Here is a 230728-nt window from a genome sequence, read left to right as displayed (position 1 = left end):
TTTGTTTAGAAAAATCTTTTTAAAATAATGTTTATTGTCGTTAATTGTCGACATTTTCTTTGACTAACTACTTTGTACTGGCGTTTTCCAGCATGCAATTTTAATTTTCCATTTCCGGAAAAATGTGCCTAGAGCACATGCTATGAATTTCACAAGCTGCACCCCCCCCCCCAATTAACAATGAATGTTAAGCGAGAAACATATTTTATGACAAATGCTAAGCGAGAAACACCGGGCAAGTCCGTGGGGCAGGAGGTTGCAGGCAGGCAAAGTGTGGCGGCGGGGCATGGTTGGCCTCGTTCAATGGCACGGAGGTTAATTTGGGGGCTAAACTAAATTTGGGGGTGCTGGGTGGATCTTTGCACCCTGGTGGGACATATGCTAAAGACGGCCCTGGAAAGAGCTGTTCAACAGCAGACTTTTCTTCTTTGGAGGTTTTGAAGCACAGTTTGGATGGCCATCTGCCATGGATGCTTTAGCTGAGATTCTTGCATTGCAGGGGTTGGAGAAGATGAACCATGAGGTCCCTTTCAACTCTGCAATTCTATCATTCTATGATACTAAGACAACTTGTTCTCACTGAATAATGTGATCTGCAATTAAATGCAAGTGGAAACTGCTGCTTTTCAGCTGAGGGACCTGATCCTGTTGTTGAGGAGCAGGGGAAGCAGTGCCATTTTTCTGGGAAGGAGCAGATGAGGTTCCTTCCTCCACCAGGAATTGTTCTTGCTGGGATACAGCAGATGATGTGCCTCTCTGCACAGGGACTTGTTCCTGCTGGGAAGGTGCAGCCAAGGTGTCCTTTTCTCAGGAACTTTTTCCAGACGTTAAGCAGGAGGAGATGCCATTGCAATCTGTTTTAGCACCTGTTGTTCTTGTGCTGAAAGAACAAGTATACCTGTGGAAGTATACCTGAAGGAGCATATCTACTTTCATCATTCAGCCCGGACTCGGAGGTCCAGCTCCAAGTGTTGGGATTTTAGTTCCCACCAGCTGCGAGCAAGCAGCCTGATTGTTTACATCATGTGATGTATCTCAGCGTGAGACAGGAAGTCTGAGCCAGTTCTAGTGCTCTCAGTGTAAACTGGGTGGAGTTACTGTGAGTTGTCTTCCACTTCTGGGTAGAAGCAGAGTAGTGTCGTAGACTCGCATCCTGTACTGCTCAGGCAAGCAGGCATGCTTTTTTTTAATAATAATTTTTATTAACAGGCCAGTCAAATCACATTAATTCCAAATCTCATCAGTTCCATATTATATAGCCACATTTTTGCTGGGGGTACCCATGCTTCAAGCTTCGAATGGGATCCAAACATCACTCTTGCTGCTGCTTTGTTGTACACAGTTCTGTCCAAATAATAATCACAGTTCTATTCAATCTTCTCTTTGTTGTTTTCCTCATCTTCTTGTTATCATATATTCCTTTCTTTGTGATCCCTGATAGTTTCCACAAGCGGGTTGAAAACAAACGTTGTTATATCCTGTGTGGATTTTACACTCTTCCAAGAGCCATATCAAAATAGACAGACATCATTTCAACACCTCCGTACAAAACATTTCCAACAGTCTGTCCTGATTTCCACAAGCCTGCCGCTCTCATAAATTTTCTCAGGGGGCCTTGCCAGGCTGAACTCACATTCAGATATAGTCACGAGCCATAGTCCTCCTCCCCCTCAGTCCTCCTGTGGGCAGGCCTGCCATAACAATCTCTTTTTATGACTGCGTCACAGAGAACTTTCTTTCCTCTCTCGATGTTCCCACAAGCCATATCTTTGATTGGTAATTAATTTCCACACAGTTCTTAATCCTCCTGCTTGTAATCAGTAATTTGCAACGATTCTCTCTTGGGGGAAGAATTATTGGATACATAAGACAAAAAAAGAAAAGTCCCCCCCCCCTTTTCAGTCTTGCTCTGACATACCAATACTTTGACGAATCTTCTTCTTGATTTATTGTTGAATCCAGCCCGTCGCTCCACATCACAGAGATCCCTTTAATTAGCGGTCTTTACTCCCGATCTTCACTTGAAGTAATAATAATAATAATAATAATTTATTATTTGTACCCCGCCCATCTGGCTGGGTTTCCCCAGCCACTCTGGGCGGCTTCCACAGAAACCAAAAAACACTAAAATATCATACATTAAAAGCTTCCCTGAATAGGGCCGCCTTAAGATGTCTTCTGAATGTCAGGTAGTTGTCCATCACCTTGACATCCAATGGGAGGGCATTCCACAGGGCGGGCGCCACCACCGAAAAGGCCCTCTGCCTGGTTCCCTGTAGCTTCGCTTCTCGTAATGTTTTCTAATTGTTTATGTCGAGCTGCTGCAGCCAGTGCGCGATCAAAGACAGCGTCCAGAAGAGACGGCCCCACACAAGGGCTTTGTGCCTAGTGCCCTCACCCCCTTCTTTCGAATCCGGGGGTGATTTATGGCCACAGCAGGCAAGGCAGTGTTCCCCATTCCATTGGGGCACCAAGGGAGGCTGCACACTCCCATATCAGCCTCTTAATTATCTCGTGTGAGCCTGAGAGATGTTATTGTCGGCCATCTTCCAATGCGCCCCTAGCGGCCCGCCTTGCTTTTGTACAGTCTTAATAAAGTAGCAGTTAGACTATGGACTCTCCTCTTTCTTCTGTTATGGATTACCAGAAAATTACTAGCGTGCTCTTTCAGGAGGGAGGGGTTGCTTAGCAATGGCTTCTCTGGACTGGGGGGGGGATTCCAGCCAGAGAGTGACCTCCGGAGAAAGGTCCTGGGTGCCTGGGATGCTGTCACCGCTTCCAGGCGGGCATTTTTCCAATAACCTTTTGGCAGTTCCTTCATTGGGAGAGGCAAGGTTACAGGGAAGCAGGCAGAGGGCCTTTTAGGTAGTGGTGACTAAGGAACTAAGGGCAACGGCACAAGCGTGGTATTGGTCTAAGATCTGGGAGACATGGGCTCATGGGAGAAAACGATGTACATCGCCTTGAGTTCCTTGAGGAAAGTTGGGAGAGAAATGTCTAAACAAACAAATTGAAAGTGGCATGGATCTGTGATCCTATGTGTTGAACTTTAGGTATCCTTTTCTGCTTGTATTTTATTTTAATTGGCATCTGCAATTATACTTGGCTATGTTATGAATTAATGTATGTAAATTAAAGTTGAAAAGAAAGATAACACCCCTTCAGAAAATTCCGAATTCTACTCAGAGTACACCCATAAAAATAAATAAACCTGATGTGCATTCAGCAGCATTCATTTCTCCAGTATTTCTAAGAGGCAGAATGAACTATCACCATTGTGTGTATCTGAAGAAGTGTGCATGCACACAAAAGCTCATACCAAGAACAAACATACTTGGTCTCTAAGGTGCTAGTGGAAGGATTTTTTTCATTTTGTTTTGGCTATGGCACACCAGCACCTACTTGTAACTATGACCATTGTTGGCATTCAAGAATTCCTCCCCAAGTTCAGGTCCTTAAGGACCATGAGGTTTCTAGCTACAGTTCTACTGGATATTGTGATGTATAAAAACAGATCACCAACTTGCTGGAGGTTATAAGGATGGTATAGGGTCATATATGGACATGTGGTGGGAATGCACAGCCATTAAAGAATTTTGGAATAACATCTACAACAAATTTAAAAAACTATTTAAGTTTTCATTTAAGACAAAACCTGAAACCTTCCTCCTGGGAATAATGTCACCAGAAATCAAAAAAGAACTTAGAGCACTTTTTATGTATGCAACAGTAGCAGCCAGGATCTTAATTGCAAGAAACTGTGACAAAACACCTACAATAAATGAGTGGCAAGTCCAAATGATAGAATATTTACAGATGGCCATGATGACAGGGAGAGTTAGAGGTTACCAAAAACAGAAAGTACAGAAAGAATGGGAAATCTGTAAAGCGTGTCTGGAAAAGTATTATAATGAGTTAAGAGAGAAGGGCTTGGAGGGATAGGTGCTGACAGTTGCTGGAAAGTTTGCAGCTTTCCCCAAAGGTATGTTTCAACATCTCTTTGGCACGGCAGCACTATAAATAAAGAGAACCTCCTTGTTCCATCCAAACTTGACGTCCTTCTGCCTTAGAGCGTCTTCCCTTTGGCAGAGATCTCAGAGGAAACTGCAGCCATGAGGTTCCTTTACCTGAGCTTTCCTTTGGTCTTCATCGTCTTCCACGTTGTCACACCCCTGCGGGCAGGGTCCCACGACCCTGTGACATGCGCCAGCCCTGCCGCCACCTGCTCTCCGCCCCCCAGTGCTGGAGCATGAAGCTCCGCCACTGCTTCAATCCCAGGCGTTTCCGCAAAGTGCTGGGTTTCCCCCCTGCCACAATCCCTGGAGAACTGCTTCCTCTCAGTGTAGACAATTCTCAACTAGTGTGACTGGGTATAACAGAGCTACGTATCCTATCTGGCTGCCAAAATGGTGAAGAAGAAAAGTGTATCATAATAAAACTGAATTTGAATAATTGACTTTTGCGACAGCATCAACGTTCAGGCCACAGACTGAGGCACACTCCAGGTTCCATCGTGGTCATTTATATGGATGTAGCCTACCTTGCCCCTTCATGGATCACTGCCTTGCCGTGGCGAAGGGGCTTGAAGAACTCAGAGAAGCTATGAACTACGCCGAGCAGGGCACACAAGATGAACAGGTCATAGTGGAGAGTTTTGACCAAACGTGATCCACCTGGAGTAGGAATCGGCAAGCCACTCCAGTATCCCTGCCAAGAAAACTCCATGGACAAAGACAACAGGCATATAAAAGTTATGACACTGGAAGATGAGCCCCTCAGGTCGGAAGGTGTCCAACATGCTACTGGGGAAGAGCGGAGGACAAGTACAAGTAGATCCAGAGCTGATGAAGCGGCTGGGCCAAAGCCGAAAGGACGCTCAGTTGTGGATATGCATGGAAGCGAAAGGAAAGTCCAATGCTGTAAAGAAAAATACTGCATAGGAACCTGGAATGTAAGAACCATGAACCTGGGTAAGTTGGATGTGGTCAAAAATGAGATGGCAAGAATAAATATTGACATCCTGGGCATCAGTGAGCTAAAATGGACGGGAATGGGCGAATTCAGTTCGGATGACTACCATATCTACTACTGTGGGCAAGAAACCCGTAAGAGAAATGGAGTGGCCCTCATAGTCAACAAAAGAGTGGCGAAAGCTGTACTGGGATGCAGTCTCAAAAATGATAGAATGATCTCGATACGAATCCAAGGCAGACCTTTTAACATCACAGTAATCCAAGTTTATGCACCAACTACTGGTGCTGAAGAAACTGAAATTGACCAGTTCTATGAAGACTTACAAAACCTTATCGAAGTGACACCAAAGAAGGATGTTCTGCTCATTATAGGGGATTGGAATGCTAAAGTAGGGAATCAAGAGATAAAAGGAACAACTGGCAAGTTTGGCCTTGGAGATCAAAACGAAGCAGGGCAAAGGCTAATAGAGTTCTGTCAAGAGAACAAGCTGGTCATCACAAACACGTTTTTCCAACAACACAAGAGACGACTCTACACATGGACATCCCCAGATGGGCAACATCGAAATCAGATTGATTATATTCTCTGCAGCCAAAGATGGAGAAGCTCTATACAGTCAGCAAAAACAAGACCTGGAGCTGACTGTGGCTCAGATCATCAGCTCCTTATAGCAAAATTCAAGCTTAAACTGAAGAAAGTAGGAAAAACCACTGGACAGGTAAGATACAATCTAAACCAAATCCCTTATGAATACACAGTGGAAGTGAGGAACAGGTTTAAGGATTTAGATTTGCTGGACAGAGTGCCTGAAGAACTATGGATGGAGGCTCGCAACATTATACAGGAGGCAGCAACTAAAACCATCCCAATGAAAAAGAAATGCAAGAAAGCAAAGTGGCTGTCCAACGAGGCCTTACAAATAGCGGAGGAGAGAAGGCAAGCAAAATGCAAGGGAGATAGTGAAAGATACAGGAAATTGAATGCAGATTTCCAAAGAACAGCAAGGAGAGACAAGAAGGCCTTCTTAAACGAGCAATGCAAAGAAATAGAGGAAAGCAACAGAATGGGAAGAACCAGAGATCTGTTCAAGAAAATCGGAAATATGAAAGGAACATTTCGTACAAAGATTACCATAATAAAGGACAAAAGTGGTAAAGATCTAACTGAAGCATAAGACATCAAGAAGAGGTGGCAAGAATACACAGAGGAATTATACCAGAAAGATATGGATGTCTCGTACACCCCAGGTAGTGTGGTTGCTGACCTTGAGCCAGACATCCTGGAGAGTGAAGTCAAATGGGCCTTAGAAAGCACTGCAAATAACAAGGCCAGTGGAAGTGATGGTATTCCAGCTGAACTGTTTAAAATTTTAAAAGATGATGCTGTTAAGGTGCTACACTCAATATGCCAGCAAGTTTGGAAAACTCAGCAGTGGCCAGAGGATTGGAGAAGATCAGTCTACATTCCAATCCCAAAGAAAGGCAGTGCCAAAGAATGCTCCAACTACCGCACAATTTCACTCATTTCACATGCTAGCAAGGTTATGCTTAAAATTCTACAAGGAAGGCTCAAGCAGTATGTGGACCGAGAACTCCCAGAAGTGCAAGCTGGATTTAGAAGAGGCAGAGGAACCAGAGACCAAATTGCAAACATGCGCTGGATTATGGAGAAAGCCAGAGAGTTCCAGAAAGACATCTACTTCTGCTTCATTGACTATGCAAAAGCCTTTGACTGTGTTGACCACAGCAAACTATGGCAAGTTCTTAAAGAAATGGGAGTGCCTGATCACCTCATCTGTCTCCTGCGAAATCTCTATGTGGGACAAGAAGCTACAGTTAGAACTGGATATGGAACAACTGATTGGTTCCAAATTGGGAAAGGAGTACGGCAAGGCTGTATATTGTCTCCCTGCTTATTTAACTTATATGCAGAATTCATCATGCGAAAGGCTGGGCTGGATGAATCCCAAGCCGGAATTAAGATTGCCGGAAGAAATATCAACAACCTCAGATATGCAGATGACACAACCTTGATGGCAGAAAGTGAAGAGGAATTAAAGAACCTTTTAATGAGGGTGAAAGAGGAGAGCGCAAAATATGGTCTGAAGCTCAACATCAAAAAAACGAAGATCATGGCCACTGGGCCCATCACCTCCTGGCAAATAGATGGGGAAGAAATGGAGGCAGTGAGAGATTTTACTTTCTTGGGCTCCATGATCACTGCAGATGGTGACAGCAGTCACGAAATTAAAAGACGCCTGCTCCTTGGGAGAAAGGCGATGGCAAACCTAGACAACATCTCAAAAAGCAGAGACATCACCTTGCCAACAAAGGTCCGTATAGTAAAAGCCATGGTTTTCCCAGTAGTGATGTATGGAAGTGAGAGCTGGACCATAAAGAAGGCTGATCGCCGAAGAATTGATGCTTTTGAATTATGGTGCTGGAGGAGACTCTTGAGAGTCCCATGGACTGCAAGAAGATCAAAACTATCCATTCTGAAGGAAATCAGCCCTGAGTGCTCACTGGAAGGACAGATCGTGAAGCTGAGGCTCCAATACTTTGGCCACCTCATGAGAAGAGAGGACTCCCTGGAAAAGACCCTGATGTTGGGAAAGATGGAGGGCACAAGGAGAAGGGGACGACAGAGAATGAGATGGTTGGATGGTGTTCTTGAAGCTACTAGCATGAGTTTGATCAAACTGCGGGAGGCAGTGGAGGACAGAAGTGCCTGGCGTGCTCTGGTCCATGGGGTCACGAAGAGTCGGACACGACTAAACGACTAAACAACAACAACAAGCCTACCTTGATTTCAGCAAGGCATTTGACAAGGTGCCCCATGATATTCTTGTAATGAAGCTGGTAAAATGTGGTCTTGACTATGCTACCACTCAGTGGATTTGTAACTGGCTGACTAACCGAACCCAAAGGGTGCTCATCAATGGTTCCTCTTCATCCTGGAGAAGAGTGACTAGTGGGGTGCCACAGGGTTCTGTCTTGGGCCCGGTCTTATTCAACATCTTTATCAACGACTTGGATGATGGACTCAGGGGCATCCTGATCAAATTTGCAGATGACACCAAACTGGGAGGGGTGGCTAACACCCCAGAGGACAGGATCACAATTCAAAACGACCTTGACAGATTAGAGAACTGGGCAAAAACAAACAAGATGAATTTTAACAGGGAGAAATGTAAAGTATTGCACTTGGGCAAAAAAAATGAGAGGCACAAATACAAGATGGGGGACACCTGGCTTGAGAGCAGTACATGTGAAAAGGATCTAGGAGTCTTGGTTGACCACAAACTTGACATGAGCCAACAGTGTGACGCGGCAGCTAAAAAAGCCAATGCAATTCTGGGCTGCATCAATAGGAGTATAGCATCTAGATCAAGGGAAGTAATAGTGCCACTGTATTCTGCTCTGGTCAGACCTCACCTGGAGTACTGTGTCCAGTTCTGGGCACCACACTTCAAGAAGGACACTGACAAACTGGAACGTGTCCAGAGGAGGGCAACCAAAATGGTCAAAGGCCTGGAAACGATGCCTTATGAGGAACGGCTAAGGGAGCTGGGCATGTTTAGCCTGGAGAAGAGGAGGTTAAGGGGTGATATGATAGCTATGTTCAAATATATAAAAGGATGTCACATAGAGGAGGGAAAAATGTTGTTCTCTGCTGCTCCAGAGAAGCGGACACGGAGCAATGGATCCAAACTACAAGAAAGAAGATTCCACCTAAACATTAGGAAAAACTTCCTGACAGTAAGAGCTGTTTAATTTTTATAATGAATGATTTTAGAATGTTGTTTATGTTGTACTTTTGTACTGTTTTATTGTTGTTAGCCGCCCTGAGCCCGGCTTCGGCTGGGGAGGGCGGGATATAAATAAATAAAATTTATTATTATATTATTATTCGACAGTGGAATTTGCTGCCAAGGAGTGTGGTGGAGTCTCCTTCTTTGGAGGTCTTTAAGCAGAGGCTTGACAACCATATGTCAGGAGTGCTCTGATGGTGTTTCCTGCTTGGCAGGGGGTTGGACTCGATGGCCCTTGTGGTCTCTTCCAACTCTATGATTCTATGATTCTATGATGGTTCAGGCAGGTAGCCGTGTTGGTCTGACACAGTTGTAATAGCACTTTAGGTAAAGGTAAAGGGACCCCTGACCATTAGGTCCAGTCGTGACCGACTCTGGAGTTGCAGTGCTCATCTCGCTTTATTGGCTGAGGGAGCCGGCATACAGCTTCCGGGTCATGTGGCCAGCATGACTAAGCCACTTCTGGTGAACCAGAGCACCGCACAGAAACGCCATTTACCTTCCCGCCGGAGTGGTACCTATTTATCTACTGGCACTTTGAAGTCTTTTCGAACTGCTAGGTTGGCAGGAGCAGGGACCGAGCAACGGGAGCTCACCCCGTCGTGGGGATTTGAACCGCTGACCTTCTGATCAGCAAGTCCTAGGCTCTGTGGTTTAGATCACAGTGCCACCTGCATCTGTAGCACCTTCCAGAGCTAATAGCACCTTAGAGACCATCTAAGTCTGTTCTGGGTATAAGCTTTAGTGTGCATGCACACTTCTTCAGATACAGATATATTGTTGTGAGTTTGGAAGTGTTAGTGTGCATGATGCCCAAGTCCCTTCTAAATCCTGGATTCAACAAGGGTAAAAATCTAATGGAGGATTTCATTGTTGAACTAGCCAGACAAGCTTCTTTGTGAGAAAATGGCCACCATATTTGGCACCTAAAACCCAATGAGTATAACCCAGGGAGAAAAAGTTTTGTGCTGCGTGTGGTGGTCAGCTCAGTGGGATCCCACCTTCGTCGCCACTGAAATATACTCGGAGTTGAGTGTGGATTTCATGCTCTTTATTCAGCTCATAGTAGGGAGGAATGGAAGTTCCCCCAAAACGTCTGCTTTATATACATTATTTGCACAATGGGTCCCACGTGATTGGCTAATTCCGGTATTTACCTGTAGGCCAACCAGGTTGCGGATTCACTTCCACCTGGAGCTGGATTGGGTGGCTCCTGTGGACCAATCAGACTGCGGCATTCTGGATCCTATTGTTCTAGGACCAATTAGACTGCTGCATTTTGAATCCTATTCAATTCAGTACATAACAGGTAGATCAGGCTGAGAGTGAGTGACTGGCCCAAGGCCACTCTGGGAGTGAGGATTTGAACACACTTCCAGAGCTAATGCTAAATACATTAATTCTGGCAAATGACCCATCATAGCCACTAGACGGCTATGAAAAATTGGCGTCCTTGGCTTTTTAAACTGGTCTGCCCATGTACTATCTGAAACCCAAAGGACTCATTACCTGCCAGCACTCTTTTCAGCTCTGCTACACCACTAAAGAGGGCTTCCGGGACTAGGCTTGCACGCCTTCTTCCCTGTCTGCTACAGATACTTGCATTTCAGGGTAGCATACCCTCCAACATTTTTCCAATGAAAATAGGGATGTCCCATTCCATCATGATAATTTAACTCTGTGATAATTTAACTCTGTATACTCCACACATCTTATTGGGTTGCCCAGCACTCTCAGTAGCTTCCAAAATATATATAAACACATAATAAAACATTAAATATTATAAAAACTTCAGACGGCTCGGGTGTTGGAATAATTCCATACCCTCCAAGATTTCTCCAATGAAAATAGAGACATCCTAAGGAAAAGTGGGATATTCTGGGATCAAATCAGAAACCAGGATGGCTTCTCTAAATCAGTGATATCCCTGGAAAATAGAGACACTGGGGTGAACTAGATGTTATTTTGAGCCCTTCAAGCTCTACAATTCTACACATCTTCTGAAGGTGAGGAACCTGACTTTAGGGCCATCAACGATAGATCTCCTTGTTTCATTGATGCGGATAAACCACCAACAATGCCCGAGTGTGATAAACTGGGAAGGTTCTGCCAAGAGGATCTCAGCAAACCCTGTCCGTCTGGTTGGAATCTTCTGAGTGATTGTGGCGTCAATACACAATGCTGTGCCCTAGAGGGATACCCGTGAGCAGCCCACCTCCATGGTTGTGAACGTCTGATGGCTATGCCAGTTCTTTGGGATCTTTGCTTGTGGAAGTGGTGCAAATCTGCCCACGTGTGATAGCAGACAATGAAATAAATATCAGTCTGCTCAGATGAAAAAACACAAAATAATTTCACAATGTTGAAATAGAATGTGTATTTTTCTTTTTCAAAAGCGCCTACTGCTAAATATGACCCAACTCCAATGAAAGAACATCTTATCTGCTGAAAATCCCTCTTGACTGAAGTCCTCATCAAGTAGTCTGAGGAGCAGATAATTGCAGCCAGTGCTTTTCATGCACACAGGTTATGGAAACATGGGTGGGGCAGGCTGAACTCAACCCAGACTGAAAGCATGACTGAATTGAAGCTGATTTTTAAAGAGCCGTTGCCTTGTGGGTGACCACAAATAATTGAGGGTGGCATTTAGTGCTATTGATCATGGCTAGAAAAGACACCTCTATTGGTCTGTCACCCCTCCCCCCACTGTATTACCTGGGTTATGAAGGTGCCCTAAAGACGTTAAAGCAAATATTATGGGATAATGCACACAGTGAATTGAGATCTCGATCACACACGGTCTGTAGTCCGCTGGCAGTAGGAGTACAATATGGGCATGTCTTTAAGTTAACATCTTACATTAAAAACCTGACAGTACCAAATTATCCAAGGCTTTTCACCAAAGCCAGACTAAACGTCTTTCCTTCTGCAGTGTTGGAAGGCAGGTTGAGAGGAGTTCCCTACCAGGACAGACTTTCCTCGTGTGCTCAAGACATCAATTCCATAAAACATATTTTGCTGCACTGTGCAAAATATGAGCAAGCCAGGGCTGAACTGATATTACCCTTGCTGGTACCTTACCCGGGAAAATCAGAGGCTCACTATGTCATGTTCCTATTGGAAGACCGGACAAACGCTAGAACATTAGCAGTGGCAAGGTTTTTAATGGTGTTTGCAAGAACCAATGATCCCTATCTTTTGAACAAAATGCTTGTTTAACCTGGAGGTAGGCTGTATGAATTGTGCATTGCTTTGTAACGATTTGTTGGGTCTCTGGACCATAATAAAGATTGATTTGATTTGCTATTGAAGTTAATGGACATGGCTGCATTAGGTTTATTTATTTCCATGGGTCTACTCTGAGTAGGACTCAGAAATTTTTTTGAGGGGTAGGAATTTCTGTGAATGAGAGAAGGGACTCAAAGAGGTTCCAGGGAGGGGTGGGGAGGAACTGAAGAACCAGAACCAGGAAGGGCTATTGCTGCCTAGTGATCAATATCCCAGGGTCAATCATCATCTGGGTCTTTCATTCTTTTCGACTTTCATTCATACACATTAATTCATAAACTATCAGGGACTGGGCAGAGGAGGAATGGTGGAGACTGCCACCCCAGCTTGACCCTTCCAGGGAGGAGGAAGTGGAAGACAGCTTAGATTTACAACAGGGGCTTGAGGGAGGTCACAGCTCAGAGGCAGATGGGGGGGAATTGGGAGATAATGGGAGATGAGGAGGAGGAAGTACTAGGGGGGCAACAGCTGATGGACACAGCGTCTTTAGAAAGCATTCCTGACCCCCTCTCTCCCAGAACCTGTTGAGCCTTGAAAGTCTGAGAGCAAAGAGCTCAAAGACAGAGGGTGCGTAGCAGCACCTGTAGAAGTGATGAATGAGGACATGGGAGAGACGGGGGTAGAGGGTCGAGATTCACTCGGGACAACGCCATTATCCAAGAGGCTGGGTTCTGTAGCCTCTCTCTGTAATGACTGAATTATAAAAGGACAGTAAGAAACATTTCCTTGTCTTTGTATGTTCCTGGCAACTGACTGGGAGTTGCTGGCAGCAGCCTGACAATAACAAGACAACGTATAATCACAGATGCCAATCAAAATAAAATACAAGTACAAAAATATATCTAGTGTGATGGGCTGGGATTCGGGCTTGGATGCTAAACCTGAGGGATCCCAGCCTGCACAGCATTCCACGCCTCCAGAGCCAGCTGAGCCGGGGGTGGGGCATGAGCCTGAAGGGTCCTCACCTGTGCTGGATCCTCAGGTGCAGGCACCAGCTGAGTCTGCTCTGGCTCCTGAGGTGATGGAGGACCCATTGCCTGCAGATGCTCCACTCTCAGCCCTGTCAGAAGAAGCTGAGGCTGCCTCTGGGTCCGGTAACCCTCCAGCCTCTCCTGAGCTGCAGAGGCTCAGGGCAGAGAGATGGAGAGAACTAAGTTCCCACAGGAGGAGTGCTCGCCTCCAGGCCAGGAGAGGTGAGTCACCAGAGGATCGGGGCCACCCTATGCCTCGGGGCAGACAAAAGCCAGCCAGCCCCAGTCCCAAGTTGCGGGAGCAACTTTGTTGGTTGCTAGTTCCTGCCTGAACCCTGTCCTGCTTTCCTGCCTGAGCTCCTGACCAGCCCTGGCTCCCTGGTTGCATGCCTGTTCCTGACTTCACCCAACTCCCTGCCCTGCACCCAGCTTGAGCTTCTACGGACTGCCTCCACATTGCACCTTTGACCACGACTGGACTTGGACCTCACCTCTCGGGTAACCCATGGGACCAGCACATCTAGAATTAAACACTAGGACCACATTTCCATATGAATTCCAAACAACAACAACAACAACAACAACAACAATAATAATAATAATAATTAATAATAAAATTGAAAGGTTCCAAGTAACAAAAATGGTGTTATACTCTCCTATGCCTTCTTACTTCAGTACCTTCTAAAAAGACTTCCTTTTTTGGGAAATATATTTCCTTGTTGTCTGCCCTCTCTTATTCTCACCATGTACGGCCCAGATTTTAGTTATTCATTCCCCCATGGTTGCTGTTCTCATTTCTTCCCTGGATTTTGGAAGAGGACTCTGGCAGCAGTTAAGAGGTGTTGATGTTTCAATATGTTTCTGTACATGCTGGTAGCCGCCCAGAGTGGCTGTGGCAACCCAGTAAGGTGAGTGGGGCCCAAATAACGAAATTATTATCATTATTATTTTTTGTTAGGCTATTTCCATTCCTCCTTAAAAAGGCAGCAGGCTGTTGTGTGTCACATGCCTGTTTACTTCCTGCTCACTGGGAGTTTCCATTTTGTATATAGCTTTTGTTCTGGCTGTTTTCCTCGACATGGATGCAAGGTAGTCATGTTTTTCCTTTGTTCTGACCAACGTTGAATAAAGCTGTAAATATGCTCTCCTGGGTGAACCTTCCATTGTGGAAACTCTGCGAAAAGGGAGCGCATGAGTCTTGGAATGCGTCTGAGGCTCGTGTCGCTAATTTACTGATGCTGTTTTCACGGGAGACCGGTAGATCATCCAGAGACGAAGGGGAGGCCTGATGCCTCTGTCTCCCTGGCAGTATCCCAACATTTTAATCATTATGACGTAATGGAACAATAAAGCAAAACAGGTTTGTCTGTGTCCCAACTTCACCGAAATTCCTGCTATTGTGCTCAGGTCCTTTTTGTAGGCAGAGGCTGGATCAAAGCACATCAAAAAAGGTTTCAGGAAAGTGTGTTGTAAGCCGCATAATGGGAAATCAAAGAAGTGTGCATGCACACGAAAGCTTATACCAAGAACTAACTTAGTTGGTCTTTAAGGTGCTACAGGAAGGATTTTTTTTATTTTGACAATGGGAAATCAAGTTGGTGAAAGACAGAACTCTACAGCACCATCTGGTGTCTCGGTGTTATATTGCATTTAAAACTAATGGAGCTGAGTCCAGAGGAAGATTTAGGGCAGTGTGACCCGTTCCCACACACAGGTGGCCAAGCCAAGGGGCATCTTCCCACCTCCCACCCAAAGCCTTTCAGGGGGTTGGAGTAGATGACCAACTCTACAATGCTATGATTCAAAGTGCTCGCTTTGGGTAAGCAGGACACCAGGCATTGGGAAGGAGGTGTGAGGGCTCTGGCAGGGTCCTATGGCTCTCCCATCTTCTTCCTACATCTGGGAAAGTGCTAACTAGGCTTTGGGAAGGAGGTGGGAAGACTCTAGGACAGGCTCAGGTTGTAAATGTGTGAATAAATCCTATTTCTAAGAGTCACCAACAGTCTCCGCCGGGTCGTCTACACTGAAAGGCAGCAGTTCTTCAGGGTTTCCATCCAGGGAAATAGCTGGGATTGAATCTGAGACCTTCTGCATTTGTAGCAGATGCTCCCCAACTGAGCTTGAACTGCTTTCTTACTTGCAACAACGGGGAAGAGGATGAAGACCAGAGCAAAGCTCAGGTAGAGGAATTTCAGGGCTGGAGTTTCCTCTGAGATCTCTACCAAAGGGAAGGTGCAGAAGGAAGTGGAGTTTGGATGGGAAAGGGAGGTTCTCTTTACTTATAGTGTTGTTGTGCCAAAATAAATTGCCTATGCAACCTATTTATCTTGGAGAGCTTCCTAAGTTTTACCTGAAGAACAACCTTTCTCATGCTGTTTTCTTTCCATATCAATTAATAGATTTCCTGTCAACTCACAAAAGCTGCTGCCAAATTGACAGCACCTGGATAAAACGGAAGTGGAATTTTGGGTAAGAGCTTGACTATAATGCAGTTTGATGCAACCTCTTTTGGTTGGACCGTTCAGTTCAACTGCAATTGCAAAGACCAGAACAAAGTTCAGGTAAGGGAATCTCATGCCTAAAATTTTCCCGGAGATCTCTGCTGAAGGGAAAGTGCTCTAAGGCAGAAGTCTTCTTTGGATGAAACAAGAAGGTTATCTTTACTTACAGTGCTGCAGAGCCAAAGAGATGTTGAAACATACATTTGATATCCTATCAGAAGGTGGGATAACTTCTGTAATTCTGGGATGTCCAGGTCAAATCACAACTGCTGATAGATATGCAGTCTCCCTGTGACCCTCTGATCATTGTTGGACTATAATTCCCATCATACATGAATTGCAATTCCTACAATCCCTGATTTATTCTGTGTGGGTTGATCCCAAAAGAAGATGGTGATTAAATTATAAGCAGCATTGGGATGAGGTGAGCCCATTCATGGGAGCCACTGACACTATCTCGCTATCACACCCACACCCTTTCCTCAGTTCATTTCACTGTCCCCAAAATGGTTTCCTACCATAGTTTCTCCTTCCCACTGCTAATATCTTTCTCAATGACCTATGGGCACCCACAAGGCAGTGGCTTCTGAATAATCAGCTCCATTTAGGTCATGGCTTCAGTCTGGGTTGAGTTCAGCCTATCCCACCCGTGTTCACATAAACAACTTGGCAACAAAACCCAAGCTCTGCCTGGGTGCATGAAAAGCAATGGCTGCAGTTATCTGCTCCTGGGACTCGGGGTGAGGTCTTCTGTCAAGAGGGATATTGGGCAGATATGATGCACTTCCACTGGAGGTGGGTCATATTAAGCCGTACATGCTTTCTTTAAAAAATGAAAAAAATACAAATTCTCAGTTGCAGTTTAATATGCGTTTAATTAGATGATCATCTCAGTAGACTGATCTTTATTTCATTGCCTGCTTTCACAAATCGATTGATCAGGCCCACTTCCACAACTAAGATCCAGAAGAATCAGCGTAGCAATCAGGCGTTCACACCTATGGATGTGGGCTGTTCACTGACGCCACTCATCTGGAAATACTTTCAAATTAAAATTGGAAAAGATTGGGGAGAAAAGGGAGAAAAGGTGAAAATCGGTGTGCAAAGACCAAAGCCTTTAAGGAACGGAAAAGTTTTTAAATCCTGCAAGCAATTCTGCCTCCCCCCCCCCCCGGTAGAAAAGGGGGTATTTGTTTATTTGTTATCACTTTGGGAAGCTAGGAAATACAATTGGGACCTCCCCATTTGGCAACGGACCACCAGGGAGGGAAGACTAGTCTCCATTAGGACGTCACAATGGAAGAGGAAACATTCAATCTCCGTTTCCACTGACTTGGCTACAAACTTTCCTGTGCTGCCTGTCTACATTCTAAATTGGCTAAAACGTGTCTCCCTTCCTCAGAATAAGGGGAGAATTGGAAAGTTTTCTCTTTGCCATTTTTGTCTTTGGCATTCAGCGAGTTTGGAAGATGAAGGAAGCTGCCTCTGGGCTGGCTGTCATGGGATTGGTGGAGGGAACTTGTTTTTCTCCTTTATTGTGCCAGACTGTGAGACTGACCTTGACATTCTTAAGCTATTATGAGTTCAGAAAGGCTGAGATGTGGCTCCAAAGCTTCACAATTTGAGGAGTCGGTGATGTCAATGTTAACTGACATTAAAGAAGGTTTGGATTGTAATACAGCAAGCATAGATAATTTGGGGAGACAGATTGAACATTCAAGTACCGACTTGAAAGACATGAAAAAGGAAATAACCACACATGACACAAGGTTGGCATAGCTGGAGACTGTTAGAGTGCCAGACTTGGAACGGTTGCAGTATGAAAATGCTAATTCAATCACCTTCCTTCAGTTGAAAGAAAAAGAATTGTATTTGAGATTGAGGGGGGTCCCCTTTCTGGAAGATGAAAAACTCAGAGAATCTCTGATAGGATTTTTTTTGTGGAATGTTGGGACTTGAAAAAATAGGAAGTGGAAGCTTGGGTAGAGAAAGCGTACAGATTTGGGCCTAAAAAGCAGACTAAAATAACTTATGATTGCATAGTGGTCTTTAAGACTAAGGAGCAAAGAGACATTATCTTGGGACATCACTATAAAAAAGGTCTCAAAATCCAGGATAGAGTGGTGGTGCTCTTTAAAGAGTTCCCACGTCAATTTTTGAACCTGAGATCCCAATACAAGGACTTGGCAGACATTCTGAGACAAAAGAATATCTTTTTTAGGTGGGAATTTCCAGAGGGCCTATCCTTCAAATTTGAAGGAAGAGAGCAAAAAAATAAGGACTGTTGGAGAGAAGGATAGATTTCTGCAAAAGCACTCAGAAGAACTTGGACTACAAAGCTCACAGTTGCTGGGGGCGGAGGCAGCTTCCCCCTAATTAGACAGCATGGCATTGGGAATTTATTCATGGAATGTAAATGGTTTGAATTCACCCCCAAAAAGGAGACCAATTTATCATATTTTGGAAAAAGAGAATTTGGATATAATTTGTTTACAGGAAACTCACAATACAAGACTACATAGAAAAATATGATAAGGTAAAGGCCCATAATGCCTTCAAAAATTAGGTAATTAGGAAATCGTTGTATAATGTTTGGATAAAATATAAAGATCTTTTAGAAAGAAAGACACCCAGATGGCTTTCACCAATGGAGGCAAAGGCCCAGAAAAAGTTAAATATGGACACCAAATGGTTGAGATATTCTGATTTATTGTTAGAAGATGAAGAAGGATATAAATTAAAACCATTTGATCAAATTAAAGATAAGTTAAATTGGTTACATTATCACCAAATTAATGAATTGTATAAAATGGATAAGAAAAATGGTTTTGCTTCTGAAAAATCCAAGTTGGAGATGGAGTTGTTGGATAATAAAGGTAAACATTTATCAAAAATGTATAAGATATTGTTGGAGTGGCATACAAAAGATAAACAAGTTAAATCTGTGATGATAGATTGGGCAAGAGACGTGGGACATAATATAATGTTTGAGGATTGGGAAAGACTTTGGAAGAAAGGGGTAAAGTTCACTGCAGGTACAGTATTAAAGGAAAATATAATGAAAATGATGTACAGATGGTATTTGACTCCTGTCAAATCAGCAAAGATTTATCATAACTGTGATAATCTATGTTGGAAATGCAAAGAAAAGGAAGGAACTTTTTATCACCTGCCCTAAGGTGAAAGACTTCTGGGAAAAGATTTATAATGAATTGAAAAAAAATGTTGAAATATACATTTATAAAGAAGCCAGAGGCCTTTCTTCTTGGAATAACAGGTTTGGAATTGCCCAAGAAAGATGTTAAATTGCTTTTGTATACCACAACTGCTGCTCAAATTTTACTAGCTAAAAAGTGGAAAACCCAAGAATTACCAACGGCGGAAAATCGGCAGATGAAGATGATGAATTTTTCGGAGCTAGCCGACCTAACCGGAAGACTCTGTGACCAGAAGGAGGAGGAGTATCGGGAAGAATGGACAAAATTTTGTGATTATTTAACTAAATTTGTTAAGTTAAATTAACTGGAAATAGCTTGCAGGTAACAGATTGTCTTAGGAATCAATATACCGTAGTTTTCGCTCTATAAGACGCACCGGACCATAAGGCGCACCTAGTGTTTGGAGGAGGAAAACAAGAAAAAAAAAATATTCTGAATCTCAGAATCCAGAACAGCTAGAGAGATTGCTGCACAGCGAAAGCAGCGATCCCTCTTCCTGTTCTGGCTTCTGGGATAGCTGTGCAGCCTGCATTCACTCCATAAGATGCACACACATTTCCCCTTACTTTTTAGGAGGGAAAAAGGGAGTCTTATTGAGCAAAAAATATGGTAAGTTAAGTGATGTTGAATATGTTTATTTTCGAATTGAAAAGATATAAGGATGTTAACAGACTAAGTCAAGTTTATAAGAATTATGATTTGGAAAGCCGTTAAAAGGATATGCATGGAAATTCAACCAAGGGGAAGTGAGGAAGTCACTTAACAATGTTATTAAGTGTAATTTCAATAGGGTTATGATTTATGTTTGTATGTTTGTTTGTTTATAATTTTGTGAAAATTAATTTTAAAAAATTGAATAAAATTCACCTGTCTTGGGAGACACTCAAGCCAGTCGTTTGCCTTCTAAAAACCTGGGCTCAAAATTGGCCACAGACAAGAATGGATCTATTAAATTATTTCTCATCTGCAGCCTAGGATTGCAGTTGCTTTTTAAATAGCCATTCATTTCCCAAATATTTCTAAAATGCAGCAATAACTTTCACCATGTTTGGCTTTCTAGTATTCTCCACGATGATGGCACCCCTGGTTCAAGTCCTTATGGACCATGTGGTTTCTAGCTCTGGTTTTACTGGTTATTATGATGTATTTTTGTACTTCAGGGGAGGTCTGGAAAGTGCAGAATGAAATGGGGCTCTTTGTTGCCAAATGACTCTTTGTTGCCAAATGACTCTTTGTTGCCAAATGACAGCTGCCTAATCTTCACTGAGGGTTGTCTTAAATTTTTGTACAGCTAGATCAGAGCTGCCAGTTTTTACTGCCCATGGGACATGCAGCCTGCACAGTTTGCACCCATACGAACATCCGCGGTATCAAAATTCCCTGTGGACAGATGAAAACCTTGAGGCTCTAATGCTTAAAAAAATTGCAGAACCTAGTAATGCTGCATCAAAACTGAATCCAACCTTTTACTTAAAGAAACAGAGCTAATATTATATGAGTATATTATCGGCTACTCTGATCCATAAACTCATTGGTGACATTTTTTTTAGGACATGCAAAGCCCTGCTTCTGCTTCCTCCAGTGAAGATGTAGAGTGTAGATCAGGAAATCAGGATTAAAAATGAGCAAGCATTCACAAGTAAGTAGGAACACCAACTCAATGGATATGACTTACTTCCCCAGAGTATTCCCAAGTTTCCATACTCCGGAAGTTGGTCTGTGCAAAAGATAGAGAAGTAAATTGTCATTCTTTGAGAGGACTTCCTATGCAAAAAAAATGATATTAATTTGATGTCCGTTTTGTTTTGAGCATTGGAATAGCGCTTTCAAATATGAGAGCCTGAGGTCCTAGACTAGGAAGTGGGAGACCAGCCTTCAAATCATCATGAAGCTCCTTTGGTGGCCTTGGGCCAGTCACTTGCTCTCAGCCTGGTCTACATGGCAGGGTGTATGTGAGGATTAAATTAGAAGCCATCTTGTGCTCCATGGAGAAATAGGTGGGATATATATTGATCTCCTGTTGACCTCCCTGTCTGCATTCCCGAGCAGGATCCAGGCTAGGTCACGATCGGCGATCCTCCTCAAGCGTGAGAAGAACACACCACTCTTCCCTGCCCCCAGGCAGGGGAAAGAGATAGACAGAAATGTTTTTACATGCCTTTATTTCTGTCTTTGCAGCGTTACAGAGAAACACGTCTGCTCTATTCAAACTCCAACAGCAGAGAGACAAACTCCTCCTCCTGTACTTCCTGTACAGCTCAAATTACACTCTGAGCTCAGCACTGTGAATAGACTGTCCCTCTGTTCCCACGGAACAGTCCCAACATTCCCATCATGTTTTGCTTTCCAGCTAGCTGCAGCTCGCTGCCGCATTGCATCCATATCGTAACAATATATGCCATTCATAAATAAATTTCCAAAGCCTTCTGGAACAGCAAATCAGTATTATTATTTCCCATGATACCAATGGGCAGATCGAGGCTGAAAGTGAAAGTGTGGTTTACTAGAGGCCAGCTGGTGAGCTCATGGTGGAGTTTTACATATTTGGATTGTCAGGCATGGGAAGTCCTGATTTGCCTGATCAACATAATCAATTTTTCATAGAATGGTTGATTTGAGAGGCATCTTGTTTATATATATATATTTATTTACTGCATTTTTATCTCTTTTGCAAAACAAAAGAACTCAATGGATATCACTTACTACTACTGCAGCAGATTCCATTGGTGCCACAGGAGACTGGGATTTCTCCATAGGTACAGTTTGTAGTTGCTGGGAATTGACAAGATCCTCCCAATATTTCACATAAACGTTGCCCTGTGTAAAAGAGAAGGGAAATAAATTCGATTCAAGGGGGCAAAGGGGTTGCCAACTACTTTTTTCCCATACTAGAACCCTGCGTATTTAATGAGATGACCAACTTTTACAGGCTTCTGCTGCCTTTCAACCTGTTAACTACTATTTCATTGGCCAACATTAGCAAGGGTCAGATCGGTCCTCCTTCTCTGCAAACACTCCAGCTGATTCCTGAACCTTGTAAGGGGGCTGGCACTCAGCTGCACCCAGCCACTTCGGTGGCGTATAAATCATAAAATTATGATGATGATTATTACTGCTCCTGGGATCTTTTCTGCACAGTTGAGAAGCCTATATCTTGCAGGTTGTTAATGCAAGGAGAGAGAAATTAGCAGATAATGCACCCACAGACCCACATAATTGGCAACTATGTCAGCCTTCATTCCATTCTACTGAAGGTTCCCCTTTGCTTTCAACATCTGCTAATCAGAATTACAGCTGTTCTGAGCTTCAGAAACAGATTGCCATTTGTGCCTTCTCTGAGAATGGTATTTTCTGTAATCTTCCCAGTAGTGTTGCCAATGTGTTTTGCTCAGCTCACACCAAAATGTGCCGGCTATAGTCTTTCTCAGCTACCAGCCAGGTGAGGAGGGGGTAAGACCCACCCATTTGGCCAGGGGAAACAATCTCTTCATTGGCTGTGAAACTTGCTGGGTTAGGTCCATAATGGAATCCTTCATCAGATTTTTACTCTTCCTAGATCCAGGACCTCTGGAATTAGAAAGGACTTGGGGATCCTGCACACTAACTCTTCTAAACTCACAGCAATATAAATGACCACCATGGAACCTGCCTTGTGGCTCAGTCTGTATCCTGAACATTTCTGCTTTTGCAAAAGCCATGTATTCAATTTCAATATTAAATATATTGTTAAGTACTTTCCTCCTCCACCACCCCTTTTTAAGCAGCCAGATAGAACAGGGAGCAGCCGATTCATACTGTTGTTCCACCTACAGCAGTTTCTCAGGGTCTCCGGCAGGGGAAATACCTGGGATTGAAGCTGAGACCTTCTGCATTTCCAGCAGCTACTCCCTCCCTGTGCCCTCTTACCTGCAACAACATGGAAGAGGATGACGACCAGAGTAAAGCTCAGGTAGAGGAACCTCATGGCAGCAGTTTCCTTTGAGATCTCTGCCAAAGGGAAGACACTCTAAGGCAGAAGGAAGTGGAGTTTGGATGGAACAAGGAGGTTCTCTCTACTTATAGTGTTGCAGTGCCAAATCCGGTAACTGTCAGCATAGCATCTGAACCCTCCAGGCCCCTTTCTCTTAAATCATCCTAAGCCATTTATTTATCTTGCATATTATCCTAAGATTTACCCACACAATCACCTTTCTCATATATTGACAATCTGCCCTGTGTTCCAGGCTACAAACAGGTATTTCGTGCAACTCTCAGCATCCAAACTCTTCTCTCTTAACTCATCCTATGCAATTGATTCATCTTGCAGACCATCCCAAGATTTATCTGCAGAACAATCTTTCTCATCCTGTTCTCTTTCCATATCAATTAACAGATTTCCTGTCATCTCACAAAAAGCTGCTCCCAACTTCACGGAGCCTGGATAGAAAGGAAATGGAATTTCAGGAAAAGCTCGGCTATAAAGCCATTTCCGAGCTTGGGAGGAGAGGGGGTTGCGGGTTATCCCCTCCCACACACCCGGGGGCTGGCCTTTTGCCCCCGCGAGGTCCAGGGAATCCCCAGGCATACCTGCGACCTGGCCCGCCAATTGGCGGGCCGGGGAGGCGTGGCCTAGCCTACTTAAGGCCAGGCACGCCCATGGACCGCCCTCTTTCCCCTTGCCAGCTGAGCGGTTTTCCCATCCCACCCACCCTTAGGCTTAGCTAGCTATGATCTTGCTATGGACTCTGGTTGGTCGCCGCAAGGGGCCTGGTAGGAATTTTTCCAATTGGGCGCACTGTCAGCCTTTTGGTTTTTTCGCCTACCTCGTAGCAAACGTCACAACTTCCTCGGTATTGGCGGTTAGGCATTGGCAGGGGTTTATTGTTATGCAAATGAATGGGGGGGAAGGAAGCGCCATCACCTTCCCCCAAGGAAAGGGTAGTCCGGTAGAGGACTCCGGGGGGCGTTGCCTTGTCCGAAACCTAGGGAGGTAAGGGCCTCCGGCACGCCCCCGAGCGGTGACACCCGTGGGATCCTAGTTGGCGTACTTCACCAGGACTCCCACTGCTTGTGGATAACTCTTCCCGGTCTCCATGCCGGGTAGTCAATAGGAGCCAATGCCTAAGGCCAATACCTTTCAATTCTGTAATCAATAAAGTTGTGGCCTTTTTATGCCCATTAACCTTATATAATGTGTCCAGTGTCTTCATTTCACATGGGGGAGGGGACTTGCCACGCAATGCAGTTTCATACAACCTCTTTGGGTTGGACTGTTCAGTTCGACTGCAGTTGCCATACCTACCAAGAAAGAAACTTTTCAGTTTGCTTTTCTCCTGGTCTACACCTTTTTGGATGCATTTTGCTTAACAGGCTTGTTTTTGTGATTCATGTAGTTTTATGTCCATTGCCACCATTATAGGCTTCCCACACAAACATCCACATAAATCCATGACTTCATCCCATCATTCATAAGTTATAAACACAAGCAAGAACAAGAAATGTAAGAATTAACAAAAAGAAAGAAACCACCAAGAAGATATAAGGAGACAACTGTGAGCAGAAACATTGTTTAAATTGTTTTGATCAGTTGTAGTCTGCTTTTCAGCCAAAAGGTTCCCAGAGTGGCTTATGTACAATTTAAAAAACAAAAAACCAAACATGGCACAGGAAGGGAAAAGGGAAACAAAAACCTGAACTCCTTACCAATTTTTAGACAATCATGGCCAGCATACCCAGTTCCGGACTAGGAGGTGCCTGATTCAGCTTGGCCTCCAGCAAAAGCAGATGCCATGAGCCCTACTTCCTATCTCTTCCCAAGAGGCAGTCTGGTGGAGCGGTCCATTAGGAGGTCCATCTTTCCTGCACTGCTTGCATCTCCCCTGGGAGCCTGTGCGCTTTCCTTCCTTGGAGGTTTATAAGCAGAGGTTGGATGGTCATCTGTCATGGATGCTTTAGCTGAGATTCCTGCATTGCAGAGGTTGGAGTAGATGAGCTTTCAATTCTCTTCATGAGAAATGTGGCTTTTTCAGATGGTTTTTACAGAATAAATAATGCTTTTAATTATTGCTTTTTTCTTCATTCTGATTTCCTGATCTACACTCTACATCTTCACTGGAGTAAGCAGAAGAAGGGCTTTGCTCCTGCTAAAGGAAATAGTGATCAATCACTTTATTGAGAGCCAGTGTGGTGTAGTGGTTAAGAGCGGTAGTCACGTAATCTGGGTAACCGGGTTCGTGTCTCCGCTCCTCCACATGCAGCTGCTGGGTGACCTTGGGCCAGTCACACTTCTGTGAAGTCTCTCAGCCCCACTCACCTCACAGAGTGTTTGTTGTGGGGGAGGAAGGGAAAGGAGAATGTTAGCCGCTTTGAGACTCCTGAAGGGGAGTGAAAGGCGGGATATCAAATCCAAACTCTTCTTTATATATCAGAGTAGCTGATAATACACTCAGAGCATATTTACCTGAGTTAAAGAGATCTGAATGTAAAAATGGGATGAAGGATGAAATAGAGGCCAACGATATGGGTCTTTGAGTACTTTATCTGCTATTTTTTCTCTCCTTCCATAAACAACCTGTAAATTTATGCTTGGGAGCTGTTCAGATCAGATCCCAGGAGCAGTAATATAATAAGAATAAGAATAAGAATAAGAATAAGAATAAGAGAAAGAGAATAAGAATAAGAATAAGAATAAGAATAAGAATAAGAATAAGAATAAGAATAAGAATAACACTTCTTCAGATACATATATATTGTTGTGAGTTTGGAGGGGTTAGTGTCCATGATGCCCAAGTCCCTTCCAAATCCTGGATTCAGCAAGGGTAAAATGGAGGATTTCATTGTTGAACTAGCCAGACATTGCAGGGCTTGGTGTGGATGACTTGGGGTCCCTTCCAACTCTGCAATTCTATCATTCCATGATTCTAAGAAGACTTCTTCCCAGCGCCTAACTGAATAATGTGATCTGTGATTCAATACATGTGAAAACAGTAGTGATGCCCTTCAGCTGAGGGACCTGATCCTGTTGTTGAGGAGCAGGGGAAGCAGTGTCATTTTTCTGGGAAGGAGCAGATGATGTTCCTTCCTCCACCAGGAATAGCTCTTGCGTGGCGAGTTCCCGCCCCCCACCAAGATAAATAAACACATGAGACACCATAATTAAGCTTAATTGGGTGAATTAGGCCACAACTTTATTGAATTCAGGAATGAGAGGCATTGGCTTAGGCATTGGTCCTAACGACTATCCGGCTCCAGCCCATTTGCTGGAGACACGGTGAAGGGTTAACACTGATCGGGGGAGTCTCTCGCCGAGGCACGTCGACTAGGAGCTCCCCCGGGTCACCGCTCTGGGGCATGCCTTTGGCCCACACCTCCATAGGCTTCGGACAGGGCCACGCCCCCCGGAGTCCTTTAACGGACCACCCTTCGTTCACTGGGGGGAGGTGATGGCGTTCCTCCCCCACACACATCCTCTTAACCCCTTGTTACCAATGCCTACCGCCACCGAGCAGCCGCTCGCCGCCAATACTCTCATGCCTGAATCCACTCCCTTATCCCCTTAGCAATATCCATCAGCCAAACATCGTTACCAGCATCCGAAAGATGCACGCCATCATACCGGTAGAGGGCCTCAAGGTTGAAACGAATGCCTGGGTGGCCAATGACCAACCCCCCCAGGGCTGCCACTCTACGCACCACCACCCGATCCAAGGCTTTCCTAGCCCTATTCATAGCTATCGGGCACCTGCAATCTCTCCAAACCCGCCTCTCCATCAGCGAAGCCCAAATAATTGTGACATTCGGGTAAGCTGCCTCCAGCTCCTCGAAGTCGCTAAAAATGTGCCACTGCAAATCAACTGCCTTCCTGTAGGCTAGGTCGTTTTCCCCTAATTGTATAAGTAAAGCGTCTGGGGGGCCCTCCACTGCTGCTCTGGCCTTAACTGCCGGAAGCATCTCGGCCCAGCGCATTCATAGAATCATAGAATCATAGAATCATAGAATCATAGAGTTGGAAGAGACCACAAGGGCCATCGAGTCCAACCCCCTGCCAAGCAGGAAACACCATCAGAGCACTCCTGACATATGGTTGTCAAGCCTCTGCTTAAAGACCTCCAAAGTAGGAGACTCCACCACACTCCTTGGCAGCAAATTCCACTGTCGAACAGCTCTCACCGTCAGGAAGTTCTTCCTAATGTTTAGGTGGAATCTTCTTTCTTGTAGTTTCCACCTAAACATTAGGAAGAACTTCCTGACGGTGAGAGCTGTTCGACATTCCCCTCTGGGAGACCCAGGAAATGGTGATGTCAGGTGGAAAGCCCAGGCATGGCCCGAGACCGGAATTAATGGCGCGGACCCTGGCCCAATGCACAATACTGTGCCCGATAATCCAGACGCGCACCCCCATGTCACCTGTAGGAAATTGAGATAAAAGGCCATGGTCAATCACTATCAGAAATTCTTTCTCAAATAACGTTTGTACGCATCAGACTTCCAGCGACCTAAGTCCCTAATCCTTTCTGTTGTAAGACCCAGGTGCATTGCCGTGGTGGCTGCTCCAATCCTGAAGGAGTGTGCTACAAAATCTGCCGCGGGGATGCCGCATGCTGCTAGCGCTAAGCACATGACCCGAGTGAACTGGTGACGCGTCAAAGGTAAACCATCTGCGTGGATCAATAAAGGCCCTGCCGAGCTGACCCTCAGGGATAAAAAGCACCTCGTGTCTTTTACTGGACATTGGCCAGGCCTGCCAGTGGCCATCAGCTGAACCAGAGCCCCCCTCCCGTACTGGTCTGTTTTGGAGCTGCGTATTCGTATTACCAAGTCTTCCCGTGACAGGGTAACATCGCTTAAAAGCAAGCCCCGGGAGGAACCGTGCCAACCCTCTTCATAAACTACGTCACCCACGCGCAGAGCTCCAAAAAAGGCAATGGAATACGCCGCTGAAAATAGGCGCGCCTCGTACTTTGACCAGCATATTGCACGCAATTTTTTATGGATTTGGGAAAGGATGTCGAATGATATCGGCCTTCTCGTATCGCAGTTTGGGGGCTGTAGCCTGCGCCAACCCTCTAACGTCCTTCGTATAGCAAAATCGTCACAAGGATCTGTGGAAAATACCGCCCTGCAAAAGAATGAAATTGCTGCGGCTTGAAGGTTGAGGGTTCTGGGGGCGCGGCTCAAGCGTCTTAGGTAAACTAGGTAAGATAGCACCTCAGGCTTGACGGGAGGGGCATTGCTCTTGATGGCTCGGGTTTTGTCGCGGAATTTTAAAAAATCTGACCAAGCCTTCTTATACGATCTCAAAGTGGAAGGTGCCAATGAGGCCATTACTCCCTGAATCACTTCTGGCTCCCAGGCCTCTGGTCGCCATGCCTCTGGTCCCCGAGACTCCACAGATGTTCCGGGAACGGCTGCGGCAGAAGCTCTGCATCCGGTGCCAACGAGCGGAAGCAGTCCATCTGAAAGCGAGATAGGGCGTCCGCGATGTCATTATTTACACCAGGCACAAATTTTGCAGAGAAGTGGATGTTGAGCTCTAAACCCCGGAGAATGAAGGAACGCAGGAGGACGCCTACCCTTGGTGACCGTGCGACCTGCCTGGAAAGTACTGCCACAACGGCCTGATTGTCGGTGTGGAAGCACACCCTATGGTTACTAAAGGTTTCCGGCCACAGGTGCACCGCCACTACTATCGGAAAGAATTCCAGGAAGGTTAAATCTCTGGTAATGGGGCCCCCTTGCCAGTCGGCGGGCCAGCGCTGAGCACACCATTGGCCCCTAAAGTAAACGCCAAACCCCAGAGAGCCCGAAGCATCCGAATAGACCTGGAAGTCAACCTGCAGCGACAGGTTGTCCTGCCACAGGGAAATGCCATTGTAGTTCTGCAAGAACTTCAACCAGACTTCCAGGTCGGATTTCACTTCCTTGGATAGCTGTACCCTATGGTGAGGGGAACGCAGCCCTGCTGACAACTTCGCGAGGCGGTCGCAGAATGGGCGGCCAGGGGAAACCACGCGGCAAGCAAAATTTAAGTGACCTAACAGTGACTGGATTTGCCTGAGTGTAACTTTTCTTAGGGGGAGCAGCTGCCGAATCAGGTCGCCAAGCGCGATGAGTTTCTCCCTGGGAAGTTTTGAGGTCTGAGCGACAGTGTCCAGCTCGATACCTAAGTAAACCATTGTCGTAGCCGGACCCTCAGTTTTGTTGGCGGCTAGAGGAACCCCCAGTTCCCCTGCTAATGATATGAAGGCTTCAAGGAGCTCTGAGCACTTAAGCCTGCTATTGGCCACGAGGATAAAGTCGTCCAGGTAGTGCAACACGCCCTCGGCGCCGGTTCTAAAGCGAAGCGCCCAGTCTAGGAAGGTGCTGAATGCCTCAAAGGCTGCGCAGGCCACAGAGCAGCCCATGGGCATTGCCTTGTCTACAAAATACGCCCCCTCAAATTTGAAGCCAAGCCACCGGAAATCTTCCGGATGAACTGGCAGGAGTCTAAAGGCCGACTCAATGTCACATTTTGCCAGCAGCGCCCCCTTTCCGAACTTGCGTATGAGCTGTACCGCTTGGTCAAACATGGCATATCTAACTGTGCAGAGTTCCTGTGGTATCGCATCGTTGATGGACCCCCCCTTTGGGTAGGAGAGGTTGTGGATCATGCGATACTCACCGGGCGCTTTTTTGGGGACCATGCCTAACGGGGATATATGGAGGCCTTCAATTGGAGGGACTAGGAAGGGGCCGGCTACCCTTCCTGCTTTAATTTCCTTACTAATTTTCTTTTGGGCGACCTCGGGCATCTCCCTCACTGATTTTTGGTTTGGAGGATCACCTGAATTGGGGGGAAAGGCTACCGGGATCCTGAAACCAGTACTAAAGCCCTCCCATAGGTATTGTGCTGCCGTCCTGTTAGGGTAAAGGTCTAAGAGGTTTCTTAGCGGGGACAACTTGATGGGGGACCAGGCTAAGCCCAGACTGAAATTACTGCCTGCCACCCTGGGGTCCAAATGGCGCTCCGTGGCCACCTCTCGGTCCCTGGTTATAGGCGCCTCTCCCACCCCGAAAGGTCTGCCTCCCTTTGATGCAGGCAGTGGCAGGGTGGTTACCAAGGCATTTTTCGCACTCGTGGCTGTATTTACAGACAGCCCGTGCGCAAACCCCCTTGTTGTCAAGTTTTATTTATTATTATTATTTTTCTTAATTTTTATTTATTTATTTATTTATTTATTTATTTTATTCTTATCTTTTTGTTTTGTTTATTTTAAATGTTATTATTATTATTAATATTATTACTATATATATATATCGAATGCGTACGGCTGTTTTTAGATAGAAGGGGTGGGTGCTGTAGGGAGGGGGCAGTAACTGCCCTTGCTCCTGATTAATGAAATATATTTAAAGCAAGCACCAATTAGAATGAGTTGGCCAAATGAACCAAATTCCAATTAATTTAAATGGAATTAAGTAATTAACTTGGCAAGAAATAATATATACTGACTCTAAACAACCCCAAAAGCAATGAGGTAAATTAAATAACCACCAAATAAATCTAATCACCAATTAAATTAAATTGATATACAATCAGAATCCGGCGGCAATAGATTTGCCCTCTCACTTAGTCAACCAAATGAATTTAATGTTCCAACTAAATGAAATAAATTAGGCTGCTATTTCTATTGCTCCTCAATTCACTCTTTAAATTTACCTCAGAACCAAATTCGGATTTATTGAAATGCAGCAGCAACAAAGTAAAATAAAGCGAGGTAAAGAATATCAACAAAGTAATACAAAGTAATAAAGCAGTAAAGCAGTACTGGTTGAATTGCTTTATGCAGCACTTTGCAAATTTAAATTACACCTTAAATGCGACAGAGAGGCAAGATCACTTGTCCAGCAGTAAAGCAGTAAATAATTATTAGCAAAGAAAATTAAATCAAAGTAAGATCAATCAAAGTAAAGCAAAGTAAAATATAACAACTTAAAATAATACCAGCAAGGTAATATAAAGTTATAAAACAGGAAAGCAGTGCAGGCTGAGTTGCCTTATGCAGCACCTTGCAGATCTAAACTGCTCCTTAAATCTCCCTTTAAATTTACTTCCGAATCAAATTAGAATTTATTTAAATACAACGGGGAGATAAGATCACTTGCCTGACAATCACAATCGCCTGACAATTTGTTTTATCGAAGCCCTTTGATTAAATCCCTATAAAAGTTTTAAAAATGTGGTAAATTATAGGCACTGTAAGCAATTTATTAAAGGCTAACAAAGGAAGCTTTCCCACGGGTGACTGCCTAACCTAAGATGGCGGCCGCAACGGAAGTCACGTGGTCCAAATAAAATGGCGACCGGGAGAAGCTGGTCGCTAGGCAACGGTGCCGACTGCTGTTGAATGGAAACGAGGCAACTCCAAGCAAGGCAAGCGCTATTACTTAAACCTCAACTGAATGGGGGAGCGCTGCGTGAGGCTAGTGATTCTAACCCCCCCCGCCAAGGAATATTGCTGGCAAAGGGCAGTCTGAGTTAAAATTACGAGCTAAAACCGTGAGCTAAACTGCCACCCTCTTCCCGCTGGCGCTCCAAGCCTCCCGCCCCAGGATCAGCGCAATCCCCCCCCCGTCGCTCTTAGCAAACCTGATCCGATGGGAGCGCAGTCCTGCAGAAGTAAGGGGGTGGGTATCCTCGGTGAATTAGCGAAGGCTGGCGGCTGGGCAACCCGAAGGTTGGGCAACCCTGTGGCAGCGGGTGTGGGAAGCCAGCTGCGTGATGTGGAGGCGGGACGGAAGGGTTCGTGCGCGCTGTCGGTAGCAGAAACGGGAAGCCGGCTGGGTGATGGCTGCCATCCCGCCAGTCAGCTGATCGCAGTAGCGCACTCGCGTCTTGTCCAAAACACACCAGAAAGGCGCCTGGGTAACCAGGCGAAAAATGCAGTCCCGCCAGTCAGCTGATTGAAAAAATGCCGTCCCGCCAGCCAGCTGATCGCCGAAATACTCCCTTGAAGCACAGCGGGAAGAAAGACCAAGCGGCGGGAAAATGCCAAAGGCAAAGCGGCAAGGCAAAGCAAAGGGGCAAAAACGATCCTGCAGACGTGATCAAAAATGTGGGGCTAGCCGGAGAAGAGAGGGCGAGCCCCCTCCGCTCCGGCCCTAAATAGGGCAAGCCACGCCCCCTCCAGCCAGCCGATTGGCTGACCGGGACGCGTGGCCGGACGGGATCCCCCTGCTCTCGCGGGGGCTGAGACCAGCCCCCGCTCACGTGGGGAAGGGCGTGATGCCCGCAACCCCACCTCCTGGGGCAGGCCCGGAAGTGGCTTTGCTGGGAAGGAGGAGTTGTGGTGTGTTTCTGCTGAAGGACTTGTTATTGCTGGGATACAGTAGATGACGTGCCTTTCCACACAGGGACTTGTTGACTTGAAAAAGGTTATCCTGCAGGTAAATCTTGGGATGGTGTCCAAGACAAATAAATTGCCTAGGATGAGTGAAGAGAAAAGGAGCCTGGAGGGTTCAGATGCTGACAGTTGCAGGAAATACCTGTTTGCAGCATTTCCCCCTCAGGCGCGCAAATGTGTGTTTCAGCATCTTTTTGGCACGTCAACACTCTTAAGTAAAGAGAACCTCCTTGCTTCATCCAACTTCCTTCTGCCTTAGAGTGCCTTCCCTTTGGCAAAGATCTCAGGGGAAACTGCAGCCATGAGGTTCCTTTTCCTGAGCTTTGCTCTGGTCTGCATCCTCTTCCACATTGTTGCAGGTAAGAGGGAAGCTCAAACTCAGGGGGTGGGGGCTGTAGTGCATGCATAAGGTCTCAGGTTCAATCCCTGCCAGAAATCTGGGAAACTGCTTTGTAGCTCAGACCAATCCATCTATTTTGGTTTCTCTGACTTCAGCATTGAGATCTGTTCACCACATTTTTTGCACCAGTTTGTAATTTTGTGGGTGGGAAACCCTTGTGAATATCAGGGGAGGACACAAATGGGAAATTATTTCTGAGGCTTGAAACAGCTGTAATTCTAACTGACAGGTTTTGAAAGCAAAGGGGAACCTTCAGAAAAATGGGATGAAGGATGAAATAGAGGCCAACTATGTGGGTTCTTTGAGTACTTTATCTGCTAATTTTTCTCCCCTTCCATAAACAACCTGTAAATTTAGGCTTGGGAGCTGTTCAGATCAGATCCCAGGAGCAGTAATATAATAAGAATAAGAATAAGAGTAAGCGAACAAGAATAAGAATAAGAATAAGAATAAGAATAAGAATAAGAATAAGAATAAGAATTTTATTTATGCCCCATCTGTCGGGCTGGATGCAGCTGAGTGTCAGGACCCTTACAAGGTTCAGGAATCAGCTGGAGTGTTTCTAGTGAAACATGTTAATGTTTGCCCTTGCTAATGTTGGCCAATGAACCTTTAGTTATCAGGCTGAGAGGCAGCAGAAGCATATAAAAGTTGGTCATCCCATTAAATACGCAGGGTTCTAGTTAGGGAAAAGGTGGCAACCCCTTCTGTTAATAATTTATTTCCCTCTCTTTTACACAGGGCAATTATTCTGTAACGCACTTCGAGGATCTTGATATCCCCCAACTACAAACTGTATCTATGGAAAAGACATTGGGCCACTGTGGCAGTAATGGAACCTGCAAGGATGTCCCCTTTCATCCCTTTTATTCATATTGGTGTTGGAAACACTATTACAAACTCTTAGAAAAAAACGAAGAAATAAAAGGAGTTAGGATAGGAGCAAAGTCATACAAAATCAGAGCATTTGCGGATGACCTGATAATAGCAACTGAGAATCCTCAACAAAGTATTCCAGCAGCTTTAGAAACAATTAACAAATTTGGAAGGTTGGCAGGATTCAAAATAAACTTCAAAAACCTAATTTATTAGTTAAAAATATGAGATCTGAGGAGATAAAGGACTTGCAAAAAATCACGGGCTTGGAGATTAAAAACAAAGTAAAATACTTGGGAATTTGGATATCAACAAAATGTATTAATTTGTATCAGGAGAAGTACACAGAAACTTGGAATGAGATAAAAAAAATGGAAATTTGGAATAAACTTCACCTCTCCCTATAGGACAGGATCTCAGTAGTCAAAATGAACATTCTACCGGACTTCCGGGGTGGCGCCATCGGTAATGGCGGACTCCCTCTGATCTGGAGGGACCAGCTCCACAGGAAACAGGTCTTTTCCGCTACGGCGAAGCAGGGACCCTTTCAAAAATCACAGGCGGATGAAGCCTGTGACCATGGGACTCGGCGGGCACCCTTACCGCCCCCCAACCCGCAAAGGAACCCACTAACGGGCTCCGGAGCGAAGAGGGGGAAGTGGCGCGGTGCTGAGAGTCAACCCTTCTTCCGTGGAGCGAAGCCGCACAGCCGTTGCCGGAGAGCGCTGCCTTTTTCCTGGGACAATTTGGCTTTTAAAACAATCACCGTGAGTATTTAAATTTCGGACAATTGGACTCTAATAAGGACTTGCAAGTAGAAAGGAAAATTGGACTTAAAAGTTTATTTGCAATTTGGCACTGAAATGGGAAGGTCTAAACAGGAAGTCAGCCTTCTGTTTCTTTGTAGATAGATTAAAGCAAAGACATGGCAAACTCGAGTTCAGAAAATCGCTTGTAAAGGATTAACTTTCACCATTTAAGATTGTTGAACCCCCTTCGGAAGCAGGAGAAGTGGGGGGATTTTTTTTTTTTTGGACTGTTTAAACCTGCAGAAGTGAGTGTAAAGCAAAGTAATTTTCCACCGTCTTGATCCTGGAGCGGGTTGTCAGGACTGACGTTTTTTGAAGCTCATTGACCAGAGACCAACGTTTTTGACAGATAGCTAAAAGAAGAGAAACATAGTGATTCCATTGCTCCCTTTCTCATTTTAAAGGAACAAATATTGACAAAATACAGTGGTGCCCCGCAAGACGAATGCCTCACAATACAAAAAACTCGCTAGACGAAAGGTTTTTCCGTTCACGATTTGCCTCGCAAGACGAATTTCCCCTATGGGCTTGCTTCGCAAGACGAAAACGTCTCGTGACTTTTTTTCTTTGACTAAAAACAAAGACATGTTTTGTTTATAAAGTTAATTTATTTTCCCTTAAATTTTTGAACTGCTCTTTACAGTATGTGTGACTTTAAAGAGCAGTTAATAAACTGTTGTTGTACCAAATTTGGCTTTGTTTGGACTTTTTTTGACCATAGGAACGCATTAATTGATTTTCAATGCATTCCTATGGGATTTCGTGCTTCGCAAGACGAAAAATTCGCTAGACGACAAAAATTGCGGAACAAATTAATTTCGTCTTGCGGGGCACCACTGTAACTGAAAAAGGAAACTTTGTTGTTAGATCTGCCTTTAAAAGAAAAGAACAAATAGACGTTTTTCCCCTAGAGGGAGGATGTGAAGCTGTAACCAATTCTGAATCGGGGAGCTTGCAGCTGCTACAGATTACGATCGTGGGAATAGACTTCTGACCTTGTAGGACAATGTATTCAGAAGCTTTGTTGTGTGCTCTCTGTAAAACAAGTGCCCTATTGGAACAGCTACATGAGAAGACGGACTTGATGACTGATGCGATCAGAAATTTTGAACAGGCAGTGGGAAATTATATGGAGCCCACCCAGGAATCAAATCAGGAGTGTGCCCTGACAGAACAGATGAGGGAAGAGGATGTTGCTGAATCTTGGGCACCAAAGATGGAGGGAGCTGCAGCCCAGCAGGAGCATGAATTTTTGGATTTGACAAATGAGCTTGGAAAAAGCCAGATTTGGAAAGATAAAGTTTGGCTTGGCTTGGAAATGGAGGGTTGGATAGACCCCCCCATGCAGGGATGTTTGGACTTTTCAAGTCTGGTAATGGGCCGTGAGCTGTTTGGGGTTGTGGGGGCTCTTAATTTTGGAGGGATTTTGAAACAGGTTCTTAAATACCACATGGAGTTCAGTGTGGACTATGGAAAAGGGGCTGATTTATCGAGAAGGGTCAAAAACATTGTTAAGCTGGAGTTCCCACGAGTGAAAGGAGCAGGAGACAAAGGAAAATATAGTTATAAATATGAATAAGAGCCGCGGAAGGGACATGGAAGGGACTTAAGGGCCTCGGATATAAGATTACCAGGTTAATGCGCTAGATTGATGGGATAGAAAGGACTGACAAAACCCAGTACCAGGAGGAAGAGACGCTGGATGAAGATTGGATTGTTTTTTGTTTTTTTTTTCTATTAGGAGTGTTTTACAAAATTGATGAATGTTAGAAAAATGTTGGAACAAAATTATTTGGCTTTAGTAAAAATATTCAAAGAATTATGTAAGAATATTATGGTTATGAGAAATTGGTAAAAGATGTAAGATTTAAGCTTTAAGGTTTTTTATAGTAGGATAAGATTAAAATAGATTAAGGTAATGTAATGACAGAATATTATGAAATATGGAAAGGATTTGCTGCGACAATTAACAACTAGGATACAAAAAAGGGAGGAGGAGGAGGTCAAAGAAAGAAGGTAATGACAGTTAAGGATTTGAGAATATTGGATTTGTTTTTAAATGTTTGTGGTATATTTTTGTCATTTGATCGTGTTGTGTTATTTTTTGATTTTGATTTTTATTAATTTGTATTGTTTGATGTGGTTTGTTTTTTCTTGTTTTTTTCTTTCTTTTTTTTCTACCTTGTTTTCTTTTGTAATTCTAAAAAAAATTCAATAAATATCATTTAAAAAAAAAAAAAACATTCTACCAAAAATGATTTTCCTGTTCCAAACCATTTCAATACTGGGAGGAATGAAATGCTTTAAAAGTTGGGGGAAAGACATAGCCAGATTTATATGGAATGGAAGAAAACCAAGAATCAGACATCAAATACTTCTAGATCAAAGGGAGAGGGGAGGTTTTGCCCTACCAGAATTAGAACTGTACCATGCTGCTGCTGGATTGGTATGGATAAAAGACTTGATTACTCTAAGAGACACAGACGTGCTAAACCTGGAGGGTTTCACAACCAATACTGGTGGCAAGCGTCATTTATGAAAAGGTGAGCGTCCATAGGGGATTTTTAAATCATATTATAAGGAAATCGTTATGCAAGATCTGGATAAAATATAAAGGAATATTAGAACCAAAAATTCCCCTATGAACTTCACCAACAGAAGCCCTGCCTGTTAAAAAGAAAAATATGCAAGGAGACTGGGCCACATATAGAGTATTAATAGAAGAAATTAACGATAACATCAAATTAAAAGAATTTGAAGAAATCAGAAGACACCTGACAGACTGGCTACAATATTTTCAGATAAATGAAAGATTGAACTTAGATAAAAAGGAAGGTCTTACAAAGGAAACATCTAGATTTGAAAAATAATTAATACAATATTAAGGAAAATACATCTCAAGAATTTATAACCTCCTATTAGAGTGGGAGGTGAAAGAAGAATTGGTGAAATGTTCAATGGTGAAATGGACGCAAGACCTAGGATATAACATCTAAATGGATCAATGGGAGAAATTGTGGAGGGAGGATAGTAAATTTACGGTATGCTATAATCTGAGAGAAAATATTATGAAAATGCAATACAGATGGCAACCACACTCCAGCAAAACTCGCAAAGATGTATAAAAACAGATCACCAACTTGCTGGAGGTGTAAAGATGATATAGGGTCATATATGCACATGTGATGGAAATGCACAGCCATTAAAGAATTCTGGAATAACATCTACAACGAATTAAAAAAAACTATTTAAGTTTTCATTTAAGACAAAACCTGAAAGCTTTCTCCTGGCAATAATGTCACCAGAAATCAAAAAAGAAATTAGAGCACTTTTTATGTATACAACAGTAGCAGCCAGGATTTTAATTGCAAAAAAAATGGAAAAGTGACAAAAAAGTGGCAAGTCCAAATGATAGAATATTTACAGATGGCCATGATGACAGGGAGAGTTAGAGGTTACCCAAAACAGAAAATACAGAAAGAATGGGAAATTCCTTAAAGCATAGCTGGAAAAGTATTGTGATAATAAATATCTCCTGGCAGCAATAGAATGATCCTTGTAAAACAACAAATATAATGTCTTTTGATATCTGAGGAAAACAAAGAAAGCAATACAATAATTTGGAACCGTGTGTGAAAAAATAGTAGAAATAATAATACAATGAGTCTAATCGGAAGTCAAATGTGTTTATTTTGTTTTGTTTTCTTCTTTCTTTTCCTCCCCCCCCCTTCCTTCTTCTTCTTCTTTTTTCTTTTTTGGTACCTCTTTCCTTGGTCTTTTCCTCTTTGACCTGCTAAGAAAGAGATAAAGAGATAAAAGTTAAACATGAAAACTTGAGTAAGTTAAAAGTGATATTTTGTCATTTTTCAACTTCTATTTATTTATTGTTAAAATTGGTCAATTGTAATGAACTGATGTAGTAACTACTGCGGTTTTTTACTTTATTATTGTTGAATTCTAAATAAAGTATTATTCTTTTTTTTTAAAAAAGGAACCTGCAGTAGGAGTAAGTGGTGTCCATTGAGTTGGTCTGACTCATGTGTGAATGTCTGTTTATTTTCAATCCTGATTTCCTGATCTACTCTCTGAATTTTCACTGAAGGAAGCAGAAGCAAGGCTTTGCTAGTGTTAAAGGAGATGGCCAAACGGAGACCCTACAACCCCCAGCGACCCCCGGGATGAATAATGACTCATGACAAGCTCTTATGGGATTAAAATTGGCCACAACTTTATTAAACTTTCAGATGTAGGGAGACCTTGGCTTAGGCATTGGGTGTTTATCCTTCCCACTCCGGAGTCCTTGGTGAGGTGGTTTGACAAAAGCTTCTTGAAAGTCAAAGTACACTATGTCAGCTGGGTCTGCATCCACACTAACCTGTTTAGTGTTATTCCCCCTCTATTAGAACAATATCAGATATGTTCTAATAGGTGGAAATGGCACCCACCTGAGAGGTGCCAGAGCTGAGCTCCGGTGAAGTGAAACATAGTCCTGGGAGGGAGGTGCCATTTTGTGGTTCGCCTTAGGCACCAAAATGTCTTGCAGACAGCAATCTAGATACGAGAAACCTTCTAGACAGTGCATGAGCTATGGTTCTGGTCAGGGACTTGACTGAGGAGGAATGTTCTTATGTATCTTCTTTTGGGATGTACCCCAGACCACTTAGGAAGCCCATGATGGAGATGAGAACTAACCTCTCATGAGGTAGGTAAGCTGCCACAAAACACAATTCCTTAGGAAATCCTGCAAAAACTGCATTGCAATGAATGGAAGGTATTGGTTATTTTGCTGAGATTTGCTCAGAAAACAGCCAGGACTTCCTTTTCTCCCTGCAATTGCCTGTCATGGTATCCGGTGCCTGCTGCCTAAGTTGGACAACTCACTTTGGAATCATAGAGTTATAGAGATGGAAGGGACCCCAATGGTCACCTAGTCCAACTCCCTTCAGAGCAGGAATTACAACTAAAGAATCCCGGAAGAATAAGAAATCAAGATAACATTATATATATATATATATATATATATATATATATATATATATATATATATATATTTGCTTTCGTAAATTTTCCCGGGTACAGGAATGCAGGTTTTGGTGTCTTCGGGTGTCTTCCCGTGTAAGAGTCGGGGTGTCTGTGCGACGTTTCGACGAGGTCTCACTCGTCATCTTCAGGCTGGTGCTTTCGGCTTCTTGTTACTGGAACAGAGCAGAGTCTGGTATTTGAGTTCCTATAAATACTGTTGAGGGGTGTGGTGTATAGCCTCCAACGTTCTGGGCAGAGAGGAAGTTCCTAGATTAGTGTGCCTTTTCTTCTTTTGTTCCTTAATTACTTGAGGGATATCTTGGGTGATTTCATGAGTGATATTCAGAATATCACTGGGTGGGTCATTAAGTGTAGATTAGTTGCTAAAGCTTTCGTGTCTTGACCTCTTGAGCTTGTGAAGAGTTTTTCTGAGAAGATGGCTGTGCTGCATTTAGTTGTGCTCTGGCTTGGCTTCGTGTATAGGGGCGAGCTGTGGTTTTGTGCCTTGTGCCAGCCAGATCTGTGTAGGGATTGCAGGGGGGTGCAGCATCCGGAGGTGCCACTATAGTTTGGCTACTGGATGGAGTCTGTAATATGTCTGTGGAGAGGGTCTGGGTTTGGGTCTGGTGTGGTTGATTGGTGACGGCGTTCTGTGTGCCTCTGGTTCTGGTGTCGGTTTTTGTGGGGAGGGCTAATTTCCAGATGTCTGGCAGGCGGGACGTGTCGTCACGCTTGTTCATGTTGTGAGGGTGTTTCTCTATCTCGATGGCTTCCATGATTATTCTCTTGTGGTGATGTTCCATGTTAAAGAGCAATTTGGAATCTGCAAAATTAATTTCATGTCCTGTTTCTTTCATGTGTTGGAAAAGAGAGGAAGTTTTTTCTTCTTTTTTGACGGCATTCTTGTGTTCTGCGATACGTGCATTTATTCGTCTGTTTGTTTGTCCAATGTACGTGGCTGGGCAGACTTTGCAGGGTATTTCATAGACCCCTTGGTTTTCCAGCTGGATTTTGTCTTTTGGGTTTCTGAGGATATTGGCTATTTTTTGGTTGGTGCAGAAGGCTGTTTTGATATTGTGTTTATGGAGGATTTTGCTGATTTTGTCTGTAGTGCCCTTGATATAAGGAAGGAGGGCCATGCCATTGTTTTCTTCTGTGTCTTGGTTTTTGGGGGGTGTTTCTTTTTGGATTAGCTTCGTAACCCTGTTTTTCTGGTATCCATTGGCGATTAACACATTTGAGAGATTCTGTAACTCAGTTGTCAAGTGGTCTTTGTCAGCCAGGCGTTTGGTTCTGGAGATGAGAGTCTTGGCTACGGAGTTTATTTGTGCAGGGTGGTGGTGTGATTGTGCATGTAAGTAGCGGTTGGTGTGTGTTTTTTTCCGGTAGATAGTGTGTCCTAGGGAGCCATCAGGTTTTTTGTAGATTAGGACGTCAAGAAAGGGGAGTTGGTTGTTGTCTTCTATTTCCATAGTGAATTGTATTTTGGGGTGTAGGCTGTTGAGATGTGTGAGGAAGCTATCTAGTTTTTCTTTCCCGTGTGGCCAAATTACAAAGGTGTCGTCACCTTGGATGTTGTATCTCTCTTCACTCAAGTGCCCATTAATGAAGCCTTGACAGCCATTCAAAACAAATACAACCCCCCCAAATACATCCTGGACCTGACCAACCACTGCCTAACCAACACGTACTTCATCCACAATGGACAAAGATACAAACAGATAGAAGGAGCACCTATGGGATCACCCCTCTCACCGGTCATCGCAAATTTGTACATGGAACACTTTGAAACCAATGCTTTAGACAAGTCAGAACACAAACCCAAACTTTGGCTCAGATATGTTGACGACACCTTTGTAATTTGGCCACACGGGAAAGAAAAACTAGATAGCTTCCTCACACATCTCAACAGCCTACACCCCAAAATACAATTCACTATGGAAATAGAAGACAACAACCAACTCCCCTTTCTTGACGTCCTAATCTACAAAAAACCTGATGGCTCCCTAGGACACACTATCTACCGGAAAAAAACACACACCAACCGCTACTTACATGCACAATCACACCACCACCCTGCACAAATAAACTCCGTAGCCAAGACTCTCATCTCCAGAACCAAACGCCTGGCTGACAAAGACCACTTGACAACTGAGTTACAGAATCTCTCAAATGTGTTAATCGCCAATGGATACCAGAAAAACAGGGTTACGAAGCTAATCCAAAAAGAAACACCCCCCAAAAACCAAGACACAGAAGAAAACAATGGCATGGCCCTCCTTCCTTATATCAAGGGCACTACAGACAAAATCAGCAAAATCCTCCATAAACACAATATCAAAACAGCCTTCTGCACCAACCAAAAAATAGCCAATATCCTCAGAAACCCAAAAGACAAAATCCAGCTGGAAAACCAAGGGGTCTATGAAATACCCTGCAAAGTCTGCCCAGCCACGTACATTGGACAAAGAAACAGACGAATAAATGCACGTATCGCAGAACACAAGAATGCCGTCAAAAAAGAAGAAAAAACTTCCTCTCTTTTCCAACACATGAAAGAAACAGGACATGAAATTAATTTTGCAGATTCCAAATTGCTCTTTAACATGGAACATCACCACAAGAGAATAATCATGGAAGCCATCGAGATAGAGAAACACCCTCACAACATGAACAAGCGTGACGACACGTCCCGCCTGCCAGACATCTGGAAATTAGCCCTCCCCACAAAAACCGACACCAGAACCAGAGGCACACAGAACGCCGTCACCAATCAACCACACCAGACCCAAACCCAGACCCTCTCCACAGACATATTACAGACTCCATCCAGTAGCCAAACTATAGTGGCACCTCCGGATGCTGCACCCCCCTGCAATCCCTACACAGATCTGGCTGGCACAAGGCACAAAACCATAGCTCGCCCCTATACACGAAGCCAAGCCAGAGCACAACTAAATGCAGCACAGCCATCTTCTCAGAAAAACTCTTCACAAGCTCAAGAGGTCAAGACACGAAAGCTTTAGCAACTAATCTACACTTAATGACCCACCCAGTGATATTCTGAATATCACTCATGAAATCACCCAAGATATCCCTCAAGTAATTAAGGAACAAAAGAAGAAAAGGCACACTAATCTAGGAACTTCCTCTTTGCCCAGAACGTTGGAGGCTATACACCACACCCCTCAACAGTATTTATAGGAACTCAAACACCAGACTCTGCTCTGTTCCAGTAACAAGAAGCCGAAAGCACCAGCCTGAAGATGACGAGTGAGACCTCGTCGAAACGTCGCACAGACACCCCGACTCTTACACGGGAAGACACCCGAAGACACCAAAACCTGCATTCCTGTACCCGTGAAAATCTACGAAAGCAAATATATATATATATATATATATGCAGGTTTTGGTGTCTTCGGGTGTCTTCCCGTGTAAGAGTTGGGGTGTCTGGGCGACGTTTCGACGAGGTCTCACTCGTCATCTTCAGGCTGGTGCTTTCGGCTTCTTGTTACTGGAACTGGCTCTGTTCCAGTAACAAGAAGCCGAAAGCACCAGCCTGAAGATGACGAGTGAGACCTCGTCGAAACGTCGCCCAGACACCCCAACTCTTACACGGGAAGACACCCGAAGACACCAAAACCTGCATTCCTGTACCCGTGAAAATCTACGAAAGCATATATATATATATATATATATGCAGGTTTTGGTGTCTTCGGGTGTCTTCCCGTGTAAGAGTCGGGGTGTCTGTGCGACGTTTCGACGAGGTCTCACTCGTCATCTTCAGGCTGGTGCTTTCGGCTTCTTGTTACTGGAACAGAGCAGAGTCTGGTGTTTGAGTTCCTATAAATACTGTTGAGGGGTGTGGTGTATAGCCTCCAACGTTCTGGGCAGAGAGGAAGTTCCTAGATTAGTGTGCCTTTTCTTCTTTTGTTCCTTAATTACTTGAGGGATATCTTGGGTGATTTCATGAGTGATATTCTGAATACCACTGGGTGGGTCATTAAGTGTAGATTAGTTGCTAAAGCTTTCGTGTCTTGACCTCTTGAGCTTGTGAAGAGTTTTTCTGAGAAGATGGCTGTGCTGCATTTAGTTGTGCTCTGGCTTGGCTTCGTGTATAGGGGCGAGCTGTGGTTTTGTGCCTTGTGCCAGCCAGATCTGTGTAGGGATTGCAGGGGGGTGCAGCATCCGGAGGTGCCACTATAGTTTGGCTACTGGATGGAGTCTGTAATATGTCTGTGGAGAGGGTCTGGGTTTGGGTCTGGTGTGGTTGATTGGTGACGGCGTTCTGTGTGCCTCTGGTTCTGGTGTCGGTTTTTGTGGGGAGGGCTAATTTCCAGATGTCTGGCAGGCGGGACGTGTCGTCACGCTTGTTCATGTTGTGAGGGTGTTTCTCTATCTCGATGGCTTCCATGATTATTCTCTTGTGGTGATGTTCCATGTTAAAGAGCAATTTGGAATCTGCAAAATTAATTTCATGTCCTGTTTCTTTCATGTGTTGGAAAAGAGAGGAAGTTTTTTCTTCTTTTTTGACGGCATTCTTGTGTTCTGCGATACGTGCATTTATTCGTCTGTTTCTTTGTCCAATGTACGTGGCTGGGCAGACTTTGCAGGGTATTTCATAGACCCCTTGGTTTTCCAGCTGGATTTTGTCTTTTGGGTTTCTGAGGATATTGGCTATTTTTTGGTTGGTGCAGAAGGCTGTTTTGATATTGTGTTTATGGAGGATTTTGCTGATTTTGTCTGTAGTGCCCTTGATATAAGGAAGGAGGGCCATGCCATTGTTTTCTTCTGTGTCTTGGTTTTTGGGGGGTGTTTCTTTTTGGATTAGCTTCGTAACCCTGTTTTTCTGGTATCCATTGGCGATTAACACATTTGAGAGATTCTGTAACTCAGTTGTCAAGTGGTCTTTGTCAGCCAGGCGTTTGGTTCTGGAGATGAGAGTCTTGGCTACGGAGTTTATTTGTGCAGGGTGGTGGTGTGATTGTGCATGTAAGTAGCGGTTGGTGTGTGTTTTTTTCCGGTAGATAGTGTGTCCTAGGGAGCCATCAGGTTTTTTGTAGATTAGGACGTCAAGAAAGGGGAGTTGGTTGTTGTCTTCTATTTCCATAGTGAATTGTATTTTGGGGTGTAGGCTGTTGAGATGTGTGAGGAAGCTATCTAGTTTTTCTTTCCCGTGTGGCCAAATTACAAAGGTGTCGTCACCTTGGATGTTGTATCTCTCTTCACTCAAGTGCCCATTAATGAAGCCTTGACAGCCATTCAAAACAAATACAACCCCCCCAAATACATCCTGGACCTGACCAACCACTGCCTAACCAACACGTACTTCATCCACAATGGACAAAGATACAAACAGATAGAAGGAGCACCTATGGGATCACCCCTCTCACCGGTCATCGCAAATTTGTACATGGAACACTTTGAAACCAATGCTTTAGACAAGTCAGAACACAAACCCAAACTTTGGCTCAGATATGTTGACGACACCTTTGTAATTTGGCCACACGGGAAAGAAAAACTAGATAGCTTCCTCACACATCTCAACAGCCTACACCCCAAAATACAATTCACTATGGAAATAGAAGACAACAACCAACTCCCCTTTCTTGACGTCCTAATCTACAAAAAACCTGATGGCTCCCTAGGACACACTATCTACCGGAAAAAAACACACACCAACCGCTACTTACATGCACAATCACACCACCACCCTGCACAAATAAACTCCGTAGCCAAGACTCTCATCTCCAGAACCAAACGCCTGGCTGACAAAGACCACTTGACAACTGAGTTACAGAATCTCTCAAATGTGTTAATCGCCAATGGATACCAGAAAAACAGGGTTACGAAGCTAATCCAAAAAGAAACACCCCCCAAAAACCAAGACACAGAAGAAAACAATGGCATGGCCCTCCTTCCTTATATCAAGGGCACTACAGACAAAATCAGCAAAATCCTCCATAAACACAATATCAAAACAGCCTTCTGCACCAACCAAAAAATAGCCAATATCCTCAGAAACCCAAAAGACAAAATCCAGCTGGAAAACCAAGGGGTCTATGAAATACCCTGCAAAGTCTGCCCAGCCACGTACATTGGACAAACAAACAGACGAATAAATGCACGTATCGCAGAACACAAGAATGCCGTCAAAAAAGAAGAAAAAACTTCCTCTCTTTTCCAACACATGAAAGAAACAGGACATGAAATTAATTTTGCAGATTCCAAATTGCTCTTTAACATGGAACATCACCACAAGAGAATAATCATGGAAGCCATCGAGATAGAGAAACACCCTCACAACATGAACAAGCGTGACGACACGTCCCGCCTGCCAGACATCTGGAAATTAGCCCTCCCCACAAAAACCGACACCAGAACCAGAGGCACACAGAACGCCGTCACCAATCAACCACACCAGACCCAAACCCAGACCCTCTCCACAGACATATTACAGACTCCATCCAGTAGCCAAACTATAGTGGCACCTCCGGATGCTGCACCCCCCTGCAATCCCTACACAGATCTGGCTGGCACAAGGCACAAAACCATAGCTCGCCCCTATACACGAAGCCAAGCCAGAGCACAACTAAATGCAGCACAGCCATCTTCTCAGAAAAACTCTTCACAAGCTCAAGAGGTCAAGACACGAAAGCTTTAGCAACTAATCTACACTTAATGACCCACCCAGTGATATTCTGAATATCACTCATGAAATCACCCAAGATATCCCTCAAGTAATTAAGGAACAAAAGAAGAAAAGGCACACTAATCTAGGAACTTCCTCTTTGCCCAGAACGTTGGAGGCTATACACCACACCCCTCAACAGTATTTATAGGAACTCAAACACCAGACTCTGCTCTGTTCCAGTAACAAGAAGCCGAAAGCACCAGCCTGAAGATGACGAGTGAGACCTCGTCGAAACGTCGCACAGACACCCCGACTCTTACACGGGAAGACACCCGAAGACACCAAAACCTGCATATATATATTATATATATATAATAATGGAAATGGTTTACTGAATATTTACAGATAAATTATAAACAGATAAAAGCATTGGCAGGATTACTGTAAAAACCTGCAGTTTTATAAGAGTATAAGGAGTGCTTTTTTCTATTAAAAAAAATGTTTAGGGGTACTTTCATTTTCCTGCTCATATTGAAATACTGCCCCTCAATGAGGCCAAACTTTGATTCACAAAATAGTTAAGTGTATGCATACGCCTGTGTACCCCCAGAGAAAAGCACTGGGTATATATTTAAAGAAGATGAAATAAATGTACCCCCAGAGAAAAGCACTGGGTATATATTTAAAGAAGATGAAATAAATGAACCGCAGAAAGAGGGGGAAGGAAGTCAAGTTTTGAATTGTCAAAAGGATTGTAAAATAAGTGAAATGTATAAAATTAGTGAAAAGTATAATTAAATAAATGAAAATTGAAAAAAGAACCCAAGGAATCTCTGACAGATGGCCATCTGACCTTGCCTCACGGTAATGCAGCTCCTGTTTTCACAAGTTTTTAATCACAGATCACATTGTTCGTTTAGGCACTGCCCCTGGGACCAAGGCTTCTCAAGACAAGTGAACAAGGACCATTCATTAAGATGTAGAAAAATGTGGTTTGTCTGCTTGATTGCATAATGTGCAGATGATAAGAAGAAAAGCAATTTGGTTATGACACTAACTGTTATTCATCTTAGATCAAGGAGTATAGCATCTAGATCAAGGGAAGTAATAGTGCCACTGTATTCTGCTCTGGTCAGACCTCACCTGGAGTACTGTGTCCAGTTCTGGGCACCACAATTCAAGAAGGACACTGACAAACTGGAACGTGTCCAGAGGAGGGCAACCAAAATGGTCAAAGGCCTGGAAACGATGCCTTATGAGGAACAGCTAAGGGAGCTGGGCATGTTTAGCCTGGAGAAGAGGAGGTTAAGGGGTGATATGATAGCCATGTTCAAATATATAAAAGGATGTCACATAGAGGAGGGAATAAGGTTGTTTTCTGCTGCTCCAGAGAAGCGGACACGGAGCAATGGATCCAAACTACAAGAAAGAAGATTCCACCTAAACATTAGGAAGAACTTCCTGACAGTAAGAGCTGTTTGACAGTGGAATTTGCTGCCAAGGAGTGTGGTGGAGTCTCCTACTTTGGAGGTCTTTAAGCAGAGGCTTGACAACCATATGTCAGGAGTGCTCTGATGGTGTTTCCTGCTTGGCAGGGGGTTGGACTCGATGGCCCTTGTGGTCTCTTCCAACTCTATGATTCTATGATTCTATGATTAACCCTAGAGTCGTCCGCGACTGGACCTAATGGTCAGGGGTCCCTTTACCCTTTACCTAAGGAAAAGTGGGATATTCTGGGATCAAATCAGAAACCAGGATGGTTTCTCTAAATCAGGGATATCCCTGAAAAATAGGGACACTTGGAGGGTCTGGGGTAGGACTAGATGTTATTTTGAGCCCTTCAAACTCTACAATTCTATGATCCTCTTGCATCTTCTGAAGGTGAGGAATCTGACTTTGGGGCCATCAACAATAGTTCTCTTGTTTCTTTGATGCAGATAAACCACCAACAATGCCCGAGTGAGATAGCCTGGGAGGGTTCTGCCAAGAGGATCTCAGCAAACCCTGCCCGTCTGGTCGGAATCTTCCGAGTTACTGTGGCGTCAATACACAGTGCTGTGCTCTTGAGGGATACCCGTGAGCAACCCACCTCCATGGTTGTAGACATCCGATGGCTATGCCAGTTCTTCTCAATCTTTGCTTGTGGAAGTGGAGCAGATCTGCACATGTGTGAAAGCAGACAATGAAATAAATGCTCAGATGAATGCTCAGATGAATAAACACAAAATAATTTCACAATGTTGAAATAGTATGTGTATTTTTTTTGTTTTCTTTTTCAAAAGTGTCTACTGCTAAATATGACCCAACTCTGATGAAAGAACATCTTATCTGCTCAAGATCCCTCTTGACTGAAGTCCTCATCAAGTAGTCCCAGGAGCAGATAATTGCAGCCAGTGCTTTTCATGCACACAGGTTATGGGAACATGGGCAGGAGAGGCTGAACTCAACCCAGACCGGAGCCATGACTGAATTGAAGCTGATTTTTAAGGAGCCATTGCCTTGTGGGTGACCACAAATAATTGAGGGTGGCATTTAGTGCTATTGAAGTTAATGGACATGGCTGCATTAGGTTTATTTCTTTCCATGGGTCTACTCTGAATAGGACTCAGAATGTTTTTTTTTAAGGGGTGGGAATTTCTGTGAATGAGAGAAGGGACTCAGAGAGGTTCCAGGGAGTGTGTGGAGGAACTGAAGAACCAGGAAGGGCTATTGCTGCCTAGTGATCAAGATCCCAGGTTCAGTCATCATCTGGGTCTTTCATTCTTTTCAACTTTCATTCTTACACATTAATTCATAATTGTCAGGTATTGGGCAGAGGAAGAATGGTGGAGACCGCCACCCCAACTTGACCCTTCCAGGGAGGAGGAAGTGGAAGACAGTTTAGATTTACAACAGGGTCTTGAGGGAGGTCACAACTCAGAGGCGGGGGGGGGGAGGGAGTTGGGAAATAATGGGAGAGGAGGAGAAGGAGGAAGCACCAGGAAGAAATCACGTTGGCAAAAGACGGAACTCTACAGTGCCATCTGGTGTCACAGTGTTACAATGCATTTAAAACGCTTTAAAACCCCCCACAAAAACTAGTGTAGCTGAGTCTACATATATTAATTTCTATCTTCTCTCATTATGAGTTATATGTTTTTAAAGGCTTTAAATGAAGTACAGACTGTCAGAATACGCCTCTGGGGGGCCCCCGCAGCCCCTGGGATGAGACAAACCTCTCCAGGCATCTTCCTGATGTTGCGCAGCTCCAGGACGTCCACAAATCATCAGTCCCGGAGCGCTCCAGGGACACATAGCAGATGCCTATGTGCACACACACTCAGCAGAGATCAGCAGAAACGAAGTGGAGATTGGTGTGCTCATTCTAAGCATTTATTAAGCAGTATTTACAGGACAAACGTTCATGGTGTCCTCTCACTCTAGCCCTTAGAGAGAACAGAACAGAAAAAAGAACAAAACACAACAGAGCAGAAGAGTTAAGGTCAACTTCCATTCCCACACTTTCCAAGCCTGGGAAAATAAACATGGACATATGACATAACAGATGCATAACCAGCAACGGGAGGAGTGAAAACCTGACAGACTACCTAAAAGTGTTTGTTTGTTCTATCTCTATAAACTGTCCTCTTCCAGACTCACAGCAAGGGGAAGTCATGAAGTGACACACCTCACACCTGCAAATTGAAATATACTCAGAGTCCTGCGGTGATTTCATGCTCTTTATTGCAACTTGTAAAACAGTGATGGAATTTCCCCCCAAACCTCAGGCATAACCTACAGTCATACCTCGGGATAAATACGCTCCAGGTTGAGCGCTTTCAGGTTGCGCTCCGTGGCAACCCGGAAGTAACGGAGTGTGTTACTTCTGGGTTTCGCTGCTTGCGCATGCGCAGGTGGCCAAAATGACATCACACGCATGCGTGGAAGCGACGTAATGTGACCCGCGCACACGCAGACGCGCTGTTGCATCTTACATTCTGTTCGGGATGCGAACGGGGCTCTGGTACGGATCCCATTTGCATCCTGAAGTACCACTGTACATTATTTACACAATGAGTCCTGCCTGATTGGCTGATTCTGCTTCCCTCCTGGAGCCTGATTGAGCTGCTACTGCAGGCCAATCAGTTGTTGCATTCTAGGATCCTACCAGCCTGATAGGCTGATTAATGTCCTCCTGGGGTCTGATTGGGCTGCTGCTGCAAGCCAATCAGTTGTTGCATTCTAGGATCCTACTTGCTTATTGTTCTAGGATCCAAGCTTAGTACATTGTTGTTGTTGTTGTTTAGTCGTTTAGTCATGTCCGACTCTTCATGACCCCATGGACCAGAGCACACCAGGCACCATGTTTGTGTTGTGTGCCACCACACAAGCAGAAAAGTGCAGCAGAATTGTGTGGGCGGTAACCTCTAATGCCATCGCCAATCCCTGCTGCCTTCCGGTGCTCAAAGAGACAGGTAAAACTTGGGTGATCCCATTCCTATTGTTGCCACCCATCCACGCAGGCAAGAAGAGGACGAGATGTATTATTCTGGGTGAGGGGGACACCATCAGCCAGGGCTCTCTCAACGCCAGGTACAAGGAACCCAGAGAAACTTGGGTTTCCTCTCTGGATTGCTGTGGAGGAATTGAGCAGAAGCTGAGTGGGAACAGCTGTCCTTGCAGGGAAGGCGGAGAATCGCCACCATCGTTCCTGGTCCTCATAGATGCTCATGCAAAGATGAAGGATGCAGCGCAGCCATGAGGCAGGAGAGGCTGTGTTGCGCCACCTCTCTTCCCCTGCATGCGGGGATGGCTTTATGAAAATGTGGAACGATGGCAGGGAGATCTCACCTGGTGCCGATTTGTCTGATCTGTTCAAACCTGTCCAAGGGTGTGGCGTGGCGTGGCCTCTAGATGAGGGGAAGAATTGGGACAGGGCAGGACGAGCTGTGATGGGATTGCTTTGTGGGTCAACGAGGACCCTCTATCTGTGGAGAAGGTGGATAAAGGGAAGTTTGTCCATCTCGCTCATAAGGCTTGAACTTGTGGACATCCAATGAATGCTGGAAATTTCAGTACAGAGAAATGAAAAGACTTATTCCACAGCTCATGGTTAAACTGTGGAACTCCCTGCCAGTGATGGCCACCAACTGGGATGACTTTAAAAGAGGGTGGAGGAGGAGGACTAACAAAGGCTAGCAGTCACGATGGCTTTGCTCTACCTTCACAGCTGGAGACAGCGATGCTTATCAATCCCCAATACTGGAAGTTGCAGGAGGGGAGAGGGCTCCTGTACATGTAGTATCCTGCTTGTGGGTCTGGCTTGCCAAATGCACAGACTAATGATGATGATGATGATGATGATGATGATGATGATAATAATAATAATAATAATAATAATAATAATAATAATAATAATAATTTATACCCCGCCCATCTGGATGAGTTCCCCCAGCCACTCTGGGCGGCTTCCAATCAAGTGTTAAAAACAATACAGCTGGATGCTGGATGGGCCCTTGGCTTGATCCAGCAAAGCACTTCCTGTGCTCTTTAGTTCACAGAGGGAGGGGATGAAGAGCCTTTGCAGAACAAGCAAAGGAAAACATTTGCCATTGAGCATTGCCAGCCTTGGCCAACCTTGTTGTTGTTTGTTGTTGTTTAGTCATTTAGTTGTGTCCACCTCTTCGTGACCCCATGGACCAGAGCATGCCAGGCACTCCTGTCTTCCACTGCCTCCCACAGTTTGTTCAAACTCATGTTTGTAGCTTCGAGAACACTGTCCAACCACCTCGTCCTCTGTCGTCCCCTTCTCCTTGTGCCCTCCATCTTTCCCAACATCAGGGTCTTTTCCAGGGAGTCTTCTCTTCTCATGAGGTGGCCAAAGTATTGTAGCCTCAGCTTCACGATCTGTCCTTCCAGTGAGCACTCAGGGCTGATTTCCTTCAGAATGGATAGTTTTGATCTTCTTGCAGTCCATGGGACTCAAGAGTCTCCTCCAGCACCATAATTCAAAAGCATAAATTCTTCAGTGATCAGCCTACTTTATGGTCCAGCTCTCACTTCCATACATCACTACTGGGAGAACCATGGCTTTAACTACACAGGCCTTTGTTGGCAAGGTGATCTCTCGGCTTTTAAAGATGCTGTCTAGGTTTGTCATTGCTTTTCTCCCAAGAAGCAGGCGTCTTTTAATTTCATGACTGCTGTCACCATATGCAGTAATCATGGAGCCCAAGAAAGTAAAATCTCTCACTGCCTCCATTTCTTCCCCTTCTATTTGCCAGGAGGTGATGGGTCCAGTGGCCATGATCTTCGTTTTTTGATGTTGACCATATTTTGCACTCTCCTCTTTCACCCTCATTAAAAGGTTCTTTAATTCCTCCTCACTTTCTGCCATCAAGGTTGTGTCATCTGCATATCTGAGGTTGTTGATATTTCTTCCGGCCATCTTAATGCCGCTTGGGATTCATCCAGCCCAGCCTTTTGCATGATAAATTTTGCATGTAAGTTAAATAAGCAGGGAGATAATATACAGCCTTGTCATACTCCTTTCCCAATTTTGAACCAATCAGTTGTTCCATATCCAGTTCTAAGTGTAGCTTCTTGTCCTACATAGAGATTTCTCAGGAGAGCGATGAGGTGATCAGGCACACCCATTTCTTTAAGAACTTGCCATAGTTTGCTGTGGTCGTAACACCAATGAATACAGAATCAAACAAGCAAAGACCATGTTTCTTTTTATGCAGTTTTTAATTGTGTTCTATAGTGAGTACTGCATTGATCACCTTTTTCTGGGCCATGCTGTTCTGGACCCCCTCCATACAGACTTAAGTTGTAAACAGGTGAATAAATCATATTTCTAAAAGCCAAAATGTACCTTCAGAACTGAGGGTCAGATTTGGCAATATTTCAGTGATGGTGAAATCTTCTTATGGATGATGGAATAAAATCACTATTTTGTTTTTCTTAAAAAAACGCATGATGGGGAAAGTGTACATAAAACCTTGTGCACCACAAAAACAAGCACATTAAGCAAAATGCATCTAAAAATGTGCAGATCAGGAGAAAAGCACACTGAAAAGTTTCTTTTTTGGTAGGTATTGCAATTGCGGTCCAACCACAAGAGGTTGCATCAAACTGCATTACAGCAAAACTACGGTATTTCACTTCCTTTCCATTTAGGTGTTGTGAAGTTGAGATTACAGGAAATCTGCTAATTGTTATGGAAATTAAACAGCAGGGCCTGGAGCACAGGACAGATTGTGAACATATGAGAAAGGTGGTTCTGCGGGTAAATCTTAGGAAGAGAAATAAATAGCTTAGGATGAGTTAAGAGAAAAGGGCCTGGAGGGTTCAGATGCTGACAGTTACTGGAAAAACCTGTTTGCAGCTTTCCCCACCCAGATGAGCAAATGTATGTTTCAACATCTCTTTGGCACAGGAACACTATAAGTAAAGAGAACCTCCTCGTTCCATCCAAACTCGACTTCCTTCTGCCTTAGAGCATCTTCCCTTGGGCAAAGATCTGAGAGACAACTCCAGCCATGAGGTTCCTCTACCTGAGCTTTGCTCTGGTCTTCATCCTCTTCCACGTTGTTGCAGGTAAGAGAGCAGTTCAAGCTCAGGTGGGGGAGAATCTGCTGCAAATGCAGAAGGTCTCAGGTTCAACTGCAGGTGTTTCTGCAAAGTGCTGGGTTTTCCCCCTGCCAGAAACCCTGGAGATCTGCTGCCTCTCTGTGTAGACAATTCTGAACTACTGTGACTGGATATAACAGAGCTACGTATCCTATCTGGCTGCCAAAATAGTGAAGAAGAAAAGTGTATCATAATAAAACTGAATATGAATAAATGACTTTTGCGAAAGTATCAATGTTCAGGCTACAGACTGAGGCACACTCCAGGTTCCATCGTGGTCATTTATATTGTTCAGGCAGGTAGCCGTGTTGGTCTGACACAGTTGAAATATCACCTTAGAGACTATCTAAGTTTGTTCTGGGTATAAGCTTTTGTGTGCATGCACACTTCTTCAGATACAGATATATTGTTGTGAGTTTGGAGGGGTTAGTGTGCATGATGCCCAAGTCCCATCTAAATCCTGGATTCAACAAGGGTAAAAATATAATGGAGGATTTCATTGTTGAACTAGCCAGACAAGCTTCTTTGTGAGAAAATGGCCACCATATTTGGCACCTAAAACCCAATGAGTATTTTTTTTTATATATATAAATATTTTATTGAGATTTTTAAGTTACAATATAATAGTCAAACAAAATTATAACAAAACATAACATACTTTCTTATCTTCTTGTGACCTCCTCACATCTCCCGCCCCTACCTTCCACGTAAAAAAAATTAAATCAAGCAAATTATCACCTTACTTCCATCCTTACTGTCTAATTATCAATTACATTTAACCAACTGTTTATCCAAAATAAAAATTGTTTTTTCTTACATTTTCACTTATCCTCCTACTTCACTTCATCTATTTTGATGGTGCCAAATTGTTTATGATCAAGCATCCTGCTTAGCATTCATACAGTTTACAATGTTTTTGCAAGTAAATCTTAAATTTTTTCCAATCTTCTTCTACCGTCTCCTCTCCCAGATCTCGGATTCTGCCGGTCATCTCAGCCAATTGCATATAGTCCGTCAGTTGCATCTGCCATTCTTCCAGTGTGGGTAGATCTTGAGTTTTCCAGTGCTTCGCGAGAAGTATCCTTGCTGCTGTTGTGGCATACATAAAGAATGTTCGGTCCTTCTTTACCACCCCTTGGCCCACCATACCCAGAAGAAAGGCCTCTGGTTTCTTAGAGAAGGTATACTTAAATACCTTTTTCAGTTCATTTTATATCTTTTCCCAGAAAGCCTTCACTTTAGGGCAGGTCCACCAGAGGTGAAAGAATGTTCCTTCATTTTCCTTACATTTCCAACACTTATTATCAGACAAGTGGTATATTTTTGCAAGTTTGACTGGGGTCATGTACCATCTATATATCATTTTCATTACATTTTCTTTCAAAGCGTTGCAAGCAGTGAAATTCAACCCAGTAGTCCACAGCCTTTCCCAGTCCTCAAACATGATATTGTACCCTATATCCTGTGCCCACTTTATCATGGCTGATTTTACCGTTTCATCTTGTGTGTTCCATTTCAACAGCAAGTTATACATTCTTGAAAGTACCTTAGTCTTAGGCTCTAACAATTCCGTTTCCAACTTCGATTTCTCCACCTGGAACCCTAACTTTTTGTCAAGTTTAAAAACTTCCTTAATCTGAGCGTAATGTAACCAATCTCGCACTTTATCTCTCATTTTCTCCATACTCTGCAATTTCCAATTATCTCCATCTTTTTCTAGTATTTCCCAATACTTTGGCCAATTGGCCTCCATGTTGGGTCTTTTTCGGGCCTTAGCTTCCAATGGTGAAAGCCACCTTGGTGTTTTATTTTCCAGTAAGTCTTTATATTTTGTCCAGACATTAAACACTGCTTTTCTGACAATATGATTCTTGAAAACCTTGTTAATCTTAACCTTGTCATACCATAAATATGCATGCCAACCAAAAGCATTGTTAAAACCTTCCAAATCCAACACATCAGTGTCCTCGAGAAGTAGCCAGTCTTTTAACCAGCAGAAGGCTGCTGATTCATAATAGAGCCTTAAGTCTGGCAGGGCAAAGCCCCCTCTTTCTTTCGCATCTGTTAGTATCTTAAACTTAATTCTGGGCTTTTTGCCCTGCCAGACAAATTTAGAAATATCTCTCTGCCACTTCCGAAAGCACTCTGTCTTATCCACAATCTGTAATGTTTGGAACAGAAACAACATTTTTGGCAATACATTCATCTTGATAGCAGCAGTTCAGCCTAATAAGGAAAGTTTCAGTCTTGTCCAGCTGTCTAAATCTCTCTTAATTTCTGACCAACATTTCTCATAGTTGTCTTTAAATAAACTCAGATTTTTTGCTGTTATGTTTACCCCTAGGTATTTGACTTTCTTAACCACATTTAACTCTGTCTCTCTCTGAAACCGTTCTGACTCTGCATCTGTCAGGTTTTTCCCCACTACCTTAGTTTTCTGCTTGTTTAATTTAAATCCCGCCACCCGACCAAAATCTTGAATTATTTGTAATACTCTTTTTGTACTAGATTCTGGCTCCTGCAGGGTCAAAACTAGGTCATCTGCAAAAGCTTTGAGTTTATATTGTTTCACTCCGACCTGTATTCCTTCCACCAACCTGTCTCCTCTAATCATATTCAAGAGCACCTCCAGAACTGAGATAAATAACAATGGGGAGATAGGGCAACCTTGCCGTGTTCCTTTTTCAATTTTAAACTCTTCTGTAACCACATTGTTAACTATCAATTTAGCCTTTTGTTCTGAATAAATTGCGTCAATCCCATTTTCAAAACCCCGTCCCACTCCCATCCCTTCTAAGTTCCCTTTCATAAATTTCCAGGAGATGTTGTCAAAGGCCTTCTCCGCATCTATAAAAATTAGCACTGCTTTTATATTGACATCTGTTTGCAAGAGTTCCAAAATATCAACAATGTTCCTTGTGTTAGCAAACAAATGTCTACCTGGGAGAAAGCCTGCCTGGTCTTTATGGATTACTTCATTTAGAACTTTTTTAAATCTACTTGCTAAAATGTCTGCAAATATTTTGTAATCCACATTTAAGAGGGAGATGGGACGGTAGTTCTTGAGTTGTGTCTTTTCAGCTTCCGATTTTGGTATCAATGTGATAAAGGCTTCTTTCCACGATTCTGCGCCTTCTTCCCCTCCATAATTTCATTGCTGACCTCCATCAGTGGTTGTATCAGATAGTCCTTCAATATCTTGTAGTACTTGGAGGTCAGCCCATCTGGCCCTGGAGATTTGCCCAATTTCATGTTCTGAATGGCAAGTTCAATCTCTTGTGGTGTTATTTTACAATTCAGGATTGATCTATTTTCTTGTGACAATTTTGATAGTCCATTCTTTTCCAAAAATTGTTTAACCTCAGCCTCATCTTGCGGCCCTTGTGTATATAGTTTTTTAAAGTATTTCTGGAAGCATTTTCTAATATCCACGGGGTTCTGAATGTTTCTTCCTTCAATCTCTAAATTAGTAACTGTATTTAGTTTTTGTCTTTTCTTCAACTGCCAAGCTAGCAGTTTCCCACATTTATCCGCAGATTCAAATGTTTTTTGTTTCATTAGTTTAACTTTCCACTCTATTTCCTGGTTTATCAGTTTAGAATATTGTGCTTGGTATAGTTTAATTTCTCTCAGAATCGGCTGTGACTTCGGTTTAGATCTTAACTTCTTCTCTAGTTCTTTAATTTTCTCCAAGATCTTGTCTTTTTTCTCATTTTGTGTCCTTTTCTTTACAGCGTTCTGTTGTATCAAGAACCCCCTCATCACGGCCTTACTTGCGTCCCAGATAGTTCTTTTTTCCACCGAAGTGTTCAAATTTATCTCAAAATAATCCTTCAAAGCTTTTTGGGCCTTCTTAATAATTCCCTGATCTCTGAACAAGTTGTCATTCATTTTCCATCTAAAGGAGCCGGTTGGTAATAGTGTCATATCCATCTTTACCGCATTATGGTCGGAGCAGGTCTTTGGGCAGATTTCCACCTTTCTGGTCTTAGGTGCCAGACCTCTCGATATCCATATTTGGTCGATTCTTGTCCATGTCAGTTGGGCTTCCGAGAAGAATGTTCCTTCTCTTCCCAAGGGGTTCTTTATCCTCCAAATGTCAATCAAGTCCATATTGTCAGTCAGTTCAAAAAAAGTCTTAGGTAGTCTGCCATCTTTTGTCACATTTTGATTTTGAGACTTATTCATATTGGTTGAGACCACGCCATTCATATCTCCCATCATAATGATGTTGTCATAGTCCAGATAGTCCAGGACACTCTCATGCAACTTCTTATAAAATTCTGATTTCCCCTCATTTGGTGCATAAATTCCTAATATCAAAAACTTCTCTCCTTGGTGTTGTATCTCAATTGCCAAAATTCTTCCATGTTCATCTTTAAAAAGGAATTTAGGTGACAGGCTCTCTTTTGCATAAATCACCACTCCTCTCTTCTTCACTCGGTCCGAGGATATAAATTCTTGGCCTAATCTTTTATTTATTAGCACTTTTCTGTGTAGCCTAGTCACATGTGTTTCTTGCAAACAAATAATGTCCAATTGTTCTTTTTTCAAAATATGAAATATTTTTTTCCTTTTCTCCAGAATGTTAGCGCCATTTATGTTCCAACTCAGAAGTTGCAGAGACATCCTGAATGGATCTGTTATTTTTCAAGGGGTGGTTCCTTTTTCTATGAATCTTCAATGTCCAAGGGTGTAGGTACAGCAGATGCTCCAGGCCCAAATGGTGTTTCAATTCCTTTCTGTAGGTCCTCTCCGTAAGCAGTCAAAAATTTGTCTCTGTCTTCCAATGTTTTGATTTTAACCTTCTTCCCTCTAAAGGTAAAAGATAATCCCTGAGGAAATTCCCACCTAAAGATGATTGAATTGCTCCTCAACAATCTGGCCAGTTTGAAGTATTCAGATCTAAGGTCCAGCAGTTGTCTCGGGATATCTTTGTAAATTTCAATTCTTCTGCCCAAAATGTCCAGTGACGTTCCGTAGTGCAAGCCCAAAATCTTATCCCTTTCCTCCTTCGATCGCAAAGTTATCAAACAGTCTCTGGGCTTGTCTTTCCTTGCAAATTTCCCAAGTCTAAAGGCTGACACAATTTTAAAGTCCTTCTCTTCTATAAGCCAAAACTTGGAAAACTCTTTGGTCAGGAACTCAGTTAGATTCCCTTCCTCAGCTTCTGGAATTGACCTTATCCTTAGGTTATTTCCCCGATTCCGAAGTTCTATCATAGATAAGTACGTCTGTTGCTCTCCAACCTGCTGCAGAGTGGCTGCTTGCAGTGAGAGCCAGTGTGGTGTAGTGGTTAAGAGCGGTAGTCACGTAATCTGGGTAACCGGGTTCGCGTCTCCGCTCCTCCGCATGCAGCTGCTGGGTGACCTTGGGCCAGTCACACTTCTGTGAAGTCTCTCAGCCCCACTCACCTCACAGAGTGTTTGTTGTGGGGGAGGAAGGGAAAGGAGAACGTTAGCCGCTTTGAGACTCCTGAAGGGGAGTGAAAGGCGGGATATCAAATCCAAACTCTTCTTCTTCTTCTTCTTCTTTACCTCTTGTTCTAATTTTTCAACTTTTTGACTAGTAGCCTCAGCCAATTTTTGATTTTCTGCAGTGTCCTCAGTCAACTGCCCAATAGCTTGTACGTTCTGTGCCACTTGTCCAGTTATTTGATTTAGGCAGGCTGTATTTTGATCAATCTTGGCTGTTTGTTCATCTGCTTTCTTGTCCAGAGATTCTACTCTTTTGTCCAGAGATTCCAACTTTTCATAAATTTTCTCTAGAATTGAAGCAGTTGTTCCTGAGGCCATATCTTCCAGTTGCAGCTGCTCAGTTTCTTCTTCCGCTGCCGACGGTAAGATAGGTACAGATGATCTGCGTGTCTGTAAGGCCGAGGTTAAAGTTGTTTGTCTAGTTCTTGGTCCTCTTTTTCTTGTGCCACTCATTCCAAAGTTATCTAAAAGTCAAGGTCAGTCTGGGTTGTTCCCATGAGAAAATAGCAGCCCAGAGACAAACAGTCAAACAGGAGGAAAGGAAAGAGAAAGTAGAATAATGTCACTGCTATTGGTCCCAAATCCTCTAGAGGGGGCTTGAAATGTCTTGAGGGAGGGAGTCAGATCAAATAAGATCAATAAGGTTGATTTTAAAGTCCCAGGACCTTCAAACTAATGTTTAGCAGAGTTGGTATTAGTAACATAACATTGTTTCTGACAAGTGCTAGCTAGTATTTCAAAGTAACAAGTCTGTAAAAGCTCAGAATGTTACTAGTCCAGATACACAATAGCCAAGTTTGCAAACTGACAGCTCTTCTGTTCTCTAGGCAGCCGAAGTACCTGGGTTTCTCAGTCCAGATTTGTAGTTCCCACAGGAGAAAATTAACACAGTTCAAATAGAAAGTAAGTCCAATAAATATATCTTTTCTTCGTCTGAAGGTAGTTCCAGTGGATGCTCAGATCAGATAATTTAAAAAGCCTCTACAAAAGCTCCACTTCTCCAACTCTTTGCTTTGTAGTTTAGATAGCAGCGGAAGACGGACTTCCTTTTAACGTCTCTCCGCTTTCAGCCAATTTTCTTTAAATTTAAAGTCCAATTGTAAAAGTCCCTCTTTACTCACGGATTGTAGCTTCTGGTTCCGAATTTTTGAGAAAAAAAGGTCAGCGCTCACCGACAGCAGCTGCGCGGCTTCACTCTGCAGAGTAGCGATCGACTCACAGCGCCGCAACCCCCTCCGCGAACCGAGGCTCCTTACGGGGTCTCTTCAACGTTTCAGAGGTCGCTTTCGGTGCCCGCCGAGTCCCACGTCCACAGGCTCTTGCTGCCTGTGGTTTTTCCGTGCAGGTCTCCGCTTTGCCGTAGCGGACGACCCAATTCCGCAGAGCTTCCCCCTCAGCACAAGAGGAGGACCGCCACTGCCGTTTCGCGCCGCCTCCGGAAGTCCTAAAACCCAATGAGTATAACCCAGGCATGTCCAAAGTCCGTTTCAGGGGCATAACCCAACCTGCTGATCAATTTATTCCATCCCCCATGGCAGCATAATAAAAGTTCAACAACTCCGGAGTAAAAAAATGCTCATCAATGTCAATCCTAAAAAGAAGCTCAACAACTTTTGTTCAATTTATCAAATCTGAAAAAAAGTTTTGTGCTGTGTGTGGTGGTCAGCTCAGTGGGATCCCACCTTCGTTGCTAGTGAAATATACTCAGAGTTGAGTGTGGATTTCATGCTTTTTATTCAGCTCATAGTAGTGAGGAATGGAAGTTCCCCCAAAACGTCTGCTTTATATACATTATTTACACAATGGGCCCCATGTGATTGGCTATTTCCAGGATTCTCCTGTAGGCCAATCAGGTTGTGGATTCACTTCCAGCTGGAGCTGGATTGGGTGGCTCCTGCAGACCAATCAGATTTCCGCATTCTGAATCCTATTGTTCTAGGACCAATTAGACTGCTGCATTTTGGATCCTATTCAGTTCAGTACATAACAGGTAGATCAGGCTGAGAGTGAGTGACTGGGAGGGAGGATTTGAACACACTTCCAGAGCTAATGCTAAATACATTAATTCTGGCAAATGACCCACCATAGCCACTAGACGGCTATGAAAAATTGGCGTCCTTGGCTTTTTAAACTGGTCTGCCCATGTACTATCTGAAACCAAAAGGTCACATTGCCTGCCAGCTTTTTTTTCAGCTCCGCTACCCCACTAGAGAGAACTTCTGGGACTAGGCCTGCACATTTTCTTCCCTGTCTGCTACAGGTTCCTGCATTTCAAAGTAGCATACCCTCCAACATTTCTCCAATGAAAATAGGGACGGCCCATTCCATAATGATAATTTAACTATGTATACCCCACACATCTTATTGGGTTGCCCATCACTCTTGGCAGCTTCCAAAATATATATATAAACATTATAAAACATTAAATATTATAAAAACTTCAGACGGCTTGGGTGTTGGAATAATTCCATACCCCCCAACATTTCTCCGATGAAAATAGAAACATCCTAAGGAAAAGTGGGATATTCTGGGATCAAATCAGAAACCAGGATGGCTTCTCTAAATCAGTGAAATCCCTGGAAAATAGAGACACTGGGGTGAACTAGATGTTATTTTGAGCCCTTCAAGCTCTACAATTCTACACATCTTCTGAAGGTGAGGAACCTGACTTTAGGGCCATCAATGATAGATCTCCTTGTTTCATTGATGCGGATAAACCACCAACAATGCCCGAGTGTGATAAACTGGGAAGGTTCTGCCAAGAGGATCTCAGCAAACCCTGTCCGTCTGGTCGGAATCTTCTGAGTTATTGTGGCGTCAATACACAATGCTGTGCCCTTGAGGGATACCCGTGAGCAGCCCACCTCCATAGTTGTGAACGTCTGATGGCTATGCCAGTTCTTTGGGATCTTTGCTTGTGGAAGTGGAGCAGATCTGCACATGTGTGAAAGCAGACAATGAAATAAATATCAGTCTGCTCAGATGAAAAAACACAAAATAATTTCACAAAGTTGAAATAGAATGTGTATTTTTCTTTTTCAAAAGTGCCTACTGCTAAATATGACCCAACTCCAATGAAAGAACATCTTATCTGCTGAAAATCCCTCTTGACTGAAGTCCTCATCAAGTAGTCTCAGGAACAGATAATTGCAGCCAGTGCTTTTCATGCACACAGGTTATGGGAACATGGGTGGGGCAGGCAGAACTCAACCCAGACTGAAAGCATGACTGAATTGAAGATGATTTTTAAAGAGCCGTTGCCTTGTGGGTGACCACAAATAATTGAGGGTGGCATTTAGTGCTATTGATCATGGCTAGAAAAGACACCTCTATTGGTCTGTCACCCCTCCCCCCACTGTATTACCTGGGTTATGAAGGCGCCCTAAAGACGTTAAAGCAAAGATTATGGGATAATGCACACAGTGACTTGAGATCTCGATCACACACGGTCTGTCGTCCGCTGGCAGTAGGAGTACAATATGGGCATGTCTTTCAGTTAACATCTTACATTAAAAACCTGACAGTACCAAATTATCGAAGGCTTTTCACGAAAGCCAGACTAAACGTCTTTCCTTCTGCAGTGTTGGAAGGCAGGTTGAGAGGAGTTCCCTACCAGGACAGACTTTCCTCGTGTGCTCAAGACATCAATTCCATAAAACATATTTTGCTGCACTGTGCAAAATATGAGCAAGCCAGGGCTGAACTGATATTACCCTTGCTGGTACCTTACCCGGGAAAATCAGAGGCTCACTATGTCATGTTCCTATTGGAAGACCAGACAAACGCTAGAACATTAGCAGTGGCAAAGTTTTTAATGGTGTTTGCAAGAACCAATGATCCCTATCTTTTGAACAAAATTCTTTTTTTATCCTGGAGGTAGGCTGTATGAATTGTGCATTGCTTTGTAACGATTTGTTGGGTCTCTGGACCATAATAAAGATTGATTTGATTTGCTATTGAAGTTAATGGACATGGCTGCATTAGGTTTATTTATTTCCATGGGTCTACTCTGAGTAGGACTCAGAAAATTTTTTGAGGGGTAGGAATTTCTGTGAATGAGAGAAGGGACTCAAAGAGGTTCCAGGGAGGGGTGGGGAGGAACTGAAGAACCAGAACCAGGAAGGGCTATTGCTGCCTAGTGATCAATATCCCAGGGTCAGTCATCTGGGTCTTTCATTCTTTTCGACTTTCATTCATACACATTAATTCATAAACTATCAGGGACTGGGCAGAGGAGGAATGGTGGAGACTGCCACCCCAGCTTGACCCTTCCAGGGAGGAGGAAGTGGAAGACAGTTTAGATTTACAACAGGGGCTTGAGGGAGGTCACAGCTCAGAGGCAGATGGGGGGGGGAATTGGGAGATAATGGGAGATGAGGAGGAGGAAGCACTAGGGGGGCAACAGCTGATGGACACAGCGTCTTTAGAAAGCATTCCTGACCCCCTCTCTCCCAGAACCTGTTGAGCCTTGAAAGTCTGAGAGCAAAGAGCTCAAAGACAGAGGGTGCGTAGCAGCACCTGTAGAAGTGATGAATGAGGACATGGGAGAGACGGGGGTAGGGGGTGGAGATTCACTCGGGAGAACGCCATTATCCAAGAGGCTGGGTTCTGTAGCCTCTCTCTGTAATGACTGAATTATAAAAGGACAGTAAGAAACATTTCCTTGTCTTTGTATGTTCCTGGCAACTGAGTTGCTGGCAGCAGCCTGACAATAACAAGACAACGTATAATCACAGATGCCAATCAAAATAAAATACAAGTACAAAAATATATCTAGTGTGATGGGCTGGGATTCGGACTCGGAGGCTGAACCTGAGGGATCCCAACCTGCACAGGATTCCCCACCTCCAGAGCCAGCTGAGCCGGGGCTGGGGCATGAGCCTGAAGGGTCCTCACCTGTGCTGGATCCTCAGGTGCAGGCACCAGCTGAGTCTGCTCTGACTCCTGAGGACCCATTGCCTGCAGGTGCTCCACTCTCAGCCCCGTCCGAAGAAGCTGAGGCTGCCTCTGGGTCCGGTAACCCTCCAGCCTCTCCTGAGCTGCAGAGGCTCAGGGCAGAGAGATGGAGAGAACTAAGTTCCCGCAGGAGGAGTGCTCGCCTCCAGGCCAGGAGAGGTGAGTCACCAGAGGATCGGGGCCGCCCTATGCCTCGGGGCAGATAAAAGCCGGCCAGCCCCAGTCCCAAGTTGCGGGAGCAACTTTGTTGGTTGCTAGTTCCTGCCTGAGCCCTGTCCTGCTTTCCTGCCTGAGCTCCTGACTAGCCCTGGCTCCCTGGTTGCAAGCCTGTTCCTGACTTCACCCAACTCCCTGCCCTGCACCCAGCTTCAGCTTCTACGGACTGCCTCCACATTGCACCTTTGACCATGGACCAGACTTGGACCTCACCTCTCGGGTAACCCATGGGACCAGCACATCTAGAATTAAACACTAGGACCACATTTCCATATGAATTCCAAACACTAATAATAATAATAATAATAATAATAATAATAATAATAATAATAATAATATATAATATATAATATATAATATTGAAATGTTCCAAGTAACAAAAATGGTGTTATACTCTCCTATGCCTTCTTACTTCAGTACCTTCTAAAAAGACTTCCTTTCTTGGCAAAGATATTTCCTTGTTGTCTGCCCTCTCTAATTCTCACCATGTACAGCCCAGATTTTAGTTATTCATTCCCCCATGGTTGCTGTTCTCATTTCTTCCCTGGATTTTGGAAGAGGACTCTGGCAGCAGTTAAGAGGTGTTGATGTTTCAATATGTTTCTGTATATGCTGGAAGCCGCCCAGAGTGGCTGTGGCAACCCAGTAAGGTGAGTGGGGTCCAAATCTCGAAATTATTATCATTATTATTTTTTGTTAGGATATTTCCATTCCTCCTTAAAAAGGCAACAGGCTGTTGTGTGTCACATGCCTGTTTTCTTCCTGCTCACTTTTGTTCTGGCTGTTTTCCTCGACATGGATGCAAGGTAGTCATGTTTTTCCTTTGTTCTGACCAACGTTGAATAAAGCTGTAAATATGCTCTCCTGGGTGAACCTTCTGTTGTGTAAACTCTGCGAAAAGGGCGCGCGTGAGTCTTGGAATGCGTCTGAGGCTCGTGTCGCTAATTTATTGATGCTGTTTCCACGGGAGACCGGTAGATCGTCCGGAGACGAAGGGGAGGCCTGATGCCTCTGTCTCCCTGGCAGTATCCCAACATTTTAATCATTATGACATAATGGAACAATAAAGCAAAACAGGTTTGTCTGTGTCCCAACTTCACCGAAATTCCTGCTATTGTGCTCAGGTCCTTCTTGCAGGCAGAGGCTGGATCAAAGCACATCGAAAAAGGTTTCAGGAAAGTGTGTTGTAAGCCGCATAATGGGAAATCAAGTTGGTGAAAGACGAAACTCTACAGCACCATCTGGTGTCTCGGTGTTATATTGCATTTAAAACTAATGTAGCTGAGTCCAGAGGCAGATTTAGGGCAGTGTGACCCATTCCCACACACAGGTGGCCAAGCCAAGGGGCATCTTCCCACCTCCCACCCAAAGCCTTTCAGGGGGTTGGAGTAGACGACCAACTCTACAATGCTATGATTCTAATTGCTCGCTTTGGGTAAGCAGGGCACCAGGCATTGGGAAGGAGGTGTGAGGGCTCTGGCAGGGTCCTATGGCTCTCCCATCTTCTTCCTACTTCTGGGAAAATGCTAACTAGGCTTTGGGAAGGAGGTGGGAAGACTCTAGGACAGGCTCAGGTTGTAAATGTGTGAATAAATCCTATTTCTAAAAGTCACCAACAGTCTCCGCTGTGTCGTCTACACTGAAAGGCAGCAGTTCTTCAGGGTTTCCATCCAGGGAAATAGCTGGGATTGAATCTGAGACCTTCTGCATTTGTAGCAGATGCTCCCCCACTGAGCTTGAACTGCTCTCTTACTTGCAACAACGGGGAAGAGGATGAAGACCAGAGCAAAGCTCAGGTAGAGGAATTTCAGGGCTGGAGTTTCCTCTGAGATCTCTACCAAAGGGAAAGTGCTCTAAGGCAGAAGGAAGTTTGGATGGGAAAGGGAGGTTCTCTTTACTTATAGTGTTGTTGTGCCAAAATAAATTGCCTATGCAACCTATTTATCTTGGAGAGCTTCCTAAGTTTTACCTGAAGAACAACCTTTCTCATACTGTTTTCTTTCCATATCAATTAATAGATTTCCTGTCATCTCATAAAAACTGCTGCCAAATTGACAGCACCTGGATAAAACAGAAGTGGAATTTTGAGTAAGAGCTTGACTGTAATGCAGTCTTTTGGTTGGACTGTTCAGTTCAACTGCAATTGCAAAGACCAGAACAAAGTTCAGGTAAGGGAACCTCATGCCTAAAATTTTCCCCGAGATCTCTGCTGCTGAAGGGAAAGTGCTCTAAGGCAGAAGTCTTCTTTGGATGAAACAATAAGGTTCTCTTTACTTACAGTGCTGCAGAGACAAAGAGATGTTGAAACATACATTTGACATCCTATCAGAAGGTGGGATAACTTCTGTAATTCTGGGATGTCCAGGTCAAATCACAACTGCTGATAGATATGCAGTCTCCCTGTGACCCTCTGATCATTGTTGGACTATAATTCCCATCATACATGAATTGCAATTCCTACAATCCCTGATTTATTCTGTGTGGGTTGATCCCAAAAGAAGATGGTGATTAAATTATAAGCAGCATTGAGATGAGGTGAGCCCATTCATGGGAGCCACTGACACTATCTCGCTATCACACCCACACCCTTTCCTCAGTTCATTTCACTGTCCCCAAAATCGTTTCCTACCATAGTTTCTCCTTCCCACTGCTAATATCTTTCTCAATGACCTATAGGCACCCACAAGGCAGTGGCTTCTGAATAATCAGCTCCATTTAGGTCATGGCTTCAGTCTGGGTTGAGTTCAGCCTATCCCACCCGTGTTCACATAAACAACTTGGTAACAAAACCCAAGCTCTGCCTGGGTGCATGAAAAGCAATGGCTGCAGTTATCTGCTCCTGGGACTCGGGGTGAGGTCTTCTGCCAAAAGGGATATTGGGCAGATATGATGCACTTCCACTGGAGGTGGGTAATTTTAAGCCGTAGATGCATTCTTTAAAAAATGAGAAAAAATACAAATTCTCAATTGCAGTTTATTACGCGTTTAATTAGATGATCATCTCAGTAGACTGATCTTTATTTCATTGCCTGCTTTCACAAATCGATTGATCAGGCCCACTTCCACAACTAAGATCCAGAAGATTCAGCGTAGCAATCAGGTGTTCACACCTATGGATGTGGGCTGCTCACTGACGTCACTCATCTGGAAGTGCTTTCAAATTAAAATTGGAAAAGATTGGGAAGAAAAGGGAGAAAAGGTGAAAATCGGTGTGCAAAGACCAAAGTCTTTAAGGAACGGAAAAGTTTTTTAATAATAATAATAATAATAATAATAATAATAATAATAATAATGATAAATTTTATTTATATCCCACCCTCCCCAGCCGAAGCCGGGCTCAGGGCGGCTAACAACAATCAAATAATCAAACAGTCAAATAGTCACACAATCTAAAAATATTTCATTATAAAAATTAATTAAAATCAAATTGATGGCAACCAATTAAGCAAAATTCTGTGCAGGTTGCCAGAGGAGGGAGTCAGGCTGCGCCCTGACCAAAGGCCTGGCGGAACAACTCTGTCTTGCAGGTGCTGCGGAAAGATGTCAGGTCCCGCAGGGCCCTAGTCTCTTGTGACAGAGCATTCCACCAGATTGGAGCCACAGCCGAGAAGGCCCTGGCTCTAGTTGAGGCCAGCCTAACCTCTCTGAGGCCTGGGACCTTGAGGATGTTATTATTTGCAGACCGTAGGTTTCTCTGTGGGGCATACCAGGAGAGGCGGTCCCGTAGGTACGAGGGTCCTGATGGTCTATCAGTGAAATATTACAAGACACTGAAGGATTGGCTTATTCAACCCCTGGTAGAAGTATCTAATTTGATTTTACGAGAGGGCAAAGCACCTGATACCTGCAAGGAAGCTTACATCACTCTGATTCCTAAACAGGGTCAAGATAGATCCAATGTTAAAACCTATAGACCAATCTCCCTACTCAATGTGGATTATGAAATTTTGGCAAATATAATGGCTAACAGGCTAAAGAAGGTTTTATCTAAGTATATCCACAAGGACCAGGCAGGATTTCTGCCTGGAAGACATATGAAAGACAATATTAGAAATGTGGTGGATATCCTGGAAAAGCTGGAAGCAAGAAAGAGTTGTAAAGCAATGTTAATGTTTATTGATGCAGAGAAGGCCTTTGACAATGTATCTTGGAGTTTTATGCTATATAATTTTGAGAGTAATGGGGGTGGGCCAAGATTTTTTTAATGGTATTAAAGCGACCTATCAGGAACAAAAGCTAAAATTATTGTAAATAATGTGGTTTCAGAGGAAATTAGAATTGAGAAGGGAACCAGGCAAGGGTGCCCACTTCCCCCTCTGCTGTTTATTTCAGTTCTAGAGGTCTTGCTAAGTATGATTAGAAAGGATGAACAAATTAAAGGTATTACAGTAGGATCCAAACAATATAAATTAAAAGCCTTTGTGGATGATCTAGTATTGACATTACAAGATCCAGACTCCAGTGCAGTTAAAGCACTGGAGGTGATACAAGAGTTGGGGGTGAATCTGTCTGGGGAAAATCTGAATAAAGACAACTACGAGAAATTATGGAATGAAATTAAGAGAGATTTGGAAATAAGGTCAAATTTAAAATTGTCACTAATGGGCCGGATTTCAGTGATTAAGATGAATGTGCTGCCAAAGATGTTTTTTTTGTTCCAAGCCCTCCCAGTTATAGACAATGTAAAATGTTTTAAAGAATGGCAGAAAGCTTTATCTAGATTTATCAGGCAGGGGGGAAACCTAGAATTAAATATAAATTCCTTACGGATTCTAAAGAAAGAGGGGGATTTCCCCTGCCAGATTTAAAAATTTATTTTGAAGCAGCAGCATTCTGCTGGATTAAAGAGTGGATGCAACTAGAAGATACAGATCTATTAGATTTGGAGGGTTTGGACAATGTGTTTGGTTGGCATGCATATCTATGGTATGATAAGGTAAAGGCCCATAATGCCTTCAAAAATTAGGTAATTAGGAAATCGTTGTCTAATGTTTGGATAAAATATAAAGATCTTTTAGAAAGAAAGACACCCAGATGGCTTTAACCAATGGAGGCAAAGGCCCAGAAAAAGTTAAATATGGACACCAAATGGTTGAGATATTCTGATTTATTGTTAGAAGATGAAGAAGGATATAAATTAAAACCATTTGATCAAATTAAAGATAAGTTAAATTGGTTACATTATCACCAAATTAATGAATTGTATAAAATGGATAAGAAAAATGGTTTTGCTTCTGAAAAATCCAAGTTGGAGATGGAGTTGTTGGATAATAAAGGTAAACATTTATCGAAAATGTATAAGTTTTTGTTGGAGTGGCATACAAAAGATAAACAAGTTAAATCTGTGATGATAGATTGGGCAAGAGACGTGGGACATAATATAATGTTTGAGGATTAGGAAAGACTTTGGAAGAAAGGGGTAAAGTTCACTGCAGGTACAGTATTAAAGGAAAATATAATGAAAATGATGTACAGATGGTATTTGACTCCTGTTAAATTATCATAACTGTGATAATCTATGTTGGAAATGCAAAGAAAAGGAAGGAACTTTTTATCACCTGCCCTAAGGTGAAAGACTTCTAGGAAAAGATTTATAATGAATTGGGAAAAAAATGTTGAAATATACATTTACAAAGATACCGGAGGACTTTCTCTTGGAATAACAGGTTTGGAATTGCCCAAGAAAGATGTTAAATTGCTTTTGTATGCCACAACTGCTGCTCAAATTTTACTAGCTAAAAAGTGGAAAACCCAAGAATTACCAATGGCGGAAAATTGGCAGATGAAGATGATGAATTTTTCGGAGCTAGCCGACCTAACCGGAAGACTCTGTGACCAGAAGGAGGAGTATCGGGAAGAATGGACAAAATTTTGTGATTATTTAACTAAATTTGTTAAGTTAAATTAACTGGAAATAGCTTGCAGGTAACAGATTGTCTTAGGAATCAATATACTGTAGTTTTCGCTCTATAAGACGCAGCAGACCATAAGACGCACCTAGTGTTTGGAGGAGGAAAACAAGAAAAAAAAATATTCTGAATCTGAGAAGCCAGAACAGCAAGAGGGATTGCTGCACAGTGAAAGCAGCGATCCCTCTTCCTGTTCTGGCTTCTGGGATAGCTGTGCAGCCTGCATTCGCTCCATAAGATGCACACACATTTCCCCTTACTTTTTAAGGAGGGAAAAAGGGAGTCTTATAGAGCAAAAAATATGGTAAGTTAAGTGATGTTGAATATGTTTATTTTCGAATTGAAAAGATATAAGGATGTTAACAGACTAAGTCAAGTTTATAAGAATTATGATTTGGAAAGCCGTTAAAAGGATATGCATGGAAGTTCAACCAAGGGGAAGTGAGGAAGTCACTTAACAATTTTATTAAGTGTAATTCCAATAGGGTTATGATTTATGTTTGTATGTTTGTTTGTTTATAATTTTGTGAAAATTAATTTTAAAAAGTTGAATAAAATTCACCTGTCTTGGGAGACACTCAAGCCAGTCGTTTGCCTTCTAAAAACCTGGGTTCAGAATTGGCCACAGACAAGAATGGATCTATTAAATTATTTCTCATCTGCAGCCTAGGATTGCAGTTGCTTTTTAAATAGCCATTCATTTCCCAAAAATTTATAAAATGCAGCAATAACTTTCACCATGTATGGCTTTCTAGTATTCTCCATGATGATGGCACCCCTGGTTCAAGTCCTTATGGACTATGCGGTTTCTAGCTCTGGTTTTGCTGTTTATTATGATGTATTTTTGTACTTCTGGGGGAGGTCTGGAAAGTGCAGAATGAAATGGGGCTCTTTGTTGCCAAATGACTCTTTGTTGCCAAATGACTCTTTGTTGCCAAATGACAGCTGCCTAATCTTCACTGAGGGTTGTCTTAAAATTTTGTACAGCTAGATCAGAGCTGCCAGTTTTTACTGCCCATGGGACATGCAGCCTGCACAGTTTGCACCCATACGAACATCCGCGGTATCAAAATTCCCTGTGGACAGATGAAAACCTTGAGGCTCTAATGCTTAAAAAAAATGCAGAACCTAGTAGTGCTGCATCAAAACTGAATCCAACCTTTTACTTAAAGAAACAGAGTTAATATTATATGAGTATATTATCAGCTACTCTGATCCATAAACTCATTGGTGACTATTTTTTTTAGCACATGGAAAGCCCTGCTTCTGCTTCCTCCAGTGAAGATGTATAGTGTAGATCAGGAAATCAGGATTAAAAATGAGCAAGCATTCACACGTAAGTGGGAACACCAACTCAATGGATATGACTTACTTCCCAAGGGTATTCCCAAGTATCTGTACTCCGGAAGTTGGTCTGTGCAAAAGATAGAGAAGTAAATTGTCATTCTTTGAGAGAACTTCCTGTGCAAAAAAAAATGATATTAATTTGATGTCCGTTTTGTTTTGAGCATTGGAATAGCGCTTTCAAATATGAGAGCCTGAGGTCCTAGACTAGGAAGTGGGAGACCAGCCTTCAAATCATCATGGAGCTCCTTGGGTGGCCTTGGGCCAGTCACTTGCTCTCAGCCTGGTCTACATGGCAGGGTTGATGTGAGGATTAAATTAGAAGCCATCTTGTGCTCCATGGAGAAAAAGGTGGGATATATATGCCATTCATAAATAAATTTCTGTAACAGCAAATCAGTATTATTATGCCCCATGAATACCGATGGGGAGATCGAGGTTGAAAGTGAAAGTGTGGTTTACCCAAGGCCAGCTGGTGAGCTCATGGTGGAGTTTTACAGATTTGGATTGTCAGGCATGGGAAGTCCTGATTTGCCTGATCAACATAATCAATTTTTCATAGAATGGTTGATTTGAGAGGCATCTTGTGTGTGTATGTATGTATGTATATATATATATATATATATATGCAGGTTTTGGTGTCTTCGGGTGTCTTCCCGTGTAAGGGTCGGGGTGTCTGTGCGACGTTTCGACGAGGTCTCACTCGTCATCTTCAGGCTGGTGCTTTCGGCTTCTTGTTAGCCGAAAGCACCAGCCTGAAGATGACGAGTGAGACCTCGTCGAAACGTCGCACAGACACCCCGACCCTTACACGGGAAGACACCCGAAGACACCAAAACCTGCATTCCTGTACCCGTGAAAATCTACGAAAGCAAATATATATATATATATATATATATATATATATATATATATATACTGCATTTTTATCTCTTTTGCAAAACAAAAGAACTCAGTGGATATCACTTACTACTACTGCAGCAGATTCCGTTGGTGCCACAGGAGACTGTGATTTCTCCATAGGTACAGTTGCTGGGAATTGACAAGATCCTCCCAATATTTCACATAAACGTTGCCCTGTGTAAAAGAGAAGGGAAATAAACTCGATTCAAGGGGGCAAAGGGGTTGCCAACTACTTTTTTCCCATACTAGAACCCTGCGTATTTAATGAGATGACCAACTTTTACAGGCTTCTGCTGCCTTTCAACCTGCTAACTACTATTTCATTGGCCAACATTAGCAAGGGTCAGATCGGTCCTCCTTCTCTGCAAACACTCCAGCTGATTCCTGAACCTTGTAAGGGGGCTGACACTCAGCTGCACCCAGCCACTTGGGTGGCTTATAAATCATAAAATTATTATTACTGCTCCTGGGATTTTTTCTGCACAGCTGAAAAGCCTATATCTTGCAGGTTGTTAATGCAAGGAGAGAAAAATTAGCAGATAATGCACCCACAGACCCACATAATTGGCAACTATGTCAGCCTTCATTCCATTCTACTGAAGGTTCCCCTTTGCTTTCAACATCTGCTAATCAGAATTACACCTGTTCTGAGCTTCAGAAACAGATTGCCATTTGTGCCTTCTCTGAGAATGGTATTTTCTGGAATCTCCCCAGTAGTGTTGCCAATGTCTCTTGCTCAGCTCACACCCAAATGTGCTGGCTATAGTCTTTCTCAGCTACCAGCCAGGTGAGGAGGGGGTAAGACCCACCCATTTGGCCAGGGGAAACAATCTCTTCATTGGCTGTGAAACTTGCTGGGTTAGGTCCATAATGGAATCCTTCATCAGATTTTTACTCTTCCTAGATCCAGGACCTCTGGAATTAGAAAGGACTTGGGGATCATACACACTAACTCTTCTAAACTCACAGCAATACAAATGACCACCATGGAACCTGCCTTGTGGCTCAGTCTGTATCCTGAACATTTCTGCTTTTGCAAAAGCCATGTATTCAATTTCAATATTAAATATATTGTTAAGTACTTTCCTCCTCCACCACCCCTTTTTAAGCAGCCAGATAGAATAGGGAGCAGCCAATTCATACTGTTGTCCCACCTACAGCAGTTTCTCAGGGTCTCTGGCAGGGGAAATACCTGGGATTGAAGCTGAGACCTTCTGCATTTCCAGCAGCTACTCCCTCCCTGTGCCATCTTACCTGCAACAACATGGAAGAGGTTGAAGACCAGAGTAAAGCTCAGGTAGAGGAACCTCATGGCTGCAGTTTCCTCTGAGATCTCTGCCAAAGGGAAGGCACTCTAAGGCAGAAGGAAGTGGAGTTTGGATGGAACAAGGAGGTTCTCTCTACTTATAGTGTTGCCGTGCCAAATCCGGTAACTGTCAGCATAGCATCTGAACCCTCCAGGCCCCTTTCTCTTAAATGATCCTAAGCCATTTATTTATCTTGCACATCATCCTAAGATTTACCCACACAATCACCTTTCTCATATATTGACAATCTGTTTTGTGCTCCAGGCTACAAACAGGTATTTCGTGCAACTCTCAGCATCCAAACTCTTCTCTCGTAACTCATCCTATGCAATTGATTCATCTTGGAGAACTTCCTAATATTTACCTGCAGAACCGCCTTTGTCCTGCTCTTTTCTTTCCATATCAGTTAACAGATTTCCTGCCATCTCACAAAAGCTGTTGCCAACGTCACAGAGCCTAGATAGAAAGGAAGTGGAATTTTGGGTAAGAGCTCGGCTGTAATGCAGTTTGATACAACCTCTTTGGGTTGGACTGTTCAGTTTGACTGCAGTTGCCATACCTACCAAGAAAGAAACTTTTCAGTGTGCTTTTCTCCTGGTCTGTACCTTTTTGGTTGCAGTTTGCTTAACATGCTTGCTATTGTGATGCATATAGTTTTATGTACATTGCCCCCATTATATGCACCCCCCCATACCCAACTCTCAGCATCCAAACTCTTCTCTCTTAACTCATCCAATATACCTGAAGGAGCGTCTCCACCTCCATCGTTCTACCCGGACACTGAGGTCCAACACCGAGGGCCCTCTGGCGGTTCCTTCCCTGCGAGAAGCCAAGTTACAGGAAACCAGGCAGAGGGCCTTCTCGATAGTGGCGCCCTCCCTGTGGAACGCCCTCCCACCAGATGTCAAAGAGAACAACAACTACCAGACTTTTAGAAGACATCTGAAGGCAGCCCTGTTTAGGGAAGCTTTTAATGTTTGATGTATCATAGTATTTTAATATTCTTTTGGAAGCCGCCCAGAGTGGCTGGGGAAACCCAGCCAGATGGGCGGGGTATAAATAATAAATTATTATTATTACTATTATTATCCTATGCAATTTATTCATCTTGCAGACCATCCCAAGATTTATCTGCAGAACAATCTTTCTCATCCTGTTCTCTTTCCGTATCAATTAACATATTTCCTGTCATCTCACAAGAGCTGTTGCCAACTTCACGGAGCCTGGATAGAAAGGAAGTGGAATTTCAGGAAAAGCTCGGCTATAAAGCCATTTCCGAGCTTGGGAGGAGAGGGGGTTGCGGGTTATCCCCTCCCACACACGCGGGGGCTGGCCTTTTGCCCCCACGAGATCCAGGGAATCCCCGGGCGTGCCTGCGACCTGGCCCGCCAATCGGCGGGCTGGGGAGGCGTGGCCTAGCCTACTTAAGGCCAGGCACGCCCAGGGACCGCCCTCTTTCCCCTTGCCAGCTGAGCGGTTTTCCCATCCCACCCACCCTTAGGCTTAGCTAGCTATGATCTTGCTATGGACTCTGGTTGGTCGCCGCAAGGGGCCTGGTAGGAATTTTTCCAATTTGGCGCACTGTCAGCCTTTTGGTTTTTTCGCCTACCTCGTAGCAAACATCACAACTTCTGCGGTATTGGCGGTTAGGCATTGGCAGGGGTTTATTGTTATGCAAATGAATGGGGGGGAGGAAGCGCCATCACCTTCCCCCAAGGAAAGGGTAGTCCAGTAGAGGACTCCGGGGGGCGTTGCCTTGTCCAAAACCTAGGGAGGTAAGGGCCTCCGGCACGCCCCCGAGCGGTGACACCCGTGGGATCCTAGTTGGCGTACTTCAACAGGACTCCCATGGCTTTTGGATAACCCTTCCCGGTCTCCATGCCGGGTAGTCGATAGGAGCCAATGCCTAAGGCCAATACCTTTCAATTCTGTAATCAATAAAGTTGTGGCCTTTTTATGCCCATTAACCTTATATAATGTGTCCAGTGTCTTCATTTCACATGGGGGAGGGGACTTGCCACGCAATGCAGTTTCATACAACCTCTTTGGTTTGGACTGTTCAGTTTGACTGCAGTAGCCATACCTACCAAGAAAGAAACTTTTCATTGTGCTTTTCTCCTGGTCTACACCTTTTGGGATGCATTTTGCTTAACATGCTTGTTTTTGTGATTTATGTAGTTTTATGTCCATTGTCGCCATTATAGGCTTCCCACACAAACATCCACATAAATCAATGACTTCATCCCATCATTCATAAGTTATAAACACAAGCAAGAACAAGAAATGTAAGAATTAACAAAAAGAAAGAAACCACCAAGAAGATATAAGGAGACAACTGTTAGCAGAAACATTGTTTAAATTGTTTTGATCAGTTGTACTCTGCTTTTCTAATGGGACGCGGGTGGCGCTGTGGGTTAAAGCCTCAGCGCCTAGGGCTTGCCGATCGAAAGGTCAGCAGTTCGAATCCCCGCGGCGGGGTGCGCTCCCGTCGTTCGGTCCCAGCGCCTGCCAACCTAGCAGTTCGAAAGCACCCCCGGGTGCAAGTAGATAAATAGGTACCGCTTACCAGCGGGAAGGTAAACGGCGTTCCGTGTGCTGCGCTGGCTCGCCAGATGCAGCTTTGTCACGCTGGCCACGTGACCCGGAAGTGTCTCCGGACAGCGCTGGCCCCCGGCCAATAGATGTGAGATGGGCGCACAAACCCCAGAGTCTGTCAAGACTGGCCCGCTCGGGCAGGGGTACCTTTACCTTTACCTTTACTCTGCTTTTCAGCCAAAAGGTTCCCAGAGTGGCTTATGTACAATTTTAAAAACAAAAAACCAAGCATGGCACAGGAAGGGAAAAGGGAAACAAAAACCTGAACTGCTTACCAATTTCTAGACAATCATGGCCAGCAGACCAAGTTCAGGTCCAGGAGGTGTGTGATTCAGTTTGGCCTCCAGCAAAAGCAGATGCCATGAGCCCTACTTACTGTCTCTTCCCAAGAGGCAGTCTGGTGGAGCGATCCATTAGGAGGTCCATCTTTCCTGCACTGCTTGCATCTCCCCTGGGAGCCTGTCCACTTTCCTTCCTTGGAGGTTTATAAGCAGAGGTTGGATGGTCATCTGTCATGGATGCTTTAGCTCAGATTCCTGCATTGCAGAGGTTGGAATAGATGAGCTTTCAGTTCTCTTCATGAGAAATGTGGCTTTTTCAGATGGTTTTTACAGAATAAATAATGCTTTTAATTATTGCTTTTTTCTTCATTCTGATATCCTGATCTACACTCTACATCTTCACTGGAGTAAGGAGAAGAAGGGTTTTGCTCCTGCTAAAGGAAATAGTGATCAATCACTTTATATATCAGAGTAGCTGATAATACACTCAGAGCATATTTACCTGAGTTAAAGAGATCTGAATGTAAAAATGGGATGAAGGATGAAATAGAGGCCAACTATATGGGTCTTTGAGTACTTTATCTGCTAATTTTTCTCCCCTTCCATAAACAACCTGTAAATTTATGCTTGGGAGCTGTTCAGATCAGATCCCAGGAGCAGTAATATAATAAGAATAAGAATAAGAGAATAAGAATAAGAATAAGAATAAGAATTTTATTTATGCCCCATCTGTCGGGCTGGATGCAGCTGAGTGTCAGCACCCTTACAAGATTCAGGAATCAGCTGGAGTGTTTCTAGTGAAACATGTTAATGTTTGCCCTTGCTAATGTTGGCCAATGAACCAGTAGTTAGCAGGCTGAGAGGCAGCAGAAGCATATAAAAGTTGGTCATACCATTAAATACGCAGGGTTCTAGTTAGGGAAAAAGTTGGCAACCCCTTCTGTTAATAATTTATTTCCCTCTCTTTTACACAGGGCAATTATTCTGTAACGCACTTCGAGGATCTTGCTATCCCCCAACTACAAACTGTATCTATGGAAAAGACATTGGGCCACTGTGGCAGTAATGGAACCTGCAAGGATGTCCCCTTTCATCCCTTTTATTCATATTGGTGTTGGAAACACTATTACAAACTCTTAGAAAAAAAACGAAGAAATAAAAGGAGTTAGGATAAGGGCAAAGTCATACAAAATCAGAGCATTTGCGGATGACCTGATAATAGCAACTGAGAATCCTCAACAAAGTATTCCAGCAGCTATAGAAACAATTAACAAATTTGGAAGGTTGGCAGGATTCAAAATAAACTTCAAAAAACCTAATTTATTAGTTAAAAATATGAGATCTGAGGAGATAAAGGACTTACAAAACATCACGGGCTTGGAGATTAAAAACAAAGTAAAATACTTGGGAATTTGGATATCAACAAAATGTGTTAATTTGTATCAGGAGAATTACACAAAAACTTGGAATGAGATTAAAAAAATGGAAATTTGGAATTAAACTTCACCTCTCCCTATGGGGCAGGATCTCAGTAGTCAAAATGAACATTCTACCAAAAATAATTTTCCTGTCCCAAACCATTCCAATATTGGGAGGAATGAAATGCTTTAAAAGTTGGAGGAAAGACATAGCCAGATTTATAGGGAATGGAAGAAAACCAAGAATCAGACATCAAATACTTATAGATCAAAGGGAGAGGGGAGGTTTTGCCCTACCAGAATTAGAACTGTACCATGCTGCTGCTGGATTGGTATGGATAAAAGACTTGATTACTCTAAGAGACACAGACGTGCTAAACCTGGATGGTTTGACAACCGATACTGGTGGCAAGCGTCATTTATGAAAAGCTGAGCGTCCATAGGGGATTTTTAAATCATATTATAAGGAAATCGTTATACAAGATCTGGATAAAATATAAAGGAATATTAGAACCAAAAATTCCCCTATGAACTTCACCAACAGAAGCCCTGCCTGTTAAAAAGAAAAATATGCAAGGAGACTGGGCCACATATAGAGTATTAATAGAAGAAATTAACGATAACGTCAAATTAAAAGAATTTGAAGAAATCAGAAGACACCTGACAGACTGGCCACAATATTTTCAGATAATTGAAAGATTGAACTTAGATAAAAAGGAAGGTCTTACAAAGGAAACATCTAGATTTGATAAAGAATTAATACAATATAAAGGAAAATACATCTCAAGAATTTATAACCTCCTATTAGAGTGGGAGGAGAAAGAAGAATTGGTGAAATGTTCAATGGTGAAATGGACGCAAGACCTAGGATATAACATCTAAATGGATCAATGGGAGAAATTGTGGAGGGAGGATAGTAAATTTACGGCATGCTATAATCTGAGAGAAAATATTATGAAAATGCAATACAGATGGCAACCACACTCCAGCAAAACTCGCAAAGATGTATAAAAACAGATCACCAACTTCCTGGAGGTGTAAAGATGATATAGGGTCATATATGCACATGTGGTGGAAATGCACAGCCATTAAAGAATTCTGGAATAACATCTACAACGAATTAAAAAACCCATTTAAGTTTTCATTTAAGACAAAACCTGAAACCTTTCTCCTGGTAATAATGTCACCAGAAATCAAAAAAGAAATTAGAGCACTTTTTATGTATACAACAGTAGCAGCCAGGATCTTAACTGCAAAAAAAATTGGAAAAGTGACAAAAAGTGGTAAGTCCAAATGATAGAATATTTCCAGATGGCCATGATGACAGGGAGAGCTAGAGGTTACCAAAAACAGAAAATACAGAAAGAATGGGAAATTCCTCAAAGCATACCTGGAAAAGTATTATAATAATAAATATCTCCTGGCAGAAATAGAATGATACTTGTAAAACAACAAATATGTCTTTTGATATCTGAGGAAAACAAAGAAAGAAATACAATAATTTGGAACCGTGTGTGAAAAAATAGTAGAAATAATAATACAATGAGTCTAATCGGAAGTCAAATGTGTTTATTTTGTTTTGTTTTCTTTCTTTTCCTCCCCCCCCCCTTCTTCTTCTTCTTCTTACTTTCTTTTTTGGTACCTCTTTCCTTGGTCTTTTCCTCTATGACCTGCTAAGAAAGAGATAAAGAGATAAAAGTTAAACATGAAAACTTGAGTAAGTTAAAATTGATATTTTGTCATTTTTCAACTTCTATTTATTTATTGTTAAAATTGGTCAATTGTAATGAACTGATGTAGTAACTACTGCGGTTTTTTACTTTGTTATTGTTGAATTCTAAATAAAGTATTATTCTTTTTTTTTAAAAAAAAAGGAACCTGCAGTAGGAGTAAGTGGTGTCCATTGAGTTGGTCTGACTCATGTGTCTGTTTATTTTTAATCCTGATTTCCTGATCTACTCTCTGAATTTTCACTGAAGGAAGCAGAAGCTGGGCTTTGCTAGTGCTAAAGTAGATGGCCAGATGGAGACCCTACAACCCCCTGCGACCCCCGGGAGGAATAATGACTCATGACAAGCTACAGATAGGTAGCCGTGTTACCTATCTGTAGCTATCTGAAGAAGTGTGCATGCACACGTAAGCTCATACCAAGAACTAACTTAGTTGGTCTTTAAGGTGCTACTGGAAGGAATTTTTTTATTTTGATCATGACAAGCTGTTATGGGATTAAAATTGGCCACAACTTTATTAAACTTTCAGATGTAGGGACACCTTGGCTTAGGCATTGGGTGTTTATCCTTCCCACTCCGGAGTCCTTGGTGAGGTGGTTTGACGAAAGCTTCTTGAAAGTCGAAGTACACTATGTCAGCTGGGTCTGCATCCACACTAACCTGTTTAGTGTTATTCCCCCTCTATTAGAACAATATCAGACATGTTCTAATAGGTGGAAATGGCACCCACCTGAGAGGTGCCAGAGCTGAGCTCCGGTGAAGTGAAACACAGCCCTGGGAGGCAGGTGCCATTTTGTGGTTCGCCTTAGGCACCAAAATGTCTTGCAGACAGCAATCTGGATACGAGAAACCTTCTAGACAGTGCATGAGCTATGGTTCTGGTCAGGTACTTGACTGAGGAGGAATGGTGGAAACCACATCCAACCTTCTCCTGAACCTTCCCAAGAAGAGGAGGACATCATAGATTTACAGTGGTGGTTTTGCAGAGGGTCCCAGCTCAGAGATAGAAGAGGGGCAAAGCTAGGAAATAATGGGAGAAGCAGAGCAGGAACAGCTGGCTGACCTGTTATCACTGGAGAGCATTCCAGATCTCCCATTCTCCCAGAACACACAGCAATGAAAGTAGGAGAGCAGAGAACCCAGAGGCAATTGTCCCCAAGCAGACACCGTGAGGGAGCTGAGGCTGTGGACGACTGAGAAGGGAAGGGGGGGGAGGAGATTACTCGGAGCAACGCCATTATCAAGGAGATGGCATTTCTATATCTATATTGAATAAAAGACCTTGGTAAGAGTGTCTTGTCTTTCCATTACTTGCAGCCTGCCATGAGGGAGAGGATTCAGATTTCCTGAAGCCTGATGGTTCTTCACTTCTATTCTCTGGATAGCTACAATGCCAGTATAGGGTGTTCCTAATGTTCATACTGTCAGGATTCTCTAGCCTCAGTCAGAGGTAACTGGCCTCACTCCCAGGCATTCGGCTGGGATCCTTGTTGACCTTCCCATCTGCGTCTCCCAGCAGGCAAGGTCGTAAATCGGCGATCCTCCTCAAACGTGAGGAGAACACACCCTCCTCCTTCTCTCCCTCCCTGCACTCCCCAGGGAGGGGAAGAAAGACAGACAGGAGTCCTTTTTACATGTCTTTATTCCTGTCATTCAGCAGTACAGAGAAACCATGTTTGTACTCTCCAGACTCCGGCAGTAGAGTCACTGTTCCTCCCCTGTACTTCCAGCACAGGTCAGATGACACTCTGAGCTAACATCCGGTGCTCAGTACGGAGAATGGACTGCCCCCTTTCTCCACTAGTACAGTTCCAGACCACAACATCCTGTTTTGCATTCCAGCCACCTGCAGTTGGCTTTTGCATTGCTGCTTTTTCCTGACACATACAACATAGGGTTGCCACATGTCCTCTTGGGGGGGGGGCAACATGACCACCCCTGGGGGATAATTTATATTTTAAAGGAAATGTCCAGGTGTTTTTGTTTATTGGCTTTTGGGGGTTTATTTTGGCTTGGGCTTGGGTTTGGGTGGCTTGGACTTCAGCAGCTTGGGCTCTGCAAACCATGGCTGCTGCCAGCCCAAGCTGGGGAAAAGAGGCACCTGGGCAACCCTCATCTATCAGATACCCTGGAGAGCTGAAAAACCAATGACAAACCCTTTTCTGCGTATCAGAGTTTTTCAGTCGAATGGCCCATATTGCCATTTCTGGGGGACAGGAGGCGGGCAGGTGTGGAGGATTCCCTGGTCCTGAATGGGGTAACTGTGCCCCTGAAGGACCAGGTGTGCAGCCTGGGAGTCATTTTGGACTCACAGCTGTCCATGGAGGCACAGGTCAAATCTGTATCCAGGGCAGGTGTTTACCAGCTCCATCTGGTACGCAGGCTAAGACCCTATCTGCCTGCAGACTGCCTCGCCAGAGTGGTGCATGCTCTGGTTATCTCCCGCTTGGATTACTGCAATGTGCTCTACGTGGGGCTACCTTTGAAGGTGACCCGGAAACTACAACTAATCCAGAACGCGGCAGCTAGACTGGTGACTGGGAGCGGCCGCAGAGACCACATAACACCGGTCTTTAACGACCTACATTGGCTCCCAGTACGTTTCCGAGCACAATTCAAAGTGTTGGTGCTGACCTTTAAAGCCCTAAACGGCCTTGGTCCAGTATATCTGAAGGAGCGTCTCCACCCCCATCGTTCTACCCGGACACTGAGGTCCAGCACCGAGGGCCTTCTGACGGTTCCCTCACTGTGAGAAGTCAAGTTACAGGGAACCAGGCAGAGGGCCGTCTCGGTGGTGGCTCCTGCCCTGTGGAACGCCCTCCCACCAGATGTCAAAGAGAACAACAACTACCAGGCTTTTAGAAGACATCTGAAGGCAGCCCTGTTTCGGGAAGCTTTTAATGTTTGATGTATTATAGTATTTTAATATTCTTTTGGAAGCCGCCCAGAGTGGCTGGGGAAGCCCAGCCAGATGGGCGGGGTATAAATAATAAATTATTATTATTATTATTATTATTATTATTATTATTATTATTATTATGTATCCTTTATGCATGGGTTCTGCCAAATGATATCCAAATGTCAATCTTGCTTGAGTGAAAATAAATAGCCATGTTTCATTTTGCAAACCTCTGGAATCATCAGTGTACAGTGGTACCTCTGGTTACGAACATAATTCGTTCCGGAGGTCCGTTCTTAACCTGAAACCGTTCTTAACCTGAGGTACCACGTTAGCTAATGGGGCCTTCCACTGTTGCCACCAGCACATGATTTCTGTTCTCATCCTGGGGCAAAATTCTTAACCCAAGGCACTACTTCCAGGTTAGCGGAGTCTGTAACCTGAAGTGTTTGTAATCCGAGGTGTTTGTAACCCGAGGAACCACTTTATAGTTCTGAGACACAATTGTTCTTATGCATCTTCTTTTGGGATGTACTCCAGACCACCTAGGAAGCCCATGATGGAGATGAAAACTAGACTCTCATGAGGTAGGTAAGCTGCCACAAAACACAATTCCTTAGGAAATCCTGCAAAAACCTCATTGCAAGGAATGGAAGCTCTTGGTTATTTTGCTGAGATTTGCTCAGAAAACAGCCAGGACTTCCTTTTCTCCCTGCAATTGCCTGTCATGGTATCCGGTGCCTGCTGCCTAAGTTGGACAACTCACTTTGGACTCATAGAATTATAGAGATGGAAGGGATCTCAATGGTCACCTAGCCCAACCCCCTTCACAGCAGGAATTACAACTAAAGAATCCCGGAAGAATAAGAAATCAAGATAACATTATATATATATATATATGAATGGAAATGGTTTACTGAATATTTACAGATAAATTATAAACAGATAAAAGCTTTGGCAGGATTACTGTAATAGCCTGCAGTTTCATAAGAGTATAAGGAGTGCTTTTTTCTATTTAAAAAAATGTTTAGGGGTACTTTTATTTTCCTGCTCATATTGAAATACTGCCCCTCAATGAGGCCAAACTTTGATTCACAAAATGGTTAAGTGTATGCATACGCCTGTGTACCCCCAGAAAAAAGCCCTGGGTATATATTTAAAGAAGATGAAATAAATGAGCAAATTTGGTTAATTTGGGTATGCAGAAGATATTAAAAATAATTTTAGTTTTAAAATGTCAAAAGGATTATAAAATAAGTGAAATGTATAAAATTAGTGAAATGTATACACTTGGAAAGTATAAATAAATAAATGAAAATTTAAAAAAGAACCTAAAGAATCCCCGACATATGGCCACCCAGACTTGCCTCACGGTAATGCAGCTCCTGTTTTCACAAGTTTTTAATCACAGATCACATTGTTTGTTTGGGCACAGCCTCTGGGACCAAGGCTTCTCAAGACAAGTGAACAAGGACCATTCATTAAGATGTAGAAAAATGTGGTTTGTCTGCTTGATTGCATAAGTGCAGATGATAAGAAGAAAAGCAATTTGGTTATGACACTAACTGTTATGTACTGAGTTGAATAGGATCCAAAATGCAGCAGTCTGATTGGTCCTAGAACAATAGGATCCAGAATGCAGCAGTCTGATTGGTTCACAGGAGCCACCCAATCCAGCTCCAGGTGGAAGTGAATCCGCAACCTGATTGGCCTACAAGTAAATCCCGGAATTAGCCAATCATGTGGGGCCCATTGTATAAATAATGTATATAAAGCAGACATTCTGGGGGAACTTTGATTCCTCCTCACCAATATGAGCTGAAGAGCATGAAATCCACTCTTGACTCCGAGTATATTTCACTAACCTCTTCTATGAAGAAAGGGTTAGGCTGTGAGGATGTTCTTTGCTTAGGAAGAAAGGATGACCAGAATAAGGACTTGATTGAGCAGCTTTTGACAGTTTGGTGTCTCCCAGATGTTTTGTCAGGCAATGATTGTGGAGCGTTAGGGGCTTCCTTCCATTCAGAGCCTTGGAACTGAGGGTCGGATTTGGCAAGATTTCAGTGATGGTGAAATCTTCTTATGGATGACGAAATAAAATTACTATTTTGTTTTTCTTAAAAGACAGCATAATGGATAAAGTGTACATATAACCTTGGGCATCACCAAAACAAGCATATTAAGCAAAATGCATCTAAAAATGTGCAGATCAGGAGAAAAGCACACTGAAAAGTTTCTTTCTTGGTAGGTATTGTGATTGCAGTCGAACTGAACAGTCCAAGTACAAGAGTTTGCGTCAAACTGCATTGCAGCAAAGCTCTTAACTCACACTCCACTTTCCATTTGCGTAGGTGCTGTGAAGTTGTAATCATGAGATTACAGAAAATCTGTTAATTGTTATGGGAATAAAACAGCATGGCCTGGAGCGCAGGGCAGATTGTGAACATATGATAAAGTTGGTTCTGCGGTTAATTAAATATAAAGATAAATAAATGCTCTAGGATGAGTTAAGAGACAAGGGCCTGGAGGGTTCAGATGCTGACAGTTGCTGGAAATACCTGTTTGCAGCTTTCCCCAAAGGTATGTTTCAACAGCTCTTTGGCACGGCAACACTATAAGTAAAGAGAACCACCTTGTTCCATCCAAACTCCACTTCCTTCTGCCTTGGAGCGCCTTCCCTTTGGCAGAGATCACAGAGGAAACTGCAGCCATGAGGTTCGTTTACCTGAGCTTTGCTCTGGTCTTCATCCCCTTCCATGTTGTTGCAGGTAAGAGAGCAGCTCAAGCTCAGGTGGGGGAGCATCTGCTGCAAATGCAGAAGGTCTCAGGTTCAATTGCAGGTGTTTCCGCAAAGTGCTGGGTTTTCCCCCTGACAGAAAAGCTGGAGAACTGCTGCCTCTCAATGTACACAATTCAGAACTAGTGTGACTGGGTATAAGTGAGCTTCCTATCCTGTGTGGCTGCCGAAATAGGGGTGGTGAAGAAGGAAAGCATTTCATAATAAAACTGAATCTGAATAAATGACTTTTGAGAAAGCAGCAACGTCCAGACTACATGCTGAGACGGCACTCCAGGTTCCATCGTGGTCATTTACATTGTTCAGGTAAGTAGCCGTGTTGGTCTGATGCAGTCAAAATAAACAAATCAAAAACTAAAAAATTGTCCAGTAGCACCTTAGAGACCCACTAAGTTTGTTCTGGGTATAAGCTTTCGTGTGCATGCACACTTCTTCAGATACAGATATACTGTTGTGAGTTTGGAGTTTGGAGTTTTCTCTGCCACCTGACTCACCCAGATCAATGCAGGGCATACATCCTAGTGGGACTGAATGTGCTCCCATCAGTAATACTGTTAAGTTGTGGGCAAACATATCAGACGACACAGCGATTCTTCAAACAGCACTTGTTTACTCAAAGGCCAGAACAGAACTGAACTGAAGAGCTCAATCAGCCTGCTTATATAGAGCTCCAGAACAATGTAACTGTAGCAACTTTCTAAAACTATCCAATCACTGAATGTCACTTTCGATCCTTCATTTGCATAACTATCTACAGTATCCCCCTGCTGGCCCAGGGTGAGAACTTCAGTACATAACAAATACTACAGAGGAGATTCCAGAAAATATCCCTTTCAGAGAGACTATGCCCCTGTGGACAGATCATATAGAATCAGTTTTGGCATGCTGCCTTGCACCCCCCCCCACGTCCGGGGGAGGGGCCCCAGCACACGTGACGTCACTAAGGTTTGTGCGCATGGCCGCTGCAGAACTTCGTTTGGTGGGCCCAGTCTCTTCCTTGAAGAAACCCTGTGATGTAGATCAAGGCCACCCAGGGAGTGAGGATTTGAACCCAGCTACAACAAAGGCGGCATTTTTCCATCTCCGCCAAGCTAAGCAATTGGCTCCTTACCTCTCTCGCCCTGACCTAGCCACTGTGATCCACACGACGGTCACCTCCAGACTGGATTATTGTAACTCGCTCTATGTGGGGCTGCCCTTGAGACTGACCCAGAAACTCCAGCGGGGGCAGAATGCTGCAGCGAGACTCCTTATGGGGTCTTCGCTGCGAGATCACATTCACCCGGTGCTATACCAGCTGCACTGGCTCCCGGTGGAGTACAGGATCAGGTTTAAGGTGCTGGTTTTAACCTTTAAAGCCCTATACGGCCTAGGACCCTCGTACCTATGGGACCGCCTCTCCTGGTATGCCCCACAGAGAAACTTACAGTCTTCAAATAAAAACATCTTGAAGGTCCCAGGCCACAGAGAAGTTAGGCTGGTCTCAACTAGAGCCAGGGCTTTTTCAGCCGTGGCTCCGATCTGGTGGAACGCTCTGTCACAAGAGACTAGGGCCCTGCGGGACCTGACATCTTTCCGCAGGGCCTGCAAGACAGAGCTGTTCCACCAGGCGTTTGGCCAGGGCACAGCCTGACTCCCTCCCTCGGCAATCTTCGCGGAGCTCTGGCCCAATGGTTGCCAGTGGCTTGAATTAATTAATTTTATAATGAATGATTTTAGAGTATTCTTTGTGCTGTACTTTTGTACTGTTTTATTGTTGTTAGCCGCCCTGAGCCCTGCTTTGGCTGGGGAGGGCGGGATATAAATAATTTATTATTATTATTATTAACCACTACATTAGCCTGGGTCTCATTCTTGAAAATGCTCTTTCAATGCTCAAAACAAAACATTGTCAACCAATTACTGTCCTTTTTTTTTGCACAATAAGTCTTCTCAAATCATGACAATTTATGTCCCTCTCTTTTGACAGGGCAACTTACAAGCTGCAAAGAACAGGGAGGATATTGCCAGGTACCACTAACTCTGAAATGTCCCTATGGATATATTCCAGCCAACTGTGGCTTTAATGGAAACTGCTGCAAGAGTAAGTGAAACACAGTGAGTTGGCCTTGCTAACAAGGGGGAATGTTTGTTCATTTTTAATCCTGCTTTTTCATTCTGATTTCCTGATCTACGCTCTAGATCTTCACTGGAGGAAGCAGAAGCAGGGCTTGTGCTAAAGGAAACAGTGATCAATCACTTTATAAATCAGAATAGCTGATAATTGTCTCAGGGCATAATAACCCTATTCTTAGTAGTACAAAGTATGATTCAGTTCTCAAGTTGCACTTCTAGGTTCTGCATCAAGTGACCAAACTGAGCCTTCTAATGTGTATTTTTCTGCATGAGGCTTTGTTTCGTCAGAATCGAGTACAGTGGTACCTCGGGTTACAAACGCTTCGGGTTACGTGTTTTCAGGTTGGGGACCATGGGAAACCGAGAAGTACTGGAAAGGGTTACTTCCGGGTTTTGCCGCTCACATATGCGCAGAAGCGCCAAATCGCATAAAGCGTGTGCGCAGACGCGGCCCTGCAGGTTACGAACGCTGTGGGTTGTGGACGTGTCTTCGTCACGGTTTACATCCGCAACCCGAGGTTCCACTGTACACACTTCCAGAGCTAATGCTAAATACATTAATTCTGGTAAATGAGCCACCATAGCCACTAGAGGGCCATGAAAATTGGTGTCCTGGGCTTTTTAAACTGGTCTACTTATGTATGCGGGTGGCACTGTGGGTAAAAGCCTCAGCGCCTAGGGCTTGCCGATCGAAAGGTTGAATCCCCGCGGCGGGGTGCGCTCCCGCTGCTCGGTCCCAGCGCCTGCCAACCTAGCAGTTCGAAAGCACCCCTGGGTGCAAGTAGATAAATAGGTACCGCTTACCAGCCGGAAGGTAAACGGCGTTCCGTGTGCTGCGCTGGCTCACCAGATGCAGCTTTGTCACGCTGGCCACGTGACCCGGAGGTGTCTCCGGACAGCGCTGGCCCCCGGCCTCTTGAGTGAGATGGGCGCACAAACCCCAGAGTCTGTCAAGACTGGCCCGTTCGGGCAGGGGTACCTTTACCTTTACTTATGTACAATCTGAAACCAAAAGGGCACATTGCCTGCCAGAATTCTTTTCAGCGGACTAGGCCTGCACGGCTTCTTCCCTGTCTGCAACAGATTCCTGCATTTCAGGGTAGCATACCCTCCAACATTTCTCCAATGAAAATAGGGACGTCCCATTCCATCATGATAATTCAACTATGTATACCCCACACATCTTATTGGGTTGCCCAGCACTCTCGGCAGCTTCCAAAATATATATAACAACATAATAAAACATTAAATATTATAAAATCTTCAGATGGCTCTGATGCTAGATAACTCCATACCCTCCAACATTTCTCCAAGGAAAAGTGGGGGACACTGGTGGTGCTGTGGGTTAAACCACAGAGCCTAGGGCTTGCCGATTGGAAGGTTTGTATTTTGAATCCCTGCGACGGAGTGAGCTCCCATTGCTCAGTCCCTGCTCCTGTAGATAAATAGGTACCGCTCTGGCAGGAAGGTAAACGGCGTTTCAGTGCACAGCTCTGGTTTGCCAGAAATGGCTTAGTCATGCTGGCCACATAACCCAGAAGCTGTACACCATCTCCCTCGGCCAGTAAAGCGAGATGAGTACTGCAACCCTAGAGTCGTCCGCGACTGGATCTAATGGTCATGGGTCCCTTTACCCTTTACCTAAGGAAAAGTGGGATATTCTGGGATCAAATCAGAAACCAGGACGGTTTCTCTAAATCAGGGATATCCCTGAAAAATAGGGACACTTGGAGGGTTTGGGGTAGGACTAGATGTTATTTTGAGCCCTTCAAACTCTACAATTCTATGATCCTCTTGCATCATCTGAATGTGAGGAATCTGACTTTGGGGCCATCAACAATAGTTCTCTTGTTTCTTTGATGCAGATAAACCACCAACAATGCCCGAGTGCGATAGCCTGGGAGGGTTCTGCCAAGAGGATCTCAGCAAACCCTGCCCGTCTGGTCGGAATCTTCCGAGTTACTGTGGCGTCGATACACAGTGCTGTGCTCTTGAGGGATACCCATGAGCAGCCCACCTCCATGGTTGTAGACATCCAATGGCTATGCCAGATCTTCTCAATCTTTGCTTGTGGAAGTGGAGCAGATCTGCACATGTGTGAAAGCAGACAATGAAATAAATGCTCAGATGAATGCTCAGATGAATAAACACAAAATAATTTCACAATGTTGAAATTGAATGTGTATTTTTTTTGTTTTCTTTTTTAAAAGTGTCTACTGCTAAATATGACCCAACTCTGATGAAAGAACATCTTATCTGCTCAAGATCCCTCTTGACTGAAGTCCTCATCAAGTAGTCCCAGGAGCAGATAATTGCAGCCAGTGCTTTTCATGCACACAGGTTATGGGAACATGGGCAGGAGAGGCTGAACTCAACCCAGACCGGAGCCATGACTGAATTGAAGCTGATTTTTAAGGAGCCATTGCCTTGTGGGTGACCACAAATAATTGAGGGTGGCATTTAGTGCTATTGAAGTTAATGGGCATGGCTGCATTAGGTTTATTTCTTTCCATGGGTCTACTCTGAGTAGGACTCAGAGGGTTTTTTTGAGGGGTGGGAATTTCTGTGAATGAGAGAAGGGACTCGGAGAGGTTCCAGGGAGTGGGTGGAGGAACTGAAGAACCAGGAAGGGCTATTGCTGCCTAGTGATCAAGATCCCAGGGTCAATCATCATCTGGGTCTTTCATTCTTTTCAACTTTCATTCATACACATTAATTCATAATTGTCAGGAACTGGGCAGAGGAGAAATGGTGGAGATCGCCACCCCAACTTGACCCTTCCAGGGAGGAGGAAGTGGAAGACAGTTTAGATTTACAACAGAGTCTTGAGGGAGGTCACAACTCAGAGGCGGGGGGGGAGTTGGGAAATAATGGGAGAGGAGGAGAAGGAGGAAGCAGCAGGAAGAGATCACGTTGGCAAAAGACAGAACTCTTCTCTCGTTATGGAATAGCTTAGGATGAGTTAAGAGAAAAGGGCCTGGAGGGTTCAGATGCTGAGTTACTGGAAAAAACTGTTTGCAGCTTTCCCCACCCAGATGAGCAAATGTTTTTTTTTCAACATCTCTTTGGCAGAGGAACACTATAAGTAAAGAGAACCTCCTTGTTCCATCCAAACTCGACTTCCTTCTGCCTTAGAGCATCTTCCCTTGGGCAAAGATCTGAGAGACAACTCCAGCCATGAGGTTCCTCTACCTGAGCTTTGCTCTAGTCTTCATCCTCTTCCACGTTGTTGCAGGTAAGAGGACAGCTCAAGCTCGGGCGTGGGGATGGGGGAGTATCAGGTTCAAACTGCAGGTGTTTCTGCAAAGTGCTGGGTTTCCCCCCGCCAGAGACTCTGGAGATCTGCTGCCTCTCTGTGTAGACAATTCTGAACTACTGTGACTGGATATAACAGAGCTACGTATCCTATCTGGCTGCCAAAATAGTGAAGAAGAAAAGTGTATCATAATAAAACTGAATATGAATAAATGACTTTTGCGAAAGTATCAATGTTCAGGCTACAGACTGAGGCACACTCCAGGTTCCATCGTGGTCATTTATATTGTTCAGGCAGGTAGCCGTGTTGGTCTGACACAGTTGAAATATCACCTTAGAGACCATCTAAGTTTGTTCTGGGTATAAGCTTTTGTGTGCATGCACACTTCTTCAGATACAGATATATTGTTGTGAGTTTGGAGGGGTTAGTGTGCATGATGTCCAAGTCCCATCTAAATCCTGGATTCAACAAGGGTAAACATATAATGGAGGATTTCATTGTTGAACTAGCCAGACAAGCGTCTTTGTGAGAAAATGGCCACCATATTTGGCACCTAAAACCCAATGAGTATAACCCAGGCATGTCCAAAGTCCGTTTCAGGGGCCTGACCCAGCCTGCTGATCAATTTATTGATCAGCATAATAAAAGTTCAACAACTCCGGAGGCTTGAGGGAGGTCACAGCTCAGAGGCAGATGGGGGGGGGATTGGGAAATGATGGGAGATGAGGAGGAGGAGGAAGCACTGGGGGGGGCAACAGCTGATGGACATAGTGTTTTTAGAAAGCATTCCTGACCCCCCCCCCCCTCTCTCAGAACCTGTTGAGCCTTGAAAGTCTGAGAGCAAAGAGATCAAAGACAGAGGGCAGGTAGCAGCACCTGTAGAAGTGATGAATGAGGACGTGGGAGAAACGGGGGTAGAGGGTGGAGATTTACTCGGGAGAACGGCATTATCCAAGAGGCTGGCTTCTATAGCCTCTCTCTGTAATGACTGAATTATAAAAGGACGGTAAGAAACATTTCCTTGTGTTTGTACGTTCCCGGCAACCGGCTGGGGGTTGCTGGCAACAGCCTGACAATAACAAGACAATGTATAATCACAGATGCCAATCAAAATAAAATACAAGTAGAAAAAGATATCTAGAATTAAACACTAGGACCACATTTCCATACAAATTCCAAACACAAATAATAATATCGAAAGGTTCTGAGTAACAAGAATAGCTTTATACTCTCCTATGCCTTCGTACTTCAGTAACTTCTAAAAAGACTTCATTTCTTGGCAAAGGCATTTCCTTGTTGTCTGCCCTCTCTTATTCTCACCATGTACGGCCCAGATTTTAGTTATTCATTCCCTCATGGTTGTTGTTCTCATTTCTTCCCCGGATTTTGGAAGAGGGTTCTGGCAGCAGTTAAGAGGTGTTGCTGCTTCAATATGTTTCTGTATATGCTGGAAGCCACCCAGAGTGGCTGTGGCAACCCAGTAAGGTGAGTGGGGCCCAAATAACGAAATTATTATCGTTATTATTTTTATCATTATGATGTAATGGAACAATGGAGCAAAAAAGGAAGAGGACATGCAAGCCCAGCAGGTGGCTATCCCCGAAGCCTTTGGGGTGCAGCGGGACCTTGTGACGTGCTCCAAAGGCTTCGGGTTCCTTTTGCTGAAGCCGGGAGAGCAAGAGTCTTCTGGCTTCAGCAGAGAGGGAGAGCTATGCAGCGAAGCGGAAGGAGAAATGGAAGGGGCACTGTTTCTCCTGCAGTTTTGCTGAAGGGGCACTAAGCAGAGAGAGGGAGAATTATTTTTTTCCTGTTCTCCCCCTACTATGGTCCGGTGCGTCCTATAGTGCGAAAAATGTGGTGAATGGTGTTTCTGTGCACTGCTCTGGTTTGCCAGAAGCGGCTTAGTCATGCTGCCAACATGACCCGGAAGCTGTACACCGGCTCCCTTGGCCAGTAAAGCGAGATGAGCGTCGCAACCCCAGAGTCATCCATGACTGGACCTCACCTTTACCTTTAATGGAAGGGGAGAAAAATTAGCAGATAAAGTACTCAAAGACCCAGATAGGTGGCCTCTATGTCAGCCTTCATTCCATTTTTTCCGAAGGTTTCAAAACCTGTCAGTCAGAATTACAGCTGTTCTAAACCTCAGAAATAATTTCCCATTTGTGTCCTCCCCTGATATTCACAAGGGTTTCCCACCCACAAAATTACAAACTGGTGCAAAAATGTGGTGAACAGATCTCAATGCTGAAGTGAGAGAAACCAAAATAGATGGATTAGTCTGAGCTACAAAGCAGTTTCCCAGATTTCTGGCAGAGGGATTGAACCTGAGACCTTCTGCATGCACTACAGCCCCCCACCCCCTGAGTTTGAGCTTCCCTCTTACCTGCAACAATGTGGAAGAGGATGCAGACCAGAGCAAAGCTCAGGAAAAGGAACCTCATGGCTGCAGTTTCCCCTGAGATCTTTGCCAAAGGGAAAGCACTCTAAGGCAGAAGGAAGTTGGATGAAGCAAGGAAGTTCTCTTTGACGTGCCAAAAAGATGCTGAAACACACTTTTGCACTCCTGAGTGGGAAATGCTGCAAACAGGTATTTCCTGCAACTGTCAACATCTGAAACCTCCAGGCTCCTTTTCTCTTAACTCATCCTAGGCAATTTATTTGTCTTGGACACCATCCCAAGATTTACCTGCAGGATAACCTTTTTCAAGTCAACAAGTCCCTGTGTGGAAAGGCACGTCATCTACTGTATCCCAGCAATAACAAGTCCTTCAGCAGAAACACACCACAATTCCTCCTTCCCAGCAAGAGCTATTCCTGGTGGAGGAAGGAACTTCATCTGCTCCTTCCCAGAAAAATGACACTGCTTCCCCTGCTCCTCAACAACAGGATCAGGTCCCTCAGCTGAAGGGCATCACTACTGTTTTCACACGTATTGAATCACAGATCACATTATTCAGTTAGATGCTGGGAACAAGTCTTCTTAGAATCATAGAATGATAGAATTGCAGAGTTGGAAGGGACCCCAAGTCATCCACACCAAGCCCTGCAATGCAGGAATCTCCGCCAAAGCATCCATGATAGGTAGACATCCAACCTCTGCTTAAAAACCTCCAAGTCAATTGTCAGGAAAGGTTCGAGACCAGCGAGACCAACAGTTTGAAAAAGACTGGAGCAATTTTATTATGTATTTGAAAGAACATTGTAAACATTTAACAACACTAACAGGACTGATTTAAAGGTTTGCTAGTCAAAAGGAGAAGAATATTTACAATTATAAGGGTTATGAAAATAAAAAGAAAGGTACAGTGGTACCTTGGATTAAGTACTTAATTCGTTCCAGAGGTCCGTACTTAACCTGAAACTGTTCTTTACTTGACGCACCACTTTAGCTAATGGGGCCTCCCGCTGCCACCGTGCTGCCAGAGCATGATTTCTGTTCTCATCCTGAAGCAAAGTTCTTAACCCGAGGTACTATTTCTGGGTTAGCGGAGTCTGTAACCTGAAGCGTATGTAACCTGAAGCATATGTAGCCTGAGGTACTGCTGTAGATAGGGGGAATGAGAAATGCGGGTGAAACTACAAACTGAAGTTAGAAAGTCAGGTTGGAGGGATGGAGGGAGCTCAATGACTTGAGAGAGTCAAAATATAGGTGATGATAAGAAATGTAAAAACTGTATGGTGGGGTTTTTTAAAAATAAAAATGCCAGTAAATATTATACATAAAAATAAAAACCTCCAAGTCCACAGGCTGCTGAGGGAGATTGTTCCACAGTTGAACAGCTCTTAATGTCAAATAGTTTTTTCCATATGTTTAGTTGGAATCTCCTTCCTTGTAACTTGAATCAATTGCTTTGAGTCCTACGCTCCAGAGCAGGAGAAAATGAGCTATCACATCTCCTCTCAGTCTCCTCTTTTCCAAGCTGAACAGAATAAAAATTTGCTCATGCCACATTGAATTTATTTTATTGATCAGAAATACATTGGAAATTATTATTGTTCCAGGTTTGCAGTTTTCAGGAGCCAATTTGTTCGGCTACTAGGCCATTCGAGATACAGTGGTACCTCTGGTTATATACTTAATTTGTTCCGGAGGTCCGTTCTTAACCTGAAACCGTTCTTAACCTGAGGTACCAATTTAGCTAATGGGGCTTCCTGCTGCCACCGCCATGAGATTTCCGTTCTCATCCGGAGGTAAAGTTCTTAACCCAAGGTACTATTTCCTGGTTAGCAGAGTCTGTCACCCGAAGCGTTTGTAACCTGAGGTGTTTGTAACCCGAGGTGCCACTGTGGTTCCAAGCTGAACACATTCCACCTTTTCACCATTATAACATCAAGATCCTTAGTGTCATCATCGTCACAATCGCCCTCTTCAAACAACTGCAGGCGTTCAGCTTCCGAACCCTTGACCGCTTTGGGCTCCTCAGTCTCAGTCTCAGCCTGTGATGCATTGTCCTAGGTTTCAATGCCTCTGCTGGAGATTTCCCATCATCTCAACACTGCTGTTTCACTAAAGAGTGCTCTGCACAAACAAACAACTCCTCGCAGCGCTTAGAATCGTAGAATCATAGAATCATAGAGTTGGAAGAGACCACAAGGGCCATCGAGTCCAACCCCCTGCCAAGCAGGAAACACCATCAGAGCACTCCTGACATATGGTTGTCAAGCCTCTGCTTAAAGACCTCCAAAGAAGGAGACTCCACCACACTCCTTGGCAGCAAATTCCACTGCCGAACAGCTCTTACTGTCAGGAAGTTCTTCCTAATGTTTAGGTGGAATCTTCTTTCTTGTAGTTTGGATCCATTGCTCCGTGTCCGCTTGTCTGGAGCAGCAGAAAACAACCTTTCTCCCTCCTCTTAATTTATAACAGAACACAACTACTTTATAATATGATCATGGAACCCCCCAAAATATAAAACAATGCAGCTGCATAAGAACCTGAATCAGGTCCAACATAGAATTATTAATGAGCCTTTACCATATGGACCTTAAGTATGTATAGAAACTCAATGAGAGGCCTGAGCTTGCTTTTGCTAGGTAATCTCACTTATATGAAGAAGAAGAAGAAGAAGAAGAAGAAGAAGAAGAAGAAGAAGAGGAGGAGGAGGAGGAGGAGGAGTTTGGATTTGATATCCCGCCTTTCACTCCCCTTCAGGAGTCTCAAATCGGCTAACAATCTCCTTTCCCTTCCTCCCCCACAACAAACACTCTGTGAGGTGAGTGGGGCTGAGAGACTTCACAGAAGTGTGACTGGCCTAAGGTCACCCAGCAGCTGCAATTTGTGACAAACAAGCTCTCATCTCATCAACGCAAAGGAGCCTTTCTCTTTTCTGATTTTGATGCTATACTACACTGAAATATCTAAATGTTTCTTTCCTTGTACTTGAATCTCACAGCCACACAACCCATGCTTTCCTGACCCACCATTCCTTTGAGAACCACTGATATAGATGTTAAATGGCAAAGGGGGCAGAATCTGTTGCTCACCTTGTGATCTACTGCAAGTGAAAGGTGGCCAGGTACATTTGAGTGTATCTGTTGGGCAGAGATAGCCTGCTTTTGAGCTCAGAAACCAACCTCACACATTTCTACAGTTCAGGCCTTACAAAGTGCAAGAACTTGAAACGGTCAACCCTGAATCTTATTCCCTTCTGGTCATTGGTTTTTGGGCTTCCCTGGTACAGAGACAAATTATTGGTCCAACGCATCCTCAAGGATCTAGATCGTTAAACTGCTCCAGGTGCTTAAACCTGTCCTCTAGGTGAGTATTGCAGCCTCTCCATTTGCAACAACCCTAGACAGCCAGTGCGAGAGAGAAATCCTGCTACATCTTCCAGTCCCTAAAACCCACTGCTCCACACACCCATCAGAAGAAAAGAGCCATGCTGTTCTGCAGCAGCCATCCTAGATGATCCTTTGATGGAAGCAATGCAGGAAAGATGGAGCTCCTAATGGACCTCTCCACCAGACTGTCTCTTAGGGAGAGATAGGAAGCAGGGCTCAAGGCTTCTGCTTTTGCTGGAGGCCAAGCGGAATCAGGCAGCTCCTGGTCCTGAACTGGGTCAGCTGACCATGATTGTCTAGAAATTGGCAGGGAGTTCTGTTTTTTGTTTTCCTCTTCCCTTCCTGTCCTTTTCCGCTTGTGTGCCATGTTTGGTTTTTTTAGTTTTTTGGTTTTTAAATTGTACATAAGCCACTCTGGGAGCCTTTTGGCTGAAAAACAGAGTACAATTAATCAAAACAATTTTAAAAATGTTTCTACTAACAGGTTTCTTCACACATTTTTGGGGTGCTGGGTGTTTTTTATAGATTTGTTGTTCTTCTTGTTTATATTTTTGGAAAGATAGGATCAAGTCATTAATTTATGTGGTTGCTTGGGGGAGAATGGGGTCATAAAATGTACATAAAACTACATGCAACACAAAAACAAGCATGCTAAGCAAAATGCTTATTGTCTAGAAATTGGTAAGGAGATCTGGTTTTCGTTTTTCATCTTCCTTTCCTGTCCATTTCTGCTTGTGTGCCATGTTTGGTTTTGTTTTTTAAATTGTATGTAAGCAACTCTGGGGGCCTTTTGACTGAAAAGCAGAGTACAACTGATATAAAGAATTTAAACAATGTTTAAATTCTACCAACAGGTTTCTCCTCTCATCTTCTGGTTGTTGTTCTTGTTTGTGTTTATAACTTATGAATGATGGGATAAAGTAAAAATTTATGCTTGTTGTGGGTGGGGAGCATCTAATGGGGGCAATGGACATAAAACTATATGTATCACAATAACAAGCATGTTAAGCAAAATGCATCTAAAAATGTGAAGACCAGGAGAAAAGCACACTGAAACGTTTCTTTCTTGGTAGGTATGGCAACTGCAGTCGAACTGAACAGTCCAACCCAAAGAGGTTGCATCAACCTGCACTATGGCCAAGCTGTTACCCGAAATGCCATTTCCTTTCTATCCAGGAGCCATGAAGTTGGGAGATGACGGGAAATCTGTTAACTGATACGGAAAGAGAACAGGATGAGAAAGATTGTTCTGCAGATAAATCTTGGGATGGTCTGCAAGATGAATCAATTGCCTAGGATGAGTTAAGAAAAAATGGCCTGGACGGTTCAGATGCTGACAGCTGCAGGAAATACCTGCTTGCAGCATTTCCCACTCAGATGCTCAAATGTATGTTTCAGCATCTTTTTGGAACAACAACACTATAAATAAGGAGAACCTCCTTGTTCCATCCAAACTCCTCTTCCTTCTGCCTTAGAGTGCCTTCCCTTTGGCAGAGATCTCAGAAGAAACTGAAGCCATGAGGTTCCTTTACCTGAGCTTTGCTCTGGTCTTCATCTTCTTCCATGTTGTTGCGGGTAAGAGGGCACAGGGAGGGAGTAGCTGCTGGAAATGCAGAAGGTCTCAGCTTCAATCCCAGGTATCACAGATCCATGCCACTTTCAATTTGTTTGTTTAGACATTTCTCTCCCAACTTTCCCCAAGGAACTCAAGGCAATATCCATCTTTTTCTCCCATGAGCCCATCTCTCCCAGGTCTTAGACTAATACCACGCTGGTGCCGTTGCCCTTAGTTCCTTAGTCACCACTACCTAAAAGGCCCTCTGTCTGCTTTGCTGTAACCTGGACTCTTCCAATGAAGGAACCGCCAGAAGGTTATTGGAAAAACGCCAGCCCGGGAGCAGTGCCAGCATCCCAGGCACCCGGGGCATTTCTCTGGAGGTCACTCTCTGGCTGGAATCCCTCTCAGTCGAGAAAAACCATTGATAAGCGACCCCTCCCTCCTGAGAGGAGCACGCTAGCAATCTTCTGGCAATCCATAACAGAAGAAAGAGGACAGTCCATAGTCTAACTGCTACTTTATTAAGACTGTACAAAAGCATCCAAAAAGGTGCAGAGGAGGAGGAAAGCAAACTGAAACGTTTCTTTCTTGGTAGGTATGGAAACTGCAGTTGAACTGAACAGTCCAACCAAAAGAGGTTGCATCAAACTGCACTATGGCCAAGCTGTTACCCAAAATTCCACTTCCTTTCTATCCAGGTGCCATGAAGTTGGGAGCAGCTTTTTGTGAGATGAAGGGAAATCTGTTAATTGATATGGAAAGAGAACAGGATGAGAAAGATTGTTCTGCAGATAAATCTTGGGATGGTCTGTAAGATGAATAAATTGCCTAGGGTGGGTTAAGAAAAAATGGCCTGGATGGTTCAGATGCTGACAGCTGCAAGAAATACCTGCTTGCAGACACATTGGCAACACTACTGGGGAGATTGCAGAAAATACCATTCTCAGAGAGGGCACAAATGGCAAGGTATTTCTGAAGCTCAGAACAGCTGTAATTCTGATTAGCAGATGTTAAAAGCAAAGGGGAAGCTTCAGTAGAATGGAATGAAGGCTGACTCAGTCACCTGTTATGTGGGACTGTGGGTGCATTATCTGCTATTTTTTCTCCCCTTCCATTAGCAACCTGTAAAATTTAGGTTTCAGCTGTGCTGAAAAGATCCCAGGAGCAGTAATAATAATAAACACAATTTTATTATTCATACCCCACCCAACTGGCTGGTGCAGCTGAGTGTCAGCCCCCTTACAAGGTTCAGAAATCAGCTGGAGTGTTTGCGTGCTGAGGTCCCCAAAACACCCCTACCCCAATAACTCACACATCACACATAATTTTTTGCTTAAGGTTTTTGGCATAATTTTGGCCACAACTTTATTAAAATACAAATTGTGAGTGGTTGCTTAGGCATTGGTTATGACTAGCTGTCCCCGTCCCCGCCTTGGGGGACAGCACTGACTCCCAGATTCCAGCGAGAGCCAGTGTGGAGGAACAAGATCAGGGATAACTGGAGCTGTGACACAGACCCTCAGCTTCTCCCCGCATGCTCCCAGGAGCTTACGCGCCCCGCACCCGATTCCAGGGGTTTGGACGAGAGGATGGTAAGCCCCTGAATTCCTTTAACGGCATTCCCATGCAGCAGCAGCATTGGAGGGGCAGGCACAGCCAATCCATACCCCTCCACCAACTAATTTAAACCAATGCCCAACCGCCAACCTTACAAGTTGTGACGATTTGCTACGCAGTAGGCAAAAACCAAATAGCACACACTAATCAGCCAAAAGGAAAAATACCTACCAGGCCCCCGCACCAATGCGGATGACTCCATGACAGGCATAGCAAAGTCAAAGCACAAGCCCAATCAAGGCAGGGCGGGTGGGTGATCTGGTGCCCACAGCGAAAGAGAAAGGAACATGCTGTGAGCCTTGTTTAAATAACCTCTGTTCCCACCCCTAAATTGGCAACATCAAATTTACCCCAGTAACACCAACCACCAATCTGATCCAAGCCCCTTCAATCTATCCTGCCTGGCAACTATGGGGCCCTTTGCTCGGCCCCATCCACAACACTTGCTCTCCTTTAATGAAAACACGCTTTGCAGAGAAGGAGGACCAATCTGACCCTTGCTAATGTTGGCCAATGAAATAGTAGTTAGCAGGTTGCGAGGCAGCAGAAGCCTTTAAAAGTTGGTCATCCCATTAAATACGCAGGGTTCTAGTTTGGCAAAAAAGTAGTTGGCAACCATTTTACCCCCTTCAAACAAATTTATTTCCCATCTTTTTTACACAAGGCAACTTGGCTGTGAACTTTTAGGAGGAACTTGCCAATTCCCAGCAGCTACAAACTGTGTCAATGGAGAAATTACAGGGGTCTCCTGTGGCAGCAACGGAACCTGCTGCAGGGATAAGTGATTTACATTGAGTTCTTTTTGCAAAAGAGATAAATATGCAGTAAATATATATATATATAAACAAAAAGGTAAAGGTAAAGGACCCCTGACAGTTAAGTCCAGTCGTGAAAAAGTCTGGGGTTGGGTGTTCAGCTCACTTTACTGGCTGAGGGAGCCCTTGTCTGTCTGCAGACAGTTTTTCCAGGTCATGTGGCCAGCATGACTAAGCTGCTTCTGGCAAAACCAGAGTAGCACACGGAAACGCTGGTTACCTTCCTGCTGCAGCAGTACCTATTTATCTACTTGCACTTTGACATGCTTCCAAACTGCTAGGTGGGCAGGAGCTGGGACCGAGCAAGGGGAACTCAACCCTTCGTGGGGATTCGAATGACAACCTTCCGGATGGCAAGCCCGTAGTGACCGGTAAGATGCCCCCCAAATCAACCATTCTATGTAACATTGATGATGTTGACCGGAGCATCAGTCAAATCAGGACTTCCCATGCCTGACAATCCAAATCTGTAAAACTCCACCATGAGGTCAGCAGCTGGCCTCAGGTTAACCACGCTTTCACTCTCAGCCTCGATCTCCCCATCGGTATTATGGGACATAATAATACATAATAATACTGACTTGCTGTTACAGTAGGCTTTCAATATTTATTTACTCATTGCATTTATATCCCACCTTTTTCTCCACGGAGTTCAAGATGCCTTCTGTGGACCTTCCTAATTTAATCCTCACGACGTCCCAGAGAGGCAGAGTGAGTGACTGGCCCAAGACCACCCAGGGAGCCACATGATGAGGCTAGATTTGAAGGCTGGTCTCCCATTTCCTTGTCTAGGAACTCAGGCTACCACCTTGAAAGTGCTCTTCCAATGCTCAAAACAAAATGCCCATGAAATTAATGTTTCTGTTTTGTACACGAAGTCCTCTCAAATAATGACAATTTACTCCCCTCTCTTTTGCACAGGTTCTTCTCCATTGTGTAGAGTCTTGGGAGGATATTGCCAGGCCCCAAGGACTGTGAACTGTCCCTTTGGAGAGAATACATTGGTCTTCTGTGGCCCTAATGCACGCTGCTGTAGGAGTAAGTGATACCCATGAGTTGGTGGTCCCACTCACTTGCGAAAGTTCATTCATTTTCAATCCTGATTTCCTGTTTCTTGTTTCACAGGAGGAAGCAGAAGCAGGGCTTTCCTTGTGCTAGGAAATAGTCACGGATCAGTTTATGGATCAGAGTAGCTGATGATACACACAGGGCATATTAACTCTATATTTAGAAGCACAAAGTTAGATTCAGTTCTGATGCAGCACCTCTAGGTTCTGCATCTTCTTTTAAGAATTAGGGCCTCAAGGTTTTCATCTGTCCACAGGGAATTTTGATACTGCCGGTGTTCATATGGATGCAAACTGTGCAGGCTGCACTTGCTATGGCCATGAAAACTGGCAGTTCTGATCTAACTCTCCAAAATTTTAAGATAGTGCTCAGTAAGTGAAGATGAGTCAGTTGTCTGCTGCTGCTGAAAGAACGCAAGTGTGATTTGGTCACAAAGAGTACCACTTAATCCTCACCAGACCTCACCTGAAGTGGAAGAATACACCATAAAATACAGCAGAATAGGAGCTAGAAACCTTATGGTCCCAAAGGACCTGAACCAGGGGTGCATCCATCACCAAGGAATACTAGGAAGGCCAAGATGGTGATAGAAATTTCTGTATTTTAGAAATCTTTGAGAAATAAATACCGTATTTTTCGCCCCATAAGACGCACCGGCCCATAAGACGCACCTAGATTTTAGGGGGGGGAAATAAAGGGAAAAAAATTTATTTCTCCCCCAGGTGCGCTGCGCTACACCAGGAGCTTGGGGCGTGCGGAGCTCAGCGCGCCCCAAGCTTCGGCGTGCCGGCAAGGTCTCCGCTAGCGTGGGAGAGCCGGGCGCCTCTCCCAGGGCTAGCGGACCCCTGCACTAATCCAGAAGCTTGGGGCAAGCTGAGGTCAGCGCGCCCCAAGCTTCTGCGTGCCGGCAAGCAGTCCACTGCCGCCCCAAGCCTCGCGCACCCGGCAGGAGGTCCCGCCGGGTGCGCGAGGCTTGGGGCGGCAGCGGACTGCTTGCACGCACCTAGAAGCTTGGGGCGTGCTGAGCTCAGCGAGCCCCAAGCTTCTGCATGCCGGCAAGCAGTCCGCTGCCGCCCCAAGCCTCCCGCACCGGGCAGGAGGTCCCGCCGGGTGCGCGAGGCTTGGGACGGCAGCGGACTGCTTGCGTGCACCTAGAAGCTTGGGGCGTGCTGAGCTCAGCGCGCCCCAAGCTTCTAGGTGCGCGCAAGCAGTCCGCTGCCGCCCCAAGCCTCGCGCACCCGGTGGGACCTCCTACCGGGTGCGCGAGGCTTGCAGACACTCGCACAAAGCAGGGGGAGCCCTCCAGAGGGCTCCCCGTGCTTCGGGCGACAGGCTGCCGCCCCAAGCCTCGCGCACCCGGTGGGACCTCCTGCCGGGCGCAAGAGGCTTGCAGGCATTCACCCCATAAGACGCACCCCGATTTCCCCTTCATTTTTGGAGGGGAAAAAGTGCGTCTTATGGGGCGAAAAATACGGTAGTTTTCTCATCTCCAGCAACTGCAATCTGAGGATGGAGATGAGAAATAATTTCATAGATCCATTCTTGTCTGTGGGCAGTTCTGAACCCAGATTTTAAGAAGGCAAACTACTGATTTGAGTGTCTCCCAAGGCAGTTGAAATTTAAACCTCCGAAAACTTGTTTTTGTTTTGTTTTTGCAATAGAGAAAAAGACGCAGGAAATGAATGAATGAATGAATGAATGAGGTCCCGCCAAACTCGACCATACTATGTAAAATTGATGATGTTGACCGGAGCATCAGTCAAATCAGGACTTCCCATGCCTGACAATGTAGTCCAGTGAGATTCCACCATGAACTCCACAGCTGGCTTTTTAGCAAACCACGCTTTCATTCTGAGCCTCGATCTCAGGGTGCATTATCTGCTATTTTTTCTCCCCTTCCATTAGCAACCTGTAAAATTTAGGTTTCAGCTGTGCTGAAAAGATCCCAGGAGCAGTAATAATAATAAACACAGTTTTATTATTCATACCCCACCCAACTGTCTGGGTGCAGCTGAGTGTCAGCCCCCTTACAAGGTCCAGAAATCAGCTGGAGTGCTTGCGTGCTGAGGTCCCCAAAACACCCCTACCCCAATAACTCACACATCACACATAATTTTTTGTTTAAGGTTTTTGGCCACAACTTTATTAAAATACAAATTGTGAGTGGTTGCTTAGGCATTGGTTATGACTAGCTGTCCCCCCCCCCCCGCCTTGGGGGACAGCACTGACTCCCGGATTCAAGCGAGAGCCAGTGTGGAGGAACAAGATCAGGGATAACTGGAGCTGCGACACAGACCCTCAGCTTCTCCCCGCATGCTCCCAGGAGCTTACGCGGCCCGCACCCGATTCCAGGGGTTTGGACGAGAGGATGGTAAGCCCCTGAATTCCTTTAACGGCATTCCCATGCAGCAGCAGCATTGGAGGGGCAGGCACAGCCAATCCATACCCCTCCACCAACCAATTTGAACCAATGCCTAACCACCAACCTTACAAGTTGTGACGATTTGCTACGCAGTAGGCAAAAACCAATTGGCACACACTAATCAGCCAAAAGGAAAAAATCCTACCAGGCCCCCGCACCAATGCGGATGACCCCATGACAGGCATAGCAAAGTCTAAGCACAAGCCCAATCAAGGCAGGGCGGGTGGGTGATCTGGTGCCCACAGCGAAAGAGAAAGGAACATGCTGTGAGCCTTGTTTAAATAACCTCTGTTCCCACCCCTAAATTGGCAACATCAAATTTACCCCAGTAACACCAACCACCAATCCGATCCAAGCCCCTTCAATCTATCCTGCCTGGCAACCATGGGGTGCTTTGCTCGGCCCCATCCACAACACGTGCTCTCCTTTAATGAAAACACGCTTTGCAGAGAAGGAGGACCAATCTGACCCTTGCTAATGTTGGCCAATGAAATAGTAGTTAGCAGGTTGCGAGGCAGCAGAAGCCTTTAAAAGTTGGTCATCCCATTAAATACGCAGGGTTCTAGTTTGGCAAAAAAGTAGTTGGCAACCATTTTGCCCCCTTCAAACAAATTTATTTCCCATCTTTTTTACACAAGGCAACTTGGCTGTGAACTTTTAGGAGGAACTTGCCAATTCCCAGCAGCTACAAACTGTGTCAATGGAGAAATTACAGGGGTCTCCTGTGGCAGCAACGGAACCTGCTGCAGGGATAAGTGATTTACATTGAGTTCTTTTTGCAAAAGAGATAAATATGCAGTAAATATATATATATATAAACAAAAAGGTAAAGGTAAAGGACCCCTGACAGTTAAGTCCAGTCGTGAAAAAGTCTGGGGTTGGTGTTCAGCTCACTTTACTGGCTGAGGGAGCCCTTGTCTGTCTGCAGACAGTTTTTCCAGGTCATGTGGCCAGCATGACTAAGCTGCTTCTGGCAAAACCAGAGTAGCACACGGAAACGCTGGTTACCTTCCTGCTGCAGCAGTACCTATTTATCTACTTGCACTTTGACATGCTTCCAAACTGCTAGGTGGGCAGGAGCTGGGACCGAGCAAGGGGAACTCAACCCATCGTGGGGATTCGAATGACAACCTTCCGGATGGCAAGCCCGTAGCGACCGGTAAGATGCCCCCCAAATCAACCATTCTATGTAACATTGATGATGTTGACCGGAGCATCAGTCAAATCAGGACTTCCCATGCCTGACAATCCAAATCTGTAAAACTCCACCATGAGGTCAGCAGCTGGCCTCAGGTTAACCACGCTTTCACTCTCAGCCTCGATCTCCCCATCGGTATTATGGGACATAATAATACATAATAATACTGACTTGCTGTTACAGTAGGCTTTCAATATTTATTTACTCATTGCATTTATATCCCACCTTTTTCTCCATGGAGGTCAAGGTGGCTTCTATGGCTCTTTCTAATTTAATCCTCACAACATCCCTGCGAGGCAGAGTGAGTGACTGGCCCAAGACCACCCAGGGAGCCACATGATGAGGCTAGATTTGAAGGCTGGTCTCCCATTTCCTTGTCTAGGAACTCAGGCTACCACCTTGAAAGTGCTCTTCCAATGCTCAAAACAAAATGCCCATGAAATTAATGTTTCTGTTTTGTACACGAAGTCCTCTCAAATAATGACAATTTACTCCCCTCTCTTTTGCACAGGTTCTTCTCCATTGTGTAGAGTCTTGGGAGGATATTGCCAGGCCCCAAGGACTGTGAACTGTCCCTTTGGAGAGAATACATTGGTCTTCTGTGGCCCTAATGCACGCTGCTGTAGGAGTAAGTGATACCCATGAGTTGGTGGTCCCACTCACTTGCGAACGTTTGTTCATTTTCAATCCTGATTTCCTGTTTCTTGTTTCACAGGAGGAAGCAGAAGCAGGGCTTTCCTTGTGCTAGGAAATAGTCACGGATCAGTTTATGGATCAGAGTAGCTGATGATACACAAAGGGCATATTAACTCTATATTTAGAAGCACAAAGTTAGATTCAGTTCTGATGCAGCACCTCTAGGTTCTGCATCTTCTTTTAAGAATTAGGGCCTCAAGGTTTTCATCTGTCCACAGGGAATTTTGATACTGCCGGTGTTCATATGGATGCAAACTGTGCAGGCTGCACTTGCTATGGCCATGAAAACTGGCAGTTCTGATCTAACTCCAAAATTTTAAGATAGTGCTCAGTAAGTGAAGATGAGTCAGTTGTCTGCTGCTGCTGAAAGAACGCAAGTGTGATTTGGTCACAAAGAGTACCACTTAATCCTCACCAGACCTCACCTGAAGTGGAAGAATACACCATAAAATACAGCAGAATAGGAGCTAGAAACCTTATGGTCCCAAAGGACCTGAACCAGGGGTGCATCCATCACCAAGGAATACTAGGAAGGCCAAGGTGGTGATAGAAATTTCTGTATTTTAGAAATCTTTGAGAAATAAATAGTTTTCTCATCTCCAGCAACTGCAATCTGAGGATGGAGATGAGAAATAATTTCATAGATCCATTCTTGTCTGTGGGCAGTTCTGAACCCAGATTTTAAGAAGGCAAACTACTGATTTGAGTGTCTCCCAAGGCAGTTGAAATTTAAACCACTGAAAACTTGTTTTTGTTTTGTTTTTGCAATAGAGAAAAAGACGCAGGAAATGAATGAATGAATGAATGAGGTCCCTCCAAACTCGACCATACTATGTAAAATTGATGATGTTGACCGGAGCATCAGTCAAATCAGGACTTCCCATGCCTGACAATGTAGTCCAGTGAGATTCCACCATGAACTCTACAGCTGGCTTTTTAGCAAACCACGCTTTCACTCTGAGCCTCGATCTCTCCATCAGTATTATGGGACATAATAATACTGACTTGCTGTTACAGAAGGCTTTGAATATTTATTTACTCCTTGCATTTATATCCCACCTTTTTCTCCATGGAGCTCAAGTTGCCTTCTGTGGTTCTTCCTAATTTAATCCTCACAACAACCCTGAGAGGCCCAAGGCCACTCTGTGAACTTATGATGAGGCTGGATTTGAAGGCTGGTCTCCCATTTCCTGGTCCAGGACCTTAGGCTCCCATATTTGGAAGTGCTATTCCAATACTCAAAACAAAATATCAGTCAAATGAATGTTTATGTTTTGCACAAGGAGTTCTCTCAAATAATGAAAATCTACTTCCCTCTCTTTTGCACAGATGAACCTACATTCTGTACAGTCTTGGGAGGAGTTTGCCAGGCCCCAAGGACTGTGAACTGTACTTTTGGAGCGATTAGAACCGTCTCCTGTGGCCCTAATGCACGCTGCTGTAGGAGTAAGTGATACCCAGGATTGGTCCCACTCACATGTGAATGTTTGCTCATTTTTCATCCTGATTTCCTGATCTACACTCTGCATCTTCAATGGAGGAAGCAGGGCTATGTTTGTGCTAAAGGAAATAATCACTGATCAGTTTCTGTATCAGAGTAGCTGGTAATATGCTCAGGGCATATTAATTCTATTTTTAGAAGTAAAAAGTTGGATTCAGTCTTGATGCAGCACTTCTAGGTTCTGCGTCTTCTTTTAAGCAACAAAGATTCCCACTTCATTCTGCACTCACCAGAACTCACCTGAAGTACAAAAATAATGTTGACTGGAGCATCAGTGAAATCAGGACTTCCCATGCCTGACAATCCAAGTCTGTGAGACTCCACCATGAGCTCACCAGCTGGCCTATGGATAACCACACTTTCACTATCAGCCTCAATCTCCCCATCGGCATTATGGGACATTGTAATACTGACTTGCTGTTACAGAAGGGCTTTGAATATTTGCTTGTTTGTTTGTTGCATTTATGTCCCACCTTTTCCCCCGTGGAGCTCAAAGTGGCTTCTGTGGTTCTTCCTAATTTAATTCTCACAACAACCTTGCAAGGGAGATTAGGCTGAGATTGAGTGACTGTCCCAAGGCCACTCTGTAAGCCTCATGATGAGGCTGGACTTGAAGGCTGGTCTCCCATTTCCTAGTCCAGGACCTCAGGCTCTCATACTTGGAAGTGCTCTTCCAATGCTCAAAACAAAACACCCGTCAAATTAACGTTTCTCTATTGCACAAGGAGTTCTCTCAAATCATGAAAATCAACTTCCCTCTCTTTTGCACAGATGGACCCCCATTGTGTAGATTCTCGGGAGGTTTTTGCCAGGCCCCAAGGACTGCGAACTGTACCTTTGGAGAGATTACAAACGCCTCCTGTGGTTCTAATGAACGCTGCTGCAGGAGTAAGTGATACCCATGAGTTGGTCCCACTCACGTGTGAATGTTTGCTCATTTTTAATCCTGATTTCCTGATCTACACTCTGCATCTTCACTGGAGGAAGCAGAAGCAGGGCTTTGTTTGTGCTAAAGGAAATAGTGGTCAATCACTTTATAAATCAGGACATATTAACCCTATTTTTAGATGTCTAAATTTGGATTCAGTTTTGATGCAGCACTTCTAGGTTCTGCATCTTCTTTTAAGCATTAGAGCCTCAAGGTTTTCCTCTGTGCACAGGGAATTTTGATCCCACAGATGTTCATATGGGTACAAACTGTGCAGGCTGCACTTCCCATGGGCAGTAAAAACTGGCAGCTCTGATCTAATTTTCCAAAATGTTAAGACAACCCTCAGTAAATGAGGATGAGCCAGCCGTCTGCTGCTGCTGCAAGAACGCATATGTGATTTGGCAACAAAGAGTCCCACTTCATTCTGCACTCACCATTCCTCACCTGAAGTACCAAAATACATCACAATATCCAGTAGTAGAACCGGAGCTGGAAACCTGATGGTCCCTAAGGACCTGAACCAGGGGAGGAATTCTTGAATGCCAACAATGTTGATAGTTACAGATAGGTAGCTGTGTTGGTCTGCCGTAGTCAAAAGAAAATTAATAAAATCATTCCAGTAGCACGTTAGAGACCAACTAAGTTTGTTAATGGTATGAGCTTTCATGTGCATGCACACTTCTTCAGATACACACAATGGTGAAACAGTGGTACCTCAGGTTAAATACTTAATTCGTTCCAGAGGTCCGTTTTTAACCAGAAACTGTTCTTAACCTGAAGCACCACTTTAGCTAATGGGGCCTCCCACTGCTATCGCGCAGCCGGAGTATGATTTCTGTTCTCATCCTGAAGCAAAGTTTTTAAGCTGAGGAACTATTTCTGGGTTAGCGGAGTCTGTAACCTGAAGCATATGGAACCTGAAGCATATGTAACCCAAGGTACCACTGTAGTTAATTCTGCCTTTTAGAAATACTGGAGAAATGAATTGAAAAGCAACTGCAATCTGAGGCTGGAGATGAGAAATAATTTAATAGATCTATTCTAGCCTATGGCCAGTTCTGAACCCACGTTTTAAAAAGGAAAACGACTGATTTGACTGTCTCCTAAGTCAACTGACTGGAAGGGTACAAGATTTGAAAGCTGTTTGTTTTGAAGAACATTGGAGGAGCTCAGCATGTTTAGCCTGGAGAAGAGAAGGTTAATTTGAGGGAGAGACATGATTGCAGACTCTAAATATTTGCACGGCTGCCATGTGGAAGTTGTTCCAGAGGGCAGGACTAGAACCAAAGGGGTGGAAATGACAGAGAAGCAGGTTTTGAGGGACAATCTGTGAGGGATCTTGTTATTGAAGATCCTGCATTGAACAAGGGTTGGAGTAGTTGATTTCCAGATCATTTTTGGCTCTCCATCCACCTGTTCACTCACTGAACTTTCTGCTAATAAATCACTTTTTAGTAGGATTATTTTCTTCTCCAAATCTTCTTTTCTTTTCTAAAAAACCACACAAACTAATTTTTATTTAGGACGTTTTATTTATTACTTCAATTTTTATCCTGCTCTTCTTCCCAAAGGAGACTTGGGAACAGATATCTCTAATCATTTCATATAGAACTATTCATATTAAACTATTTTTTAATTATGTTATTTATTTCACTTATTTACGACCCTTCATCAAAAGATTCCAGGGTGGTTCACGAGTGTCAGGGGTTCAGGAGCAGAGGCGAGGGCAAGGGAGGAAACAGAGAGCGAGGGGGAGGAGGCAGAAGAAAGGATGAGTGATGACGACGACCCGAGATCTCCGAGTCTTTCCAGTGAATCAGAAGATTCACAAAAAGGAGCACCGGTGGCCAGGGCAAGGGGGGAGACTAGGGGGACACCCCAGGAAGATAGAGCCAGAGGGGACTCAGAGGGGAGCAGTTGGAAATCGGGACCAGCGTCACCGCCAGAGAGTAGGAAAGAGGAAGAGCGCCAGGGATCAAGCGCTGGCAGCTCGCAACAGGAGGGAGGGCACGAGTCAGGAGTGGCCACACCTTCATCGGGGAGCGAAGTGACGGTTAGACGGAAAGTGGAAGGTTGGGCGCGCGCGCCAAGTTCAAATGCACAGGAAGGTGGCGCAGTTGGCAGCCCGGAAAGGGAGCCAGGTCCTAAAGCCCGGCGCAAGGAGACAGGAGAGTCAGGGGGGTCAGCGTCAGAAGAATCCCGGAAGGAAGAGACCCAGGGGGGCAGAGGGACCCAGAGGAGAACTGTCAGGCGGAAAAGGTGGAGCAGGGCTAGGATATTAAGTTGGTGCGCAAGGGGCGGAGACTCAGACGGAGCTTCGCTGATCTAAGCATAAGACGTAGGGTTGCACGCAGCAGCTCGAGAATGGAGACTGTAACTCAATAAAGACTTTTATTTAACCATCGCTGGCTAGCGTGATCCTCTGTGAGCTAGGATCTGGAAGTAACCCTGACAACGAGATAAACACAAAAGATAAAATCACAGAACTATAAGGACAAAAAATTGAAAAGCAATTTTTGTTGCATGCCTTTTCTGATTATAAATTTAAGAGCAGGGGCTGTTTTCTCTTCTTTTTTACAAATTGCTGCCTGTAACTCCCGGTGAACTGTTACTTTGTTTTTGTTGTTTATTTTTTGCAAAAGAGATCAAAATACAGTAGATAAATAAGGACCCTCTTAAGGTCCCTCTAAATACACCCATTCTGTCAAAAAATCGTGTGATTGACCAGCGCTTCAGTCAAATTAAGACTTTCCTCTCCATGCCTGTCCATCTAAATCACTGACCATCTTGCTGTCCACAACAAGGAGTCTGTTGGGTTCTGTGCTATAGTAAGTCTAGGGAAAATTGGGGCAAAAGGAGACAAGGTGCAGGCTGCCCTCTGAGGAATACAGCTCTAAAGCTGCTCCATCATGGAACAAGCTGAATTGGGGGGTTATGTTGTAGCAGCAGCAGCCGAATAGAAAAACAGTGTGGTGTAGGAGTTAGAGTGCTGGAGGAGGACCTGGCAGATCAGGGTTCTAGTCCCCACGTGGCCAAGAAGCTCACCTTGGGTCAGTCACTGCAACTCAGCCTAATCTACTTAACAGGGTGGTTGTGAAGATAAAATGGAGATGAGAGAATTATATGTGCCATTGAGTTCCTTGGAAGAAAGGTGCAATATAAATATCAGAATAAAAGATAAAATAATAGTTAGCACCACCTTTCCTGCAAGATGCTGTGTCAATTTGAGGGTCCAGCCTTTGCCATCACCTCCTACAGCATTGGAGTGTGGGATCCTCAGGTCTCCCTGCGTTTTCGTGTGGTTGAGTCCTCAAAGTCAGCGGCTGCCAGTGGCCCATCCAGGATGGGTCAGAGGATGTCAGCACTGATGTTCCTCTGAGAGCTCTTCTGGGGCTGGGCCTGCATGTCCTCTTCCTTTCTGCTACAGAGTCCTTAAATGTTCCATTGAGTCCTTCCAACACTACAATTCTATGATCCTCCCTCATCTCCTGAAGGTGAGCAATCCGACTCCAAGCTCATGAAAGTGCGATCGATTACAGATTTCCTTCTTTCTTTTATTCAGGATAATCATCAGTGTATGAGGAAATGGAGGGTTCTGCCAGGAGGGAATCATCAAATGCTGCCCGTCTGGTCTAACTCTTCCAGCTTCCTGTGGCTTCAATGCACAATGCTGTTGCCATCAATGACATCAGTGAGCAGCCCACATCCATAGGTGTGAAAGCCTGATTGCTATGCTGATTCGTCTGGATCTTTGCTTGTGGAAGTGGTCCTGATCAATCCATTTGTGAAGCAAGCAATGAAACAAAGATCAGTCTGTTCAGATGATCATCTAATTAAACGCATATTAACCTGCAAATTCAAAATTGTATTTTTTTCATTTTTTGAAAAAGGATCTATGACTAAATATGACCCTCCTCTGGTGGAAGTGCATAATATCTGCCCCAAATTCCTCTTGACTGAAGTTCTCATCCCCGAGTCCCAGGAGCAGATAACTGCAGCCTATGCTTTTCATGCACCCAGGCAGAGCTTGGGTTTCGCTGCCCAGATGGTTATGTGAACACGGGTGGGATAGGCTGAACTCAACCCAGACTGGAGCCATGACCTAAATGGAGCTGATTATTCAGGAGCCACTGCCTTATGGGTGCCCATAGGTCACTGAGAGTGGTATTTAATGCTGCTAAATGCACATCAGGTTTATTGATTTCTATGGGTGTACTCTGAGTAGGACTCGGAATTTTCTGGAATTTTGAGAAGGAAAGAAGGAACTCAGAGAGGTGCCAGGGAGAGAGTGTAGACTAAAGAGTCGGGAAGGGCTATTGCTGCCTAGTGATCAAGATCCCAGATTCAGTCATTGATCTGGGTCTTTCTTTTCAACTTTAATTTACATACATTAATTCATAACATAGCCAAGTATAATTGCAGATGCCAATTAAAATAAAATACAAGAAGAAAAGGATATCTAAAGGTCCACAACATACATGAACACAGATCCATGCCACTTTCAATTTGTTTGTTTACACATTTCTCTCCCAACTTTCCTCAAGGAACTCAAGGCGATGTACATCGTTTACTCCTGTGAGCCCATGTTTCCCAGGTCTTAGACTAATACCACGCTGGTGCCGTTGCCCTTAGTTCCTTAGTCACCACTACCTAAAAGGCCCTCTGCCTGCTTCCCTGTAACCTCGCCTCTCTCAATGAAGGAAATGCCAGAAGGTCCTTTGAGCTGGACCTCCGTTTCCGGGCTCAATGATGAGGGTAGATATGCTCCTTCAGGTATACTTCCACAATGGGATCATTGATTGGTTAGGAAGACTCCAGGGAGGAGAAAGAAATCAGCAGTGAAAAGGAGAAACAATGTTAGGAAACCAGGTTGGGGCAGGGGGCGCTGAAATCGACTGAGGAAAGAGTATCTTTTTGTGGGGGGGAGGTAGTGTTGGTGGCTACCTTGAGTGGGCTCAGCTCATACTCATGCTGCTTATAATTTCCTCCCCCTCTCCCTTTGGCTTCAACCCACGCAGAATAAACCAGGGCTTGTGGGAATTGCAGTTCATGGATGATGGGAATTGTAGTCCAACAACAATCGAAGGGTCACAGATCCACTATGCCTAATGTCAAGTCAAGATTGCTTAACCATCAAGAGTTCTGATTCAACTGGGACATCCCGGAATTACAGAAGCTATCCCAGTTTCTGATTGGACATCCCGGTTTTTGACCTGAGCTCCCTCGCCAGTCAGCTGGCTCTTGTGAGAGCTTAGCTCCTCCCCTATTTTGTGATTCCCCCCCCAAAAAATATATATAAATTCGTGGTTTTGTTCCATCATTCATAATAAATAAACACAAACAAGAACAACAGATGTAAAATAAAAATGCAGAAATGAGAAAGGGGCCCAAGTATCTACAGTGGTACCTGGGGTTACATACACTTCCGGTTACATATGATTCAGGTTAAAGACTCTGCTAACCCAGAAATAGTGCTTCAGGTTAAGAACTTTCCTTCAGGATGAGAACAGAAATCGTGCTCTCGCGGCGCAGCGGCAGGAGGAGGCCCCATTAGCTAAAGTGGTGCTTGAGGTTAAGAACAGTTTCAGGTTAAGAATGGACCTCCGGAACGAATTAAGTACTTAACCTGAGATACCACTGTATTCTCTTAGTTAGACAACAAAATCAAAAGATGCGACAAGACACCTGTTAGTAGAAACCTTATTTATTATTAAATTGTTTATATAATTTATACCCTGTTTTTCAGGGGAAAAGGCTCACCAAGTGGTGTATGTGCAATATCATTTTTAAAAGAAATGGCACACAAGGAGGAAATAACAGGGAGGGAAGAGGGAAGCAAAAGGCAACTCAGGCATTTTCAGTTGAATGGGGGGGGACCATTTGAAGCCTCTGTTGTGTTGAGCTGTTTCAATTGCTTTTGCTTGATTTGCACATTGCAAACAGCTGAAAGTCCTTAAATCTTGAGAGTAAACCTGATTTGCAATGGGGTTTGAATAATGTCGACTGCAACAGTTTAATTGATACTAGAAGCATATATACTTGATGGACTTCCAGGCATTGTGACTCTTTCAGTACAAGAACAGCAGGTGCTAAAACAGATTGCAATGGCATCTCCTCTTGCTTAACATCTGGAAAAAGTTCCTGAGAAAAGGACACCTTGGCTGCACCTTCCCAGCAGGAAAGCCACGTCATCTGCTGTATCCCAGCAAGAGCAATTCCTGGTGGAGGAAGGAACCTCATCTGTTCCTTTCCAGAAAAATAGCACTGCTTCCCCTGCTCCTCAGCAAGAGGAGCAGGTCCCTCAGCTGAAAAGCACTACTCCTGTTTCCACATGTATTTAATCGCAGATCACATTATTCAGGGGAATCAAGTTGGCTTAGTATCATACAATGATAGAATTGCAGAGTTGGAAGGGACCTCATGGTTCATCTTCTCCAACCCCTGCAATACAGGAATCTCAGCTAAAGCAGCCATGACAGATGGCTGTGCTTCGAAACCTCCAAGGAGGAAAAGTCCACAGTTGAACAGCTCTTACCAGGGCCATCTTTTGTATATGCCCCCACCGGGGTGCAAAGATCCACCCAGCACCCCCAAATTTAGTTTAGCCCCCAAATTAACCTCCACACCATTGGACGAGGCCGACCACGCCCCACCACTGCCCTTTGCCTGCCTGCAACCTCCTGCCCCATGGACTTGCCCAGCGTTTCTCGCTTAGCATTTGTCGTAAAATGCGTTTCTCGCTTACCATTCATCATTAAATGGGGGGGGGATGCAGCTTGTGAAATTCATACCATGTGCTCTAGGCACAATTTTGCGGAAATGGAAAATTAAAATTGTGTGCTGGAAAACGCCAGTCCGAAGTAGTTAGTCAACAAAAATGCCGACAATTAATGACAATAAACATTATTTTTTAAACGATTTCTCTAAACGAATTTGAACTGGAAGTGATGAAATTAAAACACGCCATTGTGAATGACAAGTGCTGCTGCTGGCACGACGCGTCTTTGAGCACAAAGTCAAAAGTTCTTTAGTGAAACAGTATGTATGCAATTGATAATACCTAGGTATATATGTATTTTGTTTTTCTAGCTTGGTCAAAATTATTTCTTATTTTGTAACAGGTAGATAGTTAAAAGCTTAGGCGGATTCAGCCCTGCACCCCTTACACCCCTAGGTAAAGACAGCCCTGGACCTGTCAGATGGTTTATCCAGAATTTCCTTTCTTGTAACTTGAATCAATTGGTTTGAGTCCCGCCCTCCAAGGCAGGAGAAAACAAGCTTCTTCCCTCTTCCATGTGACAGCCCTTGAGATATTTGAAGATGGCTATCACATCTCCTTTCAGTCTCCTCTATTCCAGGCCAAACAGAATAAAAGTTGCTCATGCCACACTGAATTTATTTTATTGATAAGAAATACATAGGAAAGCAAACGAAATGACTGGCAGAATCCGAGACCAGGGAGAAGAGTCGGTGGAACAAGACTGGAAGAAATTTAATGACTATTTACAGAAATACTGTAAAATTAATGAATGTTAGAATGATGTCAGAATGAAGTTAAGTGGTTTTAGTAGCAATGTTACAAAGGAGTATGTAAAAATGGATTGTTAACAGGTGAGAATCTAAAGGTATAATATATTAAGATAAAGGATTAAGATAAAAACAAAGAGGGAAAGGATTTGCTGAATTAACTAACTGAACTGGAATACAAAAAAAGGAGGTGTGAGGAGGTCAGAGAAACAAGTAAATGAAAGACAAGACATGGAAAGATTGATTTGTTTTTAACTGTTTTTACTTTTCTGTATTTTGTATTTTCTTTTTTCTTTTTTTCTTTTCTTTTTTGTTATCTTTTCTGAAATTTTAATAAATATCATTAAAATAAAAAAGAAAGCAAACGACTCCTCGGAGCGCTTGATTTATAACACAAAGCACAACTACTATATAATAGGATGATTGAACACCCCCAGTGGCGTAGCGTGTGGGGTGCAGGGGGGGCCGGCCGCATCGGGCGCAACATCTGGGGGTTAGGGTTGGGGGGCGCAAATCCATGGGTTCAGGGGTGCAAATCCACAGGTTAGGGGGCGCAAATCCACGGGTTAGGGGGCGCAAATTACTTGCCTTGCCTCGGGTGCTGACAACCCACGCTACGCCACTGAACACCCGAAAAATATGAAACAAAGAAGCTGCATAAGAACCTGCAAAGGAGCCTTTTTGATACTATACTACACTGAAATGTCTAAATGTTTCTTTGATTGTCCTTGAATCTGCCAGCCACACATGCCATCCTTTCCTGACACACCAGTGTGACACAACACATCCTTTGAGAACCACTGATGTAGATGGTAAATGGCAATGGGGGCAGAATCTGTTGCTCACCTTGTGGTCTACTGCAAGTGAAAGGTGGCTAGGGAAAGGTGAGTGTATCTGATGGGAAGAGATAACCTGCTTTGGAGCTCAGAAACCAACCTCAAGCATCTGCACATTTCAGGACTGACATAGCATGGCAGCTTGAAAGGGTCAACCTTGAAACTTACTCCCTCCTGGTCATTGGTTTATGGGTCTCCCTGATCTTGAGCCAGATCCAGGTTTGTCGTTAAACTGCTCCAGGTGCTTAAATCCGTCCTCTAGGTGAGTATTGCAGCCTCTCCATTTGCAACAACCCTAGACAGCCAGTGCGAGAGAGAAATCCTGCTACATCTTCCAGTCCCTAAAGCCCACTGCTCCACACACCCATCAGAAGAAAAGAGCCGTGCTGTTCTGCAGTAACCATCCTAGATGATCCTTTGATGCAAGCAGTGCAGGAAAGATGGAGCTCCTAATGGACCGCTCCACCAGACTGTCTCTTAGGGAGAGATAGGAAGCAGGGCTCAAGGCTTCTGCTTTTGCTGGAGGCCAAGCTGAATCAGGTACCTCCTGGTCCTGAACTGGGCCAGCGGGCCATGATTGTCTAGAAATTGGCAAGGAGTTCTGGTTTTTGTTTTCCTCTTCCCTTCCTGTCCTTTTCCACTTGTATGCCATGTTTGGTTTTTTGGTTTTTAAATTGTACATAAGCCCCTCTGGGAACCTTTTGGCTGAAAAGCAGAGTAAAACTGATCAAAACATTTTTAAAAATGTTTCTACTAACAGGTTTCTTCACACATTTTTTGGGGTGCTGGGTGTTTTTTATAGATTTGTTGTTCTTCTTGTTTATATTTTTGGAAAGATGGGATCAAGTCATTAATTTATGTGGTTGCTTGGGGGAGAATGGGGTCATAAAATGTACATAAAACTACATGCAACACAAAAACAAGCATGAAAAGCAAAATGCTTATTGTCTAGAAATTGGTAAGGAGATCTGTTTTTCGTCTTCGTCTTCCTTTCCTGTCCTTTTCTGCTTGTGTGCTATGTTTTGATTTGTTTCTTAAATTGTATGTAAGCTACTCTGGGGCCTTTTGACTGAAAAGCAGAGTACAGCTGATGTAAAGATTCTACCAATAGGTTTCTCCTCTCACCTTCTGGGTGTTGTTCTTGTTTGTGTTTATAACTTATGAATGATGGGATAAAGTAATTATTTTATGTGGGTATTGGGAGAGGAAGCATATAATGGGCACAATGGACATAAAACTATATGCATCACAATATCAAGCATGTTAAGCAAAATGCATCTAAAAATGTGCAGACCAGGAGAAAAGCACACTGAAACGTTTTTTTCTTGGAAGGTATGGCAACTGCAGTCGAACTGAACAGTCCAACCAAAAGGGGTTGCATCAACCTGCACTATGGCCAAGCTGTTACCCGAAATGCCATTTCCTTTCTATCCAGGCGCCATGAAGTTGTGAGAATCTTTTGTGAGATGACGGGAAATCTGTTAATTGATATGGAAGGAGAACAGGATGAGAAAGATTGTTCTGCAGATAAATATTGGGATCATCTGCAAGATGAATAAATTGCCTAGGATGAGTTAAGAAAAAATGGCCTGGAGGGTTCAGATGCTGGCAGCTGCAAGAAATACCTGTTTGCAGCATTTTCCACTCAGTTGCTCAAATGTGTGTTTCAGCATCTTTTTGGAACAACAACACTATAAATAGAGAGAACCTCCTTGTTCCATCCAAACTCCTCCTCCTTGTGCCTTAGAGTGCTTCCCTTTGGTAGAGATCTCAGAAGAAACTGCAGCCATGAGGTTCCTTTACCTGAGCTTTGCTCTGGTCTTCATCTTCTTCTACGTTGTTGCAGGTAAGAGGGCACAGGGAGGGAGTATCTGCTGCAAATGCAGAAGGTCTCAGGATGAGTCCCAGGTATTTCCCTGGTCGGCAACACTTAAGACCTTTTGCCTGTCAGTGTAGACAGCTATGAACTTGATGGAACAACAGTCTGACTTGGCAGCTTCCTATCCTATCCAGCTGCTTAAAAAGGAGTGGGGAGGAAAGTATTTAAAAACCTATTAATAATGAAATTGAATTTGAATACATGAATTTTGCAAAAGCAGCAATGTTCAGGATGCAGCCTTAGCGACCAGGAAATTCCATGGTGGTCATTTATATTGCTTGGAAAAGTTTGGAAAGTTAGTGTCCATGATCCCCAAGTCCTTCCTAATTCCAGAGGTCCTGGATCTATGAAGAGTAAAAATCTGATGCAGGATTCCATTGTAGACCTAACCCAGCAAGTTTCTTTGTTAAAGAATGCCCACAGTTGCCACCTCAGGATCCCATGAGTATTGCCAATGAAGAGATGGTGCCCACTGGGCAAATGGGTGGGCCTTACCCCCCTACTCACCTGGCTGGTAGCTGAGAAAGACTATAGTCGGCACCGTTGGGTGTGAGCTGAGCTAGACACATTGGCAACACTACTGGGGAGATTCCAGAAAATACCATTCTCAGAGAGGGCACAAATGTCAAGGTATTTCTGAAGCTCAGCTGTATTTCTGATTAGCAGATGTTAAAAGCAAAGGGGAAACTTCAGTAGAATGGAATGAAGTCTGACTCAGTCGCCAATTATGTGGGTCTGTGGGTGTATTATCTGCTCATTTTTCTCCCCTTCCATTAGCAATCTGTAAAATTTAGGCTTGGCGGCTGTGCTGAAAAGATCCCAGGAGCAGTAATAATCATCATCATAATGTTATGATTTATACGCCACCCAAGTGGCTGGGTGCAGCTGAGTGTCAGCCCCCTTACAAGGTTCTGGAATCAGCTGGAGTGTTTGCAGAGAAGGAGGACTGATCTGACCCTTGCTAATGTTGGCCAATGAAATAGTAGTTAGCAGGTTGAGAGGCAGCAGAAGCCTGTGAAAGTTGGTCATCCCATTAAATACAAAGGGTTCTAGTTTGGAAACAAAGTAGTTGTAACCCTTTTGCCCCCTTTAAACAAATTTATTTCCTTTCTCTTTTACACAGGGCAATTTGACTGTGAACTAGCAGGAGGAACTTGCCAAATCCTAGAAACTACAAACTGCACCTATGGAGAAATTACAGGGGTCTCCTGTGGCAACAACGGAACCTGCTGCAGGGGTAAGTGATATCCACTGAGTTGTGGTGTGTGGTTTTTTTTTGCAAAATACATTAAAATGCAGTAAATAAATATTTATATAAAAATAAAGGTAAAGGACCCCTGACAGTTAAGTCCAGTCGTGAATGACTCGGGGGCTGCGGCGCTCAGCTCGCTTTACAGGCCGAGAGAGCCCTCATTTGTCCACAGACAGTTTTTCCAGGTCATGTGGCCAGGAAGACTAAGCCACTTCTGGTGAAATCTGAGCAGTGCACGGAAACGCCATTTACCTTCCCGCCGGAGCGGTACCTATTTATCTACTTGGACTTTGACGTCAAATCAGGACTTCCCATGCCTGACAATGTAGACCGGTGAGATTCCACCATGAGCTCCCCAGCTGGCCTTGGGCAAACCACGCTTTCAGTCTCAGCCTCGATCTCCCCATCAGTACATAATAATGGGACATAATAATACTGACTTGCTGTTACAGAAGGCTCTGAATATTTATTTTTTTATTCATTCATTCATTCATTCATTCATTCATTCATTGCATTTATATCCCACCTTTTTCTCCATGGAGCTCAAGGTGCCTTCTGTGGTTCTTCCTAATTTAATCCTCACAACATCCCTGCGAGGCAGATTAGGCTGAGAGTGATTGACTGGCCAAAGGCCACCCAGTGAGCCTCACGATGAAGGGGGATTTGATGGGTGGTCTCCTACTTCCTAGTCTAGGACCTCAGGCTCTCATACTTGAAAGTCCTCTCCCAATGCTCAAAACAAAACATCCGTCCAACGAATGTTTCTGTTTTGCACAAGAAGTCCTTTCAAATAATGACAATTTAATTCCCTCTCTTTTGCACAGATGAAATTCCATTTTGTACATTCTTGGGAGGATTTTGCCAGGGCCCAAGGACTGCGAACTGTACCTTTGGAGAGATTGAAAACGTCTATTGTGGTCCTAATGCACGCTGCTGTATAAGTAAGTGATATCCATGAGTTGGTGGTTCCACTTGTGCAAAAGTTTGCTCATATTTAATCCTGATTTCCTGCCAGTGGCCCATCCAGGTTGGGTCAGAGGATGTCAGCACTGATGTTCCTCTAAGAGCTCTTCTGGGGCTGCGCCTGCATGTCCTCTTCCTTTCTGCTACAGATTCCTTACATGTTCCATTGAGTCTTTCCAACACTACAATTCTATGATCCTCCCTCACCTCCTGAAGGTGAGCACTCTGACTCCACGCTCCTGAAAGTGCCATCAATTACAGATTTCCTTCTTTCTTTTATGCAGGTCAATAATCAATGTAAGAGGAAATGGGGGGTTCTGCCAGGAGGAACTCACCAAACACTGCCCATCTGGTCAAAATCTTCCTGCTTACTGTGGCTTCAATGCACAATGCTGTGCCCTTGAGTGACATCAGTGAGCAGCCCACATCCATCAGTGTGAACGCCTGATGGCTACGCTGATTCTTCTGGATCTTTGCTTGTGGAAGTGGGCCTGATCAATCCATTTGTGAAGCAAGCAGTGAAACAAAGATCAGTCTGTTCAGATGATCATCTAATTAAACACATATTAACCTGCAAATTCAAAATTGTATTTTATTCATTTTTTAAAAAAGCATCTATGACTAAATATGACCCTCCTCCAGAGGAAGCGCATCATATCTGCCCAAGATTCCTCTTGACTGAAGTTCTCATCCCCGAGTCCCAGGAGCAGATAACTGCAGCCAATGCTTTTCATGCACCCAGGCAGAGCTTGGGTTTCGTTGCCAAGTTGGTTATGTGAACATGGGTGGGATAGGTTGAACTCAACCCAGACTGGAGCCATGACCTAACTGGAGCTGATTATTCAGGAGCCACTGCCTTGTGGGTGCCCATAGGTCACTGGGAGTGGTATTTAATGCTGCTGAATGCACATCAGGTTTATTGATTTCTATGGGTGTACTCTGAGTAGGACTCTGAATTTTCTGAAGGGTGTTTTCTGGGATTTTGAGAATGAAAGAAGGAACTCAGGGAGGTGCCAGGGAGGTGGTGGGACTGAAGAGTCGGGAAGGGCTATTGCTGCCTAGTGATCAAGATCCCAGATTCAGTCATTGATCTGGGTCTCTCTTTTCAGCTTTAATTTACATACATTAATTCATAACATAGCCAAGTATAAAATAAAATAGAAGCAGAAAAGAAAATTTAAAGTTCAACACATAGGAACACATATCCATGCCACTTTCAATTTATTTGTTTAGACATTTCTATCCCACCTTTCCCCAAAGAATTCAAGGCAATGTACATCGTTTTCTATCATGAGCCCATGTCTCCCAGGTTTTGAGCAATACCACGCTTGTGCCTTTGTCACCACTACCTAAAAGGCCCTCTGCCTGCTTCCCTGTAACCTCGCCTCTCCCAATGAAGGAACCGCTATTTATGTTAGGAAACCAGGTTGGGGCAGCGGGCGCTGAAATGGACTGAGAAGGGGGTATTTGGAGGCGGCGGGGAGGTAGTGTCGGTGGCTACCTTGAGTGCGCTCAGCTCATCCTCATGCTGCTTATAATTTCCTCCCCCTCTCCCTTTGGCTTCAACCCACGCAGAATAAACCAGGGCTTGTGGGAATTGCAGTTCATGGATGATGGGAATTGTAGTCCAGCAACAATCGGAGGGTCACAGGTCAACTATGCCTGATGTCAAGACTAGATTGCTTATCCATCAACAGTTCTGATTCAACTGGGACATCCTGGAATTACAGAAGCTATGCCCGTTTCTGTTTGGATTTCCCTTTTTTTCTGCTGAGCTCCGTCGCCAGTCAGCTGGCTCTTGTGGGAGCTCAGCACCCAAATTCAAATGTCTTTGGGGGGGAGGCAGCTGAGCTTTAGTCCATGGAAGAAGAGGAGGAAGGGGAGATGCTGGTGATGCAAGTCAGGCTGCACCCACTGGGCCCAGTTGCCATGCTTCCTCTGACCAATGCTGCCCCCACTGGAGGAGGAGGAGACCACAACAACAGGGGGCTGAAGAGGGGAAGCCCCAGCTCATTTGCCCGGGAGCAATTCCTGGTGGAGGAAGGAACCTCATCTGTTCCTTTCCAGAAAAATGGCACTGCTTCCCCTGCTCCTCAGCAAGAGGAGCAGGTCCCTCAGCTGAAATGCACTACTCCTGTTTCCACATGTATTTAATCGCAGATCACATTATTCAGGGGAAACAAGTTGGCTTAGTATCATAGAATGATAGAATTGCAGAGTTGGAAGGGACCTCATGGTTCATCTTCTCCAACCCCTGCAATACAGGAATCTCAGCTAAAGCAGCCATGACAGATGGCCATCCAAACTGTGCTTCGAAACCTCCAAGGAGGAAAAGTCCACAGTTGAACAGCTCTTACCAGGGCCATCTTTTGCATATGCCCCACCGGGGTGCAAAGATCCACCCAGCACCCCCAAATTTAGTTTAGCCCCCAAATAAACCTCTGCGCCATTGAACAAGGCCGACCACGCCCCGCCACTGCCCTTTGCCTGCCTGCAACCTCCTGCCCCATGGACTTGCCCAGCGTTTCTTGCTTAGTTTTGTCATAAAATGCGTTTCTCGCTTAACATTCATCATTAAATTGGGGGGGGGGGGAATGCAGCTTGTGAAATTCATACCATGTGCTCTAGGCACAGTTTTGCGGAAATGGAAAATTAAAATCGCGTGCTGGAAAACGCCAGTCCGAAGTAGTTAGTCAACGAAAATGCCGACAATTAATGACAATAAACATTATTTTTTAAACGATTTCTCTAAATGAATTTGAACTGGAAGTGATGAAATTAAAACGTGCCATTGTGAATGACAAGTGCTGCTGCTGGCACAACGCGTCTTTGAGCACAAAGTCAAAAGTTCTTTAGTGAAACAGTATGTATGCAATTGATAATACCTAGGTATATATGTATTTTGTTTTTCTAGCTTGATCAAAAAAATTTCTTATTTTGAAACAGGTAGATAGTTAAAAGCTTAGGCGGATTCAGCCCTGCACCCCTTACACCCCTAGGTAAAGACAGCCCTGGACCTGTCAGATGGTTTATCCAGAATTTCCTTTCTTGTAACTTGAATCAATTGGTTTGAGTCCCGCCCTCCAAGGCAGGAGAAAACAAGCTTCTTCCCTCTTCCATGTGACAGCCCTTGAGATATTTGAAGATGGCTATCACATCTCCTTTCAGTCTCCTCTATTCCAGGCCAAACAGAATAAAAGTTGCTCATGCCACACTGAATTTATTTTATTGATAAGAAATACATAGGAAAGCAAACGAAATGACTGGCAGAATCCGAGACCAGGGAGAAGAGTCGGTGGAACAAGACTGGAAGAAATTTAATGACTATTTACAGAAATACTGTAAAATTAATGAATGTTAGAATGATGTCAGAATGAAGTTAAGTGGTTTTAGTAGCAATGTTACAAAGGAGTATGTAAAAATGGATTGTTAACAGGTGAGAATCTAAAGGTATAATATATTAAGATAAAGGATTAAGATAAAAACAAAGAGGGAAAGGATTTGCTGAATTAACTAACTGAACTGGAATACAAAAAAAGGAGGTGTGAGGAGGTCAGAGAAACAAGTAAATGAAAGACAAGACATGGAAAGATTGATTTGTTTTTAACTGTTTTTACTTTTCTGTATTTTGTTTTTTCTTTTTTCTTTTTTTCTTTTCTTTTTTGTTATCTTTTCTGAAATTTTAATAAATATCATTAAAATAAAAAAGAAAGCAAACGACTCCTCGGAGCGCTTGATTTATAACACAAAGCACAACTACTATATAATAGGATGATTGAACACCCCCAGTGGCGTAGCGTGTGGGGTGCAGGGGGGGCCGGCCGCATCGGGTGCAACATCTGGGGGTTAGGGTTGGGGGGCGCAAATCCATGGGTTCAGGGGTGCAAATCCACAGGTTAGGGGGCGCAAATCCACGGGTTAGGGGGCGCAAATTACTTGCCTTGCCTCGGGTGCTGACAACCCACGCTACGCCACTGAACACCCGAAAAATATGAAACAAAGAAGCTGCATAAGAACCTGCAAAAAAGCCTTTTTTGATACTATACTACACTGAAATGCCTAAATGTTTCTTTGATTGTCCTTGAATCTGCCAGCCACACATGCCATCCTTTCCTGACACACCAGCGTGGCACACCAAATCCTTTGAGAACCACTGATGTAGATGGTAAATGGCAAAGGGGGCAGAATCTGTTGCTCAACTTGTAGTCTACTGCAAGTGAAAGGTGGCTGGGGAAAGGTGAGTGTATCTGATGGGAAGAGATAACCTGCTTTGGAGCTCAGAAACCAACCTCAAGCATCTGCACATTTCAGGACTGACAGAGCATGGCAGCTTGAAAGGGTCAACCTTGAAACTTACTCCCTCCTGGTCATTGGTTTGTGGGTCTCCCTGATCTTGAGCCAGATCCAGGTTTGTCATTAAACTGCTCCAGGTGCTTAAATCTGTCCTCTAGGTGAGTATTGCAGCCCCTCCATTTGCAACAACCCTAGACAGCCAGTGCAAGAGAGAAATCCTGCTACATCTTCCAGTCCCTAAAGCCCACTGCTCCACACACCCATCAGAAGAAAAGAGCCATGCAGTTCTGCAGCAACCATCCTAGATGATCCTTTGATGCAAGCAGTGCAGGAAAGATGGAGCTCCTAATGGACCGTTCCACCAGACTGCCTCTTGGGGAGAGATAGGAAGCAGGGCTCAAGGCTTCTGCTTTTGCTGGAGGCCAAGCGGAATCAGGCAGCTCCTGATCCTGAACTGGGTCAGCTGACCATGATTGTCTAGAAATTGGCAAGGAGTTCTGGTTTTTGTATTCTTCTTCCCTTCCTGTCCTTTTCCGCTTGTGTTCCATGTTTGGTTTTTTGGTTTTTAAATTGTACATAAGCCCCTCTGGAAGCCCTTTGGCTTAAAAAGCAGAGTAAAATTGATCAAAACAATTTTAAAAATGTTTCTACTGTACTAACAGGTTTCTCCACACATTTTTGGAGTGCTGGGTTTTTTCATAGATTTGTTGTTCTTCTTGTTTATCTTTTTGGAATGATGGGATCAAGTCATTAATTTATGTGGTTGCTTGGGGGAGAATGGGGTCATAAAATGTGCAGTGGTGCCTCGCAAGACGAAATTAATTCGTTCCGCAAGTCTCTTCGTCTTGCGAGTTTTTCGTCTTGCGATGCACGGTTTCCCATAGGAATGCATTGAAAATCAATTAATGCGTTCCTAGGGAAACCGCCTTCAGACTAGGTCCGGGGACAGTCTGTCCCCGGACCTCTTCTGAAGGCTGGGGGGGGACAAGGGCTTTTCTTCCCACCCCCAGCATTTTAAAAAACCCCCGGGACAGCGGAGGACTTCTCCGCTGTCCGGGCGATCTTAAAATGCTGGCGGGCGGCATTTTAAAATCGCCCCGGGACAGCGGAGGACTTTTCCTCTGTCCGGGGCAATTTAAAAGCCCCTGGGAAGGCAGGCAGGGGGGACAAAGACTTTCGCCCCCCGCCCGCCTTCAGAAGGTGTTCCTGCCCCCCCGTCCCGCTTCGGAGCAGCGTTCCGAAGCGGGGTGGCTGGGGCAGGTGTTCCCCCCCCGCCCGGCTTCGCAGCAGCGCTCCGGAGCCCGGCGGCTGGGGCAAGTGTTCCCGCCCCCCCCCCCGCCGCCCGGCTTCGCAGCAGCGCTCCGGAGCCCGGTGGCTGGGGCAGGTGTTCGCGCCCCGCCCCCCGCCCCGCTTCGGAGCAGCGTTCCGAAGCGGGGCGGCTGGGGCAGGTGTTCCCGCCCCCCCGCCCCGCTTAGGAGCACCGGGAGAAGCGATCTCCCCGCAGCCCCTTGCTTCAAAAGAGGTCCGTGGGCAGCGGGGAAGAAGCGCTGCGCTTCCCGCTGTCCCCGGACCTGGGGCTGCGGGGAGAAGATCGCTTCTCCCTGCCGCCCCTCGCTTCAAAAGAGAAGACCTGCTGTCCCCGGGGCAAGCTTCGTTTTGCGAAGCAAGCCCATAGGGAAATTCGTCTTGCGAGGCAACTCGAAAACGAAAAAACCTTTCGTTTTGCGAGTTTTTCGTCTCACGAGGCTTTCGTCTTGCGGGGTACCACTGTACATAAAACTACATGCAACACAAAAACAAGCATGAAAAGCAAAATGCTTATTGTCTAGAAATTGGTAAGGAGATCTGGTTTTTGTCTTTGTCTTCCTTTCCTGTCCTTTTCTGCTTGTGTGCCATGTTTTGATTTGTTTTTTAAATTGTATGTAAGCTACTCTGGGGCCTTTTGACTGAAAAGCAGAGTACAGCTGATGTAAAGAATTTAAACAATGTTTCTACCAATAGGTTTCTCCTCTCATCTTCTGGTTGTTGTTCTTGTTTGTGTTTATAACTTATGAATGATCGGATAAAGTAATTATTTTATGTGGGTACTGGGAGAGGAAGCATATAATGGGTGCAATGGACATAAAACTATATGCATCACAATATCAAGCATGTTAAGCAAAATGCATCCAAAAATGTGCAGACCAGGAGAAAAGCACACTGAAACGTTCCTTTCTTGGAAGGTATGGCAACTGCAGTTGAACTGAACAGCCCAACCCAAAGAGGTTGCATCAACCTGCACTATGGCCAAGCTGTTACCCGAAATGCCATTTCCTTTCTATCCAGGCGCCATGAAGTTGTGAGAAGCTTTTGTGAGATGACGGGAAATTTGCTAATTGATACGGAAAGAGAACAGGATGAGAAAGATTGTTCTGCAGATAAATCTTGGGATGGTCTGCAAGATGAATAAATTGCCTAGAATGAGTTAAGAAAAAATGGCCTGGACGGTTCAGATACTGACAGCTGCAATAAATACCTGCTTGCAGCATTTCCCACTCAGATGCTCAAATATGTGTTTCAGCATCTTTTTGGCACGGCAACACTATAAGAAGAGAGAACCTCCTTGTTCCATCCAAACTCGACTTCCTTCTGCCTTAGAGTGCCTTCCCTTTGGCAGAGATCTCAGAGGAAAGTGCAGCCATGAGGTTCCTTTACCTGAGCTTTGCTCTGGTCTTCATCCTCTTCCACGTTGTTGCAGGTAAGAGGGCACAGGGAGGGAGCATCTGCTGCAAATGCAGAAGGTCTCAGGTTGAGTCCCAGGTATTTCCCCAGCCAGAAACCCTGAAGAACTGTTGTGTGTCAGTGTAGACCATTCTCTCTTTTGTGTAGTATAATTCTTTATTATTATTTTTTCAAACATATACACAAGTTTCTATATTACAGTTATTTTAGCATTTTTCCACCACTGCTTTTTTCCTGCCCACAATTTCATTTGACTATAGACTATCTCATCTGGCTGCTTAAAAGGGGGTTGTTGAGGAGGTGGGAGCTCAGGTGGGGGAGCATCTGCTGCAAATGCAGAAGGTCTCAGGATGAGTCCCAGGTATTTCCCTGGTTGGCAACACCTAAGACCTTCTGCCTGTCAGTGTAGACAGCTATGAGCTTGATGGAACAACAGTCCGACTTGGCAGCTTCCTATCCTATCCAGCTGCTTAAAAGGGGGTGGGGAGGAAAGTATTTAAAAACCTATTTAATAATGAAATTGAATTTGAATATATGACTTTTGCAAAAGCAGCAATATTCAGGATGCAGCCTTAGCGGCCAGGAAAGTTCCATGATGGTCATTTATATTGCTTGGAAAAGTTTGGAAAGTTAGTGTCCATGATCCCCAAGTCCTTCCTAATTCCAGAGGTCCTGGATCTATGAAGAGTAAAAATCTCATGAAAGATTCCATTGTGGACCTAGCCCAGCAAGTTTCTTTGTTAAATAATGCCCAAAGTTGCCACCTCAGGACCCCATGAGTATAGCTAATGAAGAGATGGTGCCCACTGGGCAAATGGGTGGGCCTTACCCCCCTCCTCACCTGGCTGGGAGCCAAGAAAGACCATAGCCAGCACAGTTGGGTGTGAGTTGAGCAAGACACATCGGCAATACTGCTGGGGATATTCCAGAAAATATCATTCTCAGAGAGGGTGCAAATGGCAATCTGTTTCTGAAGCTCAGAACAACAGTAATTCAGATTGGCAGATGTTGAAAGCAAAGGGGAACCTTCAGTAGAATGGAATGAAGGCTCCATTAGTGGCCAGTTATGTGGTTCTGTGGGTGCATTATCTGTTCATTTTTCTCCCCTTCTATTAGCGAATTGTAATTTTTTGGTGGCAGCTGTGCTGAAAAGATCCCAGGAGCAGTAATAATAATCATCATAATTTTATGATTTATACACCACCCAACTGGCTGGGTGCAGCTGAGTGTCAGCCCCCTTACAAGGTTCAGAAATCAGCTGGAGTGTTTGCAGAGAAGGAGGACCGATCTGACCCTTGCTAATGTTGGCCAATGAAACAGTAGTTAACAGGTTGAGAGGCAGCAGAAGCCTGTAAAAGTTGGTCGTCCCATTAAATACGCAGGGTTCTAGTTTGCGGAAAAAGTAGTTGGCAACCCTTTTGCCCCCTTTAAACGAATTTATTTCCCATCTCTTTTACACAGGGCAATTTGACTGTGAACTAGCAGGAGGAACTTGCCAATTACCAGAAAACTGTACCTATGGAGAACTTACAGGGGTCTCCTGTGGCAGCAACGGAACCTGCTGCAGGCGTAAGTGATATCCATTGAGTTGGTCCCACTCACATATAAATGTTTGCTCATTTTTAATCCGGATTTCCTGATCTACACTCTACATCTTCACAGGAGGAAGCAGAAGCAGGGCTTTTCTTGTACTAAAGAAAATAGTAATGGGTCAGTTTCTGGATCAGAACCAGGACCTGAACCGGGGTCCAACCATCACCAAGGAAAACTAGGAAGGCAAACATGTTGATTGTTATTGCTGCATTTTAGAAATCTTTGAGAAATGAATAACTATTTTAAAAAGCAACTGCAATACACCCTTATCTAGAAACAGTGAGGCTGGTGGATTGCAAGCCTCTCACCCACTTTTGTCAATATTGCTAACATGTAAACATTATCAAGGCAGTGAAAATCAGAGCGCAGAGAGAGATCGGGGCTCTGGTGAAGTTTTCCTTCTCTATCACGCGCTTGTGTGTGTGCTTCTGCATGTGAGAACTTGGAGAACCTTTCACCAAAATTCTTGTTCAAGGATGAACAAGGAAGAATCCTGGCTATTGAAATATCGACCCAAGGAGAGAAAATATTGATATTAGGAATCTACGCACCAAATGAGGGGAAATCAGAATTTTACAAGAAGCTGCATGAGACATTACTGGACTATCTGGACTACTCTAACATCATTATGATGGGAGATATGAATGGGGTTGTCTCTACTTTTATGGATAAGTCACAGAACCAGAATTTGACCAAAGATGGAAGACTACCAAAAACCTTTTTTGAATTAACTGACAATATGGATTTAATTGATTTATGGAGGACGAGAAACCCCCTTGGTAAAGAAGGAACTTTCTTTTCTGAGGCCCATCTGTCATGGACAAGAATCGACCAAATTTGGACAACTAGAGGGCTGGCACCTAAGACTATAAAAATAGAAATCTGCCCAAAGACATGCTCCGACCATAACGCTTTGAAAATGGAAATGAGACTAACTACTGCCGATTCCTTCAGATGGAAAATGAATGACAACCTGCTAAGAGATCAAGAGATTGTAAAGAAGGCCCAAAAAGCTTTAAAGGACTATTTTGAAATTAACTTGAATACCTCGGTGGAAAAAAGAATAATCTGGGACGCGAGTAAAGCTGTTATGAGAGGGTTTCTGATACAACAGAATACGATCAAGAAAAAGTTCTGGAATGGTAAAAAGGATAAGATATTGGAGAAGATAAGAGATGGTGAGAAAAAATTAAGATTAAACCCAAAATCAAAGGAGACTTTAAGAGAAATTAAATTCCACCAGTCACAATATGCGAAACTGATTAATCAAGAAGTGGAATGGAAGATTAAACAAATGAAACAAAGATCTTTTGAGTCGGCGAATAAATGTGGGAAACTGCTAGCTTGGCAGTTGAAAAAGAGACAAAAATTAAATTATGTTACCAATCTAGAAGTTGAAGGAAAGAACATTCAGAAACCGGGAGAAATTAGAAAGTGTTTCCAGAAATATTTTAAAAAATTGTATACACAAGGATCCGAGGATGCGACTGAGATAGAACAATTTTTGAAAGAAAACGGCCTTCCAGAATTATCACAAGAAAAGAGATCAATCTTGAACTGTAAAATAACACAACAGGAAATTGAGGATGCCATTCAGAATACGCAGCTAGGCAAATCTCCAGGCCCTGATGGACTCACCTCCAAATACTATAAGACTTTAAAAGACTACTTGATACAACCATTAATGGAGGTTTGTAACCAGATTATGGGGGGAGGGAGGGCACCAGATACGTGGAAAGAAGCATTCATCACACTGATACCTAAAGTGGAAACTGAAAAGACTCAACTTAAGAACTACCGACCCATCTCACTCCTAAATGTGGATTACAAAATATTTGCGGATGTTCTAGCTAATAGATTTAAAAAAGTATTAAATGAAGTAATTCATAAGGACCAAGCAGGCTTTCTCCCAGGCAGACATTTGTTTGACAACACCAGGAACATTATCGATATTCTGGAACTTTTACAAACAAACATTAACACCAAAGCAGTGTTAATTTTTATTGATGCGGAGAAGGCCTTTGACAATATTTCTTGGAAATTTATGAAGAAAAACTTGGAAGGGATGGGAGTGGGAAGGGGGTTTGAGAATGGAATAGAGGCAATCTATTCGGAACAAAAAGCTAAGTTGATAGTGAACAATGTGGTGACAGAAGAACTTCATATTGAAAAAGGAACACGCCAGGGGTGCCCCCTATCCCCTCTGTTGTTTATCTCGGTTCTGGAGGTTTTGCTGAATATGATAAGGGAGGATCGGCAGGTACAAGGAATACGGGTCGGAGCGAAACAATATAAACTGAAAGCATTTGCAGATGACTTGGTTTTAACATTACAGGAGCCAGAACCTAGTACAAAAAGAGTTTTGGAATTGATTCAGAAATTTGGTCGGGTGGCGGGTTTTAAGTTGAACAAACAAAAAACTAAGGTGTTAGGGAAAAATTTGACGGCTATTGAAACAGAGGGGTTCCAGAGGGAAACAGAACTAAACATTGTTAAAAAAGTGAAATACCTGGGGGTTAATCTGTCTTCTAAGAATTTGAATCTATTCAAAGATAATTATGAAAAATGCTGGTCAGAGGTTAAAAAAGATTTGGAAATCTGGTCAAGACTGAAATTATCCTTGTTAGGCCGAATTGCAGTTATAAAAATGAACGTTTTGCCAAAAATGTTGTTTCTGTTTCAAGCCTTGCAGGTCGTGGACAGAGTGGAATGTTTTGGAAAGTGGCAGAGGGATATTTCTAGGTTCGTCTGGCAGGGCAAAAAGCCCCGAATAAAGTTTAAAATACTAACTGATGCAAAGGAGAGAGGGGGGTTTGCCCTGCCGGACTTAAGGTTATACTATGAAGCTGCGGCCTTCTGCTGGATGAAGGATTGGATCTTATTGGAAAACACTGATGTCCTAGATCTGGAAGGCTTTAACAATTCGTTAGGTTGGCATGCGTATTTGTGGTATGACAAGGGGAAAACATATGGAATGTTCAAAAACCATATTGTCAGGAAAGCAATATATATGGTCTGGAAAAAATACAAAGACTTATTGGAAACTAAAACTCCGAGGTGGATCTCACCAATAGAGGCCAAAGCTCGGAAAACAGCCAATATGGAGGCACATTGGCCGAAATATTGGGAAATAATAGAAAACATCGGAGGTAATTGGAGGTTGCAGAGCTTTGAAAAACTAAAGGATAAGGTGCAAAATTGGCTACACTATGCCCAAATTAATGAGGTTTTTAAGCTAGATAAAAAGGTAGGATTCCAGGTGGAAAGATCGAAACTTGAGACAGAGTTGCTAGAATCAAAGACCAAGGTATTATCGAGAATGTACAACTTGCTGCTTAAATGGAACACTCAGGATGAGACAGTTAAGTCAGCCATGATAAAATGGGCTCAAGACATTGGTTACAATATTATGTCCGAAGACTGGGAAAGGTTATGGACCACCGGTATGGAATTTACGGCATGTAATGCCTTGAAAGAAAACATTATGAAAATGGTATACCGGTGGTACATGACCCCAGTCAAACTTGCTAAGATATACCATTTGTCTGACAATAAATGTTGGAAATGTAAGGAGGCTGAAGGGACATTCTTTCACCTCTGGTGGACTTGTCCAAGATTGAAGGCCTTTTGGGAAATGATTTATAACGAGTTAAAAAAGGTGTTTAAGTACACCTTCCCCAAGAAACCAGAGGCCTTCCTTCTGGGCATTGTCGGCCAGAAGGTGTTAAAAAAGGATAGAACTTTATTTATGTATGCTACAACAGCAGCAAGAATCCTTATTGCTAAGCATTGGAAGACCCAAGATTTGCCCACACTGGAGGACTGGCAGACGCAATTGATGAACTACATGGAACTGGCCGAGATGACTGCAAGGATCCGAGACCTGGGAGAAGAGGCAATGGAGGAGGACTGGAAAAAATTTAAAGATTATTTGCAGAAGTATTATAAGTTGTATGAAACATAAGACGTCGTATGATTGGGAACGTTAGCCCCAGCAATGAAATTTAATTATCTATGAAACTGACAATATTCATGAAAGAATCAAAGTTTAAACGGGTAAAAAGGATATTATGTTACATTTTTAGAGTAATTGGAGAATAAGAGATTTAAACTTAAATTGCAACTGAAAATGTAAAGAAACATATGAAATAAGGGTATAATTTGCTGGCAAATTTTATTATCAAGAATGCACTCATATGGGAGATGTGGGGAAGTCCAATGGAAATTTGAAATAAGTTGTCGAAATGGTTGAGATTTTCTGTTTTTTCTTTCTTTTTTTCTTTAGCTCTGTCTTTCTTTTTGTTTTCTCTGTAATTTGGAAAAAATGTAATAAAAAAATTATTATAAAAAAAAAAAAAGCAGTACAATGTGCCTGCAATATCTCCTCTACCAAAAAAAAAAAAAAAGAACTTGTTAAGCAAACTCTGAAGAGACAAATTCTGCTCCAGAATCTTCCCTGCTATTGATGTCAGACTGACTGGGCGGTAATTATTTGGGTCCTCTCTTTTCCCCTTTTTGAAAATAGGGACAACATTTGCCCTCCTCCAGTCTGCCGGGACTTCGCCTGTTCTCCAGGAATTCTCAAAGATGACTGCAAGTGGTTCTGAGATCACATCTGCCAGTTCTTTTAATACTCTTGGATGCAGTTCATCTGGCCCTGGAGACTTGAATACATCTAAACTAGCCAAATATTCTTGTACTATCTCCTTAGTTATTCTGGGCTGTGTTTCCTTTGCTGAATCATTTGCTCCAAATTCTTCAGGTCGGGCATTGTTTTCTTTATTGGAGAAGACTGAGGCAAAGAAGGCATTGAGGAGTTCAGCCCTTTCTGTGTCCCCTGTTTGCATTTCACCATCTTCTCCTCTGAGTGACCCCACTGTTTCTTTGTTCTTCCTTTTGCTACGAACATACCCATAAAAGCCTTTTTTGTTGCTTTTAACCTCTCTAGCAAGCCTGAGTTCATTCTGTGCTTTGGCTTTTCTGACTTTGTGTCTACACGTGCTGGCTATTTGTTTGAATTCCTCTTCGGTGGTTTTTCCCCTTTTCCATTTTTTGTACACATCCTTTTTTAATCTTAATTCAGTTAAAAGTTCTTTAGATAGCCACCCTGGCGTCTTTAGGCACCTTCCATGTTTCCGTCTCATTGGTATTGCCTGACGTTGTGCTTTTACTATCTCCCTCTTAACAAACTCCCAGCCATCATGAACTCCCTTTCCTTTTAGTATTGCTGTCCATGGGATCTCACCCAGCACTTCCCTAAGTTTTATGAAGTCGGCTTTCTTAAAGTCAAGAAATTGAGCCCTAGTATGCTTGGCTGCTTCTTTCCGCTGTATAGTAAACTTCAGAAGAGCATGATCACTCGCGCCTAATGATCCTTCCACATCTACCCCACTAACCAGGTCATCAACATTGGTTAGGACCAGATCTAAAATGGCTGTTCCTCTTGTTGCTTCTCCCACTTTCTGGACAATGAAGTTGTCTGCAGGGCCAGTGAGGAATCTGTTTGACCTTATGCTCTTGGCTGAGTTTGACGTCCAACAAATATCCGGGTAATTGAAGTCCCCCATTACTACTATCTCCCTTCCTTTTGCATGCTTGGCCATCTGTTCCAGGAAGGCATCATCTATGTCCTCCGTTTGGCTTGGGGATCTATAGTAAACTCCCACAATGAGGTCTCTGTTATTCTTCTCTCCCTTAATTTTGACCCAAATGCTCTCACTTTGGCTTTGAGGATCTAAATCTTGGATCTCTTCACAGGTATACACATCCCTGACATATAACGCCACTCCTCCTCCTTTCTTGTCTGGTCTGTTTCTCTGAAATAGATTGTATCCCCCCATTATTACATTCCAATCGTGGGACTTATCCCACCAGGTTTCAGCGATGCCTATTATGTCATATTTAGTTTGCTGTACCAAGAGCTCAAGCTCATCTTGTTTATTTCCCATGCTTTGCGCATTAGTGTACAGACATTGAAGTCCATTAATCATTCCCCCGTGTCTCTTATTTAAGGATTTTTTCCTCCCTCCACTAGGTCCGCGTGCTGTTTGCTCCATTTGGTCTATGACATTTGGATGATCATCTTCATTAATTGATAGACTCCTACCTTCAGGAGCACTGTCTCCCTCCCCCACATTAGTCAGTTTAAAGCCCTCCTGATGAGGTTTCTGAGATTTTTGGCAAAAACATTCCTCCCAACCGTTGTGAGGTGCAGCCCATCACTTGCCAGAAGTCCATCTTCAAGAAACTGCAGTCCGTGATCTAAGAATCCAAACCGTTCCTGTTTACACCATTTGCGGAGCCAGCTGTTCACTTCCACTATTTTCCCCTCTCTCCCTGGGCCACGTCGTTCAACTGGGAGGACAGACGAGATGACAATTTGTGCATTTAGTTGCTTCAATTTCCTGCCGAGAGCCTCGTAGTCTTTTTTGATCTTCTGGAGGCTATTGCTTGCAGTGTCATTGGTTCCCACATGAACCAAGAGGAAGGGGTATTTGTCAGTGGGTTTTATGATTCCTTGCAGTCGTTCAGTTACATCTTGGATCTTAGCCCCGGGGAGACAGCACACTTCCCGAGACATCTTGTCAGGCCCACAGATCACTGCTTCTGTTCCCCTCAGTAGGGAATCCCCTATCACCACTACACGCCTCCTCTTGGGTTTGGTCGGGGTTCTTCCGTGAGCTGTCCGTTCCAAGGTCGCCTGCACATTCCCTGAGGACTGACTTTGCTGCTCGTCTTCATATACCTGATCGACTGTAATGAGGGAGAGATCCTCAAATGGAGTCTGCTCTTCGTCTTCCATGCTAGGGGAAAGGACCTCAAAGCGATTGTGTATTTCTAAACAATCAGAGTGAACCCTGGGCCTCCTACTTCTTTGAGTCACGTTTCTCCATATATCTGGCTCCTGAGTTGGTGAACTAGCCTCCTTCTCAGGGGAGTCCCCTGTCTCCTCCTTGGTGGGGACGGTGTGCTCTGTTGCTTCCAAGAAGAGCTCCAGCTCTCTAATTCTTTGGAGCGTAGCTACACGTTCCTCCAGTTGCTGGACTTTGTCTTTTAAAAGGGCAATCAACATGCAATTGCTGCAGGTAAAGCTGCCTGCAACCTTTGGCAAGATGGCAAACATTGCGCAGGAATCGCAGGCGACTGCAGCTGTTCCCTCCCCTTCCATCTTGAGATTGTGTCTCCTTTTTGCTCCTTCTTCAACTGCTGCCCTACAAACTCTGATAAGCTCCTCCCACAGCTAATCCCCTGCCTCAACAGAAACCCTGCCCCCTCTGACCTTTACACAGGGAAAACAGCTAATCAGCCACAAGGAAACACACACACACACACACAAGAAAACCCTTTTTGCTCCTTCTTCAACTGCTGCCCTACAAACAGTCTGTGAGCACCTAGAAAGGAATGCTGTGATCACCAATAGTCAGCATGGATTTCTGAAAAATAAGTCATGTCAGACTAACCTGATCTCGTTTTTTGACAGAATTACAAGCCTGGTAGATGAAGGGAACGCAGTGGATGTAGCCTACCTTGATTTCAGCAAGGCATTTGACAAGGTGCCCCATGATATTCTTGTAAAGAAGCTGGTAAAATGCGGTCTTGACTATGCTACCACTCAGTGGATTTGTAACTGGCTGACTGACCGAACCCAAAGGGTGCTCATCAATGGTTCCTCTTCATCCTGGAGAAGAGTGACTAGTGGGGTGCCACAGGGTTCTGTCTTGGGCCCGGTCTTATTCAACATCTTTATCAACGACTTGGATGATGGACTCAAGGGCATCCTGATCAAATTTGCAGATGACACCAAACTGGGAGGGGTGGCTAACACCCCAGAGGACAGGATCACACTTCAAAACGACCTTGACAGATTAGAGAACTGGGCAAAAACAAACAAGATGAATTTTAACAGGGAGAAATGTAAAGTATTGCACTTGGGCAAAAAAAATGAGAGGCACAAATACAAGATGGGTGACACCTGGCTTGAGAGCAGTACATGTGAAAAGGATCTAGGAGTCTTGGTTGACCACAAACTTGACATGAGCCAACAGTGTGACGCGGCAGCTAAAAAAGCCAATGCAATTCTGGGCTGCATCAATAGGAGTATAGCATCTAGATCAAGGGAAGTAATAGTGCCACTGTATTCTGCTCTGGTCAGACCACACCTGGAGTACTGTGTCCAGTTCTGGGCACCACAATTCAAGAAGGACACTGACAAACTGGAACGTGTCCAGAGGAGGGCAACCAAAATGGTCAAAGGCCTGGAAACAATGCCTTATGAGGAACGGCTAAGGGAGCTGGGCATGTTTAGCCTGGAGAAGAGGAGGTTAAGGGGTGATATGATAGCCATGTTCAAATATATAAAAGGATGTCACATAGAGGAGGGAGAAAGGTTGTTTTCTGCTGCTCCAGAGAAGCGGACACGGAGCAATGGATCCAAACTACAAGAAAGAAGATTCCACCTAAACATTAGGAAGAACTTCCTGACAGTAAGGGCTGTTCGACAGTGGAATTTGCTGCCAAGGAGTGTGGTGGAGTCTCCTACTTTGGAGGTCTTTAAGCAGAGGCTTGACAACCATATGTCAGGAGTGCTCTGATGGTGTTTCCTGCTTGGCAGGGGGTTGGACTCGATGGCCCTTGTGGTCTCTTCCAACTCTATGATTCTATGATTCTATGATTCTATGATTCTAAATGACAGTGAAGCACAGTGGCTAAGAAATAGAGACTCCACTATGAGCTCACCAGCTGGCCTCCAGCAAGCCGCACTCTCACTCTCAGCCTCGGTCTCCCCACTGGCATTATGGGACATAACAATACTGATTTGCTGTTACAGAAGGCTTTGGATATTCATTCATTCATTCATTCATTCATTCATTCTGTTCTCATCCTTCATTCATTCATTCATTCATTCAAATGCAATTCATTCATTGCATTTATATCCCACCTTTTTCTCCATGGAGCTCAAGGTGCCTTCTGTGGTTCTTCCTAATTTAATCCTCACAACAACCTTGAGAGGCCCAAGGAGACACTGTGAGCCTCATGATGAGGCTGCATTTGAAGGCTGGTCTCCCATTTCCTGGTCCAGGACCTCAGGTTCTCATACTTGGAAGTCCTCTTCCAATGCTCAAAACAAAACATCAGTCAAATGGATGTTTCTGTTTTGCACAAAAAGTCCTTTCAAATAACGAAAATTTAATTCCCTCTCTTTTGCACAGATGAACCTCCATTGTGTACACTCTCGGGAGGATTTTGCCAGACCCCAATGATTGAGGACTGTACCTTTGGAGAGATTACAAACATCTCCTGTGGTCCTAATGCACGCTGCTGTAGGAGTAAGTTATATCCATGACTTGGTGGTCCCACTTGTGCAAATGTTTGCTCATTTTTAATCCTGATATCCTGATCTACACTCTGCATCTTCACTGGAGGAAACAGAAGCAGGGCTTTGTTTGTGCTAAAGGGAATAGTGGTCAATCACTTTATAAATCAGGACATAGTAACCCTATTAAGCCAAGAGTGAGTGACTGGCCAAAGGCCATCCAGGGAGCCTCATGATGAGGGGGGATTTGATGGCTGGTCTCCTACTTCCTAATCTAGGACCTCAGGCTCTCATACTTGAAAGTGTTATTCCACTGCTCAAAACAAAACAGACATCAAATTAATGTTTCAGTTTTGCACAAGAAGTCCTCTCAAATAATGGCAATTTACTCCCCTCTCTTTCACACAGGGATTCCTTTGCAGTGTCGACTGGCGGGAGGATTTTGCCAGACCCCCAAAACTGGGATCTGTGCCTTTGGAGATATTCAAGATGGCTACTGTAGTGATGATGATGCACGCTGATGCAGTGGTAAGTGGTCCCACTCACGTATGAATGTTCATTCATTTTCAATCCTGATTTCCTGATCTACACTCTACATCTTCACAGGAGGAAGCAGAAGCAGGGCTTTGCTTGTACTAAAGAAAATAGTCACAGATCAGTTTCTGGATCAGAGTAACCGATAATATACTCAGGGCATATTAACTCTATATTTAGAAGTACAAAGTTACCGTATTTTTCTCTCTATAAGACACACTTTTTCCCTCCTAAAAAGTAAGGGAAAATGTGTGTGTGTCTTATGGAGCGAATGCAGGCTGCGCGGCTAAGCCAGAACAGGGAGAGGGAGCACTGCGCCAGTGTGGTGTAGTGGTTAAGAGCGGTAGTCACGTAATCTGGAAAACCGGGTTCGTGTCTCCGCTCCTCCACATGCAGCTGCTGGGTGACCTTGGGCCAGTCACACTTCTGTGAAGTCTCTCAGCCCCACTCACCTCACAGAGTGTTTGTTGTGGGGGAGGAAGGGAAAGGAGAATGTTAGCCGCTTTGAGACTCCTGAAGGGGAGTGAAAGGCGGGATATCAAATCCAAACTCTTCTTCCTCTTCTTCCTCCATCTCGCTGTTCTAGCTTCTGGCTTAGCTGTGCAAAGCCTCCATAGGACAGCGGGATGAAGGCACCCCACTGCCCTTCGGAGGCTTCACGGGCTGTCCCAGAAGCTAGAACAGTAAGACGGAGTGCTGCGCAGTGCTCCGTCTCACTGCGCAACGCTCCGTCTCGCTGATCTGGCTTCTGCGCGAAGCATCCGCCGTTCTGGCTTTTGCGCAAAGCCTCCGCAAGGCAGTGGGGTGCCTTCGTCCTGCTGCCCTCTGGAGGCTTCGTGGGCTGTCCCAGAAGCCTCCGCAGGACACGGGGATGAAGGCTCTTGGGGGAAGTGGGGGAAGAGACAGAGCATGTGACTCTGTCCCTTCCCCGACCTCCCAGGAAAGCCCCCAATAACCGCGCTCCCTTTAAGGAGCGCGCGGTTCTTGTGGGAGATGGGGGAAGGTACAGAGGGCAGCTTACCCATGCGCAGCCTCTTCCGGGCGGGGGAGCCTTCATCCCGCTGCCCGGGAGAGGCTTCAGCGGCTATCCCAGAAGCCAGAACAGCAAGCGACTATCCCAGAAGCCAGATCCCTCTTGCTGTTCTGGCTTCTGGGATTCAGAATTTTTTATTCTCCTTGTTTCCTCCCCCCAAATTAGGTGCATCTTATTATCTGGTGCGTCCTATAGAGCAAAAAATACGGTAGATTCCATTCTGATTCAGCACTTCTAGGTTCTGCATCTTCTTTTAAGTATTAGAGCCTCAAGGTTTTCATTCGTCCACAAGGAATTGTTCATATGGATGCAAACTGTGCAGGCTGCACTTCCCATGGGCATGAAAACTGGCAGTTCTGATCTAACTCTACCAAATTTTAAGACAGTGCTCAGTAAGTGAAGATGAGCCAGCAGTCTGCTGCTGCTGCTGAATGAACGCAAATGTGATTTGGCAACAAGGAGTCTCACTTCTTTCTGCACTTTCCAGACCTCACCTGAAGTACAATAAACGCCCTGAGTCCTCTGGGTATAGCACTGTATATAAATTCAATTTATAACAATAATAATAAATACACCATAAAATCCAGCAGAACAGGAGCTAGAAACCTCAAGGTCCCAAAGGACCTGAAACAGGGGTGCCACCATTACCGAGGAATACTAGGAGGGCAAACAAGGTGATGGTAATTGCTGTATTTTAGAAATATTTGAGAAAGGAAGAGCTACCGTAATTAAAAAGCAACTGAAATCTTAGGCTGCAGATGAGAAATAATTTAAGAAATCTGTTCTTGTCTGTGGCCAGTTTTGAAGGCTGATTTTAAGAAGGCAAATAAATGGCCTGAGTATCTCCCAAGGCAGGTGAGATGTAAGCCTCTGAAAACTTGTTTTTGTTTGGTTTTCGCAAAAGAGATAAAAATGCAGTAATTAATTAATTAAGTAAGTAATTACTTAATTACTCGACCAATTTGTGTAAAATTAATAATGTTGACCGGAGCATCAGTCAAATCAGGACTTCCCATGCCTGACAATGTAAACCAATAAGATTCCACCATGAGCTCCCCAGCTGGCCTTGGGCAAACCACGCTTTCACTCTCAGCCTTGATCTCTCCATCAGTATTATGGGACATAATAATACTGACTTGCTGTTACAGAAGGCTTTGAATATTTATTGCATTTATTTCCCACCTTTTCCTCCATGGCTTCTATAGTTTATCCTATTTTAATCCTCACAACATCCCTGCAAGGCAGATTAGGCTGAGAGTCAGTGATTGGCCCAAGGCCACCCAGGGAGCCTCAGAATGAGGGGGGATTTGAAGGTTGGTTTCCCATTTCCTAGTCCAGGACCTCAGGCTCTCATACTTGAAAGTGCTATTCCACTGCTCAAAAGAAAACGTTCATAAATTAATGTTCTTTTTTGCACAGGAAGTCCACTGCAATAATGACAATTTTCTTCCCTCTCCTTTGCTCAGAGGAACCTCCATTGTGTAGAGACTCGGGAGGATTTTGCCAGTTCCCAATCACTTTGAAGTGTCCCTTTGTAGAGATTTCATTGGTCTCCTGTGGCCCTAATGCACGATGCTGTTGGAGTAAGTGATATCCATGAGTTGGTCCCACTCATATGTGAATGTTCGCTCATTTTCAATCCCGATTTCCTGATCTACACTCTCATCTTCACTAGAGGAAACAGAAGCAGGACTTTGCTTGTGCTAAAGGGAACAGTCCCTTATCAGTTTATGGATCAGAGTAGCTGATAATACACACAGGGCATATTAATTCTATATTTAGAAGCACAAAGTTAGATTCAGTTCTGATGCAGCACTTCTAGGTTCTGCATCTTCTTTTAAGCATTAGAGCCTCAAGGTTTTCATCTGTCCACAGGGAATTTTGATATCACAGATGTCCATATGGGTGCAAACTGTGCAGGCTGCACTTCCCATGGGCAGTAAAAACAGGTGGCTCTGATCAAATTCTACAAAATTTAGAATGCCAACAAAATCTAGAATGCCAATAATGGTGATAGTTAATGCTGCCTTTTAGAAATACTGGAGAAATGAGTTGAAAAATAACTGCAATCTGAGGCTGGAAAACGACCAATTAGAGTGTCTTCCAAGGGTGGTGACCAGAAGGGTACAAGATTTGAAAGCAGTTTCTTATAAGGAACATTGGAGGAGCTCAGCATGTTTAGCCTGGAGAAGAGAAGGTTAATTTGGAGGAGAGACATGATTGCAGCATCCAAATATTTGCCAGGCTGAGATGGGGACGTTTTTCCAGAGGACAGGACGAGAACCAAAGGGGTGGAAATGACAGAGAAGCAGGTTTTGAGGGACAGTCTGTCAGGGATCTTGTCACTGAAGATCCTGCATTGATTAAGGGTTGGACTACTTTATCTTCAGGTCACATTGGGATCTCCATCCAGCTGTTCATTCACTGAACTTTCTGCTAATAACCCACATTTTAGTATGATTAGATCCTTTTACCTCCAAATGCTACATCCATTTAAGGGTCCAGCCTTTGCCATCACCTCCTACAGCAACGGAGTGGGAGGTCCTCAAGTCTCCTTGCGTTTTTGTGTGGTGGAGTCCTCAGAGTCAGCGGTTGCCAGTGGCCCATCCTGACATCCAGGATGGGCCAAGGGATGTTGGCACTGATCTTGCAAATTCCTCTGAGAGCTCTTCTGGGGCTGGGCCTTCATGTCCTCTTCCTTTCTGCTACAGATTCCAGCATTGCAGGGTGGCCTTAAATGTTCCTTTGAGTCTTTCCAGCAGTATAAATCTTATCACCTGAAGGTGAGCAATCTGACTCCAGGCTCATGAAAGTGCAATCAATCTCTTTCTTTCTTTTATTCAGAAGAACAATAATCAATGTAAGAGGAAATGGGGGGTTCTGCCAAGAGGAACTCACCAAATTCTGCTCGCCTGGTCTAACTCTTCCAGTTTACTGTGGCTTCAATGCACAATGCTGTGCCCTTGAGTGACATCAGTGAGCAGCCCACATCCATGGTTGAGAATGTCTGATGGCTACGCTGATTCTTCTGGATCTTTGCTTGTGGAAGTGGTTCTGATCAATCCATTTGTGAAAACAGGCAAGGAAATAAAGATCATCTAATTAAACGCAAATTAAACTGCAATTGCGAAATTGTATTTTTTCATTTTTTAAAAAAGCATCTCTGACTAAATATGACCCACCTCCAGTGGAAGCGCAAGTGGGCCTGATCAATCCATTTGTGAAGCAAGCAATGAAACAAAGATCAGTCTGTTCAGATGATCATCTAATTAAACACATATTAACTTGCAAATCTAAAATTGTATTTTTTCTATTTTTTAAAAAAGCATCTATGACTAAATATGACCCACCCTCAGTGGAAGCGCATCATATCTGCCCAAGATCCCTCTTGACTGAAGTTCTCATCCCCGAGTCCCAGGAGGAGATAACTGCAGCCAATGCTTTTCATGCACCCAGGCAGAACTTGGGTTTCGCTGCCCAGTTGGTTATGTGAACATGGGTGGGATAGGCTGAACTCAACCCAGACTGGAGCCATGACCTAACTGGAGCTGATTATTCAGGAACCACTGCCTTGTGGTTGCCTACAGGTCATTGAGAGTGGTATTTAATGCTGCTGAATGCACACCTGGTTTATTGATTTCCATGGGTGTACTCTGAGTAGGACTTAGAATTTTCTGAAGGGGCGTTTTTCAGAACTTCTTACCAGTTTCTAGACAGTCATGGCCAGCTGGCCCAGTTCAGGGCCAGGAGGTGCGTGATTTAGCCGGGCCTTCCTGAATTCTTACTTTCATTCTCAACATTCTGAAAAACATGGACACCTATTAGACTGTTGCTGCTACAGTATAAAACCTCCAGTTCAGCCAGTTCCTTGACAGAGCAACTGTAGAGTTGTGTTCCTCAGAGTGCAATCTGCCACCCATCTTCCCTTGCCCCCCAGTTTCGATGGACCTTGTTGTAGTTGAGAGCACAGGAGACACTGATTTAGATGGATAGGCATGGAAAATCCCTATTTAACTGAAGCTTTGGTCAAGTTTAGAGGCACCTTATTTATTTAACTACTACATTTTGATCTCTTTGTAGAGTCAGATCAGAGACGCCAATTTTTACTGCCCCATAGCAAGTGCAGTCTGCACAGTTCGGATCCATATGAACAATGCCCTGTGGACAGATGAAAACCTTGAGGCTCTAACGCTTAAAAGAAGATGCAGAACCTAGAAATGCTGCATCGGAACTGAATCCAACTTTGTACTTCTACAAATAGAGTTAACATGCCCATAGTGTATTATCAGCTAATCTGATAGATAAAGTGATTGATCGCTATTTCCTTTAGCACAAGCAAAACCCTGTTTCTGCTTCTTCCGGTGAAGATCAGAGTGTAGATCAGGAAATCAGAATCAAGAATGAACAAACATTCCCACCTGAGTGGGACCACCAACTCAATGGATATCACTTACCTGGACAGCTGAATTTATTACCACGACAGAGGTCCATGGCAAATATCCATAGGTACAGCTTGCACTTTAGGGGAACTCGCAAAATCCTGCCACTTTCCCCGCAGAAATGACGATACCCTGTGCAAAAGAGAGGGGAGTAAATTGCCATTATTTGAGATGACGTCATGTGCAAAGCAAAACCATGCATTTGACGGACAACGTTTCATTTGGAGCATTGGAATAGCGTTTTCAAGTATGAGAGGCAGGCTGATGTCGTGCTTTGAGGGTCCAACTAGGACTTGGGAGACCAGCCTTCCACTCCCACCTTAGCCACGAAGCTTACTGGGTGACCTTGGGCCAATCACTCACTCTCAGCCTTACCTAGCCCACAGGGTTCTTGTGAGGATTGAATAAGGAAGGTAAGAAAGTCACCAGGACCTCCACGGAGGAAAAGGTGAGACATAAATGACAGAAAAATGAAACTTCTTCCCCTGCTCCTCAACAACAGGAGCAGTTCCCTCAGCCTAAGGGCATCACTACTGTTTTCACATGTATTTAATCACAGATTATTCATAGCCCCTGGGAATAAATCTTCTTAGAATCATAGAATGATAGAATTGCAGAGTTGGAAGGGGTGAGATATAAAAACACAGGTCCCGGTTGGGACCCTTGAATTTAATTCTGAGCAAACTCGATGAAGCAGCATGAATTTATTTTAGTGATCACAAAAAAAACATATTTGCAAGATGGGTGACCAAAGCAGGCACACCTCATTTGAACAGAACACATGTATATATTCCTTGTCCGAGCGCAAGCCCCTCCTCTGTGCACAGAGGTCACAGATTTCATGACCACCTGATTACAATCCTAAAATTCCCCTCTTTGTCAGACTCCCTCACAAGCACTATTAACCACAAGTTGTTTTTAGCCACAGGTGAAAGCAGGTTTCATGTCTAGGTTCCAAGAAGAAACTTATTGAAGCATGCAAACATTTGTTCTTCTTGCTAGAGTTCTTAAACCAGAAGATCCTAAAGATACAGCACCCTATAAATAACCCCCAAATACAAATTATGTTAAAAGGCCCCCGGATAAAAAATCCCTAATTGTTGCATCCTTATGGCCTTATGACCTTTACAAAAAAGCAATAATTAAAAACACTATTTATTCTGAAAAAATAAACCATCTGAAAAAGCAACATTTCTGTTGAAGAGACTCGAAGGCTCATCTACGCCAACCTCTGCAATGCAGGAATCTGAGCTAAAGCATCCATGACAGATGACCATCCAACCTCTGCTTCAGTTACAGATAGGTAGCCGTGTTGGTCTGCCATAGTCAAAATAAAAAAATTCCTTCCAGTAGCACCTTAAAGACCAACTAAGTTAGTTCTTGGTATGAGCTTTCGTGTGCATGCACACTTCTTCAGATACACACTGAAGAAGTATCTGGAAGGAATTTTTTTATTTCAACCTCTGCTTATAAACCTCCAAGGAAGGAAAGTACACAGGCTCCCAGGGGAGATGCAAGCAGTGCAGGAAAGAGGGACCTCCTAATGGACCGCTCCACCAGATTGTCTCTTGGGAAGAGATAGGAAGTAGGGCTCATGGCATCTGCTTTTGCTGGAGGTCAAGCTGACTCTTGTCTACAAATTGGTAAGCAGTTCAGGTTTTTGTTTCCCTTTTCCCTTCCTGTGCCATGTTTCGTTTTTTGTTTTTTTTTGTTTTTTGCTTTTTAAATTGTACATAAGCTACTCTGGGAACCTTTTGACTGAAAAGCAGAGTACAACTGATTAATAATAATAATAATAATAATAATAATAATTTTTATTTATACCCCGCCCTCCCCAGCCAAGGCCGGGCTCAGAGTGGCTTACAAGCAATAATAAAAACAAGTTGAATGATTACAACTTAAAAACAAAATTAAAATACAACATTAAAATATTGAAACATTAAAATACTAAAATGTAGCCTCATCGCAGGAGGAGAAAGGAAAAGAAAAAAGAAAGAGAGGGAGGGAATCAAATTGGCTCCAAGGCAAAGGCCAGGCGGATCAACTCTGTCTTACAGGCCCTGCAGAAAGGAATAAGAAATTCTGCAGGGCCCTGGTCTCATGAGGCAGAGCATTCCACCAAGCCGGAGCCAGAGTTGAAAAGGCCCTGGCTCTGTTTGAAGCTAATCTAATTTCCTTAGGACCCGGGACCACTAGGGTGTTGCTATTTATGGACCTTGAGGCTCTCCGAAGGGGCATACCGGGTGAGGTGGTCCTGTAGGTACGAGGGTCCTAGGCCATGAAGGGCTTTAAAGGTCAAATGCAGCACCTTAAATCTGACGCTGTATACCACCGGGAGCCAGTGCAGCTGGAAAAGCACTGGGTGAATATGCTCCCATGGCAGAGACCCCGTGAGGAGCCTCGCTGCAGCATTCTGCACCCACTGGAGCTTCAAGGGCAGCCCCACGTAGAGTGAATTACAGTAGTCAAGCCTAGAGGTGACTGTTGCATGGATCACTGTGGCCAGGTTGGGGCGGGAAAGGTAAGGGACCAACTGCTTGATGCGGCGAAGGTGGAAATATGTCAACTGGGCTGTTGCTGTAACCTGTGCCTCCATGGAAAGGGAGGCGTCAAGGATTACACCCAAACTCTTAATGGAAGGCAATGGCACTAATTCGGCCCCACCACAGCTTCCAAGCATCTGGTCAGTGTGTTCGGGGCCAAGTTGGTGTGGCCATCCATCAGCAGATAGAGCTGAGTGTCAGCAGCATATTGGTGACAGCCCAGCCCAATGCTCCGGATAATCTGGGCAAGGGGTGCATAAAGATGTTTAAAAGCATCGGGGAGAGGATTGCGCCCTGTGCACTCCACACACCAAGGAGTGGCGCAACGACATTTCCCTCCCTGGTGCCACCCTAAGGAGCCCTTAGCTCCTTAGTCACCACTACCTAAAAGGCCCTCTGCCTGCTTCCCTGTAACCTCACATCTCCAAATGAAGGAAACCCCAGAAGGTCCTTGAAGCTGGACCTCTATGTCTGGGCTGAATGGTGGGGGTAGAGATGCTCCTTCAACTATACATCCACAATGGGATCATTGACTGGTTAGGAAGACTCCAGGGTGGAGAAAGAAATCAGTAATAGAAAGACGAAGCAATGTTAGGAAACCAAGTTGGGGTAGTGGGTGGAGAAATGGACTGAGGAAATTAGTGTCCTTTTTTTAAGGCGGGAGGTCAGGTCAGTGGCTACCATGAGTGGGTTCAGCCTATCCTCATGCTGCTAATAATTACCTCTCCCTCTCTCTTTGGCTTCAACCCACCCAGAATAAACCAGGGCTTGTGGGAATTGCAGTTTATACTGCTGGGAATTGTAGTCTAACAACAATCAGAGGGTCAGTAGTCCGCTAAGCCTGACGTCAAGACGACTAGAAATGGAGATTGCTTATCCATCAACAGACCTGATTCAACTGGCACATACCGCTTTACAGAAGCTATCCTAGCGTCTGATTGGATGTTCCGTTTTTGGTGCTCAGCACCCTCGCTAATCAGCTGGCTCCTTTGAAAGTTCAGCACCCAGAAGAATGTCTTTGGTTGAAAAAAGGTGGCTGTGCTGTAGCCCATGGAGGGGGAGGAGGGGGAGCTGCTGGTGATGCAGGTCAAGTTGCCCCCACTGGACCCATTAGCCATGCGTCCTCTTTTCAGTGCTGCCCAGAATGGAGGAGGAGGAGGAGACAATGACAGTGAGTTGGAGAGGGGTAGCCTGAGCTCATTTGCCTGGGAGTATGGCACTGAAAGACGCACATCCCAAATTTAATTGGCAGAATGTTGGAGGGTGTGAGATTTTGTTATCTAACAATCCATCCATGTTCTCTGAGTTAATGCTTCGTTGTCTGCGGATATTCCTGCCAGAAATTCCAGTAAACTGGGCTCCCCCCCCCCCCGTTTTGCCTGGCCTTACCATAGCCCAGAGTTCAGGAGACACCTTCTCCTGGACAGCAACATAGTCACTGATTTTGATGGACAGGCATGGAAAGTCCTTATTTGACTGAAGCTCTGGTCAACATCATCATTTTTGGGTCAGGTTTAGAGGGACCTTCTTTATTTATCTATTACATTCAGATCTCTTTAACTCAGGTAAATATGCTCTGAGTGTATTATCAGCTACTCTGATATATAAAGTGATTGATCGCTATTTCCTTTAGCAGGAGCAATGCCCTTCTTCTCCTTACTCCAGTGAAGATGTAGAGTGTAGATCAGGAAATCAGAATGAAGAAAACAGCAATAATTAAAAGCATTATTTATTCTGAAAAAAACCATCTGAAAAAGCAACATTTCTGTTGAAGAGACTCGAAGGCTCATCTACTCCAACCTCTGCAATGCAGGAATCTCAGCTAAAGCATCCATGACAGATGACCATCCAACCTCTGCTTATAAACCTCCAAGGAAGGAAAGTGCAGAGGCTCCCAGGGGAGATGCAAGCAGTGCAGGAAAGATGGACCTCCTAATGGACCTCTCCACCAGACTGCCTCTTGGGAAGAGATAGGAAGTAGGGCTCATGGCATCTGCTTTTGCTGGAGGTCAAGCTGAATCAGGCACCTCCTGGTCCGGAACTGGGTCAGCTGGCCATGATTGTCTAGAAATTGGTAAGGAGATCAGGTTTTTGTTTTCCTCTTCCCTTCCTGTCCTTTTCTGCTTGTGTGCCATATTTGGCTTTTTGTTTTTTAAATTGTACATAAGCCACTCTGTGAACCTTTTGACTGAAAAGCAGAGTACAACTGATCAAAACAATTTAAACAATGTTTCTGCTCACAGTTGTCTCCTTATATCTTCTTGGTGGTTTCTTTCTTTTTGTTAATTCTTACATTTCTTGTTCTTGCTTGTGTTTATAACTTATGAATGATGGGATGAAGTCATTGATTTATGTGGGTGTTTGTGTGGGAAGCCTATAATGGCGGCAATGGACATAAAACTACATGAATCACAAAAACAAGCCTGTTAATCAAAATGCATCCAAAAAGGTACAGACCAGGAGAAAAGCACACTGAAAAGTTTCTTTCTTGGTTGGTATGGCAACTGCAGTCGAACTGAACAGTCCAACCCAAAGAGGTTGTATTAAACTGCATTACAGCCAAGCTCTTACCCAAAATTCCACTTCCTTTCTATCCAGGCTCCTTTAAGTTGGCAACAGCTTTTGTGAGATGACAGGAAATCTGTTAACTGATATGGAAAGAAAACAGCAGGAGAAAGGCTGTTCTGCAGGTAAATATTAGGAAGTTCTCCAAATTGAATCAATTGCATAGGATGAGTTAAGAGAGAAGAGTTTGGATGCTGAGAGTTGCACAAAATACCTGTTTGCAGCCTGGAGCTGTTTTCCCTTTGGCAGAGATCTAAGAGGAAACTGCAGCAAATTCCAACAACCTCAGATATGCAGATAGAGGTCCAGCTTCAAGGACCTTCTGGCGTTTCCTTCACTGGGAGAGGCGAGGTTACAGGGAAGCAGGCAGAGGGCCTTTTAGGTAGTGGTGACTAAGGAACTAAGGGCACCAGCGTGGTATTGATGCCCTTAGTTCCTTAGTCACCATTGGGACACATAGGCTCATGAAAGAAACCGATGCACATCCGGTTGACTACCCTGGGGGAAAGTTGGGAGAGAATTGTCTAAACAAATAAATAAAAGTGGCATGGATATGTGTTCCTATGTGTTGAACTTTAGATATCCTTTTCTGCTCGTGTTTTATTTTACTTCGCATCTGCAATTATACTTGGCTATGTTATGAATTAATGTATGTTAATTAAAGATGAAAAGAACGAAAGACCCAGATCAAGATTGAACCTGAGATCTTGATCATTAGGCAACCATAGCCCTCCTGACTCTTCATTTTCTACCCTACCCCCCTTCCCACACTCCCTGGCACCTCCCTAAGTTCCTTCTCTAATTCAGAGATTCCTGAAACTGCCACTTCAGAAAATTCTTAGTCCTTCTCAGAGTACACCCATGGAAATCAATGAAACTGGGGTGCATTCAGCAGCATTAAATACCTTTTAAGTATGCTTTATGTTTTTGTTCCACAATGATGAACCGCAGGGGAAATGTTGAATGGTTTCTTTACATGTAAAGGTTCATCATTGTTCCACCCGATGTGTGTGTCTTTAAGGGGCCGGAGCAAGGGCCAGAGCAAACTAACGAGACCCAGGTTTACAGCTGTGAAACATAGCAGGTGCTGCTGAGTTGTACTGATTAAACTGTGTCAGGAATTGGGTAGAGTATATAAGGAGCAGCACCTAGCTCTCCCATTACTCTGGGGGATGGGTTGGTGGTTGGGTCTGGTTTGTTGATGTATTGTAGTGTAAATGGAGTTTTTGTTTTTCTTATTAAAACCTTCTTTATTTTTGAGTCCCTTTTTGATGCATGGTCCCCCCAGCAAGCTCTCTGCAGCGCTACCATACTGCAAAAAAAGCCAACAGTGCTTCCACTGGAGGTGGGTCATATTTAGTCTGAGATGCTTTTTTAAAAAAATGAAAAAATACAATTTTGCAATTGCAGTTTAATTTGCGTTTAATTAGATGATTTTTATTTCATTGCCTGCTTTCACAAATGGATTGATCAGAACCACTTCCACAAGCAAAGATCCAGAAGAATCAGTGTAGCAATCACGCTTTCACACCTATGGATGTGGGCCGTTCACTGATGTCATTGAAGGGAACAGCATTGTGCATTGAAGCCACAGGAAGCTGGAAGAGTTAGACCAGACGGGCAGCGTTTGGTGATTCCCTTCTGGCAGAACCCTCCATTTCATCACACACTGATGTTTATCCTGAATAAAAGAAAGAAGGAAATCTGTAATCGATTACACTTTCATGAGTCTGGAGTCAGATTGCTCACCTTCAGGAGATGAGGGAGGATCATAAAACTGTAGTGTTGGAAGGACTCAATGGAACATTTAAGGAATCTGTAGCAGAAAGGAAGAGGACATGCAGGTGCAGCCCCAGTAGAGCTCTCAGAGGAATCTGCAAGATCAGTGCTGACATCCCCTGGCCCATCCTGGATGTCAGGATGGGCCACTGACAGTCACTGACTCTGAGGACTCCACCACACAAAGACCTAGGGAGACCTGAGGATCCCCTACTCCATTGCTGTAGAAGGTGATGGCATAGGCTGGACCCTCAAAGTGACACAGCATCTTACAGGAAAGGTGGTGCTAACTATTATTTTATCTTTAATTCTGAAATTTATATTGCACCTTCTCCTGGAAAGAAAGATGGTCACTGATTTAGATGGAAAGGCATGGTGAGGAAAGTTTTGATTTGACTGAAGTTCTGGTCAACATCATCATTTTTTGATAGAATGGCCATGTTTAGAGGGGCCTTATTTATTTATCTGCTGCATTTTTATCTCTTTTTCAAAACATAAACGAAAAAAACAAAGTAACAGTTCACTGGTACTTACAGATAGCATTTTTAAAAGAAGGGAAAACAACCCCTGATCTTAAACTTATAACCAAGAAAGGCAAGAAACAAAAATCTTTTTTTCAATTTTCCTCCTTATACATCTGTGCTTTTATCTTCTGTGTTTATCATTTGAACTGCCCTGGGATGTTTTGATGAAGCTTGGTATATAAGTCAAATAGATAATATAATTAAAAATAGTTTTATATGAATAGTTTTATATGAAATGAGTAGAGATATTTGTGCCCCAGTCTCCTTTGGGAAGAAGAGCAGGATAAAGTTCAGTGAATGTACAGCTCGATGGAGAGCCAAAAGTGAGCTGGAGATCAACTGGTCCCTCCCTTGCTCAATGCAAGATCTTCAATGACAAGTTCCCTCACAGATTGTCACACAAAACCTGCTTCTTTGTTATTTCCATCCCTTTGTTTCCACTCCTGCCCTCTGGAAAAATATCCCATTGCAGCCTGGCAAATATTAACCTTCTCTTTTCCAGGTTGAACATGCTGAGCTCCTCCAATATTCCTCAAAAGAAACAGATTTCAAATCTTGTACCTTTCTGGTCACCAACCTTGGGAAACACTCAAATCAGTCGTTTGCCCTCTTAAAACCTGGGTTCAAGTATATCAATTGTTAATAAGGCCCCCAAAACCCTAAAGAACTATTTTGAACTTAATATGATCCAAGGAACGGAAACAAGGGTTATTTGGGATGCCAGCAAAGCAGTAATGAGAGGGTTTCTGATACAACAAAATTCAACTAGGAGAAAGTCACAGAATGAGGGAAAAGATAAAATTATGGAACAACTAAAAGACAAAGAGAAGAAGGTTAGAGGAAACCCAAAGAATTTGCAGATTCAAAAAGAAATTAAGGTCTTACAGGTTCAATATTCACAGTTTGTAAATCAAGAAATAGAATGGAAGTTGAGAAGGATGAAACAAAGAAATTTTGAATCTGCAAATAAATGTGGGAAATTATTAGCCTGGCAATTAAAGAAGAGACAAAAGCAAAGTACTATCACAAATATTGTAACAGAGAAAAAATCTGTAGAGAACCCTGTAGACATAAGAAAATATTTTTACAAATATTATAAACAACTGTATAAGAAGGACAAAGAGGATTTGGTAAAAATTGAGAAATTTATAAAGACTAATGAATTGTAGCAGATTCTGGAAAATAAAAAGATCCTACTAATAGGTTCAATTACAAGACAGGAAGTGGAACAGGCAATAAACTCAATGCAACTTGGCAAGGCACCGGGACCTGGTGGTCTATCAGCAAAATATTACAGGACACTGAAAGCTTGGCTTATTCAACCCCTGGTAGAAGTATCTAATTTGATTTTACGAGAGGGCAAAGCTCCTGAAACCTGGAAGGAAGCTTATATCACTCTGATTCCTAAACAGGGTCAAGATAGATCCAATGTTAAAACCTATAGACCAATCTCCCTACTCAATGTGGATTATGAAATTTTGGCAAATATAATGGCTAACAGGCTAAAGAAGGTTTTATCTAGGTATATCCACAAGGACCAGGCAGGATTTCTGCATGGAAGACATATGAAAGACAATATTAGAAATGTGGTGGATATCCTGGAAAAGCTGGAAGCAAGGAAGAGTTGTAAAGCAATGTTAATGGTTATTGATGCAGAGAAGGCCTTTGACAATGTATCTTGGAATTTTATGCTATATAATTTTGAGAGTATGGGGGTGGGCCAAGATTTTTTAAATGGTATTAAAGCGATCTATCAGGAACAAAAAGCCAAAATTATTGTAAATAATGTGGTTTCGGAGGAAATTAGAATTGAGAAGGGAACCAGGCAAGGGTGCCCACTTTCCCCTCTGCTGTTTATTTCAGTTCTAGAGGTCTTGCTAAGTATGATTAGAAAGGATGAACAAATTAAAGGTATTACAGTAGGAACCAAACAATATAAATTAAAGCCTTTGTGGATGTTCTAGTATTGACATTACTGTCAGGAAAAAGCACCAAGGCAAAAGCCAGCTCCAGATGGCTGGAATGCAAAACAGGATGTTATGTTTTGCAGATGTACTGTTGGAGAAAAGGTGGAGCCTATTCTCTGTACTGAGCACCGGATGTTAGCTCAGTGTGTCATATGACCTGTGCTGGAAGTACAGGGGAGGAGTTTGTGTCTCTTCTGATGGAGTCTGAAGGGAGCAGTCGCATTTCTATGTACTGCTGAGTGACAGGAATAAAACATGTAAAAAGGACTCCTGTCTGTCTCATTTCCCCTCCCTGGGAGAATGCAGGGAGGGAGAGAAGAAGAGGAAAGCAGAGGGTGTGTTCTTTCTCACGACTAATGAGAAGAATCGCCGGGTTTGTTTACCTAGCCTGCCGGGGGTCGCAGACGGATGGTAAACACAGTATCTCGCTCAATTGCCTCGGGGGAGGCCAGGTACCTCTGACTGTGAGCGAAGATACTAACAATTACAAGACCCAGACTCCAGTGCAGTTAAATCCTGGACAGGTAGCAGGATTTAAACTAAACAAAAGCAAAACCAAAGTACAGTGGTACCTTGGGTTATAGACGCTTCAGGTTACATACGTTTCAGGTTACAGACTCCGCTAACCCAGAAATATTACATCGGGTTAATAACTTTGCTTCAGGATAAGAACAGAAATCATGCTCTGGCGGCACGGCAGCTGCAGGAGGCCCCATTAGCTAAAGTGGTGCTTCAGGTTAAGAACAGTTTCAGGTTAAGAACAGTTAAGAACATATGAACATCCACGGTATCAAAATTCCCTGTGGACAGATGAAAACCTTGAGGCTCTAATGCTTAAAAGAAGATGCAGAACCTAGAAGTGCTATAGCAAAACTGAATCCAACCTTTTATGTAAAGAAATAGAGTTAATATTATATGAGTATATTATCAGCTACTCTGATCCATAAACTCATTGGTGACTATTTTTTTTAGCACATGCAAAGCCCTGCTTCTGCTTCCTCCAGTGAAGATGTAGAGTGTAGATCAGGAAATCAGGATTATAAAGGAGCAAGCATTCACAAGTAAGAGGGAACACCAACTCAGTGGATATGACTTACTTCCCAAGAGTCCTTCCGAGGATGTAAAGCCCGGAGGTTTGTCTGTGCAAAATATAGAGAAGTAAATTGTCATTATTTGAGAGGACTTCCTGTGCAAAAAGAAACATTAATTTGATGTCCGTTTTGTTTTGAGCATTGGAATGGCACTTTCAAGTCTGAGAGCCTGAGGTCCTGGACTAGGAATTGGGAGACCAGCCTTCAAATCATCATGGAGCTCCTTGGGTGGCCTTGGGCCAGTCACTCACTCTCAGCCTGGTCTACCTTGCAGGGTCGATGTGAGGATTAATTTAGAAGCCATCTTGTGCTCCATGGAGAAAAAGGTGGGATATATATGCCATTCATAAATAAATTTCCAAAGCCTTCTGTAGCAGCCAGTCAGTATTATTATGCCCCATGAATACCGATGGGGAGATCGAGGCTGAAAGTGAAAGTGTGGTTTACTTGAGGCCAGCTGGTGAGCTCATGGTGGAGTTTTACAGATTTGGATTGTCAGGCATGGGAAGTCCTGATTTGACTGATCAACGCAATCAATTTTTCATAGAATGGTTGGTTTGAGAGGCATCTTGTTTATATATATTTACTGCATTTTTATCTCTTTTGCAAAACAAAACAACTCAATGGATATCACTTACTACTACAGCAGGGGTCACTGCTGTTACAGGAGCCCCATGGGAGTATTCCATATGGACATTCCATAGATGCTGGGAATTGGCAAGATCCATCATATAAGTCACAGTCAAGTTGCAATGTGTAAAAGAGAAGGGAAATAAAAAAAAATTAATTGGGCAAAGGGGTTGCCAACTACTTTTTTTCCTAACCAGAACCCTGCATATTTAATGGGATGGCCTACTTTTACAGGCTCCTGCTGTCAGTATTTTCATTCTCCTGTTGCTGGATGTGTGATTGTTACATCACATGTCTGTTTTTACATTCCATGCTTGGAAAGTGTGGGAACGGATGCCAGTCCTTATCTCTTCCGTGGGATTGTACTTTTGTACTTGCTCTCTCTCTCTCTTGGAGAAGGTGTGAGAGGACACCATGATTGGTTTGTCCTGGATATATTGCTTAATAAATTACTTAGATGCCACACCTCACAGCCTCAGCTTCCAGCTATACTCTGCTGCTTGAGTGTGCACATATCTTTGGGTATGTGTTGCTGCTGCACACCGGGACTGATGAGTTATGTCCGTTCCATGCTGCATTCTGGAGAGAAGATGCCTGGAGAGGTTGCTCAGATCTGGGGGCTATGCGTGTCACACCTCCCCCCCCCCGGCACTTCTGACAATGGTCATGGGCCCAGAGGCTCTGCGTATCGGAGGACTGTCTCATTGATTGATGAGATATGTGGCTCTGAGTTCAGCAAGCTCTGTTTGCCATAGTCTCGTGGCAAGCTCTGCTTCCTCCAGTGAAGATGCAGAGTGTAGATCAGGAAATCAGGAATATAAAGGAGTAAGCACTCACAAGTAAGTGGGACCATCAACTCAATGGATATGACTTACTTCCCAAGAGTCCTTTTGCAGATTTGGATTGTCAGGCATGGGAAGTCCTGATTTGACTGATCAACATAATCAATTTTTCATAGAATGGTTGATTTGAGAGGCATCTTGTTTTTATATATATATATATATTTACTGCATTTTTATCTCTTTTGCAAAGCAAAAGAACTCAATGGATATCACTTACTACTACAGCAGATTCCATTGTTGCCACAGGTGGCCCATGGGATTTCTCCATAGGTACAGTTTGCAGTTGCTGGGTATTGGCAAGATCCTCCAGACATTTCACAGAAAAGTTCCCCTGTGTAAAAGAGACGGGAAATAAATTCTTTTAAAGGCGGCAAAGGGGTTTCCAACCACTTTTTCACAATCTAGAACCATGCATATTTAATGGGATGACCAACTTTTACAGGCTTCTGCTGCCTCACAATAAACAAGGGTCAGATCGGTCCTCCTTCGCTAAAAAAACTCCAGCTGATTCCTGAACCTTGTAAGGGTGCGGACACTGAGCTGGACCCAGCCACTTGGGTGGCGTATAAATCATAAAATTATGATGATGATTATTACTGCTCTTGGGTTTTTTTGTGCACAGCCGACAAGCCTATATCTTGCAGGTTGTTAATGGAAGGTTCTTAATGCAAGGAGAGAAAAATGAGCAGATAATGCACCCACAGAACCACATAACTGGCAACTATGTCAGCCTTCATGCCATTTTACAGCCTTCATTCCTTTGCTTTCAACATCTGCTAATCAGAATTATAACTGTTCTGAGCTTCAGAAATACCTTGCCATTTGTGCCCTCTCTGAGAATGATATTTTCTGGAATCTCCCCAGTTGTGTTGCCAATGTGTCTTGCTCACCTCACACCCAAATGTGCTGGCTATAGTCTTTCTCAGCTACCAGCCAGGTGAGGAGGGGGTAAGGCCCACCCATTTGGCCAAGGGAAGCAATCTCTTCATTGGCTGTGAAACATGCTGGGTTAGGTCCATAATGGAATCCATCACCAGATTTTTACTCTTCCTAGATCCAGGACCTCTGGAATTAGAAAGGACTTGGGGATCCTGCACACTAACTCTTCTAAACTCACAGCAATATAAATGACCACCATGGAACATGCCTTCTTGCTCATTCTGCATCCTGAACATTTCTGCTTTTGCAAAAGCCATGTATTCAATTTCAATATTAAATATATTGTTAAACACTTTCCTTCTCCACCACCCCTTTTTAAGCAGCCAGATAGAATAGGAAGCACCCAATTCATGCTGTTGTTCCACCTACAGCAGTTTCTCAGGGTCTCTGGCAGGGGACATACCTGGGATTCAAGCTGAGACCTTCTGCATTTCCAGCAGCTACTCCCTTCCTGTGCCCTCTTACCTGCAACAACGTGGAAGAGGATGAAGACCAGAGTAAAACTCAGGTAGAGGAACCTCATGGCAGCAGTTTCCTTTGAGATCTCCCCCAAAGGGAAGGCACTCTAAGGCAGAAGGAAGTGGAGTTTGGATGGAACAAGGAGGTTCTCTCTACTTATAGTGTTGCAGTGCCAAATCCGGTAACTGTCAGCATAGCATCTGAACCCTCCAGGCCCCATTCTCTTAACTCATCCTAAGCCATTTATTTATCTTGCACATCATCCTAAGATTTACCCACACAATCACCTTTCTCATATATTGACAATCTGTACTGCGCTCCAGGCTACAAACAGGTATTTCGTGCAACTCTCAGCATCCAAACTCTTCTCTCTTAACTCATCCTATGCATTTGATTCAATTTGGAGAACTTCCTAATATTTACCTGCAGAACAGCCTTTCTCCTGCTGTTTTCTTTCCATATCAGTTAACAGATTTCCTCTCATCTCACAAAAGCTGTTGCCAGCTTAAAGGAGCCTGGATAGAAAGGAAGTGGAATTTTGGGTAAGAGCTCGGCTGTAATGCAGTTTGATACAACCTTTTTGGGTTGGACTGTTCAGTTTGACTGCAGTTGACATACCTACCAAGAAAGAATCTTTTCAGTGTGCTTTTCTCCTGGTCTGCACATTTTTAGATTTCTTTTGCTTAACAGGCTTGTTTTTGTGATTCATGTAGTTTTATGTCCATTGCCGCCATTATAGGCTTCCCACACAAACACCCACATAAATCAATGACTTCATCCCATCATTCATAAGTTATAAACACAAGCAAGAACAAGAAATGTAAGAATTAACAAAAAGAAAGAAACCATCAAGAAGATATAAGGAGACAACTGTGAGCAGAAACATTGTTTAAATTGTTTTGAACAGTTGTACTCTGCTTTTCAGTCAAAAGGTTCCCAGAGTGGCTTATGTACAATTTTTAAAAGTCTGGTGGAATGTTCCATTAGGAGGTCCATCTTTCCAGAACAGCTTGCATCTTCCCTGCGAGCCTGTCCACTTTCCTGTGCACAGATGGTCATCTGTCATAGAAGCTAATCTAATTTCCTTAGGGCCCGGGACCACTAGGGTGTTGCTATTTATGGACCTTGAGGCCCTCCGTGGGGCATACCGGGTGAGGTGGTCCCGTAGGTACGAGGGTCCTAGGCCATGAAGGGCTTTAAAGGTCAAACTCAGCACCTTAAATCTGACCCTGTACTCCACCGGGAGCCAGTGCAGCTGGAAAAGCACTGGGTGAATATGCTCCCATGGCAGAGACCCCATCAGGAGCCTCACTGCAGCATTCTGCTCCCGCTGGACTTTCTGGGACAGCTTCAAGGGCAGCACCGCGTAGAGCCAATTACAGTAGTCAAGCCTAGAGGTGACTGTCGCATGGATCACTGTGGCCAGGTCAGGACGGGAAAGGTAAGGGAGCAACTGCTTGATGTAGCGAAGGTGTAAAAATGTCGCCTTGGCTGTTGCTGTAGCCTGCGCCTCCATGGAAAGGGAGGCGTCAAGGATTACACCCAAACTCTTAACAGAAGTCAATGGCACTAATTGGGCCCCGCAGAGAAGGGACTTGGTCCCTCATCCCCATGCCATCCCGACCTAGCCATAGGACCTCTGTCTTCGAAGGATTTAGTTTCAATCTGCTCCCACGAAACCATCCAGCCACAGCTTCTAAGCATCTGGTCAGTGTGTTCGGGGCCGAGTCGGTGTGGCCATCCATCAGCAGATAGAGCTGAGTGCCACCAGCATATTGGTGACAGCCCAGCCCAAAACTCCGGATAATCTAGAGTGGCGCAACGACATTTCCCTCCCTGGTGCCACCCTAAGGAGCCCTTAGCTCCTTAGTAACCACTACCTAAAAGGCCCTCTGCCTGCTTCCCTGTAACCTCACCTCTCCCAATGAAGGAAACCCCAGAAGGTCCTTGAAGCTGGACCTCTATATCTGGGCTGAATGGTGGGGGTAGAGATGCTCCTTCAGCTATACATCCACAATGGGATCATTGACTGGTTAGGAAGACTCCAGGGAAGAAGAAAGAAACCAGTAATAGAAAGACGAAGCAATGTTAGGAAACCATGTTGGGGTAGTGGGTGGAGAAATGGACTGAGGAAATTAGTGTCCTTTTTATAAGGCGGGAGGTCGGGTCAGTGGCTACCATGAGTGGGTTCAGCCTATCCTCATGCTGCTAATAATTACGTCTCCCTCTCTCTTTGGCTTCAACCCACACAGAATAAACCAGGGCTTGTGGGAATTGCAGTTTATACTTCTGAGAATTGTAGTCCAACAACAATCAGAGGGTCAGTAGTCCGCTATGCCTGACGTCAAGATGACTAGAAATGGAGATTGCTTATCCATCAACAGTCTTGATTCAATTGGGACATCCCAGGTTTACAGAAGCTATCCTAGCTTCTGATTGGATGTCCCGTTTTTGATGCTCAGCTCCTTTGAAAGTTCAGCACCCAAACAAATGTCTTTGGTTGAAAAAAGGTGGCTGTGCTGTAGCCCATGGAGGTGGAGGAGGGGGAGCTGCTGGTGATGCAGGTCAGGTTGCCCCCACTGGACCCATTAGCCAAGCTTCCTCTGCCCAATGCTGCCCCCACTGGAGGAGGAGGAGAGAATGACAGTGAGTTGGAGAGGGGAAGCCCCAGCTCATTGCCGGGGAATATGGCACTGAAAGATGCACGTCCCAAGTTTAATTGGCCGAATGTTGGAGAGTCTGAGATTTTGTTATCTAACAATCCATCCATGTTCCCTGTGTTAATGTTTGGTTGTCTGAGGATATTTGTCCCAGAAATTCCGGTAAACTGGGCTTCCCCCCAGTTTTGCCTGGCCTTACCTTAGCCCAGAGTTCAGGAGACACCTTCTCCTGGACAGCAACATGGTCACTGATTTTGATGGACAGGCATGGAAAGTCCTTTTTTGACTGAAGCTCTGGTCAACATCATCATTCTTGGGTCAGGTTTAGAGGGACCTTCTTTATTTATCTATTCCATTCAGATCTCTTTAACTCAGGTAAATATGCTCTGAGTGTATTATCAGCTTCTCTGATATATAAAGTGATTGATCACTATTTCCTTTAGCAGGAGCAAAGCCCTTCTTCTCCTTACTCCAGTGAAGATGTAGAGTGTAGATCAGGATATCAGAATGAAGAAAAAAGCAATAATTAAAAGCATTATTTATTCTGAAAAAACCATCTGAAAAAGCAACATTTCTGCTGAAGAGATTCGAAAGCTCATCTACTCCAACCTCTGCAATGCAGGAATCTCAGCTAAAGCATCCATGACAGATGACCATCCAACCTCTGCTTATAAACCTACAGGGAAGGAAAGTGCACAGGCTCCCAGGGGAGATGCAAGCAGTGCAGGAAAGATGGACCTCCTAATGGACCACTCCATGAGATTGTCTCTTGGGAAGAGATAGGAAGTAGGGCTCATGGCATCTGCTTTTGCTGGAGGTCAAGCTGAATCAGGCACCTCCTGGTCCTGAACTGGGTCAGCTGGCCATGATTATCTAGAAATTGGTAAGAAGTTCAGGTTTTTGTTTTCCTCTTCCCTTCCTGTCCTTTTCTGCTTGTGTGCCATTTTTGGCTTTTTGTTTTTTAAATTGTACATAAGATGGACCTCCAAATGGACCACTCCACCAGACTTTTTTAAATTGTACATAAGCCACTCTGGGAACCTTTTGACTGAAAAGCAGAGTACAACTGATCAAAACTGCTTGGCAGGGGGTTGGACTTGATGGCCCTTGTGGTCTCTTCCAACTCTATGATTCTATGATTCTATGAAAACAATTTAAACAATGTTTCTGCTCACAGTTGTCTCCTTATATCTTCTTGGTGGTTTCTTTCTTTTTGTTAATTCTTACATTTCTTGTTCTTGCTTGTGTTTATAATTTATGAATGATGGGATGAAGTCATTGATTTATGTGGATGTTTGTATGGGAAGCCTATAATGGCGGCAATGGACATAAAACTACATGAATCACGAAAACTAGCCTGTTAAGCAAAATGCATCCAAAAAGGTACAGACCAGGAGAAAAGCACACTGAAAAGATTCTTTCTTGGTAGGTATGGCAACTGCAGTCGAACTGAACAGTCCAACCCAAAGAGGTTGTATTAAACTGCATTACAGCCAAGCTCTTACCCAAAATTCCACTTCCTTTCAATCCAGGCTCTGTGAAGCTGGCAACAGCTTTTGTGAGATGGCAGGAAATCTGCTAACTGATATGGAAAGAAAACAGCAGGAGAAAGGCTGTTCTGCAGGTAAATATTAGGAAGTTCTCCAAGATGAATAAATTGCATAGGATGAGTTAAGAGAGAAGAGTTTGGATGCTGAGAGTTGCACGAAATACCTGTTTGTAGCCTGGAGCACAGGACAGATTGTCAACATATGAGAAAGCTGATTGTGTGGGTAAATCTTAGGATGATGTGCAAGATAAATAAATGGCTTAGGATGAGTTAAGAGAAAGGGGCCTGGAGGATTCAGATGCTATGCTGACAGTTACCGGATTTGGCACTGCAACACTATAAGTAGAGAGAACCTCCTTGTTCCATCCAAACTCCCTTCTGCCTTAGAGTGCCTTCCCTTTGGCAGAGATCTCAGAGGAAACTGCTGCCATGAGGTTCCTCTACCTGAGCTTAACTCTGGTCTTCATCCTCTTCCATGTTGTTGCAGGTAAGAGGGCACAGGAAGGGAATAGGTCCCTATCATATCTGGCTGCTTAAAAAGAGGTGGAGGAGGAACTGAGCCACAAGGCAGGTTCCTTGGTGGTCATTTATATTGCTGTGAGTTTAGAAGAGTTAGTGTGCATGATCCCCAAGTCCTTTCTAATTCCAGAGGTCCTGGATCTAGGAAGAGTAAAAATCTGATGAAGGATTCCATTATGGACCTAACCCAGCAAGTTTCACAGCCAATGAAGAGATTGTTTCCCCTGGCCAAGTGGGTGGGCCTTTTCCCCCTCCTCACCTGGCTGGTAGCTGAGAAAGACTATAGCCGGCACATTTGGGTGTGAGCTGAGCAAGACACATTGGCAACACTACTGGGGAGATTCCAGAAAATACCATTCTCAGGGAGGGCACAAATGGCAAGGTATTTCTGAAGCTCAGAACAGCTGTTATTCTGATTAGCAGATGTTGAAAGCAAAGGAATGAAGGCTGTAAAATGGCTGTTATAGGTTGCCAGTTGCCTGGCAATAGTTGCTGACATAGTTGCCAGTTATGTGGTTCTGTGGGTGCATTATCTGCTCATTTTTCACTCCCTGCATTAACAACCTGCAAGATATAGGCTTGTTGGCTGTGCAGAAAAGATCCCAAGAGCAGTAATAATCATCATAATAATTTTATGATTTATACGCCACCCAAGTGGCTGGGTCCAGCTCAGTGTCCGCACCCTTACAAGGTTCAGGAATCAGCTGGAGTTTTTTTAGCGAAGGAGGACCGATCTGACCCTTGCTTATTGTGAGGCAGCAGAAGCCTGTAAAAGTTGGTCATCCCATTAAATATGCGTGGTTCTAGATTGGGAAAATGTGGTTGAAAACCCCTTTGCCGCCTTTAAAAGAATTTATTTCCCTAAATAGGGTTAGAATCTGTTAAGATAATTAAAGGATAGAAAGCAGAAGAAGATGGAAAGGAATTGCTGAAACAATCAACAGAAGTGGAATACAAAAAGGGAGGTGTGAGGAGGTCACTGAAATAAGTGAATGAAAGATAAGATATTGAAATTGTTTGATGTCTTTTAAATTGTTTCTGTTTTGTTTTGTTAGTTTAAGGTGTTATGTAGTGGTTTTGTAATGTATTGTATTGTTATTTTTTCTTTTTTCTTTTTATTTTTGTGTGTGTGTGTTTAAATTGTTGGAAAAGTAATAAATATTATTTTTTTAAAAAAAAAAGAAATTATTTCCCTTCTCTTTTACACAGGGCAACGTTTATGTGAATTACTTGGAGGATCTTGCCAATTCCCAGCAACTACAAACTGTACCTCTGTAGAAATCCCATTGGCCCCCTGTGGCACCAGCAGAATCTGCTGCAGGGGTAAGTGATATACATTGAGTTCTTTTGTTTTGCAAAAGAGATAAAAATGTAGTAAATAAATATATATGTAAACAAGATCTCTCCCAACCAATCTATGAAAACCAATCTATAAAAAATGATTATGTTGACCAGAGCATCAGTCATATCAGGATCTCCCATGCCTGACAATCCAAATCTGTAAAACTCTACCACGAGCTCACCAGCTGGGCTCGGGTAAACCACACTCTCACTTTCAGCCTCGATCTCCCCATCGGTATCATAGGAAATGTTAGGTAGATTTATTGCTTTATTGTTCGGCGTCCAGCACGCTTCCCCCTGCGAGCCTCTGCAAGCCGTAAAGCAATTAGCAAAGTTGCACAGCGGTCGTGTTGAAAGGGCAGTGAACAAGTCCCACACGTTTCTTCTGTCCTAATATCACTTTATTTGCTCAAAAGTAGCATATTTACAAACAAGAACTTCCATCTGATTTAAGCTGCATCTTCTCCCTCTGTTTGCAGCTACGCAACAAAACTGCTTTCGATCTTCACTCAGCTCACAGCATTCCAAGCTGCTTTCGTCACGTCCTGGCGTACTTCCCTTGCAAGCGCCTCCTCTCAGGCTTGAGGCACAGAAGGTTAACCCTTCACTACACCCAACACCCCCTCTTGTCTCGTGCCTGAGGGGAGAAGCGACCCTTGGTCGTCCCAAACCCAGACCTTCGCAAAGCTCCCCATGTCTTTGGAAGGTGAGTGGCTTCGTGAACCCATCAGCTAGGTTCTTGGCCGAGGGACAATACTTCAGCGCAACTAATCCCTTCTGAATACTCTGGCACACATTCCGAAAGCGAATGTCTAGGTGTTTAGTTCTAGCCTTGAACTGACCTGACTCTGCCAGACGCAGGCATGGTTGATTGTCCTCGAAAACACGTATCGGCTGACAATCCACTTCGCAGAGTTCCTGCACCAAGCAAGCATAGAACTCTACTTCTCTGCACACCTCTGAAAGAGCACTAAACTCAGCCTCAGTGGATGAGAGCGCTATAAGACTTTGCTTCTTGGACCTCCATCCAACTACTGAGTTCCCAAACTTCACCACTAGGCCAGACACAGACTTGCGATCCTCAAGATTAGCCCAATCCGAGTCCACAAAGCAAGTCAGTTTGACTTCTCCTTGTGCTGGCCACCTAAGACAAAAGTCTTTGGTCTCCTGCAAATACCTCAGAACTCTCTTGATGCCATTCCAGGCTTGCACACTAGGGTTTGAAGCTTCCCTGCTGAGCAGATTGACAGTAAACGCTATATCAGGTCTGCTCCACTGGGACAAGTACAACAAACTCCCTAGGGCTGACAGAAACACTTCAGTATTTTCGAATGCAGCGCGTTCTACTTGCTGGCTGTCCTTCACAAAACTAGTCTCCATAGGACTTCTCATTCCTGCACAATCACTCATCCTCATTTTCTGAAGCAATTGCTCAATTTTACCTCTCTGGCTGAGCAAAAAACTTCCATCCTGTGCACGCTCAACACTGACACCTAAATAGGTTTTGACAGCACCAAGCTGTTTACGCTTGAATCGTTTACCTAGCTCTTTGGCAAACTTCTCTGCCTGTTCATCTGTTTCTGAGAAGAATAACACGTCATTAACCCAAATCTGCAAATACTCTTGTGTTGCTCCTGATCCTCTCAAATAAAAGCAACTATCAGCAAAACTTCTCCTGAAATCTAGCTCTTCTAAGGCTTCATTCAGGCACATGTTCCAGTTTCTAGCAGATTGACGTAATCCATAGATGGATTTGTGCAATCTCCACACAACATCCTGCCTTAAGTTCTCAAACCCCGGAGGAGGAATCATGTACATCTCGTCCTGGAGATCTGAGTTAAGGTAGGCAACATCCACATCAAAGTGGTTTACTTTCCAGCCTCTCTGTGCTGCACAAGCTAAAAGCGTTCTCAGAGTCTCCGCTCCTGACGTTGGCGAATACACCTCCGTGAAGTGTATGCCCTTCCTCTGTGTAAATCCTCGAGCAACTAACCTGGCTTTATACTGCGGCTCTCCAGCGCCCGTGGGTTTCAAGCGGTAAACCCACCTGCAACTCACAGCCTGCTTACCCGGTGGCAACTCTGTGAGTGAGAACACACCTAGATCTTTCATGGACTTCATCTCTTTGTCCATTGCCCTGTGCCACTTGCCTGCTACTTCCTCAGATAAACTCTGAATATCCTCGAAGGATTCAGGTTCACATCTTGCAGAACCTACCCAGACGCCTGAAGTGTCGTACCGATCAGGAGGCCTCCTTGTCCTTGCTGATCTCCTCAGTGTGAATCCCGGTGACCCTGCTGCTTCACTGGGTCCAGCTAAATCATCCTCAACTTCAGTGTCTTCCCCCTCTGACCTGCTGCGCCTCTTGGGCCTTACAGCTGGTCCAGCAGGTGAAGATGGCTCACTCTTTGGCTCAAACTTGACACTTGCCTGAGGAGGTGTTCTAGGTTCCCCCCTCTGAGGGATCCTGAGCTGTCCCTGCCTTGGACTCTGTCGCTCTGGACCGTGGTCCCCAGCACCAAGTTGCTCTTCCTCCTCAACGTCTGAGTCATAGAACTGCTGTGGAATCACGTCTGGATTAGCGTGCAGATGATTCCAACCGGCTTGCTCACAGAACTCAGCGCTATTGCTGATAACCAACCTAGACTGGTCTCCACTTGGGTACGCAAACCGCCAGGCCTTTGAGCCAGGCTCATACCCTACAAAGATCATTCTTTTAGATCTTGGGTCACCTTTCTTGCGTAGAGCCTTTGGAAGAAGCTGGTAAAATGCGGTCTTGACTATGCTACCACTCAGTGGATTTGTAACTGGCTGGCTGACCGAACCCAAAGGGTGCTCATCAATGGTTCCTCTTCATCCTGGAAAAGAGTGACTAGTGGGGTGCCACAGGGTTCTGTCTTGGGCCCGGTCTTTTTCAACATCTTTATCAACGACTTGGATGATGGACTCAAGGGCATCCTGATCAAATTTGCAGATGACACCAAACTGGGAGGGGTGGCTAACACCCCAGAGGACAGGATCACACTTCAAAACGACCTTGACAGATTAGAGAACTGGGCAAAAACAAACAAGATGAATTTTAACAGGGAGAAATGTAAAGTATTGCACTTGGGCAAAAAAAATGAGAGGCACAAATACAAGATGGGTGACACCTGGCTTGAGAGCAGTACATGTGAAAAGGATCTAGGAGTCTTGGTTGACCACAAACTTGACATGAGCCAACAGTGTGACGCGGCAGCTAAAAAAGCCAATGCAATTCTGGGCTGCATCAATAGGAGTATAGCATCTAGATCAAGGGAAGTAATAGTGCCACTGTATTCTGCTCTGGTCAGACCACACCTGGAGTACTGTGTCCAGTTCTGGGCACCACAATTCAAGAAGGACACTGACAAACTGGAACGTGTCCAGAGGAGGGCAACCAAAATGGTCAAAGGCCTGGAAACGATGCCTTATGAGGAACGGCTAAGGGAGCTGGGCATGTTTAGCCTGGAGAAGAGGAGGTTAAGGGGTGATATGATAGCCATGTTCAAATATATAAAAGGATGTCACATAGAGGAGGGAGAAAGGTTGTTTTCTGCTGCTCCGGAGAAGCGGACACGGAACAATGGATCCAAACTACAAGAAAGAAGATTCCACCTAAACATTAGGAAGAACTTCCTGACAGTAAGAGCTGTTCGACAGTGGAATTTGCTGCCAAGGAGTGTGGTGGAGTCTCCTACTTTGGAGGTCTTTAAGCAGAGGCTTGACAACCATATGTCAGGAGTGCTCTGATGGTGTTTCCTGCTTGGCAGGGGGTTGGACTCGATGGCCCTTGTGGTCTCTTCCAACTCTATGATTCTATGATTCTATGAATAAGCACCCAAGCCTCACAACCAAACACACGAAGGTAGTGTACCTTAGGCTTCTTTCCATGCAGTAAGAAATACGGTGTATTTCCTAAACTAGAGTTGTACACTCTGTTCTGCGTATGGACCACAAATCTCGAAGCTTCAGACCAATATTTCTGGGGTAGCCCTGCGTCCCACAGGATCGCAGATACAGCTTCCTGCACCGTCCTGTTCCGTCTCTCTGTGACCCCATTCTGTTGCAGAGAGTAAGGAGCGGTCAGTCTGTGGCTAATCCCCTTCTCCCTAAAGAAATCCTGTAAAGCAGAACAAGTGAATTCAGAACCTCTGTCACTTTGAAAACCACGAACTTTGGTGGAAAAAGTTACAGGTAGGTAGCCGTGTTGGTCTGCCATAGTCAAAATAAAAAAATTCCTTCCAGTAGCACATTAAAGACCAACAAAGTTAGTTCTTGGTATGAGCTTTCGTGTGCATGCACACTTCTTCAGATACACACTGAAGAAGTGTGTATCTGAAGAAGTGTGCATGCACACGAAAGCTCATACCAAGAACTAACTTAGTTGGTCTTTAAGGTGCTACTGGAAGGAATTTTTTTATTTTGGTGGAAAAAGTTACCTCAACTGCAGTGATCCAATCCTTGATCATTTTAGCCGCCTCCCCTTTCGTTTTCAGAGAGAAGGCCCAAGCAGACCTCGAAAAATCATCAATCAAAAGCAGAGAATATTTTGAACCTCCCAGTGACTCAACAGACATGGGTCCACACAAATCTGCATGAATTAATTCAAAGGGTTGTGTGGTCTGCCTCTCTGACTTTGGATATGAGCATGTCACAATTTTTGCCTGTTTACATGCATTGCAATCTAAAAATTTGTCACAAACATTAAATTTGCACCCTTATGTCATCTCTGGTGCTTTCTGGAGATATTTCCAATTCAAATGGGCGAAGCGTCGGTGCCAAATATGTGAACAAATATGTGGTGGGATGCTACATTCACACATTGGCCCTTCGCATCTTTGGTGTCATCCTCTCCTGTGGAAAAAGGCACATTTACAGCAAACAAATTATCTTTAGACTGCACTGTGTACACGTGTTTCCCATCCTTGGAGAATTCACATTTGTCACCTGCAAAAGAAATATGAAAACCATTGATAAGTAGATCATGCACACTTAACAAACAGTTAGTTAAACCGGGCACTGCATAAGCTTTGACTTCATGCTTAAGAAAAGGACAGAAGAAAAGGCCTGTCTCTGTTAGTCTTTTTCTGCTTCCATCTGCAATCGTCACAAATTTCTCAGTTTTTACTGTCCTGTAATTCCTCAAAAGACCAGGAGATGGCACCAACGAGTTCGAGGCACCACTGTCGATTATTACAGTGAAAAAGTCTTCTTGTTGACATTCCTGGGTCACCATGGCAACAATCCTCCTTGGGGCTTCTGCAGATGTCCTTTCTGGTTGTCACGGCAACAGACTCCCCCCAGCAGGTGGCCAGCCTTGAAGCCTCCAGCACTTTTCAGCTTCCCACAGCTTGGCTTCAGCTCACGTTGTAAACAACTCTTGGCAGCTTTTGGAGAAAGAGGCGTCTCTGAGCTTTCACTGCTCACTGCCCCCCCCCACTGCTCATGGGGCCTCCAGGACGTTTTCCTGCACCCCCTCTGATGGGTAAAGGGCTCCCAACACTTGGCCTCTCTCCAGGCTCCTCACACAGACATGTTGCAGCATCCACACAGCTCCCAGGCTCAGCAAAAGCACCAGCAGCATTGCCAGCAACAGCAACAGTCCCTTCGCCCCCCCCGTGGGGGCTCCCAGGTCTTCCCAGCTGTGTATCGACTCTCAGGAATGTGGCCGGCGCCATCTTGCCTCTCCTCTACCTTTCGGATGCAGCCACTTCTCGGCCCTTGCTTCCCACTCCAGCTCCACAAGCTTCTCGGAGTGCTAGCCAAGCGGCCTCTGGCCTTCTTGCACCCAGGACAACAGGAACCAGCTGAGCATCCACACTTTCTGCCAAAAAAGCAAGCACACGCTTCTGCACTTCACTTTGCTCTGCAGCCCTCTTAGCCTCTGCTTTCCCAGCTGCATTCTGTGGGGGGTGAATTACGTTCCAAAGCTGCTCCCCCACCAGCAAAAGCTCTACTTGAAAGCTCCACTGCAACCAATTTTGACTAGTCAGTTTCTGACATGGCAGTTTAAGCTCAAAGCCATGTTCATAGGGCTGAGCCATTGCCTCCCTTCTGTTGGCTTTTCCAAAGGTACTCACTCAGCAGCCAAACTGGGCACTCCGGACGACTTGGCTCTCACTCCGTCAGCCTCCTCCGATCTGCCCTTTGAAGTCTCGGCAGTCGATCAAATTGACGTTCAGCAAATAAAGCTTCAAAGCCCTTTCTCACATGCTTCACGTTGACCCATAACCTTTGTTAGGTAGATTTATTGCTTTATTGTTCAGCGTCCAGCACGCTTCCCCCTGCGAGCCTCTGCAGGTCGTAAAGCAATTAGCAAAGTTGCACAGCGGTCGTGTTGAAAGGGCAGTGAACAAGTCCCACACGTTTCTTCTGTCCTAATATCACTTTATTTGCTCAAAAGTAGCATATTTACAAACAAGAACTTCCATCTGATTTAAGCTGCATCTTCTCCCTCTGTTTGCAGCTACGCAACAAAACTGCTTTCACTTTTCACTCAGCTCACAGCATTCCAAGCTGCTTTCGTCACATCCTGGCTTACTTCCCTTGCAAGCGCCTCCTCTCAGCCTCAAGACACAGAAGGTTAACCCTTCACTACACCCAACAGCAAATAATATTACTGATTTGCTGTTACAGAAGGCTTTGGAAATTTATTTATGAATGACATTTATATCCCACCTTTTTCTCCATGGAGCACAAGATGGCTTCTAATTTAATCCTCACTTCAACCCTGCAAGCTAGACCAGGCTGAGAGTGAGTGACTGGCCCAAGGCCACCCAAGGAGCTTCATGATGATTGGAAGGCTGGTCTCCCACTTCCTAGTCTAGGACCTCAGGCTCTCATACTTGAAAGTGCCATACCAATGATCAAAACAAAATGGACATCAAATTAATGTTTCTTTTTGCACAGGAAGGCCTCTCAAATAAAGACAATTTACTTCTCTATCTTTTGCACAGACAAACGACCGGACTATGGACCCATCAGAAGAATCTTGGGAAGTAAGTCATATCCATTGAGTTGGTGTTCCCACTTACTTGTGAATGCTTGCTCCTTTATAATCCTGATTTCCTGATCTACACTCTACATCTTCACTGGAGGAAGCAGAAGCAGGGCTTTGCATGTGCTAAAAAAAAACAGTCACCAATGAGTTTATGGATCAGAGTAGCTGATAATATACTCATATAATATTAGCTCTGTTTCTTTAAGTAAAAGGTTGGATTCAGTTTTGATGCAGCACTTCTAGGTTCTGCATCTTCTTTTAAGCATTAGAGCCTCAAGGTTTTCATCTGTCCACAGGGAATTTTGATACCGCGGATGTTCATATGGATGCAAACTGTGCAGGCTGCATGTCCCATGGGCATTGAAAACTGGCGGCTCTGATCTAGCTGTACAAAATTTTAAGACAACCCTCAGTGAAGATTAGGCAACTGTCATTTGGCAACAAAGAGTCATTTGGCAACAAAGAGTCCCATTTCATTCTGCACTTTCCAGACCTCCCCTGAAGTACAGAAATACATCATAATAACCAGTAAAACCAGAGCTAGTAACCACATGGTCCATAAGGACTTGAACCAGGGGTGCCATCATTATGGAGAATACTAGAAAGCCAAACATGGTGAAAGTTATTGCTGCATTTTAGAAATATTTGGGAAATGAATAGCTATTTAAAAAGCAACTGCAATCCTAGGCTGCAGATGAGAAATAATTTAATAGATCCATTCTTGTCTGTGGCCAATTCTGAACCCAGGTTTTTAGAAGGCAAACGACTGGCTTGAGTGTCTCCCAAGACAGGTGAATTTTATTTTTATTTTTTTCAATTTTTAAAAATTAATTTTCACAAAATTATAAACAGACAAACAAACAAACAAACAAACATAAATCATAATCCTATTAAAATCACACTTAATAACATTGTTAAGTGACTTCCTCACTTCCCCTTGGTTGAATTTCCATGCATATCCTTTTAATGGCTTTCCAAATCATAATTCTTATAAACTTGACTTAGTCTGTTAACATCCTTATATCTTTTCAATTCGAAATTAAACATGTTCAACATCACTTAACTTAGTATATTAATTCCTAAGCCAATCTGTTACCTGCAAGCTATTTCCTGTTAATTTAACTTAACAAATTTAGTTAAATAATCACAAAATTTTGTCCATTCTTCCTGATACTCCTCCTCCTTCTGGTCACAGACTCTTCCGGTTAGGTCAGCTAGCTCCGAAAAATCCATCATCTTCATCTGCCAATTTTCCGCCGTTGGTAATTCTTGGGTTTTCCACTTTTTAGCTAGTAAAATTCGAGCAGCAGTTGTTGCATACAAAAGCAATTTAACATATTTCTTGGGCAATTCCAAACCTGTTATTCCAAGAGAAAGTCCTCCGGTATCTTTGTAAATGTATATTTCAACATTTTTTTTCAATTCATTATAAATCTTTTCCCAGAAGTATTTCACCTTAGGGCAGGTGATAAAAAGTTCCTTCCTTTTCTTTGCATTTCCAACATAGATTATCACAGTTTTGATATATCTTTGCTAATGTAACAGGAGTCAAATACCATCTGTACATCATTTTCATTATATTTTCCTTTAACACCGTACATGCAGTGAACTTTACCCCTTTCTTCCACAGTCTTTCCCAATCCTCAAACATTATATTATGTCCCACGTCTCTTGCCCAATCTATCATCACAGATTTAACTTGTTCATCTTTTGTATGCCACTCCAACAATAACTTATACATTTTCGATAAATTTTTACCTTTATTATCAAACAATTCCATCTCCAACTTGGATTTTTCAGAAGCAAAACCATTTCTCTTATTGATTTTATACAATTCATTAATCTGGTGATAATGTAACCAATTTAACTTATCTTTAATTTGATCAAATGGTTTTAATTTATATCCTTCTTCATCTTCCAACAGTAAATCAGAATATCTCAACCATTTGGTGTCCATATTTAACTTTTTCTGGGCCTTTGCCTCCATTGGTGAAAGCCATCTGGTTGTCTTTCTTTCTAAAAGATCTTTATATTTTATCCAAACATTATACAACGATTTCCTAATTACCTAATTTTTGAAGGCATTATGGGCCTTTACCTTATCATACCATAGATATGCATGCCAACCAAACACATTGTCCAAACCCTCCTAATCTAATAGATCTGTATCTTCTAGTTGCATCCACTCTTTAATCCAGCAGAATGCTGCTGCTTCAAAATAAATTTTTAAATCTGGCAGGGGAAATCCCCCTCTTTCTTTAGAGTCCGTAAGTAATTTATATTTAATTCTAGGTTTTTTCCCCTGCTCGATAAATCTAGATAAAGCTTTCTGCCATTCTTTAAAACATTTTACATTGTCTATAATTGGGAGGGCTTGGAACAAAAAAAGCATCTTTGGCAGCACATTCATCTTAATCACTGAAATCCGGCCTATTAATGACAATTTTAAATTTGACCATATCTCCAAATCTCTCTTAATTTCATTCCATAATTTCTCATAGTTGTCTTTATATAAATTCAGATTTTTCCCAGAAAGATTCACCCCCAAGGATTTAACTTTTTTCCATTTCCAGACTTGGAAAGTCCAAACCTCCCTGCATAGGGGGGTCAATCCAACCCCCCATTTCCAGTTCTGTCCAAACTTTATCTTTCCAAGTCTGGTTCTTTCCGAGTTCATTAGCCAAATCCAAAAGCTCACTTTCCTGCTGGGCCGAGAGTCCCTCCGTCCCTGGCGTCCCAGATTCAGCAGGGTCCTCCTCTTTCTGTTGTTCTGTCATGACACACTCCTGTTTTGGTTCCTGAATGGGCTCCATATAATTTTCCACTGCCTGATTAAAGGCACTAGCAGCTTTTATCATAAAATCCATCTTCTGGCTTAACTGGTCCAATAGGGCACTTATGTTACAGAAAGCACCCAACAGTGCTTCTGAAGGCATTGTCCTGCAAGGTCACCGAACTCTTTCCCACAGTTGTAATCAGTAAACAGCCGCAAGTTCCCAGGATTTAGTTACAATTTCATAGTTCCCCTCTAGGAGGAGAAACTTCTGATTGTTCTTTTCCTTAAGCACAATAGCAACAAAGTTTCTTCTTTGTGGTGTAGTGGTTAAGAGCGGTAGTCACGTAATCTGGGTAACCGGGTTCGCGTCTCCACTCCTCCACATGCAGCTGCTGGGTGACCTTGGGCCAGTCACACTTCTGTGAAGTCTCTCAGCCCCACTCACCTCACAGAGTGTTTGTTGTGGGGGAGGAAGGGAAAGGAGATTGTTAGCCGCTTTGAGACTCCTGAAGGGGAGTGAAAGGCGGGATATCAAATCCAAACTCTTCTTCTTCTTCTTCTTCTTTAAAGATATTCCGTCCATATTTGTCCTTTTTTTAAAAAAAGTGAAAGGAAACAATGGAATCACAATGTTTCCCTCCTTTTGACTATCTGTCAAAGCATTTATTTCTGGTCAATGAGCTTCAAATGCCAAATCTGACACCCCGCTCCAGGGTCAGGACGGTGGAAAGATACTTTGCTTTAACTTTGTTTCTGCAGGTTTAAACAACTCAGTAACAATCCCCCTTCTTTTCCTGCTTCCGAAGGGGGGTTCCGCAGTTTTGAATGGTGAAAGACGATCCTTTAAAAGTGATTTTTAAGGCTCTAGTTTACTTTGTCTTTGCTTTGTTATAGCTACAAGAAAACAGAAGAGTGACTTCCTGTTTACCCCTTTCCGTTTCAGTATCAAATTAAGGTAAATTTTAGAGTCCAAGTTCCTTTTATTTCGCCAATACTTGTTTAAAATCCAGTTATTTAGCGTTCCAGTACTCACGGTTGCTTATTTCAATGCCAAATTGTCCCAGGATTAAGGCAGCGCTTTCCAGCAACGGCTGTGCAGCTTCGCTCCGCAGAAAAAGCAGTCAACTCACAGCACAGCGCCACTTCCCCCTCTTCACTTCGGAGCCTGTTTCTGGGTTCCTTAGTGGGTTGGGGGGGCTCTAAAGGTGCCCGCCAAGTCCCACGGTCACAGGCTTCATCCGCCTGTGATTTTCAAAAGGGTCCCCGCTACGCCGCAGCGGGAAAGACCTGTTTCTTGTGGAGCTTATCCCTCCAATTCAGAGGAGGCACCACCCCGGAAGTACCAGTTTATGAATCCAAATAGCTGATAATATATTTAGAAGAACAAAGTTGGATTCAGTTCTGATGCAGCACTTCTAGGTTCTGCATCTTCTTTTAAGCATTAGAGCCTCAAGGTTTTCATCTGTCCACAGGGAATTTTGATACCACAGGTGTTCATATGGATGCAAACTGTGCAGGCTGCACTTACCATGGGCAATAAAAACTGGTGGCTCTAACTACAAAATTCAGAATACCAACAAAATTGGTAGCTAATGCTGCCTTTTAGGGACGCAGGTGGAGCTGTGATCAAAACCACTGAGCCAGGATTTGCAGATCAGAAGGTCGGAGGTTCGAATCCCTGCGATGGGGTGAGCTCTCGTTGCTCGGTCCCAGCTCTTGCCAACCTAGCATTTCAAAAGCACATCAGAGTGCAAGTAGATAAATAGGTACCACTCCGGCAGGAAGGTAAATGGTGTTTCCGTGCACTGCTCTCGTTTCGCCAGAAGCAGCTTACTCATGCTGGCCACGTGACACAGAAAAACTGTCTATGGACAAACGTCGGTTCCCTCGGCCAGTAAAGTGAGATGAGCCCTGTACCCTCAGATTTCTTCGCAGCTGGACTTAACTGCCGGAGTTAACTTACCTTTACCTTTTAATGCTGCCTTTTAGGAATTTTTGAAAAATGAATTGAAAAGCAACTGTAATCTGTAAGTCCCAGTCAACTGTTACTTTGTGTTTTTTTTTTTCTTTTATGTTTGGAAAAAGAGATAAAAATACAGCAGATAAATAAATAAGGCCCCTCTAAATGTGACCATTACGTAATGTTGACCAGAACTTCAGTCAAATCAGAACTTTCCTCTCCATGCCTGTCCATCTAAATCAGTGACCATCTCTCTGTCCAGGAGAAGGTGTAATATAAATATCAGGAAAAAAGATAAATTAATAGTTAGCATCACCGTTCCTGTAAGATGCTATGTCACTTTGAGGGTCCAGCCTTTGCCATCACCTCCTACAGCAATGGAGTAAGGGATCTTCAGGTCTCCCTGGGTCTTTGTGTGGTGGAGTCCTCAGAGTCAGTGACTGCCAGTGGCCCATCCTGACATCCAGGATGGGTCAGAGGATGTCAGCAGTGATCTTGCAAATTCCTCTGAGAGCTCTTCTGGGGCTGGGCCTGCATGTCCTCTTCCTTTCTGCTACAGATTCCTTAAATGTTCCATTGAGTCCTTCCAACACTACAGTTTTATGATCCTCCCTCATCTCCTGAAGGTGAGCAATCTGACTCCAGGCTCATGAAAGTGCCATCAATTACAGATTTCCTTCTTTCTTTTATTCAGGATAATCATTAGTGTGTGGTGAAATGGAGGGTTCTGCCAGAAGGGAATCACCAAATGCTGCCCATCTGGTCTAACTCTTCCAGCTTACTGTGGCTTCAATGCACAATGCTGTGCCCTTGAGTCACGTCAGTGAGCAGCCCACATCCATAGGTGTGAACGCCTGATTGCTACGCTGATTCTTCTGGATCTTTGCTTGTGCAAGTGGGCCTTATCAATCGATTTGTGAAAGCAGACAATGAAATAAAGATCAGTCTGTTCATATGATCATCTAATTAAACGCATATTAAACTGCAATTGAGAAATTGTATTTATTTATTTATTTTAAAAAAGCATCTATGGCTTAATATGACCCAACTCCAGTGGAAGTGCATCATATCTGCCCAAGATCCATCTTGACAGGAGTCCTCATCCCCGAGTCCCAGGAGCAGATAACTGCAGCCATTGCTTTTCATGCACCCAGGCAGAGCTTGGGTTTCGTTGCCAAGTTGGTTATGTGAACACGGGTGGGATAGGCTGAACTCAACCCAGACTGGAGCCATGACCTAACTAGAGCTGATTATTAAGGAGCCAGTGCTTTGTGGGTGCCCATAGGTCATTGAGAAAGAAATTAGCAGTGGAAAGGAGAAACTATGGTAGGAAGCCATTTTGGGGGTGGTGAAATGAACTGAGGAAAGGGTGTGTGTGTGTGTGTGTGTGTGTGTGTGTGTGTGTGTGTGATGGGGAGATTGTGTCAGTGGCTCCCATGAGTGGGCTCACCTCCTCCCAATGCTCCTTATAATTTAATCACCATCTTCCTTGGGTTCCACCCACGCAGAATAAATCAGGGATTGTAGGAAATGCAATTCATGTATGATGGGAATTGTAGTTCAACAATGATCACAGGGAGACAGCATACCCATCAGCAGTCATGATTCAACCTGGACAACCCAGAATTACAGAAGTTATCCCACCTTCTGATAGGATGTTAAATGTATGTTTCAACATCTCTTTGGCTCTGCAACACTGTAAGTAAAGAGAACCTTCTTGTTTCATCCAAAGAAGCCTTAGAGCACTTTCCCTTCAGCAGAGATCTTGGAGAAAATTTTAGGCATGAGGTTCCCTTACCTGAACTTTGTTCTGGTCTTTGCAATTGCAGTTGAACTGAACAGTCCAACCAAAAGAGGTTGTATCAAACTGCATTACAGTCAAGCTCTTACCCAAAATCCCACTTCCTTTTTATGCAGGTGCTGTGAATTTGGCAGCAGCTTTTGTGAGATGACAGGAAATCTATTAACTGATATGGAAAGAAAACAGCATGAGAAAGGTTGTTCAGGTAAAACCTAGGAAGCTCTCCAAGATGAATAAATTGCATAGGCAATTTATTTTGACACAACAACACTATAAGTAAAGAGAATCTCCTTTTTCCATCCAAACTCCACTTCCTTCTGCCTTAGAGCACCTTCCCTTTGGTAGAGATCTCAGAGGAAACTCCAGCCCTGAAGTTCCTCTACCTGAGCTTTGCTCTGGTCTTCATCCTCTTCCCCGTTGTTGCAAGTAAGAGAGCAGTTCAAGCTCAGTGGGGGAGCATCTGCTACAAATGCAGAAGGTCTCAGATTCAATCCCAGCTATTTCCCTGGATGGAAACCCTGAAGAACTGCTGCCTTTCAGTGTAGACGACACGACAGAGACTGTTGGTGACTTTTAGAAATATGACTTATTCACACATTTACAAACTGAGCCTCTCCTAGAGTCTTCCCACCTCCTTCCCAAAGCCTAGTTAGCACTGTCCCAGATGCAGGAAGAAGATGGGAGAGCCATAGGACCCTGCCAGAGCCCTCACACCTCCTTCCCAATGCCTGGTGCGCTGCTTACCCAAAGCGAGCACTTAGAATCATAGCATTGTAGAGTCAGTCATCTACTCCAACCCCCTGAAAGGCTTTGGGTGGGAGGTGGGAAGATGTCCCTTGGCTTGGTGACCTGTGTGTGGGAACCGGTCACACTGCCCTAAATCTTCCTCTGGACTCAGCTTAGTTTTAAATGCAATATAACACTGGGACACCAGATGGCGCTGTAGAGTTCCATCTTTCATCAACTTGATTTCCCATTACACATTTTCTTGAATCCTGAGCACAATAGCAGGAATTTCAGTGAAGTTGGGACACAGGCAAACCTGATTTGCTCCATTGTTCCATTACATCATAATGATAAAAATAATAATGATAATAATTTCGTGATTTGGACCCCACTCACCTTACTGGGTTGCCACAGCCACTCTGGACGGCTTCCAGCATATACAGAAACATATTGAAACATCAACATCTCTTAACTGCTGCCAGAGTCCTCTTCCAAAATCCAGGGAAGAAATGAGAACAGCAACCATGAGGGAATGAATAACTAAAATCTGGGCCGTACATGGTGAGAATAAGAGAGGGCAGACAAGGAAATGTCTTTGCCAAGAAATAAAGTCTTTTTAGAAGGTACTGAAGTAAGAAGGCATAGGAGAGTATAAAGCCATTTTTGTTACTTGGAACCTTTCAATATATTATTATTATTATTATTATTATTATTATTATTATTATTATTATTAGTGTTTGGAATTCATATGGAAATGTGGTCCTATTGTTTAATTCTAGATATGCTGGTCCCGTGGGTTACCCGAGAGGTGAGGTCCAAGTCCAGTCGTGGTCAAAGGTGCAATGTGGAGGCAGTCCGTAGAAGCTGAAGCTGGGTGCAGGGCAGGGAGTTGGGTGAAGTCAGGAACAGGCTTGCAAGCAGGGAGCCAGGGCTGGTCAGGAGCTCAGGCAGGAAAGCAGGACAGGGTTCAGGCAGGAACTAGCAACCAACAAAGTTGCTCCCGCAACTTGGGACTGGGGCTGGCCGGCTTTTATCTGCCCCGAGGCATAGGGCGGCCCCGATCCTCTGGTGACTCACCTCTCCTGGCCTGGAGGCGAGCACTCCTCCTGCGGGAACTTAGTTCTCTCTGCCCTGAGCCTCTGCAGCTCAGGAGAGGCTGGAGGGTTACCGGACCCAGAGGCAACCTCAGCTTCCTCTGACGGGGCTGAGAGTGGAGCACCTGCAGGCAATGGGTCCGCCATCACCTCAGGAGCCAGAGCAGACTCAGCTGATGCTTGCACCTAAGGATCCAGCACAGGTGAGGACCCTTCAGGCTCAAGCGCCAGCCCCGGCTCAGCTGGCTCTGGAGGCGGGGACTCCTGTGCAGGCTGGGATTCCTCAGGTTCAGCCTCCGAGTCTGAATACCAGGCCATCACACCAGATATATTTTTCTACTTGTATTTTATTTTGATTGGCATCTGTGATTATACGTTGTCTTGTTATTGTCAGGCTGTTGCCAGCAACCCCCAGCCGGTTGCCAGGAATGTACAAACACAAGGAAATGTTTCTTACCGTCCTTTTATAATTCAGTAATTACAGAGAGAGGCTACAGAACCCAGCCTCTTGGATAATGGTGTTGCCCTGAGTGAATCTCCACCCTCTACCCCCGTCTCTCCCACGTCCTCATTCATCACTTCCACAGGTGCTGCTACGCACCCTCTGTCTTTGAGCTCTTTGCTCTCCGACTTTCAAGGCTCAACAGGTTCTGGGAGAGAGGGGGTCAGGAATGCTTTCTAAAGACACTGTGTCCATCAGCTGTTGCCCCCCTAGTACTTCCTCCTCCTAATCTCCCATTACTTCCCAATTTCACACCCCCATGTGCCTCTGAGCTGTGACCTCCCTCAAGACCCTGTTGTGAATCTAAACTGTCTTCCACTTCCTCCTCCCTGGAAGGGTCAAGGTGGGGTGGCGGTCTCCACCATTCCTCCTCTGCCCAGTCCCTGATAGTTATGAATTAATGTGAAAGAAAGTTGAAAAGAATGAAGGATCCAGATGATGATTGACCCCGGGATCTTGATCACTAGGCAGCAATAGCCCTTCCTGGTTCTTCGGTTCCTCCCAACCCCCACTCCCTGGAACCTCTCTGAGTCCCTTCTCTCATTCACAGAAATTCCCACCCCTCAAAAAAAATCTGAGTCCTACTCAGAGTAGACCCATGGAAAGAAATAAACCTAATGCAGCCATGTCCATTAACTTAAAAAGCACTAAATGCCACCCTCAATTATTTGTGGTCACCCACAAGGCAATGGCTCCTTAAAAATCAGCTTCAATTCAGTCATGCTTTCAGTCTGGGTTGAGTTCAGCCTGTCCCACCCATGTTCCCATAACCTGTGTGCATGAAAAGCACTGGCTTCAATTATCTGTTCCTGAGACTACTTGATGAGGACTTCAGTCAAGAGGGATTTTCAGCAGATAAGATGTTCTTTCATTGGAGGTGGGTCATATTTAGCAGTAGACTTTTTTAAAAAAAAAATCACACACACACAAAAACTTTCAATTTCAACTTTGCGAAATTATTTTGTGTTTATTCATCTGAGCAGACTGATATTTATTTCATTGCCTGCTTTCACAAATGAACTGATCAGGCCCACTTTCACAAGCAAAGATCCAGAAGAATTGTCGTAACCATTGGACGTTCACACACACGGATGTGGGCTGCTCACCGGTGTCACTCGGGGGCACAGCATTTTGCATTGATGCCACAGTTAGCCGGAAGAGTTTTACCAGACGGACAGGGTTCATTGAGTCCCACTTGGCAGAACCCTCCCAGACTATTGCACTGGGGTGTTGTCAGTGGTTTATCTGCAACAAAGAAACAATGAAATCTATCATTGATGGCCCTAAAGTCAGGTTCCTCACCTTCAGAAGATGTGTAGAATTGTAGAGTTTAAATGGTTCGAAATAACATCTAGTCCTACCCCAGTGTCCCTATTTTCCAAGGATATCCCTGATTTAAAGAAGCCGTCCTAGTTTCTGATTTGATCCTGGAATATCCCACTTTTCCTTAGGACGTCCCTATTTTCATTGGAGAAATGTTGGAGGGTATGGAGTTATCCAGCACCCAAGTTGTCTGAAGTTTTTATAATATTTAATGTTTTATTGTGTGTGTGGTCTCAACCACAGAGCCTAGGCAAGCCCTAGGCTCTGTGGTTGAGACCACAGTGCCACCCACTCGCGTAGACCAGTTTAAAAGGTCCAGGACACCAATTTTTATGGCCTTCTAGTGACTATGGTGGGTCATTTGCCAGAATTAATGTATTTAGCTTTAACTCTGGAAGTGTGTACTCAATTCTGATATAACTAAGCCTCATGGAGAAAAATACACATCAGAAGGCTCAGTTTGGTCACTAGATGCAGAACCTAGAACTGCAGCTTGAGAACTGAATCATACTTTGTATTACTAAGAATTGGGTTAGTATGTCCTGAGAATAGTATCAGCTACTCTGATTTATAAAGTGATTGATCACTGTTTCCTTTAGCACAAGCAAAGCCTTGCTTCTGCTTCCTCCAACGAAGATCTAGAGCGTAGATCAGGAAAAAGCAGGATTAAAAATGAACAAACATTCCCCCTTGTTAGCATGACCAACTCACTGTATTTCACTTACTCTTGCAGCAGTTTCCATTAATGCCACACATGGCTGGAATATAACCATAGGGACATTTCAGAGTTGCTGGCACCTGGCAATATCCTCCCTGTTCTTCGCAGCTTTTGGCAGGTTGCCCTGTCAAAAGAGAGGGACGTAAATTGTCATTACTTGAAAAGACTTCTTGTGCAAAAAAAGGACATTAATTGGTTGACAACGTTTTGTTTTGAGCATTGGAATAGCACTGTCAAGTATGAGACCCAGGCTGATTTGGTGGTTAGCGTGTCAGACTAGGGCCTGGGAGATAAGGGTTCAAATCCTCACTCAGACATAAAACTCACTGAGTGGCCTTGTCACTCACAGCCTGATCTACCTCAGAGGGTTTATTCAAGGAAGGGGCTGGACCCCCCAAAAAAGTTTGGCAGCAGCCATGAGCACACACTTTAGTCATGTCATGTGGCCCTGGACCACCTCAGTCATGGGGGCAAGGCAGCATGCCAAACTGATTCTATACATCTTGTTAGGGAATCATTCTGCCAGAAACAAGTAGAAGGTTCCAGAAGGTTCCAGACCTTTCCTTTATATATGGAAGTGGCACTCTGAGCTGAATTAGAATCAGCTGGACGTGCCAATAAAAAGAAGACCACTCAGATTCTGTTTTGCAGTTGCCTGACGGCAGACGTTTGTCCAAAGAGTGCTGCCTGTAAAAGCTGCTGATGGACTGTTCCTGTAATTTACAATGTACTAGAGATAAGAGTGGCTTTGTCTGAAAGTGCGCTGTTAATTGCTGGTTTTTTTAACAATTGGAAAATATTCTTTGCTATCATAATGCTTGTACCCGGTCTGGGAATACAATCTCTTTACCGAGACTTCACAGAGTTTAGTGAGTCATCTTTCAAACAACTTTTTGTTATTGTCCACAGCTTCTGGGGAGAAAATTATTCTGCTAAACAATTGAAAGAGGTTTTACCTACACTAAGGGTACCAGACGTCCCCGTTTCCCGGGGACAGTCCCCGGATTTACACATCAGTCCCCATACAAAATCCATTGAAGTTGAAAAGTGTCCATGCATTCATTGAAAGAAATTGGGTAACCTTATGTAAAGAAAAAGAAGGTACTTTGTATTATATGTGGTGGGAATGTAGAGAAGTTAAAAAATTCTGGGAGATGATATATAATGAGTTGGAAAAGATGTTTAAAATGATATTTGTTTAAAAAAAACAATCCAGAACCCAAGGGATTTTAGGACGAGATCAGCCAAGAAAAACAAAGAACTTATTTATGTATGCTACAACAGCGGCAAGAGTCTTGTTAGCACAAAGATGGAAGAATGAGGAAATGCCAATGAAAGTACAATGGCAAGAAAAACTGATGAGCTATGTGGAATTGGCAAAGCTGACATATAAACTACGTGAGAAGAACAACAGTGATGAATGGGAACTTTTTACATACTACTTAAAAAGACAACAAAATGATTTGGACTCCTTGCCAGGTTTTGAATAAACATCCACAAATTTATTAGTAGAACATATGATGGATAAGGTAACGATATGTACAATTCTACAATATGCAGAGAAAAATATGTATAAACAAATCAGAGACGGGAACTGAGGGAAGTCTCTGGGGGGGTGGGAGAGGGAGGGAGGGGAGGGAATAAAAAGGGGGGATGTAATTGGTTATGTTGATGGATAATTTGTGTTGTTAACATTTTTCAATAAAAATATATTTTTGAAAAAAAGAAAAAAATCTGGTAACCTTAACCTACACACAAGTATCTGTGAAGGGAAAGTGTGTGGACAGTAACCTTTTAGATTGGTCTACAGGGGCATAGTCTCTCAACAGGGATATTTTCTGGAATCTCCTCTGTAGTATTACTGATGGGAGCACATTCAGTCCTGCTAGGATGTATGCCCTGCATTGATCTGGGTGAGTCAGGTGGCAGAGATATGTCAGACAGCTCTCCCTCTCTGGCTTCTGCCTGCAGCCTGCGTATTCTTCAGCGCACATCCAACTGTGCTGGCTACTGCCCTTCTCGCTACCAGCCAGGTGAGGAGGGGGAAAGGCCCACCCATTTGCCCAGGGAACACCATCACTTCTTTGTTATACTCATTGGGTCTTTACGTGGCAACTATGGTGGTCATTCTCTCACAAAGAAGCTTGTCTGGCTAATTCAGCAATGAAATCCTCCATTATATTTTTGCCCTTGCTGAATCCAGGATTTAGAAGGGACTTGGGCATCATGCACACCAACCCCTCCAAACTCACAACAATATATCTGTATCTAAAGAAGTGTGCATGCACACGAAAGCTTATACCCAGAACAAACTTAGATGGTCCCTAAGGTGCTATTTCAATTGTGTCAGACCAACACGGCTACCTGCCTGAACAATATAAATGACCATGAAGGAACCTGGAGTGTGCCTCAGTGTGTAACCTTGCTGCTTTCACAAAAGTCGTCTATTCAAATACAGTTTTATTATGAAATGTGTTCCTTCTTTACCAGCCCTATTTCGGCAGCCACACAGGATAGGAAGCTCTCTTATAAGCAGTCACACTAGTTCAGGATTTTGTACACTGAGAGGCAGCAGATCTCCAGGGTCTCTGGCGGGGGGAAACCCAGCACTTTGCAGAAACACCTGCAGTTTGAACCTGATACTCCCCCATCCCCACCCCCGAGCTTGAGCTGTCCTCTTACCTGCAACAACATGGAAGAGGATGAAGACCAGAGCAAAGCTCAGGTAGAGGAACCTCATGGCTGGAGTTGTCTCTCAGATCTTTGCCCAAGGGAAGATGCTCTAAGGCAGAAGGAAGTCGAGTTTGGATGGAACAAGGAGGTTCTCTTTATTTATAGTGTTGCAGTGCAACATCAAAGAGATGTTGAAACATACATTTGATCATCTGGGTGGGGAAAGCCGCAAACAGGTTTTTCCAGTAACTCAGCATCTGAACCCTCCAGGCCCTTTTCTCTTAACTCATCCTAAGCTATTTATTTCTCTTCCTAAGATTTACCCGCAGAACCACCTTTCTCGATATGTTCACAATCTGTCCTGTGCTCTAGGCCCTGATGTTTTATTTCCATAGCAATTAGCAGATTTCCTGTAATCTCAACTTCATAACACCTAAGTGGAAAGGAAGTGAAATAGTTTTGCTGTAATGCAGTTTGATGCAACCTCTTGTGGTTGGACTGCAATTGCAATACCTACCAGTGTGCTTTTCTCCTGATCTGCACATTTTGTGCTTGTTTTTGTGATGCACAAGGTTTTATGTACACTTTCTCCATTATGCGGTTTTTTATAAAAAATAAAATAGTGATTTTATTCCATCATCCATAAGAAGATTTCACCATCACTGAAATATTGCCAAATCTGACCCTCAGTCTGAAGGTACATTGTGGCTTTTAGAAATATGATTTATTCACCTATTTACAACTTAGGTCTGTATGGAGGGGGTCCAGAACTCACAGCATGGCCCAGAAAAAGGTGATCAATGCAGTATTCACTATAGAACACAATTAAAAACTGCATGCAAAGAAACATGGTCTTTGCTTGTTTGATTCTGTATTCATTGGTGTTACGACCACAGCAAACTAGGGCAAGTTCTTAAAGAAATGGGTGTGCCTGATCACCTCATCTCTCGCCTGAGAAATCTCTATGTGGGACAAGAAGCTACACTTAGAACTGGATATGGAACAACTAATTGGTTCAAAATTGGGAAAGGAGTATGACAAGGCTGTATATTATCTCCCTGCTTATTTCACTTATATGCAAAATTTATCATGCAAAACGCTGGGCTGGATGAATCCCAAGCCGGAATTAAGTTGGCCGGAAGAAATATCAACAACCTCAGATATGCAGATGACACAACCTTGCTGGCAGAAAGTGAGGAGGAATTAAAGAACCTTTTAATCAGGGTGAAAGAGGAGAGTGCAAAATATGGTATGAATCTCAACATCAAAAAACTAAGATCATGGCCACTGGACCCATCACCTCCTGGCAAACACAAGGGGAAGAAATGGAGGCAGTGAGAGATTTTACTTTCTTGGGCTCCATGATCACTGCAGATGGTGACGGCAGTCACGAAATTAAAAGACGCCTGCTTCTTGGGAGAAAAGCAATAACAAACCTAGACAGCATCCTAAAAAGCAGAAACATCACCTTGCCAACAAAGGCCCGTGAAGTTAAAGCTATGGTTTTCCCCATAGTGATGCATGGAAATGAGAGCTGGACCATAAAGAAGGCTGATCACCGAAGAATTAATGCTTTTGACTTATGGTGATGGAGGAGACTCTTGAGAGTCCCATGGACTGCCAGAAGATCAAACCTATCTATTGTTAAGGAAATCAGCCCTGAGTGCTCACTGGAAGGACAGATCGTGAAGCTGAGGCTCCAAACCTTTGGCCACCTCATGAGAAGAGAAGACTCCCTGGAAAAGACCCTGATGTTGGGAAAGATGGAGGGCACAAGGAGAAGGGGATGACAGAGGACGAGATGGTTGGACAGTGTTCTTGAAGCTACCAGCATGAGTTTGACCAAATTGCGGGAGGCAGTGGAAGACAGGAGTGCCTGGCATGCTCTGGTCCAGGGGGTCACGAAGAGGTGGACACAACTAAATGACTAAACAACAACAAACAACAGCAAGGTTGGCCAAGGCTGGCAATGCTCAATGGCAAAGGTTTTCCTTTGCTTGTTCTGCAAAGGCTCTTCATCCCCTCCCTCTGTGAACTAAAGAGCATTGGAAGTGCTTTGCTGGATCAAGCCAAGGGCCCATCCAGCCTCCAGCTGTATTGTTTTTAACACTTGATTGGAAGCCGCCCAGAGTGGCTGGGGAAACTCATCCAGATGGGCGGGGTATAAATAAATTATTATTATTATTATTATTATTATTATTATTATTATTATTATTATGTGCATTTGGCCAGCCAGACCCACAAGCAGAGTACATGCACATGAGCCCTCTCCCCTCCTGCAACTTCCAGTAATTGGGATTGAGAAGCGGGATTGGGGGGGGATTGGGGGGGGAGTCGGGGGGGCAGGGAGCTCGGGGGGGAGCTCGGGGGGGAGGGGGAAGAGGGAGGAGGGACGGAAGAGGAAGCATAAAAGGAAGCAACAGTTGTTTCTCCCCGTCTTGTAATTAAATTGTAATGGCGTTAAAGGTGTTTAGTTGGAATGTTAATGGGATGAATGATAAAGGAAAAAGGAACCGAATCGAGCACATTCTGAAGAAGGAAGGCGTGGATGTTATCTGTCTCCAAGAGACCCACATAGCGAGGAAACATAAAAGAACTCTGATTAACCAAAGACTGGGGAATGAATTTATATCCTCAGACCAGAGCAAAAAGAGGGGAGTGGTCATTTATATAAACAAACAAATTGAAGCGAAACATTTATTCAAAGATGAAGAAGGAAGGATATCAGCGGTACAAATAAATTGGCAGGGAGAAAAGATAATAATAGTCGGAACATATGCGCCCAATGTAAACAAGTCAGAATTTTATGGGAGGCTGGAAGAAAGGTTATCCGATTTCGCCGACCAGAAAATTATACTACTAGGAGATATGAATGGCGTGGTGTCGCTAGAACTGGACAGATTGAGGGACACAAAAAGTAAAGAAGGGAAACTGCCTAGAACCTTCTTCTCTTTAGTCCAAAACTGTAATTTAGTAGACATCTGGAGGTTTAAATACCCCCTAGAAAAACAGTATACCTTCCATTCAGAACCTAATGACTCATCATCAAGATTAGATCAGATATGGATTTCGAAAGAGCTAGTCCCAAGATCCGCAAAGGTGGAGATTCAGGCCAGAACAATTTCGGACCATAACCCAATAAAAATGGAATTGAAAGGGCAAGAAAGCAGATTAATTAGATGGAAATTGAAGGATTATCTGCTGGATGATCAAGAGATAGTAGAAAAGGCTCAAAACAGACTAAAAGAATACTTCGAAGATAATTTAACCAACAATATAAAGTCAAAGGTGGTATGGGATGCAGGTAAGGCGGTGATGCGGGGTTTCTTTATTCAACAGAGTGCAATCAAGAACAAAAAAAGAGAAAAAGGGAAAAAAGAAATTATACAACAAATAGCAGAGAATGAGCAGAAACTAATAAAAAACCCAAAAAATAAGAAATTAAAAGAGAACATAAAAGTCTTACAATCCCAATATACAATGCTGCTAAACAGAGAGATAGAATGGAAAATTAAAAGACTGAGGCAGAGGAACTTCGAATACGCAAACAAAACAGGGAAGCTTCTTGCCTGGCAGCTGAAAAAAAGAAAGGAACAAAATACGATAAACAGGATAGTGGTAGAAGGAGTAGAGATAAACAAACCAAAAGAAATAAGGAGAGCCTTTATGGACTTCTATGGAGGACTTTTTAGGAATACAGGAAAGAATCAGACGAAGGAAATAGAGAGATATCTTATATCTAAGAACATCAACAAGATTACCGCAGTAGATAAAGAGAAACTAAATGCCCCAATTGAGGCGGAGGAAATAAAAGCAATAATAAGAGATTTAAAAAATGGGAAAGCCCCAGGCCCAGATGGGTTTACTAGTAGATACTACAAAGAGATGGAATCGGTTCTGCTGAATCCACTACAAGAAGTAATGAATAACATCTTAAAGGAAAAAGAAATACCGGAGACATGGAAGGAGGCATTGATCACATTAATTCCAAAGCAAGATACAGACTTAGAGCAAATTAAAAACTACAGGCCGATCTCCTTACTAAATATAGATTATAAGATCTTTGCGGGAATCTTGGCAAGAAGACTTAAAGTTATTCTGGTAAACAGTATCCATAGAGACCAAGCCGGCTTTTTGCCGGGGAGGCAAATGAAAGACAACTTAAGAAACATTATAAATATTATAGAATATCTAACAGAAAGATGCGATAAACAAGGTATATTGTTATTCGTGGACGCTGAGAAAGCGTTCGATAATGTAAATTGGGAATTCCTTTTGAAACAACTGGACCATATGGAAGTAGGTACTGAATTCTTCAATGGGATAAAAGCAATATACACGGAACAAAGAGCAAGATTGATAATAAATAATGTAGAGACGGAAGAATTAACAGTAACTAAAGGAACAAGACAGGGATGCCCACTATCCCCACTATTATTTATAATGATACTAGAGGTTCTATTGAATTCCATCAGAGACAACAAAGGAATTAAAGGCATCAGGGTCGGTCAACACGAACATAAAACTAAAGCCTTTGCAGACGACTTAGTCGTAACAATGGAAGATCCAATGGATTCAACAAAAGAAGTACTTAGAGAATTCGATCAGTTCGGGGAAGTAGCAGGCTTCAAACTAAATAAAAGGAAGACAAAAATTTTAGTGAAAAACATGCAGGTAGACGAAATTGAGGAATTAAAAAGAGAAACAGAAATAGAGGTAACAAAGAAGGTGAAATACCTAGGGATATGGGTAACGCCAAAAAACATAGATCTATTCAAAAACAATTACGAAATGGTATGGAAAGGAGTTAAGAAGGATATAGAAACGTGGAGCCGGCTTAGACTGTCATTCTGGGGTAGAATAGCCACAATAAAAATGTCAGTACTACCAAGAATCTTATTTCTCTTTCAAAATATCCCAATTATCAAAGGCACAAAGATATTTAAAGCCTGGCGTAGAGAGATCTCCAGATTCATCTGGCAGGGGAAGAAGCCGAGAGTAAAGTTTAAAATACTGACGGATACGAAAGAAAGGGGAGGCTTCGCCCTACCTGATCTGAAAATATACTATGAGGCATCTTGTTTATGCTGGGTTAAGACATGGATAAAATTAGAGGATAGGGAAGTGCTAGACCTAGAGGGCCACGATAACCGATACGGGTGGCACGCCTATTTGTGGTATGGGCGAAAGAAGGGCCACAAAGGATTTGAGAATCATATATTTAGGGGCCCTCTGTTGGAGGTTTGGGAAAGATACAAAGATATGTTAGAACCCAGAATACCCCAATGGTTATCCCCATTAGAGGTTATGGCTATCAAAAAGATTAATATGGGAACCAACTGGGCAACTTATGAACAACTGTTAATGAAGGAGGAAGGCAAGTGGAAAATAAGGCCGTACGAGCAGGTAAAATCTCTAGTATATGACTGGCTGCATTACCACCAGATAAACGATATGTTTAGGAAAGATGCCAAAGATAAAGGCTACGCGGATAAAAGTTCCAGATTTCAAATTGAGATCTTGGGAAGTAACACAAAAATACTATCTAAGATGTATAAGTACTTATTGGACTGGAACTTAGCCGACGAGGAGGTAAAGGCGGTAACGACACACTGGGCCAGAGATTTCGGTTGTAACATCTACCTAGAAGAGTGGGATAAACTCTGGAAACAACACATTAAATTTACGGCCTGTGTGACACTTAAAGAGAATTTAATGAAAATGTTTTACCGCTGGTACCTGACTCCGGTTAAACTAGCTAAAATGTATGGATCCTGTAACAAATGCTGGAAATGCAAGGAGAGGGAGGGGACATTCTACCATATGTGGTGGGAATGCCGAAAGGTCACAGAGTTTTGGGAGAATGTATATAATGAACTGAAGAAAATGCTAAGATATACCTTTGTTAAAAGACCTGAAGCGTTTCTGCTAGGTTTGGTAGAAAAGGAGATAAAGAAGAAAGACTACAAATTGTTCCAATATGCAACAACGGCAGCAAGGGTCTTAATAGCTAAGAACTGGAAACAAGAGAGCTTACCGACAACGGAGGAATGGAGATCCAAACTATTAGATTATGTGGAGATGGACAGGATGACAGGTAAAATTAGATATACAAAAGATCAGAGGTTTGTCAAAAATTGGGAAAGCTTTACGAAATATCTGGAAAGCTTAAGTGATGAACAAATAACACTAGTAGGTTTCAGAGGTGCTCTGTAAGAGGTAAAGGGTAATGCCAAAAGAAAACGGCTGAATGAGAACGACTTATGGCATTACAAACATGGAAACGCGGATATATTGTTTACTGTCATTATGGACGATTCGTGGAACGACTGAAGGAAGTCTTTTTTCTTTCTTTTGGTGAATGATATGAGTTTGATACAGCTTATTTTGTGTTTCGACTTTTGTAAACCAATAAAAATTATGCATGAAAAAAAAAAAAAGAGAAGCATCGCTGTCTCCAGCTGTGAAGGTAGAGCAAAGCCATCGTGACTGCTAGCCTTTGGTAGTCCTCCTCCTCCACCCTCTTTTAAAGCCATCCCAGTTGGTGGCCATCACTGGCAGGGAGTTCCACAGTATAACCATGAGCTGTGGAATAAGTCTTTCCATTTCTCTGTCCTGAAACCTCCAGCGTTCATTGGATGTCCACAAGTTCTAGCCTTATGAGCAAGATGGACAAACTTCCCTTTATCCACCTTCTCCACAGATAGAGGGTCCTCGTTGACCCACAAAGCAATCCCATCACAGCTCGTCCTGCCCCGTCCCAATTCTTCCCCTCAACTACAGAACAATGACCCAGGATGCAAAGACACACTCACATGCTTTGATATCACACACCCCACGCCACGCCACGCCCTTGGACAGGTTTGAACAGATCAGAGAAATAGGCACCAGGTGAGATCTCCCTGCCATCGTTCCACATTTTCATAAAGCCATTCCCGCATGAAAGAAGTAAATGGAAAATGAAACCATAAGAAGAAATTAAAGAATATGTTAATGACTGGTTACATTGCCGCCAGGTCAATGAAATGTTTCAACAGGACTCTAAAGAAAAAGGATTTGATGAAAGTGGATCAAAGTTTGAATTAGAGATATTAAGTAATGATTCTAAAATTTTGTCTAAAATGTATAAACTGCTGCTTGAATGGCATTTGAAGGACGAGGAGGTTAAGTCGGTTATGAAGAAGAAGAAGAAGAAGAAGAGTTTGGATTTGATATCCCGCCTTTCACTCCCCTTCAGGAGTCTCAAAGCGGCTAACATTCTCCTTTCCCTTCCTCCCCCACAACAAACACTCTGTGAGGTGAGTGGGGCTGAGAGACTTCACAGAAGTGTGACTGGCCCAAGGTCACCCAGCAGCTGCAGGTGGAGGAGCGGAGACACGAACCCGGTTTCCCAGATTACGTGACTACCGCTCTTAACCACTACACCACACTGGCTCTCCACTGGGCCAAAGATTTTGGGTATAATATACAGCTGAGTGATTGGGTAAAATTATGGAAGGAAGGTTTAAAATTTACTGCATGCAATGCTCTAAAAGAAAATGTGGTGAAAATGATGTATAGATGGTATATTACACCTGTTAAGTTAGCGAAAATGTATAAAGTCAGTAATAAATGTTGGAAATGTAAAGAAAATGAGGGAACATTTTATCACATGTGGTGGGAATGTAAAAAGGTGAAATGCTTCTGGGAGATGATATATAATGTGTTGGAAATAATGTTGAAATACACATTCATAAAGAAACCAGAAGCATTTTTACTGGGCATTGTTGGGAGTGATATAAACAGAAAGGAATGCAAGCTTTATTAATATGCAATAACAGCAGCAAGAATATTATTGGCCCAAAAATGGAAGCAAGAAGAATTACCGACGATTGAAGAATGGAGGATGAAGTTATTGGACTATGCAGAACTAGATAAACTAACAGGAAGCATTCGAAACCGGCGGGACCAGAAATTCATGGAAGAAATTTACGGACTATTTGAAAAGTATTTGTGAAGAGCAGACGACGTTTGTAGGTTTGCAAGAGGTTTTGTGAGGATTTTGTACACTGAGAGGCAGCAGATCTCCAGGGTCTCTGGCAGGGGGGAAACCCAGCACTTTGTAGAAACGCCTGCGATTGAACCTGAGACCTTCTTCATTGCAGCAGATGCTACCCTCCACCCTGAGCTTGAGCTATCCTCTTACCTGCAACAACGTGGAAGAGGATGAAGACCAGAGCAAAGCTCAGGTAGAGGAACCTCATGGCTGGAATTGTCTCTCAGATCTTTGCCCAAGAGAAGATGCTCTAAGGCAGAAGGAAGTCAAGTTTGGATGGAACAAGGAGGTTCTCTTTACTTATAGTGTTTACTTATAGGTATTTCCAGCAACTGTCAGCATCTGAACCCTACAGTCTCCTTTTCTCTTAACTCATCCTAGAGCATTTATTTATCTTTATATTTATTTACCTGCAGAAACAACTTTCTCATATGTTCACAATCTGTCCTGTGCTCCAGGCCATGCTGTTTTATTTCCATTACAATTAACAGATTTCCGGTAATCTCATGATTACATCTTCACAGCACCTACGTAAATGGAAAGTGAAATGTCACTTAATAGCTTTGCTGTAATGCAGTTTGACGCAAACTCTTGTGCTTAGACTGTTCAGTTCATGTTCAATCACAATACCTACCAAGAAAGAAACTTTTCAGTGTGCTTTTCTCCTGATCTGCACATTTTTAGATGCATTTTAATATGCTTGTTTTGGTGATGCACAAGGTTTTATGTACACCTTCTCCATTATGCGGTTTTTTAAGAAAAACAAAATAGTGATTTTATTCTGTCATCCATAAGAAGATTTCACCATCACTGAAATATTGCCAAATTTGACCCTCAGTTCCAAGGCTCTGAATGGACAGAAATCACTAACGCTCCACAATCATTGCTTTACAAAACTTCTGGGAGACACCAAGCTGTCAAAGGCTGCTCGATCAAGTCCTTATTCTCGTCATCCTTTCCTGCTAAGCCAAGAACATCCGCACAGCCTAACCCTTTCTTCATAAAAGAGGTTAGTGTCATGACCAAATTGCTTCTTATCACCTGTACATTATGCAATCAAGCAGACAAACCACATTTTTCTACATCTTAATGGATGTTCCTTGTTCACTTGTCTTGACAAGCCTTGGTCCCAGGGGCAGTGCCTAAACAAACAATGTGATCTGTGATTAAAAACTTGTGAAAACGATAGCTGCATTACCGTGAGGCAAGGTCAGATGGCCATCTGTCAGAGATTCTTTGGGTTCTTTTTTTTCAATTTTCATTTATTTAATTATACTTTTCACTAATTTTATACATTTCACTTATTTTACAATCCTTTTGACATTTCAAAACTTGACTTCCTTCCCCCTCTTTCTGCGGTTCCTTAAATTTATTTTTAATATCTTCTGCATACCCAAATTAACCAAATTTGCTCATTTATTTCATCTTCTTTAAATATATAAAGGTAAAGGGTCCAGTCGTGACCGACTCTGGGGTTGCAGCGCTCATCTCGCTTTTTTGGCCGAGGGAGCCGGCGTTTGTCCGCAGACAGCTTCCGGGTCATGTGGCCAGCATGACTAAGCCGCTTCTGGCAAACCAGAGCAACACATGGAAACGCCATTTACCTTCCCGCCGGAGCGGTACCTATTTATCTACTTGCACTTTGACGTGCTTTCGAACTGCTAGGTTGGCAGGAGCAGGGACCGAGCAACCGGAGCTCACCCCGTCGCAGGGATTCTAACCGCCGACCTTCTGATCAGCAAGTCCTAGGCTCTGTGGTTTAACCCACAGCGTCACCCCCATCCCTTTTTAAATATATACTCAGTGCTTTTTTCTAGGGGTACACAGGCATGTGCATACACCTAAACATTTTGTGAATCTAAGTTTGGCCTCATTGAGGGGCAGTATTTCAATATGAGTAGGAAAATGAGAGTAGCCTTAGACATTTTTAAAGAAAAAAGCACTCCTTATACTCTTATAAAACTGCAGGTTATTACAGTAATCCTGCCAATGCTTTTATCTGTTTATAATTTATCCATAAATATTCAGTAAACCATTTCCATTCTTTCATCTAAAATGTTATCTTGATTTCTTATTCTTCCAGGATTCTTTAGTTGTGTTTCCCAAGGAATTGCAGGGGGTTAGACTAGATGACCATTGGGGTCCCTTCCAACTCTATAATTATATGATTCTAAAGTGAGTTGTCCATCTTAGGCAGCAGGCACCGGATACCATGACAGGCAATTGCAGAGGAGAAAGGAAGTCCTGACCATTTTCTAAGCAAATCTCAGTGAAATAACCAAGACCTTCCATTCATTGCAATGAGGTTTTTGTAGGATTTCCCAAGGAATTGTGGCAGCTTACCTACCTCATGAGAGTTTAGTTCTCATCTCCATCATGGGCTTCCTTAGTGGTCTGGGGTACATCTCAGAACAATTCTGCCCGGACACTGAGGTCCAGTGCCGAGGGCCTTCTGGAGGTTCCCTCGCTGCGAGAAGCGAAGTTACAGGGACCAGGCAGAGGGCCTTCTCGGTAGTGGCGCCCGCCCTGTGGAACACCCTCCCACCAGATGTCAAAGAGAAAAACAACTATCCGACTTTTAGAAAACATCTGAAGGCAGCCCTGTTTAGGGAAGCTTTTAATGTTTAATAGACTATTGTATTTTAATTGAGAGCCAGTGTGGTGTAGTGGTTAAGAGCGGTAGTCACGTAATCTGGGAAACCGGGTTCGTGTCTCCGCTCCTCCACATGCAGCTGCTGGGTGACCTTGGGCCAGTCACACTTCTGTGAAGTCTCTCAGCCCCACTCACCTCACAGAGTGTTTGTTGTGGGGGAGGAAGGGAAAGGAGAATGTTAGCCGCTTTGAGACTCCTGAAGGGGAGTGAAAGGCGGGATATCAAATCCAAACTCTTCTTCTTCTTCTTCTTCTTCTTCTAATATTCTGTTGGAAGCTGCCCAGAGTGGCTGGGGAAACCTAGCCAGATGGATGGGGTATAAATAATAAATTAGTAGTAGCAGTAGTGGTAGTAGCATCTTGTTTTCTCCTGCTCTGCAGGGTAGGACTTGAACTAATGGCTTCAAGTTACAAGAAAGGAGATCCCAGCTAAACATCAGAAATAACTTTATGACAGTAAGAGCTGTTCGACAGTGGAATGATCTCCCTCGGAAGGTTGTGGACTCTCCTCCCTTAAAGGTTTTGAAGCAGTGGTTGGATGGCCACCTGTCATGGATGCTTTAGCTGAGATTCCTGCATTGCAAGGGGGTTAGACTAGATGGCCCTTGGGTCCCTTCTAGTTCTAAGATTCTATGATTCTATCAACTCCTGTCATAAGAAAGCTCTTTCTCATGTTTAATGGGAATCTCCTCCCTTGTCATTTGAATCCGTCGTTTCGGGTCCCACCCTCTTAACCAGCAGAAAGCATTATGCGCCACCACTATGACAGCCCCACTGGGTCACAGCAAATCTGATAAAAGCATGCAATGTGCCCACAAACAGGAAGAAAACCCCAGCCTGGTCGCAGTGACCTTGAACCAATGGTTTATTTATTGAACAGAGTGTGACGACGGATTCTTTTTCTGAATGATGGTAGTGGGAAAGGACAACAGGTTTTTGGCTCCTCGCTCAGTTCTTCATTGGACTGGAGTACAGCAAGAAAACATTGTTGGGTTAGGACAGGTGTTGTTAATGAACTGAAGGCCTGAGGGGCACGGGAACTGAATATCCAGGCAGTATCCCCGACCGCCATTGCAGGGCCTTAGTCTCCCTTCCATATGTGTATGACCTGCGTGGAAAAAGGAGAAAGCCTTTAGGGTCCCGTGATGGTAATAAAAATGTGCACATTTCTAGGTTGGTTTGCACTTGAAAACTACGTTTGATAGATTTACCAAGACAAACAAACAAACAAAACAGCAGCACATACCCCAATAAATTAATAAATTAATTTTAGAAAGGAGCTGGCCTCTCCTCATTCTCTCCCACTGTCCAGACCTCAGACCTCAGATTCAATTATTATATATATATATATATATATATATATATATATATATATATATATGAATGGTTATTGGAAGAAAACAATGGGTATATTTGTGAGGCAAGAGTAGTTTAGATAAAAGAGAACGTAGTTACTAGGGGGCAAGTGAAGGGCGTTGAATGCTATATTTAAATATTAAGGTTCATTATTGTTTCACAAGATGTGTATCTCTTTAAAGGCCAGAGTAAATATCATGACCTAGTTTTACCGCTGTGACGCAGTATAGCAGGTGCTGTTAAGTTGCGTTAATTAAGTTGTGTCAGCGATTGGGTAAGGTGTATAAAGAGCAGTGTGTACCTCTCTCAGTACCCTGGTGAATGGGTCATACTTACAGATTTAATGTAAGAGGAGCTTTTGTTTTTGTAATTCAAGCCAAGCAAAACATTTTTTTGCATTCCTTCATTGTTTCCCCAGCACGCTTTCTGCAGCGCAATTAATCTGCTAAATATGCAACAAAGGGGTGTGCTCAGCAAAAGTGAGCAGCTACCAATTGGCTCTAGGAAGCAATCTTCAATATCTTGAAGGGTTGACCATGGGTCAATGTGGTCCCCAGCTCAAAAAAGACCTTTCTCCTGGGCATGGTTGGCCAATCGGTGTTAAAGAAGGATAGAACTTTCTTTATGTATGCTACAACAGCAGCAAGGATACTTATTGCAAAATATTGGAAGACACAAGATTTACCCACTCTGGAAGAATGGCAGATGAAGGTGATGGACTACATGGAACTGGCGGAAATGACTGGCAGAATCCGAGACCAGGGAGAAGAGTCGGTGGAAGAAGATTGGAAGAAATTTAAAGATTATCTACAGAAATACTGCAAAATTAATGAATGTTAGAATGATGTTGGATTGAAGTTAAGTGGTTTTTAGCAGCAACATTATAAAGGAATATGTAAAAATGGATTGTTAACAGGTGATAACCTAAAGTTATAATATATTAAGATAAAAGATTAAGATAAAATCAAAGAGGGAAAGGATTTGCTGAATTAACTAATTGAACTGGAATACAAAAAAGGGAGGTGTGAGGAGGTCAGGGAAACAAGCAAATGAAAGATAAGATATGGAAAGACTGATTTGTTTTTAACTGTTTTTACTTTGTATTTTCATTTTCGTTTTTTTGTTTTTTCTTTTACTTTTTTCTCTTATTTTTGTAATATGCTGAAACTTTAATAAATATCTGTCAGGGAACTGACATCAGAGGAAAGGGAGGTGGTAGGGCTCCCAGAGGCTGGGAGGGAGTCAGCAGCTAAAGCAGGGACCAGCAGGGGGAGCGAGGGGTCTCTGGAGGAGGATCTCATGAATGCTAAGAGAGACGCAGCAGCCAAGGCAGGAACTAGCAGGGAAGAGGGAGGGGTGAGAGACACGTCCAGCGAAAACAGCGGGGAGGTGTCAGAAGCAACCATAGGGAGACCCATGCTTCGCCGGAAGCTGCCACGTCGTGAGTCCAGGAGACGCGTTTCCGTTAAGGAGCTTCTTTGCTGGAAGCGCTTCCGCAGGCAGCCACTGTCAGACTCTACGAGTGACTAGAGCAGACATGTTTGAGGAGCTCTGTCACACACAGAGGTTTGTGGAGCCGCACAAACTCTGAGGGAGCACGATTTTACGCACAAGCAGCTAATCATCCCATCATAGCAGTCTGACAGTCTCTGTACGCTGCCTGTGCAGGAGAAAGCATCATGAGCGAGCCAGCCGGAACCGGAGGAGCAGGGGTTGGAGCTGGTCCAAGCTTGGAAGAAAGGTACCGAGCGTTGGAAGTCCAACTTGCGCTGCAGACTGCGAGGCTTGAGGAGAGAAGGGCTCAGGATGCAGACAAGAAGGGGAGAACCACTCAGTTCCCCAGAAAGGTACCAGGATTGGTGCAGAAGTTTGGGGGGGACCCCAAGGATTACCATGCCTTTAAGACAGAGATGCAATATGCCCTTAATGTGCAGTTTGATGAGTTCCCTGATGAGGAATCGCGAGTTGCTTTCGTAATTGGGCATCTTGAGAAGGGGGCGCGGGACTGGGTTCGACCCCTGATGGCAACGCACAATGACATCCTAAAGGACACTATGAAGTTCTTTCGTGCAATGGATATCATGTTTTCCAGCGATATTGAGGAAGGGGTGGTGCGCAGACAGCTAATGGCTTGCAAGCAGGGAAGCCGATCTGTCCGTGAGTACTGGACTGAATTTACCATGCTGGTTCACAGATTGGGGTGGGATTTATCGGCGCCCCCCATTCAGATGCTATTTGAAGAAGGTCTTTCTTCGGCTGTGAAAGACGAACTGTCCCGGAGCCCCAGGGCGGTGTCTATGGATCAACTGACCAAATCTGCGCTGACCATAGGAGCGCGCCAGGAGACAAGAGCCTTGGAGAGGCGGGAAGGGAGAGGGGAACGTTGGAAGGAGTTCCGCATTCCAGACATTCCTGAGCCAGCTTTCCCGCCGGCAGAGCCGATGGAAATCGGAACAGCGCGCGCGCGCGCAGTTTCAAAGCCCAGTGAGGGGGCTAAGAAGGAGGGAAAGGGCGCCCGGAAATGCTATCTCTGCCAACAGCCAGGCCACTTTGCCAGAGTCTGCCCCAGAGGAAGGAATGGCAAGGGATGGTGGGAGCTGTTGAGGGAGGAGAGCAGGGAGAAACGGAGCAGGTAAAAGCCAACGCCTGGTTGCCACAGTCGGGGCACTGCAGCCAGGCCAAAGAGCAGTGAAAGTGCCCGTGCCAGAAGCTCCTCAACCTGCTCTAGTGATTGAAGTGTCGCTAGAGCTGCAAAATGGACACCCCCTAAAAATAAAGGCGCTGTTGGACTCAGGCAGCTCCTGCAATTTTATGAGCAAGGAGTTTGCTGCTGAACACCAGATACAGACGATCCCTTTAAGCAACCCCCTGCAGGTGACCACGATCGATGGCAGGGAGCTGTTGGGAGGAGGAGTCAGCTTGCAGACCGTCCCAATGATAATGAGGGTGGCAAGGCACACAGAACTGATAGCGTTTAATGTGGCCACCTTGGGAGGCGCTCCCATTATTTTGGGAATGAGCTGGCTAGCCCTACATGATCCGCTGGTGGGCTGGCATCAAAGAGTGGTTTCCTTCGGTTCAGCACATTGCTTAGAACACTGCAAGGGGGAAAAGGGTTCAGCAGGGGCCCAAGCCACCCTAGCAGGGACTGAAGTAATGGAGAAGGTGAAGGTACCACCACAGTATGCAGATCTCAGCGACGTGTTCAGCGAGAAGGAAGCTGACCAACTACCCCCGCATAGGCCCTTTGATTGCCAGATCAATTTACTCCCTGGAGCACAGCTTCCTGTAGGCAAGTTGTATGCCATGTCAGACAGGGAAATGCAGGAGTTGCGAGAGTTCATTGACAAGAACCTGAAGAGAGGCTTCATCAGAGAGTCCAAAGCAGCGGGGGGTAGCCCAGTGTTTTTTGTGGATAAAAAGCACACGGACAAGCCGAGACTTGTATGTGATTTCAGGCGGTTAAATGCAGTGACAGAACCGGTGGCTTTCCCTATGCCCAGGATTGATGATATTTTGACCAGGGTGCGGAAGGGGAAGATTTTTACAAAGCTGGACCTAAGGGGGGCGTACAACCTAATACGTATAAGGAAAGGGGATGAATGGAAAACCACCATGTTCACCCCTTTGGGGGCATTTGAATATCTCGTGATGCCTTTTGGATTACAAGCAGGCTCCGCCTGCTTTCAATCGTTTATGAACCACGTACTGGGGCCTTTACTCTACAAGAATTGCGTGGCCTTCCTAGATGATGTGTTGGTGTATTCGGAGAATGAGGAGCAACATGTGAGAGACGTCAGAGAAGTGTTGAGCAGGCTGCAAGCCAACAGGCTGTGGGTGAAACTGGAGAAGTGTCAGTTTCATACCAAGGAGGTGGAATTCCTGGGGTACCGCTTGTCAGACAAGGGATTGGCCATGGATCCCGGCAAGGTTCAAGCAGTGCTGGAATGGAAAACACCCAAAACCAAGAAGGATGTGCAGAGGTTCCTAGGGTTTGGAAACTTTTATCGTAAGTTCATCCGAAACTTCGCCCACCTGACGGCGCCCATTACGGACTGTCTCAGCAGTAAAAAGAAGTTTGTTTGGACGGCGGAGGCGGAGCGAGCGTTTGAGGAACTGAAAAGGGCCTTCGCCTCTGAAGAACAACTTCTGCATGTGGATTTACAAAAAAAGCTGAGGGTCGAAACAGACGCATCTGACAGAGCCGTAGGGGCGGTGCTTCTTCTTCTGCAGCCGGGGAAGGAGGAGTCAGAGTGGCGACCGTGTGCATTCTTTTCGCGCAAGCTGAACAAATCCGAGAGGAACTACACGGTGTACGACCGGGAACTTCTTGCTATTCATGAGGCTTTCCAGAGATGGAGGCACCTGCTAATTGGCGCACAACATAAGGTGCAAGTGTGCACGGACCATAAGAATCTAGAGTATTGGAGAACTGCGCGAGTGCTCAACCAACGGCAGTTGAGATGGGCCCAGGAGTTCTCCAAATTTAACTTTGAGATTTGTTACGTGCCAGGCCCAGAGAACGTTAGGGCGGACGCTCTCTCACGCAAACCTGAATATTTGGAGGGGGAGGGAGCACCCGAAGAGACCCATGTCATTCCAGAGGACCGCTGGGTGTGTGGGGCGGCATTGGTGGGGCAAAGGGAACTGGTAGAGGGAACGGTGCATGATGAATACGCCCAGGACAAACTCAGGGGTCTCAGGAGGGAGGGAGACAAACCCGGGGGTTTTGAGGAGAGAAACGGGGCGTTGTACTACAAGGGAACGTTATATATACCTGAAGGGGAATTGAGGGAAAAGGTACTCAAGCAACTGCACGATAGCCCCACAGCAGGGCATTTTGGGCAACACAAAACCATGTGGCTGGTTACCAGGGAATTCTGGTGGCCCAAGGTCAGGGAAGATGTGCGGGAGTATGTGAGAGGGTGTGACCAATGCCAACGAGCCAAGGGGGAGAGGCGGGCACCGGCAGGTTTATTAGAACCACTACCCACACCTGAAAGACCATGGGAAACAGTGGCAATAGATTTCATGACTGATCTGCCAAGGTCTAGAGGGAAAACAGCCATCATGGTTGTGGTAGACCTGTTAACCAAGATGGCCCACTTTATAGCCTGCTCACATGCGGTCACAGCAGAAGAAACCGCTAAATTGTTTGTAGAAAATGTGTTTAGGTTGCATGGCGCCCCCTTGAGGGTGGTTTCAGACCGAGGGAAACAATTTACTTCCAGGTTCTGGAGGAAGCTCATGAGCTTACTGCATGTAGAGGTTAATTTCTCAACTGCCCGTCATCCAGAAACCAACGGGCAGGCGGAAAGAGCTAATGGTGTCCTCCAGCAATATTTGAGGTGTTATGTGAATGACAGAGAGAATGATTGGGTGGAGAAGCTGGCGTTGGCAGAATTTGCCTACAACAATGCAGAGAACGTGTCTACGGGGATGAGCCCCTTTTTGGCTAATCACGGGTGCCATCCCCGAGCCTTCCCAGGGGGGGAAGGGGAGAACTGGAGCGTTCCAGCTGCAGAACAGTTCGTTGAAGAAATGGAAGCGATCCATCGCCAGCTCCAACTTAACTTAAACAGGGCTAAGGAGGAATATAAGAGGCAGGCAGACAAAAACAGAAGGGAAGGTGAAAGCATTAGGGTGGGGGACCAGGTGTGGCTGTCTACCCAAGGGTTACCATTCAAAGGGGGTTGTAAGAAGTTAAGACCCAAAAGGCTGGGCCCATTTGAAGTCACGCAGCAGGTCAACCCAGTGGCTTTCAGACTCCGGTTACCGAACCACATGAAGCTGCACCCAGTTTTCCACAGGTCGTTGCTGTCACCGTATAAAGGGGACAGAGAAGGGAGGGTCAATAGGGGACCAGCAATGGAGGAAAAGGAACACAGCTACCATGTAGCGGAGATTCTCGATTCCAGGTGGAAGGGAGATCAAGTAGAGTATTTGGTAATGTGGGAAGGGGAGCCGGAGTCGGAAAACACCTGGATCATGGCAGAGGATGTAGATGACGAGGTTTTGATAGAAACTTTTCATCAGAGATTCCCTCGTAAACCTCAGCCAGTGGCGAGGTTCCGGAGGGAATACTTTGCCACCACCGACGAAGAAGAAGAGTTGGAGGGGTTCTCTGATTCCGAGGAGGAGGAGGATTCAGCGAGCCGGAACGAAGACCGATGGAGGGAAATGTTCGAGACGTCTGAAGATGAAGAGGATTCTTTTCGGGGTTTTATCTCCTCACCGCCCAGAGGAGAGAGTATGGGCGGGGGGGAAGGGGGCCCTGGAGGGGAGGTGGATGTCAGGGAACTGACATCAGAGGAAATGGAGGTGGTAGGGCTCCCAGAGGCTGGGAGGGAGTCAGCAGCTAAAGCAGGGACCAGCAGGGGGAGCGAGGGGTCTCTGGAGGAGGATCTCATGAATGCTGAGAGAGACGCAGCAGCCAAGGCAGGAACTAGCAGGGAAGAGGGAGGGGTGAGAGACACGTCCAGCGAGAACAGCGGGGAGGTGTCAGAAGCAACCATAGGGAGACCCATGCTTCGCCGGAAGCTGCCAGGTCGTGAGTCCAGGAGACGTGTTTCCGTTAAGGAGCTTCTTTGCTGGAAGCGCTTCCGCAGACAGCCACTGTCAGACTCTACGAGTGACTAGAGCAGACATGTTTGAGGAGCTCTGTCACACACAGAGGTTTGTGGAGCCGCACAAACTCTGAGGGAGCACGATTTTACGCACAAGCAGCTAATCATCCCATCATAATATCTTTTCAAAAAAGACCAATTACCCCTTGCCCAACAGTCTTCAGGTCAGGCTCAGCCTGTGGTGGCAATTTAGTAGGATTCTTCCTTTTTTTTTTTAGGATACTGGTCCCAGCAGGGATTACCTTCCCCTGTAGATCCATCACAATTACAACCACTCAGTTTTTAAATGCATGTTCTCACAGGTCCTGTCTTTTCAGTTCCCAGCCTGAGCTGCCCACTTACCTGCAGCAACACTGAAGGCAAGAATGACCACAGCAAAGCTGAGATAAAGGAGCCTCATGGCCAGGGGTTCCTCTGAGATCTCTCTGACTGCTGGGGGAAGACGTTCAAAGGCAGAGGGAAGTTGACTCTGAATGAACCTAGGAGGTTCCCTCTACTTATAGAGTTGCAATGCCCATGCAATTTTGAAATAAACCTATACGTTTCTGCACCCGAGTGGGAAACATTGCAAACGGGTATTTCTTGCAGCTATCCCTTTCAGCAGCTGAACTCTCTCCCTCTCCCTCCAGACACTGCACACAATTTATTTATTTTTTAAAATAATATTTATTAGAGGTTTAAAAATTACAGAAAGAAAGAAGAAAGAAACAATGAAAAGTTAAACAAAGCAAAGCAATACCTTACAATACATCAAAAAAGAAAAACAAAAACATTTAAAAACACATCCAATATTTCCATATCTTTATCTTTCATTTACCTGTTTCATCGACCTCCTCACACCTCTCTTTTTTGTATTCTAGTTCAAGTAGCTATTTCAGCAAATCCTTTCCATCTTTCTCAATTTTTGTTCTATAATTTATCTTAACACAGTCTAACCTTAAATTTTCCACTTTGGCCCATTAACAATCTATTTTTACTTAATTCTTTATAACATTTCTGCTAAAGCCATATAACTTCATTTCAGCATCCTTCTAACATTCATTAATTTTGCAATATTTCTGTAAATATACTTTAATTTTTTTCCAATCTTCTTCCACCGACTCTTCTCCCTGGTCTCGTATTCTGCCAGTCATTTCCGCCAATTCCATGTAGTCCATCAGCTTCATCTGCCATTCTTCCCGGGTGGGTAGATCTTGTGTCTTCCAATACTTTGCGATAAGTATTCTTGCTGCTGTTGTAGCATACATAAAGAAAATTCTATCCTTCTTTGGCACCAATTGGCCGACCATGCCCATGAGAAAGCCCTCTGGTTTCTTCAGGAAGGTATATTTAAATACCTTTTTCATTTCATTATATATCATCTCCCAGAAAGTCTTAATCCTTGGGCATGTCCACCAAAGGTGAAAGAATGTACCTTCAGTCTCATTACATTTCCGGCATTTATTATCGGGCAAATGGTAGATTTTTGCAAGCTTGACTGGTGTTATGTACCACCTGTAGATCATTTTCATTAGATTCTCTTTTAAGGCATTACATGCCGTAAACTTCATACCTGTGGTCCATAACTGTTCCCAGTCAGCCATCATAATGTTATGTCCTACATCCTGTGCCCATTTAATCATAGCAGATTTCACCGTTTCATCCTGAGTATTCCATTTCAACAGCAAGTTATACATTCTTGACAGATTCTTAATTTTGGGGTCTAACAATTCTGTTTCCAATTTTGATTTTTCCACCTGGAAGCCAAGTTTTTTATCCAAATTATATGCCTCCATTATTTGATAATAATGGAGCCAGTCTCGCACTCTGTTTTTTAATTTTTCAAAACTCGGCAGTTTTAATCTGTCTCCCTCTTGTTCCAGAATTTCCCAATACTTCAGCCATTTGGCCTCCATATTGAGTTTTTTCTGAGCCTTTGCTTCCATTGGTGACAACCATCTTGGGGTTTTATTTTCTAACAAGTCCTTATATCTTATCCAGACATTAAACAGTGCTTTTCTGACAATATGGTTTTTAAACGCTTTATGTGCTTTAACCTTATCATACCACAGATATGCATGCCAACCAAATACATTGTGACACTGCACACAATTTATTTAGCTGGGCATCCCTCCTGAGGTTTCCATATGCCTTTATCCTATAATTGCTGCTTGTTCTGTGTTTCAGGTGCTGGTTTCCTTTATATTTCATGGGTGGATGCGGGTTCTTCACTTCTATTCTCTGGATAGCTACAATGCCAGTATAGGGTGTTCTAGACCACAGAGCCTTGGGCTTGCTGATCAGAAGGTCAGCTGTTCAAATCCTCGTAACAGGGTGAGCTCCCGTTCCTCATTCCCTGCTCCTGCCAACCTAGCAGTTCGAAAGCACGTTGAAGTGCAAGTAGATAAATAGGTACCACTCTGGCAGGAAGGTAAACGGCATTTCTGTGCACTGCTCTGGTTCTCCAGAAGCGGCTTAGTCATGCTGGCCACGACCCGGAAGCTGTATGCCGGCTCCCTCAGCCAGTAAAGCAAGATGAGTGCTGCAACCCCAGAGTCGTCCGCGACTGGACCTAACGGCCAGGGGTCCCTTTACCTTTAAGCTAATGGGTATTGGTATTCTAAATGGGTCTGCTTGATGTGACACTAATGATGGATAGCAAAGTAGACAACCTGGAACCAGGATGGCAAAAGAAAGGTCTCACCATTTCTGGATATTGGAAAGGTTTGGAGAAGGGCAACCAGATGATCAAGAAGATAAGAATGATTAAGAACACAAGAAGAGTCTGCTGGATCAGGCCAATGGCGCATCTGGTCTAGCATCCTGTTCTCACGGTGGCCAACCAGATCCCTGTGGGAAACCAGCAAGCAGGATACGAACACAAGTGCACTCTTCCCTCCTGTGGTATCCAGCAACTGCTATTTAGAAGAATTGCTGACTCCCAACTGGGGCAGTAGAGCATACCCATAATAGCTTGTAGCCAACAATAGCTTGGGAGAAAAGCAATGACAAACCTAGACAGCATCTTAAAAAGCAGAGACATCACCTTGCCAACAATGGTCCGTATAGCTATGGTTTTCCCAGTAGTGATGTATGGAAGTGAGAGCTGGACCATAAAGAAGGCTGATTGCCGAAGAATTGATGCTTTTGAATTATGGTGCTGGAGGAGACTCTTGAAAGTCCCATGGACTGCAAGAAGATCAAACCTATCTATTCTGAAGGAAATCAGCCCTGAGTGTTCACTGGAAGGACAGATCCTGAAGCTGAGGCTCCAAGACTTTGGCCACCTCATGAGAAGAGAAGACTCCCTGGAAAAGACCCTGATGTTGGGAAAGATGGACGGCACAAGGAGAAGGGGATGACAGAGGACGAGATGGTGGGACAGTGTTCTCAAAGCTACCAGCATGAGTTTGACCAAACTGCGGGAGACAATGGAGGACAGAAGTGCCTGGCATGCTCTGGTCCATGTGGTCACGAAGAGTCGGACACGACTAAATGACTAAACAACAACAATAGCTGTCTCCTCCGTGAGTTGGTCTAATCCTCTTTTAAAGCCATCCAAGTTGATGGCCATCCCTGCCTCCTGCAGAAGTGAGTTCCATAGTTTAACTATGCACTGAGTAAATAAGTAATTTATTTCATCTGTCCTGAATCTTCCAACATTCAGCTTCATGGGTAGGCCATGAGTTCTTGCATCATGAGAGAGCAAAGGAGATAACTCCTAGGGGCCAAGGGGGTCTTTGCCCACCCCTGTAAAATATTTGAGGGCTCCTTCACGTTGATAGGCATTGCCATTATAATACTAATAATAATGATGATGATTTTATTATTTATACCCCGCCCATCTGGCTGAGTTTCCTCAGCCAGTCTGGGAGGCTCCCAATCGAGTGTTAAAAACAATACAGTGTTAAATATTAAAAACTTCCCTAAACAGGGCTGCCTTCAACTGTCTTTTAAAGATCAGATAGCTGCTTATTTTCTTCACATCTGAAGGGTGGGCGTTCCACAGGGTGGGTGCCACTACCGAGAAGGCCCTCTGCCGGGCTCCCTGTAACCTCACTTCTCGCAATGAGGGAACCGCCAGAAGGCCCTCAGCGCTGGACCTCAGTGTCCGGGCTGAATGATGGGGGTGGAGACGCTCCTTCAGGTATACTTTCAAATGGTGTTAATGCATCATATCCTGTGATCGATTGTGTGGGACGGGGCATATTTTATACTTTCTCTATGTCATTCATCGAGAAAGTATAAAATATGCCCTGCCCAATACTTTCTCTATGTCATTCATCCCCGTCATGGATCACTGCCTTGCCGTGGCAAAGGGGCTTGAATAACTCAGAGAAGCTATGAGCTATGCCGTGCAGGGCCACCCAAGATGGACAGGTCGTAGTGGAGAGTTTTGACGAAACGTGATTCACCTGGAGCAGGAACCGGCAAGCCACTCCAGTATCCCTGCCAAGAAAACTCCATGGCCAAAGACAACAGGCATATAAAAGTTATGACGCTGGAAGATGAGCCTCTCAGGTCAGAAGGCGTCCAACATGCTACTGAGGAAGAGCGGAGGACAAGTACAAGTAGATTCAGAGCTGATGAAGTGGCTGGGCCAAAGCCGAAAGGACGCTCAGTTGCGGATATGCCTGGAAGCAAAAGGAAAGTCCAATGCTGTAAAGAAAAATGTTTCATAGGAATCTGCATTGTAAGAAGCTACCAGCATGAGTTTGAACAAACTGCGGGAGGCAGTGGAAGACAGGAGTGCCTGGAGTGCTCTGGTCCATGGGGTCACGAAGAGTTGGACACGACTAAATGACTAAACAACAACATGTCATTCATCATTTTATAAACTTCTATCACCTCGCCTCTTACTCACCTTTTCTCTAAATAAAAAGGTCCGAAATGCTGCAGCTTTTCTTCATAGGGGAGTTGCTCCATCACGTTGGTAATTTTGATGACCTTCTCTGAACTGTTTCCAACTCTGCAACATCCTTTTTGTGGTGAACTAACCAGAACAGTACACAGCATTCCAAATGTGGTCCTTTGGCACTGAAGAAAGAGTGATCTAGTGCCCGACAGTTTCCCTTGTGGTCTAACTGTTGTTAATAAAAAGAAGTTGCTTTAGAGCTTTTGGCAATGGGCAGTTGGTGTCACAAGGCACATGACAGAACATGTCATAATAGTCCCTTGGTGGCATCATCCTTAACTGAAGCCTCTTCCTCTTGCTCTGTGTTGCAAACTAACCTCTTTTTCTTGTTTTCTTCTTCATCTCATTCATCTCCATTTCTGGACCCTAGAAGTCAACATCCTGGCAACAAATCAAACATCAAGATCAGGTTCAGCTCAGGAACTGTGCTAGGCAGTAAGCTAGATGGTTACACCAGCAAAATCCTTCATGCACGACCAGTCAACCTTACCTGCAGGTATCCTTAGACTACAATGTCCATCACCTCTGCCAATGTGGCCAATGATGGGGGATGATGGGATTTGTAGTCCAGCGAAATCTGGAGGGTGCTGTGTTTGCTGCCTGTGCCCCTCGAAACTGCACTCCCTTTCACACTAGATGCTTTGTATAATTTATTTCATATCTCAAATTGTAGCAAAGAAAGGGGAAAAGAGGAGGGAGAAAGACAGAGAAAGAAAAAGTGAAAGAGAGGAACATTACCTTCCCCCCCCCCATCAGCTCACATACATCAACCATTGATACATTCATCTTAATTTAAACATATATGTTGATATATGGCCTTGAAATGTCTGAATTGGTATTTACACGAAGCTGACATTTATAGCACACTGGATCTCTCATAAGAAAAGGCTGGCTGTTGGATCAAGGCCCAAGCTGATGGCCATTACTACTTCTTGTAGGAGCAAATTCCACCATTTAATTCTGTGTTGTGAGAAGCACAGTGGTACCTCTGGTTACAGATCTAATTCGTTCCGGGGTGCCATGCGCACCCCCCAAAAATCTGTAACTAGAGGCGCCACTTCTGTGCACATGCACGGCGTGATAGAGCACTTCTGCGCATATGCAAGCGGCGAAACCCAGAAGTATACACTTACACACCTCTAGCATTTCCCCCTTTGCAGTGGTGTAGTGTGGGTTGCAAGTGCCCGGGGCCATAGAGAACAGAGAGAAACTGGGTGGCTGGGACAGAGAGAAACAGACAGAGTGCACATGCACATTCAACTGCCTAATGGCATCCACATCACCCAGGACATAGACATAAGAAAAGAAGAGTTGTTCCATTGTCTGGAGAGGTCACTTCCTGGTTCACATGGAGAAATCCATTTTCAACCAAGTCCAGTGACGAAAGTGCACAGTTGCATTGAGGCAGCACTGAGTGTTGAAATTTCACACCCCTCACAATTTTGCACCAAGGGCAAGTGTCCCTGAGCTCCCCATGCTACACCACTGCCCCCTTGACACTGATCCCCCCCCCCCAAAAAAAATACCCAATGATGCAAGCTTTCTTCACAGGGAATTGCAGCAGCACCTTGCTCATTTTGGTCCTTTCGTGAATCTTGTCCAGCTCTACTATGAATCAGAGAGATGCAACTGAATAAAAACAGGCCCTCTGTCTCATCCAGCCAGATCTTGGCAATCCAACTTTTCTCGATAGCCTCGTTCCAGATAAACTCTTTAATGATTAATCACGCAGTGAAATGAAAAGCAAATGAAATTGATTTTCTTAATGATGCACCCCTTTAGCCAAAATTTGAAAATACAGTGGTACCTCAGGTTACACATGCTTCAGGTTAAAGATGCTTCAGGTTACAGACTCCACTAACCCAGAAATAGTACTGAAGGAATGGGTTTCTGTGCAGGGACCCAAAATCCACTTTTTTTCCTTTTCCAAAGGAGCATTTCTAAAATGCTTTAACTTGAGCTCTTGAGCCAAAACCCAGCTGTATAAACAAGTGCTCAAAGCTCTCTCCCTTATCAGTCCATGAAGGCCGGTAATGACAAATGGCCTTGTCTATTCCAAAGTGGAGCAAGGATAACACTCTGGGCCTTATCTTACACCCTGACCACAAAGACCACAAAGACCACAGACCTAGTCCGGGAACAGCGCCAGAGTGTGTTCTTGGAGTTGGTGACCTCTTGCTCCAAGATAAGAGTGTAAGAACAGGAATATCCTTTTATGGTCAGAAGTACAGGAAGGAAAACCCTTTTATGGTTAAGAGTAACCAGAGCAGGAACATCTGTGATGTCAACTTGCGTGTACAAGCTGGTGCTTGGATTCCTGGGGAAGGGGGAGAGGGTGCCTGGAGGATATATATACTGCATGAAATCTCTCATTTCTTTGGACTTGCTGTGGACTGACCACACAAGTGCCTTTCTGCTGTTCTGGAAAGCAGTAACAAAGAACTCTTTCTCTGAACCAACCCTTGGTGTCATTTGACTTCCTTCCTCCTTTCCGGGAGCAACGCAGAGCTCACCAACCGGTAAAGTCTAATAAGGCTACAGTACCTCAGGTGAAGAACTTTACTTCAGGATGAGAACAGAAATTGTGCGGCGGCGGTGGGAGGCCCCATTAGCTAAAGTGGTACCGCAGGTTAAGAACAGTTTCAGGTTAAGAACGGACCTGAAGAACCAATTAAGTTCTTAACCCAAGGTGCCACTGTATATAATATCTTCAGAAGGTTCCATAGCATTCCTGTGTAGAGTTTTCACAGTTCAGTTATATTTGCTTTGTGAAACATCACCATTATTACACCATAGTAGCAGGAGACATCAGTGTATTCCTATGAGGAATACCTCTTCAAGTTACAAGAAAGGGGTTTCCAACTAAACATCAGGAAGAACTTTCTGACAGTAAGAGCTGTACGACAATGGAGCAGTCTCCCTTGGCAGGTGCTGGACTCTCGTTCCTTGCCAGTTTTTAAGCAGAGGTTGGATGGTTATCTGTCATGGATGTTTTAGCTGAGATTCCTGCATTGCAGAAGGTTGAACTTGATGACTCTCGCGGTCCCTTCCAACTGCTTCCAATTCTATGATGCTGTGAACAGGCCAACTGCAAGTGATTGCATCCAGCTGCATCATGATGAAGCTGCTAACTGACTTTTCACTTCCTTTCTGTCCAGCCATCGTGAAATTGACAGCAGCATTTGCAAAAGGCGGGAAATGCTCGACCAGCCCTGGCCCCAGCCTGGTGGAACACTCTGTCACAAGAGACCAGGGCCCTGCGGGATTTGACATCTTTCCGCAGGGCCTGCAAGACAGAGCTGTTCCGCCAGGCCTGTGGTCCGGGCACAATCTGACCCTCTTCTTTCTATGGGACTCTGTATGTAAATGGCCTCCTTGGCTCTTTCCATCAGCTCATATGGGACCAGCATGGGTATCCGGGCCTGGTGAACTTTTAATTCCTTACCCCTACAGTTATGATTTGTGGGTTCCCACTTATTTTATTTTGATTTTAAATGTGATTTAAATTGTATTTTAAACTAATAATTTGATTTTGTGTTTTTAATGTATTATATATTTGGTGTTAGCTGCCCTGAGCCCGGTCTCGGCCGGGGAGGGCTGGGTATAAATAAATAAATTTTATTATCATTGTCGTTGTTGTTTAGTCATTTAGTCATGTCCGACTCTTCGTGACCCCATGGACCAGAGGACGCCAGGCACTCCTGTCTTCCACTGCCTTCTGCAGTTTGGTCAAACTCATGCTGGTAGCTTCGAGAACACTGTCCAACCATCTCGTCCTCTGTTGTCCCCTTCTCCTTGTGCCCTCAATCTTTCCCAACACTTTCCTAAGAATTGTCTGTGGGGAAAACTTTTCTGTGTTGTCTTCCAGGCGCTCCTGCTTATTTGCAAATTGATTAACAGATTATTATTATTATTATTATTATTATTATTATTATTATTATTATATCTGTTGATCAATGTGCAAATAAGCAGCAATGCCTGGAACACAACACAGAAAAGTTTTTTTTCCACAGACAATTCTTAGGAAAGTGGCCAGATAAATTAAATATAAAGGTAAAGGAACCCCTGACCATTAGGTCCAGTCGTGACCGACTCTGGGGTTGCGGAGCTCATCTCGCTTTACTGGCCGAGGGAGCCGGCAAACAGTTTCCGGGTCATGTGGCCAGCATGACTAAGCTGCTTTTGGCGAACCAGAGCAGCGCATGGAAATGCCGTTTACCTTCCCACCAGAGCGGTACCTGTTTATCTACTTGCACTTTGAGGTGCTTTCAAACTGCTAGGTTGGCAGGAGCAGGGACCGAGCAATGGGAGCTCACCCCGTCGTGGGGATTTGAACTGTCAACCTTCTAATTGGCAAGTCCTAGGCTCTGTGTTTTAACCCACAGTGCCACCCGCGTCCAGAAATTAAATATACTTAGGAGAAAATAGATGTGAGGGAGATATTCGTTGTTCCGATGTCGAAAGGCAAAGTTGCAAGGAATACCTGCTTGCAATATTCCCTGCTCCGATGCAGAAACATATAGTTTCCTTTCAACATTGCGTGGGCACTGCAACTTTATAAACAGAGGGAACCTCCTAGCTGCATGCAAAGTTACCTTCCCTGTGCCTTAGAGTCTCTTTCCTCTGGCCATTAGATAAAACTCAGAGAAAACTCCAGCCATGATGTTTCCTTACCTCAGTCTAGCTGTACAGGTTGTTCTTGTCTTCAGTACTATTGCAGGTAAGAGAGCAGTTCTGATTATTCTTATGCTTAAGGTACGTTTCCTATGCTTATGACAATATTTTGTGCCCTAGTTCATCACGCTGCTTTAAATGTGCATTTTGTATTTTACTTCCTTCAATAATGTTGACTTTTGAAATGTTTAAGTTTTTTTGTTAACTTTGCTGCATTGCATGTGCATTCTACAGTGGGCCTCTTTTGCAATGTTTTGTTTTGAAATCTTTAAGTTAATATTTTAGTTTAATTATATTGTTTTGAATGTATACTATATATTTGATTTTTTCTGGCTTGCTTTATTTGACCCTTGGGGTCCCTCCCAGCTATACAATTCTATGTGTCTCTGATGCTATTTGATGTTTTAATGTAGTCATAAACAATAAACAAAACATCAAAAAGTACAGAACCAAGTTGAACAATTTCCACATAAATCATTTGATCTAAAATAAAGATATAAAGATAATAATAACAGCAACAACCACCCCCAACAACCCTCTCCAGACAATGACCGCTCCCCGCTTGAAATGGGGGGCGCCCTTTGCGTGGACGCGTGCAGCCCCTAGATCTGGAGCGGCTCCAACAGCATAGGCTTGGCTTTGCCTTCCCTCAGGTGGGATACCTGGAGGTCTCCACCTACCTCAGTCAGTTGTCCAATCCCACCTGGGGGAAGCGTTGCCAAGGAGACCAGGCCAGGTAGGGGAGGGATTACCTGCCCACACAATAGAGGCAGGATCTTACCTAGGAATCCACACTTGGCAATACCTCAGCAACCTTAGCTTTTGTAGCTGGAGTCAGTCCAGGTCCTGCCCTCCCAGGCCAGGTGGAAAAGGTCTGTAAGGCAGAGGACAGGTTTTCCTGGAATCTCTGCCAATATGGTCTCTGGCCTTTTCAGCAGCCTCAGCTTTTGTAGCTGGAGTCAGTCAGGTACTGCTAGGATTGCCATATTTTGAAGAGCAAAAAAAGAGGACACATTTGCCGACTTCTACTTTTAACTATGGATCGTTATGATGACTCTACCCATGAAAAAGAGGATGTGTCCTGGGAAAAGAGGACATATGGCAACCCTGAAAGCTAATGACTGCCAATCCACAGGAAGACTTCAGTCACGAGCAGATGTCGCTTCTGAACTCTTCCATCCAACTGTGGTGTTAACACAATACGTTGTAAGAGTGAGAGATATCCAATGAGTCACCTATACGCACAAGTGTGAATGTTTGCTCATGATTTAAAACCCTGAGTGCCTGCTCTCAGGTATGGATCTTCATCTGGGGGTGCAGAGACAGGGCTTGGTTTATGCTGAAGGGGAAAGCGATGTGTCGCTTTATGAATCAGACTAGCGGATAAATACATTCCAGGCACATTGATGCTGTTTTTAATATGCTGGACTTTTAATGTCCTGGGTCTTCATTTAGTTATTTCTATTAAAAAAAATTCCTTCCAGTAGTACCTTAGAGACCAACGAAGTTTGTTATTGGTATAAGCTTTTGTGTGCATGCGAAGTGTATCTGAAGAAGGGTGCATGCACATGAAAGCTCATACCAATAACAAACTTTGTTGGTCTCTAAGGTGCAACTGGAAGGATTTTTTTATTTTGTTTCAACTACGGCAGACCAACACGGCTACCTACCTGTAACTAGTTATTTCTATGTTTATTGTTTATTTCATAATATTTATTCACCACTTGATGTGGGGGAGAACCTCCAAGTGGTTTACCAGGGGAATAAAAGAATAAAATTATCCAGAAAAAGTTAAAAACAACTCTTTAAAACATTCAAAAGAGAAAATCAGCAGCCCTGTTTTGTATATTTTCCTGATGATAACCGAATCCTAAAGGCTTCTCCATCACCAACTCTTTGTACGCAGCGCACAGACAGGGGGAAGTAGTGAAGAATTTGGTGCAAGTCGTTATCTGCAACGAAGGCCGGGGATACTGCCTTGATGTTCAGTCCCTCGGGCCTTGTGTTCAACAACAACAACTGTCCGAACAAAACAATAAACAAGGGCTGCACTTCGTTTGAAGGAAGAGGCATGTGAGGAGCCCCGATCAGCTGCAAGGGCCTTCTTCAATTGTTAAGAAGAAGATTCCCTTCCAATGAATCAATAAATGTTATTCAATATGCAAGCAGTCCAGTTCTCTCTTTGGTGCTATTAGATAGTTCTCATCCCCACTTCATCTTCACAACAACCCTCTGAGGTAGGTTAGGCTGAGAGTGAGCTCCATGGCCAAGTGAAAATTTGAACCCTGCTCTTGCAGAACCCAGTTGAACACTCTAGTCCCCCCCCTTTTTTTTTTTGAGTTTTCACAGAATTTATTTGACCGGAATGCAACACAACAGTACAATCTCCATATATTTTCTGCCAGGATAATTTAATTTCTGTTAAAATCGACTGCTGGCTCACTTCTTGCCAGCACCAACATTTGCTTTAGTTGTTCCTCTGACTTTCTTCTTCCTGTTCTTACGTTCTTTACCCTGTTTCCTTGAAGTCTTTTTCTTTTCATACAAACCATGCCTGGCTAGTCTGTGCTTTGGTTCATTTTTCTTTGCATAGTCGAGGGAATCGTAGATCATGCCAAAGCTTGTTGTCTTCCCACCTTCAAAATGAGTCCTGAAGCCAAAGACGAAAATGACATCTGGGGTTGTCTTGTACATTTTGGCCAACTTTTCGTGGATTTCAGTTTTGGGAACAGTGGCCTTTCCAGGATGAAGAACATCTATCACCATCTGCTTATGCTGAAGCAGCCTATTGGTCATGAACTTCCTTGTTCGGATGGTGACAGTGTTGTTCATCTTGGTGGCGTCTCCGGCAAAAGGCCTCTAGTCCCCATTTTGTTTGTCAGGACATACACAAGTATGGTTTGTTTGTTTTTTAGGTATATTGTGACCCTGCAGTGAGGGTGGGGGGAAATTTCAATTCAGAATTTAAAAGGAAACTTCTCCAATTCATACTTTCTAAAACTATAAAGGAACGAAAGAGTTGGTCTCTTCCAACTCTATGATTCTATGATTCTATGATTCTATGAAAACACAGCCGTCCTTTGAAATTTGCACTTCTCTGAATTTTGCAATGCAATGCAATTTCCCCAGCCAAATAATGTGTACCAAAAAACACACACATGCTTGGTAAAGTGTGAGTGCAACTGCATAGATGAATGAAGGTGGCATTATACTGGGAGGAACCAACCACCCAATAAAGTGTATATTGGCAAAATTGTTTATAATGGGAGAAATTTGCACTGAAACGAATCAATGTGAGAACTTAAAAAAAAAACCCTGCTGTGGGAATGTGGAGAACTGATCTTATGCCTGGTAAAATGAGAAGCTGGGAGGGTCTAAAATTGTCAAATTTGCCCCTCAATAACCCTGCAGAGCCTTCAATGCATGGGCGAAAGGCTGAGATATTTGATGGGAGGGCAGAGTGCTCAGGCCATGTATTTCTATATTATTACATCCATATTTATGTGTGTTTCACCTCTTCCTCCCCATTCCTCCCCTCACAACAACCCTGTGACTTAGGCTAAGCTGCACGACAGTGGCTGGCCCAAGGTTCCCCCTGTGAGCTTCATGGCTTGAGTGGGGATTTGAACCCTGATCTCCCAGGTCCTAAGTCCCACACTCCAACCACTTCTTGTTGTTTAGTTGTTTAGTCGTGTCCGACTCTTCGTGACCCCATGGACCAGAGCATGCCAGGCACTCCTGTCTTCCACTGCCTCCCGCAGTTTGGTCAGACTCATGTTGGTAGCTTCAAGAACACTGTCCCACCATCTCGTCCTCTGTCGTCCCCTTCTCCTTGTGCCCTCCATCTTTCCCAACATCAGGGTCTTTTCCAGGGAGTCTTCTCTTCTCATGAGGTGGCCAAAATATTGGAGCCTCAGCTTCAGGATCTGTCCTTCCAGTGAGCACTCAGGGCTGATTTCCTTCAGAATGGAGAGGTTTGATCTTCTTGCAGTCCATGGGACTCTCAAGAGTCTCCTCCAGCACCATAATTCAAAAGCATAAATTCTTCGGTGATCAGCCTTCTTTATGGTCCAGCTCTCACTTCCATACATCACTACAGGGAAAACCATAGCTTTAACTATACGGACCTTTGTTGGCAAGGTGATGGCTCTGCTTTCTGCTTTTTTAAAATGCTGACTCTAACTCCAGTATCTCTGCCAAGAAAACTCCATGGACAAAGAGAACTCTAGCCACTACACCCCACCAGATATCACTGCACGTGCATTCCAGACAAGGGACAGGAAGAAGAGTGTCCACTCTCTCTGTGTTCTGCTTTTGTGCCACTCACCAATAGGGAGTTACGATATTGAAGCAATGCAGCTGCGAGCTGCTGGTAGCTTGAAAACATCACATGATGGAATGTTGGGACTGTTCCGTGGGAAACAGAGGGACAGTCAATTCACAGTGCAGAGGGCACCGGAATTAGCTCAGAGTGTAATATGAGCTGTACAGGAAGTACAGGGGGAGTTTGAAGAGAGCAGTCATGTTTTTTGTAACGCTGCAAAGACAGAAATAAAAGCATGTAAATACGTTTCTGTCTATCTTTTTCCCCTGCCGGGGGGGCAGGAAAGAGGGCGGGGGTGTTCGTCTCACGCTGAGAAGGATCGCCTATCACGACCTCTGCCTGGATCTTGCCAGGAATGCAGACAGGGAGGTCAACAGGAGATCAAGCCGGGTGCCTGGAGAGTTGCCAGTTTCTCCTGATAAAGGCTTGATTCCCGACAGACCTCCCCCTCTGTAGGCCCACCATGGCTAAGGGACAGGCAAAGGGAAAGAACTGGGAGGAGAGGGAAGTCCCATTCAGCCTAGCAACCCTCCTCCTCTCAAAGCAGTGATTGGCATACACACTCCCTCTTTCTCCTCCTGGAAGGAGAAAGCTGTACCTTCAAACGGTTTAGGATGCCTCTGGCTCTAACATGCAGGATACTTCCATCTCTACCATGCCATGATTCACACAAACCACCATACATTTAGCATCCATGAAAAGTGGCCCTATGCATTTGCCAGTGTGGGAGTGTAGAGCTGCTAATTGTTTGTTGTTGGGGGAGATCCTGGGTCATTTTGGACTTCCGTGTGTGTGGAAGAACACTGTCCACATTCCTCCAGCAGCCAGGCTCTTCTCGTATCCTTACATTGTTCTCTTTAGTCAAAGTCAAGTAAAGGACCCCTGGATGGTTAAGTCTAGTCAAAGGCGACTATGGGGTGCGGCGCTCATCTCGCTTTTCAGACCAAGGGAGCCAGCATTTGTCCACATTGTCATGTGGCCAGCAGGACTAAACGGCTACTGGTGCACGGAGGACTGTGACGAGTGCCAGAGCGCACAGAAATGCCGTTCACCTTCCTGCCACAGTGGTACCTATTTATCTACTTGCACTGGTATGCTTTCAAACTGCTAGGTTGGCAGGAGCTGAGACAGAGCAATGGGAGCTCGCTCCATCTCACTTCAGTGCAGGTAGTGGGTGGGGGGCAAGCTAACTTAGGGGGGTGGAAGATGCCCAGTTCGCCAACAACTCATTGGCACTGCCTATTCTTATCTTGAAAATTTTTAACAACAACAAAAGTAAGGCACTGCCCAGCAACCCCCAGCATCTGAGCAGATAAACCAAGCCTTATGAGGAACAGTTGAAGGAGCTGGGTATGTTGAGCCTGGAAAAGAGGAAACTGAGGGGAGGTAAGATAGCCATCTTCAAATATCTCAAGGGCAGTCACATGGAAGAGGGTACAAGCTTGTTTTCTCTTGCTCTGGAGGGTAACCAATGGCTTCAAGTTAGAAGAAAGAACATTCTGACCAAACATACAGAAAAACGTTCTGATAGCAAGAGCTGTTCGACAGTGGAAAGGTCTCTGTTATGTATTGAAGTTCTCACCCTGGCCACCAGGAGTATCGTGTATACAGTGGTACCTCGGGTTACATATGCTTCAGTTTACATACGCTTCAGGTTACAGACTCCGCGAACCCAGAAATAGTACCTCGGGTTAAGAACTTTGCTTCAGGATGAGAACAGAAATCGTGCTCCGGCGGCACAGCGGCAGCAGGAGGCCCCATTAGCTAAAGTGGTGCTTCAGGTTAAGAACAGTTTCAGGTTAAGAACAGACCTCCAGAACGAGGTACTTAACCCGAGGTACCACTGTATAGTTTTCACTCAGTTCCACGTCAGTTAATTTAGGCGGGGAACCCTGGGTTGTTGTTGTTACAATGTTGACAGCCGACTGTCTATAAAAGCAGGCCGGCTGAGCTGTTCAGTTCAGTTCAGTTCCAGCTTACTTATAAAGAACTACTTGGAGAAATCTCTGTGCCGTCTGCTATGTCCACCCACTACTTAATAGTGGTGGTAGACTCTGCTTCCTTGGAGGTTTTTAAGCAGAGGTTGGAAGGCCATCTATCAGGGATGCTTTAGCTGAGATTCCTGCATTGCAGGGGGTTGAACTTGATGACTCTAGTGGTCCTTTCTGACTCTAGAGTTCTATGATTCTGTGCTGCCCAAGGAAGGTGCCTCCCTCAGCCCAAGGATAGGGCCAACTCTGTGTGGCTGCCCCACAAGTTCCCTTGCCCAGAGCAGGCAGGAGGCTACTCCAGGCTCATTGTGATGTCTGGCCAGTGTTCACAGAGCACCCGTCATCACCACCACTCTGGTCCAAGGAGCTGGTGGGCCTTTGTGATGTGGGCGTGACTCCAAGAAGGGGACGCCTGGCTGGGCCCAGGAAGTACTCTTGCTCTCCAGGTCAACAGGCAGTTTTTTCTTCCTGCCGGAAATGAGCTGGTGTCACTGGGCCTTCGAGCTGATACAGCTCTTGATCTTCATCACTCTCTGGGTCTTCTGGGTGGCTGCAGCCTTGTGGGTAAGAGACTCTCCTCAGCGGAGGATCACAGAGGAGCCTTCCAGCCTAACTTCAGGGTCCCTGTAGAGCAGCCTTTCTCAACCTGTGGGTCCCCAGATGTTCTTGAACTACAACTCCCATCACCCCTAGCTAGCAAGGCCAGAGCTCGGGGATGATGGGAGTTGTAGTCCAACAAGATCTGGGGATCCACAGGTTGAGAACCGCTGCTGTAGAGAAATGAATGGGCAGCAAGTGCAGCAAGCCCAGAACTGGGATTACATGCCCATGACTTCTTGTCATAGTAAACAATCTACCCTTGGTTGCTGTTTTTGAACCATCATCAATGGAAGTCCTGTGTACAACACATTATAATCGTCTAACTTGTGGGTTACTAGAGCATACACAACAGAAGCCATGCTATCCCCGTCCACATAGGTTCATGACCAAAGCTGACAGAAGACACTTTGTGTCACTGAGCTGCCTCCATTGACAAGGTTTACTGAGGACTTGTGTGGGACATGCAGGGGGTGGAGTCTGGGAGATAAAGGGTGTGGCTTAGCATATCGGGGGTGGGGCCTGGTGGCACTGGGTGAGATCTCAGATGTACAGAAAAGGCTACAACTTACTTAAACTTTGTTGTTCACCTACCCAATGCTGTCTCCTTTTTACCTCTTGTGCAACAGGCTTGTAGCCCCAGGACCAGGTGGCTAAAGCTTCATGAGACATGGATTGGTGAGCAGTCAGTCTATTCCTTTAGTCTCTTTGGGGAAGGTAGCATAGCTGTCAACTTACAAATTTGAAAATAAGGGACCAGCAGCCTCAAAAATAAGGGATTAGCAGACAAAATAAGAGATTTTCCAGGCACAGGTATGTTCAACTTCTTAAGCCCCTCCAAGCCAAAGGCAGAAAGCCCAGCCAGCAGCCAAATGAAGTCTCAAGCGGTGGTTCCCACAGCGCAGCAACCCCGCAAAGGGGATGCAGCAAGGAAAACCACCGTCACTTCTCCGCTGGGAAGTGCAGAGCAAAGGCGAGTCCCCAGGAAACGCAGCCGACTTGATTGGCACAAAGCATGCAAGCTCCACCCCCCCAGTTGTTCTTAGGCTCCTTATTGGGTGAACAACGCAGCCAAGCAACACAGTTGGAGCCTCCCTCCTCCCTGGCCGGCAGGGAGGGAGGGAGAGGAGCTGCTTCCTCTGAAACCCGGGAAATTTAAGGGACATCATCAATAAGGGACAGCAGCAGGAAATGGTGCTGGGATAAGGGAGTTTCCCGCCAAATAAGGGACGGTTGACAGCTATGGAAGGTAGACTTGGATTGTTGGCCTTCACAAGCCTCTCTGTCTCTTGCTTTCAGCCTGCAACGGATTCTTTCAGAAAGAAAGCAAAGCGAGCAGCTCAAAGAAGTAAGTGGTAGCCAGTTTCCCTTTTTCCCACTGCCCTCTGTAGCACCCTCCTTGCTGTCCCAAACCATTAGGTCCCACCATATTTGGAGGAGAGATGAATGTCCTGTGGCTGTGAAACACTTTCCTTTCTGTATTTCATTTTTATTTACTTATTTCTCTGGAGACTCTCCAAAATACATTATGAAAACCTGTATTTCTGTAAATACACAACTTATAACATTATACATCTGTAAAACACATTCCGATTAAGCAATCCACAAGTTAGTATAAGCCTTTGGTACTGGTCTTTGGGTTTCCTGGAGAATTTGTAAATGAAATGAAGCACCGCTGTTCTTCCACAAATATATATTTGTACTTTGTTCCTCTTAATTTGTGAATCAACTTTTTTGTAAGGGCAATGTGCCAAGCACTCAAATTTACACCATTTACCGTATTTTTCACTCCATAAGGCACACCTGACCATAAGACGCACCTAGTTTTTAGAGGGGAAATCCAAGGAAAAAATATTATTTAAAGGGACCGCTGAGCAGAGCCTGTATGCATCCCAGGCTCTGCTCCGCGCTCCCTTTCACCAGCCGCGTGGAGCATGTGTGCAGCTCTTGCAGGCTTTTCCCCGAGGAGGGAGAAGGGCAGCTCATCACTGACGGGTGGCGGGATGAAGGCTCCCCGTGCCCTGCGGAGGCTTTGCACAGCTAAGCCAGAAGCTAGCACAGCGAGAGGGAGTGCTGTGCAGTGCTCCCTCTCGCTGTTCTGGCTTTTGGCTTAGCCGCGCAGCCTGCATTCGCTCCATAAGATGCACACACATTTCCCCTTACTTTTTAGGAGGGAAAAAGTGAGTCTTATAGAGTGAAAAATATGGTAAATCCTTCCAGAATGTGACTATAACCATGCTGACAGCCACTAGGACAAATCCAGTCCAGCTTCTCATTTAAATACAGTGGTACCTCGGGTTAAGAACTCAATTCATTCTGGAGGTCTGTTCTTAACCTGAAGCACCACTTTAGCTAATGGGGCCTCCTGCTGCCACTGCGCCGCCGCTGCATGATTTCTGTTCTCATCCTGAAACAAAGTTCTTAACCCGAGGTAATATTTCTGGGTTAGCGGAGTATGTAACCTGAAGCGTGTGTAACCTGAAGTGTATGTAACCTGAGGTACCACTGTATAAATTTAGTAGCTCAAGCTCTGGAGACTTCCTGACACGCTGATGGGTAATTTTACTTATTTCATTTAACACTTGTCCTCAAAAAGTTGTCACTTTGGGGCATGTCCACCACAAGTGCCTATAGCTGCCTGCAACTTACTCTAAGATTCACCCCTGACTTCCATTTGAAGTCCATTTCCTGCATATGCTTTTTTTTTATCTACTGCAAATCATCCAGAAAGCTCCCTTCTGACTGTCCTTGTCCTATAGCAGTGGTTCTCAACCTGTGGGTCCCCAGATGTTGTTGGACTACAACTCCCATCACTCCTAGCCAACATGACCAGTGGTCAGGGATGATGGGAGTTGTAGTCCAACAACATCTGGGGACCCACAGGTTGAGCACCACTGCCCTATAGGATACTGAGGAGAACACATTGTCCTTCGATCCACCCCTGCGGTTAGCCTTCATGCCCTTGTGTGCTGTGCAAGGAAGCTTCATTATCATCTCAGTGGCTACTGACCTGATGGGCATGTTCTAACTTCATTGCCAGAGGCAACATGCTTCTGAACACCAGTTGCTGGAAACCACAGGAGGGGAGAGTTCTCTTGTACTCAGGTCCTTCTGGTGGACTTCCCACAGACATCTGGTTGGCTGCTGTGAGAACAGGATGCTGGACTAGATGGTCTACTGGCCTGATCCAGCAAGGCTCTTCTTATGATCTTGCATTAACACCAAATTAAAAGAAGTCCAATCTGTTTCTGATGATGCAGTCCAGGCATTCCAGCCTGGCCATGCTCAGTTCCCATCAGGTTTTGACAGCTGAACTGGCTACCAGATAGATCTTCCAAAGAATCCTTAGCCAGCCTGTCTCCTTCCCACCAGACTTCCAGAGCCAACTAAGATCTTGACCTTGGAGTGCAGACTGAGCTCTACAGAGGTGAACATCCCACCCCAACCGAAGGAGCTGGAGATGGATCTGGACTCGTAAGTCAGTGGACAATGGAGAAGGAGGGAGAGAGAGGGAGAGCAACAAGGTCTGGGGTGCAAAATAGGTATGGTGTGGGGAGATCCATGGCTCAAACTTCCAACTAGGAATTGGGAAAGGAGGGGGAATTGCTGCATTTTAATGTGACCTTTCCTAATTTGCACCTCCTCAACCAATAGGCAAACCAAAGCATGCCAGACATAGAACACTAGAGTTGGAAACATAGCTGTCAACTTTTCCCTTTTCTTGCAAGGAATCCTATTTGGAATAAGGGAATTTCCCTTTAAAAAAGGGAAACGTTGACAGCTATGATTAGAAGGGACCTCAAGGGTCATCCAGTCCAACCCACTGCAACGCAGAAATTATAGCTAAAGGATCCCTGGCTGATGATCATCCAGCCTCTGTTTAAAAACCTCCAATGAAGGAGAGTCCATCACCTTCTGAGTCTTTTCCACTGTCAAACACCTCTTTGCATCGGATTGGTCTACCTGGTGTTTAGTGGGAATCTCCTTCTTTGAAGTTCAAATCTTGCTCCACCTTCCATGTGACAGCCATTTAATACTTGATATTTCTAATAAATACGTTTCTAAAATACACATTGTTGTTCGTGCTTTTGGCTAACATACACATTTCTGCAAGCAATTTCCCCTGATATAATGCATTTCTGCAATGTTATTTTCCACTATTATGTACATCTTCATGCACATTTTCTCCTTAATATATATGTTTTTGTACACATTCTTTAGTTGGGGAACTGCAAAAGCAACACCCAGAAGGAGTTGCTCCTCACTCTTTTATTTACTGCAGAGGTGAGGAACGTGTGGCCCTCCAGTTGCCGAACTACACATCCCATCAGCTCCAGCAAACATGGCGAATGGCCAATGATTATGGGACTTGTAGTTCATCAACATCTGGTGTACCAAAGGTTCCCCACAGACCTGATTTAATGTATTCCACAGAGCCATAATTCTCATATCTGTTTGTGTGTGTTTCTGCCCGTTAGAGTCCTGTCTAGTCTCTCCAGCACCTCCTTGGGCTCCCTCACGTCCATCAGCAGCAATTGGTCTTTGTCCTCATCAAGCGATGATGTAATAAGCATCCCAGACACGCCCCTCACCTCCTCACCATCCGCCCCAGAGGAAGATGGCCGGTACTCACCACTGCTTCACAGACCCTGTGGAGCTGGCCTCGAGGAACTCCACAGAGACCCCACGTCCCACCAGCCTGCTCAGTTCAACATCTGCCGGAAGGTGCTTCAGGAGTTGTGGGGAGAGCCCACGCCCAACTGGGAGTCCCTGAACGAACTGATCCCTGGTGCACCAAACCTCCAGCAAGCATCTGAGGTCACCAGTGTAACTGACTTTGACAGCATCTCCAGCAGAAGAAGCAGAGAGGAAGCTTTGAGCAAGTGGGAGAGACATCAGCCTCTGAGCGATCAGGAAGAAGTTCAGCGCAGCAGCTCATGGGAAATGTTCGCTGTTGTGCCCAGGCCCTCAAGCTGTGAGTAACAGGCCCCATTCCCACCCCCATTTTCACTAAATACAGTGGAACCTTGGGTTGCGAACGTGATCCATGCGGGAGGCAGGTTTGCAAGCCTCAGTGCCGCGTCTGCGCATGCACAGATCGCAATTTGGTGCTTCTGCGCATGCACAAAGCACGATTTAGCACTTTTGTGCATGCGAGAGTGCCAAAACCCAGAAGTAACCCGTTCCGGTACTTCCGGGTTCAGCGCGGTGCGCAACCCGAAAACACATAACCTGAAGCATCTGTAACCCGAGGTACCACTGTACTCTTCTGCACATCATTGAGGAAGGTTGTAGATCTTCCAAGCATCTCTGCCTTCTACACACATGGAACATTCCTGGACAGAGGAACTGGCCATGTTGTAAGCTCTCCCCCTCCCCCTGTCATTCTAAGAGAAAACTGCTTCCCAAAGGAGTGAGACTTGAACCCAGAACCCTCTGGCCTGAGTCACAAGTTGCTGTTGATGGTAGTGGTGGAAATTGTACTTGTTCATTTCTCACTACATAAAATGTCTCAAAGCAATTGCACAATTCAAAACCCATACAAATACGAAAGTTTAAATGAAACATCAAACAATGTTATTTTCTGAAACTGCTCATTTGGGGCACAGCGAGTGATGACCATAGAGACAAATTTGCACATGCCAAGTTATTTATTCATCTCCATTTGTGAATCACTTCCCATGAAGCAACTCAACGCAATGTAAAAGGTACATTCTGATTGTAAAGATGTTGTTCCCCCACAGATTCTACTCCAAATCAGTTCTATTTGCTTTCCATTGTCTCCATTCATTAAAAACATATACAAGCCAACACAAATAAATGTGTTACCCTAAATTAAAACTTACCCAGTAAACACAGATCACTGCCCCCACAATTCAATTTCCCCCAAAATCATTACCCACCTTGGGGCATGGGGGGGGAGATTTGGGTTGGTACCCCATAGTTCTCCTCCATAGGGGTCAGTGGGAAGAGGCAACAAGGTTTGTCTGCCTTCCCATCACTGTGTCACTGCAACCAAACAGGAGGAAGAGATGTGAGACAATGACCACTCCCCACATCAAATGGGGGGGCGCCTTTTGTACAGTTGCACACAGCCCCCCCTAATCCCATGCGGCTCCCGGAAGTACAGCCTGGATTCACCCCCCCAGCTGGACACCCGGGAGGCAGCCGCCTACCTCTGCCAGTTACCCAATCGCAGCTGGGGAGGCGTTGCCAGGAGAGAGTTGGCCAGGTAAGGGGAGGGATCGCCCTGCCCACACAATAGTGGGCAGAACTTACCTGGGAGTTTTCAGTCCACTCGGGTTTCGCCTGGGGCTGGGGGGTCTCCCCCTGTCTGTGCAATGAGGAGGTTGGTGCAGTGTGAATGCACCAGCAGAGTCAATGTAGCACCCCTGCTGGTGTGCTTTCATCACACTGCCTTCTCTGCTGCCTCCCTCCTTCCCTTCTTCTTCCTGGTGACACTTGTGACGGGGTCAGGTAAACAACTACACCCCTCCTCAACAACTGCTACTGAAATGCTCTAACACAGCTTTTCTCAACCTGTGGGTCCCCAGATGTTGTTGAACTACAACTCCCATCACCCCTAGCTAGCAAGGCCAGAGCTCAGGGATGGTGGGAGTTGTAGTCCAACAACATCTGGGCACCCACAGGTTGAGAACCGCTGCTCTAACAGGTCAGGATTACCCTGGTCCCTGAATCCTCACCTTGACAATCTATCTGAGATGTTGTGACATTCTGGAGAAAGAACTGGTCCGTTTCTGAGTACTTCCGCTTTTCTCTCTCCTCTCTCTCAGGTCCAAACTGCAACCCCCAAACTTCCCGAGTGTCTTCTGGTCAACCTTTGGCTCTGCCCACATCCGACAGCATCCGGGACAGGCTCTCACCTTCAGGGAACACCAAACAAGCTCATGTGAAAGCCACGGCCCAGCTTTTGGAGGAGATGATGTCGGAGGGAGCAGTTTCCTGGGAGGAGAGGCCTGCCTTGCCCAAACACCCTTCCCAAAGGGGTCAGCTTCATCACCGTAGATCCTGCACAGCACTTGGGTCAGATGCCACCCAGCGCTTGGACTTCAATGTGAAGAAGAAGCAGATCCCAGAGCTCTGGGGGGAGCCCAACCCCTCGACTAAGTCCCTGGCCAAACTGACATGCCAGGCTCCCCTCTCCCCTTCCCCAGACCGCTCCTCAAGCCCCCCACAGAGGGCTGAGAAGGAGAGAAGCAAGCAGTCTGGGCCCATGAGCATCAGTCCAACTAGTGTGAAAACCAGGGCCCAGCTTCTGGAGGCAATAATGCTAAGGGGGGGAACATCTTGGAAGGAGAGGCCTGCCTTGCCCAAACCTCATTCCCACAAGGCCCACCAAGCTCCCCGTGGTCCCTGCACAGCCATCAGCCCAGACACCGCTCAGCACTTGGAGTTCAACATGAAGAAGAAACAGATGCACAATCTCTGGGGGGAGGCCACTCCTTTGACTCACTCCCTGGACTGCCAGGTCACCCGCTCCCCATCACCTGCACACTCCTGTAGCCCCTCACAGAGGGTTGAGGAGGAGGAAGAGCTGTCTGAGCCAGCCAGGGCCCCCTCAAGGGGGCTTGCATCCCAAACTGTGAAGGGGTGTTCCCCCCAGCCCATTCCCTTTACATTCTCCCAAAAGGGCAGTGCTGTCCAGGTAGCCCCCAAGAAAAGAGCAGAGGAAGGAAATGAATTCAGGGTAGCAAAAAGGGTCACCCTGCCTCCCACAAGATCAGGCTTTTCAGAGAGTTCTCTAAGGAGCAGGTTTGTAAGCAGAGGTAGAACTAGGCGCCCCAGGAGCAGCCACCTCACCAGCAAAAGCAGTCCAGGGGTCCTTGGTGCCCCTGAGAAGAAAGTGAAGGCTTCAGGCGTGATGGGTCAAGCTGAGAGCCTTGAAAGTAAGGAAGCCCAAAGCTGTCAAACTGGGACAGAGAGTCAGAGGCAGCCCTCCAAGAGCATCAGGAAGGTGAAGGCCATTCCACACCAAGGTGCATCCCATCTAAAAGACCACGGAATCTCTCCCAAGGACCCTGTGCCCATAGCAAAGCCTGGCAGTGCCCAGCTGGCACTTGGAGTCACGCTCCCTTTGCACCCAGGACAAGATGCCTTGCAACAGTTAGAAATCAGGAGGGCAGAGAAAATGATGGTCCCCGCACAGGAATCTGCACCTCAAGCTTCAAGGGAACCCCATTCTTCTTCCAAGAAGGAAATCGAGTTGTCAGAAAAAGTGAAGGCCCCCGTGCGAGAATCTGCACCCCAACCCTCGATAGAGGAAGGTCCACAACCTGCACCTCAGTTTTCCTCCAAGAAGGAAATCCAGCTGTCAGAGCAAATGGAGGCCCCTGTGCGAGAATTCACACCCCACACCTCAATGGAGTGCCACCAACCGCCACCCCTCCCTTTCTCCCGTTCTGTCCAACACACACTAGAAAGCAGTGCAGGCAGAGGCAGAGAGGGAAAGAGTCTTGTTCAAAAGGCAGAAGACAGTCCCTGCTCTGCAAGGACTGACACTCCTATGGACCATGTAAGAAAGAGCCTTGCAGCTGGGGGTGAGCCTCACAACCCCATAGATAACAGACTCACCAGCCATGGCAGCATCCTGGAGAACCAAAGCAAGGGTGAACCTTTCCATGGGATGGACTCAGCTGAGAGTCCTTGGGAAGTAAGAAGCCGCCAAGCAGGAGGAGAAAACACCCTGGACGACATGCACAGGAGGAAGGACATGTCCCGTGAAGATCCACCCCAACTGATGGGCCACACAGTGAGTTTGGAGGAGAACCTCCCCAAGGAACCTTTTGCTATAGCAAAGGCCAGCGCTCCTGGGCAGGTGCTGATTGCCACAGATCCTGGGCACGAATGCCAAGGTGCTTTGCAACAAGATGGAGAAGGAGGACCACCCGTGGCAAAGCCACTCTTGTCCTCTGAGAAGGGCAGCAGGACATTAGAGCAAGCCAAGTCCTCCTCACAGAGACCTGCCCCAGAGGTCCCCTATGCGACACTCTCCATTTCCGAGGAGAGAGAAAGCACAGCCCGAGCCATGTTGAAGCCTGAAGCTAGGGAGGGGAGGGAATTCGGACCAGCTACCAAGTTACCGACCAGCCCACTGCCCACGAGCCAAGTGGCAGCTCCGAAAGCAGTGCTGCCGTTTCAAGGCAACAGCAGTGGGACGACTGTGGCCAAGCTGTCCCCAAGCGCCCAGGCACTCCGTGAGCTGCCCTCCCGCCAGCAGCTAAGCCGCTCCATCCTTGCCTCCCTGAGTGTGGAGCAGACAGTGGAGGACCTGCGGCTCAGCCTGGCGCAAGGCCTCGAGATGGGCCACGGGGAGCTGCGGGCAGAGTACCCGGTGTGCCGGCAGTGCGGGAGCTGCAGCGCCATGTGCCCTCACCCCCGCACTCAGCAGGACCCGCTCCTGCACATCTTCCCGCGGCTGACGGTGCGCAACGGGAATGTGCTGATGGGCCTAGACTTCCACCTGAAGATCAACAAGATCCACGCCAGGAAGTGGGGCCTGCCGGAGACGGCAGAGGAGGGAAAGGCGCAGGAGCAGCTCCCAGAGCGATGCGGCAGCAACAAAGAGGGCATCTCTGCCAACCCGGGCCCCAGGGCCCCTTGCAAGCCTTCTGGAGTGATGGTACAGCATCTGCAAATGGGGACCCAAATCGAGGCCACCTCCTCCTCGGTCCAGGTGAGCCTTGGCAAGAAGCTGGCGGGGAAGGGCAAGTGCCTCCCACCACCCAGCTTGGAGCGCCAACTCCAGCAGGGGCCTCCGCAAGCAGGACACCATCCAGGCAGGGGCCCGAAGGAAGTACCCACGACAGAGAAGCCCTCGAGGAACCCTGTGAAAAGGATGCTGCATGTCATCAAGCAGGCCTGGACCCGCATTCGAGGAAACAAGGAGAAACTGGTCCAGCCCCCCGAAAAGCGAGCTGCAGCTGGCGCTCGTAGAAGACTGGGGACTCCGCCAGTCAAGGATTCTTCCCGGAAGCGCTCTACACGGGCCACTTCAGCAAACCCCAAAGCGTTGGGTTTTCCGGCTACCCAAGCAGCAACCGCAGCAGCCGCCCCTCTGGGGCAGGCTCCCCCCATCTGCCGCGTGAAGCCTAGCAGCTCAGGAAACGTCAAGTGTTCTCCTCGTGTGCAGCCCCCAAGACCTTCCAGGCAACCTTCCTCCCAGTTGGGAGCTGCCCCTAGGAAGGGGGCAGCCTCCAGGAAGCCCGCAGCCTATCCCACCACACCAGCCTTTGGGGCCCCCCAGAAATCAGGGCTCGTTGTCAACCAAAAACCCTCTTTCGTACCCTCTGTGAATGCGGGGACGGCCCCGACAAAGCAGGTCGTCCCTCCGGCATCTTTCAAGAGCACCGGGGAAACAGGAAAAGCCCGCCCCAAGAAGGAGTCTCCTGGGACCACCGGGAAAGCAGGGTGTCCCCTTCCCAAAAGGGCACCCACTAAGAAAGTGTGGTTCCTTGCCAGCAAATGAGCAGCTGCTCCTTTTCTCCCAACCTGCTAAGGCTTTGCTGGAGCACCATAAATGACTCAGTGGAGGCCAACCGACCTGGTGCTGATTGAGGAATACTTATATCACAAGGGGGCAGCATGTTCATATTTATAAAATAAATATGTTGCATTTGAGGCTCTGGAAAGGTATGTCTTACAAGTAGGGATGAGTGAATCTGTCAGTTTTTGGTTTCTCTCGGTTTCTCGTTTGTCCTACCTTAAGTTCAGCTCTCAACATTTGCACGTGAAAATTCATCAAATTTTAATTGTGTTTTTCTCTCTGCAATTTTGCCCAATACAGTGGTACCTCGGGTTACATACGCTTCAGGTTACAGACACTTCAGGTTACAGACTCCGCAAACCCAGAAATAGTACCTCGGGTTAAGAACTTTGATTCAGGATGAGAACAGAAATTGTGCTCT

General features: G+C 44.5%; 4 protein-coding genes, 3 long non-coding RNA genes and 1 pseudogene across 9 annotated transcripts; 3 read left to right on the top strand and 5 right to left on the bottom strand.

Annotated features, from left to right (window-relative positions):
- Nucleotides 1-27014: 27014 nt before the first annotated feature.
- LOC309529484 (uncharacterized protein) lies at nt 27015-29865 on the bottom strand. The gene is made up of 2 exons (XM_082217735.1): nt 28070-29865; nt 27015-27148 (listed from the first exon to the last, which is right to left on the bottom strand). Exon 1 carries the CDS (start codon nt 29530-29532, stop codon nt 28078-28080), a length of 1455 nt encoding a protein of 484 aa, XP_082073861.1. The 5' UTR covers nt 29533-29865; the 3' UTR covers nt 27015-27148; nt 28070-28077.
- Nucleotides 29866-53175: 23310 nt separating this feature from the next.
- LOC309529566 (uncharacterized protein) lies at nt 53176-176805 on the top strand. The gene is made up of 9 exons (XM_082217924.1): nt 53176-53443; nt 100735-100824; nt 101375-101491; nt 105653-105769; nt 107167-107283; nt 108110-108226; nt 120588-120704; nt 138543-138659; nt 176512-176805. Exons 1-9 carry the CDS (start codon nt 53386-53388, stop codon nt 176514-176516), a joined length of 855 nt encoding a protein of 284 aa, XP_082074050.1. The 5' UTR covers nt 53176-53385; the 3' UTR covers nt 176517-176805.
- On the bottom strand, nt 151165-158509 carry LOC309529620 (uncharacterized protein). 2 transcript variants are annotated; one of them, XM_082218028.1, is made up of 6 exons: nt 158415-158490; nt 157936-157997; nt 156811-156924; nt 155760-155828; nt 155128-155169; nt 151165-151441 (listed from the first exon to the last, which is right to left on the bottom strand). In XM_082218028.1, exons 1-6 carry the CDS (start codon nt 158473-158475, stop codon nt 151292-151294), a joined length of 498 nt encoding a protein of 165 aa, XP_082074154.1. In that variant the 5' UTR covers nt 158476-158490; the 3' UTR covers nt 151165-151291. The 2 variants fall into 2 exon arrangements, 1 of the variants encoding a protein (XP_082074154.1); XR_014218203.1 differs by lacking the exons at nt 151165-151441; nt 157936-157997 and having other exon boundaries at nt 154554-155169; nt 158415-158509.
- Nucleotides 176806-180874: 4069 nt separating the features above from the next.
- On the bottom strand, nt 180875-184822 carry LOC309529654. Its single transcript, XR_014218256.1, has 3 exons — nt 184664-184822; nt 181989-182105; nt 180875-181185 (listed from the first exon to the last, which is right to left on the bottom strand). It is a non-coding gene; the product is annotated as an uncharacterized lncRNA (long non-coding RNA).
- An 11366-nt stretch (nt 184823-196188) lies between these two features.
- Nucleotides 196189-208445, bottom strand: LOC309529698. Its single transcript, XR_014218332.1, has 2 exons — nt 208167-208445; nt 196189-196449 (listed from the first exon to the last, which is right to left on the bottom strand). It is a non-coding gene; the product is annotated as an uncharacterized lncRNA (long non-coding RNA).
- A 4371-nt stretch (nt 208446-212816) lies between these two features.
- Nucleotides 212817-215056, top strand: LOC309529177. Its single transcript, XR_014218112.1, has 2 exons — nt 212817-212937; nt 214798-215056. It is a non-coding gene; the product is annotated as an uncharacterized lncRNA (long non-coding RNA).
- A 161-nt stretch (nt 215057-215217) lies between these two features.
- Nucleotides 215218-215752, bottom strand: LOC309529032 (small ribosomal subunit protein eS24 pseudogene; annotated as a pseudogene). The gene has a single exon. The product of its transcript is annotated as a small ribosomal subunit protein eS24 pseudogene (transcript).
- Nucleotides 215753-219577: 3825 nt separating this feature from the next.
- Nucleotides 219578-230441, top strand: LOC309529337 (uncharacterized protein). Its single transcript, XM_082217294.1, has 6 exons — nt 219578-219770; nt 220433-220481; nt 221103-221151; nt 223176-223277; nt 224282-224778; nt 226598-230441. Exons 1-6 carry the CDS (start codon nt 219684-219686, stop codon nt 230287-230289), a joined length of 4476 nt encoding a protein of 1491 aa, XP_082073420.1. The 5' UTR covers nt 219578-219683; the 3' UTR covers nt 230290-230441.
- The last annotated feature ends 287 nt before the right edge of the window (nt 230442-230728 follow it).

This window comes from Podarcis vaucheri, assembly GCF_965113315.1.
Source record: "Podarcis vaucheri genome assembly, chromosome: 3".
NCBI lineage: Eukaryota > Metazoa > Chordata > Lepidosauria > Squamata > Lacertidae > Podarcis > Podarcis vaucheri.
This window is presented reverse-complemented; position numbering and strand designations above follow the sequence as displayed.

What these genes read in the sequence shown, in the direction of transcription:
- LOC309529484 (XM_082217735.1), bottom strand. Translation starts at nt 29,532, where the DNA reads ATGCCCGAGGTCGCCCAAAAGAAAATTAGTAAGGAAATTAAAGCAGGA.
- LOC309529337 (XM_082217294.1), top strand. Translation starts at nt 219,684, where the DNA reads ATGAGCTGGTGTCACTGGGCCTTCGAGCTGATACAGCTCTTGATCTTC. An exon ending in GCTTCATGAGACATGGATTG is followed by an intron (nt 220,482 to 221,102) that starts GTGAGCAGTCAG and finishes TCTTGCTTTCAG; the next exon opens with CCTGCAACGGATTCTTTCAG. An exon ending in CTGGAGATGGATCTGGACTC is followed by an intron (nt 223,278 to 224,281) that starts GTAAGTCAGTGG and finishes TCTGCCCGTTAG; the next exon opens with AGTCCTGTCTAGTCTCTCCA.
- LOC309529566 (XM_082217924.1), top strand. Translation starts at nt 53,386, where the DNA reads ATGAGGTTCCTCTACCTGAGCTTTGCTCTGGTCTTCATCCTCTTCCAC. An exon ending in TAATGCACGCTGCTGTAGGA is followed by an intron (nt 105,770 to 107,166) that starts GTAAGTGATACC and finishes TCTTTTGCACAG; the next exon opens with ATGAACCTACATTCTGTACA. An exon ending in TAATGAACGCTGCTGCAGGA is followed by an intron (nt 108,227 to 120,587) that starts GTAAGTGATACC and finishes TCTTTTGCACAG; the next exon opens with ATGAAATTCCATTTTGTACA.
- LOC309529620 (XM_082218028.1), bottom strand. Translation starts at nt 158,475, where the DNA reads ATGAGAGGAAATCTGTTAACTGATATGGAAAGAAAACAGCAGGAGAAA. An exon ending in GGTCTCAGCTTGAATCCCAG is followed by an intron (nt 156,925 to 157,935) that starts GTATGTCCCCTG and finishes TCTTTTACACAG; the next exon opens with GGGAACTTTTCTGTGAAATG. An exon ending in CAATGGAATCTGCTGTAGTA is followed by an intron (nt 155,829 to 156,810) that starts GTAAGTGATATC and finishes GCCAATTCCCAG; the next exon opens with CATCTATGGAATGTCCATAT.